At 56.8% G+C, this 274,785-nt stretch overlaps 11 protein-coding genes across 65 annotated transcripts in view; 3 read left to right on the top strand and 8 right to left on the bottom strand.

Annotated features, from left to right (window-relative positions):
• B3GNT3 (UDP-GlcNAc:betaGal beta-1,3-N-acetylglucosaminyltransferase 3) overlaps positions 1 to 10,886 on the bottom strand; it is a 16,555-nt gene extending 5,669 nt beyond the window's left edge. The window contains exons 1-2 of one of the 4 annotated variants that reach the window (XM_023625447.2): positions 8,846 to 10,598; positions 7,408 to 7,542 (exon numbers count right to left, since the gene is read on the bottom strand). Coding sequence is in view for 1 of the 4 variants with exons in the window: in XM_023625446.2 (XP_023481214.2) it covers positions 10,712 to 10,851 (140 nt within the window). In the remaining 3 variants the exon portion in view is untranslated. Of the gene's footprint in view, positions 1 to 7,407; positions 7,543 to 8,845; positions 10,599 to 10,711 lie in introns of those variants that run through there. The other 3 variants (XM_023625446.2, XM_023625448.2, XM_023625449.2) reach the window with 3 other exon arrangements.
• A 1,375-nt stretch (positions 10,887 to 12,261) lies between these two features.
• On the bottom strand, positions 12,262 to 39,384 carry FCHO1 (FCH and mu domain containing endocytic adaptor 1). Of its 15 annotated transcripts, XM_070246586.1 has the most exons (30): positions 39,311 to 39,356; positions 36,135 to 36,220; positions 34,596 to 34,640; positions 34,319 to 34,401; positions 33,803 to 33,880; positions 30,258 to 30,387; positions 29,420 to 29,511; positions 28,245 to 28,319; positions 26,994 to 27,135; positions 25,195 to 25,347; positions 24,877 to 24,981; positions 23,757 to 23,855; positions 23,578 to 23,674; positions 22,505 to 22,549; positions 22,329 to 22,407; positions 21,760 to 21,784; positions 21,374 to 21,431; positions 20,613 to 20,894; positions 20,210 to 20,261; positions 19,601 to 19,701; positions 19,009 to 19,284; positions 16,909 to 17,021; positions 16,718 to 16,805; positions 16,453 to 16,561; positions 15,583 to 15,738; positions 15,139 to 15,271; positions 14,026 to 14,225; positions 13,392 to 13,447; positions 12,890 to 13,054; positions 12,262 to 12,527 (listed from the first exon to the last, which is right to left on the bottom strand). In XM_070246586.1, exons 7-30 carry the CDS (start codon positions 29,470 to 29,472, stop codon positions 12,505 to 12,507), a joined length of 2,685 nt encoding a protein of 894 aa, XP_070102687.1. In that variant the 5' UTR covers positions 29,473 to 29,511; positions 30,258 to 30,387; positions 33,803 to 33,880; positions 34,319 to 34,401; positions 34,596 to 34,640; positions 36,135 to 36,220; positions 39,311 to 39,356; the 3' UTR covers positions 12,262 to 12,504. The 15 variants fall into 15 exon arrangements, with proteins under 15 accessions (XP_070102687.1, XP_070102685.1, XP_070102688.1 ...); XM_070246584.1 differs by lacking the exon at positions 30,258 to 30,387; XM_070246587.1 differs by lacking the exon at positions 36,135 to 36,220.
• Positions 39,385 to 51,774: 12,390 nt separating this feature from the next.
• On the bottom strand, positions 51,775 to 66,640 carry MAP1S (microtubule associated protein 1S). Of its 5 annotated transcripts, none has more exons than XM_023625431.2 (7): positions 66,481 to 66,640; positions 65,329 to 65,430; positions 63,807 to 63,889; positions 62,902 to 63,042; positions 59,985 to 62,340; positions 52,898 to 53,133; positions 51,775 to 52,020 (listed from the first exon to the last, which is right to left on the bottom strand). In XM_023625431.2, the coding sequence occupies exons 1-7, from the start codon at positions 66,596 to 66,598 to the stop codon at positions 51,865 to 51,867; spliced, it is 3,192 nt and encodes a 1,063-aa protein (XP_023481199.1). In that variant the 5' UTR covers positions 66,599 to 66,640; the 3' UTR covers positions 51,775 to 51,864. The 5 variants fall into 5 exon arrangements, with proteins under 5 accessions (XP_023481199.1, XP_070102681.1, XP_070102683.1 ...); XM_070246580.1 differs by having other exon boundaries at positions 63,807 to 63,920; positions 66,481 to 66,623; XM_070246582.1 differs by lacking the exon at positions 63,807 to 63,889 and having other exon boundaries at positions 66,481 to 66,623.
• A 16,649-nt stretch (positions 66,641 to 83,289) lies between these two features.
• On the top strand, positions 83,290 to 145,136 carry UNC13A (unc-13 homolog A). Of its 4 annotated transcripts, XM_023625421.2 has the most exons (44): positions 83,290 to 83,458; positions 92,582 to 92,611; positions 93,185 to 93,284; positions 95,228 to 95,345; positions 97,042 to 97,165; positions 97,774 to 97,847; positions 98,645 to 98,699; positions 100,549 to 100,584; positions 103,254 to 103,461; positions 106,473 to 107,000; positions 107,491 to 107,599; positions 109,458 to 109,504; positions 111,168 to 111,246; positions 111,410 to 111,415; positions 111,892 to 111,963; positions 112,252 to 112,471; positions 113,226 to 113,453; positions 114,125 to 114,266; positions 114,392 to 114,561; positions 115,542 to 115,657; positions 116,933 to 117,096; positions 117,479 to 117,629; positions 117,942 to 118,010; positions 118,319 to 118,408; positions 118,622 to 118,756; positions 120,327 to 120,460; positions 121,485 to 121,570; positions 121,760 to 121,886; positions 122,653 to 122,749; positions 123,114 to 123,257; positions 124,198 to 124,281; positions 124,788 to 124,865; positions 125,377 to 125,465; positions 125,924 to 126,076; positions 127,322 to 127,445; positions 129,959 to 129,997; positions 131,140 to 131,169; positions 132,503 to 132,559; positions 132,945 to 133,025; positions 133,870 to 134,017; positions 135,094 to 135,150; positions 137,915 to 138,007; positions 138,736 to 138,895; positions 140,344 to 145,136. In XM_023625421.2, the coding sequence occupies exons 1-44, from the start codon at positions 83,437 to 83,439 to the stop codon at positions 140,642 to 140,644; spliced, it is 5,175 nt and encodes a 1,724-aa protein (XP_023481189.1). In that variant the 5' UTR covers positions 83,290 to 83,436; the 3' UTR covers positions 140,645 to 145,136. The 4 variants fall into 4 exon arrangements, with proteins under 4 accessions (XP_023481189.1, XP_070102680.1, XP_070102679.1 ...); XM_070246579.1 differs by lacking the exons at positions 111,410 to 111,415; positions 135,094 to 135,150 and having other exon boundaries at positions 124,198 to 124,278; XM_070246578.1 differs by lacking the exons at positions 111,410 to 111,415; positions 135,094 to 135,150.
• A 12,301-nt stretch (positions 145,137 to 157,437) lies between these two features.
• COLGALT1 (collagen beta(1-O)galactosyltransferase 1) lies at positions 157,438 to 175,543 on the bottom strand. The gene is made up of 12 exons (XM_023625418.2): positions 175,167 to 175,543; positions 173,898 to 174,008; positions 173,114 to 173,231; positions 169,080 to 169,214; positions 167,712 to 167,916; positions 166,591 to 166,710; positions 162,292 to 162,368; positions 162,115 to 162,221; positions 161,718 to 161,850; positions 160,351 to 160,478; positions 159,187 to 159,393; positions 157,438 to 159,021 (listed from the first exon to the last, which is right to left on the bottom strand). Exons 1-12 carry the CDS (start codon positions 175,427 to 175,429, stop codon positions 158,754 to 158,756), a joined length of 1,872 nt encoding a protein of 623 aa, XP_023481186.1. The 5' UTR covers positions 175,430 to 175,543; the 3' UTR covers positions 157,438 to 158,753.
• A 641-nt stretch (positions 175,544 to 176,184) lies between these two features.
• On the bottom strand, positions 176,185 to 190,289 carry NIBAN3 (niban apoptosis regulator 3). 5 transcript variants are annotated; one of them, XM_023625417.2, is made up of 16 exons: positions 190,021 to 190,150; positions 188,645 to 188,775; positions 187,282 to 187,407; positions 186,575 to 186,689; positions 184,863 to 185,030; positions 184,139 to 184,254; positions 183,954 to 184,058; positions 183,637 to 183,799; positions 182,867 to 183,057; positions 181,853 to 182,011; positions 180,663 to 180,779; positions 180,483 to 180,590; positions 179,723 to 179,834; positions 178,262 to 178,345; positions 177,873 to 177,878; positions 176,185 to 176,556 (listed from the first exon to the last, which is right to left on the bottom strand). In XM_023625417.2, the coding sequence occupies exons 1-16, from the start codon at positions 190,076 to 190,078 to the stop codon at positions 176,300 to 176,302; spliced, it is 2,016 nt and encodes a 671-aa protein (XP_023481185.1). In that variant the 5' UTR covers positions 190,079 to 190,150; the 3' UTR covers positions 176,185 to 176,299. The 5 variants fall into 5 exon arrangements, 3 of the variants coding, with proteins under 3 accessions (XP_023481185.1, XP_023481184.1, XP_070102678.1); XR_011430459.1 differs by lacking the exons at positions 176,185 to 176,556; positions 177,873 to 177,878 and adding exons at positions 176,753 to 177,171; positions 179,259 to 179,395 and having other exon boundaries at positions 190,021 to 190,289; XR_011430460.1 differs by lacking the exons at positions 176,185 to 176,556; positions 177,873 to 177,878 and adding exons at positions 176,753 to 177,171; positions 179,259 to 179,308 and having other exon boundaries at positions 190,021 to 190,223.
• A 3,647-nt stretch (positions 190,290 to 193,936) lies between these two features.
• Positions 193,937 to 200,809, bottom strand: PGLS (6-phosphogluconolactonase). Its single transcript, XM_001915103.5, has 5 exons — positions 199,044 to 200,809; positions 196,231 to 196,338; positions 195,689 to 195,790; positions 195,262 to 195,402; positions 193,937 to 194,240 (listed from the first exon to the last, which is right to left on the bottom strand). The coding sequence occupies exons 1-5, from the start codon at positions 199,329 to 199,331 to the stop codon at positions 194,103 to 194,105; spliced, it is 777 nt and encodes a 258-aa protein (XP_001915138.2). The 5' UTR covers positions 199,332 to 200,809; the 3' UTR covers positions 193,937 to 194,102.
• A 69-nt stretch (positions 200,810 to 200,878) lies between these two features.
• SLC27A1 (solute carrier family 27 member 1) lies at positions 200,879 to 239,672 on the bottom strand. 19 transcript variants are annotated; one of them, XM_070246575.1, is made up of 15 exons: positions 239,595 to 239,672; positions 238,080 to 238,169; positions 236,992 to 237,159; positions 221,218 to 221,612; positions 220,959 to 221,120; positions 220,795 to 220,864; positions 219,948 to 220,039; positions 219,774 to 219,883; positions 215,087 to 215,296; positions 213,865 to 213,991; positions 213,639 to 213,776; positions 213,402 to 213,566; positions 212,868 to 213,014; positions 205,279 to 205,474; positions 204,071 to 204,703 (listed from the first exon to the last, which is right to left on the bottom strand). In XM_070246575.1, exons 3-14 carry the CDS (start codon positions 237,156 to 237,158, stop codon positions 205,317 to 205,319), a joined length of 1,941 nt encoding a protein of 646 aa, XP_070102676.1. In that variant the 5' UTR covers position 237,159; positions 238,080 to 238,169; positions 239,595 to 239,672; the 3' UTR covers positions 204,071 to 204,703; positions 205,279 to 205,316. The 19 variants fall into 19 exon arrangements, with proteins under 19 accessions (XP_070102667.1, XP_070102666.1, XP_070102664.1 ...); XM_070246573.1 differs by lacking the exon at positions 239,595 to 239,672 and adding an exon at positions 238,870 to 239,381; XM_070246570.1 differs by lacking the exon at positions 239,595 to 239,672 and adding an exon at positions 238,870 to 238,986 and having other exon boundaries at positions 238,080 to 238,280.
• Positions 239,673 to 250,281: 10,609 nt separating this feature from the next.
• NXNL1 (nucleoredoxin like 1) lies at positions 250,282 to 253,116 on the top strand. Its single transcript, XM_023625332.2, has 2 exons — positions 250,282 to 250,607; positions 252,804 to 253,116. Exons 1-2 carry the CDS (start codon positions 250,282 to 250,284, stop codon positions 253,114 to 253,116), a joined length of 639 nt encoding a protein of 212 aa, XP_023481100.1.
• Positions 253,117 to 257,599: 4,483 nt separating this feature from the next.
• Positions 257,600 to 263,948, top strand: TMEM221 (transmembrane protein 221). Of its 2 annotated transcripts, XM_023625406.2 has the most exons (4): positions 257,701 to 258,159; positions 260,210 to 260,295; positions 262,519 to 262,749; positions 263,384 to 263,948. In XM_023625406.2, the coding sequence occupies exons 1-4, from the start codon at positions 257,840 to 257,842 to the stop codon at positions 263,413 to 263,415; spliced, it is 669 nt and encodes a 222-aa protein (XP_023481174.1). In that variant the 5' UTR covers positions 257,701 to 257,839; the 3' UTR covers positions 263,416 to 263,948. The 2 variants fall into 2 exon arrangements, with proteins under 2 accessions (XP_023481173.1, XP_023481174.1); XM_023625405.2 differs by having other exon boundaries at positions 257,600 to 258,159; positions 262,519 to 263,948.
• Positions 263,949 to 270,725: 6,777 nt separating this feature from the next.
• Positions 270,726 to 274,529, bottom strand: MVB12A (multivesicular body subunit 12A). Of its 8 annotated transcripts, none has more exons than XR_011430455.1 (9): positions 274,183 to 274,529; positions 273,996 to 274,094; positions 273,778 to 273,874; positions 272,585 to 272,711; positions 272,106 to 272,225; positions 271,923 to 272,029; positions 271,649 to 271,710; positions 271,262 to 271,360; positions 270,726 to 271,086 (listed from the first exon to the last, which is right to left on the bottom strand). XR_011430455.1 is itself a non-coding variant. In XM_001503124.4 (9 exons), the coding sequence occupies exons 1-9, from the start codon at positions 274,270 to 274,272 to the stop codon at positions 271,024 to 271,026; spliced, it is 822 nt and encodes a 273-aa protein (XP_001503174.1). In that variant the 5' UTR covers positions 274,273 to 274,529; the 3' UTR covers positions 270,726 to 271,023. The 8 variants fall into 8 exon arrangements, 4 of the variants coding, with proteins under 4 accessions (XP_001503174.1, XP_014590255.1, XP_014590252.1 ...); XR_011430456.1 differs by having other exon boundaries at positions 271,923 to 272,026; XM_001503124.4 differs by having other exon boundaries at positions 271,262 to 271,318.
• Positions 274,530 to 274,785: the final 256 nt, after the last annotated feature.

Genomic DNA, 274,785 nt, shown 5'->3' with positions numbered 1-274,785 from the left:
CTCGTCAGACCACGCTGAGGCAGCGTCCCACATGCCACAACTAGAGGAACCCACAACGAAGAATACACAACTATGTACCGGGGGGCTTTGGGGAGAAAAAGGAAAAAATAAAATCTTTAAAAAAAAAAAAAAAAGAAATGATGCAAGGTGATGAAAGCCATGGGAGGAAGGGGGTCTGGATGACAGTTAGGCTGGGATGTGAGTAGCATGGAGGAGCCGGCATGGAGGAGGTCGAGGGGAAAGGTTGCAGGGGCGGGAAAAGCAGGTGCAAAGGCCCTGAGGTGGGAATGAACCGGCAGAACCTGAGCAACTGCGGGACCTGCCTGTGGCCACAGAGCCTGAGGCATCCCCAGCCGGGGGTTCAGGAGGGCAGGTCAGGGAGACAGAAAGGCCAGTCGTCTCAGGATGAGACTGTGAACTGACAAATATGATGCGGGGAGGACCTGACTCCTAGAAGGACACCCTCCTGAGCTGCAGAGAGGCTGAACCCAGGGTAAGCGGCGAGAAAGGGGCGCTCCCGGCAGGCCAGGCAGATCCGGAGCCCCGAGGATGCATGAAGGCTCTGAGCTGCCGTGGACAGAGCAAGTCCTCACAAAGACGGTGCGACCAGAGGGGCCGCCGCCTCTCCTGCAGCGCCTGGGGACCCAGCGGGGCCAGAGCACTGTCCTCCTGCCACGCCCAGAGGGCCCTCCACCCCCGCCCGGGTGCAGTGTGGCACCAGCAGGGCTTTCACGTGTGCCCCCGCCCCAGGGGACGCCCCGAGTCTGCAGAGATTTCTGGCGTCAGATGCCGGAGGGGTGGACACACGGGGCCGCTAACAGCACTGCGTGGGGGAGGCCACAGAGGAACATGGCGCGGGCCACAGGAGGGGCCACCTCAGAAGACAACAAGCCTGCGTCAACAGCATCAAGGTGGAGAATCCCGCTCTAAACCGCAGACCCTGGACGGGGGACTGGAAGGGGCTGGGAGAGGAGAGTCGGGCGAGGACGGCGCCTCCATCTGGGTGTGGGCGTCAGCATCGGCCCCCCAAAACGTGTCTCTTACTGCCTAAGAGTCTCAGACAGAAGGCCTGCTCTGGAAGGTGCTCGCCGGGGGTGCCCGTGGTGACAGCTGCACCCAAGCTGTCTCTCAGCACACAGTCTACGCCCCGCCGACCCGACGGGCGGCCAGCGAACGTTTGTTGGCCAAACCTTGGCGTTTCCGTCTCCCCCTGCATTGCCTCCCTACCTCCTCCCTTGTCCTCAGCTGGAGATGGCATCTAAGGCGGCGGTGTCAGCATTTTGGTGAGTTACTCAGTTTTCCTGGGTCTCCCCCACGTATACGTTGTTCAGCTGTGACCTTCTCCTGCCAACCTGTCTCCCGTCAATTTAGTTCTTGGACCAGTCAGGACTCAGAGGGCAGGGGGTCGTCCCCCTCCCTGCACAGGGTCATGCAAACTCATCACACGGTGTATTGATGAGATTTATTATTTATATATTTATTATACGTTTATTAAATGGAAAATTAAACCCAAATGGCCAAGGGTCCGTTCTCCGGGAATGTGTTTTGTAAGTTCCAAACAAGGGCTCCAACGCTAAGGAAGATACTTCAGCAAATAGGAGTGTTTACAGCTCAGCCAAACCCAGGCCGTGGGGGGAGGGAGGGCATGAGGAGAGGCGGCTAACCACTAACCGACTACAGGCTCACAGGCCTGGGATCAGGGTGTCAGGACAAAATACAGCCTCTGGGGGTGGCCATTTGATTTTAATCAATTCCATTCATCCCTATTCTTTTCCTTGTTTTCCTTTCTTGTTTATTTGCAAGAACCCTTTGCATATGAAACACCCTTTGTCGTCTGCCTGCATTCCCAGCTTCTCCTCCGGTCTGTAGTCTCTCTAAAGGGAGGGGCCCCACGGCTCCTTCACCCTCCCAGCCCCTCCCAGCCGCAGGCGGCCCCTGCCTGGGGTCTGAGCTCGAGCTGGGCGCGGGGCCCCGGAGGCTTGCTTCCCCTCCTCCTCTAGCCCTCTATTAAGGCCTCCAAGATCTCCTTCCCTTTTCCATCCACCAAGGCCCCCGTTGACTCGTGACCCCTTAAAACCTCAAGCAGGAAATGTTGCCATCCTCACAATGTCCCACATCCGCTGATTGTCATGAGAAAGAACCCCAGGCTCCCCATTAGCAAGCATGAGGGGGCCGAGGACTCAGTGGCCCAACAGAGCTTGCTGGGCGCCCCTGTGGACTCTGCCACGGGGAGTCGCCAACCTGTCCTTACGGGTCCCGCTGTCTGAAGGGCTGGCCCCACACTTGCGTGGGAGACGCTGGGCTCAGGGGCTCGGCCTTGCCAAGGAGAGCACACCTCTCACTGTCTTGGACCTTCTCCAGGTGACAGAGGAGCAACTCTAGGCTTTTGCTGCAGGGGCTGGGGGGCCCCAAACCGATTCCCTGACCCCACCTGAGATCCTGCTGGACACCTCCCAGTCTCATCATAAATGGGATGACTGGGCTTTGTGAAGCCCAGAGAGCTGGTCACTCTAAAACCCCTGGGGTCTGAATAAGTCTGGGGGAATCACCACTCCCATCTTCTAGATGGGGAAGCTGAGCTCAGGGAGGTGGGCAAGAGAGAGCCAGCCATCTGTGGGATGAGGGCTGAGCTGAAAGAAGGAACCACGATATTGAAGCTGAGGCTTTGACAGATGCATAAGAGTTTACCAAGGGGAGTTCAGATGGAAGAAAGAGCACATGCAAAAGCATGGAAGGGAAGGAAAACAAGACCTATGAGAGGAGTCGCACGTGGTTTATTTTGCTGAAAAGGACTGTGGAGAGGGGCTGATTTCTGAGGCTAGAGGGTGGGGCCAAACCCTGTAAAGACTGAGCACCAGGCTGAGGGGTGGGCTGTGCCCTGGGGGCCGGGGGCTACGCAGGGGCAGAGCGGTCAGACTCCTCATCCAGCGGCGCCCTTTGCCCTGAGTTGAACGGGCGAGGTGCTCCCTCTTCCAAGTCTGTCTCCTTTCAGGTCCCCTGAGGACTGAGAACCCCACACGCCCACACACAACGGGGTCACCTGTGTCAAAGCCTTGGCACACCGGCTGTGCGGTGACACTCGGTGGCCTTGACTCATCGTCCTGGCTCCTTCGGGGCCCCAAGAGCCCCCGCTGGCAGATGGGGGGTACTGAGGCTCAGCGTAAAGCAGGATTGGAACCCAGGACTCTGATGGGTGGGCTCCGCCCACCCCATACTCCCCACCGTGTAGAGTCACTGGGAGCCCTCCCGTCCAGACCCTGAGCCTTCCAGAACCTGTCACAAGGAACTTCACCAAACATCTGGCGGAAGCTGGAGACCCGGGGCCCAGGTGGCCAGCATCCCACTGCCGGGCCACCCCCAATGCAGGCGGGCAAGGGGGTCCAGGCCGTGCTGAGTCCAATCCTTTCACCTGTTGCACTGACCCGGGGGCCATAGAGTGTTTACTGAGCACCTGCTGTATGGAGGGCACTGGGGATGCAGCCACAACCACCCCAGCCCCTCTCTGACCATATTAACACATGAAGAAGTGATTTGTTTAATGACAACTGAGACAAATGCTGTTTTAGAAAGAAGTGTCCATGGGGGGACCCAACCAGCCTGGGGACATCCTAAAGGATGATGGGAAATCACCTGGGCAGAGCCAGGGGGCGAAGGGCCTTCTCAGCAGAGGGCACAGCAAGTGCAAAGGGCCTGAGGTAGACACAAGTGGAGGGAGCTGAAGGCAGAGAGAGGAGGCCAGCGTGGCTGGAGCAGAGGGAGAGGAGAGGGATGATGGCAGGGTGGGCAGACATGCCGGGGGAGTGGGAGGACATGGGGCAAACCATGGAGACCCTCTAACATTGCAGTGAGGAGCAATGGGGAGCCATGGAGGGTGTGTGAGCAGGGGAGGGACAAATTGACTTAGACTTTTAAGAGCTCCTCTGTGGCCACTGAGGGAGGAGGGCCAATCAGGGAGGAGGAAAGGCCAGGCAGCAACCAGGTGGAAGAATCTGGGGTGTGGACAAGGGCCGCCCAGGAGAGTGCAGTGAGTGAGTTCAGAAGAATATGGTGGAGGGAGTTGTTGATGGTTAGAGCCTGGATGTGGCGGATGGAAAAGGAAGGACTGAGGGAATAGAATGTGAGAAGCCCCTGAGCCTTTCCCATGGGGACGTTCTGGGGCAGCAGGTCACCCAGCTGGAGACTGGGTGGCAGCCTTTGTTTACCATGGTGTGTAAGCCAGGGAGGCCGACCTGCATGGGGCGGACCAGCACATCTGCCCAGCGCTCTGGTGGGGGAGGGGGCGGCAGCGCCTCTTCTGTGCTCCTCCCCTCAGACAGGACATCGCGCCTCAGACGGGACATCGCGCCTCAGATGGGACATCTCACCTCGGTGGAGAGTCAGAGCAACGACCGGGCAAGCGACTCCCGGGACCCTCCCTAGCGCCTGCACAGGTCCTGCCCGGGGCTGTTTGCCTTCCGCATTGGTAGAGACCCAACAGCCTCCTCCCGGCATGGCCGCCGGGTGTGGCTCCCAAAGCCCTGGCCACCCCCGCCATCCCAGTGCTGTGAACCCCAGCTCGGCCCTGTCCCCCACCCCAGGACTCCTCTTCCTCCCTGATCCCCACGCACAGCCCAAGGTCCCCTCCTGAGGGAGGCCCCGGCTCTGCTTTCCTTCGCAGCTCCCAACGTGCTGGGCCCCAGAGGCGGGCTGGGTGTCCTGTCCCCGACAGCTGTGGCCCCACGTGGCACTCACAGGTGTCTGCTGCATGAGGGAAACACTAACGATGACATATATATATCGGCCATTCCTCGTGCCTCCCTTCAGCCCAGCCCCACCAGAGGCAGCAGCCCCCAGGCCCCTTGGAGGATGCCGCCGCTCTGCCAGCAAGCACCTGGGGGAGCCTGGGGGGCACCAAGGGGCAGTGAGCCAGCAGCTCCCCACGTGCTGAAGAGCCCACGGCACCGGGACACTCGAGCAGCAGAGCAGCGCTGCCAGCGAGCAGCCGGCGTCACTGAGGCTCTGAATATTAATGAGCCGCTAAACATGTGGCCGCCTAGTATCCACAGCATGACAGTAGTGAGGTGACAATCAATGGCTGCAGCACATTCGCGAGGCATGAATGAATAGTATCACAACAAATATGAACAAGCTACTAAATAGTCCCAAGGCACTGAGACAGGTCCCTGGATAGTCACGATTCATCGCATATACGTGGGCCTAAATATTAGTGATCTTTGACTTTTAATGAGGCACAAGATGTACAGAAAGGCTGACCGCTCAGCAGAATTAACTTGGGGCCCCCATTGGTGACAGAATTCTGGCACCACATGCTCTGCCTACACCCTCAGGTGACAGCCAAGGCCTGCAAGGCCCCAGGCACACGTGGCTGCAGGTACCTCTGTCCTCCTCACCCTGTTCTTGTCACCGTCCCGGGGGAGACCAGCAAGGCAGAGAGACTGAGACACAGCGGGGCTGAGGATGTCAGGCAGCCCGGGCGATCTCAGGGCCTCTCAGGGCCCGGCCCCGCCCCCACCCTGCTCTATTTCAAGACTTGCGGGCCTGCCTGCCCCTGACCTGGAGGCCCCCTCACATCAACGCTCCCACTTCCCAGATGAGGAAACTGAGGCCCAGAGACAGTGAGTCCTGGAGCCCTCCCCAGCTCCGGGAACCGCAGGCCTGGGCACCCCGACGCTGGGTCTATTTCCAAATCAGGGCCCGGCCCTGGCCTCAGCATCCGCGTCCGCAAAGCTGGATGGCAGCAGGGGCTGAACATGAGCATCACTGCGGCCTCATGGCTCCGGCACGCCCCTAAACCCTCGGCTGGGATCGAATGGGGGCTTGGAACATGCTAGGGCTGCCATAAGGCAGGGTGAGAGGTGGGGGTGACAGCAGAAAGCACACCCATTTGTGTGCATAACGACCTGGGTCCTGAGAATGGCTGGGCCGGCAGTGGTCTTAACACCAAGTTACACATTTACGCAGCGCCGACAACGATGATAGTCAAAGCATCAGCAGCTGCTACCGTTATTGGCTGCAGACTCGTGGCTGCTCCGAGCGAGGGCCGAGCACCCAGTGGGTGCCATGCCCTGGCCTAGGCTCTGGGCACACAGCCAAGGTGACAAACTCCCCTGCCCGTGGAGCCGACACGCTAATGGGGGACAGAGAGGCAGGGAAGCAGGCAATTTTGGGGGAAAGAGCGAGGTCTGGCATAGGAGTCAGGGGCGCCTGCACGAGAGGGTGTGAGCCCCTGCGACTCTCACTGAGCCACCTGGGGGGGGCCCTAGGTTCCAGTTCTCACATGGGCGAGCTGCGCACAGAGAGGGCATCCACCTACCAGAGGTCACACAGCCAAACAAGGCTGAGGAGGGTTGGTGGGATTTCAAGCCTGACCTGCTGGACCGCTCCGGTTTATACCAGCTTGGGCTCCCAAGATTGAGAAGCTAGTCTCTTTACAGGAAGTGTAAGTTGCTTGTAAATAGAAAAAAAAGAAGAAAAAGCCCCATAAAGATAACCCTCAGAAAGGTTCATGAGGGCCAGACCCTGCTTAGTGCGCCATATGCCAGAGGACTTTAGGCAAACTTCCACCCAGTGTTCACCTAGGTGAGGCTGGGTGTGGACAGCGGGTGGGACGCAGCCAGTGGCGCTACCCTTTAGACCTTCCTATCCTCTGCATCCAGGTCCCAGGGCGATCACGATGACTCACGATGAGCCAGCCCTCCCCTACCACAAAAACTGCCCGTCCAGGAAGGATCTGAGGCTGCACACAGGTCGCTGGTGACATGCCAGCCCTGCCCCAGCCAAGTGTCAAAGGACATATCTGGCCTCCTTTCCTAGATGGGGAAACTGAGGCTAGGGCAGGCAGACCGTACGTTCCATTCGACCTCCCGCTCCTCCCGTGATCCAGGGCGCATGGGGGAACTGAGGCCTCCCCGAGGGCCCCCACCCCTTCCAGCTGGTCAGGGCCGTCCTCCAGCCCCTGGACTGAGAGCCCTGCAGTCTTCACGACATCATTTCTCTCACACAAAGGAGAGTGTCACGAGTGAGAACACAAGCTGCACAGTGGGCATGAGTGTTAACCTGCCAGGTCCTGCCTGCGGCCTTTCCATCATCTGCTGTTAACACTCCACACCTGCACTTTTATAGATAGGGAAACTGAGGCATAGATAGAGCAAGGAACTCATTCAAGGAAGGTCAAGTGGGAGCCTCGTCCCTGCCTTTAACTACCACCTGGTGGGGCTTCCTTTAGTCTACTATGTTGGTAGTGAGATCCCCATCATGGGGGGGCAATCAAGCTGGGCCAGACTTCCATCAGGAGAAGGGCCCACAATGAGCATTCTCCTTGGCTCACAGGGGATGGGGGCAGGCGCTGTCCTACTCTGGGCCTAGAGCCCTGTGGCAGGAAGAGCAATTGGGCTGGTGACACCTTACCTCCCCCTCCTGGGCTGAGTCCCTGGGCCAAGCCGGCTTGTCTGGATTCCCAGAGCTCTGGCCTGGAGCAGAGACGCTCCAAGGTGTCTTCTTGGTTCCCCCACACCCAGAGTACCTGGCAGGAATCACTGCAGCCTGGGGAGAAGGGAGGGGGCACATGGGGAGCAAACATGAGCTGCTCCCCCAGGCCAGCAGCCCCCCCTGCCTGGTGCAGGGGCCACACCTCTTCCTTGGACTCCTCAGCCCCATCTGGTGTGGCAGCAGCCTTGGGAAATGACAGGGCGTGGGAGGAATCGGTTGCCACAGGGCTGGCCCCAAATCTGGCCAGCTCCCCCTGGGCCCTGAATCCCAGATCTGGACTACAGGACATCTGGGCGGGGGCTCAGTTTCCACATCTGAAAAGTGGCCACGAAAAACTTCTGAACCGGAGAGAAAGCTGGTCAGGAGCCTGGAAAAGTGGCTGACGACAGAATTGTGACGGCGATGATTACTATTATTGATACAGTTGTGGTGACACTGCCGTCCCCTGGGAGCCCCCTGAGAGGCTGCAGGGGTTCTCAGCTCCCTTACCTTCACCACAGTCCTGCACCCCGAGCCCCGCTTGACATACAGAGAAACTGAGGCTCAGAGATCTAACGGCCCTCGCTCAAGGTCCCCCAGTGGCCAGAAGCCCGCCAGCATAACAGCTTCCACTGGACGAACACCTCAGGCCGCCTCACAGAAGCCGGGTGTTGTCCTACCTCAGGGAGGGGAAACTGAGGTGCTCAGAGACCAGGAGCGACCTGCCCAAGCCACACAGCCGGCGCTAGACCTGCACGGGGAGGGGGTCAGGAGCTGGGTCCTTAGGCGCACACGTGGCCCAGCGCCTGGCAGGGCTGCCGGCAACAGGGCGAGGTGCGAGTCAGCTGTGGTTCCCGCTAAGAAACAATAATAAACCCAACCTGGGAAGCCGTGTGCTGCTCCTGCCCAGACCCTTCCAATCAGTCCGCTAATAATCTCAACAATAACGACAACAGTAATAGTAATGGCCAGCGCGGCCAGAGCACCTCCATTCCCCGGTGCCGGTCCCGCCGTTTCCTGGGAGGACAGCGGGGACCCCGGGCCTCGCTGTGTGCCCCGTTGCGCCGGGACAGAGCGCGGGGTCAGGGAGGCCAGAGCCGGGGCGCCTCGGTCACCGCCCGCCCTCCAGGCGAGGGGAGGGGGGGCTTCCTTGTTTCCTTCCCCGCCAGGCCGCCCCGGCCGGCCTCGGACACGCTGGCTACTACCATCACCGACGGGTGGGGGCAGCGCGGTGAGCGATACCCGGGCGCCAGGATCCCCGGCATCTCCTGGGTAAACGCGGCGGAGACCGACCCCAGGGACCTGCCGGGCCTTCCCTAGAGCCCCGACTCCCCCCGACTACCGGGCCGCCGGGTCCCCAGGGGCCCCCGACACTCACCCGCAGACAACTGTCCGGCCTCCGAGCCCAGTCTGCGCTCCCCAGCCCGGCCCCGGGCGGCTTCACCTGCGCGCCCGCCCCGCCCCGGCCCCGCCTCTTTCCCCTCCCGCCCGCGCCCCCCGCCGCCGGCCCCGGCTCCCGAGCCCTCCCGCCCGGAGATGCGGCCCCGCGCGGCGCCGGGCCAGCGTGTGTTCCACCGAGAAATGACGAGGGGGCAGGGGGCAGGTTGAACCCAGCGGCTCTTCGGGTCTCTGCAGGGCGTTCGAAGATTCCAGAACCCGAAAACGTGTCCTGAGCCCACAGCCGGCGGAGGCCGCGGGCTGGCATCCGGAAAGGCTCTGGAGTTGCAAGGCAGATTTGAAGACTCTTGGAGTTGGTGAAGATTCGAACCCTGCCCTGTGCTGCGTCTGACTTTAGAAATTTCCAGCCTTGACGCGTTGGGGTCGGCAGCTCCGGGGTGGGGGCGATCCAGTCCACAGGGGTGAGCCAGGCAGTGGCTCGAGCCACCCCACTTCCTCCTCCATCCCTATTTCTTCCCGAGGAGGAAAAAGAGGCGGGTCCTGCTGTGCCTCAGTGTCCTCGTCTGTCAAATGGAGGCACTCAGTCCCGGCTCCTCTCGCTGGGAGAGGTCTGGGGAGCAAGGTCAGTGCGGAGCCAGGCTCTGCCCCGCCCGTGTGGAGGGCGACTGCATCGGATGGGGGTGCATCGATGGGGGCACTTGAGGCCGCGGTGGCCCCCGCGCACGCACCCACCTGCCGCCATAAACGCTCCGACTTTGGAGCGTGTTGAAGCCGCCTCCCCCCTGCGAGGGCCAGCGCCCCGGCTGATGTTCAAGACCCTCGAGTCCCCGTGGGGCCTGCGGGTTCCCTGAGTTCACGGGCCGCCGGCAGGGCCGGAATCAGGCCGGCTCTACCGGATGGGGCCCGCCCATCCTCACGCCCGCCAGGGCCCCTTCCTGAGTCGTCGCCCCGGAAACTGTAAACTTGCACACGAATCCGGAGCTCTGGGCGCTAGAAGGGGCCTGCCCGGTGGAGCGAGTGAGCTCGGGGCGCGCCCAGCCTGCTGCTGGGAAACTGAGGCCCGCTGGCTCAACAGTCGGAGGCGCAGAGGCCCCGGGGTGGCTCCAAAAGCTTCCAGGGTGGATTCTGGCGCCTGCTGGGTTCACATCCATGCTAGAATCATCACTTGACCCAGCACTTCCACTCCGGGGCATCTCCCCGGAGGACTCGGACACGGGCGTTCACAGCAGCACTGCTCACAGCCGCCGAAAGAGGAAACAGGCCAAGAGTCCATCAGCGGATGATGCCTGGACAGAATGCACTCCAGCCACACAAGGGCCCAGAGCTCAGCCACAGACAGGACCGGAGCCCTGAGACATGCTCTAGCAAGGAGGGACCACGGAAACCTCTCGCTGAGTGAGAGAAGCTGACACACGAGCCACACAGCGTGCAATCCCATTTATGTGAAAAGTCCAGAACAGGCAGATCCACAGAGACAGAAGGCAGATCGATGGGTGCTGGGGGGCTGGGGGAGGGGGATGGGGAGGGACTGCTCAGGGGTCTCCTTTTGGGGTGATGGAATGTTCTGGAACTAGATAGAGATGATGGTTGCACAACATTGTGAATGCACTAAATGCTACTGAATTGTGCACTTTACATGGTTAATTTTTTGTAATGTTAATTTCACCTCAATTAAAAAAAATTCCTGACCTGGTCACTCACCAACTGGGGGTGGCCTCTGGCAGGTGATCTAATGGCTTTGTGCCCCACACTGAGATTTTGGGGCCTCCCCGGTGCAGGAGACCATGGTATCGTAAACCGCCTTATGACAGCCCCCTGACCGTTACACGGGTGCCCCCGGACTCACCCTCCGCAGGTTGGCACACGTCGCAGCAGCTTGGGAAGCCAAGGCCCTGGGGTCGGGAGGCCCCGCCCAGGATGTGCCTCTGTGGTTAGACGTTGCCCAGCCTCACTTGTGACAAGAAAATAGCCCATTAGAGGTTCCATTTCCCCGCCACTGATCAGGAGGATGAGAACCCATGCCAGACGACACCACAGCCCAGGGTGGCAGCAACACACCCTGACCCGCAGGGAGTGGCCACAGCATGGAGATGGCACTCGAGCCACTCAGCCACGTGGGACCGGCAAAGGGGCAGTCTGGGAAGGACCAAAGCCACTGAGCGTGCACGCATGCACACGTGTGTGCAAAGACTTAGGATGGAGGGGACCCTCCCTCAGGGTCGGATGTTTGATTTAGGCTCCTTGACGGGGTCCTCGAGCTCAGGGCCACATGGGGCTATGGGCTGTGAACTTGCAGCGGCCTGCTGCTGGCCTCTGCCGCTGACCCCCGCCCAAGGCAGGCGGTGCGTGTGCTGGGGCTGTCACTGCCTGAAGGCCCCGTTGGATGCTGCCACTCATGCACAGAGCTGAGGAGGCTCCCAGACCTCTCCCAGCTGGAGGATCCCCACTTCCCAGACAGGAAACAGAGGCCCAGCAGACCCCTTCGCCGGACAGGGCAGGAGGGTCAGAGAGGCCAGGTTGAATCCTGCTGCTGCCGCCGAGCTCCATCTGGCCCGGCTTGCTCCCTGCGATCTGCACGGCCTCAGGGTCAGGGCCCCAGGGTCCTCACATGTCCACCAGGACCCAGCACTGTGCCCCGAGCTCAGCCCTGCTCCTCACCACAGTATGCTGGTCACCCCACCTGTCCTGGGCCCCACTCAGGCCATCCCTTGCCCACCTGCATTGGGGCCCATGCTCCACCCTGGGCCCCCAACACCATAAACATGCCAGCACTGCAGGGGAGCCTCCTCTGTACCAGGTTCTCTTCGAGGGTGTGACCCACGCAGCCACCGGGTGAGTGGGTTACAGATGAGGAAACTGAGGCCCGGGAGCTCAAGCTGCTTGCTCAAAGTCACACAGCCACAGGGGCCAAGCAGGTTCTAACCCAGGCCTTTTGGCTTCACACCTTCATGGCTTCCGAGAGCTTTGTTGTGCTCACAGCCGTGTCTCTAATTGCCTGGCACACAGCAGGTGCTCAGTCAACACCTGTGGCTTGACTAATTGCTTCCTCATGGAACCCACAACTCACCATTTCTCTGCCTGGATGGCCAACCTCATTTTACAAACTCCTGCTCATACCTCAAAGCCCCATTTATAATGTCCCCTCCTTAGGAAGTCTTCCAATGCCCACTCTGGGTTCCTCTAGTCTCCATCCCTTCCACGGCCCAGCTCCGAGTCACAGGACTGGAGGGGTTCATGGGGCTGGGAGTGCCCTGGTCTGGCTTCTCTCCCTCGGTATCACTGCACACAGGTTCGGGGCGGGGAGGCAGGGGGAAGTTGGGAATATTAAATATCCCCACCCACCCGTGGTCTTCCTCTCCTCTCTGACGACATGAAAGAAACTACCTGAAGCAGGAAAAGGCTTGTCGTTTATTTTATTAGAAAATAAAGTGTTTATTCAAAGAACATAAAAGTCCAAGGACCTGTGTGGGCGCTGGCGTGAGCAGGAGTGAATCTCAGGCCCAGCCAGGCTGGCCGTGGGCGCCTCTCCAGGGAGGCGGGGCGTCGGCGGAGTCAGGGGCCCCAGGGTCCGCAGAGGGCAGGGAGCTGTGGGCGAGCACCAGGACACAGCGCAGAGCAGCCGCCAGGGCCTCTGTGGGCTCAGCAGCTCACCAGGTACATCCCTGTGGGGCGGGGCAGTGAGGGGAGCGGGTCCCATGCCCCTCCCTGGGGTCCCCCAACTCTCCTCACATCACCCCTGACTCACTGTTCCCACAGCCCCAGGCCCGGGTGGCCCCTTGTGAGGGCAGGAGAATGGGGTGGGGGTGGGGTGGCAGTGGGGCTTCTTGTTCCCCCCAGGGGACAGCCCCTCCTGATCCTCCCAGTGGGGCCCTGACCACCCCTCCCCACCCGTGCCCCCCATCCTGGGTCTCCAGGCCCCAACACTGCCTCTCCTGCCCAAGCACCCCAAATGCCTCCCCCGCCGCAGCCCGCAGGAGCACAGGGCGGCGCTCAGGCCCGGCGTGGCCACAGGGCGGGCAAATACCTGTGGCGAACCTCCTCTTTACCAGCGACATGCGGTAGCCGCTGCCCACCAGCTCCAGGTCCACGCCCGACAGAGTGGCCCCCTCACTGGTGAACTGAGCGGCCACGGGGCTGGGTGTGCTGGGCCCCGAGCATGGCTCCCAGCTGGCAGACAGGCAGCCAGAGCCTGGGGAAGCCTGAGGTCAGTGGGGCCCATCCCCCAGCTCTGGTCCCGCTGTGACCTGGGCTCCTCCTCCACCTGACACCCAAGCCTGTTGATCTGTGGCCTCTGTACCCCCGCACCCTTTTCCTTTGGTCCCATGGGGCTGTGCGTGATTTGCAAAGAGGTCCTGCCTCAGGGTCTTTGCACCTGCCTGCCCCCAGCATGCCCTGTCCCCCAATGTTGTCAGAGCCCTGTCAAGCCCGTCTGGATGCCCACACTGCCCCACTCCTGGTACATCCCCAATTCTCCCTCAGTGTATATAAGCTCCTCCACCTGAGCCCTCAGCACAACCCTAACTCACCCCCTGCCTCGGACACATCTGGAAGCTTCCATAGGAGTCGCTTCTCCTCCAGGTTCCTGGCATCAAGAGAAGCTTGGTCAGGTCTCCCCTGGAGAGAACACTGGGAGCCCGGGGTCCCAGCTCCATCACCTCTTGGCTACACGACCTGAGCAAACCAGGTCCCCCCCCTTGCCTCAGTTTCGCCATCTGTGAAATGGGGGTGGGTTAAGGCACAGCTGGCACTTGAGGGACCTGCACCCTCGAAGCATCTTTAGGTGATGCCTTTGGACCTATAAGTCTGCCTTCGTGGCAGGTTCTGCCCTTTGCACAAAACAAGGGGAATGGTGCACTGGGAGGAAGAGCCGCGGCCGCGAGCCCCGGGTGGGAGGCAGCCCTGGGCAGCCTGAGCCAGCGCCCAGCCTCCTAGGCCTCAGCCCCCGTAGGGGAGGGACCACTAAGGGCCCGCAGGCAGAGCGTGTGCCACACGCGGGACACCCTGGAGCTCTCGGTGCGGGACATTCTCATTGTCAGGAACAGCACCCTCGCGTAAGCCGTGAGAGCTCGGGGCGGGCAGGCCTAGGGCAGACCCCAGCTGCTGCTCCAAGGGGCCCTGGCCGCACTGCCGAGCCTCCCTTGGCCTCCCGCACACCCTCACCAAGTGGCGGCCGGCTGCAGGCGCACGTTGGTCACCGGCTCCCCCACAGGCAGCAGGATCTGGACGTTGGTGAGCGGCGTGGGCACGGCCGTGGCTCCAGGCCGGTAGCTGTACTCCACCGAGACCTGAGTGAGGGCCGCCCCGCACTGCCAGTGCGCGCTCAGCTGCAGGGGCACGGCCTGCGGCCCCGGGCGCGAGAACTGGGGGGCGAGAACGGGGGGAGCACGCGGCTAGCGCCATGCCGTCCCGCCACGGGCACTATTCCACACCGCGACCCGGGCTCGCCGCCCTGCAGCCGACCGAACTCTGCCCCGCAGTCACCGCCCCCAGGGCCCTTCCCCTGCTCCGCCCGGCGGCGCTGCCGTTCACAGCCTGCATCGCCCCGCGTTTCCGGCAGACAGCAGGGCGGGGCCTCCCCTAACAAGGGCCCGCGGCCCCGCGCCGGGCAGGGTGGGCACGACGGCGCCCTCGCAGGAGGCGGCCCGGCCCCCACAGCCACCTCCCTGCCCGGCCGCCTGCCGCCCCCAGCCGCCCCCAGCCGCCCCCAGCCGCCCCCAGCCGCCCCCAGCCGCCCCCAGCCGCCCCCAGCCGCCCCCAGCCGCCGGCCTCTCCCTGCTGCGGCTCGCCCCGCCCCCCCCGCCCCCCCGCTCCTCCGCCCCGCCTCCGCCCCCCCGCGCCTCCGCCCCGCCCCGCCCTCCCGCCCCGCCCCCGCCCCTCCACCCCGCCCCGCCTCGGCTCCTCCACCCCGCCCCGGCCCCGCCTCCGCCCCGCCCCCCCGCCCCCCCCCGCCCCCCCGCCCCGCCCCCCGCTCCTCCGCCCCCGCCCCGCCCCCCGCTCCTCCGCCCCGCCCCCGCCTCTGCCCCGCCCCCGCTCCTCCACCCCGCCCCGCCTCGGCTCCTCCACCCCGCCCCGCCCCGCCTCCGCCCCGCCCCCCCGCCCCCCCGCCCCCCCCCGCCCCCCCCGCTCCTCCGCCCCGCCCCGCCCCCGCTCCTCCGCCCCGCCCCCGCCTCTGCCCCGCCCCCGCTCCTCCACTCCGCCCCGCCTCGGCTCCTCCACCCCGCCCCGCCCCGCCTCTGCCCCGCCCCGGCCGGCCGGGCCCACTCGGAATCCCACCTGGTATCGTAGGAGCACCACATTGTAGTAGGAGGCAGCCGGGTTCTGCTCTGCCTGGCGCTGCAGGGCGTCCGTCAGAGCCGCCATGTTGAGCCAGAAGTCTTTGGTCTCAGGGTCGCTCTGGGAGGGGTCACTGCAGAGACCAGAAATCATTCACTCCAACCCTCAGGAGATGCTTTCCCAGGGCCCCCAGCAGCCGGCTACCCCAGGGGCTTCCTAAGGATGTGGATTCCCACGCTTGGGCCCAGCAAAGCATGACCCCGGAGAAGGGACAGGGTGGGGAGCAAAGGAGGGAAGGGAAGGAAGGTTCAGAGAGGAAGAGCGACTTGTCCAGGGCTACACAGCAAATCCCAAAAAGCAGAGCAGGAATTCAGAGCTGGGGAGCTCCTAGCCTCCACCAGTTTCTGGGACCCTCTGCCCCTGCCTCTCTTCCTCCCGCTGTACCTGAAGAGCAGCTCAGCATTGGGCTGGAAGTGCTCAATGCGGGTCGTGTGCACGAGGCGGAAGCTGAGGACCGGCGGGGGTGGGGTCCCACTGAACACACGCACGATGCCGGCAGGGAAGGTCATGGTCAGCTCCCCAGTTACCCGAGCCAGGCAGCTGGGGTGGGTGTGAGGGGACGGAGTGTTGGCTCAGGGCTCTGCCTGGCACCTCAGCCTACCCTTTCTCGCAGCTCCACTGCAGCCTGTGGCTCCCCAGCCCCTCAGAAGCAGCAAGGTCATGACCATGCCCAACACCCTCATCCCCAACCTCCTCCCCTTGCTTCCCTGGCTGGACAGCAATCCAGGCACCAGGAAAAATCCACACTGGCTGAAGGAGGCAGGAACTCCTCCTTCCCTAGTTCTCTTTTCCCCTAGGCCACCAGGAAACTCAAAGCAAAACATTTAGTCTTGCAACTGTCCTCAACTTGGGTTTCATGTCTAATACTCTCCTCCTCTTTGTGGTTTGATTTTAAGGTCTTTGCTGCTGGGTGCCACCCCCAGATGATCCGTGGCCCCTCAATTCACCCCTAACCTGCCCCCTCCATGGGTCTGCCCTGTGGTCTTGCTCCCTTCAGTTCAATGCCCACAGGGACCTGAGAGGAGTTCCTCTAAACTGTGACAACGATGCCTAGCCCTGCTCACATGCACTCCATGGCTCCCACTGCCCTTGGGGCAGGGACCTGGTTGCTCTGCTCAGTATTCGAGGCCCTCCCACGGGAAAGGAGGTCATGAAGCACACCGAAAGGTTGCTCCTGGTGGAACCCAGACGCATAGCCCTCCGGGAGCTCTGTCTGCCCTGTCACTGTCTGCACCATCCCCCTTTACTGCGTACCTGGGGCTGTGGCCCCGGAAGTAGGCGTGGACATACTCGGTGAAGGCAGTGGCCACGGGCAGGGCATCCTGGGAGCCCAGGACCACAGGGCTTGGGCCCCGGGAGACTCCTGGGTGTGGTGGGGAGGAAATGGGGGACAGACAGATGGCGTGAGCACAAGGATGAGGCCCCGGAACCCGCCCTCTGCCAAGGGGGCCTCCGTCATACCTCTCAGCCACCCACCCACAGCAGAAAGGGGAAACCGAGCCCTGAGAGGGTCACGCACCGTGGCCTGTCTGGGAGGAGAAGCTGGGCCGTTCTGGAACTGTGCTGGGGGCCGAGGAGCCCAGTGGCGAGGGGCTGAGGGACCGAGACTGGAAGGGAAGGAGACAGACTGGGCTGTGAAGCCCCCAGGAGCAGCGCTGATGCTGGCCCGGGGCAACCCCAGCCCGGCTCCTGCCACGCCCCACACCCTACCAGGTCCCCGCTGCTGCGCGCGAGGGGGCAGGACACCTTCCTGGAGCGGGCTCTCCGGGGTGGCGCTGCCAGGCCGTCCCTGGCTGTGAGCTCGCCAGGCGCAGGCATCAGGTCTGGGGAGTGAGCGTGAGAACAGACGTGGCTGAGACACTGCCCTGTGCCTCCTGAGCCTCCCCAGGGGAGGGACTCAGCCAAAAGCTGGGAGTTGGGCTTATTTTTGGGAGACCTCCTGCTGGTCTGAAGTCCTGGGGCTTCAGAGGTGTCAGACAGGACCGCAGATGCCATCCACAACCCTGAACCGCCCAGACACCAGACTGGTGGCCCAATGAGGGGTGAGCTCCCTGTCCCTGGAGGTATGCAAGCAAGGATTGGATGCTTCGGAGGCAGGCATGCTACAGGGCAATTTGGCAGAGGGTTTTTATCCAGTATCAGGCAATTTTGTGACCTTCATGCTCTGAGAGTATGAGCGTGGCCTCCTACCCGGGCCCATGTCTGAGTCTCACTCTTCTAAGTTAACTAATCGTGGTGTAACACCCAAGACCCGCCCGCTCCGCTTCCCTGGGTCCTCTGCTCTGCCCCATCCACCTCCGCGGGCTCACCCACCTCCGTGCCACCTACAGGCCAGGCTGTGCTGCCCTCCGGCCAGGGCCTCCCAACAGCCCAGCTGACACTCGGGGTCCCTTCTGCAGGGGGGCTGCTGTGTGTGTGAAGGTGGGGAGCAGCATCCCTGGCCTCCCCCCACCAGAGGCCAGTAGCACCGCCCTGCCCCCCTCAGTGAGGACAATCTAGTATCAGTGGTGATGTTGCCAAGTGTCCCCTGGGGGGCAGAATCGGCCCAGCTGAGAATCCCTGTTCTTTTTTAAATTTTATTATTATTTTTTAATCTTTTTTTTTTTTTTTTTGAGGAAGACTGGCCCTGAGCTAACATCTGTGCCCATCTTCCTCTACTTTATATGTGGGACTCCTACCACAGCATGGCGTGCCAAGCGGTGCCATGTCCGCACCCGGGATCCGAACCGGCGAATCCCGGGCCGCCGAAGCCGAACGTGCGCACTTAACGGCTGTACCACCGGGTCGGCCCCGAGAATCCCTGTTCTACAGTGAAGCTCAACGACTCGACTTGTCCACACTCGTGGTCTACACTCACTCCCCCTGAACCTCCCTTGACCTGGCTCCAGCCGGGGTTTTCTTTAACCATGGAGAGCGCCAAGCACCCTGTCACCAGCGCTGGGATCTCGTGGTCACAGCCCACGTTCCCTCTGCCTCAGGCCCCAGGAGCCCACTGCCCCGCCCGGCCGCTCCCCCACGCCGCGCTGGGCCCTCTCCTCTCCCCTCAGCTCTGATGACCTCCTCATGCAGCTGCCCATGGGGGCCTCAGCCTGGCCTCCCGGAACTCGGTGTCCACGGTCCACGTGACAGGGAAAGGCCCTGCCTCGACATGCCCCCCCAGCTTCTTCCTCCCTACCCTCCCTGTCCCTCCCGGGTCCTGCCAGCTGCCCTTGGGCTGTGCACCCTGATTCCTCTGTGCTCTCACCCCGAATCTGTCTTTCCCCACAGTGACCCCATCGCCACCTGCCTAGACTCACCTCCCTGGGCTCCAGCTCCTGCCCTCACCCCCATGCCGGCAGAAGGCACGGGCAACCTGAGCCAGGGCCCCTCAGCTGCTCACAGCTCTCCCTCCCATGGCTCCTACCTTGCTGGGGGTAAGACACATCTCTCCCAGGGACGACCAGGCCCTGCTGACAGCCCGTCACCTTCTCCCTCTCATCACTCTGTTCTAGCCACACAGGTCACCTGGCAGTTCCTCAAGCCTGGTCCCACCCCAGGGCCTTTGCATGGGCTGTGCCCTCTTCTGGGAACATCCTCATCTCCATCAAATCTCAGCTCAGATGTCCCTTCCTTAGAGAGGCCCCACCTTTCCAAGTCCTCGCCCAGAACCTGTCACCTCCTGCCTTGTTCAATATCCCTCTCATTATTGTCCCTTCGAGGGTCGGGGTTTCTGCCACCTCAGTCCCTGCTGAGTGCCCCAGTTGGGGCGCTGGTCACAGCAGGCTCTCAATCCTCCCCCCAGGGCTCGGATAACTCGGGCGCTGGACTCACCTCCTCCGGCCACAGCCTCCAGCCCCCAGGGGCCCGGGGATGGCGCGAGGGGCTGGGGCGAGTCCGACGGTTGCACGGGCCGTGTCCCCCTCGACTCCGGGGGCGGCGCCCTACAGCCAGCAGGGCTCTGCGGGGTGCCCGGGCAGGGGGCCCAGGAATCCGGGGAGGGGCCGGGCGCCGCGTGGGACGGCGAGTCCAGGCCGGAGTCCTCCACGTTCTCGGGCGACGAGGACGAGAAAGGCGAGGGGCTGGAGGTGAAGCCGAGGCTGCTGGAGCCTGGAGGAGAGCGGGCGGCCAGCTCCAGACCCCGCCCACACGCAACCCCCCGCCTCCGAGGCCACGCCCACGCCGAGGGAGGGCCCGCCCCCAGCCGCGCCCTCTGGTCGCCTGCATCTCCGCCGACACCGCCCATCCACCCACAGCCACCCCCGCTCCCACAAGGCCCCGCCCAGCCTCACACCGACCCGTCTACCTTCCCACTGACCCCCAAAGCAAAGGACTCCCCATCCTCCCTCCAGCCTGGCCCGGCCGCCTGCCCTTGCAAGGCCCCACCCATTCTCCCGTTGGCCACGCCCACGCCCCCAGCCCCTACCTCCTTCACCTGTAAAATCTTCGTGGTCAAAGGCCGCCTCTAGGGGCGGCCCAAAGAGGTTCTTGGAAACTTGCTCGTCCGACTGCAGCTTCTCTGCACAGCTGGGGCCGGAGGGGACGAGAGGGGAGAGTCCCGTTGTTTCCAGGCCTCCTCCCACCTCAGGGCCTTTGCACACGCTGCTCTAGGTCTGGAGCTCGGCCCTCTCGGCTCTCCCTGTGGCCACCTCCTGCCCCTGTTCAAATCTCCCCCTGAAAAGCTCTCTACCACTGCCCCAACTAAAGTTGCCCAGCCCTGTCCTTCCTCACATCGCCTGCTTTAGCTTTTCACAGCACTCAGAAGGGTTGGTATCCTCGAACTTGCTATTCTTAAAATCTGAGCCACCAGAACGCGACTCTGGGAAGGGGTCTTGGTCACGTGGCCCCAGAGCCCAGAACAGCACAAGTACATAGCAGGTGCTCCCCAATGCCACCGCACGGTGACTAAGGGCTCAGTCCCCCAGGGCGAGGGAAGGGGCGGCAGAGGCGGGCAGGCAGCAGGGCAGGCGGAGGGGGGAAGGGACGGCTGCCACCTGGCCTCGCGTGAGCCCATGGCCCACCCCACGGAGCCCACCTGCCAGTCCTCGGGGCGGATCGAGGCCTCTGTGGTTTCCCAGCAGCGTCACCTACGAGAGACACCCCTGAGCCTTCCCGCCGCCCCGCCTGTGGGGCCCCCGCTGCACAGGCCGCCCGGCCAGCTGCTCGAGGTGACCGACCAGGCAGAGGGGGGCTCAAACCCGAGGCAGCCTGCCCCCAGGCTGGGCTTCGTTCTTGGCCCCAACTGCCCCTTTCAGCTCCCCTTTAATGTTCATAATGACCCCATTTTACAGAATAGGAGACTGAGGGTCCGAGCGGGTCGGCAGCCTGCCCCAAGTCACGGAGCAGAGCTGGGATTTGACGCCACACCCACACTCCAGGCCCCGCCCCTCCTCCGCCTGCTCCTCCCCAGACTGAAGGCCCCTTAACAGGCTACTCACGTGAGGAGTGGCGTTTCATGGTGCCCTGTGGACAAAGAGGGGACATCAGGCCGGCGCGTCCACCCCGCCCAGCCCTACCTGGAGCGCCCCTCGCCCGCCTCACCCCTGGGCCGGGAGGGAGGATGAGGCTGCCCGCCGTGGCCCGGAGCTGCGCGGTGGCCGCCTCGGGGCTGCAGGCCGGCGCCCGGGCCGGGACCGGCTTGATGTGCACGTAGAACTTGCGGGGCTCGTCGTCGTCGAAGTCGGAGTCGCTGGACGAGCAGCGGGAGGGCTCGGCTGTGCCTGCGCTGCGGTCAAGGGCCAAGCAGATGCCAGCCCGGGGCTCCTACTGGGAGGCCCTCAATGGACCACATCCCCTCCCGCTCAAACCCTTCAAGGCCCTGCACAGTCCCACCCCTCCCCTCTGGCCCCCTCGGCCCTGACACCATGTTTTTCAACCCCAACTCCCACTCCCACCCAAGGCTTTGCACAAGCACACCCTGCCCGAACTAGTGAACTCCTGTCCAGCTGCTAAACTCTAACACTGGTGCCCTCTCCTCCAGGAAGCCCTCTTGGCTCCCCCTCTGGGGTATCCCAGCTGCTCTCTCTCCCTCTTTCCCAACCCAGGCCCCATGTGGGAAGGATCTGCATTTGGATCTGCTTCATCCACACTGGAGGCTCCCCCATGGTGTACACAGAGTGGCTAATGGTGGAGGGAATCACTGTGGACAGAGCTTTGTCCTTGCTGTGCCAACAACTGCCCCCAGGGGGCGCCAGGATATTGTTCTGGGTCACATCAGGCCGGACAGTGAAACCTTCTTCGTCCACCTCTGCACACGTCTGGGGGGACAAGGCGGTAGTCAGGCTTCCAGGCTGAGCCTCCCCCATCCCACGCTGCCACGTGCCCCCGGGGCCCTGACTCTGACTGAAAACCAGCCCAATGGCAATAATGCCCTTCCCCGGGCCGGGGGTTCCTGGGGTACAGACCATGCCCCTGCCCGTGCTGCGGGGCGGGATTGAGGCCAAGTGGGGACGTCAGTCCTCCCACGTGGTCCACGGGAGGTTACAGCCAAGAAGGGATGTGACCCAGGCCCTGGCCCCCTGGAGCTGGGGCGGTGGGGGCTGACCCCTCCCGCTGGCAGCCCCACCGGCCTCCCCCCGCACTCACCCCTGACCCGGGCTCCAGGGCGTCTCTGGGGATGGAGAGACAGATGTTGGTGTTGGCTTGCCCACCTCACCTGGCCCCTTCCTCAGCCCTGACACTGGCCATGGCCCCTGGGGGTGGCCCCTGCTGCGACATTGCCCTGAGCTAGCCCTGCAGGCAGTGGGACCCTGGAGCTCGCTTGGGCGGGGGCAGTGAATCTGGAGTTGGTGAGCAGGGGGTGTTCTCAAACAGCTTGGACGGGGAGGACCCCTGGAGCTAGTCTGAATGGCTGTCCTGAGAAGGTAGGGAACGCAGGGGCGAGGCTTGGCAGGGGAATTATGGGGCTAGCCTCGGCAAAGAGAAGCATCCTGGGCTAGCCAGGGCAGGGGTCATCCTGATGCTGTCTGGGAAAGGCAGCCCCTGGTCTAGCCTTGGCAAAAGGAAGAATTCTGGACTAGCTCGGACAGTGGTACTATTGAGCTAGCCTGGGACAGAGGTACTCCTGGGCTACCCTAAGCAGGGGACTTCTGGGCTAGCCTGGGCAGGGGGGGTCCCGGGCTAGCCTGGGCTGGGGCCGGGCGGGGGCTTCTCACGCAGCTGCAGGTGGCTCCCGCTCGCGCCGGCTCAGTCCCGGGAGGCGAAAGGCCTTGGCGGCCCGCAGCCGCTTCATGGCTGAGGACAGAGGGGGCGCTGAGCCGGGCGCCCTCGTGCTCAGGCCGCCCCCCGCCCACCGCCGCGCAGCCTGGGCGGCCGGCCCAGACGTACTTGCCTTCCTGCAGGGCTGCTGTGCTGTACGCCTCGAAGTCCAGGGGGCCTGGGACAGATGAGACGGGGCGGCTCAGCCGGGGCAGGCCGGCCGGGAGGGGCAGCGTGCACCCCTGGCCGCTGGACAGCGTCTGCTGCGCAAGCCCAGATGCCAAACCAGCCCCTGGGATGGGCCTGAGGGGCACAGGCCAAGGGTTCTGGCCCCGGCCAGGTGGTGCCACCTGGGGATGGACTAAAATGGGTGATGCCTGAGTCGCTTCCAGGCATTCCAGCATTTCTGGGTGGAAGCTGGGTGGGTCAGGGGCTGGACCACGAGTCTGTGCACTGGGCTGCGCCTCAAGTGCCAGGGTGAGGAGCTGGGACTCTCTCCTAAGGGCAATGGGGAGCCATGGAAGGTGATCTGGAGCCCGAGGAGCACGAGAGAGGAGGCCCACACAAGGAGAGGTGGCCTGAGCCGGGGCTGAACTATAGAGACAGGAGAGAGAAAGGACAGACTTCGGTGGTTGACTAGACTTGGGGATATAAGCCACGTGCTAGCATTTAATGAGTGCCTACTATGTGCCAGGCACACACTTTGCCCTTTACCTGCATCAAATGACTGAATGTTCACAACACCATTAGGTGGGGATCATTATCACCCCTACTTTACAGATCAGGAACCTAGGGCTCAGAGAAGTCAAGACAGATGTCCAAGGTCACACAGTGAGAGATGAAGAAAAGACACAAACCGAGATGTGACCCCAAACTTGTTCTCAACTCTTCCCAGACCCTGCACGTAGGCCTTTTCAAATGGGCCATCTGCTCAACAACCCTCAATGGCTCCCTTGGGCCATCGGGGTAGAGCCAGAACAGCTGAGCCTGGCATTCAAGGCCCTTCTGGTATCTGGTTGCAAGAGATTCACACACAAGATCAGGCATCAGACCCTCTTCCTGTTGGGCTGTGGAGTTAGATCTGCCATCAGCCCATTTTCCTGATGATGAGACCGAGGCCCAGCGAGGTTGACTCTCCTGCCTCCTGAGTCCTGTGCCCTCCCTGCAGCCAGGCCCGCAGCCCGACCTCACCAGCTCCTGGCTCACCAGGCTTCTCGCGGCCCGTGCCCTTGCTCTCCGCGAACTTGCGCAGCAGCATCTCCACGCTGACGTTCTCTATGTTCTGCTTAAACTCCTCGTGCACCTGGGTGGGGGCGGCCGGTGTGACCAGGCGAGGCTGGGCCCCCTTGCCCAGCAGCCCGGGCCCATCCCGCGCGCCCGCTCACCTGCCCGATCTGCACGTGGGTATTCTCCACCGAGTGGGCGTAGGAGCCCAGCAGCGCCTTCATGTGCCGCAGGTGCGTCTCCTCCAGGGCTTGGAAGCGCTAAGGCAGGAGGGGAGGGGCAGACAGGAAAGTGGAGGCCGGGAGGAGTGGCCATGTGACCCAGCCTGACCAATCAGAACGTTCCAACCTCCTGTCATCAGTGATAGGTTTGGGGAAAAGCCAATGAGAGTCTGCCCTGTGACTTTTGCTGGAACTATGGGAAAACAGACACTTTCACACCCTGAGTCAATGAGTTGGTGGGATGTATGTGGGGGCCAATGGGGGCCACTTTGCTGCACACATACACATATAAACACACACCCAGGAGGGCATGTCTGCTTGGGAGTGAAGCCCCCCCAGGGAGGAAAACAGACTTGAAAAGCAGAGAGGCACAACTTCCTGCCAACACCATTTAAGCACCTGGATCCAGCCATGCCTGAAGCTCTCCTCTCAAACTTTTCAGTTCCCTGAGCCTATAATCTTCCTTGTCAGCTTGAATGAAGGTTTTTATCACTTGCAAAATCAGGAGGGAAAAAGCTGATTCCTAATCCTGAGATTGCAATCTGCTTTTCATACATTCGGGTGGACAGAGACCCAGAGAGTTGCAATGCCTTGCTAAAGGTTGCACAGCTGGTGAGGAATGGAGGCTGGACCAGAATCCAGGCCTTTTAGCCACCAAGAAATGTCAGGAGACTCTAAGCTTCTCAACCCTGCCCTGTCTTGTTCAAAAACCTCATCAATAATAATAGAAATAATAACATAATAATACCTTATAGAGTGATTTCTATGCACGGCATACTAGTCTGAAAACTTTCCATATAGTGACATTAAATCTTCACAGCAGCGATGAGGCAGGTGCTGTTACTGTCCCCATTTTACAGACAGGGAAACCGAGGCACAAAAATTATTTGGCTTTTGAAATAATGACAGCGTCAACAACAGAACGACAGCCAACCGGCTCTCGGGTTCTACCGCTTTAGGCCTGTGATTCTAAGCCTCCTGGGGGTCGAGCGTTCCGGAGGCCACAGCGTGCTGGGCCCAGGAACGCGTCGCTCTCCGAGGTCCGGACGCCCGGTCTTACCAGAGCCGAGTCCAGCATCTTCTGCTCAAAGTCGGCGCGGGCCGAATTGTACTTTTCCACCGAGCGCCGCAGGCTCTCCGCCGCCTTCTTGGTCTTGGTCTCGGCCTAGGAGGCGAAGGACGCGGCGGCGTCGGGAGGGGACACTCGGGGCGGTTCCGCGTGGCCGCAGCTCCCGGCAGGGAGACTCCTTGGGGCGCCCGGGTGTGGTGGACACACGCGGGGTCAATGTCCATCGCTCTGTGACACATTTTCCCGCCCCCACCAGGCAGCCCCGCTGCCGCTCGGCCGACTCCGGGGACCCTGCGGCCACGGGCCCACCTTGTCCATCTCCTTCTGGTTGGTGCTCTCCCTCCGCAGCCGCTCCTGGTCCATGCAGCGGTTCAGGTAGTTCTCGCGGGACTTGGGCAGGAGCTGGCTGACGCCCGCGAGGACCTGCACGGCATCCAGCGTGCCCACGGCTTCCTCCTTGCACTGCAGGGGCGGCCAGCGGGGCGGTGGGTGCCGAGCGCACCTCGGGGGCACCCTGCGAAACTCCCAGCCTCCCAAACGCTCTGTGCGAGTCCAAGAGGACTTTTTCTGAGGATTCTATCATTTTCAAAATTTTTAACTTTTTAAACATAAGCCTTTTTATATTTACACATAACTCATATTTCAGAAAGTTTTCAGTTTTGACCTCCCGCAGCTGATCCCCAGCCTCCCAGGCCCTGCCTAGGAGCCCCCATCATGCCTTGAAAACTTCTCCAGAAATCACCGTCCGTACACAGTCAAATGTCCCGGTCCGCCCCTTCTTTATGACCAGCGACAGCAGCCCCTGCTGCTTAACTCGCACCTAATAGTCCGCTCCCAATACAGTTGCGTATCAGCCCGCAGAAAACTTCACTGTCCCCCAACTTTAAAAAAAATTGCGGCTAAATACACATAACATAAAATTTACCATCTTAACCATTTTAAGCCTACAGTTCAGTGGCATTAAGTACTACCAACTCCCTTTGTTAATGAGGTTAAAAATCGAAGGCTCTCAGGCTCTGGAAATGCAAAGCATCTATGACTCTAGAATTATAAGCTTCGAACATCTTGGGATCCTGAGAGTCTAAGGCTCAAACCTTCCAAGATTCTAGGTTTGCAAGAGGCCAGAAATGTCAAATAACAAGATCTGTAGCTCAAGATCAGGGGTCAGCAAACTTTTTCTGTAAAGGGACAGACAGTAACTGTGTTGGGCTTGTCACACTCGACTCACTGCAGCTTGAAAACAGCCACAGACAACATGGTCTCAAAGCGACGTGGCCATGAAACGTGGAAATTAGCAAAAGAACCTTAACCAAACTGGAGCCGGGAAGGCCTGCAGGGGGAGCTCTCACCCCTCAGACACCATCAATTACAGCAAACAGGAAGAGAGGGACTTACCCTCAGACAGGAAGTACAACTACTTTACTACTGAAGGAAGACTTCTCTCCCCACCTGGCAACAGCCCAGCCAATGAGAAACGCCACAGCCCAGCCATGAGAAACGCCACAGCTCAACGAATGAGAAGCCGTTGCCCGTGAACTGTCACTTTCTCCCAGTGAACTTTGCTTTAGAGCATCCCTTCCCCGCTCTCCCCTTTTCTCTAAAAAGCAGCTCCCCTCCTTTCTTCCTGGATTTGCCTGTGGTTCACCACAGCATGCACAGCCAGAATTGCAATTCTTTTGGCTATTAGTGAATAAACTCATTGTGAGATAAAATAGCTAAATTTGCTTTCTAAACTGACAGAACCAATAAAAGTTTATTTACTGGCTCTGAAATCTGAGTGTCACATAATTTTCACGTGTCATGAAATCACCTTTTGATATTTTCCCCAACCATTTAAAAATGTAAAAAGCATTCTTCGCCCTGGGGCTGTACAAACATGGGCGGCAGGCTGCATCCATCCGGCCCTCGGGCTGTAGTTTGCAGACCCCTGGTCTACAGTTTTGAGAGTCTGAAACTCAGCACTGCTCAGGTCTGTGAGATTGCGGGTTTGATGCTGTGGACTTAACCGAATTCTCAGAGGCACAGGGGCCGGAGGTCCTGAGGCCCCATGAGGCCTGGGATCCCGAGAGCCATGGGCAGCCCCCATCGGCCGGCACAGTGGCACACACCTTCTTGTGAGCCTTGAGCTGTTCCTCCCCGTAGCGGAGCACGTCCTTGATGAGGTCCTGCAGCTTCCGCGTCAGCTCCAGATGGCAGAGCGCCAGCTTGTCCGAGGAGACACGGAAGACCTCCCAGAGTGGGGCGAAGGTCCTGGAAACAGGTGGAGTTGTACCCAAGGCCCAGCAGGCTCAACCCCCCGGGGCCAGACAGCTCAGCCGGCATTGGCTCAGGTACCTACTGGGCCCTGTTAAGCGTGGACACATATTATCTCATTTAATCCCTGTTGCAACCACACGAGGCAGGCCTATGACAGAGAGGGAAACTGAGGCACGGAGGCTCCATAACTCACCCAAGGCCTCTCAGCAAATGAACATCAGAGCTGGGATGTAAATCCAGGCCCTGAGGCCCTGGAGTCCTCACTGGACTACAGGACTCACCTGCTACTCGTGGGCAGCTAAGACCCAACCCGCCCAAACCAAGTTTGAGGGGCTTTCCCACCTCAGCAGGAGGGGCTGCCTTCCCTCCCTGCTGCCTCCATTGCTGCCTGACAGAATCTTTGCCCCACAGCAGCCACAGGGAACTTTGCAAAATACCAGTGGAACCACATCACATCCTTGTCTGAAAGTCACCTGTGTGTTGGGCCCCGTGGCCCCGTCCACCTTCATCCCACCCCCTATCCCCTACCCCCCATCTCCACCTTGTCCAGGCCCTGCCGTTGTGCCAGCCTCTTGACTCGTCCTTGAACATGCCAAGTGCATTACTGCCTCAGGGCCTTTGCACTGGCTGAGCCGCCTGAGTGGGTCTCTGTCCCTTGGACACCCGTGGCTGACTCCTTGTCATCATTAAGGTCTCAACTCACAAAGCAGGGCCCCTCACAGAGGAAGCCCGGTCTCTCCTGCTCCTCTTCCCTTCCTGGCACGTGCACCCCAGGAAGGATTTTGCTCATGTGTGGTTAACATCTGTCTTACCACACACACCAGATGTACACAGCATAAAAGTGACCAGGGGTTTTATCTGTTGTAATTGGCACTGGGCCTCTGGTGCCTAGATCGGTGCCTGGCCCACAGTACATGCTCAGTAAATATTCGTTCAATGAATGAATGAACGAATGAGTTTTGAGAGAACGGACGAGATGCGGTCCTCTGTCCAGCTAGCCCCGTAAGTAGAAGGACGGCCCCTGTTCTACACATTGCATCTGAGGAGATGTCCCCCCCGGCACATGCTCCCGACGCCCCAGGGTCCCACCACGGCCTACTCACCCCATGGGGGTCCCGTTGCTGGCCAGCTTGGAAAGCTTTGCCATCGCCTTCGAGTAGGTCTCCTCGATGGTGGCCCTGGGTAGGACGACGGGAAAAGATGGGGAAGGCTCCGGGCAACCTTGGAAGAGGCCCCACCCCCCTGGGCCTCAGTTTCTCCATCTCAAACGTCTGAGCAGTGGCTCTCAGGGAGGATGGTACAGTCCTCAGGCAGGGGGCGGCGTTTTAGAAACGCATGGGAGAGGTTTTCATCCTTAAGCAATGCATTCACTAACGGCGGTCGCGGCAGCAGGTGGAATATTTTTTGAGCACATATTATCAATACTTCATATGCTCTGTCTCATCTAATTGCAGGAGACAAACCCATATTTCCTTTCTCCTTCTGGACAGACACTGCTAAATGCTGACCGCGCGCGGTTTCCTCCTGACTAACAGAACCTCAGTTTTGTTTGGGGCGGCAATGTGCCAGTTACAGCCGATCACCCACGAGGGCACTTTTTGGGAGAGGTGCCCATGGGGTACCACGGGTAACAGCGGATGGACCCAGGTGCTCCAGGCCCACGACAGAAAGCGTGGCCCCGTCCTGTACGGCTCGGCCGGCCCGCCTGACAGCCACAAAGAGAAAAAGCTGGCGATGAACACGCGGACCGCCCAGAAGGAACGGGTCTCCAGCAACCGGGTGCTGGGCAGCAGAGGCTGTCTTGCAATTTGAGTTTATCATGTTTTCTGGGGCACGGACATCGGAGCATGTATTTACATGCTGAAATGTAGATTATTTCATCACACACGTGTTTTATCATCCTCAGGGCACGAGATCGAGTTTTCAAAATTCCCTCGTAAGTGGGTCATGGTATGGTCTCTTTAGCAGGAGGCGTTAGAAACCCGGGGAGTGTTGCTTACAGGGGGCCTGAGGCCGACAGTGCTGAGAACCGCTGGTTTCCCGCAGCCCGCGGGGATCCCGACCGACCGGGCAGGGCGTGGCCAGGGCAGGGCCGTGAGGGGGCGTGGCTGCAGGGTTGTGGGCGTGGCCGTGACATGGGCGGGGCAGGGGAGGGAGGGCGGGGCCAGGGCAGGGCAGTGGGGGCAGGGCTGTGGGCGGGGCCTGACGTGGGCGGGGCAGGGGAAGGAGGGCGGGGCCAGGGCAGGGCCGCGGGGTGGGTGGGGCACGGGGACCTCACCTCTCCCGGATGAAGTCGGCCAGCTCCTTGGTGGAGACGGGTCCCTGCTTCATGCTTTGGTACAAGACGTCAAAGCCATGGTTCTTCTCGCCCTGCAGGGGATGGGGGTGGAGATTGAGGAAGGGGGTGGAGACGGCATCACAGTCGCCGAGCAACAGGGGCGTGGACAGGAGTCAACCAGCAGAAGTCCATCCCCTTGGCTGTAGTGGTTAGTTCAGGCCTAAGCCAATCAACCCGTTGCATTTCCCCCTGGTCACAAGGATTGGTTCATGGGCTATAAGTTGGTCGAATCAGAAAGAAGCTTGGAATTTTTGTCCCATAGTTGAGGGAGAGACGTTCTCTTTCGCTGGTTGTCTCACTGTGTCTATCTTTGTGTCTCCATCTTTCTCTCTCTCTTTCTCTCTGCCTCTTTTTTTCTGCCTCAATCAGTCTCTTCCCCTGTGTTTCTCTGTCTGCATCTTTCCTTAAAAGAGGAATTATGTGGGCACAGGAACTATTGGAAGCCAAGTGGAACCATGAACTTTGGAAAGAAGCTGAACCCGAGAGAGTCTGAATAAAAAAACGGTGTTGAGTCGGGTTGCTGGATCAAACTAACCCTGGAAGCATCACTATCCCACAACTTTTCAACTTTTGTGAGTTGCTGTAACCCCGGTTATTTAACTAACTGTAGTTGTGTTTTCTGTTCTCTTCAACATGGAAACGCCCTCTCTGAGATCCCCAGAGTAGGGTCTGGGTCTGACACCTCTCTCATGACCAGCAATGTCCAGGACAGGGTAGAGCACAGGAAGGCCATTTGAGTTCGTTGACTAAGTGAACAAATGGGTTAATCTGCTGTTACCTGGTGCTGGTGGGAACAGAGCCGCTACCGGGTGCCTGCTGCTGCCTCACAAACCCTCTTTCCTCCCAGTTCTGGCGTCAGCACTGCGATCCACGCAAGTCACCGGCCCTCTGTGAACCTTTAGTGGCTCCTGGTTAGGACGGGGGCAGGGAGTCATCTACCTCTCCCATGGGGATGAAGGAAACACCAAGACGAGCCGCATCATGGTCCCACGGGCACCTCAAATTTTTGCTAACTCACGGTGTTAGTTAACATTGCCTTTAAATTCACCCATGTTTCTTCTCTACATACATTGATTCAAAAGGGCCACTCCTACCACTATTCCAAATGGAAAGCGGCCCCCGCGCCACCGGGAGGGCACAAACAAGGCACCAGCTCTGTTTTGACGCCGGCCAGGTCCCGTCCCCAGGGAAGACCAGCCGCGGGCAGGGCGCGAGGCCCACACTTAGGGCTGACGGCGGCGGCTCCGGAGGGAGGCGATGCGCTGAGTCCCGCCCGGGCCCCGGGGCGGCCCCGCAGCTCCAGCAGGCCCTCTGCACCGGCCGTTTCCTCCCTCCTTCTCCAGCTGCGGGTCCCCCTCCGGGACGGGGACGCCCGAAGGCGACAGTCAGAGGTCCCCGTCAGAGAATAGTTTTCCCCGCCGTCTGCGAGTTTCCCTCACGCCACTTGGCCTTTGCAAAGGACCTAGCCCAGGGCCTGTCCTTGCTAACGGGACAATCCCAGGGAACTCTCGCTTTTACGCAAAAAGACGAACAGCGCAAACGGCGCTCAGCGTGTGGGCCCGGCCCCCGCGAGGCGAGGCGGCGGCGGCGGCCACCCGGCTTGGAGCCGCGTCCCGAGCGGCTGGGCTTTTTCTCGCTTTATTTAGGCGGGTGATGTTTTGGGTCTGAGAAGGCTCAAAACTTTTGTCCCATATAAATGAGTGGTAACTGCTTCTTCACTTTCCCCGTTGGCTTGGGAAGGGTCTCCGCAGTGCTCCTCTCAGACAGCGGCGACCTGCGTCCAGGGAGCCCCGGAACCGTCTTGCTGCACCAATGGAGCAACCGCAGCAAGATCGCGCAGACCCAGGACAGCATCAAGCCCACACCTCCCCACAGTCGCTCATTCTAGAACCATCAATGGCTCCCGACTGCCCACCAGCTGCTGAAATGCATAGTCCTTCGTCTGGAGATGCCTTCCCCCCTCATCTCGCGGCTTCCTCTTGGCCTCACCAGCAACACAGTAAACAGTGCGAAGGCTGTGCCCTCCCGGCGCCCGCGGCTGCCAGCCCGCACCGCTGCCCACCCATCCAAACCCGGCCAGCTCCCAAGGGTGACTGCCAGGCCCGCCTCCTTCAGGAACCTTCTCAGACCCTCCTCACACCCCACTTCCCTGAGTGTCCACTGTCCATCCCGCCAGCGCCCCAGGAATATATTTTTTCTCTTCTCAAGTCTAGTGCTGTACTTCCACGGTTCCACTGCCAAATCCTCCTTCTATGCACTGGGTCACTTTAGGCCAGTGACTTCACCTCTCTGGGCCTCGGTTACCTCATCTGACAAATGGGGACAATGACAGCGCCCAACTCCCATGGGTCTTGGCGAGATGAGGCCGGGGCGGGGCCGGACACAGGGCCTCTTGCACAGCAAACAGCCCACAGCCCCACGCCCTGCCCAGGGGATCCTCGGGGGAGGCCGCACCAGGCACCGCCGCCCAGGCCAGCATCTGGGGCTGACTTGGAGCCAAACGCTGGCCCGTTTCCCAGGCCTGGCAAAGCCCCCAGCAGTGTCTGCCTCCCTCGGGCTGGGCTGGCAGCCGAGGGTCCTGGGAGGGGCTGTCTCTGGCCTGTGTCTCCTATCGGAACCTCTGGACTCCAGTCTCGCCCCCACACCAGCCCCGAGGGATCATTCTAACACAGCCTGATCAGGTCTCTCTCCCTCTCACACTTCCCCCATGGCTCCCCAGTGCCCTCTATGCCTCCAGCCCTGCCTTGACCCAACAGGACTGGGGCATCCCTGTTTGGCTTGATCTTTCCTGATGAGCCTCTCTCAGGCCAGACAGGGCCCCAGCGTCATCCAGCAAAGACCCACCAATGCAAACAATAGATTAAAAGAAACAGATATTCCAGGGGCACTCTCTGAGTCCCGGGGAGGTGAGAGTGTCTCTGCCTTCCCAGATGGGGAAACTGAGGCCTTGAGATGCAAAGTCATCCCAGCAGAGCCCAGTTCAAATCCCACTGTGCACCAGGCTATCTTTGGCTGGGGGCGGCCTGGGGGTGGCTGCTATTTTCTCTTTGCTGATCTGAATTTGCTGCATCGAGCTTGCATGCCTCATGCAATTAAAAAGAATTTAAAATAAATGTAGGTGCCTCATGCCATTAAAAGAAACTTAAAATAAATGTAGGTGCTGCTGTCAGGGTTCCAAAATGTGGGCGATGAATGATCCTCAAATGGTCAACCCCCTTACACATAGGCACCAACAGAGGCTCAGAGAGGGGCAGCCCCTCATCGGGGTCACACAGCCATTCAGAGGCAAAGCCTGGGACCCTGACCCTTGGGGAGGAGGTGGAGATCAGGCCCTCCAAAGGTGGGAAGGGGTGCGGCCCCTTTAAGAAAGCAAGTGCCAGTAAGAGGAGCCCCAGCTGGGGAGGGAGACGGCCTGTTGCCAGGGGCAACCAGTTGCCTAGCAACGGGCTTCCTCTCGCAAGCTCAGGGCCTGCAACTGAGGAAGGGGCTTTCTGCCCTGGTCCTTCCCTGACTCTCCTGGTCACACATCCTCTGTGGCTCCCCATTAGCCTGGCCCTGAAGGAGGAGTCCTTGTTCCCTCAACTAGCCACCGAGTGTCACACCTCCAGGCCTCTGCCCAGGCTGTTCCCCTGCCTGGAATGGCTCTCTGCCATCCCTGAACATGGCAGCCTTCGAAGCCGGGCTCCTCCTCTGGGCCCTAAGGCTGGCTCCAGGCTGACTCTGCAGGCAGGGCTGGCGGGGTCTGGCTGGCACTGTGTCCCCCCAACTGGGGGCCTCCTTGGGGTCAGGGCTGGGAGGGAGCCCCAGCATCTCGCAGAGGTGGCTGCGCGTGGGCTGGTGGTGGCAGGGGGAGAGGGAGGGGAGGAATGAGAACAAGGCCCCCTCCCTGGGTGCCCTGGGGTCACAGCATGCGGTCCCCCGCCTGGGGGCAGAGGGGCAGGGGCCCCCAGAGACGGAGTCAAGAAAACCCCCAACTCTCCGGGGACGTGGCAGACGTGGGAATTCCCAGCCGGAATGAGCCGGATCCCGGAGGTCCCGCCCAGCCCTGACTGCACTCTCTTGCCTGCAGCTTCAGGTGAGAGAGTCCTCCGGACCTCAGGTCCCTGTTGTTCAAGGTGTGACTTGCCCAAGGTCACAAGGCCTGTGCGGTCTGGGGGTGTAGACTCAAACCCAGCCTGACTCTTCGCACTTTAACTTCTACGCCCTGCAGACCCTCCACCTGCCCAAGACTCTGCCCACAAGCCACCAGCTTCCCCCATTTCCATAAAAGCCTCCACAGCTCTGCCAGGAACCCCCATCAAAATAAGAGTGGGTCTTACTTACCCAAAAATGCTCCCCAAAATACGACATCCCGATGGCCTCTGTGGAGACCCCTGCAGGCTTCTGTCTAGTGCCTGGTGCCTGTCCAGAGAGAGAGGCAAGTTTGAGCTGCAGAGTAACGGCCAGCTGAGAGCCTGAGGAGGGGAAATTCCAACTGTCCTCTCTGTGGAGGAGGGAGAGAAAGGATGGAGGAAGAACCAAAAGCCCCAAGTGTAGAAGTATGCCAGGGCCTCTGAGATGATTCAGCCCCAGGCCTCGCCTCCAAGTAGCCCCCAGTCTAGGGGGACAGAGCTGGATACAGATGCCCCTAGTCCAGTGGGGTCAAAGCTGGACTAGGTGGAGGGATAGGGGCTGGGAGAGCCCAGACTAGAGGAAGGGGCATGGGAGTTTGGGTTTTTAAGTATGAATAGGAGTTCACTTGGTGGTGGGGGGTGTTTACTGGATGAGCTCTTGCCCGGGCAGAAAAGCTCTGGGCCATCTCATGTATGAGTCCCACCCCTCAGAGGGGAAGCCACTTGCCAAGGTCAGACAGCCAGGAAGTGACTTGTACTCTGGGCCAGCTGAGTCCAGACCTGAGCACTCAGCTCCACGCTGGGCAGCTCCTGCGGGAACAGGGTCTGGTGAGAGATGGACACTGGGCCAGTGGTAGGCCACATTGGGGGTCGGGGCCCCTCAGGGTGTCTGAATCCCTCCACAACAGTGCCTGCCTCATGCACACTCCTGGGATGGAGAGCTCACCCCTCACCATGGTGACCCAGCTGACACCCAACCCTGCTCCCCAGAAGCCAGTGTTCACCTGGTGTCTGAGTCACTGTCCAGCTCTGTGCCTCAGTTTCCCCATCTGCAAAACAAGACAGAACACCTCGAAGGGGTCTTGCTGGGGCACCCCAGGCCGCCATGCAGAGAGGGCTGGGCTGAGCCACCCAGGGAGGGAGGGACACTCAGTGTCCTTGGCGTGCTCTGGAGGCTGGCTCGTCACCGTCACTGGAGCCCCAGGCCTCATCCATAATTCATGATCCCTCGGGCAGCTCAGCAGCAGCTGGGAGCCCAGGGCGCAGAGGCAGCCGGGATGGGATGGCGAGCGCAGGCCGGGAAAGCTCCCTGGGCCTCATCGGGAAAAGACTGAGCAAGGACCTTGGACAAGGCTGCTGGAACTGAGCCTCAGTTTACCTAATCTTGAAAGTGAGTTTAATTTGACCCATTATCCTCTGGCCCCTAGTCCCTTGACTTCTATGAGTCACCCGGCACCCACCACGTGACCACTCTGGGCAGGACAATGCGAGGCTCCCTGAGCTGATTCAGCCCTGGGCCTGGTCCCTGAGGAGCCCCCAGTCTAGTGGAACAGTGCTGGACACAGACACCCCATGGTCCTGCAGGGTCAGGGCAGGGTCACATGGAGAAACAAGGACTGGAGGAGCCTGGACTGAAGTAGGGGACATGGGAGCTGGGGATTTAAAGTATGAATAGGAGTTCACCAAGCAAAATATTATTTGACTCATCCAACATTCCCCACCATCACCCGCTGCTGGGTGGTGCCGGGGCCCCTGAGCGACTTCAGGCCCCAGCACAGCCCCTGAGGAAACCCAGTCTGGAGGGGAGCATGCTGGGCCCACATCCTGAGGGGGAGAACCCGAAATTCCATCTCATTTCTCAGTCTCTGGCCACGACCTAGACCCTGAGCATCTCCACACCCCTCAGAGCTGCCCTGGCCCATGTGGGACCGCCTGCCCCACGCGGCCACTTAATTTTAAACCAAGTGAACTCAAAGACAATTAGCGCCCAGCCCCTCAGCTGTGCCAGCCTTGCTTCCGGGGCGCAGCAGCGCATGGGGCTGGGGGCCGTCCTGCTGCACAGCACAGATGCAGAAAGTCCCGCCACAGGGCGCTGCTCTGGAGGACCCTGGGGGCCCAGACACCAGGACTCACCACTGTGCTCCCGGCTCCAGTGGCCCGCCCCTCCCCCACGGAGCCAGGCTGGGCGCTGCGCCCCCTGCCCGGGCAGAGACCCAGCCCCACTTTACAGAGGAGCACACTGAGGCCCAGAGAGGTCACTCACGGTCCCCGGCTCACCGTCATTGTGTCCCTGGCCTGTCTGCCAAAGAACTCCTGTTTGAACCATGACATGTGGCCCCGGGTCTCCATGTCTCCTCTGCCGCCCGCACCCCACCCCACAACTCAGAGCCGTCCCGGGGGCGCAGGGTGGCCCGCACAGCCAGGCCCGGCCCAGGAAGTGACACCTGCTGTTTCTCCTGAAACCTGGGCCCGGCAGAGAGGCCTCCCTCCTGCCACTGAGGGGTGAGGAGGGGCAAGGGGGCCTCCCGGGAGCTCGAACTCACCAGACAGGGCAGCGAGCGCCGTCGGACGCGGCGGGCACAGGAGAGAGCCACACGGCCTGCCACTTCCGTCAGCACGAGCGCGGCCCCTGTGCTGGGGGACAGGAAGCTCAGCCCGCCCCGCCCACCGCCCAACAGCCACCTCGCCTCCCCCAGACCGGCACCCCTGGCACCTCCCTGGAGCTGCGAGGGCCGTGGGCAAACAGAGGCCCCTGATGTGAGGCCCGCAGCCTGGGGCTATTAGTACCAAACAAATGACAATCGTGACAACAATTGTGAAATCATAGCACCCACAAACTGAGTGCAACCCTGGGCTAAGCTTTCCACATCTCGTCATCCCAAGGTGGACCAATGATGCCTGCTTCACAGAGGTGAAACCAAGACTCAGAGAGGGGAGTCCACTTGCCCGAGGTTGCACAGCCTGTGAACGGCAGCACCGACACTCCCACCCGGGGCTGCATTAGGATGCTCATGGACCCGAGGCACTTTTGCTTCAGGCCCCTTCCTCCATTAAAAAAAGAAATTTAACTATATTTACAACGGCACTGGCACAAAGGTGAACATGTTTATATCATATATTAACATGTTTTCTTTGACCCCAAAGCTCATGTGTTTCCTTCTGATTTTAAAAGAAGTTAAAATATCTTCATAGACCCCTAAAAGTACTATACCCGAGACACCGTGGTCACCGCATCTGATGGAGAAGTCAGCCTGCTCAGGCCCAGGTCTCCTGGCCTCTGCAGCACCAGGGCAAAGCCCAGAGATGAACAGGGACTTGCCCAAGGTCACACAGCAGGTTCTTGACTGACCTGGATGCCCCCATCCTCTGGGTGCTGGAAGCAGGGAACAGAGTCCTCCCGAGGGTGTCTGACATGAGCCCCGGGCAGTGCCTGGAGATCCTGCCTCCCAAGCACCCATTCCCAGAAACCCAGGGCTCTGAGCCAGGTTGAGTGGTCGAGCAGGCCCGGGAACAGATACAACAGGACAGGAACCGCCAAAGAAGGCAGGGCTCGTTCGTTCGTGCTCCTGGCCAGGCGTCCGGAGCCCCTGACCTCCTGCTGGGCGACCTTGGGCAACCCCTGACCTCTCTGGACCTCCAGGGGCCGGTGAAACAGGATCTGACCTTTTGCTGCCCCCGGACTCCAGTTTGCGCACAGTAGGGCCAGTTTGGGGGGTTTTCTGTCTTTTCAGGAACCGGGCGCTTGGCCTGTGCAGGTGCTGCGAAGTTTCCATGAGCAGCTCCGTCCTGTGTTTCCTGCACTCTCGCCTGGACACCAGGGCCGGGACCCTTTGCACTGTCTGCCTTGATTCTCACCACAGCACCTTGAGGCAGGGTCTCATCCCAGCCATCACCCCAACAGGGAAACTGGGGCACAGGCTCCACTTACACAGCAACTGGGCAGTCAAGCAGGCACCTGAGCTCAAGCCCAGGAATTTTCAGTCCTCCCCACTGGGCCCCTCCCTCTTCATTGCTTCATTGGCAAACACCTACTGAGCACCAACTGTGTACCTGACTGCCCGCCTCTGAAGGCACAGCAGGCAACACCCTTGCAGACTCCAGCTGTGTACCCGTTTATGATCACCAATACTGTAATTAGGGTTATAATGACCACATCTGCCTTTACAGCACTCCCCCTCCCACAGTCAGCTCCGAGCTCCCAAGGGGGATTCAGCCCATTTTGCGGAAGAACAGGCCAAGGCGCAGGGGGCCAAACCACACGCAGGGGGCCGGCTTTGAAGCTGGGGGTGTCTGCCGCCCAGCCCAGGGCTGCCCTGAGCCCACCACAGGGACAAGCTCCAAGGGGCAGGGCACGGGCTGGCCGGGCACCTCCCGCCTCCTCCCACCCAGGACCCTGCTCAGGAACCGGCTCGCCCCTGGCGTGGGTGACGGTATGCGGGTCAGGGCGTGCCCTGGGTAGTCGCGCCGCTGCGACCAGGGTGGCGGGGCCCCTGTTCTCACAATGGCAGCTTGGCAGTATGCTTTACTGTCTGGCAGAGCAGCCCTTCTAGCAAGGCCAGCGTGTGACTGACCAGCAACCCATTTTGCAGTGCAGGAAACTGAGGGTCAGAGGCCAGCAAGGCATATGGGGGGCTCCAAATCCATTTCTCTCTCACCCCCAAACCAGTGACATCTTAAGCAAAAGGGTGGAGTCAGACATGGTCAAAAGATGGGGTGGGTGGGTTCCAGAATCTGTGGGATACAGGCTCTGCGCCCCAACCCCACTTTCAAAGGAGGGAACCGAGGCTCAGGGAGGTGCTGTCACCTGCCCAAGGTCACCAGTGAGGCAGGTCCACTCGAAGCCACCTCCTGGTCCCCACTGCGGCTGGGGCAGGCGACTCTCAGGATCCAAGGCAGATGGAGGGGCCGCCCACCCTCCAACCCTCCTCCACACCCCACTGGCAGTCAGCCTGCAAGATCCTAATTTACCTCAATTTATTTTAATCCCAGGGAACAGATGCTCACTGCCCACCCCCCACTGAGGCAGGGACCACCCCCAAGTCCATGATCCAGGCCCTTCCAGACCTGGCCTGGCCAGTCCCTGCCAGGCAAGGGACCCACGCTGACCCCCTCCTCAGAATTCCAACCTTGGGGTCCCTGCAGAGGGTGCCAGTGAAATGCACCCCCATCCTTGTGGAGGGGGCTGGGATAGGACAGTCTAGAGGAGGGGTCAGGGGACCCCCAGCTCCCTCACCAGGCCTCGATTGGGGTTTATAGTGGAGAAAACGGGAAGAGGGTTCCTCATCTTGGTCCCCTGGGGTCTGCAGGCCAGAGATGGGAGCAGAAAAATTGGAGGTGGTCTCCACTGCGACTGTCCTGGGTCCCAGGCTGGAGAGGGAGCGGCGCCCCCATCTTTGCAGCCCTGACCTCAGACCCAGGTTTAGGCTTAGAATAAACGGATTTGGGGAGGGGTCTCGCGTCTTAGGCGGCCCCTGCACGCTCTGGTTCCAGGTCAGGAGACGGGAGAATTGGGGAGGGGTCCCTATCTCGCTCCGCGGACCCCCGATTATCACCAGGGAGGCGGTCGGGGCGCCCGCCGCGCAGCCCCCACCTCCTATTCGCCATCCCTACCGCCCCGCCGCGCCTTTGCCCCCCGAGGCCACCAGGGCTGTCGGGCGCGGTGTGCACGGGGGGCTCCGGGGCCAGGGGGTTTCGGGGGAGTCCCGGAGACCGCACTCACCTCCCGAGCTCGGGCCGAGCCCCGTGCCCGCCGCCACCTGCGACTCAGACGCTGACACCGGAGCCCGCCCCGCCCCGCCCCTCCGCTCCCTCCCTCCCTCCCTCCCTCCGCGGCTGCAGCGCGGCGGCAGGCTGGCCCCGCCCCCCGGGGCGTGGCCGAGAGAGGCCCCACCCCCACGACGGCTCCCGGGGGTTGGGCGGGCTCTGGGTCGGCGCAGCCCGCCATTGGGCCGTTGGGCGGCCGGCTCCGTAGGCCCAGTGCGTTGATTGGCTGAGCCGGAGAAGAGGCTCTTTTTTTAAAAGAAGCTCCCTCCTTCCGCCACCCGCAGTTCATTTGCATAATTTAAAGCCACAGGCGCCGCTCCTTTCACCTGAGACTGGGAGGCGCAAGGGGTGACCACAGTTTATTGAGCGCCCACTGTGTGCAGGGCTCATTTGACGCCCTTCACAACCCTGTGAGAAGGACGTTATTGATCCTCATTTCACAAACTGGAAACTGAGGCTCAGAGAAGGCGAGGACTTACCTGGAGGCCATACTGCCAGTCTGCAACCTTATGAGGGCAGTTTCAGCATCTGGTCCCGGGGCTGGGAAGACCATCCCCAAGAATGTTGTCCCGTCACAAATCTGAAAGCTTCCCGTCTGTCCCCCTTACCTGGGCCCTCATAAAACGAGTCTTAGCGCCTGCTGGCCCCCATTCAAGCCTGCGCTGACCACCGGCTGCTCTCCCGGCCCCGGGTCCGCAGGGGCAGCCCAGGAACCGGGCCAGCTGTCTGGCTGCCCCGAGGGCCTTCTCTTCCCTTCCTCAGCACAGTGAGCCTGCTGGCCCTGGTCTCTGAAACACTGACATTTTGCCCGTTTTCCTGACCCCGTGGTGGCCCGGGGCCAGGCCCAGTCTTCTCCAGTCTGGATGCTGCCTCAGCTCCCTACTCGAGCCTCTGGTCGCCTCCGTTCCTGCCCAGGCAATCCCTGTGTTTTTAATACACTTTTAGTTTTAGAGCAGTTTTCAGTGTACAGAATCGTTGTGGAGATAGTACGGAGTTCCTGAGGCCCCCGCACCCAGTTCGCTCTGTTATTAACATCTTACTCTGTATGGTGCATTTATCACAATTAGTGAGCCCGTATTGGGGCATTTTGTTAACTAAACTCCCGACCTTATTCAGCTCTCCTCAGTTTCCCCCAGTGTCCTTTTTCTGTCCCAGGATCCCACACGACATTTGTCATCACGTCTTTAGGCTCCTCTGGGCTGAGACAGTTTCTTGAACTTTCTTGTTTCTGATGACCTTGGACAGTTTTGAGGAGGACTGGGCGGGTATGTTGTAGGATGCCCCCAGTTGGGATCTGTCTGGTGTTTTTCTCGTGGTTAGACTGGGGGACGGGTTTGGGGAGGAGGAGCACAGAGGTGAAGTGCCCCTCTCGTCATACCGTGTCCAGGGCACAGGCCATCAACACAGCTTCCCTGTGACGTGACCTTGGTCACCTGGCTGAGGTGGGGTCTGTCAGGTGTCTCCAGTGTAAAGTGACTCTTGTCCCCCCTTCCATGCTGTACCCTTTGGAAGGAAGTCACTATGTACAGCCCACAGCTAAGGGGTCAGGGGTCACAACGCCCCTCCTCAAGGGCGGAGCATCTGCACAAGTCATCTGGAATTCCTCTGTGTGGGAGATGCGTCCCTTCTCCCCGTTTATTATCTATTCAATCATTCACATCAGTATGGACTCATGGATATTTATTTTACACTTTGGGTTATCATCAATACTACTTTATCGATTTTCTTCCTCAAATTGTTCCAGCTGTGGCCAGTGGAAGCTGGTTCAGCTGGCTTTCATGTCCCTTTGACACGCCCCCGGCGCATCCTTGGTCTTTTTCTTTGAGCACTTCCTTACTCTGTCACTTGGAAACCTTCCAAGCCCGTCTCTCCGTCTCCTGCCCCAGTCCTACGCAGCCTTTTCTCCCGGCAGCAGCCCTGGTGGCTCTCACTGGAGACAATGTTAGCAACCGGGTCTGGGTGGCAGGGTGCTGGGTGCTGCTGCTTCCCGGCCCGCGCGCTGACAGAGGACGCAGAGGATGCATGTGTGTATGCGAACCTGGGCATATGCACAGATCGAGAAATACTTTCTCTACACTGTTAAACATGAGTTCACGCGATGTCTCCACATCTAATCCATGACCAAATGGGTCTTTCCAGCCTCCCCGCTGCCTGTCTGTAGCAGCCCCCCAACAGAGAGGAACCTGGCTGCCACCAGCACCGCCCCCCCGCCCCACCCCCCCCCCCCCCCCCCCCCCCCCCCCCCCCGGCCACTTGCTGAGCTGTCCCATTGCAAGGAGCCGGACGGCGGCTTCAGCATGTTAACCGCACTCATGCGGGGTTTTCAAAGAGAAAATGGTCACCTGCTTCTCCAGCCCCAACCCTCCCCTGAGTGCTCAGCGCCCTCAGTCAAGGCCCCACGGTCTCCAGGCCTATGCAATCCCAGTGAATCTCAGGGCCTTTGCCAGCCCGGGTCCTTCCCGCCCAGAGCCGACCCCCCAGGGGGGCCCTGGGGGCACCCACAGCGTCTAGGTGGGGTTTGAACTGAGCTCAAGCTTCCCACGCCGCCTCCCCCAGCCTGGGCCAGGGGCGAGGTGGGGAGCAGGCGGATTCATGTTTGACAGGCAGGGGACCCAGGCTCGCAGAAAAGAGGCTACTCCCAAGTCCCACAGCGAAGTCACACCAGAGCAGGACTTGACCCAGGTGCGCTGGTAACAAAGCTCTCCGCTGCCATGCCCTTGAATTCCAAGACACGGTGTGGATGGGAGGACAGGATGCGGAGCCAGCCTGTCTGGGGTCGGGGAAGGAAACCCAGGGGTCCAGTCACTGCCAGTACAGCCCGAAGCCACCTGGAAGTTCAGGCCAATTCTCTTTTTTCTGAGATTGTGGGGAGGGGAGGCCCAGAGAGGTTAAGAAACATTCCCAAGGTCACCCAGCAGTACTGCCAAGCTGGGGCACAACCAGTATTTCCTGAGCACCCACTGCATCCGGGTGGGTAAAGGCACATACTGCCTGTATGCAGGCAGGTGCCGACTGTGTCCTGTCCCAGCAGCAACCCAGGCCACAGACTAGAAGGAACACAAGAGGCTGATTTGCTGGTGGACAAGGTGCTATCTTAAAGGGGGTGGGTCAGGAAGAGACACAGGAGGGCCTGGGCTGGGGTGGGGACCAGAGGGAGAGCAGGAAAGGCTTCCTGGGGGAAGCGCCCCAGCAGGCGGGGCTTGGAAGATGGCAGGTTACTGCACTGTTCTTCCCGGGAGAGGCTACCCCTCCCTCCTCCATCCCCACCTCCCAAGAGCCCACATCTTCCCAGAAAAGCTCCCTGCCACTCCTGCTCGGGATGGCCCCCCAGCCCCCCTCCGTTCCCCCTCGAGAATCTCTCCCAGCCCCACGTGCCAAACCTGGCCTGCTCCTGGCCAGCTCGCAGCTCCCCGCCCCTCCCCCAGCCCCTGAAGAGGAAGTCCCAGCTGCTCAGTGGGGTGTCCAGGCAGCTGCAGGGCCCTTGTTCCGGGAGCTTCAGTGTTACCAGTCTCTTCTCGGTTCCTCAAAAAGACCAAGCCTCTGTGCCTGCGGGGCCCACAGCCGGACCTGGGGTGCCCTCCCTCTTCCCTGACATGGCTTAAAACTTCGCATCCTCACAAAGCTGTCCCTCATCCCTAGGCGGTGTGGGGGGCCTCGTCTGGCGCCCGGTGCTGCCCCACCGCACCTGACTGCGGGCCGTCGTCTCCTGGGTCTGCTCCCTCACTTGACACTTTCTGCCCTGTGAAGGCAGCATCCAGTATCTGTTGACTGATGAATGGCTGGATGTGGCACTCCACGGGGAGGACACGGTGGCGCAAAGGCCTGGAGGCTGATCTGGGTGTGGAAGCAACACAGAGAAATCAGGGGGCGGCTGTGGCTCAGGGTGAGTATCGGGGCGGGGCTGCCATGCGCGGGTGGCGCAGAGCCACTGCCCTGACAAGGTCACACACCAGGCTCCTGCCCAGGCTCCAGGGCCCCAGGTGCCTCGGCTGCTGCTGAGCTATTTTTAGTGCGTGCTTGGCAGCGGCTGGCCAGACAGCTGTCAGGGGGGACTGGAGGAGAGGGAGGGAGGGAGACAGAGGGGAAAGAGGGAGAAAAGGGAAGTGAGCGGGAGCCCCCGGGTCCCAAACTGTTGTACTTAGCACGCAGACGGGAGAGTCGGGAGAGTCGGAGGATGCCCTGGACCGCCGTTGGCAAACCACAGCCTCTGTGTCAACCGAGTTTGATGGAATGCAGCCATTTCCGTCGTTCAGCTGCCACAGCAGCGCTGAGCGGTCTGGACAGAGACTGCACGGCTCCCACTGCCAGAGCAATTCACTGCCCAGTTCCTCAGGGGAAACAGCATGCCCACCCTGCCCACCTAGGACAGAACTCGCTCTCTGGAGGTCAGTAGGCATTAGTTGATTTCCACCACTATTTCCACTTCTCCCTCCAGGTTCCAAGGAGGGTGGGCCTCTCAGCTCCTGAACTAGGCAGAGCCACGGGACCTGCTTTGGTCCATGAAGCGAGAGAAGTGGCATGTCACCTCCAGGTGGAAGCCCTTAGGAGCTGGTGCCTGATTCACCACGTCCCCTTCCCGTCTGGTCACCTGATACTTCAGGTGGTGGAAGTTCTGTCCTGCTGGGCTGCTGAGCGAGGGTGATGTGGGTCCTGGCAGCACCCGAGATCTGAGGGCAGGGGAAAGGCACCAGGGACTTAGGGCAAGAGCCCAGAGCTACCCCCCACCTATTCAAATAAAAATACAAAGTGGAGTTCTTTCTAGGAACTGAGGATGAATCAATGTCAGAACACCTATTAACAGGTCATAAAAAATGTAAACTTATGACCCCCGGTGCTTCTTCACTGCATTTTGAGGCTCCATTACCAGGCGCACACAAGTTTGGAACTGTTACAGCTTCTTAGTGAATTAAAAGTCTGATTTGATATTCTTTACTTCCAGTAATATACCAAAAATATACCCATATTAATAGTTATATCAGGTTTTTTTCTTCAGTATTTGCCAGGTTTATTTTTTCTCACCCTTTACTTTCAAATTTTCAACTGCTTTATGTTTAGATGTTTCTTGTAAATAGCATAAAACTTGAATTAAAATATAGCTTGACACTCTTTTGTCTTTCAACTGGAGGTTTTTTGTCCATTTACATTTATTGTAATTACTGGTGGCAAATTCTATTTATTTCCATCATCTTATTTTGGGCTATCTGTACTTGCTTCCCCATGGAAGGATTATTTGGGATTATTTCCAAATAACTCATTCTAATTTCCCCTATTAGAGTGGAAGTTATAGACTAATTGTATTCTCCTGGTGTTCACTGTAACTCTTAACATTCCTGCTCTGCTCAACCAGGTAACACGTTACCCTCCCCTCAAACAACACAAAGGCGGTAAAACCTCACTCCACTCGGCTCTTATTTGCCATTCTTGTTTAAATTTAGTTTTAATCCTACACACAGTGAACATTATAATCTTTGTTAATGAAGGTGATGTTTCTTTAGCTGAACCCACATATTTCCCACTTTTGTGCTCGTCGTCCCTCCTGCATGTCAGCCCTCATTCCTGGGTCCTTTTCTTTCTGCCTGAAAAATTCCCTCAGAATTTGGTTCAGTAGTCTTCATTGCTCCCTCCTCCTCCACAGGTGTCTTGCTGGGTGAGCATTTCTGGGCTGCTGTTTTCTTTCAGCCCCTCGAAGATGGTACCCTCTGCGTCCTGTGTCCCTGCTCTGGGACTGAGGAGCCAGCTCTCGGGCTGTCACTCCTGACTCTCTGGTCAACTTTGGTTTTTCACACCTTCAGTTGTCTTTTTGTGTATCTTGCTTGGGATTTGGCTGGCTTTTTGAATACTGGTGAACCCATGTCCTTCATCAGTTCTGGAAAACTCCACCCTCATCCTCTTCCAAGTTTGGCTTCTGCTCTCTCCTGTCTCTTAACCTCCCGCCTCTCTTCCAGTGTTTGGGAAATTCCCTCACCTCCATCTTCCAGCTCACCAGCTTTCTCTCCAGCTGTCTCATATCCACTGTTAACCCAATCCAGTGTCTGAAATCCCAATTAGCTTTTAATTTCTTTTAGTTCTATTCAGCTCTTCTGCAAACATTACCGCCTCTTTCTTTTCCTTCACACTTCAGGATTAACACTCCAATTCTGGATCTGACGATGCCAACACTGGAGGTCTTAACTGCTGGTGTCTCTGCTGGCTCCCACTCCCGTTGATGGGTTGTGAGTTCCGATGCTGGCTCACACTTCCCAGGGGACGACTAGGGGAATTCCTTATGGCACGAGTTGAAGGTTCTTCCAGCAGCCCCCCAGGGTCACGACCACCCTGCACTGCTTTAAACCACGCTGTCCACTGGGTGGCTTCAGACACCCAGATAATGGAGTTGCAAAGTCACGTGAGGTCACAGAGCACAGACCCGATTCTCCCCCTCCCACTCCCAGCGGCAGGGTCGGAGGTGTCCAAGTTTCCTTTCCATTCCCGGGAAGATCTCACTTCGGTTTCTACTTCACCGTTGGAGGTCTCGACTTGTCAGACATACCATCTTGAAGGTCCGTGAAAATGGGAGACCAAACCCGCCTCGTCTGACATGAAAGCTGCTTCCCTCCTGGGCCCCTGCCTGCACGGACCTCTGGCCTCTCTTGCTCATCTTCTGGTTGCTTGCTGATCCATTAATCACGACAACCATCTTGCCCAGCGGTTGCAGGTGTTTTCATTGGGGATCCACTGCTGACCAGCAGCAGACATGGACAGTCTCCCACGCGCGAGTCTGGAGAGCCTGGTCCACGTAGACTGGAACCCCCAGACAGTGAGCGCGCAAGAGGGGCTCAGGGAGGAATCACAGCAAATTAAGGAGAAAAACCTGCCTGATGTGCTATTAAGACACAAAGTTACACCAGTGAAAGCAGCAAGGGGATGGTCGAGCTGGCAACAGAATTAGAGCAGATTCAGAGACAGATGCCAACACACACAGGCGCTCACTCGGGGGGAGGGAGCGTCAGCCAGGCCCTTGGGGTTGGGGCAATCTCCACGTCTCTCTCCATCCCAAAATAAGTCCTAGATGGATAAAAATAAAAGTTGAAATTATAAACAGAAAGAAAAGACCATGGGAGAATTTGTGCCAACTGTGGGAAAGGCCTCTCAGGGCACAAAAGACAGACATTTAAAGATTGTGGTTTGAAAACCATAAAAATAAAATGTTTACATCCAAACTGTTCATGAACAAAACTGAAAGGTAAATTTGGGAAAAAACAACACAAAAGCTTATTAAAGCTTATTAATGGTTAAGAGGATAAATTTTATGTTTTTCAGCACAATTAAAAAAATTTTTTTTACTTAGATTTTTTTTTATTGAGTTATTGATAGGTTACAATCTTGTGAAATTTCAATTGTACATTAATGTTTGTCAGTCATGTTGTAGGTGCACCACTTCACCCTTTGTGCCCACCCCCCACCCCACCTTTCCCCTGGTATCCACTAAACTGTTCTTGGTCCATAATTTTAAATTCCTCATATGAGTGGAGTCATACACAGATTATCTTTCTCTCGCTGGCTTATTTCACTTAACATAATTCTCTCAAGGTCCATCCATGTTATTGCAAATGGAATGATTTTGTTCTGTTTTGCAGCTGAGTAGTATTCCATTGTATATATGTACCACATCTTCTTTATCCATTCGTCTGTTGATGGGCACTTAGGTTGCTTCCACGTCTTGGCTATTGTAAATAATGCTGCAATAAACATTGGGGTGCACAGGACTTTTGGGATTGCTGACTTCAAGCTCTTTGGATAAATACCCAGTAGTGGGATAGCTGGATCGTATGGTAGTTCTATTTTTAGTTTTTTGAGGAATCTCCATACTGTTTTCCATAGTGGCTGCACCAGTTTGCATTCCCACCAGCAGTGTAGGAGGGTTCCTTTTTCTCCGCAACCTCTCCAACATTTGTTGCTATTAGTTTTAGATATTTTTGTCATTCTAATGGGTGTAAGGTGATATCTTAGTGTAGTTTTGATTTGCATTTCCCTGATGATCAGCGATGATGAGCATCTTTTCATGTGTCTATTGGCCATCCGTATATCTTCTTTGGAGAAATGTCTGTTCATGTCTCCAGCCCATTTTTTCATTGGGTTGTTTGATGTTTTGTGGTTGAGTTGCGAGAGTTCTCTATATATTATGAATATTAAGCCTTTGTCAGATATATGACTTGCAAATATTTTTTCCCAGTTAGTGGGTTGTTTTTTTGTTTCAATCCTGTTTTCATTTGCCTTGAAGAAGCTCTTTAATCTGATGAAGTCCCATTGGTTTATTCTTTCTGTTGTTTCCCTTGTCTGAGAAGACATGGTGTCCGAAAAGATCCTTTTAATACTGATGTCAAAGAGTGTACTGCCTGCGTTTTCTTCTAGAAGCCTTATGGTTTCAGGTCTCACCTTTAGGTCTTTAATCCATTTTGAGTTTATTTTGGTGAATGGTGAAAAAGAATGGTCAATTTTCATTCTTTTACATGTGGCTTTCCAGTTTTCCCAGCACCATTTGTTGAAAAGACTTTCTTTTCTCCATTGTATGCCCTCAGCTCCTTTGTCAAAGATAAGCTGTCCATAGATGTGTGGTTTTATTTCTGGGCTTTCAATTCTGTTCCATTGATCTGTGCACCTATTTTTGTACCAGTACCGTGCTGTTTTGATTACTGTAGCTTTGTAGTATGTTTTGAAGTCAGGGATTGTGATGCCTCCCGTTTTGTTCTTTTTTCTCAGGATTGCTTTAGAAATTTGGAGTCTTTTGTTGCCCCACATGAATTTTAGGATTCTTTGTTCTAATTCTGTAAAGAATGTCATTGGGATTCTGATTGGGATGGTGTTGAATCTGTAGATTGCTTTAGGTAGAATGGACATTTTAACTATGTTTATTCTGCCAATCCATGTACATGGAATGTCTTTCCATCTCCTTATGTCGTCATCCAATTCTCTCAGAAACGCCTTATAATTTTCATTATATAGGTCCTTCACTTCCTTAGTTAAATTTACCCCAAGGTATTTTATTCTTTTTGTTGCGATTGTGAATGGTATTGTATTCTTGAGTTCTTTTTCTGTTGGTTCATTACTGGAGTATAGAAATGCTACTGATTTATGCAAATTGATTTTATACCCTGCAACTTTGCTGTAGTTGTTGATTACTTTTAACAGTTTTCCAATGGATTCTTTGGGGTTTTCTATATATAAGATCATGTCATCTGCAAACAGCGAGAATTTCACTTCTTCCCTCCCTATTTGGATTCCTTTTATTCCTTTTTCTTGCCTGATTGCTCTGGCCAGGACCTCCAGTACTATGTTAAATAAGAGTGGTGATAGAGGGCATCCTTGTCTCGTTCCTGTTTTCAGGGGGATGGGGTTCAGTTTTTGCCCATTGAGTATGATGTTGGCTATGGGTTTGTCGTATATGGCCTTTATTATGTTGAGGTAGTTTCCTTCTATGCCCATTTTGTTCAGAGTTTTTATCATAAATGGCTGTTGGATCTTGTCAAATGCCTTCTCTGCATCTATTGAGATGATCATGTGGTTTTTACTCCTCAGTTTGTTGATGTGGTGTATCACATTGATTGATTTGCAGATGTTGAACCATCCCTGTGTCCCTGGTATGAATCCCACCTGATCCTGATGTATGATTCTTTTGATGAATTGCTGAATTCTGGTTGCCAAAATTTTGTTTAGAATTTTTGCATCTATGTTCATCAGTGATATTGGCCTGCAGTTCTCCTTTTTCGTGCTGTCCTTTACAGGTTTTGGTATCAGCGTGATGTTGGCCTCATAGAATGTGTTAGGAAGTGTTCCATCTTCCCTAATTTTTTGGAATAGCTTGAAAAGGATAGGTATTAAATCCTCTCTGAAAGTTTGGTAGAATTCCCCAGGAAAGCCATCCGGTCCTGGGGTTTTATTCTTTGGGATGTTTTGATTGCTGTTTCAATCTCTTTCCTCGTGATTGGTCTGTTCAAATTGTCTGCCTCTTCTTGAGTGAGCTTTGGGAGATTGTAGGAGTCCAAGAATTTATCCATTTCTTCTAGGTTATCCATTCTGTTGGCATATAGTTTTTTGTATTTCTGCAGAGTCTGTTGTTATTTCTCCTCGCTCATTTCTGATTTTGTTTATTTGAGCTTTCTCCCTTTTTTTCTTTGTAAGTCTGGCTAGTGGTTTGTCAGTTTTATTTATCTTCTCAAAAAACCAGCTCTTTGTCTCATTGATCCTTTCTACTGCCTTTTTCGTTTCAATGGTATTTATTTCTGCTCTGATTTTTATTATTTCTCTCCTTCTGCTGACTTTGGGCTTCATTTGTTCTTTTTTCTCTAGTTCAGTTAGGTGTGCTTTACAATTAAAAATTTTAAGAAATTTTTAAAAGAATTTTGATGGATAAATGAGAAAAAGACAAATATCTAATAAACAATCAAAGCAGCTAATTAAAAATAAATAAATACTAGAAAACCTCCCTGGTAGTGAACGAAATGATTGAGATCAGGAGACAGCACCCACCACTTGACAGTTTGGCCAAAACAAAAACTTGGGGCGATGTGGCCTCATGGGTCCAGAGACCATCCTGAGACCCCGGACCAAGCCCATCCTGATCCGGCAGCCAGAGGCAAAGGGGCAAGGGGCCACGGCCTGCGGGCCCGACAAGGGGGCCAGCACCGGCGTCTCCAGGCAACATGCACGGCTGGTGCGAGCCCAGGCCAGCCGTCCTCGCCACTTCCCGTGCGTGGCGGGCAGTGTGTGTGGACGAGGGTGGCGCGAGGCTGCCACCCCAGGCTCCAGGTGCTGCTGCTCCACTGTCCCCAGGGCCAGGTGTGCGCTGAGCCTGGCAACTGAGGGCACCGGCTTCCTCAGCATCACCCAGGGTGCCCTCATGGTTCCTCTGTCCTCCGGGGTCCAGCATGGGCTCGCCTAGATGGCCACCTGCCCTTCCCGACTACCTGGCCTTCAGAGTCAAGCCCCGACACCCCACCCGAAGCAGCCAGGTCCCCAGAGCCAGCCCTTTGTGGAGCTCTCCAAGCACGCGCTGGCCCTGCGACTCCGACTCTGGTTGCTGTGGACTGATTTGTGTCCGGCACTCAGTCCCCGTGCTGGAGCCCTGCTCCTGACGGCACGGGCTGTGGAGCGGGCCTTTGAGAGGTCCCCAGGGCTGGATGAAGTCATGAGGGGGGCCCTCACGATGGGGTTAGTGTTCCTACGAGAAGGAACTCGAGAGCTTGCTCTCCCTCCCAGCGCGAGAGGACACAGCCAGAAGGCAGCTGTCAGCAAGCCAGGAAGCAAGCCCTCCCCAGACCAGCCCTGCCGGCTGCCCGACCCCGGACGGCCCTGCCCAAGCCGAGAGAAAGAAACATGTGCTGTTGGAGCCACCGGAACGCTCCAAGGCGCTGTCCGACACAGCTGGAGAAGGGCGCCCCACCGCCAACTGATCCAGGCCACTACCTCCAGGGGAGACAGCAGTGTGCTGACCAGTTAGGACAGACGACGGCGTGTTAGTGTCCTGGGGCCACCATCACCACCACAAACCGCAAACCGGGGGCTTAAAACAGGAGCTGCCTCTCCCCGCGGGAGGCCAGTGGTCTGAGACCGAGATGCGGACAGGGCCGGTCCCTCAGGAGGCTCCAGGGAGGGCCCTCCTCGCCTCCCCCAGCTTCTGGAGGCTCCGGGGCTCCCTGGCTTGTGGTGGTGTCCCCCCACAGTCCCTGCCTCCATCTCCACATGGCCCTCCTCCACGTCTGTGCCTCCTGTCTCTCCTAAGGACACATGTCACTGAATTTGGAGCCCATCCAGGCAGTCTCGTCTCCAAGCTCCCCTTTAACGACACCTGCAGACCCCAATCCTGCCCTGGCCATAGTCGCGGGTGCTGGAAGGCACACCTCGGGCACGCGTCCTGGGCTGCCAGGCACCCAGGGTGCCAGCGGTGCAGCCGGCGCCATCTCGGGGCCTCCGTCCACACAGAGAGGTTGGGTGGGGGTTCTTCAGGGAAGGGAGCTTGGTCACTCTGGGCTTCAGATGTCACTTTAAGACCTTTCTGCAGTGTCTCTCCTGCCAGGAGCACCGACTCTCTGGGAACAGAGGGCTGCGGAGCACAGAGCCTGGGGTTCACCACCCCCTCGGCCCGACTGGCTGTGGCGGGGGCCTGGCTGCTGCCTGCAGGGGCACCAGCTTCCGGCCTGTGACACCGCCACTCGTGGTCACCGAGTGGGGCTGGAGGGCTGCGTGAGCGGCCACCGCTAAGGCGCCACCTCCCCTGGGCCTGGGTTTTCCCATCTACGACACGGAGGGCAGAGCAGGCCTGACCTGGGGGCTACTGGGGATTCCGTGGGAGCTGCCCCCCAGGACCGGGGCCCGGGGGTGACGATGACCATCCCAGGTGCCGCCAAGTCACCCCTGACAGAAGGAACGGGGACCACAGCCAAGTAGAGGACCTGGTTTATTTCCGACGCAGGTGAGTCTCAGGACAGCACAGCAGCCCCCAGGCGAGGCGGGGCGGGGCGGGGTGGGGCGGAGCTAGAACTCCACCTTGCAGGCAGGGAAGGCCTCGTCCTGCATGGACACAGTGCTGTTGCTGCCCAGCACCGTGATGCCCAGCGCCTGGTGCCGGGCATGCGTCTCCTCATACCACTCATGCATGGCCACCGAGTCGAAGGTGGGGATCAGGGTCACCTGCGGGTAGGACGGAAGGAGCGACGGTGAGGGGAGCGCCCGCCGCCCTCCTGGCCCAGCTCCACGTGCCCAGGCCTCTCTTCTCTGCCCCCGTTCTCTCTTGCCTGGAGGTCTGCGGCTGGCGGCCCGCCTGTCCCTGAAGTCCTTTCTCTTCCTCTAGCACCCAAAGGGCCCTCTTACAGCCCAGGCGGCCAGGCCGCTCTTCTGTGAATCCCCCCTCATGCTTCCCACCAACCTCCCCACCGCCATGTCTCCCTCTTAGCTCACCCAGGCCTCCCTGCACCTCCTTGAATGCGCCGAGCCTACTCCCACCTCTGGGCCTTTGCCCCTACTGTACCTGCTGCCAAGACACTCCCTGGCAGCTGCTTGACGAGTTGCACGAGAGTCGCACGAGAGCAGGGGCGGCACACGCCCTGCGCAGGGCTGGGCGGGGGCCAGGGACCGGAAGATCCTCTCCACCCAAACTTGCCTCACCCTCCATTTCAATCTCACGGTCTCAAGCGAGCCTCACTCTCAAGGACAGTTTTCAACTGCCTCGGCCACACAGACACTGCACGCCTCACCAGTCCAGCTGGACCAATCCTAGGGGTCGGGGGGCGGGAGGTGACCGAGCCAGCCCCGCCCTTGTCCTCACCCGGGATTGCTGCAGACTGAGGAGGCAGTGGACGTGACAGGAACAGAGGCCTGACAGTGGGGGCTCCTGCGTCTGCCCTCATTCCTGTGTGCCCTTGGGGACGCGCCTTCTTTCTGAGCCCCGCGCCCTCCTCTGGGAGGTGGGGGAATCACTCAGGAGACCGTGTGGGTTCAAAAGGAAGACACCAGCAGGTGCTGGCCCTGCTTTGTGCCCAGACTGCTGGAGGCCTGGAGGGGCACGCACCTGGAGGTCCCGGTCCCACTGACGCTTGCCGGCCAGCAGCGCGTCCAGGACGGCCCGCATGCCCTCCTCCTTGCGCTGGTCCTGGCCACTGATGACGTAGCAGAGTGCCCGCACTCGCCGGAAGAACTCCTCGTCCACCAGGCGGGCGCTGCCCCCGCTCGGCAGGTAGGCCAAATCGAGGTAGATGGGGGAGCCGGGCGGAGCCGCTGACGCACCTGGCCGGCTGCCGCCTGACCCTGTGGGCAAGAGAGCAGGAGTCAGTTTGGATTCCCAGGACCGGGAAAGGGCCGAGACCCAGAGCCCAGGACGAGGCTCCCAGCTCCACCTGCACCTCTCCGAGCAGCTCCCTCCTTGTCAGGAGTCCTAATCTCAGCGTTTGATGATTGACAAGCCCTCCCTGGCAGGGGCAGTTACTCAGTGAACTCTGCAAACACCCTGGACCACCTCCTCAGTGCCTGGACCCTCCCTGGCCAGTCCCTGGAGACAGACATCCCCGGGAAGAAAGGTAGGGGCAATCAGAGAGGGCTTCTTGGAAGAGGCAGTCTTGGAGCTTGAGCCCTGAAAGCAGCTGGTGCCTGGAACACTCCATTGCTTCTGCAGCACCCGTCCATGCAGCTGTGTTTCCCAAGCCCTCCTGGCTCCGGGTGCTGGGACACGGCAGCAACCAAGACAGAAAATCCCTGCCCCAAGGGTGACGGAAAGCCAGTGCTGGGGTGGGAGGGACAGAGTTATCCGAGGGACAGCCAGGATGGGGCAGCCACTCTCAGGGCCTCGCCCACAGCCCTGAACCCAGAGCCTGTGCAAGGGGGACGAGGCCACCGCTCTGGATCAGTTCACTGAGGACACAGCTGGGTCTCACGCGCAGGAAGCCTGCCAGATGCCTGGCGCCTGACAGCCATGAAGAGCGCCCAGCTCAGAGGGCAGCCAGGGCATGTGCACAATGAATGAAATCCCAGCTTTGGGCAAGTGGCGCCCGCACTCAAAACTGGGGACTGTGGCAGCGAGGGTCTGAGTGGAGCCTCAGGAGGAAAAAGCCACGTTGGCCATGGAAGGCGTGAGGGAGGCAGGAGTGGCAGAGGCGGAAGGGCAGAGAGAAGACAGGGGGACCATGGGCAGGAGGACAGGGTAGAGGGGAGCCCAGCAGCTATAGCCCATGGGCCAAACACGACAGACACCTGCTTTGTCAGTAGTTTTGCTGGAGTGCACACGCACTCACCCAGCTGCTTCTGTGCTACAGCTGCAGAGCTGAATATGGGACAGAGACCGCCTGGCCTGCAAAGCTGAAAATGTCTACCCCGGCCCTTTAAGACAGGCTGCTGACACCAGCATGGAGGGTCAGTTTACCTGAGGTGGTGGGAATGGGAGACCCCAAGTGGCCAAGACCGTGGCCTCTCTGGAAAAAGGCCAAATGCCCCAGACAACAGAACTTTAGATGACCCCCACCCTCTGGGGCCAGCCTTGCCCACGGGCCCTGGGGGCCACCATCTCCCTCCCGCTGTGCTGGGAACCCCTGACCTGCCGAAGGGCCCAGGGGCCCATCAGGTGCCTCCTTTGGAATCTGCCCAAGAAAGACAAGAGGTGGCAGCTCAAGCAGGTGCTGAGGCTAGGAGAGAATCGAGAGCCCAGGACAGCCAGGAGCCAAGGACAGGTCACGAGGGGGGAGAAGCGGAGACGTCCACCAGCTCCATGAGGGCAGGCCCACCCCGGGCACTGGAAGAGGGCCCAGGCCAGGGCGAGCGCTCAGCACCATGAGCTGGAGGTGCTGCCTTCACCAGCATAACTGGTCTCTCCCCAGCCCTCCCTAGGCAATTCTAGGCCTGCGCTGACCAACGCAGTGGACAGCAAGCACTGCCACATGGCACGTGTGACCGAGACCAGCTGGGAGGGCACTCCAGGCTCTCAAGACGTGCTCTGGGAAAGAGAAAGAGGAACTATCGAGTCATTTCTTCTCTTGATTACACATTGAAATATCACTTTGGTGTAGTATGCAGGAAAGAACACAGCAAGAGGATTCTGGGACAATGGCACAGTAAGAAGCACCAGGAATCTGTCTCCTGTGCTGGCAGCCCCTCCCTGTAAGGGTGAAGCAAGCTACCTGCAATTTAAAGGACTGTGCCGTTTTGGGGGGGGGGGGGGGTGAGGAAGATTGGCCCTGAGCCAACATCTGTTGCCAATCTTCCTCTATTTTTTGTAGGTGGGATGTCGTCACAGCATGGCTTGAGGAGTAGGTCTGCACCCTGGATCCAAACCTGTGGACCCCTGGCCACCAAAGCAGAATACACGAATTTAACCACTGTGCCACTGGGCAGACCCCGGACTGTGCATTTCTTATTCTTCTTCCCATCCCCCCTTCATTTTTTTTCTTTTTCCCCTTTTGGGAGCCAGACATTTAAGGATTAGACATTCAAAAGCAACCGCATATATACGGGAATTTAGAAAGTCACCATGCGTGCCCAGGGAAAGGTGCAGGCACAGCAAAGATCTGAGAAGACCTTACATTCATACCCCAGACTGATGGCCAGCACAGAGACAGCCCACTACAGCTAAACAAAAAAGCCACAGCAAACCCTGGGGAAAGATGAAATTTGGATCACCAGAGTTACCACATTATTAAATTCAAATGACCAGTTTTCAACAGCAACAAAAAAAATCACAAGGCACCCAAAGAAAGAAAGAAAGGCCCATTCAAAGGGAAAAAATCAATCAAAGAAACCATCCAGATGGCAGACTTACTAGACAAAGACTTTAAAAACAACAGTCTGAAAGAGACTCAAAGAACTAAACGAGGACGTGGAGACAGCCAAGAGAATGATGTATGAACAAAACAAAAATAAGGAAACATAAAACAAAAAAAATAAATGAAAAATTCTGCCACCAGAAAGCACAATAACTGAAATGAAGAAAATTCACTAGAGGGACTCCATTCAAGGTCTGAACAGGCAGAAGAACCAGGAATCCTGATGAGAGGACAATGGAAACTGAGTTCCAGGAAGAGAAAGAGAAATGAGTGAAGAAAGTGAAGAGAACCAAAGGCACCTGTGGGACACCCTCAAAAGGTCTAACACACACATTACAGGACTCTCAGGAGGAGAGACAGGGCAGAAGGATCATTTGAAGAAATAATGGCCAAAAGTTCCCCATATTTGAGGAAAGACATGAATATAAACACCCAGGAAGCTCGATGCACTCCGAGCAGGACGAACTCCAACAGACCCACACTGACTGAGACACACGGTGCCAAACCCGCTCTAGTCAAGCTGCTGAAGACGAGATGAGGAGCAGCCCTGCGGGAGGAGCAGGAGAAACGGGAATCCACAGCTGTAGATGCTTACACCGAAAAGAGGCCCTCAAATCAGCCGCCTCACATTACACCTCAAGGAAACAGAACAAGAACAAAGAAATTCAAAGACAGGAGAAGCAAGGAAATAATACAGATTAGAGCAGAAATTCTGAAAGAGAGACTAGAAAAACAACACAGAAGAAAATCATCAAAACCAAAAGTTGGTTCTTTGAAAAGATTAACAAAATTGGCAAATCTTTAGTGGATGGACTAAGGAAAAAAAGAGAAGACTCAAATGAGTAAGATCAGAAATGAAAGCGGGGACGCGACTGCTGGTTCTATGGAAATTAGCATTAGGAGAGCAGAACGGACTGCTGCACACCAACAAAGCGGATAACCTCGAGGAAATGTTCAAGTTCCTAGAAACAAGAAACCCACCAAGACTGGATCACAAAGAAATAGAAAATCTGAACAGACCTCTAACTAGGTAAGGAGACTGGATCAGTAATCACAAGCCTTCTGGGCTTCAAGCAAACATTTAAAGAACTGACACCAATCCTTCTCAACGTTTCCAAAAAACGAAGAGCAGGAAACACGTCCTAACTCATTCTACGAGGCCAGCATTACCCTATACCAAGGTTAGGCAGAGACACCACCAAGAGAGAAAACTACAGACCAACATCCCTTTGGAACACTGACGCAAAAGGCCTCAACAAAATACCAGCAAACCGAATTCAGCAGCATATTAAAAAGATTACACACCATGACCAAGCAGGATTTATTCCTGAGATGCAGGGATGGTTCAACATATGAAAAACCAGTGTAGGAAGAATGAAGGAAAAACCCCATCTGGATCATCTCAAGTGATGTGGAAAAGGCACTTGATAAAACCCAGCACTATTCCATGATAAACACACTCAACAAACCAGGAACGGAAGGAAACCACCGTAACATAACAGCAACCACATGTGGAAACCCACGGCTCACATCACACTGTACGGTGAGGGACAGAAAGCTCCTCCTCTGAGACCAGGAACGAGGCGAGGGTGCCACTCTCACACTTCAAGACAGCGCTGGAAATCCTAGCCAGGGCAGCAGGCAAGAAAAAGAAAGAAAAGGCCTCCACACTGAAAGGGAGAAGGGAAGTGACCTCTGTTCACAGATGACACGATCTTACATGCAGAAAATCCTAAAGACTCCACACACATAAAAGAAACCTGTTAAAACTAATAGATGAAGTCAGCAAAGCAGCTGGATGCAAAATCAACACACAAAAATCAGCTGTGTTTCTACACACTACAATGAGCAATTCAAAAAGGAAACTAAGAAAACAATTTCACTTACAATAGTATTAAAAAGAATAAAATATTTAGGAATTAACTTAACCAAGGAGGTAAAATATTGGTACGTGAAAATTACAAGACATTGCTGAAAGAAATTAAAGACATAAATTAATGGAAAGACATCCCGTGTTCACGCGTTTAGACTTCACATCGTTAAGATGTCAGCACCGTACAAAACAATCTACAGGGCCAATGAGACCCCAGTCAAAATCCCAATAACGTTTTTTGCAGACACAGAAAAACACACTCTAAAATTCACGTGGAATCTCAAGGGACCCCAAATAGCCAAGACAATCTTGAAAAAGAACAAAATTGGAGGACTCACATTTCCTGATTTCTAAGCTTACCACAAAGCAACAGTACCGAGACAGAGTGGTGCTGGCACAAGGACAGACATACAGACCCAAGGAACAGAACAGGGAGCCCAGAAATACACCCTGGCATATATGGTCAAAGGATTGTTGACAAGGGTGCCAGAGCTTCCAATGGGGAAAGCGCAGTCTTTTCAGCCACTGGCGCTGGAAAACTGGATCTCCACACCACAGCGATGAAGCTGGATGCTTCTTTAGCACCACGTACAAAACTAATTTAAAATTAATCAAAGAGAAAAATGTGACAGCTAAAATTATAAAGTTATTAGAAGAAAACATATGGCAAAAGCTCCCTGACACTGGGTTAAGCCATGATTTCCTGGATATAATACCAAAAGCACAGGCAACAAAAGAAAAACAGACAAACTGGACTCCATGAGAATTAAAAACTTTTGTGCATCAAAGGACACTACCAACAGAGTAAAAAGACCACCCACAGAATGGACAAAATATTTGCAAATCATATATCTGATAAGGGATTAATATCCCGAATATGTAGAGAACTCTCATAACCCGACCACAGAAAGACAGACAACCCAACTCCAAAACGGGCAGAGACGTGGCTAAACGCTCTCCAAAGAGACAGACGCCCGGCAGGCCCAGGAAAGACACTCCACATCGCCGTCCACCAGGGAAATGCCGATCAAACCTCAAGGCAGCACCAGCTCACCGCCACCGGGACGCCGCTATCAAACAGCCATGAGACAAGTGTTGGCGAGGACGCGGAGAAACTGGAAACTGTGCACTGTGGTGAGAATGTAAACTGGTGCGGCCACGTGGAAAACTGTGGCAGTTCTTCAAAAAAATTCAACATAGAATGACCCTATGCTCCAGCAATCCCACTTGGGGTATAAACCCCACAGAACTGCGAGCAGGGACTGAGAGGCGTTTGTACGTGCCGGTCCAGTCACCACAAGCTGGAAGAAACCCACGTGTCCATCAAGGGATGAACGAAGCGCAGTCCATCCACACACTGGAATACTGAGCAGCTCGAAAAAGGAAGGGAATTCTGCCACGTGCTCCAGCATGGATGAGCCCCGAGCGAGTGACGCTCAGTGAAATAAGCCCGATGCAGAAGGGCAAACACTGGGATTCCGTCAGACGAGGTCCCTAGAGGAGTCCGACTCACAGGGACAGAAAGCGCAAGGGAGGGTACCAAGGGCCGGGAGTTGGCATTTAATGGGACAGTTTCAGTCTCAACAGATGAAGGGAGTCCTGGAGACGGATGGTGGGGGCGGCTGTACAAGAAAGGGATGTGCTGAATGCCACTGAACAGTGTGCTGAAAAATGGCCAAGGTGGTAACTTTTATATTATGTATATTTCATCCCAGTTTTTGAAAACTGGAGAAAAAAAGCACAGCAGGCCTGAGACTCTGTCCTTAGAAGCCTCACCCTCTGGCCCTTGGCTGGCGTTTGGGAACCGACTTCAGAAGGGTTCCCCCTCTTCCGGAAAGGGTCGGGGTGCACGGTGCCGGCGTGGCTCGTGCTGAAGACCCGCCGCCCCTCCTGCGGAGTCCGCGATTCTGGGACTTGACCAGCCCCCGACAGAGACCCTGGGAGATCTCAAAGGAGATCCCGGGTGGACAACACTTCACACGTGTCATCGCAGCTTGTTGATGGGGGAGTTACACCCGCGGTGCGACTCCACCGCGAGAAGGCTCTAGAAGCTTGTGCCTGGTTTCCTGGCACACCCCTGTGCCGTTCCTGCTGTATCCTCTTGTTCTAATACACCTCAGCCACGAGCACGACGAGCGCCTGAGTTCTCCCTGCCAACCACAAACTGGGAGGTGGCCTCGGGAACCTCAACACAAACGGGTTAAAGAAAGCACAGCGCTGCCATTAGTGCCGCCCACTTCTCTTGCCAACCCGGCTACTAGAAGCAGCCCACTCACACGTGTGCTGTTTCCACTGACAGCACTGCCTGCACGCCCTGGAACCACAAGTGCCCCAACAGTGAGGCCAGAGCTTCAGTCTTACAGGAGAAACTGAGGTCCAGAGAGGGTGGCGGGAGTGGCGGAGGCCACACAGCAAGCAGAGAATAAGAGAACTTGGGCTGGTAACCCACTGCAGGACTCCAGCCCCCAGGTACTTACCAGATGGGCCCCGACTGGTGGTCTTGGGGACCGAGGACTTTCTAGACAGGGGTGCCCGACCTCCCTTGTCACTGGGCTCGCTCCGGGCGCTGAGTGGCCGACTGGCCCGGTCCCCACCAGCCAGCCCCTTGGTCTTGGCAGTGGTCAGTGGAGAGGCTTTGGGGGCAGCAGTGCCAGGGCTGGGGCGGGCCAGGGACTTCCGCGCACGGCTGAGGCCATCTGTCAGCCGGGCCTGCTCCGGGGGCAGCATCTCAGGGTCCACCATACAGATGCTCGGTGGGGTGGGCAGCGGTGGGGGGAATTTGAGGGGGTCGGGTAAGGGGTCACGGCGAGGGCCCCCAAAGCCCTCCGTGTCCTCGTCAGAGTCGGCAGTGCCAGGGGTGGCAGGCAGGGGGTCTGAGTCAGACAAGGTGGGCAAGGACTCGCTGACAGATGTGGGTGGTGTCTCCTCGGCCCCTGGGGCACTGGCCCGCTCCTGGGACCGGGCGCTGCTGTCGTTGGAGCTGCCTGGGGATGCTGGGGCCGGCAGCAGGGGCACGGCCTTGCGGTGCTCAAACTCGCAGGGCGACACCAGGCACAGGTCCACGTCATGTGGGGAGGCCGAGCGCCGTGCCCGCGGGCCTCGAAGCGGGAGGCTCAGCCCAGCCTCACTCGTGGTGGCGGATGGCGGTGGCAGCACCTGCTCGAAGGAGACGGACAGGGACTCGTCCACCTCTGTGGAGTGTGGGGAGCCCACCTCAGCAGGCAGCGAGGGCGTGGTCACTGTGGGTGAGGCATCCGGCCCGGCCTCCCCGCCCCGCAGCGGGCTTAGGGACAGCCGCCCGCTGCCCTCGGTCGGGCCCTGGGGGGCTCCGGGGGGCGAGGGTGTGCATGGCTGGGGGCTGCTGGTGGCCAGCAGCAGCTCCAGTGCCTTCTCCCCGAAGCTGCCGCCGTCCTCCCCGGCTGGGCTCAGCCCCAGCTCCAGGCTGCTCTCCTGGCTGGGTGTTGCCACCAGTGGGGGGGCTGGGGAGCTGCAGGCCTCGGCGGGTGGGCTGGCCTCTTGGCCCCGGAAGCTGGGGGGGCTGCGGGGCCCATTCTCCGCTGGTGGCACAGCTGGGTGGGGGGTGTTGGGTGCTCTGCGGGGCTTGGGGGCTGCCTGGGCACCGGTCTTCTTGACACTGACCACAGCAGAGGCTGCCCGGCGCACCTCCCGCGGCTGGGTCCGAGGGGTGCTCAGCTTGGGGTCCTTCTTCACTTCCCGGGGGGGCCTGGCCTCCTTCTCAGCCCTGCGAGGGGCCTCAGCCCGTGGGGGCTCCTTCCGGGCCACCGCAGGGCGCTCCTGGGCAGGCCTGGCAGGTGTTGTCATCCGGCTCTCTCTTCTCAAGCTGTCCCGGGAGCCCACACTTTCCTTGCTCTCAGCTCGCCGAGGCCCTGCCAGGTCCTGGGGGGTCACCACAGGCTCCCGCAAGAACCCCAAGTGCTGCAGGCGGACCAGGCCATCCAGGAGGCGGGTGGGCGGCGTGCAGCCAGGGAACAGCACGCGCACCACTTTCTCAGTGGGGCCCGCGGGGTGCCACACCAGCAGGGCACACACGGAGACCGGCGGTCTGTCGGCAGCAGCCGAGGGCGGGTGCAGCACGTACATGTCAAGCCGGCCCACGCCCATCTTCTGGAAGAGCACGGTGGGCTCAGCGGGCAGCGGCCCGCGGGTCAGAGGCAGGGGCGTGATGCCAAGCCGGGCCAGGAGGCTCAGGGCCAGCTCTGCCTCATCCTCGCCACGCACCAGACGCGAGGCAGCCACCCGGGCGTTGAAGAAGACGACCCCAAGGCTGGGCGAGACGAGCCTGCGCAGCCTGTCGTCCCCGGAGCCCCCGCCGGCCACTGCCTCGTCACGCTCAGCCAGCTTGCGCCGCAGCAGACTGTTGAGGCCGGGGAGGCTGTCGGCGCCCGCGTGGGTCACCAGCACGGCGTCCACCCGGTCCAGGTGCCGTACCAGCTTCCAGAAGCTCGACTTTGGGTTCGAGCCGCCGTTGACCAGCACAGTGAAGCCGTTGACGGCAAAGAAGGCAGCATCACCGAGGCCACCGGGGAAGATGTAGCAGCAGGGCCGGGCAAGCCTGAGGAAGCCCACGGAGGCCGGCGGCTCGAGCAGCTCAAAGGGGGATGGCGGCTCCAGCACCTCGGCCACGTACTCCAGAAACTCACGCAGGCCCTCAGAGGCCGGCCCCTGTGCTGGAGGGTTCAACCGCAGCTGCAGCATGCCCTGGAGGCCGGGCACCTCGGGGACCAGCTCGGCCCAGTCACCAAAGGTTGGGCAGGTGATGGTGAGCTTGGGCAGGTCTGCGTGTGGGGGTGCGGAGGCCAGGAGATCCAGGATCTGCAGAGGAGCAGACAGTTAAGGGGCCACCTGGAGCCAGGGGACACCCAGCCCATTGGGAGAAGAGCAAGGATATCCCCGCCCTGCCTCCTGGGGCTGGGAGGGTCGTTCGCCTGCCCTCATCACCCTCCGGACAAAACCCAACCCTCCCCACAGCCCTCGAGGGCCCATGGTCCTGCCTCACCACTGGTCCCCCTCCCTACCATCACCCTCACTCGCTACAGTGTGAACACCTGGCCTGCGCGAGTTTTTCCTCATTTGCCCCGCCCAGTCTAAGGGCGCTCCATAAGGGACCTGTCTAGCTCTCTCCCAGCTGGGACCCGGAATCTGGGGTGCCACTTGAGGCCTCTGGGACATCTGCTGATCTACAGCCCCTGCCTCGAACCACACACTGTAGTGGATGACGGGACTGGGACCCGACAACATGCAAGGAGGGACACGTGTCAGCACCATCATTCCACAGAGAGGGAGGGGATGGGGCCCAGGGGGACAGCAGTTGGCCAGGCCACGCAGCCTGATGAGGATGAGGCAGGATTCAGAGCCAGGGAGGTGGCGGCTTACTTCTTTGTCCCCCAGGACCTGGAGGAAGTGGCGGGACGAGAAGCCCCCCGTCTGGAGCAGCAGCTCCCCCGTCTCCTCCAGGCAGGGCCCAGCCAGCACCAGCAGCTTGTGAGGGGAAGGGTCCAGCAGAAGGTCCCGGAGCTGAGGGGAGGGGAGACTGTTAAAGGCCTTATTCTGTGCAGTGACATAGCCAGCACCCCACTCTGGGGCAGCCCCCAGTCCCACATCTACGTATAACCACCCCACAGCCAGGCCAGAGAAGCTGGGAGGGTAGCCTCTGGGCACTCCCCTCCCCCCAACAAACCCCAGCTCATCCTACAAAGCCTGGCTCCAGTGCCCCCACCTCCCGGAAGCCCTCCGTACCCTTGATGGGCCCCCTCAAGTCCACCTCTCTCCCGGCCCAGCCCCAACGCCATGAAGGAGGTATCTGTGTCTGGCTCTGGCTCCTTCAGAGCCCCTTGAGGGAGCAAAAGGGAGTATTTTTGATGAGAGGAGTCAACGACACAAGGTCTCTGGAGGGGTGCCCCAGGGCTCTATCTTTCTCGTCTTCCTCAAGGACGCGCCCTTCTCTGGGAGAAGGGTGCAGACGCCCAAAAGCCGGAAGCACTGCAGTCGATTCAGACAAGTCCTGGGGCTGGCTCAGCGCAAACATCTTCAGGTCCTACCTGCCCTAGCCCACTCCTTCCTCCCAAACTCCCACCTCTGCTCCACCCTCTCATCGCCGCTCCTGAGGAGGGAATAACTTGAGGCTGGAGCCCCCGGGGAAGGTTTCCCGGGGGAGGAGATGCTGCTGCTGGGTGTTGAGAAGAGGATTTCGGGCAGCAAAAAGTCCGGGACACAGGAGGTCAGGCCGGGGATGGCGTGCTTCCAGTAGCCCGCTCCCTCCAGCAGCTGCCCTTCCCTACCTCGTCACACAGCGACTTGTCTGATGGGTTTAGGAGGACCAGCGTCTCCAGGGTGTCTCCGCGGTGGTGCAGGCTCCGCTGGCCTGGGGGCAATTGGGCCCTGTGAGTTTGGGGCTGGGCCACGTGCAGGGGGTCAGGCTGTCCTGGGGTTGAACCGGGCCTCCCTGAGTTGACCCCAGGCAGCCCCAAGCCCCTCCAAGCCTCCATTTCCTGGGAACCCCAGCCAGGGGTCATCTGGGGGTTAACAGACACATGGCACAGCCACAGGCCTGGATGAGGCAAGAACAGGAAACCCGCCTTGGCAGGCCACACGCTGGAAACAGCAGTGACAACAGGGCCTCCACTGCCTTCGGGGCCCGATTTGCAGCCGTCAGCCCTATGGGGGAACACCATCGCCACCACCACTGCATAAGCAAGGCCCAGGGAAGGCCGAGGGTCCACCAGGAAGAGGCCACGGCCTCGCAGGCCTCGGCCCTGCGTGCCTGAGGGTCAGGAAGTGGTGGGTGGGGCTGGAATGAGGGCGGCGTGAGGAGCTGAGCACAGGGAGGCCTCATGGACCACGGAGAGGGGAGTGGGGTTAACTCCGGGATCCCAACCGTGGTCTGTCCCCAGAGCCCAGATGTGTTTCAAATCTGGCACATGAGGCCCTGGAGCTAAAGGCCAGGGCCCTCCAGTGCTGCTCTGCCTTCATCAGTTTACCACACGCTCCTGTCACAGGCTACTGCCGCACTCAGGAGAGAAAACCAAGGCATGGAGGGGGCTAGCGGCCACCAAGGTCACACAGAACAAATGGGATTTCCAGCTCCCCCCACCCTGTGAGGGGTCAGGAAGCCACCCAGAACCGCTGGGACAATGAGGTGATGGACACTTCCTTCCCCTCCTGCAGCAGCCGGGAGGTGACTCAACAGGCCGGCGGAGGCGGAGGTGCGGGCGCCACTGGGCTTGGCTTACCCAGGCTCAGCCCAGAATCCCCAGGGAGCCATGGGCCACGTGCCGCTGGCCCAGGCATCCCCACCCCTCCTTGATCTTGTTCCTTTCTTAACTCCCCATCTATTGAGCACCTACGGTCTACCTGGTCCTGTGCAGGGGTCACAGCCACGAACCAGACACGGTTCCTGCCACATGGGGCCCACACTCCACTCTCCAGGCCCCTCGGCAGCCTCTTACTTTCCCAGTGTCCTGTCCCTTTGCCTGAGCCCTTCCCTCCACCTGCCACCTCAGCCACAGCTGCTCTCATCCAAAATGCCCCCTCCTGGGTGGGCTCCCTGTCCCCCACCCCTCATCTGTAAAATGGGGACAAAACCACAAGTTCCTGCATTGTGGGTTATTGAGGACTGAGGAAGTCAGCGCTGCGACAGGGCTCACCCCTGCTCCGCCCCCGGCAGATCGCGCTGTACTATTACTGTTGTTGTCTACAGCCGTACCCAACCCCAGGCCTGGCACAGAGCTGGCACTCAGAGAACACTTGCCCAGTGAATGAGTGTACATGGAACAGCGGGGGCACCGGGGTGCCCAGCCTCACCTTTCACGATGCTGGAGAAGGTGGCCGAGTGCCGGGACACGAAGACCTTGAGCTGCTCATCAAGGCTGCAGACGCCAGGGTCAACGTCCCAGGACCGGATGCCTGGCAGGGGGTGGGGGTGCCAAGGGAAGCGAGGTGGGAAATCAGCTGGGCTCCCCAGCTCCCAGAATGTTTCAATGACTGGCACCTGGCAGGTGGGGGCAGCCCAGCCCAGGACAGCCTGGAGACTGAGGACCACCCGAGTGCTCTTGACCCCACTGTATCAAGGAACCCAAAGCGTAACCTGGCATTTTACAGAGACTCAGGACACCAGCAAGAACGCCCCCGCTCAATGGTCATCTTGTCCCCTCCATCACCTCCTCCACCCTGCCGGCCACCTTCCCACCTCTCCTCCTTTGCACCCGCTGTTCCCACGGCCCTGAGGCCCTTTCCCCGCTTCAGGTGCTAAGACCCACTGTCCTCTCAGCCTTCTGCATCCTTCTGAGCACTCCCGACAGCTCAAAACTTGCGGCATCTCCTCCCTGACTTTGGGTCCACTCCCCACCAGACTGTTGGCCTCGCGAGGGCAGGCCTGGGCCTGCGGGGGAGCATCCTCCAAGCAGGGGAGCCGAGCTGTGTGTGCCACCAGGTGACTTTCCAGGCGATGGACCCCAGGCCCTGCCCGCCTGTGACGGGGGTGTGAAGGCCCTCCGACCGCGGTGGCGGCGGCGGGTGCACCACGCCCGCCAGTCCCGCCACGCCACCTGCAGCAGGTGAACCTCGCAGGTGCACCTATGACTCACCCCCCGGGCGCGGGCCGGCCCGCCCACACCCCACTTAGCAGCTCCTCCCGGAGCACCAGAAAGTGGGCCCCGGGGCTGCGGCCCGGCCTCGCCAGCCCTGCTCCCCGCCCCGGAGATGCGGCTGCCCGGGCCCGGGGATTCCAGGCGACCCGGCCTCCCCTCGGCGGGCGGGACGCGGAGGCGGCGCCCACCCTGCCCAACCGCGGGGGGCCCAAGGCCGGGCCCGGGTCCCTCCCCGGTCTGCAGCCGGTGGGCGGCGCGGCCCCGCCCGGGCCCGGACGGCCTCCTCCGCCGGCGCCTGACAGCGAGGCCCCGAGCCCCGCCCGCCCCGGGCCCGGCCCCGGCCCCGGCCCCGGCCGCGCCGCCCGACCTCGCTCGAGCTCCTCCAGCACGTAGCCCAGCAGCCCCGGGCCCGCGCACTCGCCGCCCACCACGAGCAGCAGCGAGCTCGGCGCCCCGACCTCCGGACGCCCAGCCGCCGCCGCCATCTTCGCGCGCCCCGCCGCGCCGAGCGCCGCCCCGCAGGCCCCGCCCCTTAAAGGGCCGGACCGGAAGGGCTGCAGACCCCGGCCGGAAGCCCTTCCGCGGCCCTGCCGACCCCTGGACCGGGGAGCTGGGGGCGCGGGCGCCCAAGGGGTGGAAGGCCTGAGTCTCTGCTTTGGGCCCGCCCTCCCAGTGACCGTTCATTCATTCAACAAGCTTGACTACACGCCTCCCACAGGCCGATCACAATCCCTGCCCTCTGGGGGCTCACCTCCCAGCACAGTGGGCCCAATCAGAACCAGACCCAGATGCTCCCAGATGCTCCCAACCGCCTAGGTCGGGGCTGGAACAGAGAAAAGAAAGGCATCTTGTAGCTAGGGCTTTGAGGGATGTGTAGGAGTTTGCCAGGTATGGGTGGTGGGGCAAGAGCATGTGAGGCAGAAATTAGAGCAGGTGCAAAGTTTTAGAGATAGCAAAGTACATGTATGTTTGGGCCATGTTCTGGAGCACTCTGGGTCTAGAGCAAGGCGACACACTTACTCTGCACCTACTGTGTGCCAGGCATTTTACTCCATTAGCTCATTGTATACATGCACACACCTATAAAGTAGGCGCTGTTATTACAGTCATCTCAGAGGAATGGAGAGGAAACTAAGGCTTGAGGAGATGAAGTCACCAGGCCCATAAGTGGTAGAGCAGAGATTCAAACCCATGAAACTGAGAACAAAGAAGTTAAAAATCTTCCCTGGGCTAGAAGAAAAAAAAATGAGATAAGATTTGCTAACTGCAGGTATGCATACTCAGCACAATCAACTGTTGTTTAAAACTAACCAGGTCTTTCTGTCCCTCCTTAGTATAGGAGTGAGCTGTCTTTCCCAGGATGTCAAGGTCCAGACGTCAAGAAAAAAGAAAAAGGAGAGGCCGGCCCCATGGCCGAGTGGTTAAGTTCACACACTCTGCTGCGGTGGCCCAGGGTTTCGCTGGTTTGCATCCTGGGCGCGGACATGACTCCACTCGTCCCACATGCCACAACCAGAAGGACCCACAACTAAAATATACAACTATGTACTGGGGGGCTTTGGGGAGATAAAGCAGAAAGAAAAAAAAAGAAGATTGGCCACAGTTGTTAGCTCAGGTGCCAATCTTGAAAAAAAAAAAAAAAGAAAAAAAAGAAGAAAAGCAAGGAGATTCAGCCTCACAAAGCTAAACGCAGGCTGAGGATGAAAACTAGCCAGAAAAGTGAAGATAGTTAAAGAAAAAGAGAGATTCAGTGCTCAAGACCAAACAGGCTGAAGATGCCAGCCAGCACAGCCACGTGCTCCCCCTCCCCTACCTAAAACCCCAAATAAAAACCCCTCCCTTTTTCCCTTCAAGGAGGTGGATCTGAGTTCTAGCTCCCATCTCCTCGTCTGACTGCCTTTTGATAATAAACCTCTTTCCCTGCCACAAGGCTGACGTTTCAGTTAACTGACCTTCCTGTGCATTGGGTAGCAAGCCTGTGTTTGTGTTCGATAACACCCAGGTGGGTCTGATTCCAGATCCAGCCTGTGGAAGGACTGACTGCCTGGCTCACGTGGATACCCTTCCCGCCCCAAAGAATCTCATTCAGCCTTTTTACCTATGGCAGCCACTACTAGAAAAATTACATTGCATCAAACTTTTTGACAGTTGCCCATGCCCAGGAAGGACTGGACTGTCACCCATGGGAGTGAGCTCCCCATCTTTGGAGGTATACAAAAGAAATCAAGACAGAATCGGAAAGGTCTGACGCAGATCAGCCTGCCCACTCTTCAGTGTTTGGGTTGTTCAAGCCCAACTTCCTCCCTGGTCAGTGTGTAACAGTCTCTGGCCACATGCTGTCTAATGTTCTGGCTCTCCACTTCCTCTTTTTCTTTTGGGCCTGGCATCCTTCCTCTATCCTGGTCCCTCCCCCTTGGCGGCCTTCCCTGTGTCCTGGCTGCCTGTGGTTTCTTGTATTACTGCTCTGAGCAATAATGACAGTGGGAGCGTCTGTGTCAGACTGTCTCCCCCGCCTCAGGATGGGAGCTTGTTGAAGGCCAGACCCGGCAGAGGCCTCTCCAGGGCCTGGCCTTTGCAGGACAAGGCTGGGCATCCAGGAAGTGCATGATAAAGACTCGTAGAATGGAGGTGAAAAGCCCATTCATCTGCCATTCGTTCATTCATTTATTCCTTCACGTATATTTATTGACTGGGTCAGGACTCGAACCCAGGACCTTCTGAATGAAGTCCATGATCTTCCTCTGCCCAAAGCTGTGAGTTATGATTGTCGGTATTAATTGTAGCTGGCCATAAAGGGCCCTGGGGTTTCATGATGTGTCTCCACCAGGGGGTCTGACTGGGGGCAGGGTCCCTCCTTAGGCCTCTGGGGGCTGATGTTCTGAGTGTTCTGAAGCCCTGATGTTTTCCTGCCCCATAGCGTGCCCCAGCTGGGGCCCCTGGGCTGAGGAGTGTGGGGAGCATCTCCTCAGAGATGAAGAAGAATCTGGGGAGCATTTCTGAAATCCCAGGCGTTGGATTCAGGTCACCGTCCTCCTGCCTTCGTCCACCCCCAGCTCCATGTCTGTTTCAAGGTCGCCAGTCCCCAGAGGGGTCAGACCATGGCGTTTGTGGGGAAAATGGAACCCTCGGCCCTCAGGACTGCCAGATGCTCTCATCTTCTTCACCTGACAATTCTTTTCTCTTTTTAGCATTTTTGTTGAGATTAACATAGGCATGGTCAAGTTCACAAACGTCACAAGTAGAGGCTGATGAGGGTGATGACCTTCCAGTCTGGATCTAGCACATTCCCAGCCTCTGGCAGTTCTTGGACACTCCAGGTGATTCTCCCGTCCCAAGGCGACCACTGCCCTGACCTCTGTTGCTGTAGGTGAGTTTTTGCCTGGGTTTGAACTTCGTATAAATGGGATCACACAGGTGTTTGCTCTTACACCTCGCTTTTCATGCTTCTCATGTTGTGGTAAGGAGCAGGTATCTGCACTTCGTCAGGGCTGTGTAGTATTCCTGGGCACCACTGTTTCTTTTTATATTGTGGTAAAATATGTATAATATATAACTTACCATTTTAACCATTTTAAAGTATGTTATTCAGTGACATTTAGTACATTCACAATGCTGTGAAGCCCTCATTAACATCTAGCTCCAGAACACTTTCATCCCCTTAAAAGGAGACCGGGTCCCCAAGAGCAGTCACTCCCCACCCTCCCTCCCTCCAGCCCTGGCAGCCACTCCTCTGCTTTCTGTCCCTATGGATTTGCCTGTTCTGGACATTGCACACACTGTGTGGCCCTTCCTGTCTGGCTCCCTCCACTCAGCATGATGTTTTCCGGGTTCCACATTGTATTGGGGTGAGCACCTCCTTCCTTTGTATGGGTGGACCACAATGTGTTCACCCAGTCCTCTGTCAGCAGACGTTTGGGTTGCTTCCCACTTGTCATTGATGTGAACAGTTCTGCCGTGAACATTGGAGCGGAGGTTTTTCTTGAGTACCAGCTTTCCGTTCTCTTGAGTCTCCACATAGGAGTGGCGTTGCTGGGTCATATGGTAACTCTATGTTTAGCTTTTTGAACAACTGCCAGACTGTTTTCCACAGCGGCTGCACCATCTTACCTCCCCACCGGCAGGGAATGAGGGTTCTAACATCCTACATCCTTGCAAATGCTTGGGGTTTGTTCTTATTATAGCCACTGAGTACCAATTTTTCTCCATTTGTTCATTTCACCTGTTGGCGGGTATGTGGGCTGTTTCCGGTTTCGGCTATTCTGGATAAAGCTGCTTCGAGCCTTTCCGTCCACGTCTTTTGATGAATATCCCCTTTCTCCCTGAGTAAATGCCCAGGGGTGGACTGGGTGCATCGTGGGGGTAAGGCTGTTTTCCCAGCGCCTTCAGAGGGAGGCTGTGCCACCCAATGTCCTCACCAACTTAGGTTTCAGCCCTTTTAATATTTGCCTTTTTCCCCTCCTTCCCCCGCCTGACTCACCAACTCACCATATTCCTTAAACACATGTGTTAACAACACTCTTGTTCCGAGTGCTGTGAAGGCAAACACAGCTGCTGGTCTTGGGTGCAAGTCACTTCCAGTCGGGGACAGGAGGCAGCCGGAGGTCTCCCAGGGCCATATGCTTTATGTGTTAGTTCATCTCATCCTTGCAACCACTTGAGGCACAGGTTCTGAGCAAACATTTAATAAACGGGAAAGTGAGGTTCGGAAAGGCTGTGGGACAGACGCAGTGCCCAGCGCCCCCGGGCATCTGACTCCAGGTCCTGCAGCAGGTATTCATTCCTTCGCTCCTTTGTTCACTCACCCATTAGGTAAACACTTCCTAACAACTTTCCTGTGCTGGGTGCTGCTGGAGCTCCCAAGAGGTCTCAGTCCTTTTCCCAAGGAGACCTCAGTTTAGAGCTGGCTGCAGATGCCCCCCAGCCCTGTGGACTCAGGCCTGGACTAGAGGGTGGGGCCTGGAGCTGTCTTGGGAGTGAGCGCTCTGTCTTGGAAGACAGGAAATGTATCCTGGAAAAAGGGACATTAGGGCTGGGCTTTTGAAGAGTGCACAGGAGTTCATTAGGCAGATGATACATTCATTAATTCGACAAATACCCCCCAGCCAAATCCTCTGTGCTGACCTCACCCCAGCCTGGTCCCAAGGAGTCGCCAGGTGGGGGGAGACAGAACCAGACACAGACTCCCCAAGGGGTTGTGGAAGAACTGGAAGGAGAGGTAGGAGCTGAAGGCGCCCCAGAGGGAAGAACATGGGGGTCTTCAGGGGGCCAGCAGGGGGTCTCCTGGGAGGAGGCTGTGGCTCCAATTCGCCCCCCAGAGCGGAAGGAGCTGGTGCTGAATGTTTTTGCTTTGAAATCTATTGATTGGGTTGCATGAGGCCTCAAAGAAATGCCTGGACCTGCTCCAAACCATCTCCCCACATCAGAACCTCAGTTTCCCCAGGTGAGATATATGGGAGGAAAAACATATTGCCCCTTCCCCACAGGCCTTGGTGATGTGGCAGTGATAGAAGGATTTCAATCTGTGGCCTGTGGATGGAGGCCCATGCATTAGAGACAAGCAGGAACCTGTGAATGGAACAGGGGTGTCCCAACCAGACCTGAAGGGATCTAGGATGACTTCCCGGGGGAAGCAGCGCTTGAGTCAGGATTTGAGGGAGGAGGAGGAGTTGAGCAGAAGTGTGGGACAGCAAGAGGAGGAGGACATGAAGGAAGAGCATCTCCCGTGGGGAGGAGGGACAGCATGTGGAAAGGCCCTGGGGCCCCAATAGGCTGCGTGTGTTCGAAGACTACAAGAAGACCACACTGGCTGGATGTGTGGCAAGGAGATGAGGCCACGGAGGTTGGTGGGGGTTGGGCCATGCAGGGCCTTCTAGTCACAGGAAGAGATGTGGGTTTTACTCTGAGGGCCATGGGGAGCAGAGGGGACACGGAAAGTGAACTGTAAAAATGACAGCGAGCTGGTGCCAAGCATTTTACGAGATTAACACGTATCCATCCCATTGTACAGGTGGGGAAACTGAGGACTAGAGAGGGTGAGTTATGTGCCCAGGACCACACAGACAGCACTTGCCAAACCCAGAATTTGAACCCAGATGCCCTCAGTTTTAGGGCCTGGGCTCTTAGACACCACGCCATGGGGCAAAAAGGAAAGGGGGATGGGAGCAGCCTGGGCGCCCCCTTGCAATCAGTTAACTCCGTAAACTCGCAAGGATGCGGTGAGGGGGGTAAGTGGAGGGAGGCTGCATTTTGTTCGTTTATAATCCAGTCCCCTCTGGGAACCCTGAGCCCCTTCCGCAATCCCCCAATTAGTGCAAGGACGCCCCCAGAAATGGCCACTCCCTCCCCTCTCCCGGGACAGGCTCAGGGTCCGGCCAAGCTCCACCCTCACGGGGGATTGGACGAGACAGAGCTCTGCACACCCAATAGAGGCTTCGGACAGAGTTTCCGCCCCTTCCTCTCCTCCCCTCCCATCCTCGCCCCGGATGGAGAGCGAGAGCGGAGGGAGGCGACAGCCTGGACCGCTTTAGGTCCCTGGGGGCTGCAGAGGCCCACGAAATGGTACCATGAGCCACCACTGAGCGCGTCATTGTCAGAAATGACGTGCGTCCCTTCCATCCTCCCTTCCATACACAGGTATTGAACGCCCACTGTGGCAGACTCTGTGCCCGGCCAGCGGCGGGCTCAGGACCTCCTAGCTCAGGGCTCTCAAGAGGGCCGAGAGCTCCCTAATCTTTGATACCAGATTCAGTCATTCAATTATTCCACTGAACATCTATTTCTTGAGCACCTACTATACACCAGGTAATGGGGAGACGATGTCTTCTGAGACCCCTTCCTGTCTTCTAAGGAGCTTGCTGCCTGGATCGGGAAACAGACAAAGCTGGTATGATAAGAGGGACACGAGGTGCCAAGGGCCTAAAGGGGGTCTCCACCCAGCCTTGGGGGTCAGAGGTTTCCTGGAGGAGGGGGCATTTCAGCTGAGAACGGGAGAGGAAGCAGCTTATCCAAGAGAAGAGAGAGGCAGGAATGTTCCTGACGGTGGGAACAGCGCGTGCAAAGGCCAGCAGGCGAGGTGTGTCGGAGGAATTAAACGCTTCCCTGGAAGCCCAGTCTAGAGGAGGAGGATGCGACAGGAGATGGGGAGGCCCGGGGGCCAATCACCGCGCAAGGAGGGCCTTGTGGGCGGAGCCTCTCATTGGCCGCTCGCTGTGCTTTGAAGGGCTGCCGAGGCGGTTACACCCGCCCCGATCCAATCAGCGGCGGCCACAGGGGCGTGGTCAGGGGCGGAGCTGCACCTGTCTTTGGCACCCAGGCTCAGAGCCTGAGGCGACCTGTCTGGGCGGCTCCCAGGGGTGGGAGGAGGGTGGGGAGCGGGAGGGAGTAGGAGGGGACCCAGATGGGTCCCGGCCCTGTTTCCCACCCCCGTCCAGATCTGGACTCCTAGGCAGTGCTGCGTCCTGACAACCAGATCCGAACCAAGTCAGATGGTCACCATTGTACACACATCCCCTATCCCACTAAGGTCCCGGCCGTGAAACACAAGTTAAGGACAACACAGGGGTTAAGGGCGCAGACCCCACGCCTGGTGGGGTTCAAATCCCAGCTGTATCCCTCCCCAGGTGTGCGACCTCGCTGTGCCTCAGTTTCCCCATCGCTTGAGCCTGTGCAGTAACAGCCTCCACCTAGTAGGATCGTTATGGGGATTAAACAAGTAAAGCACTAGAGCAAGAAGCAGCCCCGGCACGTGCTAGACGCCCACCCGGTTAGTCTCGCAATTTATCGTGTTGCTTCAGCAGCCCCCTGGCCTGGGATAGCTCTCTTGAGTAGACAGCTGACTGTGTTTTGGCTGGGGTCTTCCCAGGAAGGGTAGATCCACCCCCAGGCCTGTTTTCGGAAGCACCGACTTTAACCCCAATAAAGCTGACTCCTGTTCCTGAAGGTAATGAAGCATCAATTCACATGGACTTTGCATTCCCCTTTTGCATCCTGGAGCCAAAGTGTGTATGTAGCTTGGTCTCAAACATTTCCATAGGACCCTGGCGTGCTTGGGACCCCGGCCGGGGCTCCAAGGGTCGGAGACAGCCCTGCATGAGAGTGCCTTTGTGGTAGTCCTAGAGACATTAGAGGCTGCAGCCCTGGGTTCGAGCCCAGCTGGCCTCACACTGCCTGGGCAGTCTGAGCACACGCCTTGGCCGTTTCCTCGCTGTCAAAGGTGACAGCATTGAAGCCCCTGCTTGGAGCGTTCCCAGCCCTCCACCGGGTCTGGATGCGAGTCCAGGGGTCTCCAGCCAGTCTGGAGTGGGGAAGCAGGGCGCGGATAGGTGGCATGAATGAAGGTGCAGCCCTGAGCTGGGGCACGTTGAGGGGCTTAGCTGGGGGCAGTGGTGGCAGCAGGGGCCTGGAGGCTGGAGAGGGCAGAGTCTTAGGGTTCCTGCTGGCCCTTCCCCTGAGCTGGACCCAGGCCTGATGGTGGACGAGTCTTCCACGCTCCTGGGATTCTTATGTTGGGCATAGCAGTACCCTGGCTCCCAGCGTCACTCCTTCGTGCCTCAGTTTCCTCAGCTGTAAAATGGAAATGATTATACACACCTGGGGAGATGGTGCATGAGTAGGGTACAAGGAAGAGCTCAATAATTATTGAAAGAGAGCCCTTGCTTTTTCGTTTTCTAAAACCATCATTTTAGGGGACTTGGGAGAAGGAGAGCCAGTAGAGTGTAGGGGTTGAGGGCCCCAGCTGGGCTGCCTGGGTTCAAATCCCCGCTCAGATACTTGCCTGCTGTGTGACCTTGGGTGCCTGACTTCATGTTTTCATTCTCAGCTTCCCCATCTGTAAAAGCCTTTACGGGGATTAAACGAGCGCACATTTGTGGAGTTCTGCCCAGCGCCTGGCACACTGCAGGCGCTTGTTAAATAAAATAACTTCCCTCCAGAGGGTCCCAGGCTCCAGGAGGCCCGCCAGCCCTGGGATCGCCCATTGGCCCGGTGCTGCCCCTGCTGGTCACTCTGGGGACTTGAGGCTGAGTCCCCCGGCTCCCAGCCTGGAGCCCCGCCCCCCACTTTGTCTGGACCTGTCCCATCCCTTTGCCCCCTTATATGTCCCGCCTCATCTCACCCTCTTGACCAATTGCTGTCTTTTATTATCCGCTCTTCCCAGGCCAATCCAATCCGTTCGCTTCCTCCAGTTAAGCTGTGCTTTCCAGTCTGCAGGTCAGGACCTGGAACTTGCAAGGGGTCAGCGCTGCCCTCATACCATTAGTTCTCTAGGAAACTATTGTTTTTTATCCTCGTTTTATAGGCAATAAACCAAGATTGCCCTGATCGATTTCTATTCGTCGCCGCCGGCATGAGGGTCACAACCAGGTCCAAGAGGAGGTCCAGCCTCAGAGCATTGCCCTCGCCATGACCTCTGCCAGGAATGCCCTTCCTCCGCTTCCCACTGGGCCTGGTGAGACCTCCTTGCTCTCCAGCTTCCCCTCCTCCAGGAAACTTTTCCTAACATCCCAGTAAGAGCCCCCTTCCCCGCTAGCCCCTCTCCCTTCCTGTGTCCCAGTCCTGACCTTAGAGATGGGGTTCTGCTGCCCCACACCCGCCTCCCAGATTCCAAGTAGGACCCCTGAGCTTGGGCATGGCATGGACATGGGTATGGATCCAGGCTGTGTACACGAACATCTGTGTCGCAGAAACGGCCTATTCTGAGAGTTGGGCCAACCTCACTTCGTATCCCAGCCTTGCCTCTCCAACCTCTCAGAAACTCAGTCTGCCCATCTATAATGAGCACAATATCGCACCCTCCTTGGGTGGTAAAGGATTAAGGGAAATAGCATATGTGGGGCACCCAGCACATTGCCAAGCACACAGTAGGCCTTCAGGAACCACGTGAGTACTCTTCTCCTCTCCAATCATGAGATCCTTGAACGCAGGACTCACGTCCTACCTCTCCTCAAGTGCTCCCTCACCCCTACCCTGCCCCAGTACCCAAGGCCACGGACGACAGAAGTGTCGGGGAAGAAGAACGCATATGAGTTCCATGTTCCCTGCGCTTACCGTCGCCTGCTGCCCTGACAAAAGGGACAGGAGTTGGGGATGGACAAACATGTGGAGCATGGACCCCTGGGTTTGAAGTCTTGGTTTTGGTCTTGAAAGCCAAATGGCCCTTTACCCTCTGTCTACACTCAGTCCCATGTGGCCACACTCAATCTCATGTTGATATCTATCCCGTTTGTGTCACCAGCCCAACCTCTCGCCAGACTTCAGGCTCAAATATCCAACTGCTCTGGGCATTCCCACTGGGTGCCTTGTAGGCCTTTCAAATTCAGCAAGTCCAAAGCACAGCTCTTGGTTTCCTGCCCTGAGATCCGCCGCTTCTCCAATTGGCATGGCAGATGGCTCCGCCCTCACCCAGCTGCCCAGGCCCCAGGCCCTGGACTCATTCTTGTCACTTGTCTTTCCTTACCCCGTCTATCCAGTCCTTCAGCAGGTCTTATAGACTCAGCCTCCAGTGTGACCCTGAGCTCTTCCTGCACTCCCGCGGGCCCTGCCACCTCCTGCCTGGATGCTGCCTTGGCCTCCTGCCACTTATACTCCTGTCCTGGCCCTCCTTGCTCCCTGGGCAGCCTCAGAGGGATTATTAAAATCGTAAGTTGGATCATGTCCCTCCTCTGCTCAAAACCCTCCCATGGCTCCCATCACCCTTCAAGTAAAACCTATACTCCTCTCTGTGGCCAGGAGACCCCACGTAGTCTGTACCCCTGCCAGCCTGCTCACGTCCTCATTCCTCTATCCTTCTTTCACTCCAACATGTACTGACTCATTCACATTTATGAAGCACCTACTGTGTGCTGACATACAGGGCACAGGGCAGTCGCCCCCCCCCCCCCAACCAGTGCAGTAGGAGCATCAGAGAGGGGTCTGGGGGTTGGGGGAAATGGATGCATGCAAGGCTTCAGAGGCCACAAGATGCCCATGAAGCCTCAGGTCCTGCTGGGCCCATGTCCTGCTCCAAAGTGTTGAGGCCCCATCTTTCCCTTTTACTCACAGTCTCCCTCTCTCGGTCTCTCTCTCTCTCTCTCCATCTCATACCCCCCCAGGCCCCTCACAGCCCCTGCCCATCTACCCCCTCCCTCACTCTGCTCCAGCCACACCAACCTCCTCAGTCTTCCTGCAACACACCAGGCACGGTCCCACCTCAGGGCCTTTGCACCTGCTTGCCATCTGTCTTGAATGCCCCTCCCTCATCTCCCCCACTGCCTGGCTTCTTCTCCTCCTTTGAGTCTCAGCTCATGTGCTGCTTTCTCCAGGAGGCACTTACCCACTCCTCCACCATTCCTCTCTGTCAGGGGATCCTCCCTGTTTTCTTCATCATTTTCCTTGTCTTCCTCCGGGCATGCTTACTTGTTTGTTGCTAATTCTTGTGCTAGAGACCGTGTCACTTGATGGAACCTGGTGACAAGAGTAGTCGCCAACATCCAGATGGTGCCAACAAATGTTTGCGGAATAAATTGATTGGCATCTGATTCATATCTGTCCCTTCTGTGGAGCTCTGCACAGTGCCAGAAATGTAGGATGTACCCACTAAGGATTAGGAATTTATTTGAAGACCAAGCAGGGTTGCCCTGGGTTGAGGCTTCTGGAGGAATTTCTGCTCATTCCCCATTGAAAAGCTGAGCTCAGCTGATGCTATAGAGGGAGCACTTTGTCACCTAAAGCCCAGATGTCTCCATAGCTGCTCTTGGCATGGGGGATGGGCAAGTTTTGATAAAAGCAGGGTCCCTGGGGATGGTTAGGAGCTCAGATGACTGGGAAGGGTGTGTGGCATTTGCTGTGTGTGTGTGTGTGTGTGTGTGTGGTTTTCCTCAGTTGTGTACCATTTCCCATCACTTCTCTGTCAATGATTTTTCCCTGTGGATTTCATAGGATGGTGGAGGGAGAGCAAGATATAGGAAGCCAAGAGAGAAGAGAGGTGGAAAGACAGAGAGAGAGAGACAGAGTCTGAGAGAGTTTGCAAAAGACACGAATGTAGATGCATAGTGCGGAGAGCCAGGAGAAAAGGGAGCCGCCGAGAAGAGAAGGCAGGAGAAAGACGGAGGCAGCGTAGCATAATTAAATGGAGAGATGAGATGGCTCAAATAAATAACTTTGGAATGAGCTGAGCGAAATGGGGTGCCAGGGCTTAAAAATTAAGTGGATCTGAGTGATCAATTTATTAAGGGCTTTGGTGGAAGAAGAGAGATGAGGTGTGGGTAAGAGAGACAGAGAACGGGAGAGACCAATGCATATCAAACATATCGAGAGAATGTAGCTCACACGAACAGATCAAAGATGAAAAGTTATATGGGCGTCCCATTGATGAGGAAATGCATTTGCTAAAATTCACCACCCATGTGTGATAAAAGAAAAAAATCTCAGCAAAATAGAGATAGAAATAGACCTCTTCAACTTGATTTTCTATTAAAAACCTCCAGCAGATATCATATTTAATGGCGAAAATTGAAATATTCTCTTTAGGATGGGGAACAGGCAAGGATGCCTGTTATTATGGTGTCTGAGATTGTGTTGGGGCCCTGGACTGTGCAATAAGACGGGAAAAAGAAACGAAAGTTCAAAGGACTGGAAAGGAAGAAATGAAAGTATCTTTATTTACAGATAATGTCATTATATACAACAAAAACTCCAAAGAATCTGCAGATATAATTATTGGATTTATAAAGGGTGAGTAAAGCTCATTAGATGTTAGGACCAATTGCATTCTATGCTCCTACAACTAACAAGTAAAAAAATGGAATCTTAAAAAAGGCCATTTATGTGTAGCATCAAATATACAAAGCATCTAGAAACAAATCTAAAAAAGAAAGATGTGCCACATTTTTATGGAGAATGTTGTAAACTTTATTGAAAGATAAATAAATGGAAAGATTCATTGTAGTCACACTTTGGAAGAGTCAATGTCACAAAAAGTGCTGATTCTCCCTGTTTGGTTTATAAATTCAACGAAATTCCAATCAAAGTCCCAACCAGGTTTCTCCATGGAACCCAACAAGCTGAGAAAAAGGCGAAGAATAACGCAGATGTTCCTGAAGAAAGAGAACAAGATGGGTGACTGGCGTAATGCACAAATCAAGGATTGAATAACGCTTCGGAACAGGGACAAATAGCCCTGGGGCAGGAGAGGGAGCCAGAACAGACCCCCAGGAGGGGCAGACGTCCTGCAGCACTGTGTACATTCTGGTTGGCGTGTGCCCACCGTTAAGTCCATACGTGCACAAAAACTTGCTTTGTAACAATTTCATTAAAGGGTATTGGGACAATTGATTGTCCACACGGAAAAATATGCAATTGGACCGTATCTCACTCCACACTCCCAAGTGAGTTCCAAGAGAGGCCAAGATTTGATTGTAAATGACAAAATTCTAAAACTGTAGCAGATGCTGTGAGAATATCTTTATGATGCTGAGACAGGAAGGAATTCCTTACACAAGACACAGTCTGTGTTCATCACAAGGAAAAAAAATTCTGTAACTATGTGTGATGACAGATGTTACCTAGACTCATGTGGTGATCATTTTGCAATATATACAAATATCAAATCATATGTTGTACACCTGAAACTCATATAATGTGTGTCAATTATATGTCAATTTTAAAAAAAGACAGTGTGCATACTGTAAAGGAAAAGATTAGTCAAGGTGAAGAATTTAAAATTAAATCCATAGAGACAGAAAGCAGATTAGTTGTGGCCAAGGGCTGGAGGAGGAGGGATGGGGATGACTGCTAACAGGTACCAGCTCTCCTTTTGGAGCGATGGGAATGTTCTGGAACTAGATAGCGGTAGTGGTTGCACAACTTGCAAATGTACTAAATGCCACTGAATTGTCCTTTTTAAATGGTTAAAATGGTACACTTTGTTATGTGTATTTTATGGCAGTAAAAAAAAAAAAAAAAGGAATTTAGGGCCAGCCCTTGTGGCTTAGTGATTAAGTTTGGCATGCTCCACTTGCTTCAGTGGCCGGGGTTTGGTTCCTGGGCACGGACCTACACCACTCATTGGCGGCCATGCTGTGGTGGCAGCTCACATACAAAGAGAGGAAGATTGGCAACAGATGTTAGCTTAGGGCAAATCTTCCTCAGCAAAAAAAAAAGAAAAAAAGAAAAAGAAAAAGAAAAGAAAGAAAATGAATTTAAAATTAAGAGCTTCCTAGACCCTCCCTCCACAGGAGGTGGAGCATAATTCCCTGCCCTTGAAGGTGGGTTGGACTTAGTGATTTGCTTACAAAGAACACAGTAGGGAAAGAGAAAAATAATAATTGACAGTGGATAAACTTGGCAGACAGAGCCAGCCCTAGCAGTTAAGTTCGGCGTGCTCCGCTTCAGCAGCCCAGGTCCAGTTCCCGGTCTCGGAACCACACCACTCATCTGTCAGTAGCCAACTAGAATACACAACTATGTACTGGGGCTCTGCGAGGGAAAAGTAAGAAAAAGGAGGAAGATTGGCAACAGATGTTAGTGATATTAGCTTAGGATGAATCTTCCCCTGCAAAAAACAAAAACAAAACAAAACAAAAAACTTGGCAGACAGCACCTTAGCCAGGTGATCAAAGTTAACATCTCTGTGATGTCATGTGGGCATCAGGACCTCTGGTATGATGTGACAAGGAGGGAACCCCATCTCTGTGATCTTCTCCCCCAAACTCTATAACCCCAGTCTAGAAATGAGAAAACATTAAATAAACCAAAATCAAGGGACTTTCTACAAAATACCTGACCAGTACTCTTCAAAAGTGTCAAGGTCACGAAAAATAAGGAAAGACTTTACTCACAGATAAGAGGAAACCAAGGAGATGAGATGACTAAATGCAATGTAGGATCCTGAATTAGATTCTGGACTAGAAAGAGAACATTAGTGGAAAAACTAGTGAAATGTAAAGTCTGCAATTTCACTAATAATGTGTCAGTGTTCATGTTTTCCTACGGACATGTGACCACATGTAAGATGCTATCATTAGGGAAGCTGGGTGAGAGCATACAGGAATGCTCTGTTCCTTTTACAGCTCAGCACCTCTGCAACTTTTCTGTATGTCTAAAACTTTCCCAAAATAAAAAGGTTATATATAAAAAAAAAAGCCTCCGTTAACAAAAGGACACCATAAATAGAATGAAAACAAGCCACAAAATTGGAGATTTTTACAACACATGAAACCAACAAAGGATTCATATCTAATATGGACAAAGAAGTACAAATCAAGAGGAAAAGACAGTCAAATTTAAAAAAATGAATAAAAGACTTGAACAGGCATTTCACCCTAAGAAGAAATCAATAATCGCATAACAAGTTCCACCTCATGAAGAATCAGAGGGCAAATCAAAACCAAAATGAGGCACCACTTCACCCCCTTCACCTCAGCACAAGTCAAAAAACGTGGACACCTGGACAATCCAAAGCGTTGGCAAGGACGTGGAACAACTGAGTTCTTACGTGAGGCTGGTACAATGTAAATTGCTGGAGCCACATGGAAAAACAATTTGATGTTGTCTTGTGCAGCTGAGCGTGTGGCTGTCCTATGATCCAGCTGTCCTGACCTGTGTGCGCCTGCCTACATTTCTGAGAATGGTCATAAAAGCTTTGTTTGTAATAAACTCCAAGTGTAAACAATCTTAAGGTCCACCAACTGGAGAATAGATAAATAATCAATGGTGTACGCATCCAGAGGAATACTATATGGCAGTGAAAAATGCTTGCATTACAGCCACCCACAGAAACTCAGATGAGTATCAGCAGGATCCTGTTCAGCAAACAAAACAGGTTAGTAAAGAATGCGAACATTTTATTTTAGTTACATAAAGTTCAAAAATATGCAAAACTAAACCATGTATTGTTTGCTGACAAATAATATGTGGTAAAACTGTAAGGAAAATTAAGGGAATAAAAAACAAAATCTGGGATAGTTCTTCTTTCTGAGGGGAGAGACTAAGAAATAGGGGAGAAGCCCGTGGGTCTTCCTCTGTGATGGCTGTGCTCTTTCCTCGAGCCTGTGGTTGCTGCTCCTTATTCTTTGCACATAGCTAATGGGTATGTAAGAAACATTTAAAAAGCACTGAGAGTTACAGTGATGGCTAACATGCATTACGATTCCAAGGGATTTCAGGTGTCAACTTACATAATATCTCTGCAACTCTGTGAGGCAAGTCCTTTTATCTTCCTCACTCTTCACAGAGGGGAACGGAGGCACAGTGGTCACATGACTTGCCCAAAGGCATGCAGGTGCCTAGCAACAGAGTTGGGTTCTGAACACAGGCCTCACTTGCAACTACTCCATGTGCACTCCCCGTTTTATGAACTCCTTCCTGTGTGCTGCGCCCAGGGGGCTCTGTGGGGCTCAGCCTCTGGCGCTGTTCTAGGCACTGGAGATACACAGTCAACAGGTTTGCAGGGCTCTGTGCCACATGGAACTGCCCACCTGGATACGTGGGGAATGCTGGGGAGCGGAGATGTGGGGGGTCAGGGCCAGACCAGAGGAAGAGTTTGGGGGCTGGGGGAGTCCAGACGGTAGAGCAAAGGCTCAGTATGAGAGAGTCAGGGAACGCTTCCTGGAGCAGAGAATGTTCAAACTGGGCATTGATGAGTGAATAGGAGTTTGCCAGTTACACAAGGGAGTGAAGGACGGGATCCAGTCTGAGTGTGTGCAAAGATCCACAGGCTGAGTGGCTTGAAGAGAGTGAAACAGAGACACAGAGAGCGACCTAGACAGGACGTGGCAGAGACACAGAGAGACTGGGCAGAGAGAGGCTCAGAGGGAGACACGTGACCGAGATATGGGGAGACAAAGAGTCAAAGGAACAGAGACACCCAGGGAGAGAAAGACACAGAGAAACAGAGGCAAAGAGACAGATGCAGACGTAGAGACGGAGGAACAGAGCTACTCAGGGAGAGCAGAGAGACAGCAAAGGACTGGAGAGCCGGAGGACCCACAGAGAGACTCAAGGAGAGACGAGAACACGCAGAACCGTAAGGGAACCTGCGTAGAGGCTGCTCTCCGTCCCCGCAGTCGGGGAGCTCTGGGGGCAGGGAGCCCCCGCCCGGCTCCGGCCCTTTAAAGCCCCCCCAGCCTGCGGCGCCCCCGCCCCATCAGGCGTCCCGGGCTCCGCCCACCCGCCGCGCGTCAGCGCCGCGTCAGGAGCTGTCCGCACCCCCGGTGCTGAACCAAGATGGCCGGCGGCGGAGGCCGGGCCCCGGCGTGAGCAGAGCGCGGGCTGCAGCTCCGGCCACGACCCAGCCCAGTGCCCACTGAGCCCGACCCGACAAAGCCGGCCCGCCGGCGACTCCGGAGACATGTCTCTACTTTGCGTTGGAGGTAGGAGGCGAGGTTGCGGGGCGGGGAACCCGTGTGGATCCTGACTGGGCTCGGGGTCCGTGTGTATGCGGCTGGGCTCCTGAGGGGGTGACCCGAGCACACGCGGCTGGACATTTGAGGAGGTAGACCTTGTAGACGCGTCAGGGCGCCTGAGGGGGTGATCCGTGTAGACGCAGCTGGGCTTTCAGGGGGTCCCGGTGGCCGGTGCTGGGGGTCGTGTGGACATGGCAGAACGCGGAGGCCCATGTGCACGCCAGGAGGCATTTGGGGCTCTATCTGGAAACGATCTAGACTGGGACATATGTGTAGACCGAATTATTAGGGGGTCCGTGTGGAAGCGGCTGGGCTGGGTAGTTCGAATGAATCCTACAAGGTACTTGGAAGGAGTCCTGTGCTGTGGCTGGGCTGCGGGTCCCCTCGGACGCGGACTGGGCGTAGAATTCAAGGAGGAGTGCAGGCGGAGGGGTCTCCAAACCCCGAGCGTGTCAGATTTGGGTAAGGGGGCCTGGCCATCTGCACAGCGCGAGCTCTGGGAATCCCCCAGCCCTGGGCGTGGAGATGACTGCGAAGGGGCTGAGGAGACCCTCCCTACGTCCTGAGCGGGCTGCGACTGGGGGTTTGGGGGCGAACCTCCTGTTAACTCTTTGACTTCCCCAGTGGGGACCGGGGGACCCGCCTGTGGGCCTCCCCCTCCCCTCCCCCTCCAGCGCTCCAGAACGCGATTCCGGCCTTCTCCGCGGGGAGCCGACCCCTTGGCCGTGCAGTGCCCCCCTGCACTCTCCCGGGCCATCCTCACCTCACCCACTTTGCGCTGAAGGGAGGGAGGAAGAGGTGGGGTGGAGCTATTTTGGGGCCAGAACGCCATCTGCACCGAGGCCCACGCCCAGGCCCACGCTCTGCGTTGGGGTTGGAGGAGGGAGAGAGACTCTGGAGGGGCATGACCATTCCTCCCCAACCTCTGAGGCGGGGATGGGTGAGAAGCCAGTGCACCAGGACCCGGGCGTCCCGGGCACTCCTGCCGAGAACGCGGGCGCCGGGAGGCCTTGGGCGGCAGGGGTGGTGGCGAAAAGATATTCAAGGCTTGTAATCATCTCAGCCTTGGGTTTTAAGGACTGAGGTCCGCCCCTCGCACTCCTGCTCCCTCCAAGAAGGCTGGGGTGGGGGAACAGGTGTGTCGGCCAAGGCTGAGATTTCAGGCTTCCGGACACCTTAGCCAACGGGCAGCGTACTGTGGGTGTGTGGGTGCGTATGAGTGTGTGTGTGAGAGAAAGCTGAACCCCGGCCTCAGCCTGGACCCGGGTGGGCAGGCCCAACAGCGGGGCACCGCCCCCGCCGCCCCTCCCCCTCCTTCCCCTCCCCCTCTGCCGCTCCATTCACAAACCCAGCCCCGCCCGCCGGCTCCCCGCCGCCGCGGCTTCCCCTGGGCGGATCGCGCCGGGCTGGGCCGGCGTGGACGCGGGTGTTCTTAAAGGGATAGGGGCCTCCTTTCCCTGAGCTCATTCCCCACGGGTGGGGAGAAGGGCCGGAAAAATCAAAAGTCAATTCATTCAGTCCCTGGCCTCTGGAGTTAGGGGAGGTGGAGGGGCCTCCCATGCTACCCCAACAGACTAGGCCTAAGGGGAGGGGGAGGTGAACGTCCAAGCCCCCTCTTGGCTTCTCCCTCTCCTCTACGCTGCCCAGCACCCTGGGCGGGGGCATGGAAGAGGGGGCCAGCGGGGGTGTTCCTGGCTGACAGCTCCACCCCACCCCGCCTCACTCTGCTTCACACCCTCTGAGTTGGGTTCCTCTGGAAGGTTTGCCCAGTGGTGGGGAGGGGGGGAATCTCACCCTTAACTCTGACGCATCAGGAGGCTGGGCTGGGGGGGGTGGTGTGAAGGGAGGGCAGGAAGAAGGGTGAGGCTTCCAGAAAAAGGCCTAGGGGAAGAATTGTTTTGGATGATTCTGTGGAACTTACAGGCAGGGAGTCCCCAGCAGAGTGGAGGGGTCGCTGGGAGGGGCGAAGCTGAGGGTGAGGGGGAGAGGTACAGTGCTGGGAGAGGCTGAGGGGGAAGTGCTGGGAGGGATGGGGATGATGCCCAGAGTGGAGAACTGGAGGGGACAGGGGGCAGAGCAGCAGTGGAGCTAGGCTGGGAGGGCTTTCCATGGATCTGAGCTCATCCTTGGGGTTGAAGAAATACCTGCTGCCCCAACTGGGGGCCCACCCACATTTGCCTGTCCCTGCACACATGTGGGCTGGCACGTTCATACCCAGACTCACCCTCTGTGGACAGAAATGCTTAGGATCCACCGAGGTCTATGAAGACTAGGTGCCTGTGACTGCACACACATGGACACATGTGCACTTTCCCATGCCTGTGGGAACGCACACACATACATGTATACAGGACACAGTCTGCTGCCACAGACATGGCTCCTGCCATACAAGCGTGCCTGTCTGCACGTGCACACACACAGATGTAACCACATGTGTTTGATGTGTGTTCACAATATCCGTGTCACATAAAGATCTGCTCATGCCCTAACTTGCAGGCATGTTCCCATATATGCCTGTTAGGACTCCAAATCCCAATAAATAGACATGTGTACACATAAGTGCATGCCAAGCCGTGTGTATGCACTTGGTAACACTTGCCTGGACATTCAAAGTAGCCCCTAACAGGGGCTAGTAACGGGCGAATGATGTTGCATACAGCCACATGTTATGGATATAGTTTCACATGAGTGTGTACATGTATGCAAGTAAACAAATACACATGCTGTACAACTGCAAAACACACACGCACACACACACATCCCAATATGTGTTTCTACTTAACACATCACCTGCAAGCCCACACGTACCTAAGCTCACACATGCCAGCATTTGCCACCTACAGTCACAGCCCACTCCCCAGCACACATATGCAGAGCCTCCTTGCACTCAGATGCTACTCATGAGCACATGTCCCTCCACACATGTACACACACACCCATGCACACACCCGTGCACACACCCACGCACACACCCATGCACACACCCCTGCCTGCCCTGGTAAGAGGGACAAATACACATGCAAGCACACACAAATGCAAGCTCTTGCAGGCATGGCCTGCACCAAGACATAGGAGACCACCCTGTACAGGCCTTCTCTCTTCCCCCTCTCATTTCTTCATCTCTGTGGAGTCCCATTGCTCCCCCTATCCACTTGCTAGGTCTTGGCAGAGTTCTGAGGCTGCACATGCCAAGCACCACCTGGTTCCTTCATGAATTCAATCATATATTTACTCAGTAAGTATTCATTGAGCATCAACTATGTGCCAGGTTCTGTTCTTATCTCTGGGAACCCAGCCCCAATCCTGGGCTCATGCTGGTGGGGACAGAGCCAGAGAGACAGGGAAAGGCTGAGGGAGCCAGGGAGGGGGGCTTGCAGGCTCTCCTTCTCTGGGAAGCCAGCCCTGTCCTCACCCCTACTTGTCTGAGTCTCAGAAAGTGAGGGGGAGCTAAGCAGAAGGGAGATGGTTGTCCAGGTAGAGAGAACAGTATGTGCAAAATCGCGGTGGTGCGGATTCAGTTCTAGACCTTTCTATGTGCCTCACAGCATTTTGCCAGGTCACTCAATGTTTTAAAGGTCCCATAAATATTTGATACATGAATATTGCATACAACTTAGCGAATGCTTGTGAGGGTGAGTTTCTCTCACAACTAATAATAATATCAACAATAAGCCCCATTTATCTATCATTCTACAGGCAGTGTTGAGAACTTTTATGCTCATTGCTCTCTTTAATTCTCACAGCAACCCATTTTACAAATGGAAAAACTGAGGCTCAGAGAGGTTCAACAACTTTCCTAGTGCTGCAGAGCCAGAGATGTAGCAGTCTGACTCCACAACCTACTGGGAGTGGGGAGGGGGAGTGAAAGTTCAACCACCTCTCAGCCTCCAGGACCTGGGAGACACCAAAGTCCCTTCCAGGGGATGAGAATCTGTCGTAGGATCACCTTCCTTTATCCACTCAGTAAACAAACATGTCATGATCTTTCCATTCATCGTGGCTGTTCCCCTGCCCTGACTGCCCCACTCTGATACCGCCCAGTCAGTGGGCTGTACATCCAGGTCTTTGCTCTCACCATCCTCGTAGGATGCCCTCCAGGGTTGGCTATGATTCATTTCAGGGCTGCAATCTTAGCTGCTTCCATAGCATAGATCCCACTTTCCTCCCGCATACAGTGGAGTTCTTCTGTGAGGTGCCAACCGGGACATCCTGAGTCCAGCAGATCTGGATTTGAACCCCTAATTCCACCACTTCCGGGCAAGTCCCATACTCTCTTCATTCCTCGATGTGCCCATCTGTAGAATGGGCATACTAATAGCGCTCACTGCCTAGGTTTACTGGAACACTCCAGTGAGGTGAGGCACACAGAGCTGTTGGCACAATGCCTGTTCTGTGGAAAAGTTCAATAACTGTGAGCCGAAGACAGGAAAAATCAATGATGATGTTTTTATTAATGGGGACTAAAAGCTTTCTGGAAGGAGGTCCGTGGGTGTAGGACATTTCCTGAGAGCTCACAGCGTTCTCAAGTCTGAGGAGGGCTCAGTAGTACACCGGGGAAGGAGGGGCGGAGGGGGAGCGCAAAAGAGGTGCCAAGTTCATTGGAGGTACCCAGGCAGGGATGGCGAGTTCAGCACCGCGGACAGAGCAGGGAGACGGCGAGTTCAGCACCATGGACAGTGCCCTCACCTCGGGCCGCGTCTCAGGGCAGGGCGGCTGCAGGAGGACATGACGTCATTCCTTCATTGAACACTGTTTAATGAGCACTTGCTATGAGCTAGGCCTAGTTCTAAGTAGTACTTGGTAAACAACAGAGACAGAAATCCCTGTCAAGATTCTTGATGTGTTTGTTTTTTTCACCAAAGGCTTCAGTCGGGGTCTGGCTCATTCTGTCCATGGATGGTGAGAGTCCTCTCTCAGATGCAAAGCCAGCGGGGCCAATGTCCTTATCACAAACCGCATGTCCACCATCGGCATCACATATGAAACTACCAAACATCCTAGAATCTATGTCTGAATTCCCCATGCTTCCCTTCCCCGCTCCCCCTTCTAGTGTCTTCTGACACCCGGTAAGCATGTCCTGCAGGGGGCTTTCCGACTGCTTCCCTTGTTGTCTGGAATCCTCTACTGCCCCATCGCCCCCCACCCCAGGCCCGGCAGGTCATGGACCAGGTGCTCCCAGACTGGAGCCAACCTCAATTAGAATCCAGGGCCGCCAGGCCAGGGGCACACTTAAAACCCACCAAATAATAAAAATAGTCGTGATACTAGTCGTGTTAATGGTAATAAAAATTGTAGTAATGATAGTATAATAATAGAAGATACTAATAATGAGAAGAAGAAGGGGGAGAGGGAGGAAGAGAAAGGAAGAAGAGGGGAGGAGGAGAAGGAAGTGAGACCGGCCAGCCCCACCTGGCCCCATTGCTCAGATGCAGAAACTGAGGCCCAGAGCTTGGCAGCGCCTGAGTCTCTGCTCCCGCCTCCGCCGGTTCTGCCCTTGCCAGCATCTGCATCTGCCTGTGCAACCCCATTAATCAGTCAGCGCTGACGGGGGGCGGGGGTGGGGGTGCGGGTGGGGGCTGGGGACCGCGGAGGCCGTGCAGGCGGCTGACCGGGCGTGACGCGGCGTCTCCTGCAGCCCGTCAGAGGAGCCGGCGGTGAGCGCCTCCTCCCGCCGCCACTCCCCGCTGTCGCGTCGCCCACGCCCTCCGCGCCCGCTTTATAAATAGTCTCGTTATAAATAGCCTCGTGCGTGTGACCAGGAGCTCGCCGGGAGGGGTGGCGCTTCCGCCCCGGTGACCCCGATACTGCAACCGCCGTGAGCAGGGGAAGGTGGCGGGGAGGAGATGTGATGACGAAGGCAGCGAAGGGACGATGACAAGGGTTCCACTTACTGACGAGGAAGAGGCGGGGAGACTATGTTCCTTCTCTGAGTTCTTTCCCACTGGCCCCTCTCTGACCCCCCTCCTTCCTCCAAGCCCTTCCCTCCCCTGAGCCCACCCTCCTGACTGTGCGTGGCTCCCTTCTTGAGTCCCCCTCTGCCCCCCCCCGCCCCTGCAGCCTCCTCCGCTCTCAGAGCCCCCTTCTCTTAGCCTCACCCCTCCTCTCCCATGCCCATACCCCACGATGAGCCCCCTACCCTTGAGACTTCCTCCCCACTCTGAGCCCCTTTCCCTGATTCCCCACTCCCCTCTGAGCCCTCCTCCCTCTGAGGCCCTGATAATGAACATGCCTTGTTGTCCTCACCCTGGGCTCCCTGAAGGGGCCTGGGGGCCTGAGCCTGGCCTCAGCTGTCAGAGCTGCTGCCCTCCAGCGATCTCCCACTGCCGGTCGGCCCCAACTGAGCCCATTACCTTCTGTCCCACAGAGGCTTGGAGAGAAGGAAAGGGGGTAGACCGAGGGAGTGGGGACCAGAGAGGCAGAGACAGAGGGAGAAGGAGAGGAGGAGAAGCAGAAAGACAATGACAGAGGAAGAGAGAAAGAACGGTAGGAGGGAGACAGGGAGAGATCCTCCCCCCAGAGGAGAGGATGGAGAACAGACCTTGGTCAACTGGCCTCCCCTCTGAGCCCTGTCCCTTGTCTGTAAAAGGGGGCACAAAGCAGGAGCTGCAGGGTGGGGCCCACTCCTCGGATCCCCCCTGGGCCTGGCACTCCCTCCCCACTCCCCGGGCTTGTCCCCTAACTGTTCTCTCTCCATTCTGCCTCTCCTCTCCACGGCATCACCCCTGCCTGGCCTCCCTACTGGAATCTATGTGTCTCTCTCCTCTGTCTCTGTGTCTTTGACTTTCATGTCTTGTTATCCACGCCCCTCTTCCTCCCTGCTTTCCTTTCTCCCCACGTTGGTCCCTCTGTGTGTGTGCCTTTCGGCTACTGTCTGTGTCTCTCCCCAGGAGGGAGGCCTGGAGCTCCTGCTGGGCACAGTCCTAAGTGCTCTGAGTCTCCCTCAGCCCCAGGGGTGAGGGGCCGGCGGGTGAGCTCCCTGTGCACTGGGTGGGGCTGAGGGTATGAGAAGAGGCCAGTGGGATGGGGGCCGAGCATCCATCAAGAGAGGGGCTTTTGCACAGGTAGTCATGTACCTGGAGTGGGAAGGTGAAGAAGATAGCACATGGTGACAGATTTTGGGTGTAGGGGAAAGAAACAGAAGGAGGGGGAGAGAGAGAAAAGGCCAGATCAAGAAAAATGGGGAGAGAGAAGAGACAGACATGGAGTAAAACAGAGATGGAAGCCCAGAGAGGGGGGTTCACTGGCCCAGGGTCACACGGCACAGTAAGCTGAACCCAGCTCCACCTGACTCCATGTTGAACGCGTGCTCACCTCCCCAGTGCCCAGCCAAGGGGTCCATCTGCGATCTACTTCCCAAATCCAAACCCAGGTGTGATGGGTGCGATGCTCAATCAACTCACATTTAAAGCCCGGGTCTTTTTTGTGGGGAGGTTAGTGTTGGCATCAGAAGGTGCTTGTTCCATCTCCCGCTCTGCAACTGTGGGGAGCTCACTCAGTGCTTCTGGGCATCAACCCCCCAAACACACACACACCCACACACCACCTGTCTGTGCTGGGAACAAACAGTGTTTACTGACAAGTGTTTAGAGTCACTCCACTCCCCTGCCCATGATGGGAATTCTCTTCATCAGCTCCATTCAGGCAATTTGCAAGACAGGAAGTCTCGAGTGATGGAGACAGGGATACCTAATGAGATGGGAGGCCACAGCATTTGCCCAGAAAAAGGCTAAACTTGACTCTCAAAAGAGAAGAAAGAACAGAAATACAATTCTGTTCCTCGGAATTTATCCTTAAATTTACTGGCACACACTGTGTGAGACGTACTGAGAAACAAATGTTCTACGGAGGGTTCAGGATGCTTCCATTTGTGTAGGAAATAAAACCGTGCACCGCGCACAGGCCTGCCAAGGCGCGCTCTGCAGGGTCCGGGGGAGCGGGCCGTGGGGGGTGGGGGAGACTGGGCTCCGGGGTGGAAAGAGCCTCTTCTCATGCATGGTATCATCTTTTGGCTGCTTTGGGTTTTGTAAAATGTGCGTTTATTGCCTTTGCAAATGTAAATATTCTTTTGAAAAGGAAAGAGGGAAAGAAATTCAGAGAGCAGGAGAGAGAGTTGTGTGGGGAGCAGGTTTTGGGAGGCGGAGAGAGAATGGTGGAGACAGACGTTGCGGGCAGCTGCCGGGTGCCAGGGGCGTTGACAGTGAAGGTTGAATGTCCTGTGGGAAGAGCCGGAGGGGAATTTCTTTGACTCACTTGGGACTGTGGGGTCCTGTCAAATCTGAAGAGCCTGGACCGCACGGGGCCCTGGCATATGTTCCAGTTGCCCTTCTCACAGGCGCCCGGGCTGGACAAGCTCTAACCACCCCTGGCCGGTTCTGGGATGTCTCTAGGTGTGTTGTGGAGCCAGCTCTGTGGGTTGTTCTGTTCCACGTCACCCAGTCTCCTTTAAATATTGGACCCCAACTCTGGGAGCATTTATTAGGACAGAATGAGCTGGACAGTTCGAGAATTCTCACTGGCTTGACAAGGGAGAAGGACAGTTCTCTTCTCTGCTTTCCTCTCCTCCTCCCCAACTCCCCTCCTCCCTCTGTGCAATCCCAGAGGCCTTCCTGTGAGAGGCCTCTCCTGCCACCTGCCCAGCTCCTTCTTTTGAATCTCGGTCAGCTTCGAGTAAAGGCACAGCTGGGGGTGGGTGGGGGAGCCTGGAGGGGTGTATGGTGGAGAAGGGGGAGGGGCAGGGACTGCTCCCAGGGTCCAAGTTCCCTCCTGCCTCTACGTCTGCCTGCGCTCTGATGCTCCTCTCTCTCCCTCTCACCCCTGCCTCCTTCCTCCTTCCTCTCCTTGTCTCTGTGTCTCTGTGTCTGATTTTCTTGTCTTTCTCTTGCTTTTTTTCCCGTTTGGTCTCTATCTATCTCTTTTGCTCTCTGTCTTTGCCTCTCTTCTCTCTGCCTCTTTCTTTCTGTGTCTCTCTCCTCTCTGTCTCTCCCATTATGTCTCTTTTTCGGTGCATCTCTCTGTGTCTCTGTCTTTCTCCTCCCTGCCTCTCTCCCCCCGCCCCCTGTCTCCCTTCCCTGTCCCTGTCTCTCTCCACAGTCAAAAAAGCCAAGTTTGATGGTGCCCAAGGTAAGTGGTCTCTATTCCTGCCCTGTCCTGTGCTGTCTGTCTGTCCATCTCTTGGAGAGACGGGGGAGGGGGCCTGAGCCAGAGAAGTGGCTCTACACCTGCTGACATCGCAGAGCGTGTCAGACTCGGCCTGGGGTCCCAGCGGAGGTGGGCTCACCCTGAGCCAGTGGCCCTTCCTGGGACCCTGAGGGACAAGGTGGAGACCCTTAGATGAGGCTGTAGGTGGGAAAGCTGAGGCTCAGGGAGATGAAGAGAGGTTCTTATACCCAATTTTGTTCCCCTGTCTGGGGCCTCGCTCTTCCCAGTTGAAAACTAAGGCCACTGGACATGGTCATTTTTAAGCAGCAGGATCAGGCACCCCAAGTTCCAGACCCCTGGCGCCCAGGCCCCTCCCTTGTGCTCTGGGGCGGGGGTGGGGTGTGCGCTGGGGGCTGGCCTGGGGGAGGCACAGACGCAGCACCGTATGTTGGGCCTGGGGCGGTCCCTGGGGGATCCTAGTGGGTTGTCCAGAGCTCGGGAAGGTGCACGGGGGTCCCTGAGCTCCTGTGCTGACCTCTGCTCTCACCACCGCAGAGAAATTCAACACGTATGTGACGCTGAAGGTGCAGAATGTCAAGAGCACGACCATCGCCGTGCGGGGCAGCCAGCCCAGCTGGGAGCAAGACTTCATGTTGTGAGTCTGCAGTGACCGCCGGCACAGCCCCACCCCTGCTGGTCCACAGAGCACAGCCCGACACCCAGTGTCGTCTGGGACTCCCCTCCCTCCTCCCTTGGCCCCATGTCCAGCCATTAGCTTTGCCTCCAAAGCACTTCTCGAGTCCAGCCACTTCCCTTTATCTCAAGGCCACCAGCCAAGCCCCTGCTGCCCGCCAGCCTCCGCCCTGGCCTCCTGCTCCCACCTGCCTCCCACAATCTGTCCTCCTTCAGGCAGCCAGGGGGATATTTTTAAAACTGCAAATCACGTCCTGTCACTCTCCAAACTTGCCCATGGCTCATGGCTTGTCAGCCCCAGAACAAAACCCACACTCCTCCCGCAGCCACCCCTCCCCAGGCCCAGCCTGTGACTTCCCGCCAGCATCTCCCTCCATCTCCCCAGTTCACCTGCCCCAGCCACACCCTGTCTGCACCAGTCCTCCCACAGGTCCAGCTGATTCCTGCCCCAGGGCCTTTGTACTTGTTCCTCTCTCTCCCTCCTTACCCCTCCCAGCTGACTTTTTTTCTACTTTTTTTTTTTTTGAGGAAGATTAGCCCTGAGCTAACATCTGCCACCAATCCTCCTCTTTTTGCTGAGGAAGATTGTCCAGCTGGCTTGTTTTTGTCCTTCGGGTCTCAGCTGTGTCACCTCCTCAGGAGAACTCTCCCTGACCAGCCCCTGCAAACTGCAATTGAAGAGTAATTTCAGACCTTGCCACCAACTGTTATTTTAGTCACTTGTGTGATTTTTTGACACATTTCTGGCTCCTGCCCCCCAGACTGTGAGCTTCAGGAGGGTAGGGCCCAGTTGGTCTCTGTCCCCACTGTGACCTCCATGCCAAGCACGCGGCCTGGCACACAGTCGGTGCTCAATAAATATTTGCCTAATTACTCAATGAATTCATGACCTGGACCCTCCCTTCAACCTGGAGCCACCCAGGGCCTCATGCTCTGTCCCACCTGCTCTACTGACGGTCACCAGCACGCGCCACACCCTCTTCTGAGGCCAAGATTAAACTGATTTTGCCCGTAGCCCCAGCAGGAGGGAGCTATTGTAACCCTCATCTTACAGATGAGGACGCAGCCAGAGAGGCACAGCCACTGCTCACTGCCACACAGCCTGCATCTGGCAGAGCTGGGGTTTGGACCCAGCCAGCCCTCAGCCCCTATGCAGAGCGTGGCTGGGCACTGCCAGTGGTGGAGGCCATGAGAGGGCCCAGAGTTGGGGTCCTGGAGCAGAGGGGCATCGGGGCAAGGATGGAAGGTGCGGCCCTCTGACTCCAGGGGAGACGTGAAGGGGGAGGCGTCGGGTGGTCCCCAATTCCCTGAGAGCCAGTTCCTGAATGACCAGGTCGCAGTCAACAGATATATTCAGGGAGAACAGTCCTTAAGGTAAATCTTTGGTAAATTGGTGAATTCAGTGAATTGGACATTCACCGAGGTTTTCCCCCAAATCTGCATATTTCTGGGTGGGGCCGCAGGGACAGTGCTTAGAGGTGAGATCGTTCCCATGCTCAGGGGTGTCCCCACGTGATTGGAGAGGGGTGACATGCAAGTGCCCTTGTCCTGCCATCACAGGGGGCCATGGCAGCTGCGGGCGCCGCCTTGCTCAGCCAGCATTCTCGGGTCTGAGGGCTCGAGGAAGGGCCAGGAGAGTCGGGGTGCGGGAGATGTGTGATATCTGTCTCCCTTCTTCCCTCCCAGCTTGGAATCCTGCCTCTGCTGTGATGCCTAAGCATGTAACTTAGTCCTCTGGCCTCAGTTTCCCCTTTGTGAAACAAGAGCCTCTGTATTTCCAGTCTGGGACTCAGCCAGCCCTGGGTTTGATTCCCGTTGGCCGTGTGTCCTCATGTGAGTGAACCGATTTCCTGAGTCTTCCTTCCCTCACTGCTGCCCCTTCGTGCCCGTCCCCTCTCTCCACAGCGAGATCAACCGCCTAGATTTGGGACTGACGGTGGAAGTGTGGAACAAGGGTCTCATCTGGGACACGATGGTGGGCACCGTGTGGATCCCCTTACGGACCATCCGCCAGTCCAATGAAGTGAGTGGTGGACTGCAGACTGGGGAGGAGTGCCTGGGAGGGGCCCGGAGGCCAGTGCCCTAAACAAGATAGACACTTATCTCCATCCCCTGACAATGTTTGGGTAGATATCTGGGGCTGTGGTGGCGGCTCCAGAGTCACCAGAGTCTACACACCTTCCATCTTGTTGCTTTGCCTTTCTCTCCTTGTGGCATTCACCTCATGGCCCAGGATGGTTGCTGGGGATCACCACTACATCTGCATTCCCATCAGGGGAGGGAAAGGTGGCAAGGGAGGGGTTTCACCCTCCCAGTTAAGGGCCCAACCTGGAAGCTGCTCATGGTACGTCATTCACATCCCATTGGCCAGAACTTAGTCATGTGGCCCCAGCTAGCTGCAAGGGAATCTGGGAAATGTAGTCTTAAGCTGCACAGCCCTGGGCCCAGCTAAAAATGTATTCCTATGAAAGAGAAGGGAAGGGAGGTTGTGGGCAGTTAGCACTGTGTGTGGGCAGAAGGCTGCCCCGCCCCGAGGGTCCCAGATAGTAACCTCGACCTCCTCCCTGGCCTCCTGTCCCTCAGTCCCACCCGCTCCGTGCTGATTCCAGCAGGGTCTGACTACCCCAGGGCCCTTTCCTGCCCTCCCTGCCCATCTCCCTTGGGAGGCCTTCTTGATGGCACCTGCCCACATTGCCAGCCTTATCCCCACCCGCACCCACCCTCAACCTCCATCCCTTACAGGCCCCAAAGATGACCTCTGACCCTTCGCATGTGCTGTCCTCTGGGCTACAGGTGTCCCTTTCATCACCCTCTAAGCCAGGTTCCCCTGCCCTCCCCTCCTTCCTCCAGGAAGCCCTTCCTCACCTCCCACTGGCTTCCTCAGCCCCTCTCCCTCCCTCTGGCCATGCCCTGACCCCTCGGGGCTGGGGGTGTCTGTGTCAGGCTCTGTCTCAGGGTCTTGGAGGTCCTGACATTGCCCAGCAGGGACCAGGCAGAGAGGATTTATCCTTGAATGAATGAATGAATGAATGGAGAGGGAGGAAATGGGGGCAATAGTCCAGGCAAGTGAATCCAAAAGGAGGCCTTGAGGATGACCCAGAAGTTCCTTAGTGGCTCCTCCAAGTGGGAGGGAGGCTGAGTCACCCGGGGCAGCAGTGACCCATGCAGGGGACCCTGGACTACTACCCTCACCCCTGCCGGCCTCTCTCTGGGGCCGCAGAAAGCAGATGCTGCAGAACATCATTCTCATCTGAGAGATGAAGAAACTGAGGTTCAGAGTGAGCCCCATCTGCTCAAGGGCTCATATCCCTGAATCAAGGGGGACTGGTCCATTCACTTGGGGGGTTTCCTCCCTGGGTAGTGAGAGCATCAGGGTTTTAGCTGAAGCTAGGGCCACTTAACAGCTCATCAGGGATGAGAGTGGCTGTGTAAGGCTGTGACCGCCCCTGCCTGATCCCGCGGGACCCTTTCTCTGGGTCCCTGCCTCTGAGTTCCCTGGACCCACCACGTCGCCCTGGACTGGGGCCTTCCCTCTGAGTCTCAGTTTCCTCATCTGTAAAGTGGGGACGTGACCCTTGCTCTTGGGGTGGGGGTGAGATGGGGTGAGGGAGGCACTCGTGTGAGAGTAGGGGGCCTGCTGGCTGGCATGCAGCCAATCCCTGGTCCAGCTCGCCTCACCTAGGACCTGCCCCTGTCACCCCACCCCACACTCACCCCAGGAGGGCCCTGGAGAGTGGCTGACGCTGGACTCTCAGGTCATCATGGCGGACAGTGAGATCTGCGGCACCAAGGACCCCACCTTCCACCGCATCCTCCTTGACACCCGCTTCGAGCTCCCCTTAGGTAAGGGGGGGCGCAGGACGCCCTCCAAGTCCCAGGAGAGTGGCTAGGCTTGAGTGGGTCCAGATGACGCTCCCTGCCCAGGATGAGGTGTCCTCTCCCCAGAGGAGTTTCCAGGAGGCAGCTAGTCAGCAGACACGCGCCTGCCATATGCAGAGCACACCCGGCTCCTGCGGTGCCAACGGGCAGCAGATGCCGCTCGGCAGGCAGGGCTCAGGTCTGAGCTGTCCTGGCTGGTCCTCGGTGAGGTCTTAGGCTGCGGGGGTGAGCTGGGGACAGGAGGAGAGACAGAGAGACAGAGACAGGCAGAGAAGCCGAGAGAGCCCTGTAGAGACAACAGAGGCGGAGACACAGGAGGCCTCCCTTCCTTCCCGGAAGCAGCTCGCTTCTCTCCACGTCAGCCTTCTGAGAACTCATGGCTCCCCGGCCTTGGGACGCCAGGATGCATGCACTTGCCCGTCCTCTGCCGTCCCCAAGGTGGCTCTGGAGTGGGGGCAGTTGGGGCGCCCCTGGTCCTGCCCTGTCCCCCACCACGGCGCCCAGCCTGTGGGCCTGCGGGATGCACTGGGTGGAGGCAGAGGGCAGGCTCCCAGCCGGGGCTGTGCTTCCAGACATTCCTGAGGAGGAGGCGCGCTATTGGGCCAAGAAGCTGGAGCAGCTGAACGCCCTGCGGGACCAGGACGAGGTGGGCGTGGGGGACTTTGCTCCTGTGTCTGTCTCTCCGTGTCTCCCCGTGTCCTCTGCTCTGCTTTTCTCTCTGCCTGTGTTCCCTTCTGTCTGTGTCTCTAACTCTTTGTAACCTGACTACATCAGCAACCCATGTGGTCCAGTCTCAAACCACAATGTCACCAAGGAACAGACAGTCCATCAACGATGTAATGATTTCAGTCGACTCAAGTCCTGCGTTTGCCAAAATCCCCTCCAGGGGAGGCAGGGCCTGGGCAGGTCTCACTCCCCTCCACTCCTCAAGTCACACCTTCAGACCTTTGGGAGAGCTCTCCTCCCCCAGCAGCTCGAGCCCCTCACCTCTGCTTTTGGCTGCCTCCCCCTTCTTCTCGGGTTGGGCTGACACAGTGCAAAGGCCCCGTGTGGCCCAGCAGGCTGTCTGCAGGGGGCCGGGAGGAAACAGCAGGCTAGCCGAGGCGGCTCTGGGGGCAGCACCCACACGATGATGACTGCTGGCCGACCTCACCTGCCATCGTCTTCTCCCTTCAGCCCCCTGCCCTCAGCTCCCTCTCTCCTCTCCGCTTCTTTCCCTCATCTGTGCCTCTTTTTCCTTTTTCTGTCTCTGCTTCTCACTGTTTGCATGTCTGTGTCTCCCTCTGTCTTCCTCTTTCTCTGGAGACGCCTGCATCCTTGTCCTCCAGAGGGAGGGGATTGGGGAGGAGGAGGGACTCAGGAGGGGGCAGAGCAGAGGACCGTGCTGGTCCCCTGGCGTCTGGCCTCCCCTGAGAGGAGCCTCCCTCCCTCCCTCCTCCTCAGTATTCGTTCCAAGATGAACAAGACAAGCCTCTCCCCGTGCCCAGCAACCAGTGCTGTAAGTACCGCTCAATCCTGCCCTGGGCATCGGCTGACCTGCTCCCTTCCCCGACACCATGCCTGTCCTGTCCCACGGGTCACTGCCCTCCAGGCACATGGGGCCCACGAGTGCACAGCATCTGCTCACGGTGTAGTGGAAAGAAGAAGAGATGGGGGACTTGGGGTTGAGTCCTGCCGTGCCGTGTGGCCCCAGGCATGCGGGGGCCCTCTCAGATGCTTAGAGCCCCACTCTTTGGAATGGGGCGGCTGACAGCCCCTGCTCTCAGGGGCCCAGGCCGTCTGGAGGCTGGGAAAACACTTCACAGAGTCCTCAGCTCCTATAAGAGGGCCTGCAGGAGACACACTTTCCTGGGGCCGACACAGACCACCAAGCAGCCCAGAGGCCGATGGCGCGGATGACACTGGCAGGCAGTGCCACCGGCTCCCGGGCCACAGGCGCCCGCGCGATGGACAAAGGCTGTTCAGTCCACCCGCTTTCGTAGATGAAGAAACTGAGGCCCAAGAGGAGAAGCGGCTTGCCCAAGGCCACACCCTGGGCAGGAGGCAGAGCCAGGATTTGCACGCAGGTCTGAGGGACTCCGAGCTGGTTTCTCTCCCCACTGCACCACCTCTAGTAATGGCGATGGTGACCATGTTCCTCCGCCTGCCACCCCCCACCCAGCCTGCAGTTTCCCAGAGCACTTCTCCTTGGCCCTGTGGACGCCCAGACGCACCCAGGCCAGGTCTTCACAGGCCGGGGAGGCGTCTCTCTTAAAAGCGCCCTCGAGTCCCCCAGAGTCGGGAGGACATGGCAGGTCACACAGCTCAGGGCCGGACCCCCGCTCAGGACATGTCGCCCCACCCCAGCCCTTCAGCTCTTTCTCCTCTCCCAGCTGCTGCCCCCTCCTCCTTTCCTCCTCTCGCAGCCTCCCCTGTGCCCGCTGCCCTCCTGCCACATGCCCAGGACGGTGATGATGGAGCCTGGGTGCGGGCTGGGGGCCGCAGTCGGGGACTCAGTTCCTGCACCAACTTGCGATGTGACACTGAGGCAGCCCCCGGCTGCCCCGCCAGACAAGGGGCCGTCGCTCCCCAGCAGGAGTCACGAGCCCTCCACAGGGAATGGGGCCGTTGCAGGGCTGCAGTGGGGCAGGGCCAGGCAGGTGGGGCAGGAGTGGAAGGCGGAGGACCCTGGTCGGTGGGCTCAGGGTGGGCTGCTCCGATTCAGGAGTGGAGACCTGCCAGCCAGCATTTACCCCGAGTCCTCTGGGGAGATTTCTTCATCCCCCTTTCAAGGAAGAGGCAGCCAAGGGTCAGAGGCGTCGGGCTTCTAGTCCACGGTGTTTTTCCAAGATGCCAGTGCTGGGAATGAGAGGCGAAGATGTGGTTCTCTGATGCTCAGAGGCTGTGTGACTTTAGGCTGCTCACTCCACCTCTCTGAGCCCTGTTTCCTCACCTGTAAAATGAACAGAATGATAAAACCCCACCCAACAGGGGTTTCAAAATTTAGAATTTCCGGTTCAGTGTTTCTTTCCTTATCCATGGGTGGGGGAGGGAAGGCGTGGGTAATGCTGACCCCACACTTCAGAACTGGAAAACCCTGCACCTAAATGTCCCATTGTTACTTCCTGGCTGGGCCTATGGCCTCATGCAAAACAACAGGGCCATTTTGCCTTCCTCCCAAGGTGGCGAAGGCAGACATGACAAATGTCAGCAGTACAGTGACGCCCCGAGAACATGCTCTGGGCACGAGGGGATTGGGGTCGTGGGGTGGGAGGAGGAGCTGGGGAGAATGAGGGGGATGGGGAAGCCCCCTAGGGTCCCCCCCACTGCCTGCTCTCTTTTATTGTCTCTGCCCCTTCTCTTTTTAGGCAACTGGAATTATTTTGGCTGGGGTGAGCAGCAGAGTAAGTACCCACCGATGTTCTGGGAGGCCACGGGGAAGTGGGTGCCGTGGTGACCCTGAGGCCCCGCCCCGCCGTGCAGGGGAGCAGGGAGCCTGCGGCTGGCACATGCTGCCCAGAGGACTGGCAGGACCCCTGTCGTGCCTTCCTGCCCCCAACCACTCACATCCGTCCTGGGGGTTCCGCTCTGTCTGGTGGGGGGTGGGTACCGCCACTGGGGGGGGTCAGCTGGGAGGAGTGGGCACTGAGACAGCCCAGCCTCCTCCGCCGGGCTGGTGACCCGCCCCCCCATGTGTAACCTCATCAGCTCTCCTAGGGCTCCGTCCTCTTTTGTCTTCCCACCTTCCTCCTCCCCCTGGAAACGGGCCCCAGTGTCACTCAGAGGTGATAGGGCGAGGGTCTCAGAGCAGCTGGGGAGGGACCCCAGGCAGACGTCATTCCTGAGACCTCAGGCCCCCTCACACACGCCCCTTCCTCCAATCTGCCCCCAGGGGACGGGGACAAGCCGGCCCCCATGTTGGATGCCCCTTTTTCTCTCTAAGGAATAGCTCCCTTTCCCGGACGTCCTGCCCCTTCTGGAGAAATCCAGTCCTCTGGTCTGAGCAGGAATCAGCCCCTCCCCTCCCCTCCTCCACCAGCTGGGGCTCCTCCTGCCCACCCGCTCGATGGACCAGCTCCCGCTGCCCTCCCTCCAGGACCAGGGAAACTGCTGACAAATACATGCATTGACCCCAAACCGTTTGTCAAAAACAAGTCAGACAGAAACCGCTTGGGCCCGAATAGGTGTTCGGCAGACAAGAAGACTCGCTGACAACCAGTTTGCCACAAACAAACAATACGGTCAGAAACAAAGAGACTTTTGGTTAAAACCAATTTGGCAAAAGCTGATAATTGGGTCAAGAAGAGCAAAGACGAGTGGGTCCAAAGCAGACCATTCTGTCAACATGACAATGGCTGAGAACGACTTCGCCGGGAGCAGCAGTTTGGTCAAAAATTATCTGATAACAAGTAGAGTCTGGAAAAAAGCAAAAAGAATCCAATAGAAAGCAGTTTGTCCCCAAAACAGACAATGTGTCAGAAAATCATGAATTTGGTGAAGGCACACACAGCCCCGTGCGATTTGGTTGGCGACATCGTAGCCCAGTTGAGGGCAGTTTGGTAGAAAGAAGGCCGATTTGGCTAAAGACGATAAAAAGACCGCCGCGTGGAAAACGAGTCGGTCAGAGACGCAGTTTGGTGACATTGACCAATAGTCGCGAGTTTTGTGGGGGACGGCCCAGGTGTCAGAGCCGGCGCTTCAGGCCTTCACAGCACCGCAGTGTCAGCCGTTGCCACAAATCTGAGTCGTGGAAATTAGCATCTGCCCGTGACGTCAGCGCCTTGGCGCCCAGGGTGTCAGACTGCCGTCGTGCGGGGCAGGGGCCGGCAAAGCTTGTGGTCACAGTGGCCCAAGTCAAACGAGGAGGCGGCGGGAAGCCAGGGCGCCTGGCGGGGCCGGCGCTGCAGGTTGGAGTGAGTCGAACATTGTCCTGAAGGCAAGATGACTGAAGAAATGCATCAAATAGCTTTCTACGTGAAGTGTGAAATTAATTTTTAACAGTTTACCACATTAGAAAACTTTGGACTTATTTTTTGAATAGATAGAAACAGACTCTATTAGCTGAAAAAGGAGAAGGTTAAAACAGTAGAGCAAAAAGAATATGCAAACACCAGAGAAATGAGCAAACATACTTTAAAGGCATAAAAAGGTATAAGCCACCCCCTTGAGGTTTAAAATCACAGCAAGTTAAGCCCGCGGCCGGGCACACCAGGGGCCGGGCACACCAGGGGCCGCCCAACCAGCAGTTAATTTTGTTTAGTTTTGTTTGCAGCCCAAGTGTTGCTTTCTAGATAAAGGGCGTCTCTCCCGTCCCACCACATTAGCATCCTTCAACGCTGTTCTCTTTTTATTAAGAAGGGAAACCTGTTTTCTATTTACTAAGGAAACCAAACCAAGCTAAAACATCTTCTAATTCTTAGTAAACGTTTGGAATTCGGCAAGCCGACTCCATTCCATTTAGCAATAGATTCTGGGTGTGTGGTGGCCTCGTCAGCCTTAGAATCTAATCCTTTGTGAGGGAGATGGCCCCTTGTCACAGCCCCTTCTTCATTCCTGCACTTTGAGTTCAGTTCCGGGATCTCCATCCTTGGACGTAAGAAATCTCTGAGGGCCAAAGGGTGTTTATACTCCAACTTGTCCTCCTGATCTCCCTCCAGCTTCCCCCAGAGTGTTTGCCTGACTTCTGTTATGGGAAGTTCACTGCCTGATGGAAAAACTCATTTTGTTTTCAGAGAGCCTGAAATTTAGCAAAGTCTGTTGTCACAGTTGAGCTGAAGGACACCCTCCAATTTGTCCCTGTCCACCTCACATTGTAGGACCTACCCTGGACTCCAGACTCTAGATCTAATATGATCCACATGAGGCAAAGCCGGATTATCACCTCCCCTATTCTAAAGCCTATACCTCTCTTAACATGACCCAAGATCCTTCATTCATTCTGGTAAAGATTCCTCTTCTTGGGTTAGCAGCCAGTGAAGACCCCCTAAGTCTGAGAGACTGCATTGGCCTTCATTGTGTTCTCTCTCTCTCTCTTCCCTCCTCATTGTCTCCCCTCACCTCCTCTCTCTTCCAGATGATGACCCTGACAGTGCTGTGGATGATCGGGACAGTGACTACCGCAGCGAGACAAGCAACAGCATCCCGCCACCCTATTACACGACATCCCAGCCCAATGCCTCGGTCCACCAGTATTCTGTCCGCCCACCGCCCCTGGGGTCCCGGGAATCCTACAGTGATTCCATGCACAGTTACGAGGAGTTCTCTGAGCCGCGGGCCCTCAGGTAGCCACCACAGGGCGAGGGATGCGCGTGTGTGCGTGTGCGCGCGTGTGTGTGCCCGTGTTCTGCTCTGGCTCCTGGAGTGAGAGAGAGGGAGTGGAGGGAAGTGGGGCTCGGAAGGCAGCGTCTACGCTTCTTGTAGAAACAGGGCCCTGTCTTTACCCAAATCTTGCATGAGGACGCCATGAGCTTGACACAAGGGAGTCCGCTTTGGCTGAAGAAAGAGGGGAGTCTGGAGGCCCCTGAGAGGTTCCCCTGAAGTACGGGGGCGCCTTGCATTCCCTTTAAGAGCCACTGGTCCCTGTGTCCTCTCCAATGGGGGCGGGGGGGGGGTGGAGATTAGTGTCAGTGGGGGCTGGGGTGTGGGAAGAAAGACAGCCAGCGAGGCTGGCCGGCGGTCCCAGGGCGGTCCTGTGCAGCCCTCCTGGTGGCCCTGCCCCTGATTCCTGACCACAGGCATGGGCTCCGTGACTGGGGAGCTGCCCCGCTCGGTCCAGCCACTGTCACCGCTCCTCTGAAAGTGGGCTGTCCCTAGACCTGCCCGGGAGGGGGGCCCCTGGCTGGCGTGAGCCACGGCCCTGCCCCGTGCAGCGTGCTGGTCCCTGAGCCCGTGAGGCTGAAACTTGCACCTGCCACCCATCCTCACTGCCTGGACCTCCCCAGTCCTGGTTTCTAAACAGAACAGTGACAAACACGGCACTAAACCGGGTGGGGATTTGTAAAGCGCTTTGAGTGGGGCCTGGAGAGGCCACGTAGTGCCTGTTAGGCCAACAGCACAGGTAACAGGACTCGAGCTAACTGGGTGTCCGGCGCTGGTCCAGCCCCTTCCCTTCATCATCTCACTTCATCCTCTGGGTGGGAAGGTTAGTGGACCCATTTGACAGATGGGGAATCAAAGCACAGAGAGGGCAAGTCACTTGCCTGCTGTCACCCACCTGGTAAATCATTGTAAAGACTGGTGTTTATGGTGAAGCAACTGGGTACCGACGAGTGGCTTGGTGATTTTTGTCATCGGTCTTCTTCCAAAATGTTTGTTCCCCAAAGAATACATTTCCTCCATTAAGCGGTGGGGAGGGGCAGGAAGGCTTCCGGGAGGCATGTGCCGGGGGGTGGCCCTTGAAGGATTAGTGTGGCAGCTGGCGGAGCAGGGGGGGTTCAGGCAGAGGAAACAGCTCAGCTAAAGCCTGGAGGGGGGCGCCGACCGCGCAGGAGGGCCCTGGCGGCTGCCTTGAGGGCACGGTGACCAGGGGCAGCGTCTGAGCTGGACCCCAAATGTCAGAGCCAGCGTGGGAGGAGTCTCATGACCGCCAGGTCCACCCCGTGCAGCCCTGGGCAATTCACGTGGCACCTGAGGACACGGGGGGGGCGTGTCCAGGCCTGCGTGGGGTCTCGGTCCTGGGTTCCCCTCGCTCCCGAGGCCCCGCAATGTGCTAGGGTGGACGTCAGGGTATTTGCCCGCGGACAGAGCTTGGAGTCCTTTACAGCCGAATAGCACCTGCTGCCGCCCCACCGCTGCTCTCTGTGAGGGCCAGGGCCAGCCCTACAAGCGATCAGCCATGTGCAAACTAGCAAACAGGACTAGAGGGAGGAGCCCCCACTGTGATTCCTGTGGCATCGCTGGGGCCAGCCAGGGAAGAGAGTCTCAGTCCCTGAGAGTGGAGGAAGTATGTAAGACAAGGAATGCTGTTTGTTGACTGACTAAATGATTAGAAAGGAGATGAGTGGTGGCCCATGGGTCATGCTGCCTGCCCTCCTTCCTCGAGGGGATTTGGCAAACGCAGAACTTGGGTGGAATGAAATCATTATGTCGTTGGTGGACCATATGCTCCTTGGTGCCATCATGGCTTCGAGACTGGACCACACGGGTCTCTGACTGGGTCGGATCGCAAAGCATTAGAGATACAGAGGGAAAACAGCGGGCAGAAAGAGAAACTGAGCCATCTTTCTTCCCGGTCATGTCGGGTGTGATCCAGGGCACATATAAGGAGCAGATAACGGGGAGGGAGAGGGCTTGACCTGGCCGGACAGTGGAGGAGAGCCCTTCAAAGAAGTGACGTTTCAATGGGCACTGAAGGATTTTGCTGGATGAAGCAGACGAGGAAGGGTGTTCCTGGCCAAGGGCACTGCAAGTGCAAAGGCCCAGAGGCGGTGGGTAGGTGGGCACAGGTGTAGGTGTTGGAGGAACAGCAAGGAGGCCGAGGTGGCTGGAGCAGGGGGACAGGAGTCGGGGGTGGGGTTGGAGGGTTTGGGCCACACTGGGGAGCAGGGCACGCCTCCAGTTTTGTTCCAAGGGCTCTGGGAGCCATGGTAGAGCTTGAAACGGGAGGAATATGATTGGGTTTACAATTCAAAGAAGCCCCTCTGCTGCTTCCACAGGAAACAGGGCCTGTCCGGGACGGGGGCGGACATGGGACAGCATCTAGTGGAGATGGAGGCCCGGACTCGGGTGGGACCCAGGGTGCAAGGAAGTGGGTGCGTTTTGCATCTGTCTGTGAGGTGGAGCCAAGGGCGCCCGCCACAGCTGGGCTGTGAATGAGGCTGAGGTGAGGAGCGGAGGCGAGGAGGCCCGGCTCCCTGGTGAAGGCGGGACTCAGCAGTGGGAGGAGCAGGTCCATGTGGGGGGACATCAAGAGCCAGGCGCAGCTATGTTCAAGTTTCAGGAGCACTAGGTCTCCAAGGGGGCCATGGCAAGGACACTGATTCGAGTTCCCCGTCATGTGGGCGGAGCCTCCACAGTGCCTGGACAGGAGTGGCACACAGTAGGTCATCGATGATCACTAATTGTCATCCATCTAGTTTTACTGCCTGCCCTCTCAGGGTAAATGCCACGAGGGCAGGGATTTTTGTCTCTTTTGTTCATGGGTGTGTTTCCCTGGTGCCTAGAGTGGGACCTGGTGCACAGTAGTGCTCAACCAGTGCTGAGCGAATGGCTGGGTGATGGAACCTGTGTGGCAGGGGCTGGGGTGGGCAGCAGCTCTGAACCCTGGCCCCTGAGGCCTGACCTGTCCTCACAGCCCCACGGGCAGCAGCCACTACGCCTCCTCCGGGGAGCTGAGCCAGGGCAGCTCGCAGCTGAGCGAGGACTTCGAGCCGGATGAGCAGAGCCTGCAGGGCTCCGAGCTGGAGGACGAGCGGGACCGCGACTCCTACCACTCCTGCCACAGCTCGGTCAGCTACCACAAGGACTCGCCGCGCTGGGACCAGGACGAGGAAGAGCTGGAGGAGGAGCTGGAGGAGGAGCTGGAGGACTTCCTGGAGGAGGAGGAGGAGCTGCCTGAGGATGAGGAGGAGTTGGAGGAGGAGGAGGAGGTGCCCGACGACATCGGTGGCTATGCCCAGCGTGAGGAGGTGGCTGTGGCTGAGCCCAAAGACTTCAAGCGTGTCAGCCTCCCACCGGCCGCCCCCAAGAAGGAGGACAAGGCCCTGGCTGTTCCTGCTGAGGGCCCTGACATGGCCAAGGCAGCCCCTGAGTCAGCTGTGTCCAAGGAGGGGCCTACAGCTGAGCGGGCGCCAGAACCTGAGCCCCCCAAGGCTGAGGAGAGGTAACGGGAGGGGCTGAGGGCTGTCACAAGGTCGTGGAGTCACTGGGGTGGCAACAGGGCCAGCGTGGGCCTGGGGGGTGGGGGAGGCTGTCCCAGGGTCACGGGTTTATTGAAAGGATCAGAAGTGATGGGAAGGTGGGAAAAGTCAAAAGGGGTTCACTGGGGTCCGAGGGGCTCAGGTGGGGTCATGAAGGGATCTTAGGGGTGTGAGGAGCCGAGGCCACAAGAGCATGGGAAAGACCCTGGGCAAATAGGATTATAAAGGGACAGAGGGGCCAGGAGGGTGGAAAGGGGAGCCGGGGACCCAAAGGTGTCAGAGAGGTGATGGGCATGTGGGAAGGGGGCAGTGGCACCAAGGCCACTCAGAGCGGGCACAGGCGGGGCATCCTGACTCTGAAGGGACAGGGAGCCCACGGAGGGCCCGGCATCGCTTGCAGGGTGCTGCTCAAGGAGAGCCTGCCCTGGAGCCTCATGAAACCCCTCGCCTCAGTTTCAGGCCACGAGAGGATGAGGAAGGCCAGGAAGGTCAGGACTCCATGTCCAGGGCCAAGGCCAACTGGCTGCGAGCCTTCAACAAAGTGCGGCTGCAGCTGCAGGAGGTGAGCGAAAGCAGCGCCAGCCCACCCCAGCCTGGCCGTGCCCAATGCCCCGCCACGCCCACGGCAGCCGGGCCACGCCCACAGCAGCCGAGCCACGCCCACGACAGCCGGGCCACGCCCACCTCTCCTTTCCGCCCACGCCCCACCTACTCTGGCTTTTCACTAGCCTTGCCCATGCCAGCCTGACCATGCCCACTTCCCCACCCTACCCATCTTGCGTATGCTCCCATACATTTGGTCCTTCCTTGGCGCCCCCCACACCAGCCTCCCTACACACCCCCGGCCTGGCCCTTCCTTAGCCCCAACCGTGCCTACCCTGGTCGCCTGCCCTACCATTCCTGGCCCAGCCCCTGTCCCATCTGACCCCTCCTTGGCCCCACCAGCACCCTGACCCCACCGTGCCCAAAGAAGCCCTTCCTCGGCCTCACTCGTGCCTGCTTGCTCTACCCGCAACTAGCTGGCCCACCAAGGCCCCGCCCAACCTCCCCTGCCCAGCCTGGGGTTTCCTCCTGGGGAAGGAGGAGAGGTGAGCTGGAACCTGGAGCGGAAGTCAAGCTGAGGTCATGGCTATACCCATGTCAGGGGTCAAGTTCATGAACAGAGATAGAGATTAGGGATAGGGATGTAGGTCAGGGTCAGGGCAGCAGTCAGAGATCAGAGGTCAGGGTTAAAACTGGTGTTGGGGAAGAAGTCAGTGCTTGGGGTCGCAGTGTGGTCAGCGTCAGGGCTGAGAAGGGTCTGAGGTCTGGTCGGTATCGGAAAACAAATTAGGTGAAAGAGAGACTTGGCCTCAGGGTCAGAGTGACTGTCCAGATGGGCAGTAGGAGTGAGGCCGTTCACTTCTTCCTACATTCAGCCTGCTCTGGGCTGGGGACAAAGCCGTGTCACCATCCAGGATGACCTTCCAAACTGGGGTGAGGCCAGCAGGAGGAGATCCTAAACAGATGCCCAGAGTCTTAGGCCATCAACCATCAGAGCCACAGAGTTTCCAATCAAATTTCTTATTAGTTGTAAAATAGCATTTTTTTGACTAAGCAATACAATCTCATGGTTCTCAATTTGAAAGGCAGAAAAGGGTGTACAGCAAAGTCAACTGAATAACTCTCAGTGTCAGCAAATTAAATGAAAAAATAGGAGCTACCCTTGTAATGCAACCAGTGACACGACAAGAAAAAGAAACATGAGCAGGAGCTGTGGGTTTCACAGAAGGGGCATAAAACTGTTCCAAGCAATCAGGAAAACTTCCTGGAGGAGGTGACACTTAAGGAGAAGGGATATCCAACATACTTTAACAATATTTCAGAAGCGAGTCCTGGACCCTCCTCACCCCACCCCCACCATGCCATCCTTTAGCTGCAAGGGAGGTGGGGGGTGTTGACCCTGGGTCTACACTGAGACCTGAATGATAAGTGGAGGCTGGTCAGGTGCAGGTTGGAGGGCATACAAACAGGTGGCACAGCTCTGTCAAAGGCCCTGGGGCACAAGATCAGATGAGCCAGGGAAGCTGAAGGGAGTTTAGAGAATGACGGAATCGTGAGAGTGTTTGACCAGCTCTGGAGAATCCTAGGGCTGTGGAGCATGAGCTGCTGTGGGAGATGACACTAACGAATCCCCAGGTGTGACAGACAGGAGGCCAAGCCCCCTGAGGTTGGTGGCAGAGAGCATCTCCTCTCTCCCCATCTTACAGATGGACAGATGGAGGCCCAGAGAAAGCCAGTGAGCTCCCTAAGGACACACAGTGAGGACTAGGCCCTGGGCCTTCTGACTCCCAGGCCAAGGGGAGACAGAAGTGGGTTTGGTGCCTGCCCCACCCTGGGAAGGGGCCGCCACACTGACCATGTCTGTGTGTGTCCTGCAGGCCCGGGGAGAAGGAGAGATGTCCAAATCGTTGTGGTTCAAGGGCGGGTGAGTAACGGAGCTATGGGGCGGGAGGAAGGTGTGAACCCAGAGCCTGGTGGCGGGTGCGCACAGAGCTTCAGGCCAGCGAGGGCTGGGAGAGGCTCCATTTAGACAGGGCCCGGGCTGACAGCATGGGTGACATCAGGTGGGCGCCGTCACAGAGCACTCAGGCGGGGCAGGAGCCCGAGATAGTAACATGTAGGATGCTCCCACAAACTCTTGGGGTCACTGCCCCTAGTTTACAGATCGGGAAACTGAGTCCGGAGAGGTCCTTGCCTTTTCCCAGTCACTCACGTGTTTCAAAGCCACTTCCCCCTGGAAATCAGTGTGAGCTAGAGGAGAAACCCATTCCTGCACGTACACCTGCGTCCCTGGAGGGCGCTTCCTCCTTCCATGCTGCTCGTAACTCTCGGATTGTCACCAGGTTGCTGCCTCTTTCATTGACACCAGTCCTTTGGTCTTAAATGGGGCGTTTTGTCTTATCTAACTTCTTTAGTTACTCATTTTCAGGGTTTTTTTTTTTTTTTCCAGAATTTGGGTGGCGAGTTTAGAAGATGCAAAAGATATTTTTAAATGACACTACTGTTTTAAAATAGCAGCAGAAGAGTGACCTCTTTCTGTTGTACGTCCTCTGCAAACGGGCAGGGAGATGGAGCCCTGACCCCCGAGGAGCAGGGGTCCTGGGAGGGGAGCCTTGAGGCGAGGCCGCCCTGGGCCTTCCTGTGACACGCTTTCTGGAGGAGGCGCTCAGGCATCCCTTCCAGCATCCCTTGCTGCCAGGCATCTCTCTCTCTCCCTCTCTCTCTCCCTCTTTCCCTCTCTCTCCCTCCCTCTCTCCCCCTCCCCCTCCCCCCCCAGTGGCCAGTGGAGCCTTCTGGTGAGGAGGCACACCAGAAGACTCTGGATGAGTGCAGCTCTCAGGAAAGGGGGCTTGGACAGGCCCCCGTGGCATCGCCCCGGTGCTCATTTTCACATTCACCAGTTACGGCAAACCTGCCAAGTGGCGACAGCAGAAACGATTTCCAGTTATCTCCTTCCCACGGGCTCTGAAGTCGCTCCTTCCAGAATAGATTTTAAACACACACATGTATTTGCAATCTTGAGCATAAAAAAAGCTTTCATTGATATTTTAGGACATTATTTAGATGTGCCTTAACTCAAATTTTCATTAAACGTGAGCAACGGCATCATCTCCCATTTCCCAGATGAGGAAGTTGAGGCCCAGGAACTTCTCTCACTGTTCTGGGGGCCAGAAGTCCAAAGCCCAGCGTGAGCGGCGCCTCCTCTGACGCCTGAGGGTGAATCCTTCCTTGCCTTCCTAGCCTCCGGGAGTTGCCTGCGACCCTGGGTACTCCTTGGCTTGCAGACGCGGCACTCCAGTCCCTGCCCTGTCACACGCCCGTCTTTCTTCTATAAAGGCACCAGTCCTGTTGGATTGGGCCCATCCCACTAGGACCTCATCTTAGCTAATTACATCTGCAACCCTCCGATTTTCAAACAAGGTTGCTTTCTGAGGTAATGAGGGTTAGGACTTCAGTGTATCTTTGTGGGGGACACAACTCAACTCTTAACACCCTGGGAGATCAATTGTCCTGCCCAGGCCTCAGATGGTGTCTGTTGGAGGAAGGGGACTTTCCTGGGCCCTTGATGCCCTGTGTGTGTCTTGCAGCCCTGGCGGTGGTCTCATCATCATTGACAGCATGCCGGACATCCGCAAGAGGAAGCCCATCCCCCTCGTGAGTGATCTGGTGAGTGCCTGTGCCCTCCTCTCCCCCAGCAGAGCAGGCCTGCCGCAAGCAGTGCTCAACCTGTACAACTGCCCATGGCGGACCTTGGGCTGGGGGCTGGCAAGGCATTCTCTGGGACTAACGTAATCTAATTTCTACCCTGCGTGCTGCATGGACACTTCAGGCCATGGTGAGTGATGGTGACCTGGCCCCAGAGCCTCCTCCCCAGACTCCTGCACTGAGCTCTTCCAACTGGCCCCAACCCATGAGTTCTCGGGAGTGAACCTTTCCACATCCTACAGTTCATGGGTGGGGAAGAGAGCAGGTGACTCCCCACTTTGGTTTATGGTGTGGCTGGTGGTTCTGCTCTGTAGCTGGTGACCGCAGCCAAGCGTGACTCCAGAGTCTGGTCCATGATGGTGGGGGAGGGGTGAGTCAGGGGTGTGGGGCTGCTCACACCTTCCAGGGTCCCTTCTAACCTGGAGCCTCTGTCACTTCCCAATTCTTCACTGGTTCTCCCGCTCCTGTGACTTGTTTCCTATTCGTGGCTGTGGCTTGATTCTGTGGCCGGTGGCCCCAAACCCTGGCTGTGGATTCTGCTCTCGGTGACAACCCCATGGCTGTCAATCAACTTCTGTGACTCCCTCGGTGACTCGCCTGCCCCAGTCCCTGGTCCAGTCCAGAAAAGCAGGCATCACCTCCGCCTTGGCCTCCAGCACTTTGAACAACGAGGAGCTGGTGCGTCGGGCCCTCCTCCTCGCCCCGTTGGGGGGTGGGCTGGGCCGGGAGCTCCTGGAGGAAGAGGAGGAGGGTATGGCAGAGACAGGCATTCCTGGCCCTCCACAACTGGATGACGCAGCACCCAGCAAGCACAGACCGTGCGCAGAACCCAGGGATTCCGACAGACAGCGTGGGGCTGGGGAAGGACTGGGCCTTTACTGTACTCAGACCTGGGTGAGGGCGGGCAGGACAGTGTCCGCGGGTTAGGGCCCCGCGCCCCATGCCGCACGCCCTCCCTCCCCGCAGAAAAACCACGTTTACAAGAAGACCCTGCAAGCCTTAATCTACCCCATCTCATGCACGACGCCGCACAACTTCGAGGTGTGGACGGCCACCACGCCCACCTACTGCTACGAGTGTGAGGGGCTGCTGTGGGGCATCGCGCGGCAGGGCATGCGCTGCACCGAGTGCGGCGTCAAGTGCCACGAGAAGTGCCAGGACCTGCTCAACGCAGACTGCTTGCAGCGTGAGCAAGCGCGGGGCGCGGGGAGCGGGACTGGAGCCGGCTGGGAGTGGGTAGGGGGCGGGGCGGGGGCGGGGCATCGGAGATCGGCGAGGCTTCGAGGAGTGGGCGGGGATGGACGTGGAGAAGGGGCGGGGCCCCGCGGAGACGGGGCGGAGGGGCGGGGCATCGGAGATAGGCGAGGCTTTGTGGAATGGGCGGGGCGGAGGGCGGGGAGGGGAGGGGCAAACAAAGGGGGTGGGGCTACGGGGCGGGACTCGGTGGGGCGAGGATTAGGGGGTCAGAGGAGGGGAAAGGACGTGAGACGGTCAGAGACGGGTGTGGAAGGGCTCAGGGACGAGCTACACTGTGCAAAGGGCGGGGTTAATGAGAGGCAGCAAAATAGGTTAGGGTTAGCTCAAAGAAAGGAAGGGGCTACGAATGAGAAAGGGCTCAGTGTGGGGGAGAGGTGTCAGACAAGGGAAGGGGTCTTGGAGGGAGGTGGGTGGGGGGACTCACGAGGACTGGTGGACTGGAGGACAGGGAATGAAGGGCTCAGGGAGGGGACGGGGATTGAAGGGTGAAAGGCCTGGTGGGAGGGGGATTGAGAGAGCAAGTAGAAAGCTGTCGCAGCTGTAGCTTTTGCGGGTGGTTCACCTGAACCCCCACGGCTTAAAGTGCCCGTGGCCGCAGCCGAGGAAGCTCTGGAGTGGGAGCGGGAGTTCTCACCTGGGTGAGGGAGTGCGCTCTGGACAGTGAGGGGCGTCTGCGTCCTTAGGGGCGGCGGAGAAGAGCTCCAAGCACGGGGCGGAGGACCGGACGCAGAACATCATCATGGTGCTCAAGGACCGCATGAAGATCCGGGAGCGCAACAAGCCCGAGATCTTCGAGCTCATCCAGGAGATCTTCGCGGTGACCAAGACCACGCACACGCAGCAGATGAAGGCGGTCAAGCAGAGCGTGCTGGACGGCACGTCCAAGTGGTCGGCCAAAATCAGCATCACCGGTGAGGCCGCGGGGCGCCGGGGTGGCCACGGAGTCCCTTCGCCTTAGCCCCCTGTGCCCCCTCCCACGCCGCTTCTTCCCTTTTGCTGCGTGTACTTGAGCATGTCTATGTCTTCCCCACGTCCATGTGTGTGTGCATTTGTGCTCACGGGATGTGCAAGTATGCCTCCAAACGTGTGTGCCTGACACTCTCTCTGGGTGCGTCTTGGTGGGTGCCCCCCAGAACCAGACCCCAAGAAGAGGACTTGAGGGCAGCACGGCGTAGCAGGGAGGTGGTCCCAGGAAGCCCCAGTAGGGGGTGGAGACATGAGGCTGGGAGCAGGGAGGGAAGGAGCCCTGCAGGGGGCGCCAATGAGCAGGCGACAGCTGCTGCAGGCTGGATCCTGCTGGAGACCTTAGGGGAGCAGGGTGGAGCACACACTTGAGAATGTCCCACCCAAGGGTGGCCCTGGGGCATCTTTCCATCCTTCAGTGGCTGAGGGTTCCCTGGGTGTTAACTCTTCAGCAAGCCTAGTGTGCCCAGTGGGTGTGCCCTCTGGCGCCTGTGGCCAGAACCAAGCCCTTGGTCCGTCCTGGGCATCCCTAGCAGCAGCCTGGAGCCTGTGCCAGTGACCGTTCTTGGCATGGCTTGCTCCTTGAGCCCACGCTGTATCTGTCCTGTGTGTCTCCCAGTGGTCTGTGCCCAGGGCTTGCAGGCAAAGGACAAGACGGGATCCAGTGACCCCTATGTCACCGTCCAGGTGGGGAAGACCAAGAAACGGACAAAGACCATCTATGGGAACCTGAACCCCGTGTGGGAGGAGAACTTCCACTTGTAAGTGCCCGGTGGGGCCCCCGGCCCTCGGCGTGGGGCTCCCTGCTGTGGGAGCTGAAGGGGGCTCCTAGAGCAGCCCGTGCTGGCCGCCTGACCCCTGCCCTCGCCTCCCCTCCCCCCTGCAGTGAATGTCACAACTCCTCTGACCGAATCAAGGTGCGCGTTTGGGATGAGGATGATGACATCAAATCCCGAGTGAAGCAGCGGTTCAAGAGGGAATCTGACGACTTCCTGGGGCAGACCATCATCGAGGTGCGGACACTCAGCGGCGAGATGGACGTGTGGTACAACCTGGGTGAGTGAGGGTGGGGTTCTGCAGGGGCGTGGGCCCCAGGGAGCCAGCCAAAGTGGGGAACAAGGCTGGAGGGGAGAGACTCAGTGTCAGGAGTGGTCTAGGAGCCCAATCTGATGGAGGAGGCAGGGTCTTTGGGCTTAGTCTGATGGCGGCAGGAAGCACCCAGCCGGAGAGAGTGAGCAGAGCCCAGGAACCTCTTAGTTCAGTTTGGGACGGTGAGGGAGGGACAGAATCTGCACATCCCAGTCTTATGGCAGAGACAGGAAGCAAGACCTGGGGATCCTAGTCCGAGGAGAGAGGCACTGCCCCAGGGATCCAATCTAAGAAGGAAGATTGAACTTGGAGAATCCAGTCTGAAGGAGGAGGTATAGTTTGGGAATCCTAATCTGAGAGAGGAGCTACAGAACCAAGAACCCTATCTAAGAAGCTGAGCAGCATCTGTGAGCCCAATCTGATGGGGGAGGCAGGGTCTATAAGCCCAATCTGAGGGCGTAGGAGGAACCCAGTCTGTGAGGGGTGAGCAGAACCCAGGAACTTCTTAGTTTGGTTGAGGAAATCTAGATATCCCATTCTGATGGGGGAGACAGGAAGCAAGACCTGGAGATCCTAGTCTGAGGACAGAGGCACAGACTCAGGAACCCTGTCTAAGAAGATGAGTAGACTCTGGGGAGCTTCATCTGCTGGGAGAGACAGAGCCTGGAGGAGAAGCAGGCCTGGGGCTCCTAGTCTAACGAGAGAGACACAGACCTGGGAATTTAATCTGGCTGAGGAAGCAAGGTCTGGGGTCCTAGTGTGAACGGAGAGACACGGCTGAACATTCTAGTCTAGCAGGAGAGACACCAGCCTCGGGAGCCAACTGGCGGAGAGACAGCCAGGCCTGAATTTCAGGGGGTCCAGGAGGGCTGCAGTCATGCATGCGTTGAAACAGCCCAGGGCTGTATTGAGAAGCTCTGATGCAGCCATCCCTTTCTGCCCTGCAGACAAGCGGACTGACAAATCCGCTGTGTCGGGTGCCATCCGGCTACACATCAGTGTGGAGATCAAAGGCGAGGAGAAGGTGGCCCCCTACCATGTCCAGTACACCTGTCTTCATGAGGTGAGACCCCCTGCCCCACCCTGCCTTCGGAGCTCAGCGTGACCTCCCACATTGCCTCCACTCGCCATTCCTGCCTGCCCCAGCTTCACCTTCCTCTTTCCAGCCACGCCATCCACACTCCCCTGGACCCCTGAGACTGTCCCACATGCTATCCTCTCTTCCTGGAAAACTCTCCATCCATCAAGGTCCAGCTTCAGGGCCCCCTCCTTGGAAAGCCTTCTCTGACCTCCAGACAGACTCTCACTACCCAGCTCCAGGTCCTTCCATCTGTCCCAGCCCCGAACACTCAGGGTTGGGCTGTTTGTGTTTTGGTCTGTCTCTTCCAGCTGCCTGCGGGCTCCTGGAAAGAATTCAGTCTGTTGAATAAATAAATGATTGAATGGCTGAATGAGTGATGAATAGAAAGATGGACAGATTGGCAGGTGGATGTGTGGTTGAACTACTGGAAGTATAGATGAGTGGATGGGTGAATTTGGGGGTAGTTGGATAGATGGATGGGTGAGTAGATGGGTATAAAGATGGATGATGGATGGATGGATGGATGGATAAATTGATGGGTAGATAGATATATGAGTGGTGGATGGTTGAACCAGTGGGTGGATGAATTGTTGGATGGACAATTAGGTTGTGGGTAGCTGCATGGGATAGATGGATGTGTGGTGGAGTTATTAGATGAAAGGACGAGTAGATAGATGAATTTTGGGGTAGTTGGGTGGGTGGGTGGGTGGATTTATGGATGGGTGGGCAGACAGGCAGTTGGACAGATGGATGGATGGATGGATGTGTGGAAGGACAGAAGGAAGGATGGGTGGATGGATGTGTGGTCGAGCTGTTGGAAGTATGGATGTGTGCATGGGTGAAATTTTTAGTAGTCAGGTAGATGGATGGATGACTTGTTGGGTGGACAGATTAAGTTGTGGGTAAATGGATAGGATGGATGGATGTGTGGTTGAATTGCTAGAAGGGAGGATTACTGGATGGGTGAATTTTTGCCTAGTTGAATGGATGGGTGGCTGGGCAAGTGGATATATGGACAGACAGACAGATGGATGGGTGGGTGGGTGGGTGGATGGATGTGTGGTTGAATTAGCGGAAGGATGGATGAGTGGATAGGTGAAATTTTGGGTAGCCGGATGGATGGGTGGGTGAAAGAGTGGGTGAATGAACTAATGCACAGACAGATGAATAGATGATGTAAGCTGCGCCAGACCTGGGATCTCTGGCCCCTCCTGCCCTCTTGCAGTCTCTGTGACACCTTTTCCCTTGTGGTGGCAGAACCTGTTCCACTTCGTGACGGACGTGCAGAACAATGGAGTCGTGAAGATCCCAGATGCCAAGGGCGACGACGCCTGGAAGGTTTACTACGATGAGACAGCCCAGGAGATTGTGGATGAGTTTGCCATGCGCTATGGCGTCGAGTCCATCTATCAAGCCATGACGTGAGGCTGCAGGCCGGGGTGGACATGAGGGCGAGGTGCAGGAAGCTGGGGGTGGGGGTGGGGCACCAAGTGGACAGAGTTCTTGGGGGGAGGAGGCAGAGGGGCAGTAGGTGTGGTGGGGGTTATGTAATTCCCCTGAAGGTTAGGAAAGTGCCATTGCTGGGGGCTGGAGTGACAGGGACAAGAGGCAGAGTTAGAGGCAGAAATAGGGCGACCCAGAGAGGAGAGAGGTGAGCAGGGAGGGTGGAATCAGGCAGAGGGAAAGGGGGCAGTTCGGGGGTCAGGGGAGCCACTCATGGATGCTGTCTCGGAGGCATTCTGGGGGGATGTGGCCCACCCTGGCTGGACACCAGGCCCAGCGCCTCCTGCTCCCTCCCACCAGCCACTTTGCCTGCCTCTCCTCCAAGTACATGTGCCCCGGGGTGCCTGCCGTCATGAGCACCCTGCTCGCCAACATCAATGCCTACTACGCGCACACCACCGCCTCCACCAATGTGTCTGCCTCAGACCGCTTCGCTGCCTCCAACTTCGGGGTCAGTCCCAGGGGTCAGGGCTAGGGGATGAGGGAGAGCCCAACCCTGTGCGGGTCAGACTCTGTGTGGTTCCTCGGTCCCCAGTCTGGATCTGACTTGCTGTGTGACTTTGCACCAGCCACTTGCCCTCTCTGAGCCTCAGTTTACTCCTCTGTAGAATGGAAACAGATGTTTTGAGGGTTCAGTTCAATGGTGGATGGGGTACCCTTAGTGTATAGTAAGTGCTCAGCCAACATGGCAGCCCCTTTAGCTGCTACATTTGACCCCCAAGTCCCCGCTTCCATCCATCTTCCTCCTCCTCTGCCTCCTCAGAAAGAGCGCTTTGTCAAACTCCTGGACCAGCTGCATAACTCCCTGCGGATCGACCTCTCCATGTACCGGGTGAGAAGTGCATGCATGACGACTTGCTCATCCCCCCGCACAAGTGTGTCCAGAGGAGACCGCTCCCAGTGGGCGTGCATGTGGGAGGACCCATCTTAACGTGTGGAATGTGTTCCTTTGACACGTGTCCACATATGTGGGCAGCACCTGCCCAACGTGCTTGGTGCATCCAGCAGATCCCCCAGTTGCCTCAAGGTGTTCTCATTGACCCCCGCCACCTCCTGAAACTTGGGGACTCTCGTGTCTTCCCTCAGACACTGTCTCCCAGCCTTCTTCCGTAACCCCGCCTCTCTTCTCACTTCCAACAGAATAACTTCCCAGCCAGCAGCCCGGAGAGACTCCAGGACCTCAAATCCACTGTGGACCTCCTCACCAGCATCACCTTCTTTCGGATGAAGGTGGGGAAGGGGACCCAGCCCCGTTAGCTCTGCAGGGAGCCTCTCCAGGACTCTTAGCTCCTAGACGCGGAACATTTTGCCTGGAGGGCTGTGCCCTTCTCAGCGACCCTCTGCTTTCCTACTGCTCCAGCAGAGCCCAGAACCACTTGTAGCCGCTTCTTGGGCACCTCCTGTCCTGGCTGTGCCCACCCATGCCCGTCTCCCTCTCTCCAGGTGCAAGAGCTCCAGAGCCCTCCCCGCGCCAGCCAGGTGGTGAAGGACTGTGTGAAAGCCTGCCTCAACTCCACTTACGAGTACATCTTCAACAACTGTCACGAGCTGTACAGTCGGGAGTACCAGACAGACCCGGTGAGGACCCCAGGATAGGGAATGGCAACCAGACCCTGGCCCAAGCCCCAGATCTGCCCCCTCCCAGGTGACAGACTGTTCTGAGCCTCAGTATCTCCATCTGTGAAGTGGGGTCATAAACCCACATCTCAGGATTGAGAAGAAGATTTAATGAGACACAAGCTTTAGATAAACTATAGTTAAGTGCTTAGCACCCGATACACAATGGCTGCTCCATAGGTTTGGTTTTGGTAAAACTTCATTGAGTTTGGCATAACACAGCATGCCTGGAATAAAGTCAGCGTTCAACAGATGTTGCGTTACATTGAATGGCTTGAGTAGAGTTCGGTTTTGATCATTTCAACTCAACTTATCTGAGATCCTTCAGCACGTGTTTATCTACACATACAATGTCCCAAGATTGTCAGAAAGGGTTCCAAGACCTTAGACTCTAGTAGGAGGGAAAGATGTAGAAATCAGAGCTTTACGGCCCAGGGTGATTAGCACTGGGAGGGGGGAATCTTGGGGGCTGCGGGAGCTGGAGTGGCCCTCTCTCAGCTCCGGCTGATGGGAGAGAACACAGAAGCTGAGCTCTGTTCAACTTTATTTCCTCTTGTTCACTTGCATTCAGTTGACTTGAGTTGAAATCCAGTTGCTCTTAATTGAATTGGGTGGAGGCGAAGTGGATTAAGTTGGGTTGAGTTTAGTTCAACTACAGTCAGTTTAGTTCCATTTATCTCTATTTGGTTGACTTAAGATAACATTGTTCTCGGCTAATTAGTGAGCTGAACTGAGTTGGATTGCGTTGAGTTTGAGTACAAAATCATTTATTTCCATTCAGTTGACTTGAGTTGAAGTTGTTCTTGACTCAGTTGAGTTGGCTTGAGTTAGGATGAGGTGGGTCATTGGGTTAGGTACAGCTGAGTTCAACTGAGTTGAGTTGGGCTCATTTCCATTGCATTTAGGTGCATTTATTTCCATTGATTGACTAAAGTTGGATAGAGTTGGCCTGAATATGTTAGGTTGAGTTGAGTAGGTAGGGTTGGGTTGGGTTGACTTGGATTGAGTTGAATTAGATTAAATTGGGTTGGGTGAGTTCAAGTCAATTTATCTCCATTATTTTGAATTAGGCTGATGTTGATCTTGGACAAGTTGATTAGGTTCAATCCAGTTGAGTTTATTTGAGTTCATTTCAATCCAGTTAAATTCAATTCCACTCCATTCAGTGTAGCTGGCCCAAGTTCAGTCCCACTGAATTAACTCTGAGAACTGCCATCTGTTAAGCTAAGTGGGTCTGATTTGCATTCATTTCTGTTCCATTTGGTTTAGTGGGTCTGAATTTGTTCAACTAAATTCAGTTCCATTCAGTTTTATTGAGTTGAGTCTAATTAAGCTTCTTGGAGCTGTGTGGACCTGACCTCTGTTTGGGCTAGTTTACACGAGTTCAGTTCCTTTTCATGCAGACCTCCCAGCTAGACCACACATGTTAATGGGGCCCCTTCCTCACCAACCTCCTACCCCTCCATAATGGACTGAGTGAGGCCCCCACCCCTAGACCCCTTGTGGCCAACGTGTCCACTGCCTCTTCCAGGCCAAGAAAGGGGAAGTTCCCCCAGAGGAGCAGGGCCCCAGCATCAAGAACCTCGACTTCTGGTCCAAGCTGATCACTCTCATAGTGTCCATCATTGAGGAAGACAAGAATTCCTACACTCCCTGCCTCAACCAGTGAGTTGTGTGTCTGCGTAGTTAGTTATCTGGAGGTCATTGTGTATGTGTGAGCACAACTTTGTGTCTTATATGCAAAGGTGGTCATGTCTAATTACACACAAAATGTTGTGGATGTGGGTGCGCCTGGATGAGATGTGACATAATTTGCAAAGAGAAACAAAAAATTGTGTGTATGTACACAATCCTGGTGTGATTAGGTATGTATTTTGCACATGTTGATTTGTGTAAATAACAGTATTTATATGAATGTATATAATTTTGTCTGCATGTGTAGGTTTATGAATAACAATAGACAGTGTTTGAGTATTTACTGTGTGCTAGATAGTGCCCCACTAAACGCTTTACATTTAAATCACATTATATCTTACATGCGTGGATGTAATTTTGTGTACAGTTGTGGTCTATGGGTTTAATTGTGTATCTGTGTTCACTTGTGGAATGCACTTCAATATACAATGTGGTATGTTGTGTAATTGTGTGTGAGTGTGTACCAGTTTTGGTTTGTGGAATTATATGTCTAGAGAAGTTTCATCTGTGTTAGCTGAATGAGCTGTTGTGTTTTGTTTCTCCCTGAGGTGAGCACTAAAGGGGCCCGTAACTCTGGGGTGCCAACAGCTCTTGGTTACTTAGATATGGAGTTCAGATCAGGGATTTTGGGTGGATGGACAGATGGATGGAGATGGGTGGATTACTAGGTGGATGGATAAAGAGATTGATGGGAAGATGGCTGGGTGGATAAAGGAATGGATGGGTGGATGGATAGACAGGTGGGCGAATGAATGGGTAGACAGATGGACGAGGGGGTGAATGAATGGGTGAAGGGAGGAGGGATGAGTGGGTGGAGCCTCCGGGAGAAGCAGGGCCCTAGTGCGGAGTCACTCAGCAAGTCAGCGGCTCTGAGGGAGCTTGACTCCAGCTCTCTCGCCTGTCCCACACAGCCCTCTGGGCTGGGAAGGCCCAAGCAGCCTGTGCCGTCTGGCTTCTGTCTGCCAAGGTTTCACGATTCTGTGGCCTTCGTCAGGTTTCCCCAGGAGTTGAACGTGGGTAAAATCAGTGCGGAAGTGATGTGGAACCTGTTTGCCCAGGACATGAAGTACGCCATGGAGGGTGAGTCCCCTGCCTCCGTGTCTCCCGGCCTGGCTGCAGCGGCTAGCTATGCCTCAGTGTCCCCTCCAAGGCTGTGAGTGTCCTGGACCCTCATGCCTGAGGTCGAACACCAGTGATGGCCAGAGCTGGTACTGCTGAGACGGGGGTGGCGGGCGCTCCTGACTGAGCCGCCCCTGCTCCCCCGCACAGAGCACGACAAGCATCGTCTGTGCAAGAGCGCCGACTACATGAACCTCCACTTCAAGGTCAAGTGGCTCTACAATGAGTACGTGGCGGAGCTTCCTGCCTTCAAGGACCGCGTGCCTGAGTACCCCGCGTGAGTCCCCTGCCCCAAGCCCAAACCAGAACCACGGCACTCACTGCCAGACTGAGCTCGGAGGGGAGGGCTGGCCTACACAGGCTTCTGTGGGTGGCTGGGACCAGGTGGGGCTCAAACTCACTGTTCTCCATTCTCAGCCATTGAACTAAGGATTCCAGTAACAGCCCAGACAATAATCATAAGTGTCAGGAACTGCGCTGAGCAACCCCACGTGCCTTTTCTTATTTAATCCTTTCGACAATTCTGTGAGACGGGAGCCCTGTGATTCCCGTTTTGTGGATGAGGAAATGGAGGGTTGAATGCCCGAGGTGATGTCTGATAAGTGTCAGAGCCGGGGTTTGGACTCCAGCTGTCTGACTCAAGGGCTGTTTTGCAGAGTGGGAGGTGGCCACCATTTACCGAGGACCTACTATGTGCTGTGTCGTTCATACCCACAGCTGCTCTGTGGGGTAGAGACTCCTCTGTGGTCCAGGAAATGGGATCCCAGAGAGTAAATCCACTTGTCCACGGACAGTTTATCTGAACCAGGATTCCCGCGAGTATAAGGCTGCACTCTCACAGTGGTCACTTGGTCCATTTCCCGGATGAGGTAACTGAGGCCTGGTGGGGGAGGGGAGCAGAGGGGCAGCCACTCAAGGCCACAGGGTGAGTTCCAGGCAGAGCAGGACCTGCCCCAGCACCATCCAGCACTCGGTCAGAACCGGGCAGAGCAGAGAGTCAGGGGACAAGAGGTGGCGGGACCCACCCTGGCTCTCCGTTCCAGGTGGTTTGAGCCCTTCGTCATCCAGTGGCTGGATGAGAATGAGGAGGTGTCCCGGGATTTCCTGCACGGGGCTCTGGAGCGAGACAAGAAGGATGGGGTGAGAAGGCTGACCCAAGACCAAGCTCCCAGTCTACTCCCAGCGGCCTTATTTCCTCTGGGGTTCATTGGGATCCAGCCCGGGGGTAAAACGTGCCCTTGGGATGAGGCCAGTCTCTGAAAGCTTTGTCTTGTTCGCAGTGTTGAAAGTCTTTTGTTCATTCAACCAATGAATGCAAGTCCATCAAGCCTGACCCTCCACCCACCCCGCAGCCTCTGCGCCCCCCAGAGCCTTGGCTCTAAGCCAGCCTCGCACACTACCCATCTCACTTGATCCGTCTCCCTGGGGCCGGCGGGAGGGTTGGGCTCTGGGAACTGTGTGGCTCTGACCCCGCCCCGGCCTCCTGGCCTCCCTCCCACGGCAGTTCCAGCAGACCTCGGAGCACGCCCTGTTCTCCTGCTCTGTGGTGGACGTCTTCTCCCAGCTCAACCAGAGCTTCGAGATCATCAAGAAGCTCGAGTGCCCCGACCCCCAGATCGTGGGGCACTACATGAGGCGCTTTGCCAAGGTGCAGGAGTGTGGGTGGGGCCGGAGATGGGGTCCAGGTGGGGGATGGGGTGGGATAGGGTCAAGGTTGGGGTTGGAGTTGAGTTTGGGATTGGGGTCAAGGTCAGGATTGGGGTTGAGGTTGGGACTGAGGTCAAAGTTGGAATTGGTGAGGTCATTGGTATTGAGATTGGGGTTGAGGTCATGCCACAGAGGTTAGAGATGTGTTTGGGGCCAGGGTTTGGGTTGAGGCTGGGGCTGAGGTCAGGGTTGGATTTGGCAATGTCATTGAGGCTGGGGCTGAGGTTGGAGTTGGAGCTGGCAATGTCACTGAGGCTGGGGTTGACATTGGGACTGATGTTTGGGTTGAGGTTGAGTTTGAGGCTGGGGTTGAGGTCGGGGTTGTGGTTAAAGTTCGAGTTTAAGTTGGTGCTGGGGTCCAAATGGGGCTGGAGTTGGGGGTGGGGTTGAGCTTGGGGTTGGGTTTAGGGTCACTCTTCAGATTGGAATTCTGCTTGGGGCTGAGGCTGGAGTGTGGCAGTTCGTGCAGAGTTTGAGCAGGCATTGGGGTGAGTTTGGAAGCCGGGACTGTTGGGCTGCAGTTGAGGCTCAGCTGGAGTGGCTTTAGGCCCGGTTGAAGTTGAGGGTTGAAAGTAGGAACTGGGATTCCATTTGGGATCGAGTCATGCTTATGGCTGGGACTGGGTTAATATAACGGTTAGCTGCTCTTAAAAAGAGCTGGGTCTATGTGAAATAATCACCTTCATCTGGTACCATCTCCCCTTTGCCGTGACGGCCATCTTGGGCAGGGAATTTGCCCAGGCCCAGTGGTTCATCTCAGGTGCTAACAGGGGTTCGGGTTCATCCCTAGTCTCACCAGTGGCTCTTGATGGCACCTGGTAGCCAAGGGCCCATCCCGCCCCGGCCCCACCTTGTCCTCACGCCCTCTGTGTCCTCCCCAGACCATCAGCAACGTGCTCCTCCAGTATGCAGACATCATCTCCAAGGACTTCGCCTCCTACTGCTCCAAGGAGAAAGAGAAAGTGGTGACCAGCGGGGGCCCCTGTCCTGTCCTCTCCCAGTCCCGTTCTGCACCCCCGGGACTCCATCTTTCCCTGGGCTCTGATACCTGTGTCTGTGGGTGTGTCCAGCTCTGTGTGTCTGCCTGTGTGTGTCTGAGGGGATCTGGAGGTGAGGGGACCTCAGTGTGTCATTGTGTGGTTGTTGTGAATGACGACTGCAGGGTGTATGTATGTGAATGTGCAAAGCTTTGAGCCCCATGTGGGAGAATAAAGGTGTGTGACAAGAATTCCCCTTTCTGCCTCTCCCAGAGTCCTACCCCTCTCACCAGGCCTGCCCACCCCAGAGACCCCCATCTCCAACACTCCTGGGAGTCTGCTCCCTAATGCTGTCTTCCATTCTCAGATGACCCTGTGGGACCTCAGCTTCCTCCAGACCCAGACCCTGAAATGATCCCGGGGTCCCTGGCAGGCGGGGGGAGGTGCAGGGGAGGGGTCCTGAGCCCTGACTCCCCGCTCTGTCCCCTCCCCAGCCCTGCATCCTCATGAACAACACTCAGCAGCTGCGAGTTCAGCTGGAGAAGATGTTCGAAGCCATGGGAGGGAAGGAGGTGAGGTGGGCCAGGTGGGGTCACCACCGTCCCCATGTCCCTGTCGGCCCTAGAGCTCCTACCCAGTGAATTCCAGCTCAGCCACTCGCTCAGCGCAAGCAAGCAGCTTTGCCATCTGTGCCTCACTTTCCTGTCCGGCCCTTTGGGGTCCCTTTACCTGGGTTGGATGGGAAAATTCCCTGTACATGTGGATGCCCTATAAACCTGACCTGCTGGGGGCCGGCCTCGTGGCCGAGTGGTTAAATTCGTGTGCTCCGCTTCAGCAGCCCAGGGTTTCACTGGTTCGGATCCTGGCGTGGACATGGCACCACTCATCAGGCCACGCTGAGGCGGCGTCCCACATGCCACAACTAGAAGGACCCACAACTAGAATATACAACTATGTACTGGGGGGATTTGGGGAGAAAAAAGCAGAAAAAAAAAAAAAAAAGATTGGCAACAGTTGTTAGCTCAGGTGCCAATCTTTAAAAAAAAAATAAAACCTGACCTGCTGTCCCTTCTCCCTCCTCAGCTGGATGCCGAGGCCAGTGACATCTTGAAGGAGCTCCAGGTGAAACTCAACAACGTCTTGGATGAGCTCAGCCGGGTGTTTGCTACCAGGTGGGGGCACCTCCACGGCTGGGAGCAGAGGGAAGAGGGCAGCCCCGAGACCTCTGCACCTGGGGCATCCAGAGACTCAGGAGGTGTAGGGGCCAAGACCTCAGGCTAGGAGTTAGACGTGGCTGAGTTTAATCCTGACTTCGCCACTCACTAGCTGTGTGGCCTTGGGTGAGTCGTTGAACATCTCTGAGCCTTAGTTTATTCATCTGTAAAGTGGGGATGCTGATAATGACGGTACCCAAGTAGGACTGTGCGATGAAATGAACAACGCAGGTAAATGTCTCAGCCTGGTGCCCGATTCTGCTATTATACAGCACCCTTGCTCAGTCGTGTGCCATGGCTCCCTGACCCGGGTGACAACAGATCAAGGTCCACAGATCAGCTTCTGTGGCCTCGTCCAGTCCTTCCTGCAGAGGCCAGGAGAGTCTGATCTGAGCTGCTCCCCTCTGTTTCCCCAGCTTCCAGCCACACATCGAGGAGTGTGTCAAGCAGATGGGTGACATCCTTAGCCAGGTGAAGGGCACAGGCAATGTGCCAGCCAGTGCCTGCAGCAGCGTGGCCCAGGACGCCGACAACGTGCTGCAACCCATCATGGACCTGCTGGACAGCAAGTGAGCCAGGCCAGGTGGACTGGGTCCGCCAGGGAGGGTTCAGGGGTAGGGCCTCAGAGACCCGGGGCCGGCCTGGAGAGGACACTGGGGGCATGTTTGCTTGGTGGCGTTTGAATGGTTTGGACAGGTGGGTGGGTGGAGGCATGAAGGGATGGAAAGATGGGTGGGTAAATAACCGGAAGGATTGGTGGATAAATAAATGTGTGGATGAATGGATAGTGGTTGGAGGGATAGGTGACATGAGGGATGGGCAGGTGGGTAGAGGGGTGGATTGAAGGATACATGCTTGGAAGGCTGGAGGGAGGGCAGATGGAGAAAAGGGTGGATGGACGGATAGGCAGGTAGTTGGGTAAGTCTTTGGATGGATGAATAACTGGATGGATCGATGGATAGATGGATGGACAGATGGAAGGGAATAAGGATAAATGGATGGAAGGGTAGATGAGAGGATGGATGGATGGATGGAAGGAAATAAAGACAAATGGATGGAAGGGTAGATGAGAGGATGGATGGAAGGAAAAAAGGAACTAAGGACAAGTGGATGAAAGTATAGATATGAGCATGAATGGAAGGAAGGAAAGAAAGGACATAGGAAGACAGACGGATAAATGGATGGGAAGATAGAAGGAAGAAGGGAAGGGAGAGAAGGAGGGAGGAAGGAAAGAAAGAGATGGAGGGAGCATTAAAGGAAGTTGGAGGAGGGATTGTTCAGTGATTGGGTGGGTCAGTTGCTAGATGGACCGTGGTGGATTGCCCTCTGTCCTTCAACCCGCGTATATCCAATCATGAATTCTTTGTCATTTTCCCTCTCAAGTCTTTCCTCTTCCTACCATTCCCTGCCCCTTCTTCCTGAGCACGGCCCAGCCCCCTCATAGTCCATGGTCTCCAGGCTTCCTCTTCTAGTTCATCCCCCAACTCCATTCTTTCTGACAAGAAGTCTGGCTGTGTCTCTCTCTTGAACACTCCATGGCTCCCCAGTGCCCTCATGCTAAGACCCAGGTCCTCCTCCTGGACATTGAGGCCCTTTCCAGTCTGGCCCCTGATGACCTGTCCTGCCACCATTTTCTCTTCTGCACATGCAGCATGCATCATAGCCCCATCAGACCACCTAGGGGTCCCGGTACAGGCTCTGCTCCCTCTTGTGTGTCCATGGAATGCCTTCCCACCTTGCCCGTCTGTTGGGGGGAAGGGCTCTGTGGGGTAGGGCCAGGTGGGCGCTCTCTCAGACCTGCCCCTTGCCCCCAGCCTGACTCTCTTTGCCAAAATCTGTGAGAAGACGGTGCTGAAGCGGGTGCTGAAGGAGTTATGGAAGCTGGTCATGAACACCATGGAGAAGACCATCGTCCTGCCGCCCCTCACTGATCAGACGGTGAGCCCACGGGGCCAGAGGGGGCACCTGGGCCACCTCTCCTGCGGGAGCCCAGGAAATTTGGTGCTAAAGGCATTGGGGCTCAGGTCATTCAGGCACAAAGGCCATTTGAGGGTCATAGAAGCCACCAGAGGTCAGCGGGGCCATTCAAAGATGAGAGAGGTCACTTACGGGTCAAAAGTCATCAAAGGGTCAAAGAGGTCATTCAGGAATCAGTTATTCAAAGGTCAGAGAGGCCAAGTAGAGTCAAGTGACATCCAAGGGACATAAAGGTCACATGGGGGTCAAGGGGTCACTCAAAGGTCAGAGGTCATCCAGAAAACAGAGAAGTCAGCTTGGGGATCAAAGCCACCCACGGGTCACAGAGGTCGTAGGGGTCAGTAGGTTCATAAAGGGCTTAGGGAGTCAATCAAGAAACAAGGAAGGGAGACACCATGGCCTTCAAAGATCAGAGACGGATAGACCAGAGGGCTCCTGGAGGTCAACCAGAGGTCACGGAGAGCATCCACGGTCAGAGAGGTTAAGCAGAGGTCAGCGGTCATCCAGAGACCAGGACCATGCCTCTGGGACCCTTCTGGAAACCAGAACAGAGGCAGTGATCCCCAGGGATCAGGCTGCAGGGCGGGAGTGGAGCGACCGGTGACATTTGCGGAGGGGTGTGGCTGAGTGTGGGTCCCTCCAGGGAGGCGTTGGGGGCCTGAGGACAACGGTGGCACAGCACAGAGTGGGAGGACCATCCTGGGCGGATGGGAGAGGCCTGGGCAAGGTGGGCAGGGGGCCGCCAAGAGGCGATGATGGTGGGGGAGGCTCCGGCCTCCTGCAGGCTGGGCTGGGGCACGGGGTCCGCCCCTCGGTGCCGTCTCTGCCCCGTCGGGGCCTTCCCAGGAGACTCATGGTGACTTATTCCCCCCTCCCACCGCCCTGTCCCCATCACGGCTGACAGATGATCGTAAGTAGAGGCCCCTCTGTCCGTCTGTCTGTCCCTCTGCTCTGTGTATGGACTCGGCCCTCTGCGTGGCTGCACCCCCTCCCCAGTGCCCCTCCTCACCCAGTGGCCCCCCACCCACCGTTCCACCTCACGCCTAGATGTGCCTGTGTCTGTCTGGGGGGGCATGGGGAGGGGGCGGGGCTGGGAGGGAGGGAGGCCGCGCCACCCACCCCGCCCCATTATAAGTCCTGAGGAGCGCCCCCGGCTCCACATCCCTGGCCAGCGCCTGCCCACGTGCCCTGTCCTTTAGCTGGAATTCACCCTTGCTCCCATGCCCAGATGCCACCAGGCTGGCTGGGTCTTCTCTCGGAGCTGGAAGGAGGTTCAGGGTCAGTGCAGCCCCTCTGACCTCCCCTTTGGGCTCTGAACTGTAGCAGCCCCTGCAAAACACAGGCCATCCACACCGGGCTCGGCAGCTGCTCAGTGCAGGCCCCTAGAGCACACGCTCTGTCCCTCCGTCCCTCGCCAGCCCCGTCTGCCCCAGTCCCGCTGCACATACAGACACACACACAGGCACCCAAGTGGGAGACGGCGTTGACTTTGGTGTCAGGCAGACTTGGGGTCAAATCCCAGCCCAGCCATTCTCTTCTCTGTGACCTTGGGAAGTCACTTCACCTCCCAACCTCCGTTTCCTTGTCTGGAAAAGGGGTTAATTGTAGCAACTCTCTGAGGGTTGTAAGAACGAAATGGAATAATGCATTAACGTGCTCATCTCCAGTGACTAGCTGAGGCAGCGCTCACTAAATTAGAGCTAGTGTGATGGTTGTTCTTGGTGATAGTACACAGACCCACAAGGGCAGAGATCAGTAACACCACTTCAGAGTCCCCCTTTGTGGGCAAGGCAGCGCTGTTACAAGATTTCACCTTGTCAAAAGTTTACAAGTGCTCATCTCACTTCTTGGTGGCTGCAGTCTGGGTCTTTGGCTGTAACTACCTGGTGGCAGCGTACCCAACCACAGACAGTGCATGTGTGGCCAGGGAGGTTAGGGAATTCACATTTATTGATGCTTCCCTACATGCCAGACCTTCTCAGAGCTGCTCACCTTCATGACAGCCCTTTGAGTGAGGTGGCTATTATCATTCCCATTTTGCAGATGAGGAAAGCTGAGGCTCAGAGAGGAAGAGTCACTTGCTGAAGGCCACATAGTAAATATATTTCAGAGTCAGGATTCAACTTCAGGTCTATCTGAAGCTGGAGCCCCTTTGCTTTTGAGAACCAAGAGCCTCACGTATACAGTAAATGTAAATGGACTATATTTTGGCAGTGACTTCTCTCTGTTCTCTCAGGGCCTGTATTTCTATTTCTCCTTCTCTCTCTCTTTCTCTTTCCTGTCTCTCTGGGTCTCTAACACCTTCTAAGAGTCGGTCATCAAGGCACACACACTGCTCCATGCAGCCCCGTCACCAGCCCCCGGTGCAGTGCAGGTGCCTTTTCCTTCCGTCCCTGTGAGTTCATGTGTGGTCACCCCAGGTGCCCACCCACATGGCTTGCCAGGCTGATCACCCTGTGACATTGTCTCTGCAGGGCACCCTCTTGAGAAAACATGGCAAGGGATTAGAAAAGGTAATGAGGGCCTCATCTGTGCTGAGGTCCCGAGCTCTGGTGTCTGGGTGTGTGTGTGCCTGTGTGTGTCCATGGGCATGGGCAGGAAGGTCGGCTGGGGGTGACGGGTAGGAGGTGGGGTTTCTAACCAAGTTCCACAAGACCAGAAGTCAGAGACGAGGTGACTCCCCAAGGATGTGGCTTGGAGTGTGTGTGAGCAAATGTGTGCACAAATGGCTGTCATCCTCTTACATAATACGCATGGGCTTATCCCATCCCTGGGCTCAGCTGAAATTCCGGGCCTTCCAGAAGGGCCCAGACACTGGACTGCTGCCTTGGATTGAGACATGTTGTTTTTTATGTAGATTTTTTGTTGTTGTTGTTCTAATGGGTGTTTATTGTAAGCAGATGGCTGCTATGGCAACACATGGACAGTTGCCCTTGCTGTGCACTCATACGGGCGCTATTATAGTTGTTTACTCACAAGTAGGGTCTCTGCTTCATGAATGGGGGTTGTAGGGCCTCACTACTCACTAATCCAGCCCTTCAGGGGCACGTTCAATGTGCCAGGCACCGTGTACATGTATGTGCATCCATGTAGGGGCGAGAGCGTGTGGGTTTATGTGTGTGATTGTGCATGTGTGCAAATGTTTTGGAGTGCACATGCGTGTTTTAGCATGAGTTCTGCATGTGTGTGTGTCTGTGTATGTGGAGCCAGGTGTGTGCGCACATAAACTTTCTGCACACACGGATGTACCTGGGTGTGTCTGTGTGTCGAGTGACCTCGTGATGCCTGTTAATACGTTTCTTTTAGTTAGGCCTGGGGATGAGGTCTTGAGAGCTGGGGAGGAGAGATACCAAGGCCCTCTCTTCTCTGCCCTCCCCAGCTGCCCCATCCAGGCAGGCTGGCTGTGGGTGGGCACCCATCCCTAGGCCAAAGGCTGGATTAGGCCTCCCAGCAGTCTGGAGTCTGGCCCCAGCCGCCCTCCCCGCCCCAGGAACAAGGGAAGGCGCCCCCCTGGGGAGGGGGCCGGGCATTAGACCCGGGACTGGGAGGGGCTCGTGAGCGGGCGCTGGGGCTGTGCTCTGAGGGCAGGGAAGTCCCAGCGAGTGCCCTCCCAGCAGCCTCCGGAACTCTGACCTCCGCCTGGTTCTCTCCACAGGGCAGGGTGAGACTGCCAAGCCACTCAGATGTAAGCCCGGCCCCTCTGTGTGTCTGGCGCCCCCACCCCCCCCACCCCGCGCCTCCGTCCGCCTCTGTGGTCCGTGCGTCCGGGGCGTACTGTGAACCCGTCTGTCGGTCTCTTCTTCCTTTGTCTGTCTAACTTGCTCGTGAAGGGTGGAGGGCAGGGGGAGGTAGGTGGGGAGGAGGGTGTGGCAGGGAAACTGAGGCCCAGACAGCTGGCTCCTGAGTGTGCCTCGTGAAGTCACAGAAAAGGCATATGAAGAGCAGTGGCAGCCAGGATGACAATAATGATCTGAGCAGCGGCAGGATGCCCAGCTCGCACCAGCAGCTGGCAGACCATCAAGGTGGTTCCAATACTCCCCACCGTAAAAGGCCCCCTCAGGGGACCCCAGACCCCCCGGGGCCGAGGCATGCTGGCCTCCTGACCTCATTGATACTCAGCCCACCCCAGCCCCCCAGCTAGCGCTGCTGCCTCTGTTAGCCAGGGGAGGAAACTGAGGCCCAGAAAGGGCCAGGGAAGTGCCTCAGGTCCCCCAGCACAGTGACGGAAGAGGCAGGACATGTGGCTTCCAGTCCGGCTCCGTCTCCCCCCAGCACCGCCCGTGACCTTGAGACCAAGTCATAATAACAGTGAACACTGAATAAAGACACATTTAGTCCCAGCTGAACCACAAAGTAGATATGATTTCCCCCATCTAGTTGGGAAAACTGAGGCTCAGCGAGGTTAAGTGACTTGCCCAGGGCCACACAGCAGAGCTGAGATTTGAACCCGGGCTCACCTGGCTTGAGGGAACCGTGGCGAGGACGCCACGCTGCTGGGGTCTGCTTTGGGGGCGGTGAGGGATTGGCACTGACGTGTGTTTTCCGGGGAGGATTCTTCCCTTAAAAGGTCAGACTGACAGCCCTCCAGAGTACTGGGGAAATCCTCCCACAGACAGAAGGGCCCATGGGGGCTCGGGGGGCCCCCAGAGCCCATCTCAGGGTTTCCTCCAGACGCAGCTGGCAGGCCCGCCCAGACCCACAAACACCCTCTCCGGCTGCCCCACGCACTGCCGCCGGCTGCCGCTCTCTGTTTCTCTTCTCTGTCCCACAAACCTGAAGTCGTAGTGAAGGGGGGCAGGGGTCCCCACGGGACTGGGGTTTCTGGGGACAAGGTCACCACCTCCTCCCCAGCACTTCCTTAAGGGCTCCAGACCTCTGTCCCCGAGACGCAACCATCGCCCTGCCCAGAGCCTTTGGACAAGAACCAAGAAGGCCTTCGGGGCTGGCGTATCATCAGGGGCTTGGGGGCTGGGCTGGAAGACCCCCCCTCATTCTGCTGCGTCTGTTGTCGCCCACAGGGAACCCAGATGATCTTCAATGCGGCCAAGGAGCTGGGCCAGCTGTCTAAACTCAAGGTGAGGCAGGGATGGAGCAGGAGGCCGAGGTGGGCAGGCTCCCTGGGGAGAGGGCCCAGAATGGGGACACGCTCTGCAAGCTCACGGGACAGAAACCCTTCTCAGAGTGGCTTACACACAATTTATTTGCTCCAGTCTGTTGGAAAGATGTGCATGGTTCAACTTCAAATGCAGCTTGATCAAGGGTACAAATCATTTATTCAACAAACATTTATTGAGCACCGGTTGTGTGCCAGTCACATGCTGGGCAGTGGGGACACGACGATGAAAAGACAGACCTGCTATCCAGCGCCTCAGAATTTTACAGGGTGGAGACCCAGAGACAAGCAGATCCCCAAGGCGGGGCCTGCTCTGCCCACCCGGGCCCCTCTCTCCATCCATCCAGGACCACATGGTACGAGAAGAAGCCAAGAGCTTGACCCCGAAGCAGTGTGCAGTCGTTGAGCTGGCCCTAGACACCATCAAGGTGAGGGGCCCCACCTGGGCGCCATCCCAAGTGGGGCGGGCAGAGGGGTGGCTAGTGGGACATGGACCTGGGCTCCCACCCGCCTTCATTCATCCCATTTAGAAACACTCCCAGATGGCCCTCTATGTCAGTGCCGGGCTGGCTGATGGCAGGGCCCAAGGAGCCCCAGTCTTGTGGGGAGAGCTGGATGCAGGTCTCTGCGGCCCTGTGGGGTTAGGGTCGCTAGAGGGAGGGATGGGAGCTGGGGGAGCCCAGGGAGGGAGCAGCAAGGACTTCTGGGAAGAAGGCACGTGGGAGGTGGGTTCTGAGGAATGCACCGGCGCTCACAAGGCCGCCCAGACAGAGCATCCTAGGCAGGGGACCAGTGCACGCAAGAGCAAGGAGGTGTGAGAGGGGCTGTCGTCTCGGTGAAAAGAAAAGCGGGAAGACTGCTGGGAAGGAAGCGTTTTGCTGAAATGGACAATTGCGGTGAACTAGGGTTGGCAACGTAGTGAGCAGGGGCAGTCAAAGGAAGGCGAAAGCTTCAGCAAAGGCGCCAGGAGCGGGCCGGGCCCGACGAGGGTGACCTTCCTACCAGGGGGCTGCGGGCGGGCAAAGGCCCTGAGACAGGGATGTTCTAGGGAAGACAGCTGGGGTTGCAGGTTTGGAGCCACAAAGGGTCTAGGGAGGGGCTGAGGCATGGGTGGGGCACGAGGCGGGGGAGTAGCAGGATCTGACGTTTCAAAGACCTCCGGGTCATCGGGGGAATCACCGCGGAGGGCAGCGGCGGAGGGGAGGGGGCGACGGAGCCCAAAGAGCGGGTAGGGGTCCCTCCAGCCCCACCTCTCCCACCCTGTCCCCACAGCAATACTTCCACGCGGGCGGCGTGGGCCTCAAGAAGACCTTCCTGGAGAAGAGCCCGGACCTTCAGTCGCTGCGCTACGCCCTGTCCCTCTACACGCAGGCCACCGACCTGCTCATCAAGACCTTCGTGCAGACGCAGGCGGCCCAGGGTAAGGGGCGGCCGGCTGGCGCGCTGCACACCCCGCCCCCGGGGGCAGCCCAGCCCCCGCGCCGGACCCGCGGCCGTAGGCTCACCTCCGGTGTGACATCATAGGCAGGGCCTGAATCGGCACTCCAGGGCGCATGAGAGCTCCGTGATGTCATGGGGCCAATGCGTGATCCCCAGCTCAGGGGGGCGGGGCCTCTGACGTCATCGGGCCAGGAGGTGGTGTCATCTCCTGGGAAAATCTATGACGTCATGGGCCAGGAGGTGATTGGAAGCTCTGGGGCGGGACGTCGACGTCATGGGTCCCGGGAGTAGTTGACAGAGAGTGATTGACAGCTTTGGGATGGGCGGGACCTTGACGGCTGGGGTCAAAGAATGATTGGCAGCTCCAGAAGAGGGGCCTCTGGAGGAAAGGTTGAAGGCCCCTGGGGCGGGACCTCTGTAATGTCTGGGGCTAAGCAATGACTGACAGCCCCAGGGGTGGGAGGGACCCCGCCCTGGAAGGGGTGAACCGAGAGGGAGTTCCCGTTTCTCTAAGTCTCTCTTTCTCTTTCTTCGCTGGTCTGTCTCCCTTCCCTGTCTGAGCTCACACACAGCAGCTGGAGGTGGGGGGCGGGACTCCAGGTCCCAGTTCCCCTCCCTGGGGATCCCCTTTTCAAAACTGGCCCTAAGAGTGCAGGCGAGGGAGAGAAGTTTTGCCTCTGACCCAGGCTTAGTTCTGGCAGTGGAGCGGCTGGGGCGAGGGGAGCAAAGCCCTGGGGCCACCGCGGCCCCTCCCGCCTGTCAGCCCAGGGCCGAGGACCCTCCCTGGGCGTCACGTCTCTGCGCTCAGCTTCGTGCCCAGTCCACGCTGCTGCTTTTAGTGTCCCTGGTGTCCCCCCGGAGCGGGAGGCCGTCCGTCCGTCCGTCTGCAGCTGACGTTTCTCTCTCTCTTGTTTCTCCTCCCTCTCACTCGCCGCCCCCTCTCCGCGCTCCCCCGCTCCCCGCCACGCACACTTGCCCTCCATCCTCGCCTCTCGCTCGCTCGTCTCTCCCTCCACCCCACCCTCCCCTCCTTTCTCCACCGCCCCCGGTGATTAGTCCATGGTGGAAAAGGGACTAGGTTTACCCTTAGTGAAGACATTTATCCTGAGAAGGGTACGTGCCTCCGCCGCCCGCCCGCCCGCCCGCCCGCGCCCGGTGCCCGGTGCCTGCGCCCCTCCCGGCCCCGGCTAGTAAAAGGCCCGTCCTTCCGCCTCCCCGGCCTGCAGGGCCCCGCCCAGACCCGACTGGTTGCGGGGACCCAGGCGGACGAGGGCGAAGGACGGCTTGCTGGTTCCACGCTGGGAAGGAGGAGCGATTCCAGTGTGAATCCGTTTCTCCCTGGGGACATCTGTTAAGCCAGATCCCGGGTCCCCCGGACGGGCGTCCGCGCGGTTGGGAGCGGGCTCAGATGCCAGCTCCGCCGCTCCGCCCTGGGCGCCCCCGGCAACCGTCTACCTCCCTGAGCCTCGGCTTTCTCATCTGTAAAATGGAAATAGTCAAGGACCCTAATTCATAGGGCTATTTTTAGGATTAGATGAATTAAATTGGGGCAGTTCCTGACAGGTAATCGCTCACAGCTATTTAGTTGTTACTGCTGTGGCTACTATTATTATTCTTGATGTCACTTTTCCCAACTTAGAAAACCAGCGTTTTTCAGGCTCCAACTCTGAGTCAGCCCTTGTGCCAAGCATTTCTTGGGGATTCTGGCAAACTTTCCGTCCAATTGCCCCACAGGGCGGTCCATCATTCCGCAGATGAGGAAGCTGGGTCTCACAGGAGCTTAAGCCACCCGCCCCAGGACTCCTCCCCTTCGGGGGCCGGGATTTGGGGAATGGGGGGTGGAGTTGGGGCTAGCACAGAGAGGCCCGGGAAAGACGCTTCCCCTTGGAGCCAGCAAACTACGGGATGGGGGCGCCCAGCACTGCCCCCCTCCCCCTTCTTACTAGCTTTGGCCATGGTCTGAGCCCTCACCCCCACCACCACCCCCCCGGTACCCTCAGTCTGGCCCGGATTGAGCTTGCTGTGAAGCATCGGCCTGGGGGGTGGTGAGGCTGAGCATGTGACTGGTTGCGGGGGAGGGGGTCGGAGCCTGAGATGACAAGGAAGGCAGCCTGGGGTGGGCAGCAAAGAGAGGGTGTGCACGCCCCACTACTGGGGTGATGGAGGTCTCCAGGCCCCTCTGCCCCATGAGCCTCAGTCACTTCCCACCCAGCACCGGGCAACCGGTTTCAACCTTGGACTGACCTGTTCTCCTTCCCCACCCGCACCCACCCCCGACTTTACCCCTCTTCCTTCCCCCATGCATGGGGTGCTCCAGGCGTGGGGAGCTTTCTGAGGGGCAGGGGAGGGGCCTGGTGGGAGTGCTGGCGGTCACAGGTCGCTAGGCCCCACAGGATGCCCTTCCCAGGGTCACAGAGGGAGGGACAGCGATGGAAGTTTTTAAGCTGCCCCTTCAATCATCCCCATCAGAACTGCACAGTCAGGACGCTGTGGTGGCCGGAAACAAGTGCACTGCACCCTGACTCAAGCAGACAAGGGAATTTGTTGGCTCGGGAACTGAAAGATTAGGGGTTGTGTTGGCATCAGGAATAGCTAGATCCAGTCTCCAACAGTGCCTTTGGTCGTTGGTCTCTATTGGGACCTCTCTGGGTTGGGCTGTCCCCTCCTTGGGCAGAGACAGACTTGCCAGCTCAGCGCCAGAGCTGAGATTCTTTCCTAGCAGTTACCACTGAAGTCCCAGGGCCATCTCCTATTGGCCCAGGTTGAGTCACATGACCCTCCTCGAGCCAATCCCTGCAGCCAGGGGCAGCAAACGCTCTGATTGGGCAGCTGTGGTTCACTTAGCCAGACTGACGTGAGAGCCACGAGGGCCGGGGGCGGGGTGGGGGGCGTTTCTCACTGGAAAGGAGATTGTCTATTGAAAGAGGCTGGTGTGGGGGCGGGGGAAATAAAAGATGTCCCTTCCGGAGAAGGGAGGACAGTGTGTTGGAGGAGCAGTGAGGAGGTCGTGTGGCTGGAGCAGAGTCAGTGAGAGTGGAGGTGAGGCGAGGCAGGAGAAGTGGTAGTGAGGACACGTGGGGAGTGACATTGCCGGTCACCAAACGGACTGAGCACTTCAGAGTGAGATGGGAGCCGTGGGAGGGTTGCGGGCACAGGAGGCATGTGATCTGCCGTAATACGATTTCTCAGGCTAGTGTGTCGAGAGAAGCTGACCAGAGGCTGCAGGGAGACCTGGAGGAGCCCACTGCAGTGGTCCAGGCGTCCAGCGATGGGGCTGGACCAGGGTGGAGGGCTAGGAGGTGGCAGATTCTGGAGGTATTTTGAAGGTAGAGCAGGCAGGATTTTCCACTGTAGCCGTACTTGGGGAGGGAGTGAAGACAAAGAAGGCATCAAGGATGAGGTGTGGGGAGCCCCAGCAGATGGAGGATCGACAGAGGAGGAGGAAGCAACAAAAGAGGGTGAGGAGCAGCTAGAGTGTAGGGTGAGAAGCTGGAGAGTGTGGCATTGTTGCAACCAAGAGGAGAAACTGAGGCACAGGAAGCCAGGGTGTCAGATGCTGCTGAGGTGGTATATATGATAAAGACTGAGTTTTGACAACATGGTGATCAGCTGAATGAGAAAAACAGGGGGCAGATGCATTAGGCTCAGAGAAGTTAAGATATCTGCCTGAGATCACACAGAAAGGCAGTGAAAAGCCAAAACCCAGATTCTTGGCCTCTCCAAGAGCACCTGCCATCCCAGCCCCCCCTTCAGGGCCACCCTGTCAGGACTGATGACCTGGTGCCGCCAGCACATGGTGGGTGGGAGGGGTCCAGGTCCCTTCTGCTGGGTGGGAAGGAATGAAGCTCACACCCGGCATCCTCCCTGCCCTGCCCAGGCTCAGGTGTGGAAGACCCTGTGGGTGAAGTGTCCGTCCACGTTGAGCTCTTCACTCACCCAGGAACTGGGGAACACAAGGTGACAGTGAAAGGTGAGCAGCCTGAGGCGGGAGGGGGAGTGCCTTGTCAGGATGCACTAGGTTCGAAGAGAGAAACCAAACTCCAACCAGCTAAAGCAAGAACAACTTTTTTCATTAAAAAAAAACTTTTTTTCCATAAAACTGAAAATTCCAGAAGAAGACCACGGGGTTCAGGCATGTCTGGATCCAGGAGTACAAACAGTGTTATAGGACTCAATCGCACTTTCTCTCTCAGCTCTGCTTTCCTTTTGTTGGCTTTTGTTTTGTTATGTAGAATATAGATTGGGCCGTTTTATCCAAGGCCCAAGATAGGATCTTAAACAAGATAGAATTAATTTCTCACCTAGGTAACTGCGAGAACAGTCAGGCCGGAGCTGACACGGAGGCCTCACAGTCTTGCGGATCCTGGATCCTGCCATCTTTTGTTGCACTTTCACCCCTAATGTGTTTTCCTCCTCTATAGGGTCCCAAAGAACTCAGCCCCCAGCAGCATTCGAGCCCTGCAGCCAGGGGAAGGAGGTAGTTTAGGGCACTCTCCTTGCCTTTTAAGTCACAACCAGCAAGTTGTACCCATCACTTCCTCTCACATCTCATTGGCTGGGACTTAGTCACACGGCCACACAGCAACAAGAGCATGTTGGGAAATGTAGTCTTTCAGACAGGCTTTCAAAACCACAAACACATACTGGGGAAGCCTGAACTTTTACCTCCACTAGCCTACCCTCTACTTTCCCCAACAGTGGTGGCTGCCAATGACCTCAAGTGGCAGACTTCCGGCATTTTCCGGCCATTCATCGAGGTCAACATCATTGGGCCCCAGCTCAGTGACAAGAAACGCAAGTTTGCGACCAAATCCAAGAACAACAGCTGGGCCCCCAAGTACAATGAGAGCTTCCAGTTGTGAGTCTGGGATGCTTCGGGGAGCACGGGGAGGGGACATCGGCGGGGCGGAGCTCAGGGCCCTCTAGGCAGAAGGAAGGTCTAATGGACCGGTGGCACCTGGGTGCAGGAGTGACGTCAGTGAGGGACGCTGGGATGGAGGTGACCACCTTGGGGGACAGGCAGGTTCCAGGGAGGCAGTGAATGTGATGTAGAGTGATGATGACGGCTTGTGCAGAAGGAGTCTGGGCAGAAGAGGTGTGTCAGGCGGGGCCATTTCTGAGGCTGGAGACTGGTCTGGTGAAGGGTGTGGGTGGTCATGATGGGGCAGAAGGCTCCTGGGCCAGGGGCTGAGGGGCGTAGGCACAGGGACTCCTGAAGCCAGTTGCGAGCCCGGTCAGGGCCGTTGGGGCAGGTCATCTGGAGGAGTTGGCCCTCAGGGACAGGAGTGGGGCGTGGCTTGGTCTAGGGGATGGGGTCCCGTCCAGATGGGGCCTCCTGGTGAGCAGGAGTGAGCCTGGTCAGGGGCTTTAGGGGTCTAGAGGGGTAGGCAACCTGGGGGCGTAAATAAGTCCCCTCAGGGTGTAGAGAAGGCTCCCTAGGGCGGGCAGATCTCTGGTCAGTGAGCCTCACTGGGGCAGCAGTATATGCCTCCCTGGGGGTATTCTTGGGGGACAGAAGTGCAGAGGGGTAAGAGGGCATCAGAGCTGGGGGAGGGAGGCCCTTGAGGGACAAGAGCCTGGCCAGTTGTGTCAGGAGGGCTCTTGGTCAGAGGACTCTGGAGTGGCAGGTCACCTGATGCAACGCTCAGGAGCAGTAGCAGGGCCTAGTGGGGGCGGATGTCTCCTGGGGTGGGCAGGCATGCAGCCTGGGAGGAGGACGCGAGGGATCCGTGTGGGTGTGGCCCCAAAAGTGGGCGCTTTTGGTCAGCCAGCGTCAAGGCAGGTGACCTGGGTGCAGGAACCCAGTGTCCCTGGGGTCTGAGCCTGGGGGGAGGGGGAGGCATGCTGGAAGGGGCGGTCAGGGTAGGGTTGTGTAGAGAGCATCTTGGGGTAAGAGGGGTGGGTTAGGGAGCCTGGGGGAGAGACTGCGTCAGAGGGAGAACTTGTGCTCTGGTGGGAGCCTGGTCAAGGTGCTTCTGGGAGGGCCATCTGGGGCAGGGTGCTGGGGGCAGCAGCTCTGCTGGCCAAGGGCGTGGCCGCAAGTACCTCAGGGTGGGAGCACGGCGTAGCCAGGGGGGCCTGGGGGAAGGATTACTTGGGGTGAAGATGTGATTTGGCCGGGGGCTGGGCATAGTCTGGTGGGGGCGTCGTTGGGTGGGAAGGAGGCAAGACATCTCAGGGACAGCATTTGGGGCGGAGGCAGGGGCATCAGCTGGTGTGGGCGTGGCCCAGCGTGGAGGCGAGTCGCCGGCCCGGGCGGGGCCTGCCCTCACGCCCCGCCCCCTCACGCCCCGCCCCCTCACGCAGCACGCTGAGCGCCGACGCGGGCCCCGAGTGCTACGAGCTGCAGGTGTGCGTCAAGGACTACTGCTTCGCGCGCGAGGACCGCACCGTGGGGCTGGCCGTGCTGCAGCTGCGCGAGCTGGCCCAGCGCGGGAGCGCCGCCTGCTGGCTGCCGCTCGGCCGCCGCATCCACATGGACGACACCGGCCTCACGGTGCTGCGCATCCTATCGCAGCGCAGTAATGACGAGGTGGCCAAAGAGTTCGTCAAGCTCAAGTCAGACACGCGCTCCGCCGAGGAGGGCGGTGCTGCGCCTGCGCCCTAGCGCGGGGCGTGCGGGGGCGGGCAGTACTGCGCCTGCGTGTAGCGCGCGGGGCGGGGCGGCGCCTGCGCGCTGGGATCTCCCGGAGGCGGAGTCTCCGGGCTCTGCGCCGGGGGCGGGCTGCGCCTGCGCCCTTGACTTAGCTCCCCGCTCTGGGAAATTGTGACCGGACGACGCCCCGCCCCCTCGGGAGGCCACGCCCCAGGACGGGAGGAAGGAAGATGCCACATCCCCTACTTGAGGCCGCGCCCCCGCCGCCTAGGGGGCTGTTCAAGTGGGATGGGAGGAAGCCCCGTCCCCTATGGAGGAGGCCAGGTCCCAGGGCTCTGGTGCCGGGAGGCCCCGCCTCCTGTCCCCCGGAAAAGCCATAAGACGGGTCCCCAACCTCTGGGGCCCAAGACCAATTGCCAAGTATGGAACTGTTAGCTCCCTCGAGGGGCGGGCCCTGGGTCAGGGGCTGGGCTTCCTGGGGCGGTCTGGAGGCTGGAGACTCTAGCATGCTGGGTGGACTGGAGTCACTTTTGATGTTTGTGCAAAAAATAAACGGGGAGAGTGGGGAGGATGGGATTTCAAAAGCACATGCGCCCTTGGGCGCCCAAACCCTGGGGGCCGGGGGACGGCTCTTGAGCACCCGGCGCTGCCCCCACTTCCCTGTGGGGGTTTGCCTCCCCTTTTCCCCCCACATACCCAGTTCTCTTATCATAGAGTTCAACCCACCCATTTGACAGATGGCAAAACTGAGGCCCCGAGAGCTGCTTGAGACTCGGCCGAGAGTTCCAGCGCCACGCCCTCTCCCTACTCTCTTTGGCCTGTGGGCCTGTGTTACCCATGGAAGGGTGGGCTGAGATCGGATGACCCGACACAGCTCCCCATTGCTGCTAACCTCCCTCCAGGGGACCTCCCCCAATCGTTATAAGGGATGGGGGTCCTGGGCCAAGGCCCCCTCTGCCCCCTCCCACCTCTGGCTGCCAAGCAAAACTCCTGCCTTCAGCCCTTCCCACTGGGAGGGGCCCCGGGGGGGACACCCTAAGAACTCTTGACCTCTCGCCAACAAAGAGTGAGGCTTTGGGATTCCCTGGACCCAGGCTCCCCCAACCCCTTCTTCCTCTCCCAGAATTCCCCAGACAGAAAAGGGCAGAAAGAGACCAGAATCTCTAAGGGGGTGTGTGTGTGTGTGTGTGTGTGTGTGTGTGTGTGTGTGTGTGTAATTTGCTCGGAGCTTGGTCTCTAAAACCTCATTCATTCATTCAAACTCGCAGGCCACAGGGTGCCTCCAGCTGGGGCCCCGAGCTGCCCAAAGCGCTTCCCGCAGCGGGCGTTGGGGCATCTGCCCGGGGTCCGGCTTCCCCCCTTTACTCAGGCGGGGAGAACCTTTTGGGAAAGGTTGGCAGCGCTCGTCTTTGCCCAGGATCTGCTTTTCGGCGTTGGACTCGTGTGCGTTTGCCGTGGATTTTTCTGCCAGATTGCTAAGTACAGGCTGGTGCTGGGCTAGGGAGAAGTTACAACAGAGGGAGGAGATGCGTAGCGAGACTCCTGGAGTGCTGAAGACGACATCAGACAGGGAAGGTGAGGGAGGGCTCTCCGTGGAGGTGGAAAATGAGGGGGAACCACCCACTGAAGAGAAATGAGCTCCAGGCAGAGGGAACAGCAGGTGCAAAGACCAGGAGGTGGGCAGGTTTGAAGCTTGGCAAGAAGGTCCCCACGGCTGGAGCTGAGCCATTAAGGGGAGGGTGGGGGCGGTGAGGATGGGGAGACCTGCAGAGATATCGACCTCGTGGGGCCTCCTATGCTGCCCTGAGGAGTTTTGATTTTACCTAAGAAGCATGGGGAGCCCCAGGAGGGTTTAAAGCTGGGGAGAGCCTGCATTTCAGGTTTCCAAAGCTTCCCCCAGCTACCTCATCGGGATTGGCCCAATGCAGTGTAGGGGGAGGACAGAGTGCTCTCAGGACACCAAAATTAATTCTTGGAAGGATTTTTGGAGGATATATTAAAAACAAACAACAAACCCTGCCCTTAGATGAGCCTGAGGACTGCTGGGTACAGTTGTCCCAGTTGTGCACTGCCCAAGGATTCGGTGTCTCTACAGAAGCCATGTGCAAATTCCAGGCATTGAGAGTTGTATGTTTATGGTGATGGTTTCCTGGCATGGAGACATGAAGGTTCTGGAAGAAGTGGCACTGTTTTCTCATTTACCTGGAGCGCTAGGTGTACCCTAAATTCAGGCAGGTTCAGGTGACTGGAGGTTCTGAACCAGAGATTAGGACGCAAATTCTCACACAGGACGGTAGGAGAGGGGGGTTCCAGCCAGGGGGAAGGGGCAGGCTAGGCAGTGGCGAGGGGGGCTTGGAGTCTGTCACCAAGGGGACCAAGAGGCAGATTTGAAATTTGAACCATCTAAGAGGTGGGAGTGGGAGTGACGGAGGTGGATGACTTGGGGCGGAGAACACTAAGAACACCCAGAGGGAGGCGACCTGTGATCTGGGCTGGGCCCTCACAGATTTCTGAATGACTCGCAGGAAAAAGGGGCGCTGAGCTGCCAGGTATTTCCCAAAAGCTTCCTTGGCAATGTCTCTGGTCAAGGCCTGTGTGCGCACACGTGTGTGTGTGTGTGTGTGTGCGCATGTGTGTGTGTAGTGTTCCCCAGCACTGGTCCGGGCACATAGAGGGAGCCTCAGGGAGTATTTTTTGAATGACTTTTTCTGACTCCCAGGCTAGAACTGTTTTGGAAATTTCTTCCCTCTTCTTTCCCCAGAGAACTCCTACTCATCCCTCAAAACTCATCCACAAATATCCCTTCCAGTAGGAAACCCTCTCTGCTCCCCCTCAGGACTTCCCCAGCCTCTATCCATCTTCCTCTGTCTGTCTGTTCCCAAGCCTCTGTCCTCACCTTCTGTCCCTGATGCCATGGGGCCAGGGGGGTCTGTGACAAGCTGTTTCCCCCCAGATGGGAGTCTGAGGCCTCTCAAGAGCCCCAAGTTCACCCAGCTCAGGCTGGGCACAGGGGGATGGGAGGCTTGGATTATGTCTTGGGTGGGGGTCTGTGTGTGTCCACATCCACATGTGTGTCTGTCCCTGTCTGTCTGTGCCAACCTTCCTTTCCCACACAGACATGGACACACAGGAGGTGTTCAAGCCAGACTGTGGCTCAGCCACAGGACACAGAGTAAGAGAGGATGAGAGAGGACGGGAGGAGCCAGGAGAGGAATCCCGGGGGCTGGAAGCATTTGAAATCAGGAAGTTCCTGTCCTGGAACTGAGCCCAGAGGAGCAGGCTTTCCCTCAGGCCACCCAGCAAGCGGACGCCTCGGAGGACACCTCCGGGCTTTCACCACCTCACCTGCAGTGCGTGGGGTTCTCCGGTGGGGCCTCAGGGTTGCACACGAGGAGCTGGCCCCAGATTTCCTTGGGTCAGGGGAGGGGTGAAGTTGGGTCAGCCCCGGACGAGGTGGACGAGGTGACGTTAGGGACGTCTTGGGCAGAGACACAGAGGAAGGACACAGAGAGAAGGCGAGAAATCGAGAGGGGGAGCTCACACCCTGCTGGGGGCAGAGAGCAGAGGAGAAGCAGCACTGAGGAGGGAGGAGGCAGAGGGACTGCTGCTCTCTGGCTCTCACCAGGCCCGCCTCGGAGGGTTTACCTAAAAAGATGAGTGTCCACTGCGCCCGCAGCCCTCGGACCATCGGGCCCCAGAGCCTGGAACCTCACCGTGCCCCCATCAGAGATGCAAAAAACTTCACACCCAACGAGAAATCCTTGGGACCTCTCTCTGCTGGGACCTCAGAGCCTTTCTGTCCCCATCCCATGCTGTCCATTTTGCAGATGGGGACACTGAGGGGCGGAGCAGAGTGGGGACAGCCCGGAGGCACCTCCAACTCTGCTGCCCGGGTGGAGAGGGAGGGAGCCCCCGGGGCTTGGTCCACATCACGAGCCCATCTGCCCCCTGCACCCCCTTTCCCAGGAATTGTCAAGGACCAAAGTCGTCTTCGCTGACACGTGTTGCTTTTCTCTTTGCCTTTTATTTTCTTAAAGAGAGAAATCAAGTTGACGGTGTCAAGTAAGACCTCCCATCTCCCGCCCCCGCCCAGCCACAGTGGCTCTCTCGAGGCACAGGCCAAAGGTGGAGGGTCCCCTGTGCATCCCCGGCCACACCGCCAGGGGGACTCGGACCCCACCCCTGGCCCTAGCCCCGTCCCCCCTCCCCCCAGACCCCCAAAGCCGGCGCACAGTCCAGGGAGGTGCTTCCCCACACACCTCTTAGCATGTGATTGCAACTGTGAACTCCAACGCTGTTCGTTTTAATTCCATCCCGTCGGTCCGGCGTCTGCACAGATGCCCCATTTCTCTGTAAATATGTGACTTGGAACAAATGTTTAAAACCAACGAGAAGTGGTCATGAATGCATGGTGTTGAGATGTTTTGCACTATTCTGACTTTTTGGTCTCTGTAAAAATATTTTATTAACAGCAAACATTAAAAAAAGACAAGCACACAACCTCGGACGCGTGGTAGTGTTCTCTTTGCACGCTCATATTGGCAAAAGACACACATGGCACCTGCTGCGCGCAGACACTGTCGGACGCGCCTCCCGCCCACGAGCTCGTCCACGACCAGCGGTGCCCGAATTTTCCAGAGCGGGGAACAGGCCCGCGGAGGTGCGGTCTGCGGAAGGGGTGGAGCCGGGTTTGAGCCCGGCCCCGCGCCGCTACTGCTCTTGGCTCAAGCTAATTAGGACGCAGATGCCAGGGCACACCCTCCAAATTGAGCCGACACCCCGATGTTTGCTGGGTTTTTTCCATCTAGCAGATGAGCATCTCATTTCATAAACTCGGATGCGCAAAGAATGAAGCTTCATTTTTCTACAGCTGACCTTAATTTCTGTTTTGAGCCCCGTCCCACCAGAGAGCAGAAATGGAATCTGACTCGGCCCAGGGCTTCCTCGGTGCATTCGGGGACTCCTCCCCCACGGCCCGCGGTGGTTTCTAGACTGCAGCGGCGAGGGTGGCAGCGCCGGGAGCCACCCAGGGAGTGCGTTCAGCGAGTGCTTTTGGCTGCAAAGAACAGCCAAAAGGGCTGAAAGTGGAACAAAAAGTGGCGGAAGCACAAAGATACCCTACGCCTCAGCGCCTGTGCTCTGAAGACTCTCGCGTGTGGCCGAAGGGACTGGAACAGCCTCTGTGTGCGGGGTCTTCACCCTGGGGAGCAGTATGCGGCCGTGGAAATGGGGGAGCCACAGCTGTCTGCACGACGTCAGAGGAGGCAGCCCGCCGGGGTCCCGGCGCCGCTGCGCGGCTGGCTGACTGCGCCAGGCTGCAGGCCTCGTCCTCCTCCCGAGGCCGAGCAGGTCCCCAAGCTGGAGACGCGGGCTGCGGCGTGACTGCCCGTAACAGCTCGCTCTCTGACGGAGGGCAGCTGGGCCGGGCGCTCCTTGCCACAAATGGTGCTCAGCTCCTGGCCCTGTGTGCTCAGTATGGGGGCTCCATCGTGTCACCATGGGGCCTGGGGACCGAGGCTCGGGCTGCCTCCTGTGCGGCATATGCCATCTTGCTGTGCTGCGCTGAGGCTCACAGGCGACTCTGGCTCCTGTGGGTCAGGACAGGCTTCCTTCCGCCATCCTGTGTGAGTCGGGTGCTTCTCTGACAGATGACACCAATAATCTTAGAATTGTGATGTTGAATGAAAAAGACAAGTCCCAGACGGCTTCAGAGAGCATGACTCCGAGTTTATAAAGCTCAAAAACTAGCTGTATATATTTACGCACAGAAGATGCATCCACAAAGATGTAGTTTAGGGAGACGTAAGTATGATTAATGAAAACAATAAGCATGAAACTAGCATTAAAAAATTGGGGATTCTGCCTCACACCCACCAGGATGACTACTATTACAAACAAACTAACTAAAAAGTGTTGGTGAAGACTTGAAAAAATCGGAACCCTTCGGCGCTGTTGGTGGGAATGTGAAATTGTGCAGCCGCTGTGAAAAACAGAATGGAGATTCCTCAAAAAATTAAACCTAAAATGACCGTATGACCCAGCAGTCCCACTTCTGCATATAAACCCAAAAGAACTGACAGCAGCATTACTCACAAGAGCTAAAACAGGGAAACAACCCCAGCACCCATCAAGACATGAATAGACAAGCAAAATGTGGTCCATCCACACAGTGGAATATTATTCAGCCATAAAAAGGAAGGAAATTCTGACACATGCTACAGCATGGACGGACCTTGAGGACATTATGCTGAGTGAAATAAGGCAGTTACAAAAAGACAAATTCTGTATGATTCCACTTATATGAGGTCACTAGAATAGTCAAGATCACAGAGACAGAAAGGAGGATGGAGGGCATCAGGGGCTGGGCAGGGGGACAGGGAATTAGTGTCTAATGGGGCAGAGTTTCAGTTTCACAACATGAAAAGAGTTCTGGGGACTGATGGTGGTGGGGGCTACACACCAATGTGAATGCATTTGATACCACTGAACTGTGCAGTTAAAAATGGTCAAGAGGGGGAGCGCCGTGGGCACGATGGTGGAGTGAATTTTCCCGGGACTCTCGCCCTCCAACATACAATAAAAAGGGGCATCCACACTCCAACGGAGGACACCCTAACAGAGCACAAAAATGTTGGAGAGACATGCAGGCACACGACGGAGGGCAGAGAGGCTGGAGCCCCCTCGGAGGAGCTGGAACAGGGTAAGAGAGAACTTTGTTGTCATGGCTGCGCAGGAGGATCTGTGAGGAAGGAATGGGGGAGGGGTCATTTGTTCACAGTAACATCAAGGACTCCCTAGGGCCCTTGCAGCCTAGAAGGAAGCCCTTTAATGAGGCGAGAGCTTTCACGAGGGGTGACCTCATCAAGCCAAGAACCCAGGACAGCAAGAGTGAGAAATCCCAGAGTGCATGCAGGAGAAAGCGCCCCTCTCCCCACCGGCCCCAGGCTGCTCCAGCCCCTGAGGTCTTGGCTGAAGGCAGTGGGCTCAGAATATGTGGCTCTCGACCCCCACCCAGTGGCGATAGGCAGTAACTGCAACCAAATAATATCAGAATGCGTAAGACTCGACCTACCTTTAGCAACATCAGACACCACATCTAATCTCCAGACAGAGAGAAAACGACAAGCATCCAGAATTCAGTCCTGAGGACAGAGAATATGTAAGCTAAATGACAATGAATTCAAAATAGCTATCATCAAAAGCTCAATGAGGTAAAAGAGAATGTAGAGAAACAATTCAATGAGTTCAGGAGCTACTTCACAAAAGAAAGTGAGTCTATAAAGAAGAATCAACCAGAAATATTAGAGATGGAAGACACAATGGAAGAGATAAAACAAAATACGGATTCCCTGAGTGCTCGAGCGGACACCATAGAGGAGCGTATCAGCATAACTGAGGATAGACAGGTTGAAATGCTCCAGACAGAGGAGGAGAAAGAATGAAGATAAAAAGAAATGAAGAAAATCTCTGAGAAATATCCTACTCAATGAGACAATGCAATATAAGAATTATAGGTATTCAAGAAGGAGAAGAGAAGGAGAAGGGAGCAGAAAGCATGTTCAAAGAAATAATAGCAGAGAACTTCCCAAACCTAGGGAAAGAGAGGGAAATCTGTGAGAAAGAGGCTTCCAGATCTCCTACATATGTCAATGTAAAAAGACCTACTGCAAGGCGTATAGTAGTAAAACTGGCAAAGATGAATGACAAAGAAAGAATACCAAGGGCAGCGAGGCAGAAGAAGAAAATAACCTAAAAAGGAACCCCCATCAGGCTTTCAGCAGATTTCTCTGCAGAAACCTTACAAGCTAGGTGAGATTGGAATGACATATTCAAATCTTTAAAAGACAAAAATTTCAGCCAAGAATACTCTATCCAGCAAAAACATCCTTCAGATATGAGGCAGAAATTAAAACTTTCCCAGACAAACAAATGCTAAGGGATTTCATAGCCACGAGACGCCCCCCCCCAACACACACACACAAGAAATCCTCAAGAAGACTCCCATACCTGAAAAAAGAGAAGGGAGAAAGGGGTCACAAAACACAGAGTAAGGAGATAAATAGTTAGAATCAGAATAGGATAGCAAATATTCAACTATAGCATGAAGCTAAAGGGAAGGAAATCACCAAAAACAAAGATAATCCTGTCATTTTAACCACAAACTCACAACACAAGATGGAATAAGATATGAGAAAAACAACTTAGGAGGGGAGGAGGAATGGGACTGAATCAGTTTAGACTAAGGAAATAAGAGGCCGTCTGAAAATGGACTATCTTATACACAAGATTCTGAATAAAAACCTCAGGGTAACCACTAAACAAAAAAGCAGAACAGAAACACAAAGAATAGATAAGGAGAAAACAAAGAAACATATCATAAAAAAACTACATAATTCAATGGGTAGACCAAAACACACAGGACGAGAAACAAAGGAAATGCAAGAAAACCAGAAAACGAATGCTAAAATGACAGCATTAAGCCCTCATACATCAATAATCACCCTGAAAGTAAATGGATTGAGCTCTCCAATAAAAAGACACAGAGTGGTGAGATGGATTAAAGAACAAGATCCAGCAATTTGTTGCCTCCAGGAAACACATCTCAGCTCCAACGACAAACACAGGCTCAGAGTGAAGGTGTGGAAGACAATACTCCAAGCTAATGGCAAACAAAAGAAAGCAGGTGTCGCAATACTTATATCAGACAAAGTAGCCTTCAAGATAAGGCAGGGAAAGTGAGACAAAGAGGGGCAGTATATAATGATCAAGGGGACATTCCACCAAGAGGAAATAATGCTTATAAATATCTATGCACCCAACACAGGAGCAGCGAAGTACATAAAGCAACTATTAACAAACCTAAAAGAAGATATTAATAATAACACAATAATAGGAGGGGACCTCAACACCCCACTCACATCAATGGACAGATCATCCAGACAGAAAATCAACAAGGAAACAGTGGAGCTAAATGAAAAGCTAAAACAGTTGGACTTAATAGACACATATAGAACACTCCATCCAAAAACAGCAGAATACACGTTCTTCTCAAGTGCGCATGGAACATTCTAAAAGGTAGACCATATGTTGGGAAACAAGCAACGCCTCAATAAACTTAAGAAAATTGAAATCATAACAAGCATGTTTTCTGACCACAATGCTATAAAGCTAGAAACTGATTACAAGAAAGAAGCTGAGAAAGGGGCAAAGATGTGGAGACTAAACAACATGCTGTTAACAATCAATGGATCATTGAAGAAATTAAAGGAGAAATCAAAAAACATCTGGAGACAAATGAAAATGATAGCATGCCATACCAACTCATATGGGGTACAGCAAAAGCTGTATTAAGAGGGAAATTTATCACAATACAGGCCCACCTTAACAAATAAGAAAAATCCCAAATAAGCAATCTCAAATTACACCTAACTGAATTAGAAAAAGAAGAACAAACAAAGCCCAAAGTCAGCAGAAGGAGAGAAATAAAAATCAGAGAAGAAATAAATGCTATTGAAACAAAAAAGGCAGAAGAAAGGATCAGTGAAACAAAGAACTGGTTCTTTGAGAAGATAAACAAAATTGACAAACCCCTAGCCAGACTTAGAAACAGAGAGAAAGCTCAAATAAACAAAATCAGAAATGAAAGAGGAGAAATAACAACAGACTCCACAGAAACACAACAGATTATAAGAGACTACTACGAAAAACTATATACCAGCAAAATGAGTAAGCTAGAGGAAATGGACAAATTCTTGGACTCCTACAACTTCCCCAAACTGAATCAAAAAGAAATAGAGAATCTGAACAGACCAAGCACATGGACAAAGAAAACAGTTCAGTGGTCACCAGGGGAAAGGGGTGGGGGCGGGCACGGGGGGGGGGGGGAAGGGGAGCACTTATGTGGTGACAGACAGGAAATAATGTACAACCAAAATCTCACATTGATGCAAACTATTATGAACTCAATAGAAAAAAAATGTTTAAACAATAGAGAGGGTAAACTTTATGTTACAACGTGTAGTTTAACACAATAAGAAAGTTGAGGATTAAAAAAATGAGAAACGCAAAACTCAAGGCAGTGGTAGTCTGGGGGCCGAGAGGCAGGAAGAGCGCGTGATGACGTGAGGAAGTTCTGCGGCTGCAGCGGCAATGGCTTTGCAGGAGCTTGTTTCGCAGTTTGCAATGTGTGTTCTTGTGGTGGAGGTGGCTGGTTACCACTCAGCAGCCCCTAACACTTTCCCTTCCTTTCTTCCCTAAAATAATGGAAGCTTCATTTGTGGGCGCAGCTGGGCAACCAAAGACATTTCCCAGCCTCCTTTGCAGCTACCTCTGGTCATGTGACTAGTTCTGGCCAATGGGATGTGAGCAGAGGCCACACGGACAATACCAGGTCAGACCCCTAAAGGGAGGGCTGGGCAGGTCCGAGGTCGGACAAAGCTCGCTGTCTTTTCTCTGATTCTAGTGGCATTTCTTGCAACCCCAGAATGGCTGTCAAAGCTCCAAAAGTCACCCACACACATCTTTTTTTATCAGGAAGTTAAAGTTTTCCACAAGTTCCCTTTTGTACCCTTGGCCAGAACCGGGTCACTGTCCACTCCTAAACCAATCACGGACAAGGCCAATGGGTCCCCGTGGTCAGTGAAGAGCAATCAGGGCCAGCCCTCGAGTCCTGTGCCTTCTCCTACCAGGCCACCCCGCCCACAGAGCAAACGGGGCTCCTGGGTAAGCTGCCCCAGTGCCAGCCATTTTCCTTAACCTTCCTCCACACTGTGACAGCCACTGTATTAGTTATCTACTGCTGTGTAACAAATTGTCCCCAAACGTAGGCACTTCTAACAACAAAGTTGTTACAAGTTTTCTGTGGGTCGGGAATCTGCCTCAGCCTCCAGGCCTCACATAGGCTGCAATCAAGGTGTTGGCAGAGCTGTGGTCTCATGTGAAGGCTCGACTGTGGGAGGAGCCACCTGCCAGTTCACTCGTGTGGCTGTTGGCAGGATTCAGCTCCTTGCTGGACGTGCTGCTCAGCTCCATGTCACGTGGGCCTCTCCATAGGACAGCTCACAACATGGCAGCCGGCTTCATCAGAGTGGGAGAGAGAGAGAAGTCCTTTGCAGCCTAACTTTGGAAGTGACATCCCATTGCTTGTCTCATGTTGCATTGGTTAGAAGCCAGTCGCCATGTCCAGCCCACATCAGGAGGAGGAGGTTACACAAGGGCCTGGACACCAGGCAGAGAGCATTGAGGGCAGTCTTGGGGACTCCCTAACTTTGGTGACATTCCCTTTAGTTTCAAATTGCTGCCCTAGCTCTGAGGCGTACAGGCCTTTGGTTTGTGAGCCTGTGTCATTTTTGCCTGCCTTGTCCACTGGAACAAATGCATTGGAACTGAGTGACAACAGAGCGCAATTCAGCATCAGAAATAAGGTGAAAAGATGATCCAGCTACAGCTTTCCGAGGACTCCACCAATGATTTTTATCAAAAGGAAATGGGGGTTTTGTGTCGAAAATGAAAAGTCAAGCATTTGAGAAACCCTGGCCTACACAACATGACACTATACACAAAACCCAATTCTGAGTGTATTAAAGATTTAAGTATGGAAAGCAAAACTATGAAGATTTTAGAAGTTAATGTGGCAGAATAGCTTCATGACCTTGGCACCAGGAAACAATTCTAAACAAGACACAAAAAGCATGAAAGGAACCTATAGGAAACGATGATCAACTCCATCAAAATGAAGACCCTCAGTCCATTGAAAGACACTGTAAAGGGGGTGAAATGACAAGCCAATATTGGGAGAAGAGATTTGCAACACACAGCCAAGACAGGACTAGTATCTGTAACGAACTCTGAATCAATAGGAGAGAACCACACAGACACTTCCTGACCGAAAACTTGATGGCTCATAAACATATGAAAAGATGTTCACCCCTCTGGGTAATCAGAGAATTGAAAAGGAGAACCACTGCGAGATCATATGCCTGGGAGCCCGGCAGCCATGTGGGACCCCGTCTTTCCACCTCGCATCTTCCACCTCAGGGTCCAAGATGCTGCTCCAGTTGGCAGTAAGCGGAAAAGGCCAGAGGAGGGCAAATCCCTTCCCTGCAGGCGAGACCGAGAGGCTGTGACCATCGCTCCCGCTAGGGGTCCTTAGACCAGAACCTACTGACTGCAGGCGCCTAGCTGCAAAGGGTGCTGGGAAATGCACCCTTCCTTCTGCCATTTTCCCAACTACAGTTACAGTTCCTAAAGAAGGAGGAGAATGGTTACTGGGGCAAAACTAGAAGTTTCTGCAACCCAATCTCTCTCCCAAACCCATCCATCTAGCAGTCAATGAACTTTTTCTGTAAAGAGCCAAATAGTCAACATCTTAGGCTTTGCAGGCCATACAGTTTCTGACACAAGTATTCAACTCTGCCCCTGGAGCATGAGAGCAGCCACACGCCAGCGAGTGGCATGCTGTGTGCCAAGAGAACTGTACTTGGAAATACAAGCAGGTATGGTCAAATCAATCCTCGTACGCCCGTGTTCACAGCAGCACTGTTCACAACAGCCGAGGGTTGGAAACACCAAGGTGTCCATCGGTGGATGATGGATGAACGCAACGTGGTCCCTCCCGACTGTGGACTGTTAGCCTCACAAAGGAATGAACCTCTGATACACGCTACAACATGGATGAACCTCGCAAGCATGCTGAGTGAGAGAAGCCAGACACATAAGACCACATAGTGTGTGATTCCATCTATATAAAATGTCCACAGTGGGAGACAGATGGCAGATTAGTGGTGGCCAGGGGCTGGGGGAGGGGGACAGGGAGCGACTGCTCAGGGGGGACGGGGTTTCCTTTTAGAGTGATGGAATGTTCTGGCACTAGATAGACATGATAATTGCACAATGTAATGAATGTATTAAATGTCACTGAGTTGAACAATTTAGTTGGTTAGTTTGATGTTATGTGAATTTCACTTCAATAAACAAATAATTTAATTGAAAAAGAATTGAAGCCACTAGGAAAACAGTATGGGAGTTCCTCAAGAACTTAAACACAGAACGACCACATGATCCAGCAATATATTTCTGGGTATAGACCCAAAAGAAATGAAAGCACATATGGAACAGATTTTTGCCTACCCGTGTTGAAGAGCCAAAAGGTGGAAGGAGCCCAGGCGTCCACGGAAGGATGCTGGATAAACACAATGTGGTGCAGACACCCAACGGGATACTATTCAGTCTTAAGAAGGAAAGACATTCTGACACGAGCTATGGTGGGAGGAACCGTGAGGACATTATGCTCAGTGACGTAAGCCAGACACAAAAGGACAAACACTGTGTGATCCCACTTATACGAGGCCCATAGAGGAGTCACACTCGCAGAGACAGAAGGCAGGACTGAGGGCGCCAGGGGCTGAAGGAGGGGAGTGAATGTTTTAAGGGGACAGAGTCTCAGTTTGGGACGATGAGCAAGTTCTGGAGACGGATGGTGGGGACGGCTGCGCAACCACGTGAATGGCCCTAATGCCCCAGGATCGCACACTTTAATACGGCTAATTTATGTTGTCTGAATTCACCTCAATTACAAAAAACCAGACCAGGTGGCTGCTCAGATTTGGCCCATGGGCGGCAGTTTGACACCTCTGACCTCATCCACTCTCGTCGGCCTCCCCTCCTGCGTCTCCTTACTTCTCTCAGCCTCAGGCTGAACTCCAGCACCATCCTCAAGCTCGCCCCACCCTCCGCTCTCGCCACCAGCCCCAAGTCGACCCTAATCCCCCCCATGTCCCCTTGCCTCCTCATCATGCCACCTGCCAATGCGGCTGGATCACCCGTGGACATCACCAAGTGCACGGTAGTTTCCTGGAGAGTGTAACATAATTACGTGATTGGCAATCTAGGTGAGATAACATTTCAATTACACGACTTCTTATATTGCATTATAATTACTCTGCTCCTAATACTGCAATTACATATAGTGGTTTCCGTGATTATGCATCCTACAATTACACGCTTGTTCTGAGCATTACCATAATGTGCAGTAATAAACAAGGGACAAGTGGTGGGTTGACATCAGCGCCCTCCCCAAGCCAACTCCTTTCCAGGCAGAGGCTGGAAAGCTGCAGCCGTGCCCTCAGACTTCCCCGAGGCTGGGCGCTCACGGTCCCCCGGCCAGAGGCGCCTGTGGTAGGTCGGGAGGCGGAGGGACCGGAGCTGTCTCGGGTTTTGCTTCCCTTTCGCTCTGCCAGCAGCCAGGTGTGGAAACACCTGGCGTTTTGGAATTCACGTCCCCGTGCCCAGCGGCCAGCTTGGTGGGCAATGAGAAGCAGTCGTGGAGGTGGAGGCAGCGTCCTGTCCCTGGACTGCGGATCCAGGGTGTGGGCCCAAAGTGAGAAGCTTCGAGGACTCCTGACTCCCCGCCTTCCTCGACTGGCCGGGTGGGAGCCTCAGTTCCCTGGTGAGGTAGTTCGGTCCCGCTCCTCTGCACTGGGAGTTGGCAAACTACAGCCCTGGGCCAAATCTGGCCCACTGCCTGTTTCTGTAAATAAAGTCTCATTGGCACACAGCCAGGCTCATTCTCCCATTCGACTCAGTCCGCGGCTGCTTTCACACTACGACAGCAGAGCTGGGTCGTTGTGAATTTCCTGTATGGAACCCCTTTCTGTCAAAGGACTTCGGGTGGCTTCTGTTTCCTGCCTTGATCCTGACTGATACGCTACGTCATGATACATAATAAATTATGATACCTCCATAGAGCCAGACACAATTGCAGCCAGGACGAACGTCGTGGACTGAATAATGTCCCCACCAAAGGTGCCCACCTACTGTTGCCCAGAACCTGTGAGTATTACTTCAAATGGCAAAAGGAACATTCCAGGTGGAATAAGGATCTTGAGATGATGGGAGATTACTCTGGATTATTCTAGTGGGTTCTTACTGTGATCAGTCACAAGGGTCCTTGTAAGAGGGGTGAAAAGGTCAGATGAAGCAGTAGATGAGACGATGGAAGCAAGAGTTGGAGGGAGGCAGGAAGGGCCCGTGAGCCCAGGAGCGCCAGCAGCCTCCAGAAGCTGGGAAAGGCAGGGACACGGAGTCCCCCTCGATCCTGCAGAAGGACCCAGCCCCTACGCCAGGACCAGGACCGTAGCCCAGCGGGACTGATTTCAGACTCCGGCCCCCAGAAACACACGGGAGTAAACCTGCGTCGTTCTAAACTTCCAAGTGTGTGGAAACTTGTTCCTGCAGCCATAGACGATGAACCGATGGACCCGCTGAAGGGTTTTCCCATCAACACCAATCACTTTCCAATGACAAACAACAGATTAACCACATGAAGGCAAGAAACACACGCACTGTGTGTGTGTGTGTGTGTGTGTGTGTGTGTGTGTGGAATGTTCTAGAGGGAAGGACTCGGCTCTCCGCGGTTCGGAGAGCGAAGGAAAGACGGTTGTTAGGTGACTGGCGGGACAAGCGGAGCGGCACTCAGGTCCCGGGCCCCCAGCTCCTGACTCCTCCGTCGGGAGGCGGAGCCCGAGAGCCGGGGCCGCGGCGGAGGCGTTCGCAGCAGACGTCCCTTCACTTCCTTCCACGAGGACGGCCCTCTGGGGACCGCTGTCCCGGGGTCCCCGACGTCGTCTTCCGGGGCGCGGGCCGGTCTGCCACCGCCCGGGCCGAGCGCCCCCCGGCTTCTGCGCCCGCGACGCCGGCAGCACCCGCCCGTCCGCACAGCCAGGAGCGCGGACACCGCCGCACGGCCCGAGGGACGGAGCCGCGCGCTGAGCTCGGCGAGCCTCCGGGGCCCGGCCGGGACCGGCGAGAACGCCGCCGGGGCCTCCGCGGACGCGCGGGCGCCGCCCCCCCAGCGTCCCGGCCGCGGCCGGAGCCCCCACGGCCCGCCCGAGCGCGAGCCGCCCAGAGCCCCGCGCGTCCGCCGCGCGCGTTAAGTTTAGAAGAAAATTGCAGCAGGAGCGGGTGTGACCTGACCCCAGGCCACGCATGGAAAATGCGCTGGGGGAGCCGTTTCCAGCGGCTCATGTGACACGATCCTCCTTTTGAACATGTGTGTATGTTTGCACCATGCAAACGGTAAGACCGGAAGGTTTGTCACCAAAACGGTAGTTGCTGTCCCTGAGGACGCGACCCCACTCCGCTCTCCGTTTGCTGGGCTGGGTGCTCTGTTCGCCCACGAGCACCGCGCACCGCGGCGGGATGGTGGAAATGCGTGCGCACCGCCGGCCGGAGGACCGCGACAAGCCTCGAGTGTCCGCCAGAGATCCGACCGCGCCCGGGCGCGGACAGACGGACTCCTCACCCCGCCCCTGCGGGGACAGACGCCCCCAACCCCGGCCCGGGGCGCGGACAGACGCCCTCCCCTTCCACCCACCCGCCCCCAGCCCGGCCCGGGTGCGACCCACTGAGGCGCCCGCTCCGCTCAGTCCCCGGGTCCCTGCGCCAGCTGCTCGCGGGCGCCCCCCGCAGGGCTCCTTCGCTCCAGGTCTCGGGTCCCCACCCCGCCCGGGGCTTCCTGGGTCGCCTCCTGGAGGACTCCCGCGCCCTCGAATCCTATCTTGGGGTGTTTTCTGAAGACTCCAAACCTTGGCAGCCCCTCCTCGTTGCAGGGACCCCGCAGGCGGAGGGAGGGGGCCGTCTGACGGGGCGGCCGGGAAAGCGGGGCTCCCACTAGCCCCCCACGCTCACCCCACTGGCGGCTTCTCTCCAGCCCCGTTCCCGCCCGCCTCGGCCGGCAGCAGGGGTGGGAGTGGGAGGCACGTGGGGGCGCGCAGAGCACTGGACCGAGAAGACAACCCAGACTGACGTCAAAATTAACCAGGAACATTTAATAAAAAAATAGGCGAGTCATCTAGGACCCGGCCCGGCGAGCAGTGACCCTTAAAAGAGCGAAGCCCGGCCGGCCGGCTCCGACATTCATCCCGCTGAAGGCACAGCAAGTCCTGCGGCCTGTGCTGGGGACACTGCCGAGGCCATGGGCGGCCCGGACACGTGAGGCCGCCACAGGCTCGGACAGAGGAGCCCCTGAGCAGCCCCAGAGCACAGCTGAGACGCAGGCCGGGAAGTCAAGCCCACGGTCGGAGTGGGGACGGGAGCCCCAGCCCCCATCTTCATCCCTCGCCCCCTCCAGGGGGGCTGGGTCCAGGGGGCTCGCATGAGGCCGTGTGGTCGCTGGGACCCACCACTGCCCCTGGCGAGGGAAGTCACCCCCCTCCTGGGTGGTGGCAAGATGTTGTCTGCACACAGCTCAGGTGACTGGGGAACGAGGGAGAACAGAACTCAGTCAGCTTTTCTCCAACCCCACTGGGGGTCCATGAGGTCTGGTACACAGTAGGCCTTCAATCAATGCCTGCTGCATGAAGAAATGAAAGGACTCGTCATGTTCATCTCTGTGGCCCAGCACGTGGGTGAGGAACGCTGAGTGAGCACTGGCAGTGTTTTGTGTCACTAACGCCTGGTGCACACTCAGTGTTCTTCAGACGTGTGGGGCAGAAACCAATTAGACCAAGAAGCACCTTGTTTCCTTCCATCCCCAACTCTGAGCTCAGCTCCCAGCACACAGCAGGCACTCAATAAGTGCAGAGTCAATAAGAACTTGTCTTTGCATCACAGGTACCAGGTACATGATAGGTGCTCAACGGGTTTGAATAAATGTTAAAATGTCTTGTTTATCTCAATATTCCCCAAGCCTGGAGTGGTGCTCCATATACAGTAGGCACTCAATAAATACCTGAATTAATTTAAAAAATGAATGCATACACTAGTGCCTGACTCTTGGGGGAAGCAATAAATGCCTGATGACTGAATCAATCAGTGACTGAGGGGATAAGAACGCGTCATTTGCTGCCAAAGCACAGGAAACCGGTACACAGTAAATGCTTGAAAAGTTTCGAGCGCACGAAGAGCTGAACGATGGATTGCTCCCACCCAATGCCCCGGTGCCGAGCCCTGTTCCTGGCATACAGTAGGCACTCCATTAATGCTGCCTGCGTGCATGTGATTGCTGAGCGAAAACGGGCAGGCCGCCGCCCTGCCTGGAGAGCCCTCGTGGCCTGCCAGGGCTCCACAGGGGCCCCGCTGTCCCTGGTGAGCAGGCAGAGGCCGGGCCTGGGGCGGCCGCCCCTCAGAGCTCATCACGGGCCGCGCTGTCCAGCGGCGACTGCAGCACATCTGAGTTCTTGGCCTCGCGGCTCAGGGCCTGCTGCTCCCGCATCTTCTGGGATTTGGCACGGTCCCAGTCGGTCTTGACATGCTCGTTGTCCCACACGACCGAGGTCTCTGTGTCACTCACATACCCATCGTCCCCCGTGTAGTGTGTGGGGTAGACGAGCAGGGGCTCCACGGAGAAGGCGTGCAGGTTGCGGGGGGAGAAGTGGCTCTTGTACTCGGACCTGGGGGGAGGGGGCCGTGAGGGGTGGCAGTCCCTCCCCCTGGGGAAGGGACAGATGGAAGGACAAGTGGCCAGAGGAAAAGACCCCTCCCCGGGGTCTGGGAGCCCCGCCCCACCCAGGACAGCCACTCAGCGAGACCCCAGCCCGCCTGCCCGTGGCCCTCACACTGGGTGCTTGTCGAACATGACGGGCAGGAACTCATCGACGGGCAGCATCTTGGCGAGCGGCTGGGCGGCCAGCAGCTTGCGGGCGCCTTGCTGGGAGAGCACGTAAGCCAGCGTCCAGTAGGAGTAGTCGGCCTCCACCAGGTTCCTCACTCGGGGCACGGCCTTCTCAGGGCGCTCCACTTGCATGCGCTTCCGGCCCACATAGCTGGGGTGCAGAATGGGGGCACTGTCACCCTCCTGCTCACCAGAGAACACTAATCCAGAAAGCCAGGGATCCAGGGAGCCGCTGGCCCTGGGGTGGGAGTGGGTGGGGCGGGTTTGGAGAGCAATGAGGAGGCTGGTGTGGCTGGACCGGGAGGATGACAGGGTCTGGGGCCCACAGGGAAGAGAGTAGGTTTTTACCATGGGCACTAGGGAGCCATGGGAGGATTTGGAGCTGGGGAGAGTAGGATACCTATAACATTTTCTGAGGCTGTGCCACAAGGCAAGAGAGTGGGGCTGAGGGGGACGCTGCTCTGGGTTCAGGGGGCTGTGGGGCAGTAGAGCAAGGGGGATGGATATGGTGAGCAGTCAAGAATGAAAGGGTACAGCTACTATTCATATTACTAGCATGGTCCAGAGTCTGGGGCCTAGAACCTGGATCGCAGTCCTGCACACAGGAGGGGGAGAAAGAGGGCGGGAGGAAAGGCGAGAAGGACAGAGGGAGAGAGAGGGAGAGAACAAACCAACCCCCCTATAAGGAGATTCTAAAGTACTCTTGCAGAAATATGCTGGCCACACCCCACCTGGGGCTGGTCTAAGACCCAAGCTTCTTGACTACGCCCCACACTCAGCCACCCCCAGCTTCTGACCACGCTCCCAAGCGCTGACTACAGCTACCCAAGCTCCCCAGCCACGCCCCACTCCCTACAGAACCCCCTCAAGTCTCCAGGCCCTGACGAACCCGCCCCCCACAGCTGGGTCCATAAACTGACCTACCCCACAGGCCTTAGGCCAAGCCCCATGCACTGACTGCTCTCAGGTCCAGGACCACGGAGCGCCTCACACAGGCCACATGCCAGTCCTCCTAGCATACCCCCAAGAGCTGGCCCAACCCATTAACCTGCAGACGCCCTCAGACCTATAGGGTCTCGGCCACACCCCCAAGCCCCCCCATACGCACATGAGGTCCCAGTCCAGACCCTCCCGGTCCACATCCCGCATGAGGTTCATCAGGCGCCTCTTGAAGAAGATCTCAAAGCGCAGGTCGTCCTCAAACACCAGCGACTTCTGCAGCCCCCGGTCGACGACCTGAGGGAGGACACCCGCCCAGGCCCGGGGAGATCAAGGCTCGGCCCTGAAGCCGGCTCTGCCTAAAGGCTCTGGGGCAGCAGGAAAGAAGCAAACGCACCCCTCCCCCACCACTTTCTGGATCCACCTCCTCCACACTTGGCTAGACGCCCCAACCTGGCCTGGCTGCTTCCCCACCCCGGGGCCAGGGCCTGGGCTGTGTCTTTGACACAGAACGCCCTCCTTCAAGTAGCAGCAGGCAGGCTCCCTCTCACCTCAGCTCAAATGTCATCCACCCAAGAGATCCTCCCTGACCACCATCCAAATATGCCAGCTGAGGACAATTCATAGCCCTGGGGCCTCTCCTGTAGACACAGCTCACTTATTTCATTGTAGTTTATTTCTTTGTGGTTTATCATCACTCTCCCCACCTTGCGGGGCTGTGAGCCCCCTATTGGGGGTGGGGGGGTCTCTCTTGGTGGCTGTTGTCCCCAGCACCAGCCCTGGTGCACAGTAGGTGCTTGGCAAATGTTCCCTGAATGAATGAACTTGAGAATCTTCATGACTGCCCCCCTGAGACTGTGACTCTGTCATCTGGGGAAACTGAGGCTCAGACTGGGAAGTGCCTTCCTTGCTCACAGGGCTCACCCCTCTAAGAGGCAGGGCCAGACCTGAACTAGGGTTCCCCCAGCTCCAGGGCCACCTGGACACCACAACCTCTGCCCCATGCTATCCACCATGAATCTCAGGAAAGGAGGGCAGGGGAGCCCCTCCCCACACACCCTCCCACCCCGCAGCCAGATGCCGCATCTGGCCTCACACCTGACAGCCCCAAGTTCAAATCCCAGCCTGACGTCTTCATTCATCACAGCCTCTCCCTCCAAGGGTGGCTCACGAGCCCCCAGGCTGACAGGTACCAATGAGTGGGGTCCATGATGGCTAACGTCACCAAGACTGTTACTTCTATTAGCAAGCATTGAGCACAGAGCCCAGGCTCCAAGGACACTGGACAACAGCTGGGCATGAGGAGGCCTCAGACCCCACCTATTCCAGGAACTGGGCTCCCCGCCCCGTCCCCAGGCTGCTTGCACAACGGCACAGTGGGGGACAGCAGCTCCCCTGCCCAGGGGTCCGGGCACGGGCCGGGGAAGGATGCGCTGAAGAGGCCGTCCCGCTGCGAGTCTGGAAGCCCGCGTGGGGCGCAGGCAACTCCCTCCCTGAGCCGTAAGGAGGCTGAGGGCCCCACCCCGCCAGACCCACCTCCTTCCAGATGTTGTAGTGGCTGAGGAAGCAGCCCAGCTCCCCCTTGGTGAGGGGCCGCCCGTGGTAGGGGTCCCGGTAGCCAGGCAGCATCTGGATGCCCAGCGCCTCCACCTGGCTGGTGTTCATGGCCCTGGAAGGGCAAAGGAGGGGTCGGCGGGAGACCACCCTCGAGTCCACCATCAGCGTTCCCCTCTGGCTGAGCCGCCAACTCCGTCTCCCGCTGTTAGCACCCCTGCTGGACCCCACGAAGCCAGGTCTGCCAGGGCGGGGTCCACCTGAGCGCACGTCGGCCAGCCCCTCTAGGGTCGGACTCCCCTCCCCTCCCCTCCACGGTGCCACCAGCACAGTCCACGCCCAGGTGTGGAGCCACCCCTCCCACCGAGGCGGGACTCACTTGCCGTCCACAGCCTCCACCAGCCGGCACTCGATCTCCTGCGCCCTCAGCGCCTCCAGCATGCGTGTCCGCCGGTCCTGCCGTCGCTTCAGGTTGATCATGAAGACCTGCGGCCCAGAGACTCCGTCAGACCCACGGGCCAGCGCATCACCCCACCCCCCGGAAGGCCTGGCCCACCTCATCAAAGCCCATCTTGTCAGGCATCTTGGTGGGCACTGAGATGAACCGGGAGGGCTCCACTGGTGGATGTTTCACTGTGGGGCAGAGAGAAGCCAAGGGGTCAGTGGGGTTACAGGGGGGCTCCAGCCTCTTTCCAGTGCCCCATCCACAGCCCCTCCTTGGCTCCATAGCACCCCAAGCTCCTCAGCCTGTGTTGGAGACCCTGCCTGACCTGGCCGCACCTACAACGCCCGTGCTAGTCTCCCCCCTACGCCTACTCATTCTGGCTGCTGGTACCCCAAACTCACCCATTCCAACCTCAGGACCTTTGCACAGGCTGGGCCTCTGCCAGGAACACCCTTCCTTCCTCCCCCTGAATTCTCAGCTAAGAGGCCTCTTGATGAGGGCAGGGGAGCCTCCTAATGTCCTAGGCTGAGCCGGGTACCTCCTCCATCAAACCCCTCGCCTTGCTGTCCCAACTCCCTGGCTCCCTGTCCATCTCCCCTCAGCCTCCCAGGACAGATGCTAGGTCTGCCCACTCACACTGGGTCCCCAGTACCCAACACAGGGCTCAGCCACAGCAGGCGCTCAATAATTACTCAGCATGAACACAGAAATGATGGTGAGCTGTGTGGCTTGGAATGACGGCCTCCTCTATAAATGGGCTAATAAACCTCTCAGAGGTTTCACAAAAAGATGCCGTGAAATCACACGTTGTTATGGGTTGAACTGTGTCCCCTAAAAAGGTATGTTGGTGTCCCAACCCACACAACCTCAGAACACAACCTTATCTGGAAAGAGGGTCTTTACAAAGGTGGTCAAGTCAAAAGGAGCTCGAGCTCATCAGGGTGGGCCCGAATCCAACAGGGCTGGGGTCCTTAGAAAAATGGGGAATTTGGATGCAGAGACACACACAGAGGGAAGACGGCATGAAGACATGTCATGGCCGTGGGACCGCAGTGACGTGTCTACAAGCCAAGGGACACCAAGATTTCAGAGTGCTCATGGTGTGTCGCCCTTGTAGCTGCCGTGAGCAATGCTCAGGCCACAGCCCGGGGCCTGGCTTGGCACGTCTCTGATGGTTTGCTGAGAAGGACTGGATCCACACGTGAACATGGCCTGGCAAGGTCCCTGCCTGCCCACCAGGGTGGCCCCGAGAAGCCCAGCACGACGGTGAGTGTGGCAGCCGCCTCGCCAAGGACGAAGGCTCAGGTGAGCTCGAGGGACAGACTCCAGCCCTCTGTCTGGGAGAGGCCTGGGCAGCCCTGGCCTTCCCCAGGGACACCATAGCCTGGGGCCTCCTCCCACCCAGAACCCTTCCCAGCTCCCGACCCCCCGGGCTCTCTTTGGAGAAGCCGGAGAACCCAGGCCAAGGCTTTGGGATCCGAAGACTCGAGTTCAAATGCCAGGTGCCCTTTCCCTCCTCTGTCTGAGCCTCTGCCCACACTGGTGGGGGGTGTGGACAGCCACAGTACCAGGCTGTGGGGTGGAGGGTCCCTTCTCCCTTCGTCAGTTCCGGGAGAATGGGGCACATCAGGCATCCTGAAGGAGCAGAGCAATGCTGCCTTCCCAGAGGCCCGGGTCACAGCGACAACCCTCAGACCCATCACGGGGTGAAAAACTGAATGTGCCCAAAGAGAGGCCTGGCCGGGGCCCCCCGCTCCTGGCGGTGGGAGCCCTCAGAACGTCCTGCCTGATAAGAGCGTCTGTTTGAAACCAACGCACAGACAGAGACCAGACCAGTGGTTATGGGATGGGGAGGGGGTGGTGGGGGTGAAGGGATAACGGGGCACGTGTACGGTGACGGCAACTAGATTTGGAGAACACGATCCAGTCTACACATCAGTCGAAATGTAATGATGTACACTGGACACCTACAGAACGCTATAAACTAAGGAGACCTCAATTTTTAAAAAAAGACTATCTTTGTTTGCCTGGGGCCTTGGGTCACACTGGGTGGTCTATGTCAACAGTGTGATTTCGGGTGGGGGTCTTGGGTCATGTCTTTTCAGCTCCCCTCTGTAGGGGGTGGAGACGAAGGTCAGCCATGCAGGCAGTCAGCCGGGTCCACCTCTGTGAGCCCCCATAAAAACCCTGGACACCGAGGCCTGGGGAGCATCCCTGGTGGCAGTACACCATGCGTGCGGTCACACATTGGTGCTGGAGGAAGTAAGCGCTGTCCCCATGACTCCATGGGGAGGGGACAAGCAGAAGCTCCGTGCATGGAGCTCTCCTGGATGCCGCCCCATGCACCTCGTCCCTTTGCTGACTGCAATCTGGCCCTTCTGCTGTAACAAACCCTAACTGCATGCACAACAGCTTCAGTGAGTTCTGAGAGCTTTCAGCAAATTATCAAACCTGAGCTGGGGCTCAGAGACCCTGAGCCTGCGACGGGGGTGAGAAGTGAGGGTGACCTCACGGACGTTCCTAACCTCGCGCACAATAATGCATGTGCAGAACCTCTCACACGCAGGTATGGAACTCATTGCAACTCTGGGAAAAATGAGAAACGCGCTCCATGTCCCTCAGGAGGAGAGAGAAAGCGACATAGTAAAGTGACGTGGGACACAGCCAAGAGGGGATAAATCTGTGGTTGAAAGTCCCCATGGACTACTACGCGGCAGGCAAGGGAGCAAGCCACAGCCGCACACGGCAGCCGGTGATGGCAGAGACAGGATGCTGAGCGGAAGATGCCGCACACGAGTGGCACAAGGTGCAAGTCCTCTGACACGAAGCACCAGACGGGCAGAACCCGTCCGCCAACGCAATTGGGACAGCGCAAGCCCAGGGGAAGCCAGGGCCTGGCCTGGAGCTGACGAGGAGGTTGTAAACAACCATGCCGCCCATCACCCATCCCTACCGTGTGCCCTAACACTCGACACACAGGATTCACAGTGAGCTGGGTTTATGGGGCCATTGGCAAAGATGCCCATCGTCCGTGAGCAGGTGGGGCGGGACGCAGCTGCAGGTCCCTGGACGCAGGGCCCATCACTCCGAGCTTTGCTGCAAGTCTGAAATTTCACTGCGAGAAACGTTTCTGCAGACGTGAAAAATCACGAGCACAGCCCGGTCCGGGGCCCACACGTGCATGGGAGAGAAAAGGCGGTTTTCACACGGACCGTGAGGCAGTCTCTGCACAAGCGCCTGAAACCCCCGAGCCTGCTGTCCACCTGTGTGCTCTGCCCTGGCCCCGAGACAGGAGAACATCCCCGCCTCCGTCGTGCCTGAGCTGTGACAGTGGCGTGAACAGCAGCCCCACGGGACATAACAGAAGCACACGTGAAGATGCGAGCTAGGAAACTGGCAGCTGCAGCCGCACTCCTCTGGGCCTGGCCGCTGGGTCTGGGGGCCACAGGCAGGGACCCGCCCTCGTGACTGCGGCCCAGGGCTGCAGCTGGGCTGGGGCCTACGTGTAACAAGTGCTCAGGGGCTGCCCCGAGACAGAGGGCAGGGTGCCATTCCATACTCAGCCACCAGAGGGAAACACACACACACACACACACACACACGCACATACACACACACAGAACCTTCTAGAAGCAGTTAAGAGTGGGAAACAGCCCCAGCAGAGGCCTGGCCCTCCCGGCCCCTCCCCATGGGCGCTGCCTCACAGCTCGGCCAGGACTGAGTGTCTGTTGCTCCCCAGCCAGCCGGGGGGCGGGGGGCAGCCCTCCTCCCACAACCTGGGCGCGCTGCCCAGGGGCCCACCAGAGGGACAGCTGCCAGTTTAATAGTTTATGGATCTATTTACACGGTATCAGAAGAACAGAGACTTGCACTTGTGGTAAAAATACATAGTTTCCTTTTTAAAATAAATATATTCAAGCGGAAAAAAGAGGCGTCTGCTCAAGATAAATATTAAATAAACAGTGGGCCTGAGGGTTGGAAACGGCACTTGAGGATTCCTCAGTGACGACCGCCCTCCCGCCCTGCTCCCCAGCCTCCAGGCCCCCCCGGACTGCCCTGGGGAAAAGGCCTGCCCGCCCAGCTCAGCCCCCTGCTGCCACACCCACCTCACCCGTTTCCAGAGCCCACGGCCACCAGCCTCCCGGCCTGTGCACGAGCTGCTCCCTTGGGCTGCAGGCCTCTTTCTGGCTAACACCTACTCACCCTGCACCTTAATGCCACCTCCCCCAGGAAACCCACCCTGACTGCCCCAAGCACACCATGCATAGGTACTTGCAAAGCCAGTGCTCCATGAGAGCAGGATAATGGTCCACCCTATTCCCGCCAGATCCCCAGTGCCCAGCCAAGGGACGGGCAGCCAGTTGACAGCTGTGAGGGTGCCCAGCGAGGGGGTGGCGCGGGCGGACTCACCCATGACCTCCAGCTGCACGTGCAGGAAGCTCTCGGCCTCGTCCTGGAGGGTGCTGTGCGCCCGCAGCGGCACGGGCAGGAAGCCGTACACCTCCCTGTTGCACGCGTACATCTGCACCTCTGCACGGGAGAGCGTGGTCAGAGCCGGCACGCACGCGAGGCCCACAGGGCCAGGGGCGCAGAGGGGCCGCCAGACACCCGGCCAACGGCGGGACTGGCGCCCTCTGGGCCCATAGGGCTCGTGACGGCGGACAGCCCAACCCTCGAAGAGGCGCCCTTACGTGGGGCAGGGGACACAGTGCCCGTGAGGTCGGTAGCGCCACCTCCGCCTGCGTTTGTCCTTCTCCAGACGGCTTACATCCTTACAACAAGGACGCATCATTTTTTAAAGTGCAAAACCCAACGGAAATGATTTTCATGTTAATTGGCTAACTTCTCCTGGAAAGAGCCGGATGGGGACCATCTTTAGCCTGCGGGCACCAGTGTCCGTTTCAGCAGCCAGGTCTGCCGCTGGGACGCAGCAGCCCTGGACCACGCTTACGTGGTGGGCCTGGCTGTGTGTGACGAAACTTTACCTATACACACTGAAATTTGAATTTCAGATAATTTTCAGATGTCGTAAGATATTATTCTTCATTTTTTTCTAACCACTTAAAAACGTAAAAACCATTCTGAGCTTGTAGTCATACAAAAACAGATGGTAGGCTAGATTTTGCCCCAGGCCATAGTTTGCCAACCTCTGGCTTAAAATAAATGACAGGTCAGCATATGGCTGTGTTCTCTTTCTTTTTAAAACTTTCTTTCCCCTAATTATCTGATTAAAATATGCTCAACTACAGAAAACGGGGAGAGTATAGAAAAATGTTGAGATGGAAATAACCTTTAAGAAATAGGTCTTAAAGATCTGGGGAGTAAGGCAACCAGCAAAGCTAGGGCTGCAGAGAGACTAGGTTCTGGAGACGGCATCCAAACACCTGGATACAGCCACACCTGAAGCCATCCCTGCACCCTGAAGTTTTGGTTCTGTGAACCTTCTGTGGGTTGTTTGAACATGCTCAGCACAGGTCCCAACAAACCAGCCAGACGATGCCCCCATGATGGCAAAGCCCCTGTGGGCTCACCTGCCTGCTTGCAGGAGAAGGCAAAAACGATGATGTCGTCGAAGGACCAGGTGTAGTCCGGGTGGGGAGGGTAGAACGCCAAGTTCCTGGAGGCCGCCTTCCGCAGGTCGATGAGGAACGTCGAGTGCACCATGGGCACTGCGAAGCAGCCGCGGCGCTCGCGCTTGCGAATGGGGATGTATGCAGGCGTGCGCCTGTAGTAGCCCTGTGCGGAGGGAGTGGAGTTCTGCACGGGCCCGGACGGCGAGGCTGGAGGCCCGGACGGCAGGCGCTGGGAACACGGGAGAGAAGCCCGGGCGCCAGCCTCTGGCTGCGGCGGCACTTCCTGAGCCCCGGGCTCTGGCGCGGCCAGTCGTCTGCCCCAGAGCCGCAGCGACGGGCCGTGGCAGGTCGGCAAAGGGAGACGGCCCCCCCTGCAGACCCAGCCAGAACTGCGGGCCAGACGGGCAGCGTCTGAGGGAGGAAATCAGACAGCTGCAACAGGGCCTGACACTCGCCACCCTGCGATTTACACGGACAGTGAACACCAGAGTGGCTTCAAGGAAGCAGCGGGTCTTGCAGAAGAGAAGTTTTGAAAGCTTCTGGAACAATCTAGCATTGGCCTCTCTTCCTTGTTCCTTTACAAATTGGCACTGTCAGCGCATAACATTTAGATTTATGCTACATATTTTAAGACATAGAAAACACTGAACTGCTCACTTTAAAATGGTGAATCTTATGCTATGTGAATCACACGTCAAGTTACAACAAAGACAGGAGGAGACAGGCTGGGGCAGCGTCCTGGCTCCAACCACTGACCCCGTCCTCTAGCATGGCCCCTGCTCCAGCACCCACCCCTTCCCTCCCCCTGGCTTTGCCTGCAACCCCACCCCCAACCCTGGAGACGGACTTGTGGCCCAGGCCTGGTCAATCAGAGCCCGGCATGTTCCTGGCGTCAATAATTGGTTCAGGGGTAAGAGGAGACGCCAAGGCCAAATCAGAGAGGATTCTGGCTGCATGCTGCTGGGATCGTTCCCCAGGAGTCTGAAAATGAAGCCACCCAAGGGATGGAGGAAGACAACACTGCTGTTTGAATACCTGGATCAAGCCTTGCTTGAAGTCCTACCACTTCCTAACTGTGTGGGCTTAAGCAAGTCACTTCCTCTCTCTGTGTTTCTGTTCCTGCCTCAGTAATGGGGTTGGGGTCGGGGGGAGATAACACAATCATGGACCCTCCCTCAAGGAGCTGCTGAAGGATTATCACGATGGTGGTGTAACATGTTCACCATGAGGCACTGTGAGGCTAAGTTAGACTCCAGCCACCGCCCCTACTTGCTCGGCCCAGTCCCCCCACTGCCGGGCCCCACCCGATGCCGGCAGCCCCCTGACCTGGGAAGTCATCCCACACCAGAAGTTGGAGTAGGCGGCCCGGGAATCCAGCATGGGGGCCACCACCGTCTTGTTCTCAGCGATGAGCAGGGACAGCGTGTCGGGGTTGAGGATCAGGTTGTCTGCGTCCACGAACTGCAAAACATGCGACACGGCATCAGCACCAGCCACCGGAGGGATGTGGGGGGCGGAGGTCAGCGTCCTGGGGGTCCGGGCACCCTGAGCAGTGCCGGGGGCCCCAGGGCGATGCCCAGCCCCTCCACCGACGGCACTGCCCTCAGCAATGAGCCAACCGTGGTGTACACAGGAAACACACTCGAGGAAGAGGAGGGAAGGGCCACACGGACCCAAGTGGGCCGCAGACACGGCGCTGGCGACAGCCTGCACGGGGTGGTGGGTGCGCCACATGGCTCTGTCCATGGGAGCTTCTAAAACGGCGGCGCTGCTAGAGGAGGCCGGGTGGGGCAGGCCCGCCTCTGTGGGGTGGCTGGAGGAACACACTGCTTTTCCAGGTGAGTCAGATGCCAATAAAGTTCGTAAAAATAGGATCTTTACATGAGGCTCTTTTCTTTTTCTTTAACACCTTGAATGTTGGGGTAAATAGATGATAGCTTGTTTACTGCCACCTTGAAGGAAATTCACCAACCCATTAACAGCCTCCCCGGGAGGGGGTGCCTGCAGGCTTCCCCACAACCGTGTCACCAATCCCATCCAGAAAGGCCAACCGGGATGTTTGTGGTCATGCTGTTTGTCACACGACCTTGGGGATGACCTGGAGTCTCGCAGCAGCGGCTCAGCTAGAGAAAGCCTGGCCCGCCCCGCTGCGGAATGGCGGCCTGGCACACGGTCCCATCTCCACAAGACATCCAGGACGGGCACCCGGGAATCATGCACAGAAAGCGGCTAGGTAAGGACACGCCTGTCGACCGGGACGTGAGCACCAGCCAGCCTGGCACAAAACCGCTGGGAAGGCGCGCTTTACTGCATCTGGTCCACAGACAGGGTTCCTGTTACCCACGTGGTATTTTCAGAACACCTGAATCACTTACACACAACACCAAAAACGAGAAGTCCGGCCTCCTCCAGCAAGACGGGACGGCGCTCCCCGTGGCAGCCACAGCGGGAGACGGGAGGCAGCCGCCCCAGGCCAAGCCACGCGCTGCGGAGTGTCCCTGCCCGGCCCCTGCGGCCCTCTGGACATACATGCAGTGAAAACAGCACAAGAGTCTGGCGGCTCCTCAAAGAGTTAAACACGGAGCTCCCGGACCCAGCGCCTCCACCCGGGGGAGAGACACGAGAGAACCGGCAACAGCGACTCCAACAGATGTCTGGCCACCACGGCCACACGGGCAGCGAGCCAGGCATCCACTGACAGATGACGGATGCACGAAACGTGGGCCATCCACACAACGGAACAACACTCAGCCACAAAAGGACGAGGCCTGACCCGTGCCGCCGCGTGGATGGCCCTCGAAAGCCTGGAGCTGGGGGAAAAGCCGGCCCAGAGGCGACGGCGGGCGAGCCCGTCCCTCCGAAGCGTCCAGCACAGGCACGCCTGCAGCGAGAGGCAGCACATCGGTGGTCTGTGGGCTCGGGGAGGGGCTGGGGGGGCCGGGGCTCCTTCCAGTGTGATGGAAACTAGTTCTGGAACTAGCAGAGGGGGTGGTGGCCCAACGTGACAAACGCGCCAAATGCCGCAAACATCCACCGGAAAACGGTTACTGTCACGTTACGCAAACTGCACCTCAAGTAAAACACACAAAAAACACCCAGAAAGTGAGTCTCTCTGGGAGATAAGACTGCAAAGTTTGGGCTTGTTTTCCTTTCCTAAGCTCCTTATTTTTTCTTGTATATTTTCTTACAAGTAACACCCGTAGTGTTTATAAAGAGAGGCCTTTTAAATAAGAATTTGAAAACATTAGGCAAACGATTTCACACCCCCCTGTGGATTTCCAGAGCCCCGGTCACCACACTGCAGCGTGTGTCACAGCTGCTTTGAGTCTGGAGCCAACACCTTGAGCTGCACCCACATTTGCTGAGGGAAGGAGGTGGGGACCAGGCACCGTCAGTCCATGGAGCACACCCCACGGAGGCGGATCGGCAACCCGGGAGGGGCCAGCCCGCCTCCGTGCCTCCCTGGTTCCCAGGCCCCAGCCCACCCTCCCCAAGCCTCCACTTTCCCATCTGCAAAATTCCGAGGAGGCGGCGGCGGCAGCCCACAGGCCCCAGGGAGAGCATGTTCCCTCCTCCCTCCTTCCGGGAGGCGGCTCCATCCTCCCCACTGGCTCTGGCAGGACGTGGGGACCTCCAAGCACCCTCCCAGCTGGTCCCCAAGCAGGGCCTACCCCCTTGGACTCAGAACACATCCTGAGCCCACAGGCCATTCCCACAGCCCCCGCCCAGGCCTGCACCCTGGCTTCCTGCTGCCCCACTCCGGCCCCAACCAGCCTGCTCCCCACGGCAGGCACAGGGCCTTCGGAAACTCACAGATCAGAATACGGGCCTCCCGGCTCACACTCACTGTGGCCCCCACTACCCTCACGGTGGAAGCCAAACCCCTCCCTCAGCCTGTGTCGTCTGCCCCCACCCACCACTTTGGCATCATCCTCTCCGTCACCCACTCAATCACTCCATTCCAGCCAACTGGCCTCCTCGCCAGGCCCAGAACGCCCCGAGTCGCTCCCTGCTCGTCCCTCTACCCCAGACACTGTCCCCCAGCACCCCCAAGGCTCTTTTGCTCCTTCAGGTCTCTGCCAGGGTCCCCTGCTAATGGAGGCACCCCCAGTCTGCTCACTCAACACCCCGGCCTGGTTATGCCAGCTGTCGTGGGCTGAATGGTGGTCCCCCAAGAAGATACGCTGAAGTGCTGACCCCGGGAGCCTATGGCTGTGACCTCATTTGGAAATAAGTCTTTGCAAACGTCACGAAGACCTAAGTTAAGATGTGGTCACGCTGGACTAGGGTGGGCCTTGAACCCAATGACCGGTGACCTCAGAAGAGCAGAAGAGACACAGAGAGGAGCCGTGTGACCAGAGCAGAGCCTGGGTGACGTGCCCACAAGCCAAGGGCGCCTGAGTCCCTAGAAGCTGGAGGAGGCCAGGAAGGACCCCGCAGAGCCTCTGGAGGGAGCCCTGCGACATGTGTGCTTCACACTTCCAGCCTCCAGAATGAACTGCCCGTGTTTCAAGCCCCCGTTTCAAGCCCCCGTGTGTGGTACTTGTCACGGCGGCCCCAGGACACTGATAAGCCATCAGCTGCCTTTCTATAGTCTCCTCCTGGCGCCAGCTGCCTTCCGCTACTTCCTCACTCAGTTCTGCTGGCTTTCTGGTCACGCCACCTTCCCTGGGGCACTCGGAGGCGGGGCTCAGCCTGTGCTGGCCCTCACCGTGTCCCCAGGTCCCACAGCAGGAGGGCCCCGGGAAGGACCTGCAGATGTATGCTGACTGACAGATAAAGGAGGCGCAGACGCGAGTTCGGGGCCTGGCGCTGCCAGGCTGGCGTTACTGCGTTCAACCTCCACGGGAGCAGCCGCGACACTGCCCTCCCCACCCGCACGAGGGAGACGTCCACGGGGGGTGGAGGGGTCACGGGCTGAGGGGCTCGCAGAAGGCCCGCGGGCACGCAGCCCAACACTACTGCGCTCAAGCCTCGACGTCCCCTCCTCCCAGAGGCAGCGCCAGCCCGGGGAGGAAGCGAAAGTCAGGCCTCAGCAGTTCGCCTCCGATGCCCTCACCCGACCCCTCCTCCAACGTCTCCGAGTGACCCAAGGGGCGACATCGTGGGACAGGCAGGGACAGCGACAAAGGTGGAGATGACACAAGTGTCCGACCCCCAGGTGACTGGGGACACAACCTGATGACCGAGAACCCAGGCAGCCCAGCAGCCCTCCAGCAGCCAGCTGTGTCACCTCTGACAGCTCCCTCCCCTCTCAGAGCCTCAGTCTACCCCTCTGTAAAATGGGGTCAAGGATGCTCCCTATGTCCTGCCGCCCGGCCTTCCCTCGGGCACCGCAGGCCTCCAGCCCCGGAACTCACCAGGATGTAATCAGCCCACATGTCCCGGGCCGACTTCAGGGCCGCCTGGCGCAGCTTCATGACATGCTCGTAGCGGGAGTCGGACCAGTGCTTGGGGCCCTCCTCGTCTGGGTAGGACCTGCGGAGAGGCAGCCGTGATGGGGGGGTGTCAGAGGGGGCTTCCTGGAGGAGGGGATCTGTAAGCTGGATCTGAAGGCTGGGAAGGAGCAAGAGGAGACAACAGGAGGAGGGGGTGTCCCGGCAGGGGTACGAAGGTACAGAGGTCCCCAGTGCTTCCTGCCCAAAGGTAGGAGAGCCCGAGGCAATCTGTAGGGTGGAGAGAAGGCTCAGCAATCAGAACGAGGGGGAGCAAGGGGCCGCAAAGGCCACTCCAGGCCACCTGAGGGGCACGGGGAGCCAGGGGAGAGGAGAAACTCTGGGGCCTGTCTTCCCGGACTCAGCAGCTGGTCGGGGCAGCGAGGGGGACAGGAATAAACCCAGACAGAGTGAAAGGAGCCCGGTGGGCACTGCCTGGGGTCTCCCGGGGAAGCTGGCGGCAGAGCCGGTGCGGAGGCAGCACTGGGTGGCCACCAGAAAGACCAGGAGAGGGAACTCCAGGTGGAGGGCAGGCCCGGGCCAACAGTCTGGAAGGGGATCACGGCCGCTGGTGAAGCTGAGGGAGGTGACAGGAGCCAGGTGGCAACAAGGACTGCAGAGCCCTGGGCTGCGAGCTGGGGTTCTGCCCAGAACCACAGGCAGTCGTGGCGGGGGAGGTGGGGTGTAGCCAGTCCCACTGGGCACTCACCTGGGCTCCTCCGCCGGCCGCCACTCCACAGAATGGTACAGACTCTTCACGGCCACGAGCCACTCCCGCAGCACAGCTGACGTGTTGTCTGAGTTGTGGTCTGTGGCCACCCTGTCGGTGGAGGGGGACAGTGAGCAAGGTTGGGGAGACTGAGGCCAGAAGGGGCAGCCGCCATGCAACCTGGGCTCTGAACCCGGCTCGGCCGCCGAGGCCAGAAGGGGCAGCCGCCATGCAACGTGGGCTCCGAACCTGGCTCAGCCGCCATCAGCTACACAACCCTGGGCAAGATGCTTCCCCTCCCCGTGCCTGTTCCCTCATCTGTTCCCTGGGGTGAGAGCAAGGCCCACTTCACTCCATCGGCACAGGCAGAGGGAATTAAACAAGCTAATTTCGGAAAAACACATTAGACACTATTAGTACCACTAAGCATCTAGGCTCTTACAACCAAGTTCGGCACTAAGTACATGCGATTTAATAAAAATACATAAATATCATACACCTCTGCCCCACCTTTCTCAATTCTCTCCTATGAGCAACACCACCTTATAGTAGGCTGTGATCATTCATTCATTCAACAAACATTTCTTAAGCACCAACTGTGTACTTAGATTATCCAAGCTGAGGAATCTCAGGAAGAGGGAAGAGGGACATTTGGGAGTCTAGTTTGACCATGGAGCCAAGAGCTATTCTCCCAAATGAATTGTTACTAAGTCGACAAGGACAGCAGTGATGACAGTAATAATAACCACGGCACCAAGTCCGTGATGCCAGACACAAGGGCTTCACACCCGTTAACTGGTTAATCTTCAGAGACAAACCAACTGGAGTTACATTAATACCCCCATTTTCCAGATGAGGAAACTGAGGCAGGAGGTGGGAAGTCATCCATCGGACATGTTCATGGCTCTGCCCCATCCTCCTTCCAGGAAGGACCCAGTTACCCCCTCGGATCCAGGCCCACTGGGGTCACGGGGCAGGGGACCAAGGCGGCAGCAAGGGCAGAAAGACTTTTAGTTAGGGGAAGCAGACAGCGGCCGAGGCAAGGCCCCAGGGCGCTCAGGCGCCCCTTCTTTGGAGCTGTGTGTGCTCCGCAGGGGGCAGGCGCCAGCCAGCAGGGCAGCGGCCGACACAGCCGAAAGGGCCGGGGCGGCGGGCAGGGCGCGGCCGGGGCGGCGGCGGGCGGCGGGCGGTGGGCAGGGCGCGGGCCGGGGGGCGGCGGCGGCGGACGGCGGAGGGCTGGCAGGGCGCGGGCCGGGGCGGCGGGCTCACCACAGCGCCGTGCGCTCCCGCGGGTGCCGCAGCCGCTCGATGGCGCCCAGGGTGGCGGGCAGCGCGTGGGCCGCGTTGCGCGCCAGCAGCGCGATGAGCACGCGCGGCGCCTGCAGCGGCGACTCGGGGCTCCAGCGCTCCTCGGGGAAGTAGGCGGCGGCGCCCGGCGGGCCCCCCAGCGGCGGCAGCGCCAGCAGCAGCAGCAGCAGCGACGCCGCGAGCGGCCGCCAGCGCCGCCGGCACGAGCGTAGGGACGCCGCCATCGCGCCACGCGTCGCCTTTAAGCAGCCTTTTCTGCCGGCTGGCGCGGACCGCGCCTTAAAGGGGCTGTCGGGGCCCCGCCCCTGCCGTGAGCCTTAAAGGGGAGGAGAACGCCTGACAGGAACCAGCCGTCAGGGCCCGCCTCCGGACGGCCTTAAAGGCACAGAGCGCTCGGAACCCTTCAACGGGACGCGGGTCCGTGCCTTAAAGGTCTCAGGGCTCAGAATGTGCCCTGCCTCCGGGCGACTGCTCTCGCAGGGACCCCCCCCCCCCCCGATTCGCCGCCCAACTTCCATGTGTGTAAGACCTGGGCTGTGTCCAGCAGGCGGACCTGGGTAGTTAAGACCTAGTTCGGGACTTGAAAGATCTGAGCCTCAGTTTCCTTGGCTGCAACATGGGTTTTAGTGTCCTGGTTCCCGACCCCGCTGAGATGTCCTCGGGGATGGCTGGGTGTTAAGCACGCGGGCCCCGGAGTCTCCAGACCTGGCTTCAGATCCAGCCCCCGCCTGGGCTCGCTGTTTGAGCCTCAATTCCTCTGTCTGTAAAATGCGGTCATAACCCGCCGAGCAGGGCTGGTGTGAAGGTGGAGCCGGATGAAGCTTGTAGTGCGGAGCACGCCCTCCAGAGACAGGGTGGGCGTCGCCATAGAAATGCTACCAGGGGATTGTTTCCCAGTACTTCCGTGTAGTTTCTGATTGATCGTTTTTCTGTCATTCTTAGAAACTAAGTTTTAAGAATGATGCTCAGATGTACATTGCTAACATGAGTGGTGGGAGGAGGCTCGATATTGAGTAGAATTCAGGGCACAGGTAGCGTGTCCTCAATGTGTGCATGGAACAGTAGGATGAAAGTCAGGAAAGGTGAGGAAAATCTCATTCTCTTGGGGGAGGCTGACCACTCCAGGGCAGAATGGGAGGAAACCATCTCCATGGGCTGTGCATGTCCCCTCTGAAAGCCAAACGAGAAGAACATTGGGGAAATCCCTCCCGGAACCTACTCCGGAAGCAGCTGGAAGGCTTGTTACGTGGAGAAACTGCCAACCTCCAGTGGAAAGATGAGCTTTCTGGCAAGCAGAGGGAGTCAGTGAAAGCTCTACTCTCAGCTGGGAAACTTGATGCCAAGTTAAGATCTGGAGCAAGTAAACAAACCCGAAAGGCCCACAGAAAGCTGAGAAAAATATCTAGAGCCTGCGTAATGAAGCGTTAATATCCTTATACAAAGAGCTATTAGAGATCAATAAGAAACAGATAAAATCTCCTGAAGAGAAAAGCAGGTAAAACCTATGAAGAGGCAATATGAGAACTAAAACAAAACCCACAAACATATAAATGGCCAATAAACATGTTTTTAGGTTCAATTTAGTCATCAAAGAAATTAAAAATAAAACAGTGAAATTTGTGTGTGTGTCTATCAAATTGACAGCTTTTCTTTGATGAAAATTGCTAGAGTTTGGACAGGACATGGAGACGATGCACCAATGCTGCTGGTGGCAGTGAGGAAAGGCCTGGCTTTTTTGGAGAGCAGTGAGGGGGAGGCGTGGGGGTTACAAAAGCCTTGCAATGGGGCGCATGGTTCAACTCAGAAACTCTACTAGTAGGCGTTTCTCCCCTGGGAACGAGGACGAATGTGGCAAAGATTCAGCTCCGGAATGTCTCTGGAGCAGGTGGCAGGCAGAGTGGCTGGACCTCAGCTCCGGGGCCTGGCTGCCTGGAGCAAGTCCCTCTCTGAGCCTCGGTTTCCTCATCTGTAAAATGGAAAGTGTCATAAGGAGATCAAAACCTCGGATATGTCAAATGCCTGGCCCATAACAAATGCTCAGAAAATGGAAGCTTAGCAACAAAAACTTGATAGAAGTTTATAGGCACCCAGAAGATCAGTGGGCCAAGGAGAGGGAGAGGTTCACAGAGAAGCTTCCAAGCTCACAGAAAGACTCTCAACCATCCCCACTAAGACATGCTCATTAAAATGATGCCAAGACACCATCTTCACCCAGAAGACACGAGAAATCCCCAGTCAGCTGAGAGCCTGTGCAGCCTGTGGGGAAATGGGCCGCCTGCAATCGGCTGGGGAGAGTATCAGTTAGCTCCTGCTGCATAACAAATAACCCCCAAGTTAGCTGCTGAAAACAATACACGTTTTATCTCAGAGTTTCTGTGGGTGAAGAATGTGGGTGCTGCTTAGCTGGGTGGATTCACAAGGCTCTCACAGCAGCGATACCCAAAGGGGCTGAGCTGGCAGCTGTTCCAGGATCCCAGCATCTGCCCTGGGTTCTGAGCACCTAGATGAGAGACATCCTGCACACTCGTCTGCTTCTACTGGACCAGGTGCCTTCTGCCCCATTTCAGGGAAGCCCCCATAAAACATGCCCGTCTCAGGGCTGGAGCGGAGGGTCCCTGTACCACCAGCAGTGTCGGCCTCAGCCCTACACACATTTACTTTTCCGACAAGGAGCTTGCTTTAGGGTCCTACAGTAAGAGTCCCGGCTGCCCCTGCCCCAGGCCCCGCTCACAGGAAACCCAAGCTTCCCGTCACCAAAATCTTCCCTTCAAGTGTTGGGAACCAGTAGCTGCTGGGAGAAGCCCTACTGAGTCCTGGCCAGAGAAGATGGGCCGCCAATTCATGTGCATGTCAGAGGTTCCCTTTGTGGCTCAGGCACACTCCGTGGCTCCCCATTGCCCTCGTTCACCATGAGCATGGCCAGCCAAGCCGCATCAGGAGACCAGGTGCATGCTGTTCCATCCAGGAACCCACACTCTCGACCATCCTGGAGACCCTGTGCAGGCTCCCAGCCCCAGCACTCACTGGCATGCTCCAACAACCTGTGATGTCCTCACCTGCTCCCACCTGGTCCCATGGGGCCTCTGAGCAGCCATCCAGAGTAGAGGACACATCGGCGGCACCGAGGGCCTTTTTCAACTCTGAAACAAGAGACGAAGCCCACTTGGAGAAGCCCCGGCACCCACGGCTCCTGCACATTCTCCCCGAGAGGCCACGGGAGGGCGAAGGAGGGAGGAAAGGTCTCAGCCAGGAACCCTCGGCAAGTGCTCCACTTGCCAGGCAGTCCCCACACCGTCACTGAGCCTGGACACTGCCAGCCCTCCCTCCCTCCACTGTGCTCCACGGAGACGCCACAAATCAATTGAGGATGGCACCCCCTAAGGACGTGTAAAACCTCTAGGAACGGGTACTCTCTGAGCTTACCTGTTTCTGGATTTTTCTTTTCAATCAGAAAACAGCCTTTTCCCATTTAAAATGTCCCCTTTCCTAAGGGAGCTTGGTTGTTTTTATTTGAATGCCCACAAACCAAGGAGGCATCCTCATCCTTACTTCCTGGCTCCCAGAACCGCCTCTGGGTTCCTCCCACCTCTCTAAGCGCTCCTTCCACAGCCCTTCTTACTCTCGGTGTCCTTCAGATAGAGGCTCTTTGTGGAGTGTCTCCTCTCTCTGCACAGCATCCCCGGTTGTGGCCCGCTCCTGTGCATGCACTGACATCCAGCTCAACACCTCCCGGTACCTCCAGCTCCTGCCTCACCCTCCCGCCTGGCTCTGTCCTCTTGGCACCTGCCCCTGCTGGAGCTCATCCTTGCTCCCAGGACCGTGCTCTCAGCCTCCTCCATCAATTCCAGTTTGGCCACGGTTATCCTCTGCTCACACACCTTCCATGGCTCCCTATCGCCTACCCAATAAAGTCTAAACTCCTCTGCCTGTCATCCACAGCCCTGCACGTCTGCCCCAGAAGCCTCCAGCCTCCTCTCCTGTTCCCCTCATACCCTCTGTGTTGGCCCCAAGGATGCCCTGACGCCCGCTGAATCGCCATCCCACGCTGCTCACCCTGTTAGTGCATGTGTCTCAGCAGGCACAGGCGCTGGGTCACGAGCGAACTGACAAGGTAGGAGCAAGAAGAGAGAGTCGCTTCCCAGCCCAGGAGATCCTGAGAGGCCTAGCCCAAGTCCAAGAACTCTCAGGACCTTAATGCCAGCCCAGAGAAAAACAGGGAGTGGTTGTTGAATGAATAAATGTGAATGTCTATCCCCAGTTTTTGCATTTTGTCTCCTTCGTCGCATCCTGAGAACTCCTACACATCCCTCACAGCCTTGCTGCAAGGCCCCTCCTTCGGGTAGCTCCCCCTCACTGCACCTCCAGGCTGCCCCAAGCAGTGGCTATCTGTCCCAGTCCTGACCCTCAGGCCAGGGGGGCTAGTGTTCGCAGGAAGTGAGAGGGGACAGAGACCCCAGCAGGGTTCAGTACTCAGCCGGGGACCACCTGGCTTCCTTGAGGGGGGGTGTTGGGCGCACCTCCATCAATCCTCTGCGACAGGACCCCCCGGATGACGTCTTCATAGATGCCTTCGATGGTCAGGGCTGGGCTGCCCATGGCAAGGACGTCTGCTTCGAACGCAGGCAGCTCCTGTCACAGAGGTGGGGAGGGCCTGGCCTGGGTGGGCTGCGACTCGGCTTGAGCCCCAGCCCTGACCCTGATTAGCTGAGGGCCTCAGGCCCTAGTCTTTTAGATGGACTCCTTGACCCGTACTCCCTGGGGCTGTTGCGAGGGGTGCAGCGACAAGCATGTCGCACCTCAGCAGGAGCAGTGCTGCGTCGAGAGGGTCTCTAGTGCCTGGGCAGACCCCTGCCTGGTGCCCTTCGCCCGCGTGGGCAGGACCCTGGCTCAGCCCCGCTGCGCCGGCACTCCGCCTCCAGGTCACCAGGCCCGACCTACCGGGGCGCCCTCCGGCACGGATCGGCCTGTAGCCGCCGCTTTTCCAGGGTCGTCTTCCCAGGAGGGCCTCCCAGCCCTCTGTCCGCCTGGCACGCGCGACACACACACACGGATGCGCACACACGCACGCGCGGGCACACCCCCAGCCCCTGTCTCTCAGGCTGCGGCGCCTGCTGACATGTGGCGCCCCGGACCCCACCCTCAGATGGCCGAAAGCCGTCCTGGGAGAAGAGAGGGCGCTGGGGCAGCCCGGGAAAGCCAGCCGGCCCACCCAGGGCTCAACTGTCGCAGTAGCTCTGGGCGGGAGAGCGCGCCCCGCCCGCCTGTCCCCCGGCTCACCACTCGGCGGCGCTGCTCCAGCTGGCTCAGCACGAAGGGCAAGAAGATGCCGAGCAGCCACCCGCGGACACGCCTCCTCCGCGCCGAGCCGCTGTCCGACCGGAACTTCTGCAGGACACACGGGGCGGTCCAGCGGCCGGCGGGGCGCGGGCACACGGCCGCGCCCTCCCCCGACCTCACCTTCAGCACGCGCGCCCGGACTTTCTCCAGCTGCCGGGCGGCCTGGTCGCAGTCCAACGCCGTGGTCAGACACTGGTCGGCCAGCTGCAGGAAGGTGGCCACAGCGTCGGCCATGAGCTGCGGGAGGAGGAGTTGGGATGACCTCGCGAATCCGTGCTCTGACATTCTGGGCCTTGCACCTGCCTGCTGACCCCTTCTCAGCATCCAGCCTGTCCCCAACCTGCCACTTCCCCCAACCTCCTCCTTATCTCAAGAAACAGCACCCCTCTCCTCTCAGGACCTGGGGGTCATCCAGTCAGTAGGGACCTATATGCAAACAGGCAGAAAGTGCCCTCCGCTTTGGAGGATGGTGCCAGGGTGCCCAGCCTGGGAAATAGACAGTCCGCCAGAGTTTAGCCTCCGCAGCTGAGTGATCTTGTGCAGTGTACAAATTGAACAACTGTGCCAGGCAGTAGCGGGTCATCTCAATCTCTGTCTCCTTCACTCGCCATGTCCATCAGCAGGTCCAGAAGGGACCTTCAAAACACACCCTGCTTCTCTCCACTAACAGCACCCATCCTGGTTCAGGTCTCCTCCCTGCCTCCCCCACTCCTGCCCCCACAGCCCCTGCTCCCCACGCAGACGGGGCTTCCCAAACCTCGAGTCTGGTCATGCTTCTCCCCTGCTCACACACCTGCTGTGGATCCCCATTGCCCTTGGGACAGAGCCCGGCTCCTTAGCCCCACACTCAAGGCCCTGACCCACCTCACTGGCATGTCTCCCACCCTTCTGCCCTCCCTTGAAACCTACAACCCGATGTCTCTAAATCGCTTCATTTTCCCCAAATGCAGACAAGCTCTCTCACCTCCCAGTGCTTACCCACACTCTTCCCTCCACCCAGGACATGTCCCACCCCCATTCCTCCCACTGCTGCCCCAGCTTGGAAGGCCCCTCCTCCTGGAAGCCTTTCCAACCCTGGAGATGGGCCAGGGCCTCCTCGGGGCTCCCACAGCACTTGTGCATCCCAAGCACAACCCTGTACCCCCGGTGTGGTCACTGCCTGGCCATGGGTTCCTGTCCGCATGACGCTGGTGGCCTGGCAAGGCCAGGCTGTCTGGGCCATCATGGTCTCCCTGGCACACACCTGGCCCCTACTCAGTACAGGCTGCTGTTCTGGCCTGGCCTCCTGCCAGCCTCCCATTGCCCCTCACCTGCTGTGCGAGATCCTGGGCCCCAAACACCAGGCTTTGAGTCCCCAAGAAGCCAAATGGCGCCACCAGCCGCCCCAGGCACCCCCGACTCTGCTCGGCCTCTTGGTAGCAGATCTGCATCAGCTCTGGGTCCCACGGCATCTCACCAAATGCGTAAACCTGGGCTCAAATAGCAGCCAGGTGAGAAAAACACCATCAGCTGATGGAAACGCAGGGCCAAGGTTTCCCCAGCCCATTCATCAAAGGAGAAGCAGCAATGGAAACACATTCCACCTCGGTTGTCACCAAAACATGCATAGAAAGTAACAGTGAGGTACAACGTGAAGGACCTAAAATGGTAAAACGTGAAAAAAAATGATAACATGCAGTGCTGGTGTGACTGAAGGGAAATGGGCACACTCAGCCCTTGTTGCACCTACACCCACCGCCTGCTGCCCTCCCTGTGCTGGGCCCCAGGGCTGCAGAAACAGAGTAGTCCAGGCTTCAAGGAGCTCACAGAAAAGTTGGGGGAGGTAGACTAGACAAACAACCACGGGGCTTCTGGTTGTTTCTGTGAGGAGGGAAGCACAGGCAGCTGTGGATGCAGAGGGACCAGGGAAAGTTCCCGGAGGAGGTGATTATGAAACGGAGGCTTAGTGAATTGAAAGTTTCCTGGCACGTAGTAGGTGCTCATTTAACATCAGAAGACCTAAGCTGACCTGCATGGAGTAGAATTCTCTGGCTCAGGGCATGAGGCTGAGCTCTGGACAAACATGGGAGGAGAAGGGGTTTGGGGAGAAGTTGACTCCAGACTGATGTTCCTAAAATGCTACTCTTGCCATCTTACTCCTTCCCCTCATGTTTTGAACTGTGACCCAATGACCATACAGCACGGTGGTCCACAACGAGTAAAAAGCAGCCTAGAACAAAGTTCAGAGAAGGTTTTCAAACAAGAAAGAGGCAAGGTTCACGGAACCCTTCTGCAAAGTTTACACATTGCCCATTGCCAACGACGCCCCACCCACTGGTGCTCACCTCCTTGCGCAGCTGCGCGCCCGAGGAGCTCCCACGCAGGTGGCGGGACAGGCGGTCCACGCCCCGGGCTAGGAGGGTCTGCACTGCCACCAGTGCGGCTTCCACGGTGCTCACCAGCGTCCGCGTGATCCGGGGCAGCTGCACGGCCACCTTCCCGCGCAGGCACGACTCCAGGGGGCCCTGGACTTCGGCTGGGAGTGAAAGACAGGGGCCTGGGTCTCCTCGGCGAGGGGCTCCGCACACGGTCGGGGGGGGGGCCACCATGGGCTCAGCAGGGTGACGTGGACGGGAGCGCAGACTCTGGCCACCCTCTTCTGCCTCGTTTTACACATGAGGAAACAGGCTTGGAGCGCGCTTGGGACTAGCTCGAAGGCGCAGGCCGGAGAGGCAGAGGCCGGATTCCAATCCGGTTCTCTTTGTTACTGAGCTGAGTGGGAGCCACTGCTGCCGTCTGACCCGGACAATTCTGACCACCCAGGTCACGGCTGTCACTGCAGTGCCTGCGCCCCTCTCCCGCGGCGGGCTCTCCGCTTCGTCTCTGGGCCGCCCCTGCTCCGGCCCAGCCCCCCGTCTTGACCCCGCCCTGGCCTCGCCCCCTCGAACCTCAGCCTCAAGGCCACGCCCATTCTCCTCTTAGGCCCCGCCCTCGTGCCCGGCCGGGTCTTCAGGTCTCTGACTCTCGGCCGCGCCCCTGACACCGCCCTGTGCCCCTTCTTCCTCTCAGGCTCCCGGCCCCGCCCCTCCGGCCAGGCCCCGCCCCCGGGCCTCACCCCGCAGCCTCCCCGCCACGCGCGCCCGCAGCCGCAGCATCTGGTCCACGTCGGGACGGATCGTCCTCTCCAGGGCCGCGAGCAGCTCGTCCTTTTCGGGCTGGAAGGCACGGAGCCCCGCGGAGGCCCTGGCCAGGACGGCGGCGTGGACGGCGTCCAGGAGCTGCCCGGACCCGCCGAGGGGACCCCACACGGGCCAGGGGGCAGGGGTGGAGGGACAGAGAGACAGAGACGCCGACAGATTTCAGGCGACAGTCGCCCCCACCCCACGCAGCCCCCCGCATGTCCCTGTCCCCCCTCCGTGACCCCGCGCGCACCTCGGTCCAGGCCCAGGCCCGGGTTCGGCCGGCCCCCCGCAGGCCCGGCAGGGTCTGGGCCCGCAGCGCGGGCAGCAGCTCCCGCATCAGCACTGCGGTCAGCACCTGCGGGAGACGGGGCGTGGGCGCCGTGGCCGGCGGGAGGCGTCTTGGGGCTCCCTGGTGCGGCCTCGCGAAGCACTGACCTCGGCATCTGAGCCCAGGGTCACGTCGTCATCGCCAAAGTGGCCTTGGTGCTGCCGGTAGAGCCGGACGGCCTCCAGGAAGGCCCAGGCGGCAGGGGCCTGGCTTCTCTGTAGGACTGAGCAGCAACACTTCAGTGCCCGCGCACACCTGCCCTGCTCCGACGTCTGCCTAACTCCCCATCACCTGAGGAGGAAGCCGTCCGACTCCTCCCAGGTCCCAGAACACCCAAGTCTCACCCACCTCCAGACCTTTGCACAGGCAGTGCTCTCCGCAGGGAACACGCTCCCCCAAGACCATCACTAGCCCGTAAGGTGCCTTTACACTATTTAGGAAAAGGCATCCTCTGCGGGCAGTCACAGCCCAGGAAGCTCTGCAGTCCCCAGCTGCCCCTCTTGTTAGGTACATTTGTGCAGTCAACAACCTACCCAAGGTGTATGTGTTGGTCCTGTTCCCCTTCTTCACCTGGCTGGACCTTTATCTTTTTCAGACCCCAGCTTTGCCGTCCCCTCCTCTGAGAAGCCCTCCCTGATCCCCAAGGCTAAACTCCCACTGGGTCTTGTGTGTCCCCATCACAGCCTTGGCCACTCATAACTGCCTGTTGTCCCCTTTGTCTCCCCCAACTATCCATTTTATAAATAAAGAAACTGAGGCTTGGAAAGGGTCCCCCAGCCAGCAGGGGCAGAGCCATCAGACCTCAGACCTGGAGCCCTCCCAGGGTCCTACCTGTTCCGCGAAGCCGGATGCCACCCTGCAGGGCTAGCCTCCAGGCACGCTGTGCCTCCCTTGTGGCCGCAGAGAAGCAGAGGTGCCGGCGGAAGGGGTGCTGCAGGAACAGAGGGCAGCCAACGGGCATTTCCAGAAGGGGGTCAGCCTCCTCCTGTGTGTGGGCTCCTGAAAGCAGACAGAGGAGGTCACATCTTCATTCATTCATTCATTCATTCACTCTACAATCACTCATTCACTAGGAGAAAATAAACAAAACGCTTCGAGGAGCCCCTGGCATGGACGTCACTCCATCAGTGTGAGCCACGCTATTGCAGTTGCATTATCCTTGTTCCAGCTCGGCCCAGGGAGGTGTGCCCGGGGCAGACATCAGCACTCCACCCCCAAGTTGTTCACAGCCTCAGCATCCTCCTGAACACAGCCGCCTGGGCCACCCCCAGCAATCTATCTGAGTTGGCATATGACCTGAGCCCTGCTTGCCATGGGAGCCAGAGTCAGCCAGGCCCGGGTCCAAACTCGGCCAAACCATTTCCTCCCTCTTTGCCTAGGGCACAGGTTCCTCTCCCTGACCCCTGCTTTTCCTGCCTGTCATCTGGGCTTCAAAGTGATTCCAACGACCTAGACCTGTTAGGAGGACAGAATGGGGGCATTTACGTTTGGTTAATTTATTTGGGGTCTCCTAAATCCTGTCTTTTGTTCTGATTTCCAGCGTGATACACACAGCCTGTAGGAAGATGCCGTGATCCAGGAGTCCCTGGTAATCCCAGCCCTTCAGCTGCAGCCCCAGAGACAGGAACAGCTGCTCCCATTCTGGGGGCATCACTCCAGGTCTTAGATCTGTACAGAGCTGCACGGGCGCCTTTTGTAACAGGCTGGGTTTTCTGGCCTGTAACAGGCCCTTCGCGGCTGCGGACGTCTGGGACACCTCCAGTGCCTGCACTCCCCTTTCCAAGGCCTGGGCCATCATTTACTTAATCAGTCCCCCGGGATGGGTATTTGGGTGGATTCTGACGTTTTCAACATGATCGACAGTTCTGCAGACTGTCCTTGTCGCTACACCTTTGTGTCATTTGGCAACAAGATGGCTCCACAGCGAAGCAGAGGGTGCACTTCTGGCTTCTGTCCCTTCCTATGTGACAATCCTCAGCCTCAGTATCCCCGTCTGTGAAATGGGGCGGTTAGCGGCGGGGCTGCCTGCTGGCAGACTCGATGAGATAACCCGGGCCTGGCACTGGCCCAGTAACGCTGCTCCGGACCCTGTTCCTGGGCGCCACTGTGGTAATGAGGGGGGAACCCTCCTGGAAACGCTGGGCAGAACACGACCCCCTGCGGCAGACCTGCGCCGCCATCCTAGCACTGGTGCCCCCAGATGCTTGCTCACACCGGGTTTCACTGTTTTGCTCTTTGCTCCTCTGACTCTGGCCCGGTGACCTAGCTTCTCTCTTTCTGGTGAGAGCGGCTGTCTCCCTTCCTAGAGCCGGAGTGCTCACCCAGAGGCCACTCTGCCCTCCGTGGGACGCTTGGCCACGTCTGGGGACACTTTTGGTCATCATACTTGGGCGGGGGGAGCTCCTGACATCAAGTGGATGGAGGCCGGGGATGCTGCTCACATCCCGCAATGCGCAGGGGCCCCCACTGAGAAGAATGGTCCAGCCCCAACTGCCGGCAGTGCTGAAGTCGACGGACCTGCTCAAGGTCCCTGGGAGCCTTACCTGAGGCGTCTGGGCAGAGAGTGTCCAACAGGCGGAGGTATTCACGCTGACAAGTCAGGACTGTGTACCCGGTCAGGGCTGTGGAGCCCAGAGGACGACCCCCGTCCTCATATTCCTACAGAAGGCATTCAAAGAAGCAGCTTGGGACAGGCCTGAACTGTGGCTTCCATGTCCCAAACGTGGGACGAGGGGGAGGCCTGGGGTTAGCTGCACCCGCCCACCGCTGCCGTCCTCCCTCCCTCTTCTTGTCCCCCGTCCTGCCGGGTGGGGGGCGGGGGGGGGGCATCTGCTGTGCTGTGCGCTGCAGGAAGATTCTCTCACCGAATCCTCACAGCCCCATGTTGTGTGGACTGTCATCCCCCCTTTCACAGAGGTGGAAACTGAGTCCCAGGGAGACAAATGGCCTGCAGGAGTCCCCCAGCCTGGAAGCAGGGCACAGGCGTGACTCGCAACGGCCTCGTGTGGTTTCAGCCTCAGCTCCACTGCTGACCACCAGTGAGTCCCTACTCCTGGCCTGGGCCTCAGTTTACCCACCCAGCACAGCAGGAGGTGGTCCCCAGCCCTGGGCCAAGTACACAGGGGTGCTTGATTCATCCTGGATGACTGAAGAGCAGAGGGGGCTATGCTTGGAGCTGGACCGCAAACTCAAGATGGAGAGGGCAGGATGCAGAGGCTGGAGGCCAAAGGAACACAGGCCACTCACTCACCTCTCTATGGCTGAACCACTCCAGGCGGCCGTCCCCACGCAGGACACAGAAGACCGGCTGCCACTGGGGTGGGTGGCCCCGCAGATGGACCAGGGGCCCTCGGTGCTCTCGAACTCGGGGCAGCTTCTGCGGGAGGGGGGGCCGGCAGATGTCAGGGCATGGGCCAGTGTCCCCATGTCTGGAGGACCCAGGTGTCTAGGGCACCACTGCATGCAGGGTACTCAGGCGCTGCTGCTATGGGGCTGCCATCCTGTCTCAAGCCCATGCAGGGCACGCTCTTGTCTGTGGCACTTCCAAATACGACCTGATTGATCCTCCCACAACCCTGGGAGGCATAAACTCTTGTCATCCTCACTCCCCACCCGAGCCTCAGATGAGCCCCCAGCCCTAGCCAATATCCTGACTGCAGCCCGTGTGGGACCCTAAGAGAAAGGCCTGAGAAAAGCCACACCCAGATTTGGGAGCCTCAGCGCCCCATCCATGCGTGTTGCTGAAGCCCGATTGTGTGGCTGCTGTCACGCACGTCTGCTAACTGACACGAGCCGGCTCGCTGGCGCGGGCAGGCAGGCCTAGCTCTGCCTCTGTGCACACAGCCCTCCCTCAGCGGGGCAGGACGTCACCCGGCCTCCACTCTTTGTCCCTCTCCTCACCACCTGGCCGCCTGAGACCTGTGGTTTTTGTTTTGTCGCTGGGCCGGGCACAGGGCCCGGGACACAGGGTGCGCGCGATCAATACTTGATGGACAAACTCACTGCTTCTCTGACGGCCTGATGCTCAGGCAGGACAGCGGGAGCCTGGTGGTGTTACTCAAGTCTCTGGACCGTTTCCATTTCCTGGCTCTGAGACTCTTAGTAATTGTATTGTTAAAGCCTCATGACAGAGTACACACGCAGCGCAAACTATCCATGAAGTCTCAAACAGAAGCTCCCCCCAGAGAGAGGGGAAGCCTCTCCACGCTGCTCCAGCCCCAGCGGCAGCGGGCCCCGTCCAGGTGGTCGCCCTGGCAGGTGGCAAAGGTGCGGGTGGGGGAGATGCCCCGTCCATGATGCCCTGAGTGGCCGGGGGACAGTCCCAGCCAGGAGGGGGCTCTGTCCACAACGAACGGCCTATGAATGCTTGTCCAAAGAATGACTTTTTCACGATGAACCCAGGTCTGGGCACCAGTGCGAGCAAAGGTAAAAGGAGGCCCCAAACCCACCCCCCAGCCCCCAGCCCCCACCATCCCCAGCCCACCCCCTGCAACGGCCCCCTCCACCCCCCACGGCACCCCCTCCCCAACCCTCCCACCCCCGTGGCACCCCCCTCCCCAGGCCCCCGGCACTTCCTCCCACCCCCGGCCCCCCTGCCCGCCCCTGGCACCTACTTTGCTGCGCAGCAGCTGGCATCCGGCTGGCTCTTGGGGGCTGAGCTCACAGGCGACCTGCCGCAGGACAGAGGCCGCCAGCTGCCCGCGGTAGCAGGGCAGGAAGCTCCTCAGCAGGGCGTCCACCCGGTCTGCAGGGACAGGGGCCGGCGAGAGGGCTGGTCAGGCCCCGCAGACCTGCCTGCGGAGGGCCAAGAGGGGAGAAGCCACTGGTGGGCTCCCACCCTCACCCCAAAGCTGCCAACGAGACCTGCTCCGAATTCCCTTTGCCCTTCTCCCTCCATTGCCTGTTCGCATCCACATGGGGGCAGGCAGTTAGGCGACCCAGTCTTCTCTGATAACTGGCGTGCAGTAAATTTAAATCATATAAAGCACACAATTTGATGAGATTTGACACATGCACACATCCATGAAACCATCACCGCCAGCAAGATAATGAACAGATCCGTCCCACCTGAAGTTTCCTCTCGCCCCTTACCTGGGAAGGTTTTCAAAATCTTTTAAAAGCCCCACCCTGGTGCAAGGGAACTTTTTGAGGGGATGGAAGTGTTCTGTATCCTGATCTAGGAGGTGATCACACAGGTGTTAGATTTCCTCAAGCTCTTCCCCTAAGATGTGTTCACTTGACTGCATGTAAAACATATATCCATCCTGCTCCCTAGAATGTGGACCCAGATAGCTGGAGCTTCAGCAGCCATTTTGTGCCATGAGATAACCTCAGACACAGAAGCCATGGATGTAGAAGCACGAGATGGAAGAAGTTTCATCAGCCTGCCTGCCTCCATACCCCTCTACAGGAGAGAGGAAATAAATCTTTATCTTGTTTAGTCCACACTTCATAAAGTAACTCGTTGAACACATTTGCATAATGATAACTTGACCATCTTTCCTGGTCTAGATTGTGAGCCCACAAGGGTGGCGCCATTCCCAACCCCACTGTGTCCCAAGTGCCCAGCACACAGTAGGTTCTCAACCATGTGTATGGAGGATGGAAGGCACCAGCCCCTCTTAGTCGCAAATCAGAAACTGACACACAGAGAGGGACCTGCTGGTCCCTGCACAGCTGAGAGGATCATCCTGCAAGATCTGGCTGGGCCTGGGGCACTGCCCACCTGGCTCGAGGACCCCACCCAAAATTCACACCCTGAATAAGGTTACCAGATTTACCAAATAAAAATATGGGACACTAGTTAAATTTAAATTTCAGATAAATAAGGAATAATTTTTTAGCATGTGTTTACCCTCATGCAAAATTTGGGACATACTTATACTAAAAACATTATTCACTGCTTCCCGAGACCTCACACTGACACGGCTCGCAGTGCATCTCACAACCGTGGCCCAGACCCCCACTCTTGCCTCCCCGTGCCGCTCACCCGTCACGTGCTGCTGCTGCCGCTTGTCCAGGGGGCTTGAGGGCCGCCCGCCCATCATGCGGCCTCCTCCTGGGGCTCCCCTGAGAGCAAAGCAGACACTCGCCTCCCCACGGCCCCCAGGTTCCTGAGCTCAGGGGCACTCTGGGAGCGAGGTGGCCTGTGAGGGGCCTGGGTGCTGTGGAGACCAGCTACCTCAGGTCAGAAGCCAGAGCACGGTCCTCACGTCTCCGGGGAGATGCCCGCCCCGCCCCGCCCCCTGCCCCGCCCCCCAGCACCTGCTTCTCCTGGTTCCCCCCCGGGGCCAAGGTCCCCAGAGCTGGCAGTTTCTGTAAGGGCCCTGGGGCAGCCCCGGGGGTGGGGGAGCCATGTGGAAGACAAAAGTCCTAACTGGCCTTGGAGGAGGGATGCAGGGCAGACATCTGGCAGGACCAGCCAGCAGTTGTTGGTGTGTAGAGATGGCGGTTGAAATCCTGGCGCCCTCCCATACTGGGGCCATGTCGTGCCCACCTATGCTGGGCAATGCTGGGTCCTGAGAGGATCCAGCCCTAGCCCACCCTCAGGAGCCCCCAGGCTGGGGAGACAGAGCTAAACAGACACCCCAGTCCCTGAGGACAAGGCTGGGGCAGGGGGAGTGGGTGGGGAGCAGTTGCTGTGTCCCGGACCGGCAGGGCCTGTCCCGTGCGTTCCTACTTTGCCGGCCCGTCCTCCATCAGCACATGTAGCACTGGACTGGGGGTCTCCCCACCCCTTCACCTTTTTTTCCAGTGCCTGGACCAGAGCAGCCCTCAGTGTTTGGCTACGAAGGAAGAAAGGAGAAAAGAAGGGAAGAAGCAAAAAGGGAGGGAGGGAGGGAGAAAGAGAAGGAAGGAAGGAAGGAATGGGGCAGAGTCTGCACACCAGGCTGAAATGTGATCTAACGGGGGATCTCAGAGGCTTTCAGATGAAGTGAGTGTCAAGTTCCCGTGGCTGGCACATGGGACATGATGGCTGGAGCATAAGCAGTCACTTTGGACCATGAGGTAAAACCCACATGATGACAACAGCAAAACTATGGTGTAGTTTGGAGAACCAGGGTCCCCAAAGAGTTCATGACATTGCTCTAGCAGCCCTGGGTAGCCTCCTTTCAGAGAAACAGCTACACCTTCATTTTACTTAAGCCACCAGGAACATCTGCTTATAACACTCACCAATGCCCCAGGATTCATTTCTTCTTTCAACAAACATCAGTCCATGCCAGCCCCTGAGCAGAGCACTGGGGATACAGAAACGAGCAAAACAGACCATAGTCCGCCCCCCACACACCATGGGTGGGCATGCTCACAAAGCTGTCAGATAATGTTAAGGGTAAGGGAGAAAAACGGAACAGGAGCGGGTAGAAATGCTAGGCATGGGAAGGGGTCAGGGAGGTGGTGTTGCATCAAGACCTGAAGGAAGTGAGTGCCCAAGCCATGCAAAAAGCTGGAGGAAAGAGAGCACTGGAAGGTGGCAGGCCCAGGCCATGGCGGGACGGCCCCTGGCCGGCTCCAGGAACAGCACAAGGTGGGCGGGTGGGAGGAGGGTGGAGCGTCTCAGAGGCCAGAGCCGGGGCTCGTGGGCCAGCAAGGGGCCGGTTCACTCTGCAGCCAAAAGGGAGCCACAGGCAGGTCTGGCGCAGAGAGAGCTGGTACAGTGGGGACAGGGGGACAGGAGAGGTGACATGAGAAGTGACACGCCTCAGGCAGGGCCCCTCACGCGGGTCCCCATGCCCATCTCCTCACTTTCCCGTCCCTTCTCAGCCCCTGCCGGCAGCTGTGGGGGTCACGGCCACCTGCTGTCCCCAAGCCCCCGCAGGCTGCTTTCCTCCCAGCTCCCTCCTCTGCTTTCTCCACCTGTTTCCGCTCGCCTGTCCCACTTCCTCACTCTCACCCCAGTGACCCCTGCACAAGGCCTTGAGGGGGACGCCCCTTCCTGTGGTTTCAATTCCCACGTGTCCCTCAGCAGGCTCTGCGGGGCGCTCCCGGCCCCCAAACCTGGCAAAGCTCCAGCATGGCTGACTGCCCAGGCGCCCCCAGCTGCCCTCCCCTGAGGGCCGGAGTGGGTCAGACCGGGCACACAAAGATGCTGCAACCCCACACATCACCCCTCGTCACCCCTTGGCACATTCAAGGCTCTGATCAGGTCTGCAGTGGGCGCTAGCAAAGGTCGCTACTGGCCCCGTGTGTGCAGGGGAGCTCGGCCAAGAGGGCAGTGGGCTAAGTTGTGTGCCCCAAAAGCATGTGCCCATGGGCTACTGTTAAAAAAAACAGAAGACCGGGAGCCTGGCAGTGTAGCAGTTAAGTTCAGGGTTCGTGGGTTTGGATCCCAGGCCCAGACCTTCACATTGCTCGTCAAGCCCTGCTGTGACGGCATCCCACACACAAAATAGAGGAAGATGGGCACGGACCTTAGCTCAGGGCCAGTCTTCCTCAAGCAATAAATAAACAAACAGAAAACAACAAGTGTTGGTGAGGATGTGGAGAAATTGCAACACTTGTGCACTGTTGGTGGGAATGTGAAATGGTGCCGCCGCTCTGGAAAATGGCCTAACGGTTCCTCAAAAAATCAAACAGAGAATTATCCTAAAGACCCAGCAGCCCCACCTCGCGGCATATGCCCAAAAGAGCTGGAAGCAGGGTCTCAAGGAGGTGTGTGCACACAAGGTTCGCTGTAACACTGCTCACAGCAGACACAGCGGGCAAGCCAGCCAGGGCCCCGCGGCGGAGGGCAGACACACGACGCAGGGACAGACAGCGGAATCTTACTTGACGCGAAAAAGGAAGTTAGTTCTGACATCTGCTGCAACATGGATGAGCCCTGCAGACATTATGCCCAGTGAACTAATCCAGGCACAAAAAGACAAGCGCTGGACGACCCCACTTCTACGAGGCCCCTAGAGTCACACTCACAGATGCAGAAACAAGGACGGAGGGTGCCTGGGGTGGGGGGAGGGGGAGTGAACATTTAACCGGACAGAGGCTCAGTCTGGGACGAGGAGAGAGTCCTGGAGACGGATGGTGGGGACAGCTGCACGACAGTGTGAATGCACTCAACACTGCTGAACTGTGCACTTAAAAACGGTCAAGATGGTAAATTTTACGTTATGCGTATTTTAACACACACACAAAACTATGTCGACGTCTTAACCCCTGGAACCTCAGAACATGACCTTATTTGGAATAAGGGTCTTAGCTGATGTAATTGGTGAAGGATCTTGAGATGAGGTCATCCTGATTGAAGGCGGCCCTCCATCCAATCACAGGTGTCATTAGAAGAGGACACAGGGGCCAGCCCGGTGGTGCAGCAGTTAAGTTCACACGTTCTACTCCAGCGGCCCAGGGTTCGCCTGTTTGGATCCCGGGTGTGGACACGGCACCGCTTGGCACGCCATGCTGTGGTAGGCGTCCCACATATAAAATAGAGGGAGATGGGCACAGATGTTAACTCAGGGCCAGTCTTCCTCAGCAAAAAGAGGAGGGTTGGCAGCAGATGCTAGCTCAGGGCTAATCTTCCTCAAAAAAAAAAAAAAAAAAGAGGACACAGAGGCACAGGCAGGGAGGAGGCCATCTGAGGACGGAGGCAGAGATGGGGGTGACCAGTCTACAAGCCAAGGAACCCTGCAGACTGCCGGCAGCCGGGAGCGGCCTGGGACCGACCCCCATCGGCGCCTCCAGATGAGCCCATGCTGGCCCCGGTCTCAGACGCCTGGCCTCCAGACCGTGAGAGAAGAAACTCCTGTGGTTTAAGCGCCTCAGCTGGTGGCACTTGGCTGTGGCAGCCCCAGAACACTCACCCAGAGTGCCGGGCCTGCGCTCCGCCGGATGACAAGGCCGTCAGACCAGGAGCTCAGCCCGGGCACCCCAGTCCCACTGCCCACCAAGGACCATGAGACAGCGGGGACTTCACACAAATGCTCCTTTTAATAACTGAGTCACCCAGAGCCCGGCCAGGGGCTGAGCCCCGCGGGCAGGCAGGCGGGGTGGCAGCTCTTCTGAAAGGAAGCCAAACGCCGGGTGGGGCCCAGCCCCAGAAGGCCCAGCCACGGCTTTCTTCGCCCCTCGGGCTGGCTACAAGGCCGAATGCTTCTCGAAGGGCACGGTCAGGAGTCGGGCCGCTGCCTCGTCCAGGAACCAGCAGAGTTTCCCAGTGTGGGGCTGGACCAGGGCGGCGGGGAGCGGGTTTTCCTCCTTGTCCTCCAAAATGCGCTGTGTAGAGAGGGCAGGGGCGTGAGGCCTCACGCAGCGGGTGCCCCCACTCTCAAGATGTCATGTCATCCTTCCAGCTGTCCCAGCCTCAACTAATCAGCCAGGACAGGTCCTTCCCATCCACCGTCTGTGACTGTTGGAAATGAGGTGGCACACCCTCCTTCCTGCAGAGACTGGAGAGTCACCACCTCGGCTCTGCAAGTCACACCCTGTCTGTCACAGGCACAGCCCTGCTGTTATGGAGCAAAAGCAGCAGCCGATGACGCGTCGACAGATGGGCATGGCCGTGTTCCAACACAACTTTATTTACGGACACTGAAAGGGCCAACCCACCTCCTCCTGAGTGACAGCCCTTTGAGGACATCTGGGCCCGAAGGTTTTTGGGGAGAGAATTATTATTTACCTTTAAAAATATTTCCAGTTTCTTCCATACTTGTGGTCTTTTCAATAATGGCAATTAAAAATTTCTTATTGTTTTGTTTACTTTTAATATCTTACTTTATGTTTTCCTAAAATATTTTGTATAACTACACCTTTTTCCCTATCCCTACTTTTTTACTTATTCCTATTACATATGATTTTTTTCCCTCTTGATTAGCTTTACCAGGGGTCGATCTTTTGGATCTGTTTACCATTAAATGGTTAAGAATATTAACCAAGTCATTAATTTCTAATTTTAATTTCACTTACTCCCTCTGCTGACTTTTCTTAGATTTACATTATTATTCTTTTTCTAAAGTGCTTGATTTGCGTATTTCAAATATTTTCTACTTAATTTTTTAAAAATGCATTTAATGCTATGAATTTACCTGAGTGCAGCTTTGGCCTCATCTCATCAATTTCATTTCATAATCATTCATTGTTAACCAACCTGTAATTAGTTTCCATCTCCCCTTCAACCCAGGAATTACTGAAGGATCTTGGGATCTGGTGCTTCCAGCACAATAGCAGGTGGGGTCACATTCTCTCCCTGGGCCCGCATGCCCACGACCTTCCTGGGAATGGGGCCCTCAGCTCTTACCTTCAGAACAGCTGCCTTGCCTTCTCCAGTCGCCACAAAGATGACAGTCCGGGCCGCGTTCAGCACAGGAAGTGTGAGGGTCACACGCTGTGGTGGTGGCTTCGGGGAGTCACTGATGGGGGCCACAATCTTCTCCCGCTCCTGAAGGAGAGAGGCCCAGGGTGGAGAAAGGAGAACAGCATCACTCCAGCTTCTTGAGTACTCATTCACACACGCCAGGCATGGTCCATCCACCATGCCATCCCACATGGTACTTGATTTAAGGCCTCCATTTTAAGACGGGTAAGCTGAGGCTCAGAAGGATTAAGCCGAGCCCACTGGCAGGAGCTGACTCCAACCCTGCTGTGGGTAATTCCCAGCTCCCTGGAGGCCCCAGTCAGCAGAGGTCAGGCTCAGGTGCAAGTAGGGCCTGCATGGGCATGCTCACCTGCAGGAGGGGGTGGTCTGGGAAGAGTGAGCAGGTGTGGCCATCGGGGCCCACCCCCAGGATCAGCAGGTCGAAAACCGGGATGGAGTCCCCTTGGAAGGCCTAGGTGGGGGATGAAGACCATCCAGAGAGGTTGTGAGGGAAAGGACACAAAGAGAGAGTCGTCAGAAAAAAGAATCACAAGCGGCTATAACACAGGGAGCGATGCTCAGCCTCACTTGCAAAAAGGGGGACTCGAACCTATGAGGTTCCACGTTTCACCTGTCCAACTGCCCAAGAGTCTGGGGACACAACTGTCCCCAAGAGGTGAGGACCCAGGCCCACCACCAGGGTGTCAGAGGCCAGGCTCCCCTTGGGGTCAGGTATCCTTGAGGGGAGATCCACAAAGCGTTCTGCCCAGGGTGGGGCTGGGTCTGCCAACAGCCCCCAAGGGAGTTTCTGCCGGTGAGGAGCATGCAGTGTCACCCGCAGGGCTGCTCCCTCGCCCTTGGAATGGCCGTCAGGTGGACGAGGTCTCCCTGCAGTGGCCCCAAAGGACTCACCTGTCTCAGCTTCTGGGCGTAGTCCTCGGCGGCCTCCTGCACGGGCAGCTGGGGGTTGATGGTGATCACCTGGCCGTCGGGGATGGGCAGCCTGGAGAGCAGGTGGGTCTGCGCAGACGGAGGGACAGCATCACCAGCAGTGAGGCACAGTCCTTGGTGGAGCGGGGCTTCCGTGTGTGACCACCTAGATCCTCCAGGCGAGGACGCAGCTGTCATTATACCCACTTCCTGTGTGAGTCGGGATCCCGGTGGATCCCAGTGGCGTTCTGCCAGAGGTCTTTCAAGTCCATTGTGACTGGGGACCTCCTGGCCCCAGCCTGCACCTGTCTGGCTACACCACAGCTCTGTTCCAAAGCCTGCAGGGTTCACTGGCCCTCAGGATAAAACCCAGCCTCTCTCTGCCCTCCATAGGCCCTTCCCACCCCAGCCTGGACACAAGCTGCTGCCCCTGCCTGGGAAACTCCTATACATCCCTCAGGCCACCTCCTCCAAGCAGCCACCCCTGTCTGCACCTCCCCACACCGCTGCTTGGGGGCACTGCATGTAACTGTAATAAGCACTGACTTCTCTTCTGGGTTGCCATCACGGGGTACCTGTGCCCAACACACAGCAGGCAGGCACCCCAGCCTCCGCTCAGCAGGTTTGATGCAGCAGCCCCTGGAGTCAGGCCTTCTGCAAGGTGGAAGGCTCCAGCCCCCTCCCACTGAGACGAGCCCCAGGGCCTGTGGTCTGCCCTGGGACAGGTGCTGTGCCTCCCTTCAGGTGTGGACTGACTGAGCCCAGCAACACGGAGCTGAGCCACAAAGGAAAAGCAGGGCAGCAGAAAAAGTATAGTGTGTCTGGAGCAGAGGGTGATGGTGGCAGGGACGCGGGGTAAACCCACCACATCTCACATGGCTGAGCCCCCTGAAAGCTGGCCTGAGGAATGTGGGCTCTATACTGAGGACAATGGGGAGCCAAGGAGGGTGTGTGACCTGTGGAGGGACATGATCAGATCAGTTTCTGGAAAGACTTCTCTCCTTGTCCAAGGTCCTCATCCTCACACACCCTCAGGGACAGCACTGAGCAAAGCCAGGAGGGAGCATGGGTGCCCCTTTGCTGTCACCTGAGTCCCCTCCTTAGCTCCCTCCCCCTACAGGCTCAGAGCTGGTCCCTCCTCCTCTGTCTGTTCTGGCCTCCAGAACTGTGAGAAGAAACTCCTATTGTGTTAAGCCCCCAGTGTGCGGAACTTCGTCAAGATGGCCCCAGGGAACTAACATGATTCCCCTCACAGGGAACCAGCAGGAGCAAATCCTCGCCCCACACTCAGTCCCACCCCACGGCCTTGGCCTCAGCTGTACCCTCTGCCCCAGCTCTGCCCATAGGCAGGTTCTCACATCCCCAAGGGCTCAGCTTACACGTCACCCCCTTAGAGCACACCGGCCCCGACCCGGTCCTGGCAGAAGGATGCTCATCCCTCCTCCCCAGCACTTGCTGGCATCTGACACCATCATCTTCGCTCCCCACTGTGTTCTGTTCATGCTCTGAGGGGACTTCTCTCCTTTATCACTCTGTGTGTCGGGGCGTGGCACCCCACCCAGGCCCGTGGAGGAACTGCCCAGCTCCCCACGGGGTCTCCAGCGCTGGGCAGAGGGACAGGCAACGAACATCTGTGCAACTTTCTTTTACTATTTTGGTTGAATGTTGTTACTTGAAGTACAGTTTTTCTAATTTTAAAAAAATTAGTTTTTCAAAGTCTACAAAATAAGAAACAAAAGCACACTTTTTAATTCTGCTCTTGGGGAAGATACACAGGAAGGCGGGCGCTAGGGTTGGCCCCCCCCTTCCCCCCCCCCCGCCCCAGAGATGTGTCCCAGGTGCCATCTGCCCCGGCCAGCGGGGCAGCTTCAAACCCGGGCTCTCCCACTGGTCATTTAGGTGGCTCAGGTAGGCAGGTAGGTAAGATCTCTTTTGGCCTCAGTTTCTCCATCTATGAAATGGAGGTACTAACAGCACCCAGCTCTCAGGCTGTTGTGAGGATAAATGGGTAAACCTTCCTCCTTATTACACAAGAGACAACTGTCAGCTCAAGCTTCTGTGCAAAGAAAACAACAGAGCAGGACCTGGTGACCCGGGCTCGGCCGAGCCCGCCCCTGCCACACCTCCGCGGGCGGCTTCCTGCTGCAGGGCAGGCGTTGACTCAGCTGCAGCCGGGCACCCCAGGGCCGACCACGGCTCCTGCAAGCCTACTTCCCTGCTTGTAAATGGGGCGTGTTCCCGATTCTATAGGAGCCTGGGGCCCAGGTCCAAAATGAGCAGCGCCCGAGGTCATCGGCGGTTATCAGCGCTGCCAGCTGCGTGGAGACCACCGAGAACTCGCTTAGGTTGGAGGTGGGGAAACTGAGGCCGAGGCTCCGCACGAGCTCCCTCCTGCCTGGCTCTTCCCTAGCCGCCCCTGCTGGCCACGGGGCTGCGGCGCCTGTACTCCGGGTCCCTGGAACGACGGGCCGCTCCGCCTCACCCCCACGCCTGCCCACGCCGTTCCCTCTGCCCGGCCACCGGTTAAAGCGTGAAGAGGGACTTACGGCCCCACAGGCCCACTCGGGTGGCAGTGGAGGTGTAGCCCAGGCGGGATCTCGGGGCGCCCAGCCGACCACTCCCAGCTCCCCTCCAGATAGAGGCAGAGGGCACGATGCGACCCTGCGTGACGCGCCTGTCGGGTTTCAGGCGGTGGGCGCTCCTCCTCGAATGACCCCCGGCGGCCCCCGTAGCCGGGTTAAGACGGCGGGCGCGGCCCTCTCGGCGTGACCCCCGGCGGCCCCCGTAGCTCTCACCCGGTAGAGGCCGTACGTGCTCTCGGCGTGCTCAAAAGGCACGAGGCGCTCGTCGCAGAAGCCCAGCGTCCAGCGTGCGAGGCTGGCGGGCCCGGCGGGGGCGGCGGCGGCGGGTAGCTCGCGGGCCAACATCGAAACGAGGCTGCCGCCCGACAGGCCGAGCGCGAAGCGGGCGCGGGCCCCGGCCAGGCAGGACGCCGCCCGCTGCGCCACCAGTTGGGCTAGGGACGCGCCCAGCTCCTGCGGGCTCGAGAAGACAGAGATGAGGCCCGGGGCCGGCGCGGCCATGGCGATAGCGGCGACGGCTGGAAGGCGGAAGCCCTTCCACGGCCGCCAGTGCGCCTGCGCAAAGGCGGGCCGCGCCGGTCAGTGCCTGTGGGCTGCCGCCTGTGGCGCATGCGCAGTCTCATGAGTGACGCGCTGGCTGGCCCGGGCCGTGGGTGGGGCCGCGCCCGTTGATTCTCTGCCCGCTGCGCCAGGGCTTTTCCCTGGGCTGCGGCAGGCGGAGCCGGCGCAGTTGCTCTCCGCCTCCTGGTGCCAGGGCGGGGCCAGAGAGGGGAACCCAGAGCTCCGGACCCCCAAAGAGGGACTTGGGGTGTGGTGGGGTGGAGAAAGGAGATGCGAGAAGATTTCCTGGAGGAGAGCGCATTTTGGTGGACTTTGAAGTTCCCGAACCTTTTGATATATTTATCTTGTTGCTCTTTGTTGTTTCTGTCTTTAATAAGCTCCATGAGGGCGGGTTTACTTTGTTCACTGATTGCTGCAAAGCTACGCCTGGCGCAGAGCAGGGGCTGAAAACCTAATTGTGGAATTCCTTCTGCAAATGCTGGTTGGGATGCCTTGTGTCCCTCCAACTCAGAGAGTCCTCCATCCAGGCTGTTGTCTGGAGAAGCTCCCGGTCTGAGGCTAGTGGGCCTTGGCTGATAAGAGAATTTTCAAGGAGTAGCATGGGCAGAGAGGACTGGAAGGGAGAGAAGGCCTGGTGGGCCTAGGTGGCTGGACCACTTCTTGGAACCAGACAGTTCAGTAGAGTGTAGTAAATGCAACAAAGCTTGCATAAGTAGTGCATCTTTAAAATCAGCAAATTAAGAAAATTCCACGTATGACAGCATCAAAGAGAGTAAAATACCTAGGAATAAATTTAACAAGAAGTGCGAGACTCGTACACTGAAAACTATAAAACTTTGCTGAAAAAATTTGAAGATGATCTAAGTAAGTGGAAAGACATCCCATATTTATGGATTGGAAGATTTAATATTGTTAAGATGGCAGTACTCTCCAAATTGGTGTAGAGATTCAACACCATCTCTGTCAAAATTCTGGCTGCCTTTTTTGCAGAAACTGACAAGCTGATTCTAAAATTCATATGGAATTTCAAGGGGCCCCGAAAAGCTAAAACAATCTTGAAAAAGAACAAAATTGGAGGACTTACACTTCCTGATTTCAAACTTACTACAAAGCTATAGCAATCAAGACACCTTGATTTTAGCCCATTGAGATCCACTTCTGACTTTTGACCTTCAGAACCGTAAGATAAATTGGTTATTTTAAGCCAGTAAGTTTGCCGTAATTTGTTACAGCAACACTAGGAAACTAATACAGATCCTCACCTCACACCATATACAAAAATTAAAATGGATCAAAGAGCTAAATGTAAGAGCTAAAACTAAGAAGCTCTTAGAAGAAAACAAAGGCATAAACCTTTATGACCTTGGTAAGACAATGACACCAAAAGCACAAGCAACAAAAGACAGACAAACTGGACTTTATCAAAATGAAAACCTTCTGTGTTTCAAAGGATACTATCAAGAAAGCAAAAAGACAACTCACGGGAGGAATTTGCAAGTCGTATGTTTTATAAGGGCCTAGTATCTGGAATATATTAAGAACACTTACAACTCAGTAAAAAGACAAATAACTCAATTTTTAAATGGACAAAAGTTCTGAATAGACATTTCTCCAGAGAAAATATACAAATGGCTAATAAGCACATGAAAAGATGTCCTGCCTATTAGTCATCAGGGCAATGCAAATCCAAACAACAATGAGATACCACCTCACCCACTAGAATGACTATAATAAGACAATATAAGAGGGGCTGGCCAGGACGGAAAATTCAAACTCTCACACACTGCTGCTGGGGGAATATAAAATGGTGCAATCACTTTGGAAAACAGTGGCATTTCCTCAAAAGATTAAAGAGTTACCATATGACCTAGCATTTCCACGCCTAGGTTTATACCCAAGAGAATTAAAAACAAATGTTCCCACAAAGACTTGTATGTGAATATTCACAGCAACATATTCGTAATAGCCAAAAAGTGGAAATATCTCAATGTCCATCCAGTGGTGAATGGTTCAACAAAATGTGGTCCATCCACACAATGGAATATTACTTGGCCATAAAAAGGAATGAACTACAGGGGCTGGCCCCATGGCCGAGTGGTTAAGTTCACGCGCTCTGCTGCAGGCAGCCCAGTGTTTCATTGGTTCGAATCCTGGGCGCAGACATGGCACTGCTCATCAGACCACGCTGAGGCAGCGTCCCACATGCCACAACTAGAAGAACCCACAACGAAGAATATACAACTATGTACCAGGGGGCTTTGGGGAGAAAAAGGAAATAATAAAATCTTTTAAAAAAAAAAAAAAAAAAGGAATGAACTACAACCCCAATGAATCTTAAAAATATCATGCTGTGTGAAGGAAGCCAAACACAAAAGGACACACAGTGTATGATCCCATGTATATGAAACACCCGGAATAGGCAAATCCATAGAGACAGAAGCAGATGAGTGGTTGCCAGGGTTGGGGAGGAGGAATGGGGGGCAACTTCTAGTGGATATCAAGTTTCCTTTTGGGGTGATGAAAACGTTCGGAACCAGGGAGAGGTAACAGTTGCACAACTTTGTGAATGTACCAAAAGCCACTAAGTTGTACAACCTAAAAGGGAGCGTTTTATCATATGTGATGATGTCTCAATGAAGACAGATAGCAGGAGGAGCTGGCCGGCTGTGGAGAGGATGAACAGCGGTTCCAACACCAGAGCCAGCAGGGGCAAAGGCGAGGAAGTCAGCCACAGGCTGGAAACGCCCGGCTGCCGGAGCAGGAAGAGAGCCTGCAGGATGGCAGCGCTGGCCGAAGAGTGGGGGCTCTTTTCCAGCGTGATGGAGACCCTTGAGGGGGTGGGGCAGGGCCCAGCCTGCAGCCACCTCTCCTCGGAAGGCTGTCATCATCCCGTCTCCCTCCCCCACATGCCCTCTCTGGCAGCTGCTTCTCGGCCCCTGCCTCTCAGGGCCCACAGGTCGACGCCAGGCTGGGGCGAGTCTCTCTTCCCACATCACAGATGCAAACATCCCCTCTGTGGACATCCATAAAGGAGAGACTCGGGCACAGTGCCTTCTGATCCCAGCTTTCTCCTGCCTTACCGAGGGTCCCTGGGGACAGGTCCCAGAGCTTCTCATCTAGCATAAAAAATACAGAGCTCCCAAGCCGTGAAAGGCATGGAGGGACCTTAAACACATCTTGCTAAGTCAAAGAAGCCAGCCTGAAAAGGCCACACATTGTGTGATCCCAAGTGTACGACATTCTGGAAAAGGCAAAATTATGGGGACAGTAAATAGAGCAGGGGTGCCAGGGTTTGGGTGGGGGGTGAAGAGATGGAGCAGTGGGGATTTCAGGGCAGTGGGACTATTCTGTCTGATACTGTAAGGGGAGACAGGTCATTACACATTTGTTGAAACCCAGAATGTACACCACCAAGAGGGAACCCTAATGGAAACTGCGGACTTGAGTTAATAATAACGTATGGACATGGGCCCATCAATGTAACATGCGGCAGTCAAGGCAAGATGTCAGTAACGGGAAGCAGTGGTGCCTACACGGTGAGAGGGCATTCGCAAGCTCGCTGTGCTTTCCACTCATCTTTCTGTAAACCTAAAACTGCTCTAAAAAATAAAGTCTATTATTAATTTAAAAAACAAACAGAGCCCGATCCTAAGAGTCATCAGGATTATTTTCTCGCCAGGCCAAAGGGAACTTCTTAGGCTGCTGCAGCCAGAGTCACAGGCTTTGGAACAGAAAGGTCCCTGTCAGGACACTTTCTCACCAGGAGCCCCTGGCTCCTTCATTCCCGCCTCCCCGTGCCTCAATTTTCCCATCTGAAGAACGGGGACCATGATGACACCCTTGGAGGTGGTCGTGACGTCTGAAGGGATGTTACCCAGGATGCACTTGTTCTATCAGCACACCAGGGGGCTCCATCCCCAGCAGCACATCCTGCACCCACTCTGAGGGCATCTCAAGGGTTCCACCCTGCATCCCTCTCCTTGCAGACTGTGGGCGTCCAGGGACCAGCCCCACACATGGACGGTTCATCCATCCTTGAGCTGGCCAAGGCCTCATCCATCCCCCACGCATCCCCAGGGCTTCTCCCTCAGTGGCCCTTCCCAGCAAATACTCTATCATCACAAGCCTTTCTTCCTCTGTCTCCTGAAGTGGAGACAAGGTGAGACAGACATTTTAATTCCGGAGGGGGCCAGCAGAAGGTGGGAGCTGAGAGTATAGACTCCGGAGCTTGATGCCCTGGGTTCAACTCCCAGCTCAGTCACCCTTGCAGGCCCAGTGGCTCTCATCCAGGGTTATGGCCACACCTGCTGGCCCCATACATAGAGGGGCACCCTTCCTGGGGGCAGCCAGACGTTCCAGGACACCTCTGGGCCACCCTGCACACCTGCTGGAACCCACAGGCAGGCCAGTTGGCCCTGCCCTGGGACCACTGACGCTGACACAGGGCTTCCAGAGGCCCCAGAGGCTGCAGGGAGGCAGCAAGAAGTCTAACCCGCACGCCCCCATGCCCAGGCCCCCTGCACTTGCCGGTGGGTGAGCGGGCAACAGGGGGCAGCAAGAAAAGGCCAAGTGTGTCTTCTTGCTCATGTTTGGTGAGCATGTGCTCCCTGTGAGGTCCTCCCTTCTGAAACTCAGACAAGGTTCTGTGCCACCTGGGGACAGACACCAAACCACTGGGCTCCCACTAGGCAGCTGATGCCCTGCAGGTTTATTTCTTATACTCGAGTAGGAAACAAAAGCTTGGTGCTGGAAAGGCCATGCGAAACAGCAGGGGCACTCCCGGCCGGCCCCACTGCACACGGGGCCGCACAGGGCTGCGGGGGACAGACAGAAGGGCAGTCTGCGTGGCTCGCTGTAACAATGGGTGTCCGGGAGGAGCCACCAACAAGGCCGGCGGGGGTGTGTGAAATGTCACTACCAACACAGGGTCTGAGCTGTCACTAGCAAGGCCAGTGGGGACATTCAATGGGCTGGAACCCCTGAGGCCCAAGAGGCCATCTCAGCACCACCCTGTAGGAGACCTCCCCCACCCTACTTCTGCCACTCCCATGGGTCCGCCAGCAGCCACACTGGCTGGGGACACCCAAGAGTCCTCCGCCGGGTGAACACGCAAGTGGTGTGTGGGCAGCCATCCACACAGTCTTCAGGTCCTCCAGCAGGAACTCCAAGACACCTGAACTCAGACATCCAGGCAGGGGTGACATCCAAGTGGTCACAGTCAATTCTGGAAGCTTCTGGAGCATCAGGAAAGGCAGGCAGAGCAGGGGAGACCCACACCAGGGATGGGAAGTGCAAAAGGCAACTGGCCCAGCCTGGGAAAGATTTCCAGCTCACTGGGAGGTCCCCTGCAGACGTCCTGGACCCAGAAGGGCCATGCAGACCACCCACTTCTCCGTTGAGCAGGGAGGGCAGAGGGCCCACCTGGGGTTCACACCAGGCTCTGGTGTCCTGGGACTAGCAGCCTGGTTGAGGTGGGGCTCATGAAGGCACAGCTGAGAGGGAGGCAATGAGCCCCACTCCCGGTCATGGCCCCAAGGGCAGCTGGGCCCTGTACAGGCTGCGGCCCCAGGAAATGTCCGCTTGGTTCTTGGCAGGAGAACGGGGGAGGAGAGAGGAGGAGAGATGGAGGAGGAAGAGGTGAGGGCACAAGGGGACAGAGGAAGGCCGGGAACTAGGGAAAAGAGAGACACACGCAGACGCCGGAGAGGGAATACGGGCAGGGCGGGCACTGAGAGGGCAAAGGGATGAGGGAGAGGAGCGAGAAGGCAGCAGAGAGATGCGGGCTCCTCCCAGGGTCCCGGGTCCAGTTTCTCAGCCCCAGGACGGCCCCAAGTGCAGCTCGGCCGCCCCCAGGCAGGGCTGTCCGGCTCAGGCGCGCCTCGCTCACCGGGCCTGGCCAGAAGTCCAGCTAGCGGAGGAGAAGCATCAGAGGGCGAAGGCGCCAGAGCAGATGTGGGTGTAGACCCCCTGGTCCAGGGGCAGGTAGTGGCCCTGCTTCAGATCCAGGAAGAAGAGGCGGTCCGAGGTCTGGCGGGGGTCGAAGCCCTCGCGCTGCAGCCGCGTCTTCTGGATCTTGAAGGTGCCTGGAGCAGGGGAGGTGAGGAAGTGGTGGGGACTTGGCAGGGGGCTTCCAGGACCCCCAACTCACCATCCTCTGCTGCACCTCCTGGGCTCTGCACAGGCCATCCCCTCAGCCCGGGCCATTCTTCTCCATTTCACCTGCCCAATCCCCTTGTGCTTCAGATCTCAGCTTCATGCCCCCTCCTTCAGGGAGGCCTCCCTGACCACCCCCATCACAGCCTGAAACTCTGTGAAGTCCCTGCCTGGTCACATGCTCACCCCCTATGAGACTAGGGCTGGGTCTGTCACACAGTAGGTCAGGGGTCAGCACCATGTGGCCCGAGAGCCAAATTTGGCCCACCACAGGTTTTTGTAAGTAAAGTTTGGCACACAGCCACACCCATTCATTTATACATTGTCTACGGCAGCTTTTGTACCACACGGTGCAGCTGACTTGTTGCAAGAGAGACGGTATGGTCTGCGAAACTAAAAATATTTACTATCTGAGCCCTTAAGAAAAAGTGTGCACTCCTTACAGTGGACAATTAAAGAAGAGTTTCGTGAAAGGTAAACCTAAGGGTTAGAGTTAGTAGAAAAATCGAGGAGGACGCCTGTGTGCTCTAGAAACTGGGAACGTTTTTTTAAAAAACGCTAGAAACCAGAGGTTTTCTAAACCTCTAGAGTTCTAGAGGTTTTAAAAACCTCTAGACACTGGAGGTTTTTTTTGAAAAAACAAAACTTGAAGAGCACAAACCATAAGATTAGAAAAAAGTCTGCAACAAAATTAACGTTTTCTTTTCAACAAAGGCCACTGCAGACAAAGTTAACAGACTCCAAAACAAAAGAGACTTCCGGTGTCTGAAACCACTAAGGAATTAACATCTGGACTATTACGAACTCCCGTAAATCAAACAGTGAGGCACTGCAGAGACGGGCAGAAGACAGGAAGAGGCGAGTTACTGAAGAGGAAACCTCAGAGGCGCCAGAGGACTTGCTCAACTACCCAGTCATCAGAAAAACGCAGAAAATGAAGGGAGTGACGTCAGCGTCACAGGGGAGCGAGCTCTCTTGGTGATCTCTCCTCTCCACCATACAACAAAAAGACACTCCTATTCCATCAGAGGAATCCACACAACACAAAAGATGTCTGAGAGACCCATGCAGCCACATGTCGGAGGGTGGAGGTGCTGGAGGCCCCCCAGGATGAGGCAGAAGCATGTAAGAGAAAACTTCGCTCCCTCCACAGAAGACTGTGCTTGGGCTGCAAGAGGGAAGGAGGGGGAGGGCACGCCCGCTGGAGGGAACATCAAAGATCCCTGAGGTCTGTGGCAGCCTCCGGGGAAGCCCCCTACTGGGGTGAAAGCTATTGCAGGGGGTGACCTCATCAAGCCAACACCCCAGGAGAGCAGATAGGGAGAACAGAGCGAGAAAACCCAGAAAGCACGAAAGCACGCAGGAGAAAGCGCCTCTCCCCACCACCCGCTCAGCACCAGGTCCAGTGCCTGTGATCCCAGTGGAACTCAGAGGGCTCAGAACACGTGGCTCTTGACCCCCACCCAGGGGCAATAGGCAGTAACTACGATCAAATAATACCAGGATGTGAAAGAAAAAAGCCCTCTAGCAGTATCAAAAATTGTACTAAATCTCCAGACCAGAGAGAAAATGACACGTACCCAGAAATCAGTCCTGAAGACACAGAAATATGTAATCTAAATGACAGAGAATTCAAAATAGCTATCACCAAAAAACTCAACAAGTTAAAAGAGAATGGAGAGAAACAATTCAACAAGGTCAGAGCTAATTCAGAAAAGAGATTGAAACTATAAAGAAGAACCAGTCAGAAATATTGGAGATAAAAGACACAGTCGATGAGACAAAACAAAAGGTGGATTTCCTGACCACTCGAGCGGACACCCTAGAGGAGTGAATCAGCATAATCGAGGATAGACATGTTGAAATGCTACAGATAGAGGAGGAGAGAGAACTAAGACTAAAAAGAAATGAAGAAAGTCTCCAAGAAACATCCGACTCAATTAGGAAACACAGCATAACAATTATAGGTATTCCAGAGGGGGAAGAGAAGAAGGGGGCAGAAAGCTTGTTCAAAGAAATAAGAGCAGAGAACTTCCCAAAGCTGGGGAAGGAGCTGGAAATCCACGTGAAAGAGGCTGCCCGATCTCCTAAATATGTCAACGTAAAAAGACCTACTGCAAGGCATATAGTAGTGAAACTGGCAAAAGTGAATGACAAAGAAAAAATACTAAGGGCAGCAAGGCAGAAGAAAACAACCTACAAAGGAACCACTGTCAGGCTTTCAGCGGATTTCTCTGCAGAAACCTTACAGGCTAGGAGAGACTGGAATGACATATTCAAATCTTTGAAGGACAAAAACTTGCAGCCAAGAATACTCTATCCAGTGAAAATATCGTTCAGATACGATGGAAAAATAAAAACTTTCCCAGATAAACAAAAGCTAAGGGAGTTCATAGCCACAAGACAGCCCCCAAACACACACACGAAATCCTCAAGAAGGCCCTCATACCTGGGGGAAAAAAAAGTGAGAAAGGGGTTACAAAGCACAGAGTAAGGAGATAAATAGGTAGACAGAATCAGAAAATTGTAGCTATACATAAGAACAGGTTAGCAAATACTCAAGTATAACATTAAAGGTAAAGGCAGGAAAACACCAAAAACAAAGATAATCTTGTCATTTTAACCACAAACTCACAACACAAGATGGAATAAGATGTGAGAAAAACAACTTAGGAGGGAAAGAGGAAAGGGACTGAATCGGTTTAGTCTAAGGAAATAAGAGGCCATCAGAAAATGGACTATCTTATCTACATGAATTTGCATACAAACCTCATGGTAACCACTAAACAAAAAAGCAGAAGAGACACAAATAATAAATAAGGAGAAAACAAAGAAACACAACATAAAAAACTATATAACTCTATTGGTAGACCGAAATACACAGGACAAGAAACAAAGGAAATGCAGGAGAACCAGAAAACAAGTGATAAAATGACAGCATTAAGGCCTCATATATCGATAATCATTCTAAATGTAAATGGATTGAATTCTCCAATCAAAAGACACAGAGTGGCGAGATGGATTAAAGAACAAGACCCAACAATACGATGCCTCCAGGAAACACATCTCAGCTCCAAGACAAACACAGGCTCAGAGTCAAGGGAAGGAAGACGATACTCCAAGCTAATGGCAAACAAAAGAAAGCAGGTGTTACAATACTTGTATCATACAAAGTAGACTTCAAGATAAGACAGGTAAAGAGAGACAAAGAGGGGCAGTATATAATGATCAAAGGGACACTCCACCAAGAAGACAGAACACGGGCTGGCCCCGTGGCTGAGTGGTTGAGTTCGCATGCTCTGCTTCAGCAGCCCGGGGTTGCACCAGTTCTGATCCCAGGCCCGGACATGGCACTGCTCATCAGGCCATGCTGAGGTGGTGTCTCACATAGCACAACCAGAGGCTCTCACAACTAGAATACACAACTATGTACTGGGGGCTTTGGGGAGAAGAAGGAAAAAAAAAAAAAAGAAGACATAACACTTATAAATATCTATGCATCCAACACAGGAGCACCAAAGTACACAAGGCAACTATTAGCAAGCCTAAAAGGAGATATTAATAATAACACAATAATGGTAGGGGACCTCAACACTCCACTCACATCATTGGCTAGATCATCCAGACAGAAAATCAACAAGGAAAGAGTGGAATTAAAGGAAAAGCTAGACCAGATGGACTTAATAGACATACACAGAACACTCCATCCAAAAACACATTCTTCTCAAGTTCACATGGAACATTCTCAAGGGTAGATCATAAGTTGGGAAACAAGGGACGCCTCAATAAATTTAAGAAAATTGAAATAATAACAAGCACTTCTTCCTATCACAATGCTATGAAGCTAGAAATTAATTACAAGAAAAAAGCTGAGAAAGGGACAAAGATGTGGAGACTAAACAACATGCAACTGAACAAGCAATGGATCATTGAAGAAATTAAAGGAGAAATCAAAAATACCTGGAGACAAACGAAAATGATAACATGCCATACCAACTCATATGGGATACAGCAAAAGCTGTATTAGAGGGAAATTCATCGCAATACAGGCACATCTTAACAAACAAGAAAAAACCCAAATAAGCAATCTTAAACTACACCTAACCGAATTAGGAAAAGAACAAACAAAGCCCAAAGTCAGCAGAAGGGGGAAATAATAAAAATCTGAGCAGAAATAAATGCAATTGAAACAAAAAAGGCCAAAGAAAGGACCAATGAAACAAAGAGCTGGTTCTTGAGAAGATAAACAAAATTGACAAACCCCTAGCCTTACAAAGAAAAAAAGAGAATGCTCAGATAAATAAAATTAGAAATGAAAGTAGAAAAATAACAATGGATACCACAGAAATATAAAGGATTATAAGAGAATACTACAAAAAGCTACATGCCAACAAAATAGACAATCTAGAAGAAATGGATAAATTCTTAGACTCTTACAACCTCCCAAAGCTGAATCAAGAAGAATTAGAGAATCTGAACAGACCAATCACAAGCAGAGACTGAAACAGTCATCAAAAGCATCCCAAAGAATAAAAGGACAGGACCAGACAGCTTCCCCGGGGAATTCTACCAAGCTTTCAGGGAGGATTTAATACCTATCCTTTTCAAGCTATTCTAAAAAAATCAGGGAAGACGGAATGCTTCCTAACACATTCTACAAGGACAACATCACTTTGATACCAAAGCCGGACAAGGACAGCACAAGAAAGGAAAACTACAGGCCAATATCGCTGAGGAACATAGATGCAAAAATCCTCAACAAAATATTGGCAACCTGAATTCAGCAATTCATCAAAAGGATCATACCCCATGATCAAGTAGGATTCATACCAGGGACACAGGGAGGGTTCAACATCCACAAATCAATCATGTGACACACCACATTAACAAAATGAGGAAGAAAAATCACATGATCATCTCAACAGATGCAGAGAAAGCATCTGACAAGATCCAACAGCCATTTATGATAAGAACTCTTAACAAAATGGGGATAGAAGGAAATTACCTCAACATAATAAAGGCCACATATGACAAAACCACAGCCAACATCATACTCAATGGGCAAAAACTGAGCGCCATCCCTCTGAGAACAGGAACGAGACAAGGGTGTGGTACTGGAGGTTTTGCCAGGGCAATTAGGCAAGAGAAAGGAATAAAAGGAATCCATACACGGAGTGAAGAAGTGAAACGCTCGCTGTTTGCAGATGATATGATCTTATATATAGCAAACCTTAAAGAATCCATCTAAAACTATTAGAAATAATCAACAACTACTGTAAAGTTGCAGGGTGCAAAATCAACTTACAAAAATCAGGTGCATTTCTATACTCTAATAACGAACTTACAGAAAGAGAACTCAAGAATACAATCCCATTTACAATCGCACCAAAAAGAATAAAATATTTAGGAATCAATTTAACCAAGGAGGTGAAGGACCTATACACTGAAAACTATAAGTCATTACTGAAAGAAATCGATGATGACATAAAGAGATGGAAAGACATTCCATGCACATGGTTTGGAAGATAAACATAGTTAAAATGTCCACACTACCCAAAGCAATCTACAGATTCAATGCAATCCCCATCAGAATCCCAATGACATTCTTCACGGAAATAGAGCAAAGAATCCTAAAATTCATATGGGGCAACCAAAGACCCTGAATTGCTAAGGCAATCCTGAGAAAAAAGAACACAGCTGGAGGCATCACAACCCCTGAGTTCAAAATGTACTACAAAGCCATAGTGATCAAAACAGCATGGGACTGGTACAAAAACAGACACACAGATCAATGGAACACAACTGAAAAGCCAGAAATAAAACCACACATCTATGGACAGCTAAAGTTCAATAAGGGAGCCAAGAACATACAATGGAGAAAAGACAGTCTCTTCCATAAATGGTGTTGGAAAATCTGGACAGCCACATGCAAAAGAATGAAGGTAGACCATTATCTCACGCCATACACAAAAATAAACTCAAAATGGATCAAAGACTTGAGGGTAAGTCCTGAAACCATAAAACTCCTGGAAGATAATATACGCAGTACACTCTTTGACACTGAACTTAAAAGGACCTTTTCGAATACCATGTCTCCTCGGACAAGGAAAACAAAAGAAAAAATAAACAAGTGGGACTTCATCAGACTAAAGAGCTTCTGCAAAGCAAAGGAAACCAGGATCGAAACAAAGAGACAACCCACCAATTGGGAGAAAATATTTGCAAATCATATATCTGATAAGGGGTTAATCTCCATAATATATAGAACTCACACAACTGAACAACAAAAAACAAACAACCCAATCAAAACATGGGCAGAGGATACGAACAGACATTTTTCCAAAGAAGATATACAGATGGGCGATAAACACATGAAAACATGTTCAACATCACTAATCATCAGGGAAATGCAAATCAAAACTACACTAAGATACCACCTTAACGCCTGTTAAAATGGCTACAATCACTAAGGCCAAAAATAACAAATGTTGGAGAGGGTGTGGAGAGAAGGGAACCCTCACACACTGCTGGTGGGAATGCAAACTGGTGCAGCCACAATGGAAAACAGTATGGAGATTCCTCAAAAAACTAAAAGTAGAACTGCCATACAACCCAGCTCTCCCACCACTGGGTGTCTACCCAAACAACTTGAAATCAACAACCCAAAGTAACACACACCCCTACGTTCACTGCAGCACTATTCACAACAGCCAAGACATGGAAACAACCCAAGTGCCCAACAACCGATGATTAGATGAAGAAGATGTGGTATATATACACAATGGGATACTACTCAGCCAGAAAAAAGACAAAGATATCCCATTTGCAACAACATGGATGGACCCGGAGGGCATTAAGTGAAATAAGCCAGACTGAGAAGGACAAACACCAGATGATTTCACTCATATGTGGAATATAAACAAAGACATGGACAAAGACAACAGTTCAATGGTTACCAGGGGAAGGTGGGTGCGGTGGGCACAGGGGGTGAAGGGGAGCACTTATGTGGTGACAGACAAGAAATAACGTACAACTGAAATCTCACATAGATGTAAACTATTATGAATCTCAATTAAAAAAAATGCAGAAAATGAAGAAATGCACCACACATTTCAGGAGGCCTCGTGGGGGTGGAGTGAGGAATGGAAATAAATACCTATGTGAATAAATCAAGAGAAGGGCCCTGCCCAAGCCCACAGTGCCAGCTGCCCACACACCATCATGTCACACATGGCACGGCGGCTGAACCAGGACAAATAAATAAACAGTTGCCGCACCGACAGATGGACGGACGGAAGACAGACAGACAGGCAGGGGCTGCACCTGTGGTGTCCACTTGGGGTAGGAGGCGGAGGAAGACGGGCCGGGCGTAGGGCGCCAGCACCTTCTGTAGCTCCTGGTACAGCGCGTTGGGGCTCAGCTGGCCGTGGGGGTCCACGATGGCAGCCATGCCTGCTTTGCCCTCTACTCCTGGAGACAGAGGCTCAACTGAGAACATCACCACTGGCCGCACCGTGGGAACAGACACACCCTCAAACAGTGGCCCCTGGCCTCTGATCTCCAGTCCCGTCCACCTGGGATAACACTTGCCAAAGCAGCACACGTTTTATTGAGCTGCTGCTGCACTCCCTGCAACCCTGAGACAGTCATTTTCATGATCCCGTCTTCTGGATGAGGAAACTGAGGCTCAACATCACCCATGAGAGGTGACTCTAGATCCAGTGCTCCCACCCAGGCTGTTGTGTGCAGTTGTCCAGGTCGTGCACTGCCCAAGGACACCTGTACCTCCAAGATCCTCCTGGCTGGGCTCCTCTGGGGCCGCCATACCCTAGGACCACCCCTACAGCCCCAGCTTGCCTGGTACGGCGACCCCATACACGGCCACATCTGTTTGACCCAGGAGGCGGCTCAGTACGCCCTCCACTTCAGTGGTGGAGACGTTCTCCCCACGCCAGCGGAAGGTGTCCCCACCGCGGTCCCGGAAGTACATGTAGCCCAGCTCATCCATCACCAGCACATCACCTGGCAGAGGGGAGAGGGGGGAAGTGAGACGGGGGCCCACCATCCCCACACCAGTCCCTAGGGTCTGCACACCTGAGAGGTAGGCGCTGTCGCCCTTCTGGAAGACGCTGTGGGTGATCTTCTTGCTGGTGGCGCTCTCGCTGATGTAGCCATCGAATCGCCGCAGTGGGTCCTGCTGGTTGATCTGGCCCACGAGGAGGCCAGGCTCCCCTGGGGAGGAGGCTGCGCTCAGGCTGCGCTGGGCGGGCAGGGGGTGGAGGCCCCAGCTCCCTGGGGGACCAGTGGGGGCCCCGCTCACCGGCCTGGCATGGAATGCAGAGGCCCTGGGCATCCCGCAGGAGTTCCATGGTGTCCTCATTGACCTTCACCAGCCGGATGGGGTACACATGGGGCAGGATGCGGCTGTTGAAGCCACAGGAGCCGACCTGGGATGAGGGCGGACTGAGTCGCAGGAGCCCAGAGTGGCCCGGTGTCCTCCCCCTACACCCGACACCTTGCCTTTCCTGCCCCAGGCCTGGAATTAGCATCCTCAGTGTCACCCCAACTCTGATCTGGAGTGATCAGAAAAATGAGGGTACCAAGTGCAGGGCTCCCCCAGGACTCATGCCCCTCCTCCCGCCTTCCCAGCCTGCTGTCAGCCGGCCGCCACTTCCTGGTCCATGAAACCCTCGGTGCTGGCAGGAGGCGGACACCTGGAGTGACCCTGAGGCATGCGGGGGCTTTGACAGAGCTTCTGCCCGCCGCCGCTGTGTGTCACCCTGCCTATCTCAGTCCCAGGAAAGAAGCGCCTGTCTATTGGGCGTGTGCTGCTGTCCGCCATCGGAGGTTTGCTACGGCAGCAACCTGTGCCAGCACGGCACCGTGCTCTGGGCTGTCCGCTCAACACACAGGCGCCCTTGGAGCTGGGCTTGTTCCCAGGGGCTGGGGACCCTGCAGCCTGCAACACAGCAAGAGTCCCTGTCCCCAGGCGCTTGCTCTGTCACTATTCTCATCATCTGTTCCTGGCCTTGGGCGGGAGGGGCCTGATAAGGGGGTAGAAGAGAGAGGGAAGAATGGAGATGATGATAATTGCTAATCATAGAAGCATTTGTTTGCAGACAGCCTGCTGGGGTGGGGCCCCCCTGCTGAGCTCATGATGTTGGGTGATTAGAACAAACCCAATGAGCTGTTACCCCCTTTTATAAATGAGGAAACTGAGGCCCAAGGAGCCTGACTTGCCCAGTAGGAAGCAATCAGCACCCCAACCTTCTCCCTGGGTCCCCCAGAGCTCTGCTCTCCCTTGCAACCACCACGGGTGGAAACTGAGGCTCAGAAAGGCTGAGCCACCTGCCGGGGCCACACAGCCGCAGCGTGGACTCAAACTCAGGGGCGACAGTCACATGACAAACTGTGCATGCTGGAGGAGGGTCCCCGCGTGCCAGGTGTGCCGGGGTGCCCCGAGCCCTCCGCCCCGCCCCGTGCACCCTGGCCCAGCCCTTCTGTGGGGGCCCGGGGAGGAGCCCGAGGCCCATCGCGCCCACCTTGCCGTCCATGTTGGCGATGCTGCAGTTGCACTCGGTGGCCCCGTAGAACTCGCCGATCTGGCGCACACCGAAGCGCTGCGCGAACTCCTCCCAGATGGCCGGCCGCAGCCCGTTGCCCACGGCCAGGCGCACGCGGTGCCGGGCCTCCGCCTCGCGCACCGGCTGCCGCAGCAGGTAGCGGCAGATCTCGCCGATGTACTGCACCACCTGGGGGCGGGGGGCGGGGGGCGGGGGGCGGCCGGTGGGCGGGGGCGGCCGAGAGCCCGAGCCGCCCCCAGCCGGCTAGGAACAAAGCGGCCTTCAGGAGGAGGACGGCGCGGCGGCCGGCCCTTTACTCCTCTCGGCTCACTCGGTCCGGCAGGCGAGAGACCCTTAGCCCAGCGCCCCCAGGGCGGCACCGCTCCCAGGGGCACGCTCTACGGCGCCCCCGAGGTCCGCAGAGGGACTAAGCCCCGGGTCCCGCAGAGCCACCTGCTCATTGGCGCCTCCTGCAGGGCTCCCTCCCTCCCCGTCTCACGGCGCCACCTCCTGAGGTCATTTCCCGGACACCCCCAGCGCCCTTGAGTTCTCACCACTGGCTTGGCTTCTGAATCGTGACCCTCCCCATTTTACAGATGGAGAAACTGAGGCTCACAGACAGTAAGTAAACTGGACCAAGGCTTATAAGCGGTAGAATTCTATGTGAATCTGGGCATCCTGACACGCTCAGGATTAGCTGACAAGTTGATCATTACAGCTTGGAAGTGCTCCCAGCTCCGCTCCCCCCCCCCCCCCACGGGGAAGTGCAGATCTCTGCCTGCAGCCAACTCCATCTGGCCCGCTGCCCTCACTGCCTCTCCCTCCATCTGTTGCACTCACTCAGCTCTGCCACACCAGGCTCCTCCTCAGGGCCTTTGCATATGCTGTGCCTTCTGCCTAGAACACTCTTCCTCTGGATGTATCTGGACCCTCAGGTCTCCACTCAAATGTCACCACCACTGAGAGGTGTTTTCTGAGCAGGCACTTGCTAAGTATCTGATGACTCAACAAATGTACTGGCCACACACCGCCCCCAACCCCAACCCCCAGCACAGAGCTCACCTGTTTAATCCTCTCAAGTCTCCATGTTGGAGATGGAGGCACTGGGGAGCAGCCCGCCCAGATCACTGGCAGCTGACCAGGAGGCAAGCCCAGGGCAGGGCAGATCAAAACCTCACTGTGGTGAATTCTCTCCTGCCTCCAGGATCCCAGCCAGGTGCCTTGGGTGTGGCCCAGCCCACCTCATCTCCAGGACAGAACATGTGACACAGCCTGGCCAATCAGCCCAGTCCATTCCCAGCCACTGAATGGTTCAAGGATGAGCATGTGACCAGAGCTAGGCCCATGAGAATCTGCCCTGGGACTTCTGATGGACTAGTGGGAAGAGAGACCCTTCTCTACCGGAGCTGCTGGAATCAGGGCCCCACTGAGAAAGGAGGAAAACAAGAAACAAAGAGAGCTAGAGGCCCTCCTGGATCAAACTATGCCTCAAGCTGTCACTGAGTGGCCTCCTCACTTGAATGAGCTAATAAATCCCTTTCCTCAAGAAAGCCGGGGTTTAGGTTAGGGCTAGGATTAGCGTTTTGGTTCCTCTCAACAAAGTCCTACTGAGCTACAGAGCCATCCTCCAGGCTGTCAGCGCATAGTGCCAGCCATGTTCTGAGCAGCTCTCCACTGTCCTCTTCAGAAATCAGGCCAGGAGAGGGGCAACCCAGCCATGATCGAGGCAGCCGAGGGTGACGATGATGCCCCGGTGGCCACATCCACACTGAGAGCAAACGGCTGATCTTTATCTCTGGCCTAGACCCTCAGACAGACCCAGGACTAAGGGGAAGACCACTGGGGCCAGCTCAGAGAGGCAGACACCGGGTGCCCCATGCCATGACCTCCAGTCTGCAGGGCCATACCAGGACAGGAGGCGGGAGCGGATCATTGGCCTGGGGCCCCCGCTGCAACGTCCTGTGTTGGGGTGACCCCGCACGCTGAGGGGTGTGGGAGACAAAGGCCACACACATGCAGCCCCCCGGATGGGGATGGGCTGAGGGGCCTGTTGTCTGCCCATCTGCTGCCTCCCATGAGGATGGCTGCACTGTCGGTCTGGGCCTGTGGCCGCCGCCACCAACAAAACAGCAGCCAGCAGTCTCCCTGATCCCACAGCCAGGAGGTGGGATTTCCAAACCCAAGCGCACGCTCCTGTTTCCCCGGCATCCTCGTTAAACCCGGCCTCTGAGGGCCCCGTCCTCTCTTCCTTAGAGAGCACCTCACTGCGCGCCTTCTCTCGGACACAGACACTCTGCTTCTAGGAAACGGAACGAATTACGAGGGGCCCGGAGAAGGGACCAGTGCCCGATGCAACGTGGCGTGTCAAGGACAAAAGCAGGGACTGCCAGACGCCACGGGCCTCTCAGTTGGGGGACATGCTACCACCCACAAGGAATCCTTGCCAAAAGAATTGAATTTGAAGCCGATCAAACATCTAGACCAGGGGCTCTCACCCACGGGGAGTTCTGCCCTGCAGGAACACTTGGCAACATCGGGACACATCCTAGCTGTCACCTTTGGGAGGTGGAGTGATGGCAGCATCACGTGATTTGAGACCAGGGATGCTGCTCAACACCCTACAGTGCACAGGACGGCCCCGCCACAGAGAAAGACCCCGCGACCCCGCCCCAGATGTCCTTAGCGCCGTGGTCGAGAAACACTGTGCTGGACGCACCTCCCAGTGTACGGGAGGCAGCAGGGCCAGGGGGCCTGTGAGGGGCGCTCAGCAACCCCGGAGCAGGACAGCACCACGGGACACACAGCTCCACTCCTTCAATAAATCAGCCACAAGAGGACAGAGAGGGAGGGAGAGACACAGCGGCACCACACATAAAAGGATCCCTATCAGACGAGCAACTGGTTGCTATGTGTGGTCTTACCTAACCATTGGCTGTGACAGTGGTACTCAAGTTACGGTTTTGTTGTTGTGGGTTTTTTTTTTAATTATGTTAAAATATATAACATACAATTTACCATTGTAACCATTTTTAACTGCGCAGTTCAGGGGCGTTGGGTACATTCATATGGTTGAGCAGCCGTCCCCACCATCCGTCTCCAGAACTTGTTCGTCATCCCAAACTGAGACTCTGTCCCATTAAACGCTAACTCCCCACCCCCTCCCCCCGCCCCCGGCGCCCTCCATCCTGCCTTCTGTCTCTGTGCGTGTGACTCCTCTGGGACCTCGTATGAGGGGAGTCACACAGTATTCATCCTTTTGTGACTGGCTTATTTCACTGAGCATAATGTGCTCAAGGTTCATCCATGTTGGCACATGTGTCAGAACTTTCCTCCTTTTTAAGACTGAATAATATTCCATCATATGGATGCACCACATTGTGTTTATCCATCCATCCATCGATGGACCCTTGGGTTGCTTCCACATTTTAGCTACTGTAAATAATGCTGCAGTGAACATGCGCATACAAATATCAATTGGAGACTCTGATTTTAATTGTTTTGTGTTAAAACCAGTCCTCACCAGACACAAAAATTCACACAGTGTGTGATCCCATGTACATGAAACGTCCAGAACCGGCAAATCCACACAGACAGCAGATGAGTGGGTGCCAGGGGCTGGGGAGGGGGACAAGGAGGGACTGCTCATGGGGACGGGGGTCTCCATCTAGGTGATGGAATGTTCTAGAACCAGACAAGAGGTGGTGGCTGCACAACACTGTGAATGTACTGGATACCAGTGAACTGTTCATTTTAAAATGGTTAGTCTTATGGTATGTGAGTTTTATCTCAATTAAAAGAAAAAAACCTGTCCTCCTCTTTCAGAGGTTTTCCTGAGACGTCTGCTCAGGAAACGCTGCTGTCTGGGGGTTGCTTCACCACGAAGCAGAAGGAGGGACGTGGGTGGGGGTGGAGGGCAGGCTGGGCGACTGATGGCCTGGGGCCAGGGATGGGTGCTCAGGAATCTCCTGTACTTTTTTCTGTCCACATTTACATATATTTGCAACTCTCAATAATTAAGTTAAAAAAAAAAGGACTGTTTTGCATTTCAAGATTCAAATTAACAATTTTCCCCAAGACCCTCCAAGCAGAACGCAAACCCTCCAGAGTGGAGCAGACACAGTCAGGGCCCCAGGGGTCTGCCAGGGTGCCCAGAGCCCCTGCCGTGCCCAGCTGCGTGACCTGGGGGAACGGCCGAACCTCTCTGGGCCCCACCTGCCCATCTGCCCGGCCCTGGACACTCCCGTTCCCTCCCTTCAGCACCCTTCTTCCTCCTGGAGGAAGGTGCCAGCACCTGGTTTCCAGCCCTTCCCCAGCCTGCTCTCCAGGACAGCGGAGGTGGGCGTCCTGCCTCGCGCTAACCCTGCCTGGCAGCCCCGTGCCTGCGGGCTCAGACAACCAGGTGGTGATGGCAGCCCCTCCTCTCTGGCCCCTGCAGCCACCGGCACAGAAGATCCTCGGGGTCCAGGACATGGGCGGGCAGCGCCGTAGGGCGCTCAGGCAGTGGGGTCCCAATCCCAGCTGCAGGTCAAGCCTCAGTGTCCCCACATGCAAAATGGGGATGGAGCCTCAGCTCACTGCCACGCGTGGGGAGGAGCCGGTGAGCTCACACGTGATGGCCTGTCCCCACCCAGGGCAGCCCCCGGGGCAGGGCGGGGCAGGGCCTGACCGTGCAGTCGTACTGGACGCAGTCATCCCAGAAGCGGCTGGCCGAGAACTTCTTGCGGAGGACGACGGTGAGCCCGTACAGCAGACACTGGCCCACGCCGATGATGTTCCCTGTGGAGGGTGGGCTCGTGAGGGGTCCCCGGGGGCCCACCCGCCCCGCGGAGCGCCCGCCTACCTGCCGAGTGGTACAGGGGCAGGCAGTCGTAGAGCACGTCTGCCGCCCGCATGCTGTAGGCGTGGTGGCTGAAGGCCGCCATGCGGTAGAACCTGCGGGCAGGGAGGGCAGGGGCTGGGACCCACATCCCCGAGGGGACGGGCATAGAGGCAGCGTGCTGGGAACTGGGGACACAGAAGGGACCCAGGCAGAGCCAGCCCAGCTCACGGGGGGCTTACAGTCTGGTGGGAGAGGAACATGCAGCCAAGAGCAAAATTAACTGTCAACGGTGCCAGGTGCCATGCAGAATATAACAGGGAGAGAGGACAGAGACGTGCTGAAGGTGACACAGCCAGGGAGGTTAGAGGATATGGTCTGGGGAGATGACACATGAGCTGAGACCTAGTGAGAAGGAGACATGGGGGCGAGCTAGGGAAGAGTGCCCAGCAGAGGGCACAGCACGTGCAAAGGCCCTGAGGCCTAAGGAGCCTGGCAGGTTTGAGGAAATGTGAGGGATGGAGAGGAGGAAAACAGCACCAGAGAAGTGGCAGGGGCCACACAACGGGAGTGTGGGTTTTATTCTAAGTCCCAAGGTGGGTACAGGGAAATCTGGCATAGGGGAGGTCGGAGTTAGGATTTTAAACCCCCTTGTGGCCACTGAAGGGAGCAGGGCCATCGGGGGCAGGAGTAGGGCAGCAGGAGGCCAAGGACGGGCATAGGGCAGCACCGTGTCCTGAGATGGGCTGTGGGTTTACTGGGTTGGGATCCAGAGGCCCCCAAGACCCCAACAGGAGCTGGGGGAGGGGGTCCGGCTGGAGAGACCACCTGGAGTCGTTCTCCAGGGCTGGGGCAGTGCACGGGCCCTCACCTGCTGTGCACGATGATGGCGGCCTTGGGCAGCCCCGTGGTCCCCGATGTGTAGATGTAGAAGAGTCGATCTGCAGGAAATGCGGCTGTTGGGGATGGGGGTGGGGCCGGGGGGCTGCGGGGACAAGCTGAGTTTTGGCGGGGGGGCATGCACCCCAGACTCACCGTCCATGCCCTTGCCAGGGGGCTGTGCCAGAGGGGCAGTGGAGGCCTCCCTCAGCAGCGGCTCCAGGAGCTGGGTGTCTGGCAAGACGCCCTCAGGCTCCACGTCTCCAGAGCAGAACTTGAGCAGGCTCTTCCCCAGCTGTGCGCTCACCTCGGCCACCGCTGCAGCCCGAAACACACGTCGCGGTCACGGCTGGGCGGGCCCCTCCCACCGCCTAGGGTGCACCGGCTGCCGGGCCAGGTCCCCACCCGCCCTCACCTGCCGCCAGCTCCCCTCCGAAGACCAGGGCCTTGGCGCCCGAGGTGCCCAGGCAGAAGGCCAGGGGCTCGCGCCGCAGGTTCACGTTGAGCAGCGCGGCCTCCACGCCCGCCTTGGCCAGGCCGAGCCACAGCCCCACAAACTCAGGCCTGCCCTCCAGGAAGATGGCCACCACGTCGCCCGGCACGAAGCCCAGCTGGCGGAAGAGGTTGGCCACGGCGTTGGAGTAGGCGTCCAGCTGCGCGAAGGTCCAGCACGCCCCGCTGGCTGCGTCCACCAGCGCCGGGCGCTCAGGCTGCCGCTGCGCCACTGCCTGGAAGATGCGCGGGACCGTGTGGCAGGCGCGCCGGTGCCGCTGCAGCTCCAGGCGCACGCGGATCAGCACGGAGAGACCACTGCGGGGGGACGGGGACACAGCGTCACCAGGCGCCCTGCCCAAGCCTCAGCACCCGCTCTGCAGAGCGCAGAGGGAAAGGCCCCGCGCCCCGGTGGCGAGGGCTCCACAAGGACCTTTGGGTTGCTGGGTCTCAGAGAAAGGGCAAAGGGACACTCACCAACCAGCCCAGAGGGGGCGGCTCTCAAAGCCAGCCGGCCAGGCCCCTGTCCTCCACCCCAGCTTGCTCGGTGACCCCAAGGAGCCAGGGCCCAGGCCTGTGCCAGTTTCTCTCTCCTGGGATGACCCCAGTGCCCTACCCTGAACCCCCATGCCACCAGCCTGGACTCCTCATGCTCCACCTGTCGCAACCAGAACCTGGCCTGGCCCTGAGCCGGGCGGCTGCTCCACCACCAGGTCACTTGACGGCTGTAGGCACAGATGGCCGAGTCCAGCACGTGTGCCCCGCCCAGGGGAGGGGCTGCCTCTGCCGCAGGTGGGGCCTGGAGACCTGCTGGCCAGAGGCCCTGGTGGCAGGTGTCTTGTTCCCCCTCCCCACCTGCCCCTGGCAATGGCAGGGCAGCAGTGGCCCCAGGGGACAGCAGAACCCCGGGGGAAGGAGCCGGGTCCCTTATGACCGTGTGGCGGTGAGTGGCCACCACTGATGCCAGGCTGTCAGATGAGGGAGAGTGTCTGAAGCAAACAAAACTTGCTTTAGATCACAGAGCCGAAGAACCCAGAACTTCCCGGTGCAGGAGCTCGAGAAATGAGAAGACCCCCACGTCGTCTGGCTCCCGGCCCCGCCTCCCAGAGCCCCTGGCTCTGACAGGTAAGCTAGTTCCGGGTGAAGCCACTGACAGGTGGGGGCCCGTGTATCAGAGCAGCTTGCTCTGCCCTGACCAGTCCAGGACATGGTCTCGACTTCACCCACCGTTCAGCCTCATCTGGCCACCGTGTCCCAGGGGTTTAGCATCCACTTCTTATCAAACCCATCCCTGGCCCGCCCCCTCCCCGCTGCCTCCCAGATTCCCTGCAACGGCCTCCGCACAGCCCCGGACTCAACCTGTCTACAGCAGACCTCGGCTCGGACATTCATTCCCTCCCTCCCTCCCTCCTTCATTCATGCAGGCAGCCGGTGTGTGCCAGCACTGACTGTGTATTGGAACTGTTCTTGGCTCAGAGATGACCAGATCCAGCACTCGGGCTCACAGTCCTCCCAGGAGAGAGACCTCCTCCACGTACATGAACACACGAACAAGCAGGAGGGAGGTACTGGATGGTGACAGGGCTGTGGCAGGCAATGCAGTCAGTGACGTGGGCCAGGGCCGGGGCAGGGAAGGCCCTCAAGAGAGGCAGGCAGGTGAAGTCTGAGCAGGGCCTCAGAAAGCAAAAAGGAGTGGCTGTGGTGTAAAGCCAGGGGTACAGCCAGTACAAAGGCCCTGGGGTCGGAATACGCCTGGGGAACAAGGTACATTTAAGAACCAGCACAGAGGCAGTGTGGTGGGAATCAGGCAAGAGGGAGACGAGGTCCTGGGTGGGCAGATGGGGTCTGTTAGAGGAGAGGACAGCCCGGGCCCACACGGCTACCTGCATCGGCAGGTTTAAAAACACAGGGGCAGGGCTCCGACGAGATCTGCCAGACTCCCTGCTTGGGACAAGCTGCTTACCCTGGGAGCCCCTAGAAGGCCCCTCCAGCTGCCCCTGGGGAGGGACCAGGGTTCTGTGGCCCTCATGACTCAGCTCAATGTTTGCACCTGCACACACATCACCCGCCAGCACACTGAGCTCCTCCTAGCAGCCTCACCACCTTCCCCAGGAAGCCTTCCAGGGATCGGTCCCTGCACTATGCTCCCTGCTCCTCCTCACGGCACAGATTCCCCAGATGGGTCCAGGCCGGGTGAGGCACTGGCTGGGCTCAGGGAAAGTTCTCTTCTCCACCCTGGGAGCCCTCCCTGCCCGCCTATGCCCCTCTCAGAGCCCCTGTGCAAAGGCATCCTGCCATGGTTCTGTTCCCGCTGGGTTGTGAGTACCCAGGGAAGCGACAGCTGCATTGGCCAAGGGGCCCAGCACACGGCGGGTGCTTGGTACACCGAGGCCAGATGACTGTGTTCACGAGTCATCGGAACCCCGAGCCTGGGGTGCCCTCCCTCCCTAGTGGCCCGCACGATGGCCCAGACCCTCCATTCACCCCCAAAGGGGGAGCGCCCATGCACAGGTGCACTGGTCTGCTGCGGGAAGTGAGATCTGCGGGGCGGCAGGGTCTCCTGGGGAGACGGGAAAGTTCTGTACCTTGACCGTGGGGGGCTCCCTGGGAATGGACCTTTGTCAAAACCCCAAGTGCACAATTAGATCGGGGGCATTTTATGGTATGTAAATTACACCCCAAAAACAACCCATGAAGAAGCAGACTGGTGGGTGCCAAGGGCTGGCGGGGAGGACAGGGAGGGACTGCCCATGGGGAGGGGATCTCCTTTGGGATGATGGGAATGTTCTGGACCTAGACAGAGGTGACAGTCGCACAACACTGTGAACGTGCCAGGGACACCCGTGGTAAGTTTTATATTACGCGTATTTGACTACAGTACAGATGAACGAATGAATGAAACCCAGGAAGACCGCACTACGGCAAGGCTGGAAAGGGGAGTCCTCGGCTCCCAGAGACACGGTCTGCAAGACAACCGATGACAGGATGTGCCACAGGGGTTCAGACGGAGGAGGAAGCGGGGGCACCAGGAAACCAGCATGTGGGTGTGGAGGCAGGGAGACGGGCGCGTGAGCTCAGGACATTATTCTCTCTGCTTCTACAGGCTTGAAAATTTCCATAACAAAATATTCTTTTTTCTTTTTTAAAGATTTTATTTTTCCTTTTTCTCCCTAAAGCACCCCAGTACATAGTTGCATATTTTAGTTATGGTCCTTCTAGTTGTAGCATGTGGGATGCTGCCTCAGGGTGGCTTGACGAGCGGTGCCGTGTCTGCGCCCAGGATCCGAACCAGCAAAACCCTGGGCCACCTAAGCAGAGCTCAGGAACTTAACCACTCGGCCACGGGGCTGGCCCCTAAAATATTCTTGAAAAAATGTTTTAGGCTTCTGAAGGTTCCCATGGTTTTTCCGACCTAACGCCATCCCTGTGACCTGTGAGGCCCTGCACGGCGCAGCCCCATCCATCTGCCTGCCTCATCACACTCCATTCCCCCAGCTCACTCTCGCCTCCTCCTCACATCTCCAGCACAGCAAAGGTTCCTGCCCCAGGGCCTTTGCCTGTGCAGTTCCACTGCTCTAAGCCCATCATCGGCTCCTTATCCTTCACCTCTCAGCTCCACCGTCACCTGCTCAGGGAGGCCCTCCCAGCTCCGCCCAGCTGCCGTGACTGTTTGAAAATATGCCTGCAAACTCTCTGACAGTCCTCCCTTCAAAAGCAGGTCGGATTCCCCTCCCCTTGAGTATGGGCAGACTCAGGGACTCGCTTCTAATGTACAGAACGTGGCAGAAGTGATGCCGTGTGACCTCTGACACTGGAGCGCGAGGATGCCACACCTTCTCCCTGGCACACAGGCGCTCTGTCCCCGGACACCGGCCCTGGGAGCCCGGTGCCGGCCGGAAGGAGGCCCAAACCGCGCGGAGAGGCCACGGGTGAGTGTTCTGGCAACATGTCGAGGGAACGTCTGAGACTTCAGGTGATTCTGCTCCCAGATTTTGAGTCTTCCAGCCGAGGCCCCAGACACAGCAGAGCAGAGACAAGTGGCGACATCTTGTTGACATCTGAATTCCTGAACCACAGAAGCCACAGGCAATGACAGCGAGCGCTGTTTTGAGACCCCGATTTTGGGCAGTTTGCTCCACAGCCGGGTGACTGATACCCTCCCGGCCTGTTTCTCTGCTTCAGAGGGGGCACCCCAATCTAGACAGCCGCCGGCCTTCACAGGGTCCTGGGGTCGTTGTGCTTCCATGAGAGGAGGCTCTCTGTCTGTCTGTCTGTCTGTCGTGTCCAGGGCGGTAGTGCCACTGCTAAGCACCGGCCTGGAACTGAGGACAACGCTGCTGCCCCACAGGCTGGCCCCAACGCAGCCGCCGCCTCTGCCTGTGTGACTATAGTTACTGAATAGGGTCCCCGAAAACTCCTGTCCAGCCGGAACTGCAGACTGTGACCTTACTTGGAAATAGGGTCTTTGCAGACGTAATTACGGTGAGCATCCTAATTCCCCGGCTGGGCCCTAAATCCACTGCCAGCGTCTTTGTAAGAAAAGACACAGAGACGCAGAGGGGAAGGCCACGTGGAGACGGAGGCAGAAACTGGTGACACAGCCACAGCCGAGGACGCCTGGAGCCTGCAGAAGCGGGGAGAGGCGAGGAAGGGCCTCCCTGAGCCGCCAGGGAGCCGCCCGGGAGCCGCCCGCCCACACCTTGACTTTGGGCTTCTGGTCTCCAGCTGAGACAGCGAAGGCCCGTCATGTTAAGCCATCAAATTTGTGGTGACTTGCCATGGCAGCCCCAGGATGCTCACACAGCGGCCGCACACAGGACCTCCCTCTCTGGGTCTCATGGTAAATGGGGACAAGATCCTGCACCTTCTGGTCATCATAGGGACGGAAGAGGCGGATGCAGGTTTTGGAGCACAGGGCCTGGCGCGTCCTGGGTTCTCAATAATCTGCTGCTGTCCGTCCCCCGGAGGGATGCACTATCAGTCAGAAATCAGAAGTGAGCCAGCACTTTATCTGCCCGGGGACTTCACTCACAGCCACCCCGCCAGGAAGAGAGAGGGACAAGCGCGTTCCCGAGCGGGGCTGAGCCCGCGGAGCGCTGGGGTGAGGTCGGCGAGGAGGCCGGGCGGCATCCGGGGGCCTGGCGCCAGCGCGGACGCCTCGAGCGCCTGCAGAGGCTGCGAGCCGTGGCACAGCCCAGGGAAGGAAAAGCGGCCTGGAGCGGACAGCCTTGGTTCAAATCCCACGCCACTGCCACCAGCTGTGGGGCTGGGCAGACCCTGCCCTCTCTGGGCCTTTTCCTTACTTGGCATATCAGGAGACTGAACCTACTGACCCCAAGGTGCTCTCCAGCTCAACAAAGTGACGGTACCGCCACCGCCACTGCGATATTCACAAACGAGGCGGGGCCAGAGCAGCGACCTGTCTGTCCACGGCGGAACAGTGCCATTCTCAGCCTAATATCTCGCAGGAGCATTAAGTGCCCGACAGAGAAGAAGGCTCAAATAAGGAGGATCCATCCGTATCCTGCCCAGCAGGGTCCTGCCTCGGCACTTAGGCACTTGCTGTCGTCTGCATGGACACTCTTCCTGCCCCCAGGGCTTTGCAAGGTTGGCTCCTTCTCGTCTGGCCACATGTGCGGCGTCCCCTGCACCGAGTGCCCTGGCTGCAGCAGCCCCAGCACCCCGCCCCTCCCCACCAAGCTCTCCTTCTCGCCCCTTCCCGATGCTGTGCTATTTCCCCATTTCTTTCTCGACTGTCCTTCTCCCTGACTGGGCTTTGGGCTCCACAGGACAGAAAGAGCATCTGACGCACCCACAGCACCTCACGGCGACCATGGTGTCCCCCAGGTCTAGATGGGGTGTGACGCCCAGGAGGTCCTCGGGGACGGGCTGGACAAATGACTTTCTCCCATGCAGACCATGCAGACTCTGACCATCTCGCCGGCCCAGCCCGCCCGCCACCACACGCCCGGACCAGGGCAGTCAACTCCTCCTGGTCTCCTGGCTCTGCCCTGGGGCAGGCCCCACTCCCCGCGGACCCCCAGAGCCTGTGACTGTGTCCGTGTGCGGAAAAAGGGTCTTTGCAGATGTCATTAAGCTGAGGATCCTGAGAAGAGACCCTCCCGGAGTAGGGTGGGCCCTGAACCCAATGACAGGGGTCCTGAAAGACGCAGAGGGGCGGGCCATGTGGAGACGGGCGCAGAGATGGGAGGGGTGTGTCCACAAGCCAAGGCCAGCAGCCCCCCAGAAGCAGAGAGAGCGGCCTGGGACGGCCCCCTCAGAGCCCGGGGCAGAAGCCAGCCCCTCGGCTGGACCCCTGACGCCTGGTGTGGAAGCTCTGGCAGAACCAATGTCCGTAGTTTCCAGCTGCCAACTGCGGGCCCCTGCGCCATGCCAGCCGCAGGGAACTACTACACCGTGCCTCCTCTCCAACGCTGCGCTGTCTCGCTTCCTGCTCCCACCCCAGTCCCCCCACAGGGACTCCACTCCCACTGCCTGGGAACAAGTGCCTGCCTGGTTGCCCCAAACCCTCCTCACAGGGCCACCCTCCTCCTCCTCAGTGCAGGCAGCCTAGCTGTGCTGTTTTCCTGCTCAGAACCCTTCCCTGGGTACACGATACTCCTCTGCTCAGCATTAAAAGCCCTGGAAACCTGCCTCTGCCTGCTCACCCCACTGCCTCCCTCAGCTGCAAAACTGCCCACCTATACACCTCTCCCTAATACATCAGCCCCTCTCAAACACCCGTGCAACATGGGACATGGCAGTCCTGTGTTCCCTTTCTTCTGCCCAGGGAAGCTGTCATCAGCATGTGATGGCTGGAGCCACAGCAGCCACTATGACACTGTGAGGGCACCCAGCCAGTGATGCCAAGCCTTTGCAGTGGGGATAGAAGAGCAGACAAATAGATGGAACCTGGGTCAATGACAACACTGAGCCATGAACTGACCAAACTGAACCCACTTCATGTCCCAACTCCATGTTAACACACAGCTATACATGTTCCTTACTGTCGATGCCACTTCTGGTTGGGATTTCCACTACTCACACCCAAAAGCCTCCTCACAGAGAAGCCCTTCCTGTAGGGGCTGAGCCACTCATCAGGGCACCGCACTGAGCACACCACACACTGGACATCTCGACGCAACAGGGACACACAGGTGACCAAGCTATGCATGATCCCCACCCCCACAGGGTTCCCAATCTAGGGAGGGGAGGCAGTTAACAACCAAAGGAAAAGCAAACAAAAGCAACGGGAGTTTTATGATCAGTTTCCCAAGAAGGAGACAAACAGGATGGTGTGAACACATAAAGTCAGACAGACTTTATCCACGGGGCCGGGGGCCCTCTCGGAGGAAGAGACCTTTGCACTGAATCTGAAAGGATGGGAGGGAGCCAGCCATGGGTAAAGCTGGGGGAAATCATTCCAGACGGAGGACACTGCCAGTGCAAAGGCCCGGAGGCAGGAAGGAAACTGGCATGTTTAAAAGAGAGCAGGCCAGGGAGGAGGGAGGGAGGCAGAGAGCGTGACGAGACAGCACAGGGCTGGAATCTCTCTCCACGTCTCCAGATCATTCCAATCATTGGAGTATAGATTTGGCGCACATTAAAGTCGCATGGGGGAAATGGCAGCGTGATTCACTCATAGCTTCCAATGAGCAGAAGATGGGCAAGAACCTCAAAGTCCTTCTGTAGGGGAGGGGCTGCGTGAACAGCGGCTCATCCTTACACCGGGAGGCTGCTCAGCCCTCGCGAGAGCGCTGCCCCCGCAGGTGGACAAGGAAGGAGCCCCCAGGTAAGTGGGCAAGTCACGGGTGCGGTGGCAGAGACCGCAGATCGCACATCCAGACGGTGGCTGATCGTTGTTCCTCCCCACATCCCCCAAACCAGCCAGTGAAGGGACTTTTTTTAAAGTGTGAACTCACGAAGACTGGAAAAATGGGAGTGGAGACCAAATCACCCCATTTTTGGAAGCTGGGGAGCAGTGGAGAGGTGGGGCCCCCAGGGGTGGGAGAAGGCCGAATCCGGGCCTGCAGTAGGGGACTGATAGACATCCATTTAAGAAGCGACCCCTCTATGAAATAAATAAGTCCTGGGCACGTAATGACCGCAGTTAGTAACAATGCACTGCACGTATGAAAGTTGCGAAGAGAGTAGACACTAACAGTTCTCATCACAAGAAGAAGTATTTTGTAACTATGCACGGTGACAGATATTAACCAGACATTGCGGTGATCGTTTCACAGTATATACAAATATCGAATCATTATGTTGTACACCTGAAACTAACAAAATGTTATATGTCAATTATATCTCAATAAATTTAAAAAAGAAGAAGCGAGCCTTGCCCCCCCAGAGAGGACTGGAGGTCCCTCCACGGGAGGGTTTCCAGGTGGGGATGCCACTGCTGGGCGGCGAGCCCCTCGGCCTCTGGCCTGCTGCACTTCTGGGAGGGCGCTGTCCAGGCGGGAGACCAGAAGAGCTTCCCACGGGGAATCTGAGTAGGTCCAGAGCAAAGACGCAGAGAGACTGCCACGGGTCTCCCCAAAGCACCGCCTGGCCAGGTGACCCCATCGCGAAGCTCCCAGTTGACAGGACCCGCTCTCCCCACACATATCTGTGCTGAGATATGTGCCTTTACACCCAAGACTACCAGACCCGTGGGGATTTCCTCCAACGGGGATGACGGAGACTAAAATAAACAAAGAAGAACATCTTTAAGGAAAAAGAGATTGTGCAAAAGAGGAAAGAAAATTAATAAAGTCATGAATATCCCTGGAGATGTAAGAAGACATATCGTATCCATGGAAAAGAACAGGCTGCTGTAAAAAAGCGTCCAGGGAATGAAAAAACTATCCTGGAAAAGTAAAATGTGAGGGCACCATAGAATGTACAACACAGAGTGACCCCTAACGGGAAATGTGAGCTGTAGCCAATAATAATGTATCAGTATTGGCATCAATTGTAACAAGTACACTAACACAAGATCTTCATACAGGGGAAACCGGAGGGAGGTGAGCGGGTACATGGGAGCTCTCTGTACTTTCTGTTCAATTTTTCTGTAAACCTAAAACTGACAATAAAAAATGAAGTCTATAAAAAAAAACAAGAAAAAAACAAAAATAAATAATAGTCTATTAATTTAAATAATTTAAATGTGAGAGCATAAGTTAAACATTAATAGAAGGGTTAGAAGATATATTTGAAGAAATATCATAGAAAGTGGGACAAGAAGACAGAGATTAAAAATAAAAAAGATAGGGCCGGCCCAGTGTCGCAGTGGTTAAGTTCGCACGTTGCACTTCTCTGCAGCCCACGGTTTGCTGGTCCGGATCCCGAGTGTGGACATGGCACCGCTTGGCAAGCCATGCTGTGGCAGGCGTCCCACATATAAAGTAGAGGAAGATGAGCATGGACGTTAGCTCAGGGCCAGTCTTCCTCAGCAAAAAGAGGAGGATTGGCAGTAGTTAGCTCAGGGCTAATCTTCCTCAAAAAAAATGAAAAAAAAGATATGGGGCTGGCCCCGTGGCCGAGTGGTTGAGGTCATGCACTCTGCTTCAGCAGCCCAGGGTTTTGCCGATTCCGATCCTGGGTGCGGACATGGCACCGCTCATCAAGCCATGCTGAGGCAGCATCCCACATGCCACAACTAGAAGGACCCAGAATTAAAAAAATATATATATGCAACTATGTACCGGGGCGCTTTGGGGAGAAAAAGGAAAAATAAAATCTTTAAAATAAATAAATAAATAAAAAAGATAAGAAAATTAGAGAGCCAGACCAGAAGGTCCAACATTATATTCATTTAACAATTAGCTATCAAGCTGGACACTGCTCCAGGCACTCAACAATAGGGGTCCCGAGAAGAACAGAGGAAATCACCAACGCTATCATTCGCGAAAACTTCCTTGACCTGAGGCCCCCCCAACAGACCATACAACAGATGGAAATAGCCCACCATCTTGAAAAGATCTCACAAGCTTCCAGAAAGAAAAAACAGATCACTACAAAGGATCAGGAATCAGAAAGACTTCAGACTTCTTAACAACAGCCATGATTTGAGAAGAAAATGAGAAATGACTTCAATTTTGAAGGAAAATAGTTTCCAACCTAGAAGACTATACCTAGACCATTATCAGGTGTGAGGTGGAAATAAAGATATTTTCATACATGGAGAGTCTCAAAATATTAACTTTCCACGTATGACTTCTACCAAAGCTGATAAAGATGTGCTCAATAAACTGAAGGAATAAACCAAACAGGAGGACTACCAGGGACCCAAACCAAGAAACAGGGTACCCAACCCAAGACAGAAGTGATGCTAACCCTCAGGAAGGCGGCTGGGAGCAAGCCGGGGTGACGGCCGCACACAGGTGCAGGGGTCAACCCACCCAGCCTGGACAGATCGGAGGCTAGAAGAGAGACTTCTGCACAAAGGTGGAGCTGAAAGCCCATCTGATGCTGTAAGTGTCGTGAGAGGAGAGAGAGAAAGACAGCTGTTGTGGAGTTTGGGCTTGAAGTAGAGATAAACACACAGAAAACTAACAAATACAAAGGCAATCAATAACCTCAGAGAAAACACATAAAGTTGCTCAGGAAATAAAAAGTGGTTATAGTATACTACATGGTTCCACCAAGAATACTGTTACAATCAAAACAATGTAAAAGCTGATTAATAACCTAACCCAAATATGATATACAGTCAATCCTCATTATTCACAGATCCCTTAACTGCAGATTCACCCACTCACTAAAATTTATTTGTAACCCCAAAATCAACATTTGCATTGCTTTCACAATCATTCAAGGACACACGCAGAGTGGCAAAAAAATTGAGTTACCAATGTGCATATTCCCAGGTTAGGTCAAACTAGGTGGCGTTCTGTCTTTTTGTTTCAGCTCATGTTGTAAACAAGCATCCTTTTGGCAATCTATTTAGTACCACATTTTTTGCATTTTTGTGCTTTCTGTTGGTGATTCTGCTGTTTAAAGTGGCCTCTAGGGGTCACGCTGAAGTGGTGTCTAGTCCTAAGCACAAGAAGGCGGGATGTGCCTTGTGGAGAAAACATATATTACATCAGTCTTGTTCAGGCAGGAGTGACTATGCCGTTGGCGTGAGTTCAACGGTAGTAAATCAACACTATATAGAAGACGAGGTGTCTTTAAACAGAACACACATAAACCAAGGCTCTGTACTGACTGGCTGATGGGAATGTTGTGACCAGAGGCTCCCAGGAACCTAACCCTGTATTTTCCCTAGAAACCCAACGTTTGCAGTGACTTTACAGAACAAAACTACCCCAAATACTGAGAATCCACTGTAATAACACTGGGACAATGAAGGGAGGGAAGGACGTGTGTCTGGGGGGTGGGATGCATGCATGTGCACAGGGACAGGCGGAGAGCGAGGACAGGGACGCGGGGTAAAGGGACGCCGACCCTCATCTTCCACGGAGGGAGATGAACAGATCAAGTCTCAACTGAGACAAGGTACACGTCATATAAGCCGCTTAAAGACACGCAGATAAAGTCCAAAAGATTCAGACAAGAGGCAAGAGTCACCCTGGGAGGGAGGGAAGCGTGGCGGAGGCCGGGCAGGCAGCTGTGGCCCGAGGCAGAGGGCTGCGCGTCTGTCCCCGCGAGCTCCACGTCTGGGATAAGAGCAAAGACTACAGGTGTGACGGAAGGAGCGCGCCAGGCAAGCGGAGCTGGAGGACAGGCACGGGGCAGGAGGGGCTGCGAGGGCTTCTGTAACCAGACCTCGGGAAGGGGCACAGGATGCCTGCGAGGGGGACGCGCAGGGCTGGGGCAGCGGAGAGGGCAACAGTCACCGCAGACTCCCGTAACGTCTGCATTTTGTACCAGGTGTTATGTATTAACTATGACAAAACAAAAGTAAAAACGCAAAATATTAAACATTAGCTGTTTATACACCTACCTCCCTGGTCAGATCCTGGTGTCTCATCCAGTCAATCAATAAATCTAGTAGCCAAGCTGAGCAACCTCTGCATTTATTGAGCACCTGCTGTGTGCCAGGCACTGTGATAACCTTACAACCACCCTCCAAAGCAGGGTCCTAAGACCCCCATCTGTCAGATGATGGATGAGCTGGGGGCTCAGAAGTGAACTAACACGCCCCAGGTCACACAGTGAGTTGGGGACAGAACAACCCAGAACCAGGCCTCCTGGCAGGGCCCCTCAGCTCCTCCTCAGGCTTGTCACAAAGCATCTGTCAAGCACCCACCATGTACCACGCGGCAGGTCTCAGTTGACGCCTCTGGAAGGAGAGGTGCAGCCCAAGGACTATGCTCACCCATCAGAGACCTGGGACTCAGGATGGCGTCCACAGGCCAGCAGGGGGCAGCACCAAGGCCCACACCAGACACGCTGCCTCGGGCACCAAGCTCCTAACTGCCGCCCTCACAGCCACCAACACACTCACTGCTGCGCCAGTGCACAGGCCGCACAGTGAGAAACAGGAGCCGTGTCCACAGCTGGCCCTGCTTGGATGCGCAAGCATCCTGGCATGGCTGGCCTTCCCATGGCCTCTCCGGAGCACACCCACATGGGCAGGCAGTGGACTCCAGCGCCGGCTCCAGCCACGTGCCCAGGCCACCCTGCCTGGCAGCAGCCAAAGCCACCCCCACCCTGGGGACAAAGAGGCCACTGTCTGCCTCTTGGCCTTTCCCAAGGCCTCTTCTCGTCCCTCTGTTCCCTCTGCCCCCTCCTGCTTTCACCGTGAGCTCCAGGACACGGGGACAGGACAAAACCAAGCATGAACGTGGTCAGATTTCATGCTGCAAGAGAGAACAAGTGGGGAGACCTGGGGCAGGGTGCTTAAATATTTTCTGAACCCAGGGTCTAAATGCAGTCCCCGCCCCCACCCCAGCATAGTACAGCGGCTAAGAACACAGACTCCGGAGCCCTGCCCTTCCCTGGCTGTGTGTTCCCGGGTAAATGACCTCACCTCTCTGTGCCCTGGTTCACCAACCTGTAAAATAGGATTGATTAACACTCCTTCTTCACAGGACTGTGAGAGCACTAGAACAAGCTGCGTTAGTTAGCTATTGCTGCCTAACAAATTACTCTAAAAATTACCAGCTAAACAACATTTATCATCTCCCAGTTTCTGTGGGTCAGGAATCTGGGAGCAGCTGAGCTGGGTGGTTCTAATTCAGGGTCTCTGTGAGGCTTCACAAGGTGTCAGCTGGGCTGCGGTCACCTCAGTGCTTTACTGTGACAGAATCCACTTCCGAGCAGACGCACAGGGCCTCTCCACAGGGCTGCGTCGTGCCATGGCAGCCAGCCTCCCCCAGAGGGAGTGAAGGGAGAGAGCACTCAAGACAGAGGCCACCGTCTCCTTCGACTTCATCTCAGAAGCGACATCCCACGACTTCTGCTGTATTCTGTTTATTAGAAGGGGGTCACCAGGTCCAGCCCACACTCCAAGGGAGATCAGACCAGGGCGTGAAGACCAGGAGGTGGGGCCATCTTCAAGGCCGCCTCCTGCAGAAACGCGTCAAGCCCTGTGTCAGGGACTCGGAGTGGACCCAGCTCCCGCCCTGTCCCCGGGGAGACAGCCAGCCAGATAGCCTGGCTCCATGGAGCAGAGCGGGGCCCAGGCAAGCCTAAGGAGGTGGATACATCCTGTGCTCCTCTGTGTGCCATCCTGAGTGGGACCAGGGCCGCAGCAGCACAGAGACCACCTTCTCCATCTGGGCCCCATGGAGCCCACGGTCTAGTGGGGGAAACAGACCCAAGATTTAAAGGCAGGAAAGCAGATCCATACGATAATTACAAAGGACAGATGCTGCTGGTGGTGACAAGCCTAGCTTTGGAGCCACACTACCTGGGTTCAAGTCCTGCCCCCACCATTTGCCACCTCAATGACCTTGGGCAAGTGACAAAACCATGCTGTGCCTCAGTTTGCTCACCTGTAGGGTGGTGACAAGAGAGGACTCAGCTCACAAGGCCGTTGGGGGGCTTAAAGAAGTCGTGCTTAGCATGGTGCCTGGCGCAGAGGGAGCCCTCTAAGTGTTGGCCATTGTACCAGAGAGCAAAAAGGTGGGAGGGTCTACAGAGACACAGTGGCAGGGGAGGGCGCTCCAAGAAGGTGACATATAAGCCACAGCATGACAAAAATGAAGACCAGAGGAAGAGTGATCCAGACAGAGCAGGGGAGCAGCAAGTGCAAAGGCCCTGGGGCTGGAACAAGGCTGAGCTGGTTTAGGAACAGCAAAGAGGCCAGCGTAGCTGGAAGAGTGACAAAGGAAAGGAGAGAAGGCAGGGGACGTGATCAGGAACCTCACGTGCTCTAGATTCCAAGGGCAACAAGCAGCTGTGGGAGGGTGCTGAGCAGGAAAATTCGGCAAAGGGTGCCCTGAGGGAGGCAACATCAGAAAGCATCAGCAGGCAAAAAGAAGCCTGGTGTGCTCCAGGCAGAGGGAGCAGCCTGAGCTTCACAAGGCAAGCTGACGTGGGGGCCAGGTGAACGTGGAGGGGGGAGCAGCCAAGTGGGCAGGAGCGAGGTCGGCAGGACCTCACGCACCCAGTGAAGGCTGAGTCTCTCTGCAGAGGATGGGGTCCTGGAGGGTGTGTGAATGGAGGGCGCAGTCAGATCTGCGTGTCAGAAAGACTGAGGGCAGGGCTGGTGGAAGGGACGGGTTCTAGAAGGTTCAGAAGCAGTCAGTTTGCAGGAACTCTCTGCAGCTCCACACCATCCCTGCGCTCGCAGAGACTCAGTTCTTCACCGGGCAGTGGAGAAGTAAGGAGGAGGAGCCAGAGGACAGGGCGCCCGCGAGGCGGGTCCCACAGCAGGTGCTCAGGTCCTCCCTCCCGGGCACTCTCACTGATATTTGCTCCCATGGAGACCTCCAGCAACACCTATTCACCCCGTAGGACCCCAACAGCTTCTTTGAGCAAGCCCCTCAGAAGCCCTGGAGACCTTCCAAGGATGCCTGCACACAACACCAGAATCCCCTCCCCAGAGACCCAGTCTCCAGAGAACCCCAAGCAAGTCTTGGAACGTACAGCAACCTCCCCACAGAGCCTGAACAAGCCCCAAAGCCCCGCACAGACCCCAAACTCTCAAGGAGCATGCCGGCCACTAAGAAACCTGTAAACGGCCCCGAGGAGACACACACCCCTCAAAGACCCTGAAGATCCTTTACGGAGGCCCTGAGAAGCCCTTCACGCGCCCCCAGAAAGCCGTAAGTAGACCCAAAGGGTCCTGGTAGGCCCGAGGGACCACTGGGTCGCCCCTGTGAACCCCTAGGGACCTGCCAGAGTCTCTGAAGAGGCCCCAGGGGCCTCCCACAGTCACCAAGGCCCCACAGAGACCCCCGAATCCCCAAGACTTCCCAGTCGGCCCCAGCTTTCTGGAACTCTACCAGCTGCCCAAAGACCCCCAAGTTGCCCTCCAGTCCCCTGAGGTCTCCCAAGCAGTCTCAAGAACTTGCAACCTACTCATCTCCCTCCAGAGCCCCTCAAGCTGTGCGGGGCAGGCACCCTCAGAGCCCCCGAACGCGCCACTCTTTCAGGCCCCGGCCCCGCCCCTAGCCCCGCCCCCGTATGCAAAACCTGTCCCCCAAGCCCTCGGCGCCCCCCACGCCGCCCCTGCAGCCCCCTTCAGTTCGCCCCCTGGGCGCGCAGCCCGTCCCCGGCCGGCCGCGACCCGGGACCAGGCCCGGGCTGCACTCACAAGAGGTCCCGCCGCGCGGTCTTGCAGACGATGCGCAGGAAACGCCAGCCGCCGCCGCCCACGTAGACGCCGAGGGCCGCCGCTGCGCTCCAGGTCCACGGCAGCCCCAGCAGCCATAACAGCACCAGCGAGGCCACGGAGACCCAGCCCGCACCCGGCGCCCGCATCCTGGGGAGGCAGAGAGCGCTGAGGCGGCGGGCCGCTCTGGCCACCTCGGCCAGCCGGCCCCGCCCCCAGGCCCCGGCTCCGCCCCCAGGGCAAGCCCGGGCCGCCCGCCTCGAGCCGACTCCGCCCCATGCCTCGGATTGGCTCCGTTCTGGCCAGACTCCGCCCCATCCCATCTTGGCCCAGGCCTCCTGGCTTCTAGCCCGGCCCAGGCTTCTCTGCCAATCATTAGTACAGGCCACGCCCACACACGGTTCTTCCGCCCCGTCAGTCACTGTCAAGCCCCGCCCCATGCCTTGACCCAGCTGCGAGATTCTGGGCCCAAGCTCCACACTGCGGTCTTGACTCGCAAGCCTTGTCCCCACCACATACCTAGGCCCTTCTCAACCGCTCAATCAGGCCCCGCTCCCAAGCCATGACCTAGCCGCTGTCCTTGGTCCCAGTATCCCTCCCCACGCCCGTACGGCCACAGTCCTGGGCTTTCCTCCAGGTCCCGCCTCTACTCCATCCCCGCCACTCATTGGGCCCGGCTGGGAACATACGCCCCGCCCGCTCGGAACTAGGCCCCGCCCCCAGCCCTGGGCCTGGCCCAGGTTCCACCCCTGACCACCCGCCCGCCCTCAGGCTTTGGCCCAGTCACCACCCCCTGGGCTCCCTCCCGCCCACCCAGCGCCCTAGGCCCCGCCCCCCTGCCCGCCCCGGCCCGCCCCGGCCCGCCCCAAGGCCTTCTTCCGACCTGTCTGGCTCAGAGCCCCCCAGCCGCATAGCCGAGGCCCGCCTCCTTTCGGAGGCTACAGTCATGGAGAGGGTGCTTCGGCCAGAGAGGCGGCGGCCAACGAGACCCAGGGGCTAGAACGGCCCGGTGGGGACGGCCGCTGTCTCCATGGCAACCAAGCTCCTCCCCCCCCGTCCTCCAGCCTTACGTTTAGGAAATACGTGCGTCACGCGGTCCCCGGCAGTGGTTCCTCGGTTCTCCCAGCCCAGGGGCTCCCAGCCCGAGCCCTCGGTGGCATCTAGGATTCGTAGCCCGGGGAACCAGAAAATTCCAGTTCACACTCAGGGCCTGTCCGTACTGGATTCTTGCCCCAGCCTGTCCTAAATCCACGCCTCAAAGCCTCTTCGGTCTGAAACACATTCCAGGGACCCAGGGGCGTCCTAAACTCACAGCCTAGGGGCCCCAGCAGGTTCTAAATCCAAACCCCACCTCAATCTTAGAGATCTATTTCAAGGATCCAGCTAATTCGGAATCTATATCCCAAAATCTTGTCAGTTAAGGCTCAATGTAACACCTCAGGAGCCCAGAGAGGACAAAATCCACACGCCAGGTCCCCACCCTTCCATTATTTGCACCCCAAGGTCCTAAATGCTCACTCAGAGAAAGCCCTCCTGCAGATCAGGCGCGGGCCAGCGCTGGCCTGGCTGCTCACCACCCTGTTCCCTGGCTGACCTGAAGCCGTTCACAGACCCTCAGTCTTGGCCGCTCCCTCGCCGGCTCCCAGAAGCTCAGGCAGAAGGCGGGCAAGGACGATGAGAACAAGACGGAGGACCCAAACTTAGCCCGGGCAGGTGGGCCTCCGGGCATGTGGTTCTGCAGACTCCTGGGCCCTGCTCTGCCTGCGCTCTGGCCATGCGGGCCTCTGCCTCGGACCCCTCCCTCCAAGCTCCCCCTCTTCTGCCCCTACCGCCCCCCCCCCCCACCTGCCATTGACCGACCTTCCCAGCGCTCTCCTTGGGAGGCGGCCAGGGCCTGCCTCCAGCGCCATTTGGAGGACAGGGCAGGACAGGAGCTCATCCCTCCCCCCCCCCCCCCCCCGCCCCCACGCTGCCATTGGTCCCCGCGGGCTGCCCAGGGTGGGTGGAAGGGGGGCGAGGAGACAGATCCGGAGGACAGGCCCAGAGCCAGCCACTGATCTGCTACTTTTTTGGCCAGGGGTCAGCGGAGTCAGCGACGACCAGCAACTACAGCCGGGTTCCTACCCTGCCAGGTAGCACTGTTGTGATCACCCCATTTTACAGGCACAGAAGCCGAGAGCTGCGCCTGTCACATTAGCTGGGGCTGAGATTCATTCATTCACAAATGTGGGCTCCAGGCTTGCTCTCCCTCCTCCCTCTCCTCTTCCCGTTTTCTTCCTCCCTAAATTTCTCCTCCCCTCCTCCTTTTGGCCTTGATTCCCTTCATCCTTCCACCTTCCTCCCTCTCTCCTCCTCCCCCATCCTCCTTGCCCTCTTCCTGTATCTCCCCCCTCCCCCTTTCCTCCTCCACCCACGTCTTCCCCCTCTCCCCTCCCTCTGTCCTCCTGTCATCTCCACCCTTCCACTTCCCCCACCCCTGCCCTCCTCCCTGCCTCCTCCTCCCCCCTTCCTCTTCCTCTTTCTTTCTCTCCTCCCCTTCCCCCTCTCTTTCCCCTCTTTCCTTCTCCTCCTCCCCTCCGTCTTACCAAGTTGACTGAGCCCTGACAAAGAATCATCTGTGACAGTCTCCTCCAACTCTCCCCACAGTCAGTCCGCAGTCCCACAATCCAAAAGGCTCTGGAAACCCAACTTTTTCTTAAGGTGGAGCCGTAACTCCAGTGGAGGGACGCCCTCACGCTGCGCTGGCCCAGGCTGTTTTCAGTGGTCACTAGTCCCTTGTGTCCCTATTAACCCGTATTTTTCCCTTTGCGTGGGAGCTACTCCTAGACCCCCAGGGCATCACATAATATACAGCAGCGTCCGCCGTCAGTTACCTTCCTAAGATACACACAATTCCCAGTTCTGAAACACAACTGTCTGGAGGGATGCCAGATGAGCATCCTATCCCCATTTCACAGAAGGGGAAACTGAGGCCTGGGCAGGGGGGCAGAGCAGGCCCTGCCCCTCTTCAGCTGACAGCCTTGTGCCTGTCTCCTCGCCCCTCTGAACCTTGGCTGCCCTCCGCGGTGAGCCTGCCACCCTGAGCGTCAGAGATTTGTGGATGACCCACTGCACATACTTCTCAGCTGGAGGTGAATGGGCCAGGCACCCGGTAGGTGTGGGACACAGCCTCATGTGACCACAGGGGCCTGCAGGCCACAGCAGAGGGAACTGTTGGAACTTTCCAGAAGGAGAGAAATGAAGCATACATTAAAAATAAAATACTAAAAGATTACACCGCGGGGATTTCACTGAAGTAGAACGTGAGCACTGTGTGAGAATGAACCATTTCTCTCTGCCAAATTCAAGTGCGCGCCACAGTAAACGTGCTAGTTTCTTGTGGCTGCCATCACAAAGTGACGTGGAGCAAGGCTGCCCCGGGAGAGAAGGCCGAGGCGTCCGGGCCTGCATGCTGATTGACACCACCCTCTGGGAGGCCTAGGGTGTCCTCACCTGACCCGACCTGACCCGTATCCAAAGTTACAGGACCACCCCATAGCCAGACCCCACGTGCACTGACAGCTTAAAAACATTTTTTACATGATCTTTCCTCTGTCTTGTAGAGGAATAACTCACATGCCTGTGCCTTATAAATTCAGCCCCACCCTCAACCCACTGCAGCTATCCCTGCCCACGGGCCCCGGCCCCATGCTGCAGCCCTTACTGCCCACAGGCCCCGTCCCCATGCTGCAGCCCTTACTGCCCACGGGCCCTGTCCCCAAGCTATACTCTGAGTAAAAGAGCACTTCTACCACACTTTGAGAGTCCAAAAAATCTTTCTTTCGACTCCTTGGCTCGCCAAGCCTGCATCATTTCTTCTGGTGGCCCCCACAGGGATCTTGCTTCACTGGCTTGTGAGCTGAAGTTCTGGTAAGGGCCCTTTTCTTCCTTGTGCCTTTCTCTTTTTCAAGGATGGATCTAAATTCAGTTCTCCATCGGGAACCTTCTCGGACAGCTGTTTGCATCCACATTTTCTGCCCATGGCTACTCTATGGGGCAAATCACAGCATTCAGCCTGAAGAGAATCAGTACCTTAAGCCTAAGGGTGATGGAGAACAAATTAATCCACTCCTTCCTAATCCTATCTCTAAGATATAAATTTTACATGGGCGCCGGTCAACCACTTAAGTCATTAGGATGGTCGCCAATCTCCAAGACTCCCGTGGAAGGTTTCTTTTCCTCAGGCTGGATTGGGATCACTCCCTATGGCTCATGCCCACACTCTGAACCGTGGGAAAGTCCCAATCGGGACTCCAGTTCAAGGAAAGTGCCAAACTCTAACCTTTGGTTGAGTATGGGAACCCCTTCTTGGGAGAACGGCTCCAGGACGCAATTGGGTAGAATGTCCCCCAGACCAGTGGAAAATTCTTCACTGTTTTGCTCTATTCTTTTATCTCGGGGACCATTCACCAGGCACCTATTACTGCCAGGCAGAATAGGCAAGGTATGCAAGGGATGCAATGCAGGGGGACGCCCTGTCACCCCTTGCTGTAGGAACCCCACAGGAGGAACAACAGGTAGGACACTGCCCTAGGTTCAGGGGGCATTTCAAGGTAATGGACCCATTTCTTTCGTCTCTCTTAGAGTTACAGTGGCCATTTTGGGCTCCTTTTGAGCTTTGCAACCGAGAAACAAAGAAATCTTTAAAGAGTCAAAGCTCCATCCCTGGGAGCCCCCACTCCGGTTTCCGGGCCTGATCACCCTGCAACCAGGTGGGGTGCCCTCCTTTGGCGGTTGATTTGTTGAGTATTTTAGGCACATACTGAGTTGGTTATGAGGATAGGAGACCTGTGACTTATTCTGTGAACTGTCCTGCTGGGTTGTGTGCCCAGCACGGGAACTGTTGTGTGACTCTTATCTTGGTAACCCTCTGGAAGAGGCCATGAGGGCGAGGTCTGATGTCCTCTTTTCCTTTCTTTGTCTGTCTCATTTGTCACCTCCTCTGTTGTCACCAAGTTGAGGTTAAGTTCAGGCTCGCCCTGAGCAGAACCTGGACTTTCTGTAAAAACTTGAAACTTTTGCCAGGGACTTAACTCCCAACCCCGGGGCTGAGATCCCAGCCCCCGGCCAACTCCAGGCCTTTGCCTCCTGCTTCCCTGGCTCGCCTCCTGCTGGCTCAGGGACTAAGTGCCCCGGCTGAGTGGGACTGGACTAGATCTTATAACCATATTGACGCCTGCTGTAGGGCTCTGCATCCTCCTCTGGACTGCTGTCAGCCAGATGCTGACGGTGCTTTACGGCCACGGGGAACGCCCCAAGCATCCCCGGAGACCCGCCCCTTGGATGCATTCTAACTCATTGGGAACACTTTCAATTGGATGGGCTATGCCCCAGAAACTCCATCTGGGAGAAAACTTGAGTGGCTTCCCTGTGCCTTTGTGATGCAGTTGGACGGGTAGATCAATCTAGAATGTGATTTGAGTTACAACCCAGTTTCTGAGAAATCAAGAGCAACTGTCCTCGGAAAATCCTTGTAAGGCTGGAAAGGCAGCTCTAGAGGCATTCAGGTCCCTCCATTTCCCTTATCTCAAAGAGCTTGCAAATCCTCTGGGGAGTATCTAGCCTACCGCTAGTTCCTAAGACTGAAGGGGGGAAAAAAAGGGAAAAGGCCAAAAAATGGCCATAAGCATGCCCTTGCCAAAAAATCTAGCAGCTTGAGTGCCTTCTCCAGCATGACTTGATGGGCGGTGCCACGTCCATGCCCAGGATCCAAACCGGCGAAACCCTGGGCCGCAGAAGCGGAGGTCGTGAACTTAACCACTCGGCCACAGGGCCGGCCCCTAAACTTTTGATGTTTTTGACAAGCTCCTCCCTCAAAAAAAAAATTCAAATCCTGAATGAAGGCTTTCTTTTGACCTGGTAGAAGGAAGAAAATTTCTCTGAGGATTTTCAGAGGGCCCCTGAGACTTCTCAAAGAAATTTGCTCTGTTTCCTGGAAGGAGGAAAATACTAAACTAATTAGGCTTATTTGGTCTATTAAACTACATGGGAAGCATTGTCAAATAAGTGATGATAAACTTTCTTAGATGGTATTATGCACATGAATGTTGTTGAAATAGGTGTTTTAAAATTATATAGCATTCCTAAAATTCTGATCTGTCCTGGTCGTCAGCCATAATCTTAGTTATCATCTAGAAGTGTTGTGTGTCGCAGAAGTAGCCAAGTTTCTTTGTGAATTGTCCTTTTGAGATAGTTTCTGTTTTACTCTGATGCTTTTTGCTTTAGCAAATATGTTTCGTCTTAAGAGAAATTCATGGAAACAATTCTGACATAGTATTCTTTTTTTTTTAAGATTTTATTTTTTTCCTTTTTCTCCCCAAAGCCCCCCAGTACATAGTTGTATATTCTTCGTTGTGGGTCCTTCTACTTGTGGCATGTGGGATGCCGCCTCAGTGTGGTCCGACGAGCAGTGCCATGTCCCTGCCCAGGATTCGAACCAACAAACACTGGGCCGCCTGCAGCGGAGCGTGTGAACTTAACCACTTGGCCACGGGGCCAGCCCCTGACATAGTATTCTAAACTACAAGTTTCTGATTGTAAAACGGAACTGGGTAACAACAACATTTTAACAGAGAAAGTGATGACCTCATAAAATTGCCAACAGTAGGTTAAGATCAAGAATCGATTATACAGGACTGTCTGAACTGATGAGGATGTTTATAATTTTTTATGACTTTTGTTTGAAATATTGTTGATGTTTTAATGTTTCGTTTTGTTTTCTCAGATTTAAGGAAATCTTTTTCTCTTATGCTAACTTTACTTTATAGCAATTTGGTGAAATTATACCTTCGTGAGCAGAACTGAAACATTTATCTTTTTCTCCCTACCTGATCCCTCCAGAATTTGGAAACTCTTTGTGAGTGAGTATGGTTATTTCGTGAAAATCTAGTTATTTGCATAAGTTCAATAAGAATCTGTTCTCCTTATAACAGGACACATTGGTTATCTTACCAAGGCTTTGACTGGAATGTCATATTTGAGAGAAACATACAGGCTCAGATTTGACAAGACAGCTTTTTGGGAACAAAGGTTGGACTTTCTGGAATAAAGCCACTTGGAAATATTGGCCTGGCACCTTGTTTACAGAGATTCTGGCAATCTTACCCGGTAAGTAAGGAAGGTCGCTTATCTGGTAGATGCAAGGAACCTCAAAATATTTTGCGGCACCTCGAGAAAAGAGGAATCCATCCAAATCTGTAGGTACTGCTGGCAAAATCTGATGGCAAGTCCTTGGCTGGGCTTTTCTGTCCTCGAGAGGCCTTTAAAGTTCAGTCTGAGATTCCTTATAAAAAATTCCAGCAAAGCAGATTTAAAAGAGCCTATATGATCAGTTGCCATTCTTGCTGCACGTATGTAAATAATTGGACCAAGTTTTATTGAAACTACACTTACTTTGCAAACCAGATAATCTTAATTTGACTATCTTGTAAAAATGAGGGTGATTTTAGAGAGAGAAACTGTTTCAGTAGAAGCCATAGCACACATTCATGGATATTAGATTCTAGCTCTTCTCTTTTACAAGATTCACCTATTACTAATCATAATGGCTCCTTGTGGCCATCCGTCTCTGATAGCTGGGAGCTCCCTGGCCACAATCAGACGTGTTCCTTCAATTCTGCTGCCCTTGGCTCCTGTCCCCATGCTATTCTCTGAATAAAAGAGCACTGCTATCAGGACTTGAGAGCCCAAGAAATCTTTCTTTTGCCTCCTCAGCTCACTGAGCTCGCATCAAAAGTACTGCTGTAGTGTAAGCCACACACAGAATGGTGGTTGTTGTTCTTTCTTTTTTTTACAGATTGGCCCTGAGCTAACATCTGTTGCCAATCTTCCTGGGTTTTTTGCTTTGCATCTTTTTCTTCTCACCAAATTCCCCCAATACATAGCTCTAGACTCTAATTGTGGGTCTTTCTAGTTCTTCTGTGTGGGACGCTGCCTCAGCGTGGCCTGAAGAGCAGTGCTAGCTCCACCCCCAGGATCCGAACTGGTGAAACCCTGGGCCACAGAAGGGGAGATAACGAACTTAACCACTCGGCCACGCGTCCGGCCAGTTTTTTTCTTTTTTGTAATTACAGGGGAGGAAGAGAATTCCTCTAGCCTCAGGTCCTTCTGGCTGGGCTGTGAATTAAATTGATATGAGACAGAGTAACAGGAGGAAATCAAACAAAGCTTTATAATGTGTACATGGGGGGACCCAGGAAAACTGAGCAACTCGCCAGAATGACTGAGGTTGTCATCTTTTTTTTTAAAGATTTTATTTTCCTTTTTTCTCCCCAAAGCCCCCCAGTACATGGTTGTATATCTTAGTTGCAGGTCCTTCTAGTTGTGGCATGTGGGACGCTGTCCCAGCGTGGCCCGATGAGTGGTGCCATGTCGGCACCCAGGATCCGAACTGGCGAAACCCTGGGCCGCCAAAGCCGAGCGTCCGCACCCCACCACTGAGCCATGGGGGCAGCCCCTGAGGTTGTCATCTTAAATACCATCTTCAGGTAATGGTAAAGGAGGATGTTGGGGGTGGGGGAGTCAAATATGGGGGATTACCAGAAAAGCACAGTAAACAAGAGTAAGGTTATTATGCAGATTTAAGTCCTTGCCTTCTGCAGTGACAAGAGTTTCTAGAGATAAGCCGTCCCCCCACTTCCTGGTACAGAGGAGACACATTTGCAGATGGAGATTTCTCTTACAAATGTAAACGTTTCTTACAAAGGGTAACTTCTACTTGGTTTTCAGAGCTTCTCCCCTGTCTGCAACTTTTTAAAACATAACCAACCCAAAATAATCCTCATGCCAAAAAGACACATCTTGAGGTGGCCAGTTCTGACCCCCCACATAATGCAAGTGCAAACTTAAGCTTTGATTGTGGAGGCAGGCACTTCCAAGAGGCCTCGGCTCCAATGACGGCCATCTCAGACAAGCGCACTGCCAGCCACACGACAAGATGAAGAGCCAGGCCGCCCCCCCGCCCCCCGAAGATCCTTTGTGTTGGAGATCTTGGTTGATTTCAATAACTGACCATTTGGGCTGCTGGGATTTTTTTTTCTCTTTCTGTACTTTAAATTTCCACTCTTATGTTTTACTTATGTTTTAAATTCCCAAATAAAGAGTCAGCCCGCAAGACCCTAGCCCCCTCCTCATCCCAATAAAAGCGGAAGCCCAGGTTGTGCACTCTTTCTCTCTACTGAGACCTCTCTGTGTGGCCCCACATGCGCCGTGTCATTTCCAGATCCTGTGAGTAATAAACCTTTGTTTTCTCAGTTTCCTGATGATTATTGCTGAAGAATGTCTTGGAATCATAATAAGAACCCTAAGGGCCGTCCAACCACAACATTGGTTATTGATAGGCTGAGACCGGCACAAAACAGCCACAAACCCAGTGGCTTAAAACAATAGAAATTTGCTCACTGACAGTTCTCAAGGCCGGAAATCCAAAATCAAGGTGTCAGCAGCCCACTCCCTTCCGAAGGTGTAGGGCAGGAGCCTTCCTTGCCACTCCCAGCTTCTGGCTGCTCTGTGGCTGCGACCGCAGGACTCCGATCTCTGCCTTTGCCTTCACATGGCCTTCTTCTGTGTGTCTGTCTCTTAGAAGAACACTTGTCATTGGATTTAGGACCTACCTAGATAATCCAGGATGACCTCATCTTGAGATCCTTAACTTAATTACATCAACAAAGACCCTTTTTCCAACTAAGGTCACCGTCACAGGTTCTGGGGTTGGGACTTAGACGCCTCTCGGTGGGGCCACCATTCAACCCACGACAGCGGGATAAAGGGTTAGAACAGGCGTTCTCAACCTCCCCCTGGGGACACTTTGGCAATGTCAACTTAAAAAGCAAACTTGCCTGTTATTTTAACTCAAAACGAGTTTATTCAGGAATAGCCAAAAGAATTGTAATTTGGGATATGCATGCTGTGGCAAACCACAGGCAAATCTGGAAAACAAATGAGGGGAGCTGCTTTTATAGAGAAAAAGGGGGAGCAGGGTGAGGTTGTTCTAAAGGAAAGTCCAGTGGGGGAAAGTAGCAGTTCAGGGTGGCAACGCCTTCTCATTGGCTGAGCTGTGGCATTTCTCATTGGCTGGGCTGTGGGGTTTCTCATTGGCTGAGCTGTGGGGTTTCTCATTGGCTGGGCTGTGGCATTTCTCATTGGCTGAGCTGTGGCATTTCTCATTGGCTGGGCTGTGGTGTTTCTCATTGGCTGGGCTGTGGGGTTTCTCATTGGCAGGGCTGCAGCATTTCTCATTGGCTGGGCTGCGGCGTTTCTCATTGGCTGGGCTGTGGTGTTTCTCATTGGCTGGGCTGTTGCTGCGTGGGGAGAAAAGTCTTCTTTCAATAGTAAAGTAGTTTTACTTCCTGTCCAAGATGGAAATGTCTGTCTCTTCCTGTTTGGTATAATTGACTGTGTGTGATGGGGGTGAGAGCTCCCCCTACAGGCCTTCCCGACCCAATTTACTTAAGGTTTCTTCTATTAATTTCCACAGCAACATACGGAGACGTTTTTAAAGATTTTATTTTTCCTTTTTCTCCCCAAAGCCCCCTGGTACATCATTGTGTATTTTTAGTTGGGGGTCCCTCTAGCCAGGGCACGTGGGACACCGCCCCAGCACAGGCGGACGTGTGCACTGTGTCCATGCCCAGGATCCAAACTGGCGAAACTCCGGGCTGCCAAAGCAAAGCGCACGAAATCAACCACTCGGCCACAGGGCCAGCCCCTGGAGACATTTTTAATTGTCACAACTTGGGGAGGGGGACCGGCTACTGGCATCTAGTGAGTGAAGGCCAAGGATGCTGCTAAATGTCTTACAGCACGCCAAACAGCCTCCACCAGAAACAGTGATCTAGCCCCAAATGGCAGAGGTGGTTCAGTTTGGAAATGCTGGGATAAATGAAAACCCCAGTCAAGTGGGAAGTGGCTCTGCAGTCCAACACGTGTCAGTCTCTGGGTGACTTGGCCACAAAATCAGCTGCTCCAAGGCTTCGTGCTTCACCTGTAAAATGGGATAAATTGCACAGACCTTGTAAGGCTGCTCTGAGAACAGGAGCCCAGCACCTCATAAACATCATAGAAAGTTCTCTATTGTTAAAACTCTGGAAATTAATAGAAGAAACCTTAACTAAGTTGGGTCAGGAAGGCCTGTAGGGGGGCGCTGTCACCTCCATCACACATCATCAATTACACCAAATAGGAAAAGACAGACATCTGCATCTCGGACAGGAAGTAAAACTACTTTACTATTCAAGGAAGATTTTCTCCCAGCCCAGCAACAGCCCAGCCAATGAGAAATGCCACAGCCCAGCCAATGAGAAACACGACAGCCCAGACAATGAGAAAAGCTGCAGCTCAGCCAATGAAAAGCACTTCAGCTGAGCCAATGAGAAATGCCGCAGCCCAGCCAATGAGAAGCTGTTGCCACCCTGAAGTGTCACTTTCCCCCAATGGATTTTCCTTTAGAACAGTTCCCCCACCCCCCTTTTTCTCTATAAAAGCAGCTCCCCTCCTTTCTTTCTCCATTTGCCTGTGGTCTGCCACAGCATGCACAGCCTACATTTCAGTTCTTTTGGCTATTCCAAAATAAACTTGTTTTGAGGCTTTCCAAGTCAACAGGATCACTTTGCTCTCAGTAGCTTCCTGAATTTTCAACATGCTGGGACTTCCCTGGGTTGTGGCAGAATGAGGAAAATCTGACCAGGAAATTGTTTCTAAATGGAATGAAACAGACTTATCAGTAATGGGCACATTCACGAAGCCCTGACGATGTGAATTAAACTCTTGAGAATGAGGATTTTGTGGTTTCCTTTTTTATTGTTTAAAGCCAGTACTGAGATTCTGTCAGAGTCTCTCACGTTTTCCTGGGCTCAGAAAAACCGTCTAGACCTGGTGTTCTGCTCAGATGTGGCTGCATAACAAGTCCCCTCAAACCGAGCGGCTTCATACCACACGGCCGACTGCTTCTCAGGATCCCATGGGTTGCTTGGGCGGTCCCTCTGCTGGTCTCACCTGGCTCAGTCACTCTGCCACACTCTGCTGGTGGCTGGCCTGGGCCGGCACACGCGTGGCGGCTGGCGCTGGCTGGTGGCTGGGTCTCTAGTTCTCCTCCATGTGGGCTCTCATCCAATAGGCTAGAACCGGGCTCTGCCAACCACAGCTGACAGGCCAAGCCTGCCTCACGACGAGCTTAGAATGGTTTTTGCATTTTTGAATGGTTGAAAAAAATCAAAAGACTACCATTTCATGACACACGAAAATTCTATGAAATGTTAGTGGCCATAAATAGAGTTTTACGGAACCAGATGCATAAATTCATGTGCATATTGTCTAGAGCTGCTTTTGCAAGATAGCAGCAGAATTGGAACTTATAACAGAGACCATATGGCCCACAAAGCCAAACATATTGACTACCCAGTCCTTTAAAGCAAAGGTTCGCCAACCCCTGGCTAGATCGGCTCCTCACCTGGGGCGTCCTGTCCGCAGGCAGCGTTGCAAGAGAGTGCAAGCGGAGGCAGAGGCGAGGCTTCTCCTCCAAATCTCCACCTCACCCCGCGGGTCAAAGCAAGCCTGGAGCCAGCCTGGACTCAAGGAGCAGGGAGCTTCCCCCAACTCTTGCTGGGAGGCGTCTGCAAAATGCTGTGGTCGTGATTTTCAACCTTACACACCAGGGCCTCTTAAGGCGTGCTGTCCGGACAGAATTCAGGAAAGTGGAGGGAAAAAAATACATGTTTATTTTCATTAACTTCTCCCTGAAATTTAGCGTGTTTTCTCATGTCCTGTCAAAGCACGTATCAGCTGGCCCTGTGACTTTGTCACCCGCGGAAATCAAAGATAATTTCATATCACATCCTGCTCATTGCAGGCAGACACCTCAAAATATCAATTCTCCTCATCTCGACTTACAAATCACAGCGCCTGGTGGAGCCCCGTACTCTGCGGTTACCGGAGGCACTCACGGAGAAGCAGGTATGGTTTCGCATCACAGTTTGATGGAAGCCTGTCGCGCCTGTGTGTCGGCATGCCTGGTTTCTTTGCAGTCCTGTGCGTTTGGCTACAGTGCGCTCACTGGCGGCCCCCTCGTGCGGCAGCTGCCCTGCCCATGGAGGTGGCGCAGAATCAGGTCACCGCTGAGGCAGATTAGTGATGTCGCAGCTGGCCTCCTAAGAGGCCTAATCCCGGGACAGCAGCCAGCAGCAGACCCGGACCACACGAGGTCCCTCTGCCCCGTTCCCAGTACCCAGCCGGGCCACCATGGCCTCCCTGTTCTCTGGGCGCGTCCTGATTCGCAACAACAGCGACCAGGACGAGCTGGACACCGAGGCCGAGCTCAGCCGCCGGCTGGAGAACCGGCTGGTGCTGCTGTTCTTCGGCGCCGGGACGTGCCCGCGGTGCCAGGCCTTCGCGCCCGTCCTCAGGGACTTCTTCGTGCGGCTCACCGATGAGTTCTACGTGCTGCGGGCAGCCCAGCTGGCCCTGGTGTATGTGTCCCAGGACCGCACGGAGGAGCAGCAGGACCTGTTCCTCAGGGACATGCCCAAGAAGTGGCTCTTCCTGCCCTTCGAGGATGACCTGCGGAGGTGAGGTGGGAGGGGAGGTCACGGAGGGCTTCCTGGAGGAGAGGCTGTTTCTGCTGAAAGTGATGTATTTGCTTGTTGAGGCATCTGTTCCATCTGGAGCTGAAGAGCACCCGCTGTGTGCCAAGCCATGTACCAGGAACTGGGGGCACAGAGAGGGGTGGACGCGCCCAGCCCCCACAGAGCTTACCGCCTGGCGGGGCAGACAGACGTGGAACAAAGACTCAGCAAATATAGAGCAACAGACCGCAGTGTGGCTTCAAAGAGAAACCCCAAGGACAAGGAGGATAGGAGGGTGAAGAGGGAGGAAACGGAAGGGTTCCAGGCAGAGGGCACAGCACAGACAAAGGCTTGGAGGCCGTCAGAGAAAGAACAGCCAAGTCAGGAAACTATAAGTAATGCCAGGTGTGAGAAGTCAGCAGTCACCACGGGGAGCAGCCCTGAGTGCCCCCTTGAGGAGTGCGGCTGTGATCCTCGGAGTAGCTGGGAGCCATGGAGGGTGCTGGAGCTGAGAGGGAGCTTGCTGGATTCAAGCTTTACCTTGAGCTGCCCAATAAACAGTGTTATAGTTTGCGGCTATTTTAGAACTTTCCTCTTTTCTGCAGTAAGACTTTATTTCTTTTAAACCCAAACTTTTTACTATGAAAAATTTCAAAGATACCGAAACGTTGGAGGAAGCACACAATGGAACCCACGGCAGTTATTAACATTTTGCCGTACTGGCTTTATCTACGTGCCGGTGGAGTTTGTGCTCAACCATTTGAAAGCGAGTTGCAGACTTCATGACATTTTACCAATTTCTCTAAATTTTGTTACACGACAAGACGGAAGTTTCTGGTTCCAGAGACCTTCATGCTCCATGCAGCGTCCTCAGAGTCTGGACAATTGCTGGCTCCCACCGCACTCTGCAGCTCACAGGGTTCTTCCCTGAAACTGGCGACCTTTCCCCCCCTGGGGCAGAAATGCCAGCTGCGAGGACATCACAGCCGAGCGCTGACCTTGTGTGAGGCAGGGTCCTCTCCACAGAACATCCCCCCAGACTCGTATCTGGACAGAGGGGGAGCGAGTCCCCAGCCCTGGCCCCCCACAAGGCTGCCAGAGAAACACAGGGTGCCCGGTTAAATACAACTGTCACATCAACAATGAGTCATCTTTTAGTCTGTGTCCCACACATTGCATATATGTCCCGTATTTCTAGTTGCTAAGTCTGGCCACTCACTCCTGGAGGATTTTGTAAGTACCCTGTGTTCTCGGTGTGCAGGCCTGGAAAAGGGCCCCCAAGAACCCAGCGGGTGGAAATGACCAACTGCGGTGAGGGGCCCAGTCTGGCCGCCCCTTTCCTCCATGACGAGTTGCAGGATTCCGGCCTAGATGCCAGGTCTGCTCTGAGGTCGCCTGGGGCTGTGGGTGGCTTCTCACTGGCTCCCCTCAGACTGAGCCGTGCCCCTCAACTCCTCACCGTGCCCCCGCAGGGCCTGTATGGGCACGGCTGCCTTCCACTCTCCCTCCCTCCCGGCCTGGGCACGCAGGGGCTGTGCCCTCTGCTTGGGACACCCTTCCCCCAGCTTTCCCATTCCTCGTCCTGCAGATCTCAGCTCAAAGGTCACCTCCTCTGAGAGGCCCCCCCTTACCCAGCTTATCATTTCTTTATGGCATTTATTAGTATTTACCCGTTCATCGCATATATGCTCCCTGAGCACCTACTCTGTGCCCCGCACTGTTGTAGGCATTGTAGGCACTGGGGACACCAACGGAGACAGAAATCAGTGCCTAGTGAAGCCCATTCCATTGTGGGAGACAATGATGAACAGGAGACATAAATAAACTAGGCGGTGTGTTGGATGCTGAGAGGAGCTGCAAGCAGAGGGAAAGGGAGGTGTTGCCATTTGAGGTCGGATGTTTGCAGCATACAGGGTCTTAACCCGCAGACATCTGGGGAAAGTGCTCCAGGAGAGGGCACGGCCAGTGCAAAGGCCCTGAGGTGGGAGCGTGGCTGGGGTCTCGGAGGCACAGCACCAAGGCCAGTGTGGCCAGGCCTGGCCTGGTCCCCAGGCGTCCCCAACGCTCAGGACCTGGCAGTGCACACAGGGGCGCTCAGTCAGTACCGGGAGGCGGGACGTGGGACTCCCCGGCTCGGGGCTTCAGGCTCGGTCCCGGATGATCTGGAAGTCCGGCCGCACTGACGCGCGTGCCCCGCAGGGAGCTCGGGCGCCAGTTCTCCGTGGAGCGCCTGCCGGCGGTCGTGGTGCTCACGCCGGGTGGGGACGTGCTCACGCGCGACGCGGCGGACGAGATCGAGCGCCTGGGCCCCGCCTGCTTCGCCAACTGGAGGGAGGCGGCCGACGTGCTGGAGCGCAGCTTCCTGCAGCCCGAGGACCTGGACGAGCCCGCGCCGCGGAGCCTCACCGAGCCGCTGCGCCGCCGCAGGTATCGCGTGCCCCGGGCGGCGCGGGGCGCACGCGGCCGCGGGGCAGGCGGCGGGGCCGAGGACGGGGCCGGGGGGCTGTTCTGACCCTGCGGGGACAGGAGTGGGGGCCCTGGGATGAAACCCCCAGGAGGAGGACGGGGGCGGGGCCGGCGGGCCGTTCTGACCCCCGAGTGGAGAGGACGGACGGAGGGCATGCCGATGATGACCTTCAGACACACAACCCCCAGTGGTGGGCGGGGCCGGGGGGCTGTTCCGAGCCCCGCAGGGTGGAAAGCTGGACGGCAGAGGCGGCGAATCTGGGACGGTCCTTGCAGGGGGACGGAGCGGGGGCGGGGGCGGGGCGAGGGGAAGGGACAGTTCTGAGTTCGGGTCAGGAGAAGGTGGGTATCCAGCGCACGGCCCGAGCAGGGGGTAGCGGGCTGCCTGTGTTCTGAGCCCCCTACCAGGGGCAGGTGGGGCGGCGGCGCTGTTCTGGGCTCTCCCGACGGGGAGGAAAGGCCGAGCGGTGGGGAGTAGGGAGGGTCTTTCTGAGGCCCACCCCCAGGAGGGGGCGGCGGCTGTAGGGAGATCCCAGGGAGAAGCAGGGCGGGACCTGGGGGCCTCGGTTCGGATCCCCCGGCAGGTGGAGGGCGGGACCAGGGCGGGGCGGACGGGGGCAGGGGTCTCTATAGGAGACCTTCCCAGGAGGGAGCGGGTCCTGGGTCTGCCCTGGTCCTCCAGCCGCGGGTCTGAGCCTTCCGGGCGGGGTGCTGAAGTGAGGGAGAGTTTTTCGAGGGTCTCTGGAAATATTTTGAAGTCCTGGGGGGTGGGGAGGTCTTCAAATAGTTTCCAAGGGGAAAATGCAGACTAAAATCGAAGAATCGTGCTGAGGACGCTCAGCTCATCGTGCATGAAATGAGTTGCCCACATATTTCACACGCAAAATTCCGACGATTCTTTAACGACGGATTTCCAGTTTACACACGATGCGTTTCAGTATTTGTTGCCGCATGTGCTGGGGCCCGGAGCACCAGCGAGGCCCGAGAACCCCCGTCTCCCTGCTGAGCCCAGAATATCCCCGGGAAACACAGCAGAACGTAGAAATCGAACAGTTTTTCTGGAGCCACTTGCCGGCTGCGTCACTGTAGGACAGTCACCTCCCCTGGCTAAGCCTTCTTTCTTTCCCCTGGAAAACGACAGTAAGGCCGGGTCCTGCAGGCAGGTCGGCCAGGAAGCCGGAGCTGGAGGTCGCTCTGCGCGCCGCCTGGCGGCGGGGTGGGGAGGCGCGGCCTCGGGGCGGGGCCAAGCGTGCAAATGAGATGCGACCCCCCGCTTCTGCGCCCGGTCTGCGGGGAGGGTGCGCTGGGAGGGGGGAGTCTCCGGGCCCGGGAGGCCGTGGAGGCCCGAGGACTGGACAAGCCCTCCCCTCAATCGTCAGGTGGAGAAATTGAGGCTCCGGTGGGTGACGCCACCTGCTCCGGGTTCCAGGCACAACCTTCTCTTTGTGAAGCTCAATTAGGCCCATCTGTGAAATGAGTGCCATGGACTCTGTGACAGCGGCTCTTAAATTCTGTGTATCTGATACGAGGTCGCCGGCTCTCCAGCAGCTTTTAGAAGAAGTTTAAAAATGTCCTTCCCAAGCAAACGATGGGACACGCAACCCCTCAATATCTTTACTACTATTCCTGCCAGCATGCAGTGGCCAGCCTCCCCACCTGGACAGTGAGGCGGGGAGTCCGCCCCCTGTCCTGCCCGCCTGTGTGAGTGGACAGGTCTCTGGCCCTGTCCGAGTCTCACCCTCCCCGGGTAGACAGGAGTCACGCCCTCCCCAACGCCGCCGCGCCCTGTGCGGGCTGCATGAGGAAGGGACAGCTTGGCGCCTGGCCGAGGCAGACAAGATCGCCCTCAGAGTGTCACCCACTTGCAGGCTTAACTTTTTAAATTGAAGCCAGACACTCTCAAACTAGAGAGTCCCCCCCCACACAAAGGGCAGGGCCAGGTCTTGGTATCTGTGACCCCCCCAGCCCCACCCAGGCCCCAACAAATAGTGGTGAAATCTAAGATAGTGCCATAATGACCTTTGGCCACTGTATGGAATTGTCCCTTTACCTGATGGGTTTCCACCTCCCCCGTCAGGCCATGAGTCAGGAAGGGCAAGCTGGGCCTGCCTTAGTCACCAATGGGTCCCAGAGCGGGGCACAGGGTGAGTGCCCCATCAATGTTTGTTGAATGAATAAATGCAAGTATCTGACATCTGTGTGTCCCCAACACCCAGGACATACCTGGGGCTCTGTTCCAAATGAGTTGCTGAGCCCCTGCTACTCCAATTTGGACTTTACCCATAAAACGTGGAAAATTCACTCCAACTTTGGTCATGATGAAAGAAGCTGGGTGTGTTGGACCGAAGCCTTGTGAATGAATGAACAAATAAGTGAATGAATGAACTAACTCCTGTTACAGATGAGGAAGCCCAGAGAGGTTAAGGGACTTGCCCAAAGGCACACAGCAAAGGAGGAGGGCATCTGGGGCTGAAAGGTTACCCCGTCCTTTCTCCAAGGGCCATTTTACTCATAAGGCACTGGGGTGAGGGTTCAGGGCCCACAAACTCCCCCCAGAAGACTCCAAAAATTTGAAACCTGAAAAAAAACAGATGACTCCAAAGATAAGAAAAGAGACCTGGAAGGCAAAACCAGTGGGTTCTATGACATGTCTGTGGAGTAGTGTAGAGCAGTGGGTGGAGCCGGGTTGCTGGTTTGAATTCCACCCTGCCTGTACTGTGTGTCCTAGGGACTCCCGGCCCCTCTCTGTGCCTCAGTTTCCTCATCTGTGAAGTCCAGGGTGATGACTCTCTGTCTTTCAGGCCTGAATGTACAAGGACAGGGCCCTGCTTGCAGGAGGCCACACCAGCCTGTCACTCTTACACTCTGGATCTCTCAGGAATGTGTTCCCTTTGAAATCATTTTCAGATTTGATATCTCACACTTTGTGAGAATTCCAGAGCAGGAGTGTGAGGCGATTCATTCATCCACGCGTGCAGCAAACGTTTACTGAGGGCCTACTGGGCACTGGGTGGTGTCCCGGACACCAAGGGGACACAGCAGTTGGCACCGAGGCCAACATCCTGCGGCCCTGGGGCCTCAGACGGCAGCAAACCGCAGTGCTGCAGGAAAGCGAGAGTCACAGCCCATTGAACACGGGCGAAGGGCGTGAGCAGACAGTTCCCTGGGAAGATGCGCAGATGGCCCACAGCACGCGGAAGATGCTCACCGCCAGCAGCCGCCACGGCAAGGCAAACCAGAGCTGCAGTGAGGTTGCACTTCCCAGCCAGGAGGATGGCTCCAGTCAAAAACAAATAACAGGGCCGGCCTGGTGGCGCAGCGGTTAAGTCGCACATTCCGCTTTGGCGGCCTGGGGTTCGCGGGTTCGGAACATGGACATGGCACTGCTTGGCAAGCCATGCTGTGGTAGGCATCCCACATATAAAGTAGAGGAAGATGGGCACAGATGTTAGCTCAGGGCCAGTCTTCTTCAGCAAAAAGGGGAGGATTGGCAGCAGTTAGCTCAGGGCTAATCTTCCTCAAAAAACAAATAAATAAATAAATAAATAAATAAACTTTGGTGCATGGCTGGAGGGGATGTGAAATGGTGCGGCCGCTGTGGAAAACGGTCTGGCAGTTCCCTGATAAGTTAAATATAGAATGGCCATATGCCCCAGCCATTTCACTCCTAGGCATACACCCACAAGAAATGAAAGCAGAGACTCAAATCATTGCACACACAAGCGCATGGCAGCGCTGTTCACAGCAGCCCAAAGGTGGAAACGACCCAAAAGTCCACCAACAGATGACTGGATAAGCGCTACTTGGCCACAAACGGGGACGCAGCCCTGACTCACGCTACACCGTGGGGGAACCTCAAAAACGTGATGCTGAGTGGAAGAAGCCAGACACGACAGGCCACACATTGTCTGGTTCCATTTACCTGAAATGCCCCAAACAGGCGAATCCGTGGAGTCACAAAGCAGATGGGTGGCGGTGGGGGCGGAGGAGGGCACGGGGAGGACTGCTCATGGGGACGGGGTCTCTTTTTGGGGGGATGGAAAAGTTCTGGGCCTAAATACGAGTAGTGGTTGTACAACATTGTGAATGTAATAATTGTCACTGAATCGTTCACTTTAAATGGTTAATTTTATGACGTAAATTTCACTTCAATTTTTAAAACAAAAATAAATAAATAACAACCACAACAAACGCGCTGTGGGAAGAGCAAAGCCTAGCAGCGGAGGACAAGGCGCCTGTCGGGGCGCGGGTCCACGGGGGCCCGGCCGAGGAGGCGACGTGTCTGCGGAGCCTCGAGAGGAGGTCAGCGGAGGGGCAATCGCAGCCGATGGCAAGGTCCGCAGGTAGACACCAAATATCGGAGTGAATTATTGAAAAATTCGTTCAAGTTTCTTTTTTTTCTAAACAATAAGACAGGTGTTTAGGGCAGCGGGTGGGGGCGGGGGGCACTTTCCCGAGTTTCGGGACCGGCAGGCGCCTTGGATCGGGCCCCGCCCCCCCGTCGCCCCGCCCCTCAAGGACCCGGAGGCCCGGAGCGGGCGCCCGCAGGGTCCGCGGAGAGGAGAGAAGACTTTGTCCCAAGTGTTCGGGCGGCTTCCTCGTTCCCACTGCAACAGGCACCCCGGGACCCCTGCGGCCCCCCAACTTTCAGACACCCCTCCGGCCCCGCCCCCTTCGAGCCCCCCGGGGGCCCTCGGACGCCCCCCAACTCCCCTGTCCCCCTCAAACCTCTGACTCCTCGACTGCCCCCAGCCCCGCAGGACGCCCGCATGGCCCGGTCGTACGGCGGCCGGGTGCTGGCCGCGATGGTCCTGCTGGGCGTCCCGGCGGCGGTGCTGGCGGCGCTGGGCGCGCAGCTGCTGTTCCAGCTGCAGGCGGGCCGCGCGGAGCTGCGGGGGCCGCGCGCCAACGGGCTGGGCCCCGAGCTGGGCGCCGGCCCCGGGCTGCCCGAGGACGCGGCCGGGGCGCTGCTGCCGCTGGCCGCCGCGCTCGCCGCGCTCGCCCTGGCGCTGGGCCTCACCTGCCTGCTGCTCGCCGCGCTCTGCGGCCACCTGGGCGCCGAGCTGGCGCGGGGGCCCGGCTCCGGCAGGTAGGACGGCCGGCCCGCCGCCGGCTGGGGGCTGGCGAGTCTGGGCGACGCGCTGCCCCGCTCTGGGCTTCCCTCTCCCCACGCATCTTTCCCTCCCTCTCCTCCTGCCCTGCGTTCATCTCTCTCCCCGCTGTCGTCTCTCTCTCTCCGTCCTGTATTTCCTGAAATTTTACAGCAGGTGCGACTGCTGCTTCGACCCCCACTTTACAGATGTGGAAACTGCGGCTCGGCGAGGGCGGGGGGTCAGCCAGCCCCTGCGCTGATAGGCTTGTCACTTATGGAACCCTAAGTTCTGCCTCCGCCTTCGCGTGGATAAGCCGGGTGAAGGCCTCACCCCAGAGCCAGCCGGCCGGGCTGTCTCCCCGTCCGTGCCTGCGGCTCCGATGGGAGGCTGCCCTCTTGGGCTGTCCGGCTTGGGAGGGGCGGGCTGGATTTGCACTTCAATCCAATGGAGCTGGAGCCCGTGCCCAGGCCCAGGCTGCGACGCTGTCCTCTGGCACTGGATCTCAGGGACATGGGTGCCAACGGGTGTCTGCAGGGGGCAGAGCATGTGGGGTGAAGAACCTTCCTTGAGCCGAGGACGTGCTTGCCCCACATCCCAGTGTTTCCCTCCAGGATGCTGGGGGAGGGGAACCAGGATCCTGGTCTGAGATTTCATTGATTTGAGCAGATAGGAACTCCCACCTTTGGAGTAGACCCCATCTCAGCTGCGCCCTCATCCCGTAGTTCGAGGTGGGCTGACATGCATGCGTTCTGTCCATCGACAAATATGTGTTGGGTGCCCGCAGGGGCTGAGCCCAGCACCGGGCACTGGGGGACACGGCAACAGCCAGGCAGACCCAGACAGGCCCTCAAGGGGTCACAGACAATAAAGAAACAAAACAGATCAGTGTCGTCAAATGGTGACGAATGCTGGGAAGGAAAGAAAACGGGCAACGTCGTGGAGGAAGACAGGGTGTGGGGGCTGGATGGGACCATCAGGGGAGAGCTGGGCTGAGCCTTGAAGGAGGCAGAAGATCGGGGTGTCTGTGATTCAGCAGAGGGAGCAACTTGTGCTGCACCCTGGGGCAGGAGTGAGCTGGGGGAGTTGGCGTGGCTGGGGGGAGATGAAGGCAGGGAATCGGGAGGAGCCGGGCCACGGAGGGCTTCCTGCACTGTGGTGACAACTTTGGGTTTTACTCTGCCTAAGGTAGTTCTGAGCGGAAGGGGCACGCTCTGACAGGTTTGGAGTGACCCGCTGTGGCCACCATGCAGAACAGGGGCCAGGAGGGAGGTGGCAGGGAGACCAGGAGGAAGGCCGCTCCCGCTGTACTGGAGGGAGGGGAGCGAGGATGGAAGCTCTCAGCCTCCACCGCCTGGCCTCCCGGGCCGGAGGAGGGAAGAGGTGCACACAGCAGAAGCACTTAGCACGCCAGGTCAAAACTAAGTCCTCACTCAGTGTCAGCCCCTGGGAATCTCTGTTTCTATCATCATTGGTAACAAGTTAACCCCAGTCCCCTCATTTCCCAAATAAGCTTATGGTCTGTACAATAACGGAAGTCGGGTGTCTAGCGAGTGTCCATATGTAATAGCTGCTTCGTGAGTGTTGGATGTTTGAGTGGACTGATGTACGTGGATGGGTCATGAGGGAGGGAGAATGGGTGGTGGATGGACAGGTGGTGAATGAGATAGGATGGATGGACTGCTGGATGGTTGCTTGGATAGATGGATGGTGACTGGAAGACGGATGATGGATGGATGGGTGGGTAGAGAATGCATGGAGGGACAGATGGATGGGTGGATGGGTTAACAGGGTGTGGTTAAACGGACGGATGGCTCTGTGGTTGAACAACTGATAGGGATGGTGGATGCCAAATGGTGGTGGATATTTACCTGGAAGGATGGATGAGCGGGTGGATGGATGGAGCGGTGGATGGATGGATGGCTGGTTGGGTCCTCACATAGATCTTGGGTGCCTCAAAGCTGGGCACCTCTCCCTCCCCCTCCTCCCCGGCTTTCCCCTACCCACCTCCACCTCCTGAGCCCTTTTCCTTCCTGCTCCCCCCACCAGGGCTGACTGGTTTCTCTATGACTGCCGCCTCCTCAGACACGTGACCCTCGGCCTCTTCTGCTGCGGGGTCTCCGTCTACTTAGCAGGTGCGTGCTGGGGATAGAACGTGGGGGATAGAACGATAGGGCCCTGGGTTGGGGTGAGAGTTAATGGCCCCATAAGTGGCGTCAGCTCCAGAGTCAGCCTGCCTGTGTTCAGCTCTCAGCTCTGACACTTCTCACTCTGCAGTCTTGCGCAGTTCCCTCGGTGCCTCAGTTTCTCCATGGGTACAGTGGGGATGGTCACTGTCCTGCCCCAGAGAATTGCTGAGGGGCTTGGAGCTAACCCCGGTCAAAGCCCGTGGATGGCTCCTGACCCCATGGGCTTCCACAAGTGGTGGTTGTCTTCAAAACCCCTCCGATCCATCAGCTCTCTACGTTTGGCTCGAACTAAAGTTTCCATGTCCTTGTGGTTTCTGCAGATAGCGTCTCATAGGCTGGCCTTAGCAAGGGCTGTTCTGGTTCCCAATAGCAGGACCTCCAGTAAGCACTTTCCTTAGATCCACGTTCTCTCACCTACATGTGCTGGTAAAGGAATCAAACCATCAAGTTTCTTTAAAGAGACTCCCGACTTCTGTTTCATTCTACTCTTGAAAAATGTGTCAATGGTTCTGCAGACTCGGTGCCGAGTCAGACACACATCCCTGGCAGCCCTATAAACAGCCGTTTTTACTGGAGGAAAAAAGTATTCAGCTGAATGAAAAACAAGAGATTTGCTATTACTGTTTTTTTCTTAGTCCCGCAATAGAGAAATCGAAGTTTAGAAAATATGTTTAAAGTTAGTGCTGAGAGCGAGCTTGGGTTCATTGTGGGGATTTCGTATAAAAAGTGAAGGGAGTTCTGCATAATTTTTGTTGTTTGACTTAATAAAATGCTCCGGATGTGGGTTTTTTACAAAAGAGAGTGGATGGGGTGACTTGTGTATCTGAAAAGATCAGGGGTGGTTGGCCTCAGATGTGGCTGGATCCAGGCGCTCGAATGAGGCCATCAGAAGTGCCTCTCACTTCACCTCTTCACCTGCTGTCCCCTGAGAAAGACGCCTGTGCCTGTAAGTGGTTTTGACACAATGCCTGTGACCTTGAGCCTTTTCGGGCCAACAAAAATGTGGGAGACTTGGAGAATAAAATATCCTCATTCTAAAACACAAGAAAACTCACAAAGGGCAAAAAAAAAAAAAGCTAACTATGTCAGCCTCATTAAGCGTTAAATTAAGAATTGGTTTAGCTCCCATTTAGATTCTTTTTGAGGTTAGGTGACCTCACTCAGCAAGAATTCCTGAGCATGTGCAGCCAATCGTCCATTTGTTGCTAACCAGAGCCAAAAGAATAATTATAAAGACGTTTTCAAAAATGTTTAGCCCAAAAAAATGTCCTTGGCCTCACTTTAATATGTCAGACATGATGCAGTGTGGCCTCTTCCAAAGCAAGAGTGCGAGCTGCAGAAAGCGTAAAAACAGCCCACGCAGCACAGAGGGGTCCTCGGCAGCCCCGGGCTTCAGTCCCACCAACGCCCCCAGCGCTGCAGTGAGAAAATTCCTCCATCCCCACGGCCCAAGCGAAAGTCCCAGGGCTGACTCTGATTGGCTGAGCTCGGGTCATGTGATAGCGGTGCACCAATCATTACAGCCAGGGGAAGCAATGCTCTGATTGGCCAAGACCCCGACGGTACACATCACTGACGTCAAAGGGGCAGGTCAGCACTCCTAGACCCGCGACACAGGTGAGGGTGGGGACCGGGCTGGCAGTTCTCAATGGGGCTGGTTCTGCCCCCAGGGGACATCTGCCAATATCTGGAGACATTTTTTATTGTCACGACAAGGCAGGGGAAGGATGCTACTGGTATCTGATGGGTAAAAGCTGCTAAATGTCCTACAATGCACAGGACAGTTTCCACTGAAAAGAAGGCTGCCAACCGGACGCTGGATAGGGCACCAGAGAACCAGTATAGGTCACCAACCCTCTTGTTCCCATCAGCAAACTGAGGCCTGAGAGGGGCTGTGATTCATTCAAGGTCGATCACAGGGGTTCAGAAAGCCTGAGATCTGGGTTGTTTCAGCTGTGGTAAAGTAGACATAACATAGAATTTACCATTTTCTGGTAAAATGGACATGATGATGTGTTTGTGGGATGCAAGAGGAGTAGAGGAGTTGATCCATGTGTGTATCATGTTGTATGGTTTTCTATGATTGTCCCCCTGTTTTGGGGAGCTCTCTCAGGGCTTGGGGAGCAAAGGTTTGTAGACTGAATAAATGAGAGCCATTTGTTTCCCCAGCACTGTCCATCTATGCCCTGCTGCTCTTTGAGATCGAGACAGGTGCAGCGGCAGCCTCCATCCTCGGCTTGGGTGCCCTGGTCCTGGTGACTGTGCTCACCCACACTCTGCTCCGAGCGGCCCGGGCCACCCGCCGTGGCCCCCATGAGCTGTCCCCACCGCACTTTGAAGATGACCCCGTCAACCCTGCTGAAGTCTCCAAGACCAGCCCCAGGGCTCAGCCCCAACAGGGTACCCACCGCCAGACCCCCTACTCATTCTGCCCTGAACCTGGGGACTCCCTCAGACCCACAGTGACTGCCACGGCTCCTACAGACCTGGGGGGAGGCCGGGAGAGCAGCCTGCCTTCAGCCCGCATGCAGCGGACACTGTCAGCAGGCAGGGGGCACTGGGAAGGGGTCACCCAAGAGATGCGCAGCATGTTGGGCCACAGGCCAGGGGGCTCAGGAAAGGACTCAACACTGGTGTAAGCCCAGAGATCAGGAATAGAGACCTGGTGTCAGACAGCAGGAAGGGGACTCTGTAGACATAGGTCCAGGCTCAGCCACAATAGCAATATGATTTGATTTCTCAGTTCACAGCATCCCTGGCTTTTATCCTCAAGGTTGCCTCATGGCACAACATAGCTGCCAGGGCTCCAGCCTTCACCTCCTAACTCAGAGGGAAAGGCAGAGACCAATTGCTGCCTCGGGATCTGTAGGAAATCTTCCTGGGAGGCCTTGGAACCCTTCTGCTTATACTTCACATGGCCACACCTTGCTGCAGGGGAGGCTGGGCAATGTAGCTGACCAGAGAAATTAGTTAGGCAAGATGGAAGGGTGAGGCTTAGGCAGTGGTTCTCTAAATGTCTCCATCCATTTTACAGATGAGGAAACCGAGGCCCAGAGAGGGCAGTGACTCCCCAGGGGTCCCACGGCCAGTACTGAGCATCAGAGCCAGGATTTGAACCCGGGTCCTGTAACCCCCATGCTGCTGACAGTGCAAGGCTCAGACTCTGCGACTCCTTCCGGGCTGTGAGCGTTTGAAACCTGTGTGCCGAACTCAGAGCCGCCCAGGGCCCCTGGTGCAGCTGGAGGGCTGGACCCAGACTCCTGGCTGTGGGTCCGTGGCTGAGGGCTTCACCACTCTGTGTCTCAGTTTCCTCATCTGTAACGTGGGGACGGAGGCGGGCCCTCCTCCCAGGGCCTGCACGAGCCTTGGTGTAAGCCCTTCTGGGTGGGGCCTGTGCACAGTAGGTCCCCAGTGCATGTCAACCATGCTGCTGTTGGTCAGGGTGCCTGGTGACGGGGAATGCAGGTTGATGGCCAGTTTCTGGGGCTCCCAGGACTGACAGGGCTTGGAGTGGATAACTCGGAGCCCCAGGGGTCTCCAGGGGCCCTGGTCCCCTCCCGTCTTGCACGACCTACAAATAAACTCCGCCTCTCACTGTCTCCGTGTCACTTGAGCCACATCCAAATGTGCTGTGTGGCCAAGCCCTGGCCCGGGGTGAGGGGTGGGGTGACAGGAGTGGGGTGGGAGGGCAGGAGTGAGGGGCGGGGGTGTGCCCCTGGTATACCCCAGTCTGGGACCTGTGTCCCACAGATCTTCACGCATGTAAGTTTCCCCGAGAGCGAGGACGGCCTGGCCCCCACGCCAACCCCAAACAGACAGGTGTCCCCAGAGGTCTCCTGGCCTCCCCTTCCTGGGCCACGCAGGGGCTCTGGTGCCCAGGGAGTGGAGGAGGCTCAGCCACACCGTGGCATGAAGCCCCCTGGTACTCTTCTCGATGGGTAGAGAGGTGACAGTGCCCAGTAGGGACCCAGCTGATCAGATACACACAGGCCTGGGTGCCCCACCAGCCTGGGTCCCGCGAAGCTGCGCAGACCTCCTCCTCGCGGCTGGAGCGGGGTGAAGAGATGGCGTGCGTGAGCGGCCTGCGTGGTCCCGGCGTGGGGCACCTGGTAAGCGCCGGCTCTTGGCGAACACGATCAACATCAGCGAAGAGGACAAAAGAAGAACCTGCCTTCCGTCTGCATCACACACCTGCTGCTGCAGCCAGGCGCCAGGCGCTTTCTTGGCCTGTTAATCCTGGCGACAACCCCATTTACAGATGGGGAAACTGAGGCCCAGGAAATGAGGCTACTCCTGTGAGAGCACATGGCAGCGGCCATGGCTCCCCGTCACACAGGGCTCCCAGACAGTGCAGGTGCCCGGGACACACTGGAGACTCCAGTTTCTGAGAACTTTCTGGAATGGGGCAGGCCCTGGGGACTCTGAGGGTGGAGGAGAGAGGAGGGCCGGGGAGGAAGGACCCTGGTGGGCTGCAGGCGCAGAATGACTCATCTCCTGGGCCGGTCAGGGGCACCAGAAGCTGGACCCTCAACTCCTCGCCAAGGCCAGGAACTAGGGTGGGGTGCCAGGTGTAAGGAGGCCTGAAGGACTGAAAACAGGTGTTCAAAGCAGCCCTTGTACATGAAGCTCACGGCAGCCCTGCTCACAATCGCCCAAAAGGGAAACAGCCCCAGCGTCCATCAATGGGTGGTGGGTGGACAGAATGCAGTCCATCCACACAGTGGAATACTATTCAGCCATAAAAAGCACTGAAGCCCCGACCCGCGCTACAGCGCGGATGAACCTCAAAACATCACGCTGAGTGAGAAGCCGACACACAAGGCAGACACATTTACGGGAAACGTCCAGAACAGGCAAATCCATGGAGACTGAAAGCAGAGTAGTTTTGCCAGGGGCAGGGGTGGGGGTGGGGAGGGACTGCTCATGGGCACAGGGTCGTCTCTGGGAATCATGGGAATGTTCTGGGACTAGACAGAGGTGATGGTTGCACAACATCATCAATGCACTAAATGCCACTGCATTGTACACTTTAAAATGGCGAATTCTGTGTTGAGCGAATTTCACTTCAACTAAAAACAAAACAATGTAAGGAGGTGCTCGTTCTCAGGCTCCCGCAGGGGCCGAGGCCTCTGAGTGTGACGCGGCGCCCCTCCCACACGGCCCTGTGCGCCCCTCCCACACCGCCCTGTGCGCCCCTCCCACACCGCCCTGTGCGCCGCTCGCCTTGCCCATTTGGTCCCTGCTCACCCTCCGGGGACCCAGCACTGGCGCCCTGGAATGTCTGCGGGGTCCCGGCTCGGGAGGCTGGGAGCACCGCCCGCCGTCCTGACCAAAACCTGCCCGCTCGGCGCTGCCCTCGGAGGGCGCCCATGGGCTTCGCATCTCGGCCAGAACCAGACGAGGTCCTGGGCTGCAGCCAGATGCTCAGGTCTCTGCATGTCCCAGGCCCGGTGTGGGTTTGGTCCTCCAGGAGCTGGGACAGCCCTGGCTCAGGGAACAGTCATGTGACCTGTCACCTCAGTTTCCTTCTGTATAAAATGAGGCGACCTCCCCCACCCCACTGAACACAGCTAGGAGGACCAGATTGGAAAGGGTGTAACCGTCTCACGTGATTCCACAGGCCTGGCAGACATGAGCAGCTGTCAGCAGTCCTGTGTGCTTTAGGATGTGGACCAAATCCATCAAAGATGCTGCCTTGGTTTGGGGCCATCAGACCCTGAGATGGTTTCAGGGTTGCTGTTCATTTATCTTGGAGGTGACCGCAGGGAGCTCTGGAGCCCTCAGGGGGCACCGATGAGCAGACAGCACTGTGGACAACCAGGTCTCCATCCAGCTGGGGTCCCAGGTTGCACGCCAGGGCCTCGGGGGCTGGAGTATTTATCCTCTGACCCCCATCAGGCATTGGCTGACAGCTGCTTTTGGAGGGATTGACCCCTCACACTGCTGGTTTTCCCTGGGCACTAGCTCTACACACTCCTGTGGCCCCAGGAAGCCCCACACAGGGCTGCAGGTACTTGCTGTGAGTGACCTTCATCATGTAGAGATGAATGTGGAGGGGGTGAAGGGGAGGGGGGGTACAGACAGCATCTGCTCCAGCTGTGTTGCATTTTTGCAACAGCAGGCATAACTGGGATATTGAAAGCACTTAACTGCACTATTTACAGTTGAGAAGAGCTGTTGACTTTTGGATGGCCATTGTGTCCAAACAGCCTGCCTAACTCACACAGGTATCACCATTGTCCCCTCAATACAACCATGGGTCTGTATCCTTTACTTCTGCACATGAAGTCTTCTGAAAGTGACAGAATGGAGTTGGGGTCCTCTGTGCTGATGACATTCAGAACAGAAGGCCAGATGCCACCTTGAAGGACATTACGCGATGCAACAACGAGCCTATTTCCCTGAGCAAACACTTTATTAACACCCTTTAAAACATATTTTGGGTAAAATAAGAATTTGGAAAAGACTTCATGCCTACCATCTTCAGGATGGTTCTAGATACAGTGCAAATTGGACTTAGTCTCAGAGGCAAAAGGGTGAGTGGAGCAAGAATCATATGGATGCTAGCTGAGAAGCCGGCACATTTTCTCTCCCTAACTTGAATATCCTGTTCATTTGTACCAGTTAGCTATTGCTGCATAACAAATCACTCCACCAGGTAGCAGCTCAAAGCAACACACGATTATTATCTGACAGCTTCAGGGGTCAGGAACTGGGCACAGCTCAGCAGGGGCCTCCTCTTCAGGCGGCAGTCATGGTTCAGCCGGGCTGGGATCTGCTCCACACTCACTTGTGACCATAGCAGCATTTGGTTCTGAGAGCCGTCAGCCGGGGGCCTCGGTTCCTTGCTGGCTGTCAGTGGAAGCCACCCTCAGTTCTGCGGTGTGAGAGGCTCTTTGTAGGGCAGCGTGCTTCGTCAGAGCCACAAGAGGGGTCTGTGACGAGCTGGAGGGGTCACGTATGACATGATCACAGAAGTGACACCCCGTTTCCTGGGCTTCATTCCGTCAGTCAGAAGTGAGTCACTAGGTCCAGCCGACGCTCGAGTGGAGCGGATTACACAGGCCTGAACACCTGAACGCTGTGGTCTTTAGGGACCGTCTCGGAAGCTACCTAGTGTCTTCTAAGTTCTGCACACTCTGCCCAAAGACAGACAGACAGTGCAAGTGAAGGAGCAAGAGGACAAAGGGGGAATTTCTACACAGCAGGCGTCAACTGTTTCCAGCTCGCATGTCTAGGTTGGCAAGAGTGACCGGGATAGCTATGAAATTTGAGCTCTGGGGAGATGAATAGCCAAAATTAAGGAAACTGACAATGCCAAGTGCTGGCGAAGACACTGAGCCACCAGAACTCTCATTCGCTGCAGGTGGGAGGGTAAATTTGTACATAGGCTTTGGAGACCTGCTTGGCCATATCTGTGAAAGCTGAAAATAGACCTCCCCTGCTACCCAGAATTTCCACTCAGGGTATGGACCCAACGGGAACAAGTTTGTGTTCATCAACAGACACGTACGAGAGTGCTCAGAGCAGTTTCACTGAGGGGCCAAGAACTAAGGACAACACAAATGTTCATAACAGATGAATGCATGAACAGACTGTGGTACATCCACACAGTGGAATATTACTCAGCAATGAAAAAGAGGAGGTGTCTGACAGAGGCAACACCCCAGAGGAATGTCACAGACATAATATTGAACAGAATTAGCCAGACTCAGAATACAACTCATTGGGGTATTGCATTTATATCAAGCTCAAGAACAGGCAGAAAAAATGCTGGGGTAGAAGACGGTAGCTTTGGGGTCTTGGCTTGGAGGGGGTCTGAGGGGGTGCTCAAGGCTGACCCAGGTCAGCGCTGCGACCTGGGGGTGGAGCTTGCAGCAGAGGCTGAAGCTGGGCTCTACAACATTTGAAGACAGAGAGTGTGGAGTTTGCCATAGCAGAAGCCACCAGGAGTTGCACCCTCCATCCACCCTGCTCGGACTTCAGGCTGCAGAAACCTTCCAGCTGAGAAGGCCTTTCAGAGCCGGGAAATGTCTTGGCAGCAATTGGCAGGGGCAGCGGAGAGACACAGCTGCACAGGTGTTCTTCAGAACCAGCCGATGAAGTGAGGACCGTTGAGATCCCCACTGTAAAAGATGGAGAAACTAAGGCATAGAGAGGCGAAGCCACTGCTCAGGGTGACCAGCTGGTGGGTGGTGCAGCTGGGACCATGTTTCTCCAGAAACAACCCTCTTGGTACCCAGGCCCCAGTGACACCTGGCTCTCAGCATCTGGGAGCAAAATGCAGGAAGGACGGGTTTCGGCTCCCTCCACCGCAGCCCGAGATGAGGTAAGCTCAGCCAGAGCGGTCAGCACTGATGCCCCCACTCAGGAGGGGTGGGCAACCTCCATGGGGACCCTCCAGCCCGTCCTGAGGCTGTGCCCAGGCCTGGCAGGGCTCGGAGGGTTGGGACTTTGCAGGCTCAGTGGCTCAGCAATGATGGCTGGTCCAGTCAAACCCGAGGCCAGCCCAGGCCGTCCAGCAGCCCCTGGTCACACGCGGACGCCCTGGAAAGTGATCCGGGGCTGGTTTCAGGGTGGCCAAGCAGGTGGCCAGGGAGAACAAACAGCCTTTGCTTCCTGGCCGGATCGGATTCAGCCTGGGCGGGGACCTGGCAGGTGCTGGTTGTGCCCAGAGCGGGGAGGGCTCAGCACCACAGGCCTGCTTCTTCCAAGGTGGCCAAGTGCGTGGGGGAGGGGCTACATTTTGCCCGGTCTCCCCCAACTGACCCCTCCAGGACAGCTCACTGTCTCTCCCCTCAGACCCCAGGGCTGGGCTGTGCCTCCCCGCTCAGGCCCCAGGGCAGGGCTGTGCCTGCCCCCTCAGGCCCCAGGGCAGGGCTGTTAGACACAAGTGCCTGGGTGGGTGGTATGTCCCCTCCGGGCTGTGGGACCTGCTCCAGCCAATGAGCTGTGAGCAGAACTTCCATGGCGCTTCCAGGCCGGAGCACTTAAGTGACAGCAGAGACTTTTCTGAGTCTGTCCCCACTGTCTGGTGACACAGTGACCACCCCTTCAGGCGTGTTTCCCCAGCAGTCTGTTGCCCCATGCCAGGGGCACGTGGTGGGGATGAGAAATAAGCCTCAGCCTTTCTAAGCCACGGAGATCTGGGGACGTCCCTGACTGCAGCAGCACCTGGGCCAGCCTGGCACCACGGGCACCTGGGGACAAGAGCCGAAAAGGCAGAGGCAGACGAGCGGGAGAAGAGGGTGTGAGCCTGGCCCGGGTAAGTTAACAGACACCGTCCACCCTCAACATTCGCAGATTCTGTATTTGGAAATTCTCCTACTGGCTAAAATTTACCTATACCCTCAGAATGAATACTAAGTGCTTTCGTGGTCCCCGGAGGACATGCCCAGAGCAGGGGACAATTTGAGCCGCCAGCAGCACACGCTCCCAGCTGAGGTGGGAGAAGGCGACGCCCTGCCCTCCCGTCCAGCTCTCTGGCTGCAAACCAGCGTCCTTCTCGCGGGTTTTAGGGCCGCGTTTCGTGCATTTCTGTGCTTTTCCTAGGTGACTTCGCATTTAGAAGGGCCCAGGGCAGTGCTGAGTGCTGTCCGGTGTCCCAGGTGAGGAGGCCGGGATGCGTCCCAGGGAGAGTGCAGGGGTCAGGCCTGCCTCCTTCAGGCACCAGCCGCAGCGCCGGGGGCTGCGGGGGGAGCACCAGCGAACCGACAATATGCGTCAAACAAGGCGTCTGGAACGCCACACCGGCAACACACGTCATGCGCTGACCGACCCCGACGGTGCGCGGAGGCCCGCAGGAACCTCTCCCAGTCCTTCTCCAGAAACCCAGTTTTCCCTAATTCCTAATTCAGTTTTTGCGGCAACCCTATAGAACTTTGTCGCGAATAACGAGAATCGATTGTTAAGTATCCACCGGGCAGCGGAGGAAAAGGGCCATGCACAATAGCGTGATGGTTAGGACAGCAGGCTCTGGGTTCAAATCCCAGCTGTGACCTAGCCGCCCCTGCCTCAGTTTCCCTATCTGTAAAGCGGTGGCAAAACCAGGGCTTCCCCCTGGACTGTGGGAGGACTGAATGGGACGCCATGCAGCAGGGGATGGGGGGTGCTGTCCATACCATATAAACGGTGGCCATTACTATTATCCCTGTTACGTGCAACGATGGACGGGCGGGCCCAGGTCATGTCTGTGACCTAGAATCCCGGCTCAGGCACTCGCTGAGCCCGTTTCCCTATCTGTGAATGGTTGTCGCAGCAGCGCTGCCTCCCCGCTGATTTCACCGGATTGCTCAGTGTGCGCCGCCCCGGCTTGTGCTCCGTGTGCGTGGTGGAGACCGCCAGCAACAGCGGCCCCACGGCAGCATCAGGACCAGTCACGGGACAGGGCTGTGTTTATTGCCAGGAGGATGCCCACGTGGCCTCCAGGCCCCAGAGAGTTTTGACACGAATGACTTGAAGGCACTGGTTTCATCCAGCCCCCACCCCTGCCCTGCAGGGCCCAGGGGTGGGAAACCCCATCACCAAACAGCCAGGTTGTCCCCTCCTCCAGGAATGCAGCTCCGCCAGGGGACTGAGGGTCCAGAATGCCCTCCATCCCCAAGGTTCCCAAAATGGGGAGGGGTGCGCAGCTGCCAGGCTGCAGGCGTCGGGTGGCGAGTGGCTGGCGAGGGGCTACGAGACGCTGGGGGGCAGGCGGGCAGCTGCCGTCTTCTCCACCACGAAGCCGTAGTTGTACTGGGGGAGGGGAGAGCACAGAGTGAGGGAGGGACTGTGGGGGCCCGGAGGATGGTGGGGTGGTGGGGATCAGGGGCTGAGCGATCTCCTGCCCCTGGGAGGTGAGGTGTGGCTGGGGGAGACTCTGTGGCCTGGGTGGGGGGTCCTGGCACCCCATCCTGGTCCCGTCACCCACCTCCTCCTCAATGTCCGCCAGCGACTTGATGGTCAGATCAGCAAAGGCAGAGAAGGCCTGGCAGGCAGGGGCAGGTCAGTCTGGAGCAGGGACCCCAACCTGGAACCCCCATTCCCTCATCTTCACAGAGGGTCCCCCTCAATAGTTGCCTGAACACCCCTCCCCTTCCCGCCACAGCCTCTAGCCACCAGCGTCCAGTTGTCCCTCCTGACACCCCCATTCCAGGACCAAGACCCTCCAGCCCCCACCTTGGCCTCCAGCCTCCCCCAACCCAGGAACACGGGCCTCGGTGCCAGGACGCTGGATGCACAGAGGACGCTCCCCACATCCTGGTGCCTAGAAAGGCGATGGGCAGAGCAGACTCAGGCTCCTCAGGGACAGACTCACCAGGGGGCTGCAGCTCTTGCCCTCAAACCGGGGGTGCAGTGTGAAGGGAACCCCATCCATGGCTGAGGAAACAGGCGGGGATGGAGCTGAGGCAGAGGGGACCTGAGGCCTGCCTGCTGCCCACCCCCACCTGAGAGGCCCCCTGAAGGCCCCGCTCGCCCCAGTCTGCACAGAACCGGGGAGGCCCAGGCCTGGTTCCAACCTTGGCCCTGCCCCTTCCGGACTATACAACTTTCGGCCAGCGGTGGCACAAACCCCACAGTTTCTCACTCACCGGAGATGCCATAGAGGTTGGAGGCCTCGTAGATGGAGTCGTTCCTCCGCAGGGTGGACGCCCGCGAGCCCATCCTCGACAGCGTCCGCTCCGGCAAGCCACTCCTGCTGGTGAAGGTGGCACGGGGTGGCTCAGGTCTGACGCCCTCCATGGCCGCCCCCATCCCCGAGCCTGAGGACTCACCTGGGCTGGCCGGGAGGGTCCAGGGAGAGGCCCCTCATGTCCTGGCTGAGAGCTCGGGGCTTGGGCACCGGCCGAGGGACCTTGGCCTTCTTGCACCAGATGGCGAAGCCACCCATGTCCCTAGAGGCGGAGGACAGAGGGGAGGGGCTCTGGCCCAGTGTGCAGCCAGGGGAGGCAGGAGGAAGCCAGGCCTCCAGGAGATTTCTGTTTCAGTGTCTCAGCCCATACCCGAAGCCACACACTAACTCACATTGCTGGGCCCGATCCCCGTGCCAGGCACTTTAGACACCCCAGCGCATTTACTCCTCACGATGAGCCTACGAGACTGGTGCACCTGCCCCCATTTTAACGTGTGGGAACTGAGGAACAGAGAGGTGGTAGAAAGGACAGGGAGACTCAAGGGAGTCCCTGCGGGTCAGAGAGTAGACATGGGAGTTGGAAGGGCAAGGAAGGAGGCCAGGGGCTGGGGGCGACCCTACCCTACTCGCAGGTACCCAGGCACTGTCTTGGTCTTCCCGCTCAGCCGGACGTCAAACACAGCCGTGTCCACAGCCCCCAGGGGCACCAGCCTCACACACATGCGCTTCTTCTTGGACACGGAGGCCTCTGCGAGTGGGGGGCAGGGGAGTGAGAAGAGAGAAAGGTAGGGAAGGGGTCCAAAGATGGTCCCAGAGGATGCTCACCAGGGCGTGGTTTAAGACAGCCACGTGGATAGTGCTAGGGTGGTGGTTAAATCGTGAATGGTATGGCCATAGGAGGGGACTCCACGCAGTCTTTAGGAGCCCTTGGGGCAGGCTCACCTTTGGTGACAGGGAGGAGCATTCATGGGGTGGCCGTGCACACCACAGCAAGTGTGGGTAGCTGTGGAGTCAGGCAGAACTGGGACCCCATCCTGGCCCTCCAAATCTTGTTCTTCCTCAGTCCTCAAATCCAGGGGTGAGCAAACTACAGCCCACGAGCAAAATCCCACCCAAGGTCTGTTTTGCACCACTCAAGAGCTAAGAATGGTTTTACCTTCTTAAAGTGTTGTAAAAAAAAAAAAAAAATTTTGCAACAGACACCATCTGGCCTACAAAGCCTAAAATATTTCCTATCTGGCTCTTTACCGAAAGTTTGCCAAGTCCATTATCAATAGATTTGCTCTGAGAGTCAAATATAAACGACAAGACACGACAGAGGCAGGGAGAGCCAAGTGGTTAGACACCAGAAAAGTCAGGGCTGGGAGGGCAGCAGGAGGCTCGAGGCACGCAAGCCAGAAGAGGAGGGGCGCGGGCGAGGAAGCATCAGCTAACCCGAGGACGGAGAGGGTGTTCCAGGCAGAGGACGCGGCTGCGCAAAAGTCTGGAAATTAAAAGGAACCGCAGGGGGTTCAGCCTGGCTACATGTAAGGAGCAGGTGTAGCAGGAATAGTAATAAAACAGGCGGCGACTGAATTCTTACTCTAGCACAAGCTGTGCCAATCGCTCATTTTTACGCAGGGCAGGGCACAGCGCCGCGCCCTAGAACAGGGCTCCAAGTGCACAGCCAGCCCTGTCATCACCCAGTGCATCGAGGGCACGGCAGAGGCTCAGAGATCGCGCGCCTGTCGTCCCTCCACTCCCTTCCTGGTCCTCCCCGCAGGGAAGAGAACGCCCCCTCCGCCCTCCAACTCCGCCTCCGACGCGGGCCTCACTGGAGTCCAGGGGGTCGCAGACCGGGGAGAAGCCGGGCGGGAGAGGGCTCTTGTCCACCAGGACCTGGATTTCGGCCACCACGTTCTCCTGCGGATTCTGAGGGCGGGGACAGAGCGAGAGTCACCCAGCAGCGCGGACGGCGCGCCTGGCGCAGGGCCCAGCGAATGGGCACGGGAGGTGGCGGACCCCGGGGATCTCGAGGGTGGACGCCCCTTACCTCCAGACTGCCCAAGAGACTGACACACAGGAAGTAGCCAGATTTCTGCGCGAAGCTCTTGCCGAAGCTGGCGGGCGTCCCCTCCACGGTGCTGGAGATCTGGGGGGGACGCGGATCAGCGCCCAGCCCTTAGCCGGCTGCGGCCGCCTTGGCCCCCATTCAACCCCCGCCCCCCGACGGAGCTCACCGCGCTGAATCCCCGCGGCGGGGGCGCCGAGGCCGACGACCAGGCCAGGCCAGTCAGCGGCGCCGCGTCGGGCCCGGGCCCAGGATCCATCCTCCGAGCCAAACGCCGAAGGCGGGGGACTGCCTCGGACCTCCAGCAGCCGCCCGACGGCCGAGTGCGGGCAGAAGTCCGAACTACAACTCCCAGACGGCCTTGTGAGGGCAGGGGCCGAAGCGCCGTATGCGCGTGCCCGGAAAGCCACCAGCCAATCGCGTGGGGACCTGGAGCCACGCCCCCCCATGCGCTATCCAGGCGCGCGGGTGAGCGGCGTTTGTGGAAAACTATCTCGCCGCCTTCTCACGCCGAGCAACTTCCGCCGGAAATATTCCTGCGGAGCGCCGGGAGACTCGCTTGCTGCAAAGCTGAACTACGTTCCCCAGAATTCCTTGCAGCATTAGCGGCTTCTTCAGAAACAAGCTCGTGTTTCCCAGGAAATTTGGGGGAGAAATGTGAAAAACCCGCAATTCTAGTTCTAGGAAGTGATGTTAAAGGAAACTTTCATGGCTTATGCAGCATTTAGTTTAAATAACGAAAAACATGGGCCACCATGAGCCACGAAATCTT

Source organism: Equus caballus, chromosome 21 (genome assembly GCF_041296265.1).
Source record: "Equus caballus isolate H_3958 breed thoroughbred chromosome 21, TB-T2T, whole genome shotgun sequence".
NCBI classification, from domain to species: domain Eukaryota; kingdom Metazoa; phylum Chordata; class Mammalia; order Perissodactyla; family Equidae; genus Equus; species Equus caballus.
This window is presented reverse-complemented; position numbering and strand designations above follow the sequence as displayed.

Coding starts and splice junctions, on each gene's coding strand:
- PGLS (XM_001915103.5), bottom strand. CDS start 199,331: ATGGCCGCGCCGGCCCCGGGCCTCATCTCTGTCTTCTCGAGCCCGCAG. Junction 196,339..199,043: donor GCACGTACGGCCTCTACCGG/GTGAGAGCTACG, acceptor CCGTCTGCGCAG/ACCCACCTGCTCTCCAGGCT. Junction 194,241..195,261: donor GCAAGGCAGCTGTTCTGAAG/GTAAGAGCTGAG, acceptor CTCTCTACACAG/CGCATTTTGGAGGACAAGGA.
- FCHO1 (XM_070246588.1), bottom strand. CDS start 35,917: ATGGTTCAAACAGGAGTTCTTTGGCAGACAGGCCAGGGACACAATGAC. Junction 16,562..16,717: donor CTCCTCCCAGACAGGCCACG/GTGCGTGACCCT, acceptor CACCACACCCAG/GAGTCTCCCGGGGCCCAAGC. Junction 13,055..13,391: donor AGATGTGTCCGAGGCAGGGG/GTGAGTTAGGGT, acceptor AGGCTTCCCCAG/GCTCTGGCTGCCTGTCTGCC.
- TMEM221 (XM_023625405.2), top strand. CDS start 257,840: ATGGCCCGGTCGTACGGCGGCCGGGTGCTGGCCGCGATGGTCCTGCTG. Junction 258,160..260,209: donor CGGGGGCCCGGCTCCGGCAG/GTAGGACGGCCG, acceptor TCCCCCCACCAG/GGCTGACTGGTTTCTCTATG. Junction 260,296..262,518: donor GGTCTCCGTCTACTTAGCAG/GTGCGTGCTGGG, acceptor TTGTTTCCCCAG/CACTGTCCATCTATGCCCTG.
- UNC13A (XM_023625421.2), top strand. CDS start 83,437: ATGTCTCTACTTTGCGTTGGAG. Junction 93,285..95,227: donor TGGGAGCAAGACTTCATGTT/GTGAGTCTGCAG, acceptor CTCTCTCCACAG/CGAGATCAACCGCCTAGATT. Junction 132,560..132,944: donor GCCAGCTGTCTAAACTCAAG/GTGAGGCAGGGA, acceptor CCATCCATCCAG/GACCACATGGTACGAGAAGA.
- SLC27A1 (XM_070246560.1), bottom strand. CDS start 237,957: ATGACTGTAGCCTCCGAAAGGAGGCGGGCCTCGGCTATGCGGCTGGGG. Junction 237,160..237,892: donor GGGGGCTCTGAGCCAGACAG/GTCGGAAGAAGG, acceptor CTGCCTCCCCAG/GATGCGGGCGCCGGGTGCGG. Junction 219,884..219,947: donor GCCCCTGTACCACTCGGCAG/GTAGGCGGGCGC, acceptor CACCCTCCACAG/GGAACATCATCGGCGTGGGC.
- MAP1S (XM_023625431.2), bottom strand. CDS start 66,598: ATGGCGGCGGCGGCTGGGCGTCCGGAGGTCGGGGCGCCGAGCTCGCTG. Junction 63,890..65,328: donor CTTCTCCAGCATCGTGAAAG/GTGAGGCTGGGC, acceptor AATTGCCCCCAG/GCCAGCGGAGCCTGCACCAC. Junction 53,134..59,984: donor CACCAGTCGGGGCCCATCTG/GTAAGTACCTGG, acceptor TCTTGCCCACAG/GGTCAGGCGGCAGCCGGCCA.
- COLGALT1 (XM_023625418.2), bottom strand. CDS start 175,429: ATGGCGGCGTCCCTACGCTCGTGCCGGCGGCGCTGGCGGCCGCTCGCG. Junction 162,369..166,590: donor CGTGCAGCTGGAGGTCATGG/GTGAGTCCGCCC, acceptor TCTGCCCCACAG/TGAAACATCCACCAGTGGAG. Junction 162,222..162,291: donor ACAAGATGGGCTTTGATGAG/GTGGGCCAGGCC, acceptor TCTGGGCCGCAG/GTCTTCATGATCAACCTGAA.
- MVB12A (XM_014734766.2), bottom strand. CDS start 274,462: ATGGGGGGGCGTGGCTCCAGGTCCCCACGCGATTGGCTGGTGGCTTTC. Junction 273,875..273,995: donor GTCTCTTGGGCAGTCTGGAG/GTAAGGGGCGTC, acceptor CCCCGCCCTCAG/AATCCGCAGGAGAACGTGGT. Junction 272,030..272,105: donor GACCCTCCCGGCCAGCCCAG/GTGAGTCCTCAG, acceptor CACCTTCACCAG/CAGGAGTGGCTTGCCGGAGC.
- NIBAN3 (XM_023625417.2), bottom strand. CDS start 190,078: ATGATGGGCGGGCGGCCCTCAAGCCCCCTGGACAAGCGGCAGCAGCAG. Junction 183,800..183,953: donor GGGCCTGGGCCTGGACCGAG/GTGCGCGCGGGG, acceptor GGGTCCGGGCAG/CTCCTGGACGCCGTCCACGC. Junction 183,058..183,636: donor CGTGGCGGGGAGGCTGCGGG/GTGAGGCCCGGG, acceptor TTTCACTCCCAG/CCGAAGTCCAGGGCCCCCTG.
- NXNL1 (XM_023625332.2), top strand. CDS start 250,282: ATGGCCTCCCTGTTCTCTGGGCGCGTCCTGATTCGCAACAACAGCGAC. Junction 250,608..252,803: donor TTCGAGGATGACCTGCGGAG/GTGAGGTGGGAG, acceptor CGTGCCCCGCAG/GGAGCTCGGGCGCCAGTTCT.